Raw genomic sequence first — 288,358 nt, 5'->3', positions numbered from 1 at the left:
TTTTTCGTCATACTGTTTGCATGGAATTACCCAACTGGCAATTTGAAAGTGAATCTTAAATTTGGAAAGATGTCACAAGTGACTGAAAATCTTAAACATATGGCCAGTCTTGTACCTGCTGAAACTCCTTCACGAAAAAAAACTTATTTATTGGCCAATCAATTGTAATATCATTTCTTACTAGGTTATTTTACGACGCTGTACGAACATCTCAGGATATTTAGCGTCTGAATGAAATGAAGGTGATAATGTCGGTGAATTGAGTCCGGGATATAGCACCGTTAGTTACCCAGCCTTTGCTCAGAGTGGGTTGAGAGAAAACCCCGATAAAAATCCTCAACCAGATAACTTGCCCCGACGAGTATCGAACCCGGGCCACCTGGTTTCGCGGCCAGACGCGCTAGTCATTACTCGACAGTTGTGGACACTATCATTTCAAAATCTGATTTTGACATCTGCTTCAATTTTTAAAAAGTGATTTCTCCGCCAGCTTCACTTCCTCAATCATGATTCTAATTTCATCCCTCGCTTTGTGATATTTGGTCATCCAAAATGAAGGTCTTTTTCCTCGCTTCCGTTGTGGTTAATCAGCAACAAAAATGGAAATAGCTGCAGTGATAGTTACATACATTATCAAGCGTTGATATAGCTCTTCGGACTGGACACAATATTGTAGGAATATGTGCGAAAATGGAAACGAGATGTGCGCAAAAGAAGCTGCAGTTTTAACTGGCAACTATTTGCCTCTCATTATTCCTGAGCAGTTGCAAAAGTAGAAATGTGGCTTGAGCGGGGAGTCGAACCCCGGCCTGCTGGATTCGGGAGCGAAGATGCTACCACGGGACCACGGCGATGAACAAAAAAAATTTAGTATGATAGAAGTAGATTTGGTGAAAAACCTAGTGTAATTTATTTATTTTGATTGAAGTACGCATTTAGAACTGAGAATGCAATACCTATGTATTTTAAGTTTGGTAGATTTTTTTTACATATAGAGTATGTTATGATGTAATGACTGTGTTTAAAAACCCCTAAATGTAGTTTTAAGAGTTGGTATAATTTAGAATATAACGAAAAGTAAGTATTTAAATGTTTAACTCAGTATAAGAAGGAAGGTCGTACTGAAAACAGAAATATATATTTAAAACTAATGAAACTATTTAGAAATGTAGGAGGAAACTAGAAGTAGGCTAAATGGCACGAGGAACAGCACTAGTAATGATCAAACTTGTACAGCAAAATGAAGTAAAGAAATTTTGTCCAGCTATTAAGAGTGTTGTAAAAATCTGAACATTGATCAATCTAGGATATATGAAGGATTTCCAATCCTTTCAAAAAAGACAATTACACATGTTTTGTATCTCGACTTCTAGGTTCATTTGAGCTATATTACTAATGAAGTTAACGATTGTTTTGAAAAAAAAATTATTTGCTGAGCTCACTTAAAATTTAATAACCCAAGACCATTGTGCTTTACTCCGGCTACATTAACTAAGAATGTAGTGAAAACTGACTTCTTGTTTTAAAGGTTCTGAGCTCGATATTTATTAATCACTACTCGACAAGAAATTGTTTATGTTCATTTTTTCATCGTTCCTGAATGAAATTTGCCTGCTGAACACGAATATGGCATTGGTTTTTCTGAAATGATAATATTTTGGAAAATATTTTGTAATTTATGTTTAAAAAAAAACAACATAACCAAATACATTCTCTAGGTGCGAACTAATTGCAGACCTCTCCTTTTTTTTCAGGATTGGCAGACATCATTGAATAGAATTTATTCCCAGTCATCAATATTTTAAGACAAATAAGTCTGTTTCTTCATTATATGTGAACTGTAGTGTGCAGTTTCTAACTTTTGCCTCTTATTGTAAAAAAATGTCGTCTACAAGAAGCTGTAAGCTTCCAACAGACTCTTTTTGTTATGTTTGTGGTTTCTATATAAGCCCTAAACAAGTACAACATGCCATTTTACCTGGAACAAAGTTCTGCACAGCGTACAAACATTACTTCGGAGTGCCGGTTGGAGATTTTGATAAAATGTGGGCTCCCCACGTCTCCTGTGGTAGTTGTCGTTCAAACTTAGAAGGATGGCTGCGTGGGTCTAGAAAAAGTATGCCTTTTGCCATACCTCGGATCTGGAGAGAACCTTCAAACCACCACAATGACTGTTACTTTTGTATTGTAGACATATCGAAATACAAAAGTGTCAAGAACAGAATAAACTTAAATTACCCTAGTATACCTTCTTCCATTGTCTCAGTTCCACACAGTAATGACCTGCCAGTTCCTAAACCACCTGATCAGTACTCAACCGATGAAGAAAGTGCGATAAAAAGTGATTCAGATGAAACGTTTCTTAGTGAGGATGAAGAAATCGGACCCCACCTTCTTATTCAATCAGAGCTTGATGATTTTATCACAGAATTAGAGCTACCAAAATGTAAAGCTGAGCTAGTTGCTTCACGCTTCAAAGAATGGAGGTTTCTCCTTCCTTCATGTAAAATAACATCATACAGAACTCGGAATAAGGAGTTCTCATCCTTTTTCCATACAGTAGAAAAACTGTGCTATTTTTTTTTAAGATCAATGAGTTGTTTGAAGCTATTGGAGTCCCCCATATTGCAGAAGATTGGCGTCTGTTCATAGATAGTTCAACGAGAAGCCTTAAGTCTGTCCTACTTCACAATGGAAATATGTATCCTTCAATTCCTGTTGGTTACTCCACTCATTTGAAGGAGGACTATGAAAATGTAAGGTTCCTGCTAGAGAAGATAAATTACACTAGTTACAAGTGGGATATCTGTGGAGACTTCAAGATGTTGGGATTCATATTAGGTTTACAAGGTGGTTTCACAAAATATTCGTGTTTTCTCTGCCTTTGGGACAGTAGAGCCACTGACCAGCACTATACTCAGAAAACATGGCCACAAAGGGAACACTTAATTCCAGGTAAACACAATGTTATCCACGAGGCTCTAGTTTCAAGAGAGAAGATCTTACTCCCACCTCTTCACATAAAACTTGGACTAGTCAAGCAATTTGTGAAGGCATTAGAAACCAACTCTGTTGCTTACCTTCATGTAAGGAAAATGTTCCCTCATTTATCAGATGCAAAAGTGAAAGATAGCATATTCACTGGCCCACAGATTCGTTTGATGCTTTCATCCTAGGAACTTGAGCAGAAAATGACATATTGAGAGGAATGCATGGAAGGCCTTCAGAGCAGTGCTGACAGGCTTCCTGGGCAACAAGAAAAGTGACAACTATGAACAATAGTAGTATAAAAGTTTTCCGGGCTATGAGGCCGTGGTCTGTTGGTTGTGAGACCAAATCGGCACGCGCAGTAGAACCAGCCGCACCAGCAATAGACACCACTGAAGATGTTCACCGCAGCAGTGAACGAAACGTTTGGTCTCACAACCAACAGACCACGGCCTCATAGCCCGGAAAACTTTTCTACTATTGACGCCGGCCGTGAAAGCCTACACTCCAATATAACTATGAAGAAATAGTTGCATCTTTACTGGAACACTACCGATCACTGGGATGCAGAATGTCAATAAAATTGCATTACTTGCATTCTCACCTAGAATTTTTTCGGCCTAATTTGGGAGACGTTAGCGAAGAACACGGTGAACGCTTCCATCAGGATATCGAAACAATGGAAAAAAGATACCAGGGTCGATGTGATGCTGTTATTATGGGAGACTACATTTGGGGCCTAGTTCGCAGCACTTCAGATCCTCATACACGGAAATGCACAAGTTCTGTTCATTTTTGAATGACTGTTAACGAAATACTAAGGATAAATATATCCTGTGTCATGCATAGGTATGTAATTTCCTTATTATTTTGTATTATTTTTTGTTTAATATCTGTTTTATGAATACTGATACTAGTATATTGCAGAAATGCTAAAAATGTATGATTTTTATTTTTCTTGCAAAATATAGACATTTCAGGGAAATGAATATTATATTCGTGATCAACACTATCAAATTGATAATATAACATTGAAAAAGTCAGTCAAATTTTGTAGAGCAGTGTAATGGGTGTAGTTATGTCCGGAAACAACTTTCGCTTAGTAATGCTCCCTTCGAGAATAGACAGGACAAGTAACAGCCCTCTTAGAGGAGATCCAGCGCGTCAGCGTACGGCAAAACATTCTCTCCAAGGGGCTTTGTCGTGTGAGCTCGAGGACGTCAATATTGCGCCTAATATTCGCGGCCACTGCAGTAATTCTTTTATTGTAACCAGCTAGTCTCAATATGTGTTTTCATGTAGTAGTAGGTTATTTTACGACCCTTTATCAACAGCTTAGGTTATTTAGCGTCTGAATGAGATGAAGGTGATAATGCCGTGAAATGAGTCCGGGGTTCAGCACCGAAAGTTACCCAGCATTTGCTCATCTTGGGTTGAGGGAAAACCCCGGAAAAAACCTCAACCAGGTAACTTTCCCCAACCGGGAATCGAACCCGGGCCACCTGGTTTCGCGTCCAGATATGTTTTCATGTAACACCCATGAGATGAAGTTATCGGCGTGAGATCAAGCGACCAAGGAGACCATTGTACAAATCCACGTCGTCCAATCCAAAAATTATCGCACGTAATCTCCAGATGATTTCGTACATGCTGAGCAAAATGAGGAGCAGGTCCATCGTTAAGAAACAACATATCATTTCTGACTGGAAAGGGCATATATTCCAGTAGTTCTGGTACACGTTCCTTGGAAATAGTTGGAATTTTTTTGCGATGAATCATGTTTTATGAACCGAACACGCAATGTCAGGATGAAGTCAACGGTAAATATTTAGAGCTTCCCTTTGTTTACCCAAACAGTCCAGTAGACGAAATAAATGTCCGTGAATTCAGCTGAGGTGTACCACTCCATTCTACCGTAAGATCACAAATGACTCGAAAGCTTGGTATGCTAAGCTAAATACTATGACAGGAATCAACAACGATTGTAACTGGTTTCTTAATGCAGTATAAGTAACCACATAACTTTGGAGTGCGCTGCTTAATTTGCTCTGAACTTGATCATATTTTTTCATAAGATCGTACTCCCAACGTACATAATATTTGAAAAATTTGCTTAGTGTGAAGTTCTCTCAGGTTTTTAAAATGCAAGTGAAAGGAAGATAAGGAAGAGGAAGACCTCGTATAACATGGGAGGATAGAATTGAGAGAATTGGACAGACACGTTAGAAGACAGTGGGAGAAATAAAAAGATTGAGTAGTAATAGACAGGAGTGGCAGAGGTGGTTAGACCGAGATTACCCCGACGCTTGACAGCATAAAGGATAGAAGAAGAAAAAGAAGAAGAAGAAGAAGAAGAAGAAGTGAAGTTCTCTACAACTCTATAAAGTTTGGGACCGTAGTTACAGGCTTCCTGTAAGCACGGGCTGGATTTCGCCTCTACTGATACAATTTTAAAATAGGCAGATGTTCTTATTTAATATATGATGGACTGTTGTCTCTGTAAGGCTTCAGTTTTAATAATTTCGTCGCTCTCCAAGGTGATGTCTGGGATACAATCTGCCAGTTGGGTTGAATTTCGTAATAATTCCTTTGCAGATTGTTTGAGCCTGTAGCCTATGTCATAGAGTTTCCTTCAGTTAAAACACGATTTACGCGCCTGCCATTTATATTTAAAAATCATCCGGTTTCTCTCAATTTTGATTTCACTAAATCCTGAATTTTATTGTTGAATGGCATTGATTTTGAAAGCCAGGATAATTGCATATAAATATGACACCAGAATTTTTATACGATTTCTTAGCAATATACATATCAGAAATGAAAATGCGCCGCTGTAATGTATATTGCATTACAAGAATTAGGTTACATTGAAGTTCACTGAATGGGAGTTTGTTGCATATGAATGCTGTAACATTGACGTCCTATCAGTCTATGCAAAGTCTGGGCCACACTAGGTTGGTTTATCAACTGCTGCTAATAGTTGACTGATAGCAGCAACAGCAAGCCGCGGCTGCTGTGGACTCACATTGCTATCTACTCAATGCTGTAAGTAGCTACTTTCTGCATCTACACGACTTTTCCCGTGATGTCAGCAGGATTGTTACATGACTCATATTTTACCTAATTTACGTTGTGTAGAAAAAAATAATATTTTAACAATTATCTACGTGGCGGAAATGAATTAATAAGTGACATACTCTACTATATCCTTTGATTGTGGTTCTGGCTGATATGTACAGTTCCCCTAAAAAATAATGAGACGACTCTTGGTCGTCGGAAGTTAAATTTCTACAGCGCGGTTCACTCGATATTGACGTAGACATGAAGACATCTGGTCATGCATGGGTAGGCCTATTTTCATCCTACTCCAAATTGAACTCAAGTGAAAAATGTTATCAGTTGTCTGTGTATATCTGGTGTAGGTCTCTTTTAAGTCCTTGATCGTTTACCTTTCAAGAAAGATTGAAATATACCGTGTAACCCGAAAGTCATTCGCCAAAGTGCAAAAACAATATCAATTTTGAAATGACAAATGTAGACATATGGCAAAGACAGCAAGAAAGATTGTAAGGACCACAACAAAGACAACAAGATCCACGACAAGGATAAAAGTCAGAACCATGGTTACATACAAGAAACACGATAAACACCACCACAAGGATTATGCCACGACATAGACCACCATAAGGATTAAAAGTACCAGGACCACGAAACGGATTATTAGAAAGACAACTGGGACCGCGATAAGGTGCAAAATCAGGACCATTTTACTATACTACATATGCTACGACAAGAAACATGAGAAACATCACGACAAGGATTACGATAAATACCACGACATGGACTACGATAAGGACTTCGAAATTTACCAAAACAGGACATGACAAAAACAATAAATATTTATTAAGGACCATGACAAAACCAGCAAGGAGGACGATAAGGACTATTATAATTCCCACAATGAACACAATAAAGACAATATAATCACGATAAGGAACATGTCAAACACAACAAGGTCCACGACAAAATAATAAGTATCACGATAAGGACCATGACAAGGAAAACAAGAACCAATATATGAAACACGATATGGATAAAGATATGGACCACGATAACAATTACGAATTAGAGCATGATAAGGACAAGGTTCATGATAAGAGTCACGACATGTACCACGATAAGGACCAAGACCATGCTAAGAATCATAACAAAGACAAATACCACGATAAGGAACATGTTAAGGACCACAACAAAGACAAGAATTACGATAAGAAACATGACAAAGACAACAGTGATCACGATAAGGACCGTAGCAAAGACAACAAGGATCATTACAAGATGTACGGCAACGATCAAGATAAGGACTATGACATGAACTACAGTATAATCGTCAAAGACAAGAACGATGTTAAGACCCATGACAACAACAAAACAAACACAAGTACCACGATAAGAATAACGACATGTGTCACGACAAGCACTGTAAGTATCACGATAAAGACCATGACAAACACTACGATAAGGTTCATAAAGACCAAGACAGCGATAAGGACTATGGAAATGAGAATAGGACCACTATAAGCATCATGATAAGGATAAGGACGAGGACTACGATAAGGATCACGACATGGTCCACGACACGCACCAAAAGGTTCAAGATGATAAAAACCATAACATGAACCACTTTAAGGACCGCGACACTGTCTAGGATAAGGATCACGACAAGGACTACGATAAGGACCAAGACCATGACAATGACAAAGAGTAAGATAAGGGGTATTACAATGACAATGACAAAGAGTAAGATAAGGGGTATTACAATGACAACAAAGATCACGACAAAGGGAATAATGATCACAATAAAAACATTACAGAAAGAATGAGGATCACTATAAGGACTATGCCAGAGACAACAAGGACCAATGTAAGAAGCCTCACACTGACGAAAACAAGAACCACGATAATAATCGCGACATGGAGCACGATAAGAACCATGACAAAACAGAAAGAACGATAAGGTCCATTACAATGACAACTAGGACCGCGACAAAAACAACAATGTTCACGATAAAAAAATTGACAAAGGCAACAATTATCACAGTAAGGACCATGCTAGAGGCAACTAGGACCACTATAAGGACGCGAAATGGCCAAAGACAGAGACAACTATAAGAATTACGACATGGACCACGATAAGGACCAAGGCCACGATAGGGACCATGACAAAAACAAGATCGAAAAAGGCATTTACAACGGAACCAAACACTGTGATAAGGACCCTAACAAAGCGGAGAATAACCGCAACAGAGACAACAATGACCACGATAAAGACCATGGCAAAGACATCAAGGACCATTATAAGGACTTCGATAAGGACAAGGACCGCGATAAATGTCATGACATGGACTACGACATGCACTACGACAATGATCGCAATAAGACACCAAGGCTTGGACAACAATAATGACCACGACAAGTATTACGACAAAGAAACAACGACCATTATTGGACCACGAAACGGACGAATACAAAGACAATAATAACAGCGAGTGCAGTTAGGAAGAGGACATGCATCGCGATACGGATAACAATCAAGACTACGTCATGAACACAACAAGGCCATGACAAGCATTACGACAAGCACCAAGGCCACGATTAGAACCATGACAAAGATAACAAGGACTATGATTAGGACTACAACAAAGGCAGCAACATGACGATCAGAATCACGAGAAAAACGACAAGGACTACGATAATGGTGACGACATGCATAATGGAAAGCACCACGACAAGGATTATAATAACGACTACGATATGGTTTACGACTAGGAATACGAAAGAACCACGATATAGACCAAAACCACGATAAGTACCATGACAAATACAACAAGAATTGTTACAAGGTCCACAACAAGGACAAGTATATTAAGAAGGATCACGAAGAAGACAGCCACTTAAAACTATGATTTCACAACATAGCTCGGGTCACAAAATATCATTGCTTCTACCGAATGGCAAATGCCTGCTGTAGGATCTAAATTCTGGACTGCTGCTAATGTCACTGTCTTGTCTCGGTAGCTCATACGAGTACAGTATCGTATCGGTTCCATTGTATAACCGAAACGTCTCGCGTTTTTTGACGTCTTCTAGTATATAGTACATAAATATTATTAACAACTTAAACATTCAAGATTTTTTAAAAGTTACTGCAATTCGTTATTTAACAGATGCATTTAATAATTAGTATTTATATATCTAATTAGCCAATAACTGCAACAGTGCTTTTTCATTCAATCATAACATGAATAAAATTGAATGCACATTAAATTAAACACTATTGCAAACACGTAGATAAAATAGTTAAAATCAACTGAAAGAGTGAGAATGAAATAGTCCAAAGCCACACTTTTAACAAAAATTATTTCTTGCGAGTGCATTTCTTACACATATGGGAAAGCTACTAATCAAATATTGCAGTAATTACTCAACAAATGGCATAGGCCTAAGAACTCTAAAACTTTGGAAAAGTTTGTCTGTGTGGCTTAGGAATATTTTTAATATCATTCTAATTGTTAGTTTTTAATATATATGCATTCATTACATTAACGTTTATAATAATATATTTGTAATTTTGTATTGTTTACGACCATTAACACTTAATCTCAGGACTTTCTGAAATTCTATTTCAACGTTATTTAGCTATGTCAATGTTATTTCGAAAAAAATCGTTCTTAGACTAAGAATTGAAGTCGCATTCTTCTGGACAACGCGCAGAAGTCTTAGCGTCTGAGCTATTGAAACGACACGAAAGTTTTCCTTTCTGTGCGGAGTGTCGATCTAGTTATGAAGGTCCAATGTCGATTTAACTACACTATTTATGTATATATTTATCTATTATTTACGTCATATTACCGTATTTTTTTTTCAGTTTTTGAAGTGAATTTCGGAACAATGCTAGTAACATACCAAATAGCCTGAATTTAAGTAACTCAATATTCGTTACCTTGAGTCTCAGTGCTTTGGTCTCCGATCATCTGAGACTTAGAAATATTCAACTGTACATCTGGCAGTAGGCGTAGATCTCACCAAACCAGAAACATCTAGGAAAAATCAGCCATTTTCTAAAGCTTGATTAAAAGAAGACACTTTACCAAATAATATGAAACCTGTATATCCGAATACATATAAAGGAAAACTTTTAGGTTTCCTCATTATGTGTTCGCTAGTAGAAGAATAACTTTATAAAAACATTCATACATTGGTGGCAAAAGCAAAGAGAATACTGTAAATTATGTTACATTTCGTGCAAAAGCTGAAGCTGTAAAAGAAAAACACATCGTGGTAGATGCTGTAAAACACAAAAAGCAGTCCTTATAAAAATATTATTATTACGATGTACCAAAGTACATATGATATTTCCGTGTAGGATTTCTGCGTTATTATACAATGAAGGATGGATAGAAGAGAGAAAAATTCTCTCCGACACCGGGACTGGAACCCGGGTTTTCAGCTATACGTGCTGACGCTTTATCCACTAAGCCTCACCGGATTGCAGCTGCGATGCCGGATCGAATCCCCTCAGTTTAAGTACTACCTCTCAGTTTTCCCTATAGAAGCTAAATAGTTATTTAACAGTCCATATAGGCCTACCTAAGGTTTATGCTGAAATAGGTACTTTTCTTTAATTTATTTCCTTACTGAGAGATAATTTTTTCACCATTCGTATATTTTTTATTGATTTTTAGTATAATACAACTTGCTAAAATTTAACAAATTATGAAAACATTGCTTCAGTATACTTAAAACACCAGAATATACTATTCCTGAAAATGTCAGCTTTCTAGATTAAATAGAAGCTTAGCAAAGGTTTCTTTTGTGTGAAAAGTTTAAACTTAATGACCGTTAAAATAAGACATCATATGTACACATTATGTACATATATTACATAGCCTATTTATCATAATATTTATTCTCTGGCCCTATATGAATGTGTGGTTGAACTATCAAGTCATTGGACCAGCATGAAGAAGGGCTTCAAAACAAATCACATACGTAATATTTTATTACTTAAAGATTACTGCCCAATCCGCAAAATACTTGAGATATGACAAAGCATGAATATCTCAGCGAAGCAATAAGAATCCATCGGGCATGTTTTCAAATATAAATTCGTTCTGCATAGAAAGTTGTGTACTATCCCGAAGTACTGAACCGCTCTCAAACATCTAATACTGTTGATTTTGTTGCAAAATTGACGTGAATATATCACGCGGAGTTTTTCCTCAATCCTCATTAGACCATCTTTATTCTAGCCCTAGGTAAATACATAGTTGGACTACTGAAGCATTGGATCAGCACGAAGAAGAGCCCCGAAACAAATTATAAGAGTGATATTTGACTGCTGGAAGGTTATTCAGTGCAAGAAGAATCCGACGGGCATGGGTATATAAGTAAAGAAATTTGATTTACAAATTCTACTCCGAGCCATTGACTAAGTCTTCTTACTCAAGTCAGTAAGTATATTTGTTGGTAGACATAAAGTTGGGATCATAAGATCCAGGAACAATTGAAAGTAAAAAATTAAAGTCAGAGAAACAAACCAAATTATCACATGACTAATAATTCATAAGTATGAATTTATATTAACTACTACATAAAACTCAGAACATGATACAATAATTTTTAACACTCTGTGTAATGAAGTAGTTTCTTAGCTTCCATTCCTACTGAACATGAACAAAATTTCATGTTAGTCACAAATGTGCATACTTGTTACACCATGTTAAATTGTTAATTAGACCAACTCCTGCAAACTAGGGCGTTGTGAAACGGCATCGTAATAAAAGTGCTGTAATTTTCTGGGAGGTTACTTTTCCTTCCGTTATGGGACACAAAGCTCGGCAATTGCCTAGATTAAACTTTTAAACTCGTCTTAAATACCGTCTCCTTTCCTCTAGTTCGCCAATACAAAACGATTGACCTAATAACTGAGTTTTGAAAGTTTCATTTCAAGAGAATTTCCCACGAAATTTATAATACTCAATGGAATTCTTCCTCGTTAACTTGTAGGCAATGAAAGTAACGATTTACAAATGGTTAAATTAATGTTTAAAGTTTAGTATGGTTCAACATGCAGACCAGTTCACTTTCGTAAATATATACCTGTTATTTCAAAACATATAAAAGACAATGGAATAATTTTCTATGATTTTAAAATTTTGACACGAAATGAAATAGAGGTCATGAAACGACATTCAATAAAACTTTAATTCAATATTAGAATCTATATCTTCTTCACATGTATACAACCGCGTGACGTTGCTATGAGATTGGAAAATTGTTGTTCGAAATTATGGTAACCACTGGCTTTATACAATAATTACTTTTTAGAAGCATACTTTTGGGTATGACACTGTCTTGGAAATTAGCATGTCCAACGTTTTGAAACTATATACTGCTACGGTTATTAATAATGATAATAATAATTTATTTATTTAATCTGGCAGAGCTAAGGCCAGTAGGCCTTCTCTTCCGCCCAGCCAGACTCTAATTCTAATTAAATACATTTGCTTACATAGTTATTACATTAATATCTAGATCATAAAACAACATGAAAGTAAATAATGAAAATTGGATAACTAATGTTAGTGTGACAATAATAAACACTGGTAAGAAATAGTTATAATAATAATGATAATAATAATAGGGTAATAATAATAATAATGATAATAATAATAGTAATAATAATAATAATAATAATAATAATAATAATAATAATAATAATAATAATAATAATAATAATAATGAGATAATTTAGATATTTACCTGTGATATATATAACCATTAAACATTGAGAAACCTGAAACAGCCATTATTGTTGACAATAATTGTTAGAAAAATATCTCGTTAGCCTATTCTTAAATTGATTTGATGTCTGACAGTCCCTGACATTACTCGGTAGGGAATTCCAAAGTCGAGGAACAGCCACAGTGAAAGAAGATGAATATGAGGATGTTCGGTGGGAGGGAATGGATAATATTGAGTAGTGTTGTGATCGTGTGTCTAGTTTATGATGGGTGGATAAATTTTGAAAACGAGACGCAAGATGATAGACAGGAGTGGAGAAATGCAATATGTGAAAGAGAAGGGAAAGACAGTGGATTTTCCTACGATCTTCTAGACGGAGCCAGGACAACATTTCGAGGGATGGTGTTACGTGATCAGCCCTGCGAATACTGCAGACGAAACGGACGCACATATTATGAACACGTTGTAGTCTCTGCGCCGAAGTAACGCTTAGGTCAGTAAGCAGAATATCACAGTAATCAAAGTGGGGCATCACGAGTGTTTGCACTAGCATTTTTTTCATGGAAAAGGGTAGAAAATTCTTGAATCGTCTAAACGAGTGGATTAATGAGAATACCTTTTTGCAGGTTTCTGCAACTTGAATGTTCCAATTTAAACTTTTATCCATATAAATACCTAGATTTTTTACTGATTCACTGAACGGAATTTCGGTGCCGTGTATTTTAATCGGGGACAAATTTGGTATGGTAATAGTGCTTAACAAACGTGAATGGCCCACAATGATTGACTGTGATTTTTCTGGATTTAGTTTAAGTCGGAATTTCTGTGTCCATGTCCAGATTGAGTCCAGATCGTCATTAATTTTAGTTATTGCATCATTTATTTCGTCAATGTGGAATTTTATGTATATTTGAAGGTCGTCTGCATAGAGATGGTGTCGGCAGTATTTTAGAGATTCTGATATGTCGTTGATATAAATTGTAAATAGTAAAGGGCCAAGAACTGATCCCTGTGGGATCCCTGATCTCACGGCTTGCCAAGGGGAAGAACGATTTCCAGCTATCACACTTTGTTGGCGGCCATTAAGGTAAGAGTCAAACCACAGGACAACGTGCTCTTCTAGGTGTAGTCTTGTGAGTTTACATATTAACAAGTCAATGTCTACAGAATCGAAGGCTTTGCTGAAGTCAAGTAAAGTCATTATTGTCAATTTACGCTTGTCCCGGGCCTCACGTAGGTCTTCCGTGATTTTAAGTAATGCTGTACTTGTGTTATGTCCTGCCCTGAAACCTGATTGATAAAAGTCGAGAAGTTTGTATTTGTTTAAGTATTCTGTCAGTTGCTTGTGTACAATGCGTTCCAATGCTTTGGATAGGGCAGGTAGGATGCTGATAGGTCTGTAGTCGTTATAAGATGTCGGTGTTTTGGTCTTGGGAATTGGGTGGACAAAAGCGAGTTTCCATTGCTGTGGGTAAGTCGAAGTCATAATTGAGGCATTGAAAATGTGGGTCACAGTCGGTAGTATTACATCTATGATTTTGTTTAATAACGAAATATTGACGTGGTCTGGTCCTTCTGTTTAGTTGTGATTCGTTTCAGGGCTTTCTTTACGTCAGATTGCGTAATATACCAAAAGTGAAATTTTTCACTTGAGGGGTTGGTCCGTAGGTTTAAGAGTTCATCGATTGTCTGTTGTTTGTCAATGCGGCTAAGGGTTGTAGTGTGAGTTTTCGTAAAGTGGTCATTGAGCCGTTCCAGTGAGATTGAGTTGCCGTCTACCTGGGTCTTTGTCTGTCTTAATCCCATTTTCTGCACATGTCTCCAAAGCGTGGAGGGGCTAGTTCCTGGTTCAATAAGGCTGTATGCATGTCGGATTTCAGCATTCCTAACAGTCTGGCTGGTTCTGTTTCTCAGTTGCTTGTACCTGTTAAAATTAGTTTCGTTTTTGTCTCGTCTATATTTTCGATATGCCGAATCTCGTTCAGCCATCATGAAAGTAGGTAAGACCTGATGAATCACCTACTGTGTTGGACCCATTATGTTTGACTCATTTGAAGTACGGGATGCTGTCTTTCATTCAGGTGGCCCCGGTTCCTTCGACGGTTATGAAATTTATGGTAGACAAATCAGACTTGCAGAGACCTTTCCTCAGGGTATTAACGTTTCCCTCTCTCATTCCACCAACACAATTCAGGTTCCACTTTCATCTTCAAATTTAAAAACACTCTAAGGAAAAATCTTTGGGGTTGTACGATCTTCCGATGGTAAAAAATTATAGGATTTAATGGAATCGGGTTACGGATCCTAGCTTACAATGTACTCCTCTTGAGAATTCGCTTTGACAGGACTGAGACAAGATGTTCTACCTGTCAGTATCGGATTCACGAATACCTCCTAGGTCATCCATCGCTCTTGGAACAATCGCGGTAAATATAGTGCTCAAAAGTGACAATTGTGAAGCAAAGTGCGTGTAAGTGTTTCTGGTCCTGCCCTCAAATAGTCGAGAAAAGACCACCTTAATAAACTAGTAGGCCTACCTACTGAAAATGAATTATTTCTGAGAATGCTAAACGCGATAAAAACAGGTATGTTCTTCGTGTATAGAAAATACAAGGCCTAGTATAGATATGAGTAATGCAATACGTAACGTAACATGTAATACAACACGAATTTGTGCAGACGTCTCACAAGCACACAGTGAATGTTACCCCAAATTAGATTCGATCAGTACGAGCTAACATACCGAATAACGGAAAAGCTCAGAATTAACACTAATTCTAATAAAAAAATAATAATCCGTGGTGCTACAGCCTATGAAGAGCCAAAACCGATTAGCCGGCTTCTGGCCTCACGTCCACATGCCGAAGCAGAGGTGAACGATCATCCTACCAGAATGGAAGTATTATGTGGTGAGCACGATGATCCCAACAGTCGTTATAGCTGTTTTGCAAACACTGATCCTAAGGGACAATAAATATGTGGGAAAGGGAAATAATTCACGCGTATTTGCTGTAAAGCACACTGTGTCCAAAAATGAGATAGTTAATAGTTCTCTACGATAGTATATTAATGATATATTATGAATAAATTTTTATAGCTCATGTTTTAACACTAAATTATAATTAAACATATTGCATACTATGCACATAACACATAATTAAAAGCCATTTAAGTCTGTGTTTTTAATATTTTTACCTGGTTATAATTTGCATGATTATCTAACATTTTGTTCAATTGCACTCTATGTTTGATAATCTACACATATTATTACTTTATTATGATACATTACTTTGAACATGTCATATTCTTTTGCAAATGATTTTAGCTATTTGATGTTGTAAACACCATTGTACCTGATGATGCCCCTAGGAGAGTGAAAAGGTTTGTAGAAGAATGCAACAAATTTAAATACATAAAAACATTGAGTTAATTTGTTTTATATTTTGCGTTAATCCATAAGACTGAAAGATTAAAATATTGATATGTAACATAAATCGACTAGTTGACTAAGTCTTTTCTAAGGATCTTTAATCACTTCCTGAGTAATAAAATTTTGATTATGATCTTCATACAAATCTTTAAATTAATTCATTTAATAGTATAAATAGACTAGTTCACTACGTCTTTTCTAAGGATCTTTAACTGTTGCGTATACAAAACCTTTCTACAAACATATATGATGAGATTTATCCACTTAACATTTACAAATATCATCAGTAGTCTGCGTAAGAAAACAATCCAATGACATATACACAGAACACAGATATAAAAATTAATTTCTTTAATAGACTCCTACTAGAATATATATGTTTTTAAATTCATACCTAATTTCAAACACAAAATAAATATAGTACTGCAAATAACATTGTCAATAAAATAGGCCATGTAAAAAAACTACGGTGTTCACTTTATGTAAATTGCTTTTAAATTCAATAGAATTTTAAAATAAAATACAAACTAATTTAAATTATCATATTCATAAACGTACAGACGTGGACAAATTATTAACAAAATTGACGATTTTTATGATAATTCTGTTTACAAAATTTGACTTTTCAATTTAAACTACAGTTGACAATTTTGCATATTTCCATCATTACAGTAGACAGAAATATGCAAAAATGTCAACTGTAGTCTAAATTGAAGAGTCAAGTTTTGTAAAAATATATAATAAAATTTTTCAATTTTGCTAATAATTTGTAAATTAGCAAAAATGTCAACTGCATTGAAGAGTCAAATTTTGTAAAAATAAAAAACAAAAATCTTCAGTTTTGCTAATAATTTGGAAATATCCAAAATGTCAACTGTAGTCCAAATTGAAGAATCGAATTTTGTAAAAATATACAATAAGAACTTTCAGTTTTGCTAATAATTTGTCAATATGCAAAAATATCCAATGTAGTCCAAATTGAGGAGTTAAATTTTGAAAAATATACAATACAAATCTTCAATTTGGCTAATTATTTGGAAATACACAAAAATGTCAACTGTAGTCTAAATTGAAAAATCATAATTTGTACAAATATATAATAAAAATCTTCAATTTTGCTAATAATTTGTCCACGTCTGTATACTACATTTCATATGTAATATAATGTCTGTAATATGTGAAAAAAATTAATGCTTTTAAGTATTTAAGCAAATTATATTACAACAATTTTGCAAAAATTCTCAATTGTACCAGATATAAGACCGACAATTTAAAATAAGTAAAATAAGTAAATTAATTTAAAAAATAACTACAAAGTATCGGAAGAAAGATATGTTTCAAATTGATGTGCATTCTCATAACACTTAATCTAATGAGGAGGACACAATTATATTAGTATTTATAGAGACAGATGAAGTAATTTTAACTCATTATATTTATAAATGATTACCATATTTCAGTCAGAAGTTCCTCTCCGACCATAAAATACTGTTGGAGCAAATCAGGCCTTCCGTTTCTTATGTCACTTTAAGTGTGCTTTTGTTACACATACATCCACATATACGTAGAGCCCGATCGCAAACTCGTGGCACCAACATGCGCGAGTTTCTTTCTAAGGCTTCGGAGTGGGGGGTTCTGTGTGTGCAGGCAACTGTTAACTCATAGAGCGTACTGTTCAAATACCCCCCCCCCCAGCAAGACTCTTGGACGAGTACATGTAAGTGGATGCCAATTCGTCTTTCGCACAGGTGCCACGAGTTTGCGATCGGGCTATACATACAAACATACATACATACATGCATGCATGCGTGCATGCATACATACATACATAAATACATACACACATACATATATTCATACATACATGCATGCATGCATACATACGTACGTACGTACGTACATACATACATACATACATACATACATACATACATACAGACATACATGCATGCATACATACATACATACATACATACATACATACATACATACATACATACATACATACATACATACATACATACATACATACATACGTACGTACGTACATATATACAAATTAACCCCTTACCGCATGGAACAGTCTTCCACACACCAGTTTAATATTCAAATAACTTAAGTAGTTCTTTCTTTCTCAACTGATGTCACATATGGTCAAATCCAATACTTGACCGTGTGCCATATCTGTCCCAGTACAGTTGCGAGCAAGCTTTGGTAGCGTACGCACGCGATTGTACTGTCTGAGTAGTGAGTGTTTCAGTTTCATAAGTGACATATTATATTACAGTGACTTTTGCTAGAGTTATAAACTGTGATTATTTTTGTTAAGTGTTCCTGCTCAAGTGTGCGTGTATATACATTTGACTAAGTCTCCTGATATTTATTTAATAAGAATTATGATGATAGAAAGGAAACAAACGCTTGTGATATCCTTCACCGAGCAAGATATTCCTCGACCAGAACCATATTTACTTCACGAATGGATTTATGAAGATCTCCGACTAATGGAAGAACAACTAGAGATGATTCAAGTGAATGGAGTGACACGGCAAGTCTTCATTAAATGTACTTCCACTAACATTGTTGAAGAAATATTAGAAAGAACCAAAGGTGAGTTGTCGTTCACATTTTCTAATGGACAGAGAACCAAAGTGAAAATAGAGAAAGCAGGACCCGGCATTACATCTGTCAAAATTTATAACCTTCCTCCGGAACTATCTAATGCTAATATAAGTACTGTTCTTGAAAAATACGGCACGGTTTATTCAGTTACTGATGATTCAAGGCGACAGGCTTTTAGATATAAGATTAAGAATGGAGTGCGCACAGTTAAAATGGGACTAAAAACGCATATCCCTTCATATATTGATGTTTGTGGATTTAAAGCCTTAGTAAGTTATGAAAATCAACCTACTACTTGTTCATACTGTCATCAAACTGGCCATTTGTCCCAACAAAAAAGACCTTGCGAATATGTTTTCTCGTAATAAAAGTGATCAACCTGCTTGGTCTAACTTGGTAGCTGGGATGCTGCCGGCGAGACGATCTGAGCTTCAGATGGATGTAAATAACCACGACCCTGCAGAAAGAGAGCATAATACTCGTATTTCTCAACAACTGGAAGTGGATGTTAGCAAAAGTAATATATCCAACAATACGACGGAAACTAAATCTACCGCTTCGACGTCATCAGTAAACAAAGAAGACGTATCTGAAGTTATGGATTTATCAGTTAACAGTTCAACCATAACAACAGAGACAACGTCAGACAAGATACCCGAGGATGGCACTCCTCCACATCTAAACACCGCTTCAGCGCAGAATAATCCTTCTATGCACGATGTCAATATCAAGGTCAGTACACAAACTGCCTCACAACAAGACACGAAAGAAAGTATGCCTGTCGATCGTGTGAATGACCTTCCTATTTCTGCGGTGAATTAAGAACACGGAACAGATGATTCTTATGATGCAATGTTTCCGGATACGCTGATGGAGAGTGAAACGACTGATTTAATAATTCGACCGTATTTAAAGACGCAGGTTAATTCAAAAGATCCTCGTCTTGCTAAAAAGAAACAAACCGTAACTTCCAAAGTCGAAGGGTAATAATATCATAATTAGTTGTATTATTATAAAATGCATTTTTGCCTGTGCATTTTATTTTTTATATCATTCCCTTTAAATGTAGTGGCAACTCTCAATGTTAATCTTCTTCGCAGTAGATCTAAACAACAGCAATTAACAAGATTTATTAATGGCAATGATATCGATATTTTTTTGTTACAAGAAATAAATGTAGATAATATACATTTTCTGGGTCCACGGTTTCATGCGATATGCAACCCTGGGGAAAATCAAGGAGGTACTGCCATTGTGTATCGTTCCAGTATTGAAATTCAACAATTCGAAATCCATCCAAGCGGCAGAATAACGACGCTGCTAACAAATGATAATACGCTATACGTAAATATTTACCTCCCGTCTGGTTCGAATAAAAGAGCAGAAAGAGAACACTTTATTACTCATGAATTACCTTATTATGTAAGACATAATTTTGATCATCTATTTTTTGGTGGAGATTTTAATTGTGTGCTCCATGCAAAAGATCAAACTGGAGAATATAATCCATCGATAGCCTTAGACCGCATGACCCATCAACTCGGTTTATATGATGTGTGGGAAAAACTGCATGGAAACAACATTCGGTTTACGTATCATCACCTGAATACAGCTTCTCGTATCGACAGAATTTACGTGAACCAGCTTCAACAGATAAACTTAAAACGGTCAGTACGATTCCAGTTTCCTTTACTGACCATGATTGCGTAATGTTAAAGTGGAAAAACTTCATCATGTACCACAGATCGGGAAAAGTTATTGGAAATTGAACTCTCAGTAATTACGTGGTGACAAAATTACCGAAGATTTTAAATGTTTTTGGGAGGCAATGACTGATAGAGTGAGACGGTCTTCATCTAACATTCTTCATAAATGGACCTACATTGTTAAACCAGCTGTTTAGCAGTTTTTTTTTAAATCCCAAGGCATACAAAGGGCGCGTACTGCAGTAACAAACTGCGCTATCATCATCAACTCTTGCAGAACATCCTATCAAAAACATTGTGACGGTAAAGATGTTTTTAAACACATGCAAGCTGCTAAGAGGAGACTCAACTTACTTCAAGAGCGTGTATTTCAAGGTTCCTTAACACGAAGCACAAATAGCTCTATCATTGCTGAAGAAAAAGCCGCGCTTTTTCATATTGCTACAGAAAAAAATAAAGGTCAAACAAAGTTTATTCATTATTTAAAAACATCAGGTAATCCAAAATATCACAGGTACCCCCTTAATATTGGAAGAAGCTTTCAAATATTTTCAAGCAAGATTTCGTCATTGTGGACACTCTGAGCAAGATCAACATAACGTACTTCAATATTTGCAACGAGCCATATCACTTGATCATCAACAACTATTAGAACAACCCATTACTGAAGAGGAAAAAAAAGGGCGATATTTTCTGCAAGTTCCAAATCAGCTCCAGGTCCAGATGGAATTACCTATACTTTTTATAAGGCTTATTGGAACTTCGTAAAAGAGCAACTCCTACAAGTGTTTAATGAAGTATTTAAGTGTCAATTAAACTGTACAAGTTTTACGGAGGGCATTGTAATTCTTATTCCAAAAAAGCACTTACCGGAATGATTAAAGACTATAGACCGATTACACTTCTAAACACCGACTATAAAATTCTAAAGAAGATTTTTGCAAATAGATTAAAAACTCTGCTACCTCAAATTATAGATATAGGGCAAACGTGTGCAGTACCAGGAAGAAAGATCACCAACATCCTCGCTACTATTAGGGATTTGTTATTGAAAAAAGTAGATCATGATATTGCTGGGTTATTTAACATAGATCTTGAGCAAGCCTTTGATAATATCAATCATTCATATTTGTTTGTAGTGTTACATAAATTGAATATCCCTATAAAACTTATCAATACCTTCAAACAATTATATCAGAATGCACATTCACGTGTACAAATAAACGGGTACTTTACTAAACCAATCGCTATACAAAGATCCGTTCGTCAGGGCTGTCCAATGTCAATGATATTATTTACATGTGCATTAGAACCACTGCTGAGGATGCTGACCTTTTCCTTATGCAATAACAGACAGATGGTGACTATACCCCTGGTTTATGCCTATGCCGACGATGTGATTATTTTATGCAAAAAAACAACCGATTCTCCTCGTATTCAAGAAGTTCTACAAGTATTCGGGAATGCGTCAAACTCTGTCATTAATTTTACGAGAAGTACGTTCATGGCCCTAACTCCAAGAGGACAAACGATATCAACTCGATTTACTAATGTTAATAAATTGAAAATTTTAGGGATTATATTTACACCCAATATCATGGATGTGATTGAGATAAATTGGAAAGATATTGTTAACAAAATCAGATATGGAATCCAAACACAACTCAGTCGAAATTTGAATGTTATTCAAAAAGTGTGGCATATAAACACGTTTATTTCATCCAAAATATGGTACCTTGCCCAAGTTCTTCCGATACCCATTCATACAGCTCAAAAAATTGAAAAGGTTGTAGGATTCTATTTGTGGAAAGGTTTCGTATTTCGTATCGCACGACCTCAATGCAGATTGTCGACCAAGGAAGGAGGTTCACAGATAATTAATATAAAAACTAAATGTGATGCTTTATTTATAAAAGATATATTACGCGCTGATCACAATATAGATACTCTAGTGCGCATATCGAACTATGTTGCTTCAGTGCATGCATCCAGTATGATTAGGTCTTTGAAAAAACTCACCACTGACGCCAACAAATTTTTGGAAGACACAAATATTGCAGCAGAACAAATAACAACTAAATTGATATACAGCTACTTACAAGACCAAGTGAGGTGTTTACCGAGTGTACAATGTAAACTTCCTAATAAGAACCGGAAGAAGATTTGGTCATTCTTTAAAATACCACACATACCATCAAGTTGGAAATGGGAGACATATGCGCTAATTAATGGGATAATTATGACGGAAGAGAGAAAATACATGTACCATATTGTTCCAACCCCACAGTGCAATAAATATGGGACTATTGATACAAATAGCCACAGACTAACAAGATGTTCAGATCTTTCAAGAGGCTATGGATTCAGCAACAACTAAATAGTGTGCATAAGGCAACGAATCCGAACACGAATCTGCGGATCGTTTTCGACCTGGACGTACCACAGACTCCTCATTATTTTAGTATATTGTGGCTTGCCATGGGTTTTATTTATTATATGTTGCAAAACAAAACAAAAACTTTACCCGACTTCATTAAAGAACTCAGAAGGGTATATCTACAAACTGATGTACATGTTAGGAAAAAACTTCAAACGTTAGACTTTCTTACGGAAGAATAGTTACTCCTTTCAATATGTGAGTGTGTTCTTTGTCACGTGTTAATTCTCAGGGCACCTGTGAAGTTTAGAAATCACGTGTCCTATAGATGGCATGCAGGCATCATGATGCCTGAGATAAGATATAGTTATACGATAAAGCCTGTCAGAATAACCCTTTTAGTTTGTTACAAGAGTTACATTCAGAATTTTCTGATTTAATTGTTGAAAATGCTATTTAAAATCCTAATCATTAGCGAGGGGGTTAAAAATGCATCGAGGCTAAGATCATTATTGTGGTTCAGTGCCACATGATATATATATATATATATATATATATATATAAGTAAATGATTAAATAAATAATGTATAAATAGATAAGTAAACAGAAAAAAATTAAATTAATTAAAAATAAGGAAATAAATAATTAAATAAATACATTCATAAATATATACATAAATAAATCAAATGAATAAATAATCATATAAAGTTGCAAACTAATAAACAAATAAGTCAACAAATAAAATATCGATAATAAAGAAACAGACATCTTCACAACACTAAACAAAATAAGGACTCGGAATATTGTGGTCTGTCTGAGACTGAAATGAGCGGAGTTGGGGCTCATTTCTTTAAAAAAGAAAAGAGTATGAAGTTAGAAATATTATAGGCCTATGCTTATATTGTAAATTATATGAATATAAAACCGGTATGTGCCATATCTGCCCCAGAATGCGGTAAGGATTTAATTAGAAATAATTTAATTCTAATTTTATTTCTACCATTTAGTAGTTTCATATAAATCTTTATTAGACATAATTAAATAACACTCCGTAATAGTGTAGACATATGTTATATCTGTAAGCCAAAAAATGTTTAACATCAAAAACAAAACTACATATTCCATAGACGAAATATGTACATACTCGTCACTTAGCAAATTTATTCAACAAGCCCAACACAAACATATTTTCAGTCTTAGTCGTAAACTAGAATTGCAGACATTGCACTATGTCATAGAGTTACTTTATGGAACCTATAAAAAGGAACGAGAGTTTACAAAATGTAAAACACGAGTCGCAATAATATCATCAATAACAAGGCAGCGGTATTAATGGAGACAAAACAATTATGCATTTGCCACAACGGCTAGAGCTGCATCATCGTGGTGTACTGTAGAATTCATGCGACTCACAAAGAAATATTCATTAGCAAGGGAGGCTTTGAAATTATTATATGCTGTGGTTATAACTACCCCCTGGGGACAAACAGAATGGTGGCACTAGTTGTTTAGTAAGTCCAGCTATAGGCCTATTTTTATATCCGTTCTTTATATATACGTACTCTGCAAGGTAGTACGAGTCATAATATCCTCCCTAAATTGTTTCTATTTAACAGAGACATCAAATTACATATAACGGATGCGTTTCTCTTATTATTTTAGATACTGCAGTTGTATGAGGAAATGAATATGCAAGTTCTTGTGTGGCACTTTGAAAAGACCGGGTAGAAACTAAAACGTAAAGCACTTCTATAATGTCTTCTATTTTTTTATCAGTTACTGTACTTTTGTCTATTTTGTTTCTTGTTTTTTTTTTAATACATTAGACATAAACACAAACCTATATTAAAATTCAAGTCGAAATATTTCCGATTACAATGTAAGTAGACGCTGGTGGACACTTTTCTCAGTCCATTTTTCACAATTGCGATAGTTCCAAACCAGGTGGTTTCAGTAAACACACTTTCCCAAAGATAATACTACCAAATTTCACCTTTTCCCAACTTATTCATTTGACAATCAGTTTTTCCCGAACTTAAACTAAAAAAAAGTCAAAAGTAATGTTTTTTTTTCAAGCTATTCAGAATTAGCTTAAAAAAGCTACTGGCGTGGCTCAGTCGGTTAAGGCGCTTGCCTGCCCGTCTGAAGTTGCGTTCGGGCGCGGGTTCGATCCTCGCTTGGGCGATTACCTGGTTGGGTTTTTTCCGAGGTTTTCCCCAACTGTAATGTCAATGCAATGTAATCTCTGGCGAATCCTCGCCATTATGTCGCCAAATATCATCTCGCTATCACCAATTTCATCGAAGCTAAATAACATAGTAGTTCATACAGCGTCGTTAAATAACCAACTAAAATAAAAAAAAATATTTAAATGTTTAATTATTCCTTTTGCTAGGTCTGTATATTATAGGCATTCAAAATTGAATTATGTGATTTCCAATATTGTTTATGGTAACATATAATATTATTATAATGTGAAGTTGTGCCACAATTGCTCGTAAATACTTCAAAATTTTACTTCTTTGTATATATTCCTCACATTTCTCAACAATGTTGAAAGTATATTGTTAGATGTTTTCTTGTCCTCGTTTCCGCTAAGTATGGCAGTATTCCATTGAAGAGGTCGTCGGTGGTCGTTGGGGCGCCAGAATCTGCGGCGGTCGCCTGTCGTCGCCGTCGATGTTGCCCACGACGCCTTTCCTTGCCCTCGGCTGCCAGCTCCGTCGTATATAGGGAGTAGCTCAAGGAGGCACGTTGATGTAAATAATTAAAGATGTACACTAATTAATTTGGGCGCCAGCCTCCTCGAGATTACTCCGGTAGAGTATGAGACTTCCCAGGTCAGCTGCAAAACGGTCGGGACATGGGGTTTGGGAGACGTGCTCGTAGATTGAAATGATGTAGGCGCACACCAGAAGTTGTTGGTAAGAACTATGAGAACGTTTATTAGTATTATTATTAAGTGTTCGTTTCAGATTAGCAGAAATGCGCGTCCAAGTGTATAATATACTGCTCTCACTTCCTACTAGTTGGTAGACTAATTTCTGAGTTCACGTAATTATATGTTTTGTACTATAAAACACCAGTAATATAACGGAGAGTTGATGACTTGATGACAATTTATTCCGAATGTAATAATAATGACGAGAAAAGAATTCAGACTTATAATAATGATACAACACACGACTTCTTACTAAACCACTAAAAAATTCTAAGTCCGTAAATCGTTATCCTTCCGAGTTAGGTTCGCCGAGAATATGTGGAGTGCGTCCTCTCCGCACGCTTTGTATATGCCTTCTTTCTATCTGCCAAATCTATCCTCTACTTGCAACCACCAAACATACAATTTCGCCCTCCTATCTATAAATCACGTGTCTCTATTAAGAATCCTGATTGGCCATAATTAATCTTACGTCACTTAAGACGCGCTCTTCAAAAATCGTTCGTTAACTAGGTTCTCCCCTACTTCCGGTGTTTCTGACAATTCTCTGGCATATACCAGATCACCTCTTTTTCGAACCTGGCTTGGCGTCATCTTGCTGACCACCCGCAGGCAAAGTCCACACATTCCCTCAACGGTCAACTCCACGCCTGGACACATGTTTCCTGTCCGCGTAGCGTCGCTTCGGCCTTCCTGCCCACCTGTTACTTCCGCTTCACATTCTGGACCTTTTTTACACGCCCCACACTTACTATCCATATGAGAATATTAACACGAAATACTAATCTGATGAAAACCTCCTTATCCTATACGAGGAACCGTCTCACCATATGATGTTATGGTTTCCAGAATATTTGTAATTGTAATATCTTCCAATGTGTAAACGTAATCCCTACCCAAGAATTCACAGATTTGGTCATGACATTAGCAGTAAGTTTACAAAAAATATATGATAATGGAATAAAGTCCCGTTCCTTAGCACATATATATATATATATATATGTGATATATATATATATATATATATATATATATATATATATATATATATATATATATATATATATATATATATATATATCACATAGGGTCAAGTAGGTTGTCATGAAAAATGTACTGGGGAAAGCTGTTTGGGAAATGTAAATTGGGAAGAAAGGATTGGGACAAATGGAGTGGGAAAAAACGATTGAGAACAGGAACAATAGAATTCACGATATGCTAGGGTTTCTAAAGGTTGGGAAAAAGATCATGGAAAAAATTATTGGGATAATTGATCACTATTTGTATGTAGGCTCATCTAATATGGTGACAAGCGAGCTATTCATTAAGGTAACGTGAGAGAAATATAGACTTAGGTTGAAAAAGTTAATACAAAATGCACAACAGAAAAAGTAGAACGAAAAGCAGTACAAAACTGCTTAATTAGAAATTTAAAAAGGATAATTACATGGAACAGAAAAGTAGGAGTAGAAAAGAAACGACGTGTAACGGAGAGACGAAGGAGTAAGCTAAATATGGGTAACAAAAGTGAAATATAGATTAATGTTGTTTAGTCAACTGTCCGAACACAGGTTGAAAGTCATAAGTGACAGAAATAAGGCATCACTCATGAGGCAATTAAGTCAGGAGATAATGGATTATGCTAACCATTTCCTTTTCCCCTCCATTGCACACATCGCTGACTAGTAACATAATATACTAATCACACCTCAGATGTTCACAAACAATTGTTTGTCCTCTGACACATATCGTAAAGTATGTATTGCCTAATAATAGATATACAGGTACGGAAAAAATTTGGAGCTTCCTTATTGTATAAGTTTCGCATGGAAGACACTGCGCATGTGCAGTAAACAAGAGCCCCTGTATGTATTCTTCTTGTGAACAGTCGTGTGAAATTGTGTGCCTACATGGAGGTGGACTCCCATTAACACTCGCTCCAGATTTTAATTCCGTAGCTATCTGTATAGTGACGAACATAATGATGTTGAGCGGCTCGAGTATTTTCCAAGTCAAAGAATGCCACATTGCGCAGACCAAAAATCTGGTTCAGACCATGAAGAGATATTCGTTTCTCTTTTCTGTTTAAATATTACATATTTATGCTGAGAAGAAATTAAAACAGGGGGGGGGGAGGTTTACTATTTAAAATACCTAAACTAATATACAGACTTAAAATGATGTAGTTTTAAGGAAAAAAAAAAACAAATCTTAAATATGCAGAAGAGCCGAAAATATTCTACCATGTTATGAAAACAACTAAAACTTAAAAGCCAGCAAAGTTGCCGAGTGGTTTAAAGTGTGTAGTCTGAAGTATGGGATCGACGGTTCGAATGACTACACGATAAATTTTGTTTTATATTTTTTTTACATGTAAAATTACACTCTTGTCATATTGCTTCATATTAATATGAGTTCCTATTGTACGAAATGGAAACTTAAAAATTGGAGATTTATCCTTCGAAGAGGTGGAAAAATTCAAATATCTTGGAGCAACAGTAATCAATATAAATGACAATCGGGAGGAAATTAAACACAGAATAATTATGGGAAATGCGTGCTGTTATTCGGCTGAGAAGATTTTGCCATCTAGTGTGCTGTCAAAAAACCTGAAAGTTAGAATTTATAAAACAGTTATATTACCGGTTGTTCCGTATGGTTGTGAAACTTGGACTCTCACTTTAAGAGAGAGACAGAGATTAAGGGTGTTTGAGAATAAGGTTCTTAGGAAATATTTGGGGCTAAGATGGATAAAGTTACAGGAGAATGGAGAAAGTTACACAACGCAGAACTCCACGCATTTTATTCATCACTTGACATAACGAGAAACATTAAATCCAGACGTTTGAGATGGGCAGGGCATGTAGCACGTATGGGTGAACCTAGAAATAGAGTGTTAGTTGGTAGACCGGAGGGAAAAAGACCTTTGGGAAGGCCGAGACGTATATGGGAGAATAATATTAAAATGAATTTCAGGGAGATGGGATATGATTATAGACAGGATAGGGACCGATGGCGGGCTTATGCGAGGGTGGCAATGAACCTGCGGGTTTCTTAAAAGCCATTTGTAAATATAGTGAAACGGGGGCAGATGACTATCGGGGGAAGATGCTTATATCTTTGTAGGTTCACATTCTTCCAAGAGAGAATGCCACGCTCATGTGTTCATGATACTGAGACAGTTGAACGTCTGTAGAGTGGGAGCTGACTCATTTTGCCACGTGTTCTTGTTGTGAAAAGAAGAAAAGCAAGAAGAGAGCTCATTTTTCTGCTATAAAATAATTGCATAAGTATGTTTACATAACCTATAATTCGTAATAACTGTCAAACCTTTGTAATGGATATCGTAGTAAAGGTTCTAAAGTTTGTATTGTTAACAACCAACGACCTTGTTGCGCCATCTTAGGTTGCGTCACAGCACTAGGCATCTTACCCTGATACTTTGGGAAGATAATCATTCTTTTTCGGGGTAAGATGACAACTTGTTGCAAGAATTTTATTTTTTGTTTTATTGTAGGGAATGTGTAAACATTACGTAAGATCCTCTGATAGAAGTCAGTGGATTGAGGACAGTTTTCAACTTGCGATGGAACACGTTATAACAGAGGGTATGAAACGTTTTAGAGTATCGCAAGTATACGGGATTCCTTACAGTACCCTTAAACGCCGCCTAAAGAGACTGATGACAAATACATTGTACTGGTTTGAATTCATTGTGTGCAAGAAGTGATTTCACGAGTATTGCACACAGCAATAAAATATGTGGAATGACTGTGTTGCTAAATAGTGGTAAACGAGTGAGAAAGTATCCACGACTTTAGATAAGTCAATTTTGTTATATACATTTATCAAACCACGTTCAGATAATATATATATATATATATATATATATATATATATATATATAAGTAAATGTTTGAGACTTGAAAGTAATGTAATTTTCCCTAAGATAGGTTACTAGCCTTATCGTTAGGTAGTCCAGTAGTGGGGCTGCCACTTTTAGCCTCTGGACAGGCTTGTAATGCAGCATTTCCTCTGCATTTGATCAAACAGTTTCACAAAATCAATAAAAGCTATATAATTGAGAAACCCATATAGCTTTTATTGATTTTGTGAAAGCTTTTGATAAAGTTCGAAGAGGCCTTTTATTCTACATATTACAAGATAAAAATATTCCAAATTTGCTATTACAAAATATAATAGAAATCTACACAGACAGCAAAATAAGTGTCAAAATAAATAACTGTATATCCGAAAGAAAATTAGTTAATAATGGAGTTCGACATATAAATGAAATTATTTTAAAATGGAACCATATCTACACATCAGGAATCAAAATAACCAGTGTTCTAACATTAAATACCTTACTCTATGCCGATGATCAAGTCATAATTTCCAATTCAGAGGATAATTTACAAATAGGATTGTATACATTAAATAAAATATTAAAATATTTTGGGACGGAAATTTCAGCACAAAAATCAAAAGTAATGACATTTTTAGGACAAGACCCAGTCAGAAATAAGATAATACACAATAACCAATGCCTCGAACAAGTGCAAAATTTCAATTATCTGGGTTGTGAAATATCTTATCAAAATGAAAAAGATGTGAACAAGAAAATTACCTAATTTACACAAATTCTGGGAATAATAAACAATACATTAAAAGCTAAATTAGTACAAATATCTACAAGAATAAAAATATATAATACACTAGCATTACCCTCCCTTTTATACGGAAGCGTGATTTGGTCATTAAAGAAAAAAGACATGAACAGAATCAAAGCAACGGAAATGAAATTTTTCAGGAGGACAGCAGGATATACTCTTTTAGACCGAAAAGGAATGAGGAAATTTTAGAACAATTAGAAGTAGAGTCAGTAGAAGAAAAAATCAGCAGATACAAATTCAATTGGCTAGATCATGTAAGAAGAATGGAAAATTCAAGAATCCCAAAGATTATGATGCAATATAAGCCTAGAGGACATCGTCGACCAGGAAGACCTTTAAGAAGACTGCTAGATGGGGCCGAAACAGGTCTACAGAGGCCTAATTCGTGAAGGATGATGATGATGATATAAGTAAATGTGTTAATTATATTTGCCGTCTTACTCAACTATCAGGGAAAGATGCCTATAGTGCAGACAAGAAGAAAACCTGTATCTATAAACTAGATTAATTAATGTTTTCTGTTTTGTGCCAAAAATATAGCTTCCAAATACCTTCCAGACTTTGATATTTCAATATGATATTAAAAACTAAATGAAGACTATCTTAACTTTTCAATCTAAGAAAAAGTCATGCATCTTCCCCCGATCCGCTCTAAGTATTATAATTTTAATATCAAATAATTTAATATATCAAGCCGAGAATCGATGCTGAGACACTGAGTTATGTCGCTAGAGTTTTACAACAGAGCTACTGGCTGGATGGAAATAATAAAATATAATAGTATGTTTAATTTTATGCCATCATAATAATAATGAGACATTAAACATTTTAATTTTTACGACTGTTTCCTTGAAGCACTTTTTAATAAAAATTACCGAAATTCACATTCGTATGAGTAATTATTAAATCTTTGGAATGGGATAATTGATGTACAGAATTAAGATAGATACGAGTAATTTGTATTATTTAAACAGAAAGAGAAAAGAATATCACTTCATGGTCTGAACCAGACTTTTGACCCGGGATCATGCACAATGTAGCTTTCTTTGACTTAGAAAGTACCTGAGCATCTCAACAATAATATCCCTTGCCGTAATACAATATTATATTTATCAACACATTAATTCTCCTCCTTAACATTCTCTTACAATACAGAGATATCAAATGAGGATGTCAGCATAGAAATTAAATAACGTATCAGGTTAATGATTTATGTTTCAGAAATGCATTTTGCTTGCATAATTCAAATCTATTTATTTCAATAAATCATATGTTGAAAACGTAATATAAATTTACATGAGAAGAGCCAGAGCGCCTTGTCATTTCCGGCATTATACTCGTAGTACAACTAAATCATGTCATTATAGGAATCCAAGAGTCCGTAATAATCTACGGATTAGGTCAGCATACTCATGAATGTCTCTTTGTCTTTAAGGAGACTGTAGTATGTTTGAAATGCTTTAGAAAGTGCGATTGTGTCTTATAGTTAGGCCTATACTCATAATTTTATATTGATTTAATTTTTCTAGCTAAAGGTACGTTGTTAAAATGTAATTAAAGCATATAAAATTAATTTAATATTACATATTTGCAAAACCTGTTCTGCTTTTGCTCTTAATTATGTGAAAAAAAATAGCCTTACTTTCAAACATATTGTGGGCTATAACGACTATAATATAATTGTATGTACATACTTTTTTTGAGTTAAACCAAACTGAGTCTTGGAACAGGTTCTGCAATTTCTGTATCTCAAACACAAAATAAAATTTGAAGACTTCCCCGGAAAAATAATGTAACTTCAAATTAATTAAATGTGTGACTTAGGTGGGAAAAAATAATTTTGAACAATTCATTTGTAAGAATAAATTATTGCATTCAATAGAAAAATAAACTTGTATTCTTTCTTAGTCAAGGGATTCTGATAGTCAATATCAGCCTAATGAAATATGCACCTGTAAATATTTTCCTTCCTCCTTAAATATTAATTACAGTTTTTTTGATTAGATCCTTATTCTTTAAATACATTCACCCGACTGACGTAATGAAGACACTGCGACGTATGAAATCTCAATCCCAAGGTATACACAATATAAATATCATTCTCCTGTATAAAATAATAGATGTGATCCTGCCGACCGTCACCCATATATTCAATGCATCTATTATGACTGGGTCCTACCCCTCACTCTGTAAAATGGCATTAGTAAAACCTTTACCTAAATCTAACACACCTTCCACAGTAAACCAATACAGACCGATATCAATTCTTCCCACTCTTTCAAAAGCATTACAACATATTGTACACAGACAACTTACGAATAATCTCGACGAACACAAACTCCTTGATGATATCAATTGGGTTTTAGGCCTGGACACAGCACAACTACAGCCCTACTTAAAGTGACTGAGGACATCCATGAAGCTATGGATAGGGGTGAAGTAACGGAACTAACTCTTCTCGATTTCAGCAATGCCTTTAGTTCTGTTGGAACGGAGAAAAACTCTGTCCGACGCCGGGGTAGAATCCGGTGTGGCTTAGTGGATAAAGCGTCAGCACGTAGAGCTGAAAACCCGGGTTCAAATCCCGGCGCCGGAGAGAGTTTTTCTCCGTTCCATTACTTTTTCATCGTATGATGACGCAAAATATCTGCATGGAAATATCATATGTACTTCGGTACATTACAATAATATATATGATATGCGTAAATCACTTTGTGATTTAAGACGGCGCTTATTCCGTCGGATCCCGGCCAACTAGTCACTCATTACGAGTGCACCTCAGCACATGTGTGGACTTCGGTCCTAGGTTCATAGATATCTAGGACGTAGTGCAGAGGGCGGCCACTAGAGGGAACCCAAGAGTTGGAACTTAAAACTGAGACGATTCTTTCGACGCCGGGGTGGAATCGGGTGTGGCTTAGTGGATAAAGCGTCAGCACGTAGGGCTGAATACCCGGGTTCAAATCCCGGCGCCGGAGAGAGTTTTTCTCCGTTCCATTACTCTTTCATCGTATAATGACGCAGAATATCTGCATGGAAATATCATATGTTCTTCGGTACATTACAATAATATATAAAAAACACATGTTTACACTTCCGAAAATTTAACATTAGAAATGAGCAGTTTTCAATATTTTCAATTTTTTTTTCATTTTGGTTTATTGCATTTAAAACTTCTTACAATTGTGTGCTGTGCAATTTTAATTTTTCCACTGCAGTTATAATTATTACTTTTCATGTGCGGCAAAAGAGACATTAAAAATTATGCTCAGGACCACAGAAATGCTCTCTTGCCGTTGCTTTATTAACAGGATATCGAACTACTCTAGTTGCAGTATCAATTATTTTTATATTAGTATATATATATATATATATATATATATATATATATAAGGTCTTATTTTAAATAACCAATTATTGATAAATAGATTTAACGTAAATATATTTTTTGTTGTTGAGGCATTCGAAGACATATTCTTCTGAAGTGATACGTTATCATCGCTGACAATTGTCTTTACTTTCTCGCAAATCAGGACTGTTTGCAGTCGATGGGATCTCCTGGAAGGAATAAACATCGTCAGGTCGAAAAACGTCCATAACGATGTAGCGATTCAAGAACTTCGGAACCGCTTCGTGTCTTTGGGAGCTTCTGGAGTTCCTTCTCAAATTTATCTTTTAAATTCTACTATTTATTTTTGCCATGTCTTCTGAAATAGAATGCAATAATGAATATTTAATGAATTAGTGACTAAAATATTAATATATTCTAATATTAAGCCTTCTACTACGTTAAAATGAGGAACATTTTAAGGTAAATTACTCTTTCTTGTAGGTTTATAACCACAGGGAAATCATTGCGATCACTGGCATTTTCCTTCAGGGTAGGAAAATTTACAGTAATTGTAATGGCAAGAGAACCGTGTGAGGTAATCTAAAATGAATTGATTAAAGAATTTATACCATAACCAAATAAAGAAAAATTAAACGAAGTAGTCAGTGATTACTACGAACGTTGTGGTTCCCTAATTGCTTCGTAACAAACGACGAAAAGCATGGTCAGGTAAAGGGTCCTGATAAATTCGGTTCCAGATATTTTAATTTACGTAGTATTACTACAGAGTGTTGCTGGCGCAGACTAAACATTTTAACCATTGATTTGGTGGGAAGAGGAAAACACAGGGATGGAGGCATTTTCAAACTTACACTTCTCAATTTATTGGAGACCAACAGGTTCAATGTGCCTGAACTATCGAACTCACATGTACAGGTATCACTAGTACATATTGGAGATGAAGCCTATCCTCTAAAACTTTACCTTATGAGACAATACAGTATCTAGTGAGAGAACTAACGCCTAGAAGGGAAAATTTTAATCAACGTTTATCTAGTGTTTCGAAAAATAATACGTGGAATGTGCTTTCGGAATATTGCGTGCTAAGTGGCGATTCACGAATAGAAATATGGACACAAATGTGGAAAGAGCCAGCACATATTATAATCATCCATTTGAGAAAAGACTGCGACAAAGAATGATCTGCATTATCATGAAACGACTTTACAAATTTACAGAACTGATGATGTGCAAACTCATTAGAACTCAGATCGCAGGAATAATAGTTGCAGTGAATTTGACAAACAAATAAGGATAACTTCACTGGTTATTTCAATCAGTCGCAGATGTTAATATAATGTTATAATTTTTACTTAATAGATTGTGTTTTTTCATAATAGAAGTGTCAATATTCTTATATGGGATTGTAAATAATTACTTTTGACCTAATAGTTTTCATCGTACCGGTATTTCTTTGCTTTAACGATGGTTAATCGTAACAACAGAAATATTTAAATCATATAATTGTACCTTTATTTCGGAGTTGGAATATGTTTAATATTGTACGCGGTACTGAGTGTTTATCCCGACAATATTCTACGAAGTATGATTAATAATAATAATAATAATAATAATAATAATAATAATAATAATAATAATAATACGACATATTATAAAAATATTATTCGGGTTCAGTAAAATGTCTTTCTACATATTCCTCGTCATGGAGAGGTTTTTGAAGTTCTTCTCCCATTTATTCCACAGGAATATTCGGGTTTTCACTTCTTAAATGATAACTTCTTTCTCATTTCTTGACAATTCATACTTGCAATTGTGAGCGGCGCCGCTAAAATTTCAAACAAGAGCGAGCGGCCAGCGGTGTGTAGCGTTGTCCTTGAACCAACTTCCCCTCCAAAATGCCGCTCCGCTCACACTATGGCCAGCTGCATTTGCTAACATGCGTTTGTGATTCATCCACGCCGCCACTCAACGCGCCGCGCCGCTTGCCGCTTGCACTGTGGCCGAAGCCTAAAGGTTGACGCTCACTGGCACGAACCGACCGGAACGGAACGAACCGGAAATATTCTGCGAGAGACGTATGCTTGTATTTTAAACGGCAAACGCTCACTTGTCCGAACGGAAGCAACCGGCTGCCGGTCCTGACGGACAGGGTTCTCGCGACACGATCCTAGCGGAATTTCCGATGACGATCGGCTGCTTTCGTATGTCTTCGCTGGTCTTCGGAGAAAAGTGTGTTGGCTGTTCTCAGTACTTTCCCACTCAACATGTGCTGGTGCGTTGTCCAGACAGATTATTCTTAAAATGGGTGATGAAAAGTTAATTTTAACAGTGCTAATCGCGCTTCTGTGCTGATTGGCCTTCGAAATGTGATGTTTCACTTCATTATTTGAGATGCTAATAACAGATGAAATTTTAAAAATTTTTTTTCGCTCATACGAAAGTACTAAAAAAACCATTACTCGATCTTTACACAAATGTAGGCAAAGATGGTTAAATTAATCAAAACACTTTTTTATATTGTTATGACTAGAGCCCGGATTGAATGTAATTACATATTCCCTTCCTACATATGTAGCTATAAGGAAAGCTAAAAGTCCGCGAATCGTATTAAATTTAAATTTAAATTTAAATATACAGAAAAAAGAATATAATTACAAACAAACAAGACAAATAGAAATAAAATAATACCATCAATATAAAAAGGAGATACAGTAGTATTAACAAAATTTGAGACCGAATGAGCAGCGCTCGTGTTCGATCGCAGTTAAGATACAATATTAATAGGCCTGTAAGAGAATATAAAATAAAATAGGAAATAAAATTAAAATTACAGTTACAGAAATTATATAATACAATATTAATATAAGAGAAATACAGAAAAAATAATAAAAATAAATAAGTAAAATAAAATAGGAACTAAAATTTAAATTATAGCGGCAATGGAATTATATAATATAATATTAACACTAGAGAAGAATAATATCGCACGTGAAAAGTAGGACAATATATATATATATATATATATATATATATATATATATATATATATTCAAAATTATAGAATACAAATATAATATAGGTTGATTAATTCATACACATAGGCTATAAATTTATTTAATCAAATTGAAGATATTAACACGTTTCTAATTTTCTTGTTATATGTTAGTGGGTTACATGTTAGAAGTTCTGGGTGTAATTTAGTTAAAGCATTGTACAACCGAGGGCCAAAATTAATGCTATGCTTTAGACCAGCAGATGTGAGACATTTAGGTTCTATTAATGTTGGATTAATATTTCGTCTTGTGTCATAATTATGTGTCTGTAATACAAACTTATTACGATTTTTATGATAAAATTTTAACATCGTATGCTTATAAATTTGTTCAATATTAAATACATTAAATTCAGAATAAATTAATTTAGTTGGATAATCGAAACGTTTCTTCAAACAAATTTTAATTATTCCTTTTGTAGTGAATTTAACGAACTAAGATTAATGTTTGTACTTCCACCCCAAACAATTATACCATATTGAATGGTAGACTGAATAATGGCCAAATAAACATTTCGTAGAACTCTAATGGGTAAGTAGCATCGAAGATTAACGAAAGGGATCATTATTTCGAAGTTTTAAATGTTTTTACATATTTTGGTGCATAATAAATATTTTGGCATATATTATATATTTTAAAATATTTTGAAGGATATTGCATATTTTGAAAGAATATACACATTTTTTTCACTAATTTTCTCTCTACGTAATGATTAAGTTATTTTTAAAATTGTTTATAAAGCTTATCCCTTCGTCTCTAGTGCATAAATATAATTTGATAATTGAAAATAATAACGTATTCTGTCAAAAAATGGACATCTCTTTGCAATGCTAATAGTTTGTATCCCTTGAGAAGTAACGGTAAAGTAGGTACAAATACCAATGCGAATGGTAGTAGTGAAGGAAAGAATGAATCAGTTGCTCTAAAAGAAAACAATAGTTTTTTCTGTTTTTTTAAGAAACTTATTTTGACATCAGGTAATATAATAGCAAGCCTACTGCCATTCGCATCCAAGTTAAAAGACTGGATTTCAATTGACGATTCCTTTACTAAAATGGTAAAATCGTGCAGTCCAAAGTGTGTGACAAACGCATTGGGTGCTCCATGAAGTCACAATTAGAATAGCATTTAAAAATTGAACTTCATGTGAGAAATAAAAAACGTGCTCCGTCGAAAAGAAAAAGTTCTTCTTACACAAGTGGTGCTGAAACATTCGTCTTCTACAAGTGAATTTAATAAAAATTTGTGCATGGCAATGGTTGCTGCAAACATATACAGTGGTATAAACTTGGAGTTCCAAAGTTCCAAGCATTCCTACGCAAATACTGCAACTTCAATATTTCTCATGAATCAACACTCCGGAAAAAATATTTGAACTCCTGCTACACTGACACAATGGAAACGATTAGAGATGGACTTGATGATTCCTACGTATGGGTTGCCGTTGACGAGACGATCAATAACCGTAGAAAATATGTAAAAATATTCAATTATTAATTGCGCCTCCAAACAATGAGGTTCAATCACATGTGCACCTGTAATTTTTTATTAGTGTGCACGAATACATCTAATAAAGCTTAGATTTTAAATTACCAACTTTTTTTTATTTATTACATATTTATCTACATACTTTTTTAGCTTCATATTTATGTAGTCTACATAGTTCTCATTTTCACATTACATAAAATCCGGGCTCTAGTTATGGACCCATATTTTCTTTTTTCTTTTCTTTTTTCCTTCCTCATCAGCTAAAGACTCAGTAAAATAAAATAATCTTCGGAACTACTATCCCACTCCATGTTTAAAACAGACTACCTGTCGACTGTACCGGAATATTCCGAGCAGTGAGCGTCAGAGCTTCCGCGGAATACGGACTGCTGTAGATTTCCGTTCCGGTCGGTTCGTGCCAGTGAGCGTCAACCTTAAGACGCAATTCACACAGAGAAGACGTAGACAGGACGTGGCTCGGACGTCGGGCGGAGACATGAAGCGGACATGACGCGAGCAAAGCATACTGAAGAGCCAAAAAACCTTGCGGCACTTGCGCGTCGCACAGCTTTCGTAATGTCTTCTTCAGACAATGAGGATGCCCTGGTTCTCGTACAATTTGATAATATTAAAAAAAACTGATAAGATTTTGTGTGCACCCTTAGTGGTTTGAAAAAAGGAAGAATGTATGCCATACCTCATTTAATTCGCTTTATTTGGCCCGGGTTCGAATCCCGGTCGGGGCAAGTTATCTGGTTTAGTTTTTTCCCGGTGTTTTCCCTCATTACGAGCAAATGTTGGGTAACTTTCGGTGCTGGACCCCGGACTCATTTCACTAGCATTATCACGTTCATATCATTCAGACGCTAAATCCTGGAAAGACACAAGCAATCATATTAGGACACAAACGGCAAACCGACGCTGTAAAGCACCTCGACATTTCCCCCGTTAAAGTAAGTACAGTGCATATCCCTTTCAGTTCTTCGGTAAAAAATCTTGGCATTCACATGGATAATAATCTCAACTGGGACATGCAAATCACAGAAACCTGCAGAAAAGTATATTCTATTATTCATGTGCTAAAAAGGATAAATGTTCATCTTCCCTCTTGCTTAAAAAAGTCCCTTGTGCAGACCCTTGTATTTCCCTATTTTGACTATGCTGACATTTTACTGACTGACCTTTCCAGCGACAACAAAATGAAACTTCAACGTGCTCATAATTTGTGTGTACGTTTTGTAAGCAATGTTCGTAAATATGATCATATTACCCCATCCCTGGAAGCAATAGGTTGGCTTAAACTAGATAAGAAAAGAAATTTACATTCACTTCTCTTTCTCTTCGAAATCTTGAACTCTTCTATTCCTTCGTACCTGTCGTCTCGCTTCACTTACCTTTCTTCCCACCACAATCTGAACACACGCTCTCGCCATGAAACAATACTAACAATACCATCCCATCGCACCTCTTCATACTCATCCTCTTTCACAATAGCCCTGCCAAGACTCTGGAACTCGCTACCTGCTAGCATCAGGGACTGTCGAAACAAAATTCAATTCAAACGCAAACTTACTAGGCACTTGGTCAGTAATTGAGACTCGTTCAGACATGGTTTCTTGTAAATAGTTCTTTTAATCTACCACAAAATATCTCAATATCCGGTAATTTCATCACTATAGAATTTTGTTATTGTAGGTTTAATTTGTAATTTAGTAAATACAAAAATATTCTTTGTTCTTAAGTTCTATGATAAAATGTCTAGCTTTCATTAATCAGGTATTCTTGTCGTACTTTAATTTTTATTGTAATTGTAATTGTAAATTTAATATTAATTGTAATCTTATTGTTCATGTTATAGTTGTAATCCCCTGGTAGAGGGGCAGAGAAGGCCTGACGGCCTTATCTCTACCAGGTTAAATAAATAAATCTAATCTAATTTAATCTAATCTAACCTGAGATGTTGATACAGCGTCGTAAAATAACCTAATTGTTTTTATTTGTTTAATTTATTTATTTATGCAAGTTTATTTATTTATTTATTTATTTATTTATTTATGCACTTATGCACTTATTTATGCATGCATTTATTTATTTTTTATTCTGGTAGAGTTAAGGCCATGGGACGTTCTTTTCCACACTACCAGAAGTGAAATATAGCCTATACAATGAAACAATAAAACATAGTAATATTTATATATAAAATCGTTACCATGCACATTAAGGAGCTTACATACTGTATAATGAAATATTGGCTAAACATGATACATAATTATTTACAATTTATATCCGATTGCCACTTTATAATAGGCCTAAATGTCAATTTATACAAATACCTAGAACAACCTATTAAATTCGGCTAACACTCATAAATCAATTCCATGTAAAAGTATGTAATTTTAATTCTTAATTTAAATTGATTAACTGTTCGACAATCCTGACATGACGAGGTAAAGAGTTCCATAGGGGACAAACTGACGTGGAGAAAGAGAATGAATAGAAAGAGGTACGGTGACGAGGAATAGATAATAAAGTCTTATGTTGATTCCGCAAAGTTGTAAGATATTCAAAGCGAGTTCTCATTTATTTTGGAGTAGAAGATGCGATGAAAGAATTGAACATGTATCCCGACCGTTTCCAGAATTTGTTTATAATGTCCCATCAATGTTTCTATACCATATTAATGGTTAGAGCGTCTCGCCGCGAAACCAGGTGGCCCGGGTTCGATTCCCGGTCTGGGCAATTTATGTGGATGAAGTTTTTTACGGGATTTTCCCTCAACCCAATGTGAGCAAATCCTGGGTAACTATCGGTGCTGGACCCCGGACTCATTTCACCGGTATTATCACCTTCATCTCATTCAGACGCTAAATAACCTAAAAAAGTATAAAGCGTCGTAAAATAACCTACGAAAATAAAAAAATAAAATATACAATAGGCCTATTACACCATTTCTTCACAAATTGAATATCAAATTCAAAATCGGCGCGAATTTTCTTTCACAGTCAGACGCCACATGTCGCTTTCAAGTGTCACCCGTGACTCGAAAGATGCGAAGCGCTGACTTCGAAGTGGCGTGCCCCCATTCCGTCCTCTCTGTGTGCATTGATACATTTGTTTACATGGAAGAGACTCGAAAAGTCATCACGTCTCCGCCCGATGTCCGAGCCACGTATTCTCTGTGTGAATTGCGCCTAAGAACGGTTGTCTATGTAAACGGAAAAGCACCGGTCGACCATGCGTGTCAGCTGAAACAGTGGCGTGAGTGAGCGTGAGTTTCGTGAACAGTTCACAAAAATCTACAGTGAGTTAGAGCAAGCCGCGAATTTACAAATCCACAGCAAACGGTATAGAAGATTTTGCGACGGCGATTACAATTTAAACCTTAACATCTGCAGATCATGCAACAATTAAACAGAAAGATTGTGGCCTGTGAATGGATTTTTACATGAGAATGCAAGAAGCTTCGGAGGACGACGATTTTGCCATTAATGTGATATTTATTGACGAAGCAACTTTCTATTTATCGGGTAAGGTTAATCGTCACAATATCAGGGTGTGGAGCAGTGAAAATCCTCACGAAATTATGGTGCTTCAACTAGATTCACCTATGGTGAATGTTTTTTTGTGCGATGCCACAGACAAAGCTGAATGATCCGTTTTCATTCTGTGAGAGAACACTATGACGAGTAACTCTTACCTGCATATGTTGGAGTTCTGCTTGTTTCCACAACTGAATCATGGATACATTTATAATAGGATGTGAAACTGCGGTCAGCACTATCTGACGGCAGGGGGCTCAAATAAGATGATCAGCGCACGACGTCGTAAGTGGTGATCATTAGAACTACGTATTGGATACGTTATCCAGAGTTCTCTATTTATCCATCCGTTCGAGACGTTCGAGAAAACAAGATGGCAGCCAGAAACTTGCTAATAAGTGTGTAAGCAGTGAATGTTAAACAGTGATGTTTATGGACGTTATAAATACAGTGTTGTTGAATGTATTGTAAAGAAATAGTAATATAATAAATTGAACTAAGTAGTTTCTGCAGACTTTTCCTTTGCGCTATACACTAAAGACCCGAAGAATACAATCTCAATTATCTTACCTTTTGCTTTATTATCTGTCTCTGTCTTGTTATATTTTAATTGTTTAGTGTAAAATAAATCTTCTCTTTTATCTTTCTGTTGGCTCCGGTAAGAATATTCAGTGGAAGATACTGTGAGGAATAAAAATGTAAATGTTTTATTTAATTTGGGTTAGTTTGAGAATAGTGTTGAGAGGAAGATGGAGGGAGGGAGGGAGGGAAGGAGGGAGGGAGGGAGGGAGGGAGGGAGGGAGGGAGGAAGGAAGGAATACTTTCTGCATAGTTTGACATTTTCATCACCAGGTGCGCTGCTAAATGCATGGTGTAATTAGTTTTTATTTTCGCTACTTGTTTTTTTTATTATTTATTTATTGGTCGACCAGCAAACTTGCTACACAGACCTCTGTTAAATTATGGAATATCACATACAGAATATCGTGCTGAGGTTGGCTCTAAAGGCTCCTCTAAGTAATTTAAATTAGTTAATTAATCATTTTTGTGAATTATGAAAATAAAAATATGATAATGATTTATGAAGAGTCGTCAGTATCGCTAAGAAAGATGTCTTGAGGAAGTTTCCTTTTAAGTCTAGATGGCTGACAAGATCTTGCTCCAATGTTATATGACACAGCTCCAGGAACGTCGGGAAGTTTGTTGAAGAAGGATTTTGATATTGAGTGGATGTATTGTTCTAGTAGAAGAATTCCCAATTCTTGATGCAGTTGTTGATTTCTTACAAACCAGGGGGCAGTTTTTGCTGTTCGCTGGAACTTGTTCTGGAAAACTTGTAGGCGATGCATGTGAGTCTTATTTGCTGTCCCCCACACTTGCGCTGCATAAGTTAAAAGAGGTCGTACAAGGGAGGTGTAGAGTAGCATGAACAATGCAATTTGTGAACGTCTATTAACCAAGCGGTATAATTTTCGAATTCTGGAAGAGACTAGTGTAACAATGCGAGTTACATGGGTATTCCATGTAAGTTTCGTGTCTAATAATAGTCCCAAATATTTTACAGCTTCTTGATTAGAGAGCCATGTAACTTGTTCATTTAGAAGAATCAAAGGAGGTGGATTTTGAATAGGCCTTAAAGAGAAGATTTTAGCTTCTGTCTTGGTAATGTTGAGTAGTAATCTCCAGTCGGAGAACCATTTAGACAGCTCCTGTAAGGATGTCTGAAGAGTGCTGATTGCAGTATTTAGGTTACTATGAGAATAAAAGAGAACTGTATCATCAGCATACATAGCTATGCGTGACGGTTGTAAACATGGAATGTCATATGTGAAGAGATTGAAGAGAAGTGGTGACAGTATGGATCCTTGTGGTACTCCTGCTAAAACTGGACAAAGCGTTGATTTAATGCCATCTATACGTACTGAGAACTGACGCTCGGATAAAAAACTTTTCACAATGCGTGTAAGATAGTCAGGAAAGCCAATTCTATATAATTTTAGCATTAAACCATCATGCCAAATAGTATCAAATGCTTGGGCAATATCCAGAAACACAGCGGCAGTATACTGCTTTTCTTTAAAACCTTTTATAATGGATTCAGTGACTCTTTGCAGTTGGTGTGTTGTAGAATGTTTCGGACGAAAGCCAAACTGAAAATCTGATATTATCTTGTTTTGGTACGTAAATTTAGAAATGCGATGATGAATAACCTTCTCAAACAATTTCGATAGCGTGGGCACTAAGCTAACGGGTCGATAACTAGATGGCAATTGCTTAGGTTTGTTAGGCTTATGAAAAACAATGATTTCACCAAGGTTCCAGGCTCTAGGAAAGTACCCAATTAAAAGCGCAGCATTGAAAATTATCGTCAAGTAAGTAAGAGCTTTGCTGGTAAACTTCTTTAGTACAATGTTGGGTATAAGATCATAACCTGGAGATTTTTTATTTCGAAGCCTTTGAATGAAGTGAGACAATTATTCTTGCGGAGTAATATAGGAAATTTTCTCTGGCACAGTCGGTTTATTAATATTTTCTATAAGTTCTTCTTCAAATTCAGAGGTAGTCTGTTCATTTTTATTCTCGTTTGGGGTGAATACATGTTGATAATGAGTTGCAAGCAAATTACATTTCGACTCTGTGTCTGTGGCTATTTGAGGGTCTAGACGAAGTGTCGGGATGGCTGTTGGCTCGCGCATAATACGCTTTGTGGCGTACCAAAGAGTATTATCAGCTGCAGATAGAGATGATAAGTACGACTGATACGACTGCAGACGATGTTGTTCAAGATTTGTCTTGACTAATCGTATGAGATAATTCAGCTTCTTCCGTTGCCATGGTTGCCTCTCTCGTTGCCATTGTCTACGAATACGATGTTTTTCCTTAATTAATTGTAGTATGGAAGATGGTAAGTAGTAGCGGGTTAATGACCACTTGGAGCACACTGTAGAATAATTTACACATGAACATATTGTGTCCGTAAGATGTTGAACATCATTGTCAATGTCTTTTGCTGTTAGTGGATGATATTCTGTGACTAACATTGAGTCTAGAGTCAACTGAAATTTATCCCAATCAACAAAACCATTAATAAGTTGTTGCACTTTAGGTGTTACATTGGGAGACAAGTGGAAAGTAATCAACACTGGACAATGATCTGAATCAAGTGCTGTTAATGGTGCAATATGAGTTGGTAAATGCATATTCTTTTGAATTCCAATGTCAATGATATCAGGAAGGTTGATGGGATTATATGGATAGTGTGTTTGTTCAGTTGGTGCGAGAATATGGAGACCAAGGTTGTTAATACAGTCTTAAAGACGATGTCCATTTGGGTTCGTTACTCGCTAATTGGTTAGCTGCTAGATGTAATAAGTTCTCCACCGCCCAACAGGTGGCAGCATGAGCAATTTCTACATTAGCGCCTCTAGCATGTGTTACGGAACAACTCAGTAAGTTTCGCATCCTATTATACTGTATATTTATCCATGACTGAATGCTTATAACGGGAATGTCGTCTTCCAACAAGACGGAAAACCTCTCCCTCCCCCCATTGGAGCATCGATGTTCGTCGCTACTTAAATGACGAAGTTACGAATCACTGGATGGGCATGTTGGTGCGGGAGATTTGGTCCCCAGGTAACCTGATTTAATGCAGTGTGAGTTCTTTCCTTTAGGGGTAAGTTAAGGGCTTTGTTTACGTACCTCACTGCCAGCAAGCTTGTGAAGCTTAGGGACCGCATCAATCCTGCTGTAATGACCATTGACAAAATGTATAGACAGAACTTTACTACCATTTGGACGTATGCCATGTGACAAAAAGGGCACACATAGAATATTTATAGAGTGTGGGGAAATTTGGTGCATCAGTTATAACTATATGTGTAATAATTTGGAAAATACAGTGTTTTGAAATAGAATGAATCATTTATAGCAGCTCTGTACTTACCAAAAACACTCACTATGGTTATTTATAATTACAGCTGTACCATTTGTACCATTGTAGCTCTATCGTTGCAGCTAAAATGTAATGTTTGAGTGTAAAACTGGACAAAACGAAACTACGTAATGTAAGAAATACGGCAAAAGAAGATAATTACGAAACAATCTTTGGAATATATTGGCAACATAATATAAGATACCCACTGGCAATAGGGCCCAGCATGTTATATACCTAGTTCGTTACTTATTTACTCTTGCAAAAGAGAGCAACAGCTATTAATTCTTCCATTTGAGTGAGATATAAAAAAATTAGATTCTCATTCTTGTGTGTAGCTGACAGGTGACTGTAGTTATATGTGATCATTTCTGGTTTCATTATAAAATTTTGCAAAATGTTAGCAGATACTCAATCGTTTTACCGTGTGCTATTAATATATAATATTAAGTGAAAGTTATTGTGTAAACAATTAAGAAGTGAAACTTTCGCAAATGAGCTTATGAGCACTCCATAAATTAAAATTGGCGGTAAGTAACAGAGCAGGAAATACGGTCCCTGAAATAAATACGTGGGTAATGCCAACAAATTAAAGAAGTCCCTAAACTATAAAGCTCAAACTCTGAATCGCAATCTTTTTGCAAGAAATGAAGCAAACGGGGGATTAACAATTCCTATTGCAGGAAGAGCATTGGATGAGCCATCAACTTCAGAATCTGGAAACATCCAGGAGTCGCGGATGTGTTCCGTCTACGAAGAGAATTTTGTTGCAGATAAGCATGTATGTGTCTTTTGTGAATGTTGGTTGCACATTGGATGTGCAGGTCTCACTGAGTGTTTTTACTGACGACTTTGTATGTCCAAGTTGTGTTCAATACTTATATTCTCTATTTTGAGCCTCGTTATCTGTCACAGCAGGATATAAAGCCCAGTGACATCATGTTAATTTTCATTGCTCATAGTACGTGGTGTGTCTAAAAAGTTCGGTGATTGGTGTCATATCTGAACGGCAACTTTGGCGCACGCGCATGGTTCTTCAGAGACTTCGGGAGAATCGATACACAGCATGCAATGCATGTGACTGGCAGTGTAAACAGACTGCGACCAGTTGAACGTAGTCAGTGTGAGAGGAAGTGTCACAGCGCAATGGAGCAACGTGTAAACATCAAGTTCTGCTACTGCAACGGAGACACATGGAATGTTGGTGCAGGTGTACGGGAGGAAAGCCGTGAGCAGAAAATGTGTTTACGAATGGTTTGAACGCTTCCGTGAAGGGAAGGAAACAATTGAGGATGAGCCACGTTCAGGTCGGCCATCGACAAGCAGAACCCCAGAAATGATCGAGAAAGTGCGACAAATGCTGGCACAAGATCGGCGACTGACTCTAAGATTGATTGCGGAGGAATTGGACATTAGCAAGGACACCATCGTCCGCGATGATTTGGGTAAGCGAAAGATCTGCTCCCGATTTGTGCCGCACAAGCTCATAGACGAGCAGAAAGCAAAACGGAATGGAAACTTCTGGTGATTTCATTTCCATGTGTGACCAGGATCCATTGCTTCTGAAAACCATCGTCACTGGAGATGAGACTTGGTGCTACCAGTTCGATCCGGAACCAAAACGGCAATAGATGTCATGGTGTTCACCGACTTCCCCGCGACCAAAAAAAAAGCCGTCCGCAAAAATCCAAGGTGAAAACACTGTCGATCGCCTTCTTCGACAACAACGGCATTATCCACAAGGAATTTGTTCCTGCAGGTCAAACCATTAATGCTGCATTTTACCAGTCCGTTTTGAACCGATTGCTACAGCGTATCCGGCGGGTTCGGCCAGAGTTGCAGACGACTGGAAAATGGATGCTGCTCCATGACAATGTCCCTGCACACTGTGCGATCCGTGTGCACCAATTCCTGGCTCAGAAGATGGTAACTGTTCTTGAACACTCTCCGCACTCCCCTGATCTGGCTCCTGAGGACTTCTTCCTGTTTCCCCGCTTGAAGGCGGCCATGAAAGGTGAACGTTTAGCAGACGTGAATGCCATCAAAAATCGTGTGACAGCCGTTCTGCGATCGATTCCACAGGAGGCCTTTGCTGATAGTTTCCAGAAGCTGTACGAACGTTGTCAAAAGTGTGTTGTAGCGATGGCGACTATTTTGAAGGGCAATAAAGAAAATTTGTTTGTATCTTTGTTTTGTTTGTTTTCTGATAGCATTCACCGAACTTTTCCAATTCCTGGCTCAGAAGATGGTAATTGTTCTTGAACACCCTCCGTACTCCCCTGATCTGGATTCTGCGAACTTCTTCCTGTTTCCCCGCTTGAAGGCGGCCAAATCAGGGGAGTACGGAGGGTGTTCAAGAACAGTTACCGTCTTCTGAGCCAGGAATTGGCGCACACGGATCGCACAGTGTGCAGGGGCATTGTCATGGAGCAGCATCCACTTTGCAGTCCCCTGCAACTCTGGCCGAACCCGCCGGATACGCTGTAGCAATCGGTTCAAAACGGACTGGTAAAATGCAGCATTAATGGTTTGACCTGCAGGAACAAATTCCTTGTGGATAATGCCGTTGTTGTCGAAGAAGGCGATCGACAGTGTTTTCACCTTGAATTTTTGCGGACGGCTTTTTTTGGTCGCGGGGAAGTCGGTGAACACCATGACATCGATTGCCGTTTTGATTCCGGATCGAACTGGTAGCACCAGGTCTCATCTCCCGTGACGATGGTTTTCAGAAGCAATGGATCCTGGTCACACATGGAAATGAAATCACCAGAAGTTTCCGTTCCGTTTTGCTTTCTGCTCGTCTATGAGCTTGTGCGGCACAAATCGGGAGCAGATCTTCCGCTTACCCAAATCATCGCGGACGATGGTGTCCTTGCTAATGTCCAATTCCTCCGCAATCAATCTTAGAGTCAGTCGCCGATCTTGTGCCAGCATTTGTCGCACTTTCTCGATCATTTCTGGGGTTCTGCTTGTCGATGGCCGACCTGAACGTGGCTCATCCTCAATTGTTTCCTTCCCTTCACGGAAGCGTTCAAACCATTCGAAAACACATTTTCTGCTCACGGCTTTCCTCCCGTACACCTGCACCAACATTCCATGTGTCTCCGTTGCAGTAGCAGAACTTGATGTTTACACGTTGCTCCATTGCGCTGTGACACTTCCTCTCACACTGACTACGTTCAACTGGTCGCAGTCTGTTTACACTGCCAGTCACATGCATTGCATGCTGTGTATCGATTCTCCCGAAGTCTCTGAAGAACCATGCGCATGCGCAAGCACATGCGCCAAGTTGCCAGTCAGATATGACACCATTCACCGAACTTTTTAGACACACCACGTATTTATATATCTTTTTGAATATTTCTTTGAAGTAAAATATTATAGCATAATATAAAAGTATGCTATTCCATTTTTGAAATTTGCTAAAGATCTCCAGCTCACAGTAAGAACATTTTATTTCTTAGGTGGGCCTTATTAACCCCTGTTACCTTAGTATAAGAGAGGAAAATGAGTTTTTAACCGTGAGTGTAATTTTATAGCCTGAGCGAAGCCGAGTGTGCTAATTTTCACTAGCGAATAAAATGTGTTTACTTCCGTGTGCTATACATTATTTTATACATTATTTATCAAAATTTCATTACTGGTATCTATAATTTTTAATTGCAGATGTTTTATGCTAGTACGTTCAACTGGAGGTCCCGGGATCGATACCTGGTCCCGGAACAATTTTTTCCTCGAATTTATTGTATTTGTTTTGTTTATAATGTATTAATAATTATATTAATAATAATAATAATAATAATAATAATAATAATAATAATAATAATACTTCATATGCCAGAGATCATTACATAAAGAAAACTAAAAATGGCATCGTCAGTATGTATTCATTAGAAAGAAACATTCATCTCACACGCTTTCTGAAGAAGTTATAAATAAATTAATGTAATCATCATAATCATCATCATCATCATCATCATCAGCAGCAGCAGCAACAGCAACAGCGTCATGGATTAAGCCTTATAAGGCTCCTTCCGGTCTCATGTTTTTTTAACACTGTTGGCCGATCATGTTTTCGATCTACCAACATTTCTTCTACCTATTGGGTTATACGTAGTTCATATTTTGTTTTGGTATCCGGTCTGCTTCCATTCTTTGTATATGATTTTTCCAAACGTTTCGATATTGTTTTATTCTATTATTAATTTAAAAATGTTTAGTTCCCCCCTTAATATTATTTATTTATTTATTTATTTATTTATTTTTTTTATTTTTTTTTTATTTATTTATTTATTTATTTATTTATTCTGGCGAAGTTAAGGCCATCAGACCTTCTCTTCTACTTAGCCAGAAACAAAAGAAGCTGATATAATTTTACAGACTATTTAAAGAACACTAATAAAAATTTATATAGTTATATACAAGCACAAGTGGAGTAAAATAATGCGAAAATACTAAATAATAATTACAAAATAATATTATATCTTCACTTCATTTCCTATCCAGTAATGTGTAATCTGCAACAGATCTCAGAAATTTAATCTCTGATACTTCTATTCTTCTTTGTTCTTTTTTATTCATGTTCCAAAATTCAGACCCATAAAACAACATTTGCACTGCCATTACCTTATAAAATTTAATTTTCGTTTCTGTTCTAATATTCTTTAGTGATCTATTAATGACACCGCATACATGGCTGAATTTATTAATCTTGTTTTGAATATCTTCATTCTCCTTATAAGAACTGTTGCACCCAAAGTAATTGAAACAATTTAATGAATGAATGCATGGATTTTATTGTTGTTTTAATATTTTAGAGTGAGTTAAAATGTTTAATTAACTACTGTGAACTAAAACATTTTAATTCATTGATGGGAATAACGTCATTATTTAAGTCGTTAAGGACGGTGAAATAAAGACCAGTTTAGATATCAGTCATGGATAAGTTATGAATATTGAGAAACTGAACAGGAGATTTGCTGAGAATGTAAAACACATAAATAAAAAAATGGCGTATTTTTACTATCCAAGAGTTTAGAGAAATAAGAGTAGGTCCAATTAATACTAAGCAGAATTTAAAGAGGGGGGAAATACCTGAAGAAAACGAAATATATATTGAAAACGAGAAGAAGGGGGAGAAAATTGAAATCATGCTGATATGTTGTAACTGATGTCTCTACACAAATATCGTGTGAGGTATTGACTCCAGGTCATAATAAAACTCATATCGATAAAAAGAGATATATAAGTTAAGAGGCAGAATGACTCTGAGCAAGGCGCTGGTAGAGCTAACTAAAATTGGATACGTGATGGGTTTTCTGGCTCCAATATCAAGACCTGGTGCCAACTATAATAGGCCCTGGAGTTATTACTGCTATAGGGACAGTTGATTGCTAACTAGCGGTAATAGAATACAGAAACAAGATAGAGTGTACGTGGGGCGTATTTCCACACAGAACTACAGCGCCGGAGGTAATTAAAGCCACTGTAGTGTAGAGTGCAGACATTTTCCGCCTTCATGCAGGACATAATTACTTCAGGAGTATAGCAATATTGTCCTTTATAATGCATGTATTCATTCATGCCTTCTACTTTCTCTTTGTAGCGTAAGAGAATTCATGACGTGATAATCACCTGATTACAGAATGGAATGAGTAGCTTAGGATTTTATAATACAGTAAAACATCCCTAAAACGAAACGCGATCGTTCTAGATTTTTTTTGCCGTTTTCACAGGTTTTCGGTTTACAAAGGGTTGAGTTTTGGCAAAACTGAGAGTGGACTATTGCAATATGTTCACTGTAGGAAGAACAGAATGAAGAAATAATTTGAAATAAAAGTTATCACAGTACATGCAAAATGAATTTTATTTTCATAATTATTATCTTATGTAATTGCAGTCTCTCTCTCTTTCTCTCTCTCGTTCTCTCACCCTCTTTCTGCGCCCTAGTTTCTTGGCCCCCACACTTCTTTAAAGTGCATTCATGCGACTTTCTTTTAAGGGAACGTTGTAGGATTTCCTTCCCGTCCTGCATCAATTCAGAGTCTTAATTGCGCCCTGATCCATGGGTTGTGTAACTGAAATTGTGTTTGGTGGAAAATAGATTAACTTGACGTTAGACAAATCAATCCTTTGATGGCAGGTAGCATTGTTTAAAAACAGTATGACCTTACGATCTTGACGTTTCATTGCTCCATTATAATTATGAAGCCACTCTTCCATGATAGAACTGGTCATCTAGGCCTTTTTATTAAATCTCACAGTTTTACTTTATTCACACTGTTGTTGGCATACTAACACAAAACTCAGAATAAACAAACGAAAATTTGAAATTAAATTGACACTACACTGCAATTATTCACAGTTTTATTCTACTCGCATAGTACTTTATCACTGTATTGGCTTGTTAACACAAAAATGAGAATATATGAAAGAAAATGCAAGAGGGTTGGAAGATGTAACGGTACAGGAGGTCAGTAACCTGCCGGGTCCTTGACAATAAGCACAGAATAGTGACATGGTTAGAGAAGCTTCACCCCCAACGCGTGAACAAAGAATAGCGAAAGTCTTTCAGATCATTGCATGTACAGTCACGCAATAAAAATTGTCACTCTTCGTACAGTATTATCGAAAAGTTAAAAATGGTTTGAAAGAATTCAGCAACAGTTATGCTTAAAATTATCCGTTTTAGTCAGGTATTTTTACCTAAATGGTGGCCAAAAATGATTCCGTTTTCGCGTTAGGCAGTTTTCGGTTTTAAAGTATTCTTTTACATAAGAAATCATTCCGTTCCCAAATTTATTTTTCGTTTGTGCAGGTTTCCTTTTTAAAGAGGGTACGTTTTAGCAAGGTTTTACTGTATTTCGAAATTGACGAAGAACTCGCTGACTGATATTATTTCCTAAGACAACGCCCCTGGATACAATTAGTACTGCCTCAGGTACTTGAGAAATGCAGTTTGCTGAGATTGGAATCGTGTCATCGATGTGCAAAGAAGTAACTTGTTGCTTATAATGTGTCCATCGAATTTGTGGTCATTACTCGTACCGTACATATGGTGAGGTTTTCGCAAAACTTTTATAGTTACATGTGGCACTTCAATTCACTTTTCCACATTTCATTTGTCTTCAATTTAATATTTAAATATTATAATATTCTTCATTCTTGAATACACCCTTTATAATCCCTGACAAACTTTTTGAATAAATAATAACTATAGGGTTCAGAGGATGATACACAGAATATCGAAAGTAATCTATCAGGTTACATAACACTAACATTTACAATGTTAACGTATTAAAGTAGTTAATATTTATTCAAATAATTAAACAGTTAATCAGAGATTCTTATAATTATTTGTGAAATACTTTAAAATTATACAAATATTCAGATGATTTGAAATCACCTGCATAACCTGCTTGGGGATTACATTACTCGTAATTGTAAGACATTATTTATTTCAATCTCATGGCTCAAACATAATTTTGAAAATTACTGTCGCATAGTCACATAGCGCACAAAGTAATTAAAAAGAATTTAGTACTATAGTCACTGCGCACCAACAAATAAAATAACGATCCCATTATTAATACTCTTATGTTCATCGACCCAGTCGTGTATAAATCACCAAATCAGTGGGAGTAACACTCGTCAGTGGTTCATATTTAAACATAGCTATTTTATCAGTATTAAATAGGAGATGTCATAAATTATTGCTACGGGAAGGTTTTTATTTTCGACATATAAAATTAATTGGAAAGGGAAAATAATGGCTGTGGACTGTAAAGAATTTTTAGTGCACCTGTGTTTAGTGAAATATACATTTGTTAAATATACAGGGTGTATAAAAAGTATCCATTATTTTAGGAGGTGACAGTATGCAACAAAACAAGAAAATAATGTCTAATAAACATGGGTCCTACAACACATGCTCTCTGAGATCTGAACACTTGTTCATAAGAGGTGCTCAATTATTATTTGTAACAGATATTTGATTACGACGACATCTTCAAGCACGAATAATCAAAAGGGGTTTAAAGCCTACCTCACCTGTCGGATAGTGTGGGTGGTACCCCGGTCGGGAGACCGATAAGAGAACATAAAATGTGATGGTGAGAAGATTGGCGGCAGACAGTGATACAGTCGGATGGTGACACGGTCGGCAGGGATCGAGGTCTAAGTCGTAATGGCGTCAGCAGAGACAAGAGATATTCCATTGTAAGTAACATGTGTATATATTTTGTAAATATTTAATAAATCAAGTAAAGTTTTATTCATGACTAATTCAGTCTCGAACCTAAGTTCAGTAACCATGTAGTTTTCCTATAATATCCTCAGAGCTCCAGCTCTTCCAGTAAAATCGTTTCTTTTCCATTATAAGTGTAATGGTGGTGTCAGAAATCCTGATAAGTGTGACCAGGAGTCGAACGCAGTAGTCATCCGTTTAGCAAGTCATTCGACCTAAGTGACGGTCACACAACATTAATATGCTGAAATAATATTTTCTGGAATCGAAGGTGTAGAGATCATAAAAGAGATTGAGTGAGTGAGAGAGAAAGAGTGGGCACTTAGGTGAGAGTAGATATGTAGATTAGTGGGTAGATATGTGGTGTAGGTGTTCAACTCAATAGGTGTGCTCTTGTGCATGAGAATAGGTGTGTGAAGGAATAAGTGCGTGTCTGCGCACGTCAGAGTGCGTGTAAGTGTTAATGCTTTTTAGTATGGTCGTGATTGTATGTGAATGCGTTGTTGAATAGCCTACTTGAATAGAATAGGCTAAGTTATTTGAGAGAGTGGCTAAGCGGGTGAGTGAATGAGTGAGTGAGTGGTTGAGCGAGTGAGTGAATGAGTCAGTGAGTGAATAAGTGAGTGAGTGAGTAAGTGAGTGAGTGAGTAAGTGAGTGAGTAAGAGAATGGCTGGATGTGTGAATATGTATGGAAATATGTGGACGGAATAAACAATGTGCGGATTCGTTGATTAAGTTGACAAGTGCGTGTGCGGCATGAATTATTACATGTTTTACTTTGTACATTCGTTATTAAATGAATGAGTAGAGCAATTCTACGCAATCTGCGTCATGTGGGCTAAAATCTCATGAAAATATAAGACAAATCCATAAAAACCTGTTTATTTGTAGCACTTCAGACTACCAAAATAAAGTGTTCTTTCTTCTCACCTACATGACATTGATATATCCTGCAGGAGGAATTTTAACAGAGAAATGATCTTGATCCTCAACTTTTAAATTAACTTTTCCTATGATCCCTAAAGTAAGAAGTCACTTTCCTAGATTAAAATACACATATTTATGGATATTAACGCTTAAATTTTAGACTGACTTAGAGTAAAGTTATAAAGTTATAAGTAATAAATTTTCCATTTTATGGACAAAAATATGGTAAACGTTACAACGAGAACAATTTATTAAACAATAAAACAACCCTTCTCTTTCTGCTTTTCATTCTGTAATGTACAGTGTTGCCAGAAAGTTCAGGGACATCTTATAATTCTCATAAAATGCTGCCCTGGTCTTAAATTATGAAAGAAACTAACAATGTTTCTTTAAATGTTCATTAACAATAGGAACAACAATTTTTTTAGTACAATTTCGGTATTTATATGGTGACTGTTAGTCCTTATTGAGAATTTATAATATTTTCACACAAAAAAAAAAGACTTACATTCTCAGTATTAAAGTTGAAAATGAATGAGTAAACTATTTGTGTCACGATTCTCAATTGTCGCTGGATAATATGGAATATATTACTCTTTACATTAGTAAATATCTAATATTTGTAAAAAAAAATTGTGAATATCCTAACAGTTTCTAAGGTTTGAATTGAAAATATGGGGAAATTTTGTTATTGGTTGGTTCATCTGTAACTGTTGAATGCAGCTGCGCTCCTTCGGATCGCAATGAAGGAGAAATGCAGCTGTACACACCTCATAGCTATAATTGCCTCCATTCTGCAGTTACAGATGAACCAACCAGTAACAAAATTTCCCCATTTTTTTAACTTTAAACCTTAGAAACTGCTAGAACATTCACAAAGACATTTTGATAAATATTTTACCGTTACCAATTTAATAAGTAATACATCTTACACCAGCCAATCGTATACTAATTAGTTACACAATCATTTTCAACTTTAATATTTTAAATGTAAGATTTTTTATTTTGTTCGAAAAACTTGTAAATTCCCCTTAAGGACTAATATTCATCATATACGTACAGAATTTGCATTAAAAATTAGTTTTTTCCTATTGTTAATGAAGAGTTAAAAACATCGTTAGTTTCTCTAATAATTTAAGGCCAGGGCGGCATTTTATAAAAAATATACATTGTTCCTAAACTTTCTGGCAACACTGTATATTTCTATAGCTCTAGCCACAGAATTTGTATCTCTGAAACAATCAATTTCTCTATTACATTACTTATAAGTATGTTCTATTTTATTTAATAAAATGTATTTAACATATTAGTTTGGAAACATTAATGAAAAATACTAATAACAATTACGGACACAATTTTTAACATTGTTCTTGTTGTTTAGTCTTCAATCTGAAAACATGTTTGCAACTCAAAAGTGACACCAATGTGAAATAACTAAGCCAGGAAATAATGGGGTAGAATGGTCTGTTCTTTTCCCCCTACATTGGATACAGCGCTGATTGGTAACATTTTACCACAGTCTATTGTATACAGTCACGAAGCTCAATACGTAGGAAATATGCATCCATAGATAGTTGCTAACCACTAGGATCGCTCATATCGCCTCATCACAGACAATGCGAAATAGTAACGGCACAGTCTATTGTTCCTTGTACCCTCAACAACTCAAGCTTCGTGACTGTACATACTAGACTGTGATATTACACTAATTAGACTTCAGATATATACAAACAATTGTTTTTTCTTTTACACGGATCGTCAAGTCAGATGTGCTGCCTGATAATAGTATTATAAGTATAATTGTAATTATTTAAATTTGTTTTAGAAAAGTAAAATGTACGACCCAGGTACTAGAGAACAATTTAATTAGTGTAGGCCTATAGTCTACCTCTAACTTCAACAGTATGTAGTTTGTCCAAAAGTAAATTATCATTGATAGTGTCAAAAGCTTTCCGTAGATCCAAAAAAATACCGAAACTTTTATTTCTGATATCTAGTTCATTGATAATTTTCCAGTAACATTAATAAAAGTATCATCCGTAGAAATATTGCGGAAATTAAACTCATTCTTACAAAGGATTTAATGTTTTTCGAAATAATTTATTAACCTATTCTTTAAACATTTTTCCAGCAGTTTGAAAAATGTTGGAAGTACAGAGGTAGGTATTTAAATTATTTTTACCTCCAGCTTTGTACATTGGAATTACTATGACACATTTCAAAACATCTGGGAATGTACGTTGCACTAAACATAAGTTAAAAATATGAACCATGCGTTCTGATAGGCCTATATATTTGATAATAATTTTGAAAGTATTATTCTAAATTCCATCTATACCAAGAAAAACATTATTTTTCAGGTCTTCAGCAAAATAAAAATTACATCTTCAGTTATAGGGAAAAGAAGTATGGAGGAAGCTAACTGTTCATTTTGTGTCTCATTATATATAGAAGAGTTAAAATTTGACGTATTGATGTTAGAATTAATTTTGTGTCCTATCTTTTGAAAAATAATTTTTAAATTCGTTTGCAATCTTTCTTCTTCAATTTAATATTTCATCATTATCGTTTTTTAACTCCTTGATTGTATGTTTATTTTGTATATTTACATCTGTACCTTCATTTATAACTTGCCAGAATTTTTAGGGTCATTTTTGTATCTACCAAATTTGGATTCATACTATTTTATTTTCGTTTGCCGAATGATAAGAGTTAACATATTTCTATATGCTCTGTAGTAATTTTTTTTTAAATTTAAGTTACTTGAAATATTTTTAACTTTTAAAGCAAGTTTGTCTCTTGTACGAATAGAATTAATAATGCCAACAGTGATCCAGGGTTTTATTTCCTTAGATTTATTAGAAACCTTCTGATTTACAAATGGCTTTTAAGGAACCCGCAGGTTCATTACCACTCTCACATAAGCCCGCCATCGGTCCCTACCCTGTGCAAGATTAATCCAGTTTCCATCCATAAACAATGCAGCTATTCCATGTGACTGGAAATCAGCTATAGTGGTACCCATACATAAAGGTGGAAATAAATTAGATGTCGGAAACTACAGACCGATTAGCCTTACATCTGTCGTATGTAAAGTCATGGAGCATTTGATATCGGATTATATTCGTCATGTTCTAAATGCGAAAGACTGGTTTTACAACCGCCAGCATGGTTTTAGGGAAGGCTTCTCATGTGATAGTCAAATTACGTCGCTGGTTCAGGATCTAGCTGAAGAGGTAGATAGAGGCAGAAGAATCGATGCAGTTGTGATTGACTTTTCGAAAGCATTTGATTTGGTGCCACATGACATATTAATAGATAAGTTAAGTAGGCTAGGAATAGATAAAAGAGTGGTGCTATGGATCCAAGAATTCTTAAAAGGTAGAACCCAGAGAGTTAGAGTAGGTCATGAAATATCGGAAATTGGAAATATAAGTTCAGGGGTGCCACAGGACAGCGTTCTGGGTCCATTACTCTTTATAATATACGTAAATGACCTATGCCAGGATATTACATCAAATGTGAGGCTATTTGCAGACGACTGCATTATCTATAGAAAGATTAGAAATAATTCAGATGTAGATGCTATTCAAACAAACTTGAATAACATTTACAACTGGGCGTTAAAGCATAGGATGAAAATAAATGGTTCTAAAAGTAAATCTATAACATTTTGTAAAACCCGAGAGGAAACTAGTCTTAATTACGAATTCAGTGGTGTTGTAATTCCGCAAGAACAATGTTGTAAATACCTAGGAGTGTATTTAAACTCCAAACTTTCTTGGGGAGAGCATGTTGATAATGTTACAGGCAAAGCATGGAGGGCACTTCACTTTATTATGAGAATCATGAGAAAGGCTAGCCCCAAATCGAGGGAAATAGCATATCTAACGTTAGTGCGACCGTTAATGGAATACGGAACTACATGTTGGGATCCCTATAGAATATATCAGATAAATTCCTTAGAAAGAATCCAGTATAGGGCAGGTAAATTTGTTAAAGGTAAAAGAGAAGATGGGAACGATACGATAAAAGAACTTAAATGGGAAACTTTGGAAAACAGACGTAGGAAAACTAGAATAACATCATTGTATAGAGCACATCTAGGTCAGAAAGCATGGGTAGACATAATGGCTCGGTTAGAAAAGCCAACGTACTATGGTAGGAACGATCATGATTTTAAAATCAAATGTAGGAAACAGAAAACGGATGTAGGTAAATTCTCATTTTTAAATAGAACTATAAATGATTGGAATGACCTACCTGCAGCGGTCTTTGAGGGCTGTCCTTCCTTAAGGAGATTCAAGAATAATTTAAAAAGTTGTGTATAAAGTGAAAATTAAAATTAAGGTGACATTCAACATTTAATTTTTTAAGTTGGCATGTATTTATCTAGCCTGACGAGTTTACTTCCTTGGTTTGAATTGTAAATTATTTAAAAATAGCGTGTTAGAGGGCCTCAGACTAGAAATGTTTAGTTTAAATGTAGTTCTGTTTATAAGTATGCATAAGAATGCAATTATTTGACTTATTTGAACTGTTGTATCAGTGAAGCGAGGTGAGTCAGTGAAGTTATGGTTTTACAGTGCAGTGAACAGTTCCGATCAGTGATAATTTATAGCGTCAATGAAATGTGTTCTATAGTGTCAGTGAAATGTGTTACAGAGTGTCAGTGAAATGTGTGCTAAAGTGTCAGTGAAATGCGTCATAGTGCCACTACAGGGAATGCGATGAGAGTAAAATGAAAGACTATTGAAAATTATGTAGGACCTATATATAATTATGTAGGTTGTGTTGTAAAATTAGGTGTTTTATTTTATGTTTTATTATTATTGTGTTAAATTGTATTGTGTATTCTTATTGTATTGCGTGTAAAATTGTATATGTGTTGTAAATTTTATTATGTATTGTAAATTTTATTGTGTATTGCTTATCATTTTAACTGTGTATTGTTAATATTGTATATACCACTGCCACCGGGTGCTTGCCCACTTGCAGTGTAAATAAATACATACATACATACATCATATCCCATCCACCCTCAAATCCTTTTAATATTATCCAACCATCTACGTCTCGGTCTCTCCAAAAGTATAGTATTTTTTATCTATATACTTTATTAATAAATTGTAGAATGTTTGAAAACAGGCATTAGCATCATTACAATTGAGGTGTATAGTTCCAAAAGTCGACATCTGCCATTTTTATGAAACATGAGTTGCGATCGTTTCTTTTATCTTTGGATTGAAATGCATTGGAAAAACATTTGTATATCCCCAAAACCCGAAATTACATATTATATAAATCAAGTAATAAAATAGGGTGTTTTTTCCAAAACCCGACATATTTTGCTATGGTGTTGTTCCAAACTCGACATAATCAGTTTATTCCAAAGTCCGACGTTTACACTTGGGTTGCGTGAACTGTGAAGGCTAGTATCATTCCAAAAGTCGACATATTTTCACAGGACAAAAAAAGTGTGTTATTTCTTTATAGCACTGATGTTTGCTTTTAGAATCTAATAATTCTTCAGTGCGCGCGATTTGCTGATAGGAAAATCAACAATGGGACCTTTTTAAGGATAAAATTATACTGCATTATCGTGATACATCATAGCTGTGGAACACATTGACGTATTTGAGAGCCTTGTATAAAATAAAATTTTTCATGGAATCGTACATAGAAGTTTCGCCTTCAGAGCCAGGCCGTGGAAGGAGGAGAGTTCGTGATACAAAGAACTGGACGAAACACACAAAACAGACAGGAGGTGAGTGTCAAGCCTGAAGGTCATACTAAGCTTTCTAATTATAATGTTTCTACATTGATTTTTCGATGTTAGGCTATGTTTGTTCGACACTTGTATTGGTTATAGGTACTCTGCGAGAAGCCCTCCCAGAACTCCAACCTGTAACCACAAAGCAGGAGCATTCCAATGCAGTCTCCTAAGTCGGCGTGATATCAACCACTTTCACAAAGTATTTTACAGCATCCCTAAGAAGTTGGTCCAAGATGCATTCATACTGAAGTACACAGCAGCTGATTATCCTCGAACACAGAAGAAAAACATTTCAGGTAACAAAAAAGAAAAAAAAAATTAAATTAAATATATTGTTAAGAAAGCAGTGAGACATCCAGGAATTGGAGCATGTTGTGTTTTACAAGTTTGTCGACAAACTTTCTTAGGAATACTGCAGATCTCGAAGGATCGTGTGGGACTTATATGTAAACGGCATTTTGAAACTGGACTTCCACCAGTAGAAAAAAGAGGAGGAGATACACGTAGCAATAAATATGAAATTAAAAGATCGGCCATAAAGAACCTTATTGATCAGTTAGGTAATGTGAGTGAGCTGCATTATTGTAGAGGTCAGGTTAAAGGTCGCCAATATCTGCAAAGTAATTTAAATATCAGTAAGTTTGGTTAATGTTTAATGAATCTGTTTCACCTGATCTAAGGTGAAAAGGGCTTACTTCCGAAATTATTTTTGTACTAATTACAATATTGGCTTTGGATGTACATCAACTGATGCTTGCTCCACGTATTTGATGTTGAAAGAAAAATTGAAATACTCGAATACTCCCCGAGAAAAAGTGGAAGTGATGACTAAGTTAAAAGTTCATAAGTTAAGAGCCCAAGCTTTCTATGATATTTTGCGAAAAGAGGAACCTAATGAGTTGATTGTTAGTTATGATTGTCAGAAAAATTTAGCACTGCCAAAAATTCCTGATCAGGCAACTTACTACTCCCGGCAACTGCGCTGGGACATCTCGTGATCACCAAACCAAAGACAATACTTTCATATACGTATGGTTATAATCATGTCGACCTAAGGGATCCAATGAAATAGCGTCAGCGCTTTACGACAGATTAAACAAACTTGATCTGTCGGCTAGAAATAAACTTAAGCTTGTTGCCGACGGCTGTGCAGGCCAAAATAAAAACAGCATAATAATTGGCATGCTATCTTATTGGTTGAGGGATGAATCACCACAAACTATTGAAGAATTTGAATTGTTCTTTCCAGTTGTGGGTCATTCTTTTTTCCCACCGGATAGAATTTTTGGTAGAATTGAGAAGGAGACAAAAAAGCTGGACACCATTATTAAACCAGAAGATTACTGTAATATCTTCAACAACAATGGCACCGTAAACAAATTAGGTATGGAATGTCCAGTTTATGACTGGAAAACTAATATACAAACTGTTTTCAAACCACTAAGTGGCTGGCATTTCAAACTAAAATTCTGCAAGAGAATCAAAATAAAGAAATAAAAAATTGTAGTTGTGATAAGTGGTGAACAAAACTACAAAAGTGACGTAAATTTGTACAAAGGAATTTTGATAAGGGGGAAAACGTGCTCTGCAATGAGAAAATCACAATTGCCCATAAACACATGCTAAATCAAAAAAGAAAAACTAAATGATGTTAACAAATTACTTCAAAAACATTTTGGAGATAATTGGAGAGATATGGAAGCCTTGGAATACTACAAGAATACTATAGACCGTATTTATGATGGGGATGAAGATGAAGATGACTGTATCTGTGAACCACAGGGAGAACACGATTTGAGGATTTAAAATGTACACTTAAAGAAAGTTCAAGATAATATTCAGATGCTTTGTTGTACTTAAATGAGTAGGGCTATTTTCTGTTATATTACATGGGATCAATAAAATTAATAGTTATTTAGTATAAAATGTAGATTATTTATAAAATATTGTGTTTATAATTTCCAAAACCCGACATACACATTATTGTTAGTTTTGAAATCCGACATAAATTTATTGTTAGTTCCAAAATCCGACATAAATTTATTGTTAGTTCCAAAATCCGACATATACAATAGTTATTTCCAAACCACAACATGTCCAAATTTAATAACCTAACAACTCTTAAAATAATAACTTACATACTTTTAGTTCAAACATGTAATTTAATTATTACATTAACTATTAATAACAATTATATAAACCACTTGCATTTCTCAACACTGGAAACGGCGAAAAGAGTTTTTTGACTTTTTCTCAAAACCGTTTAGAAAGCAGATGTCGGGTTTTGGAACTATACACCTCAATTATAAACCGATTCCCAGTTTTCTTTTTGAAAATCTGTAATCAAATCAGGATAATTAATTTGTTGCATATTTTGTGATGAGAGAGTAACAGACAGCCTGGAGTTGTATTCATTGTTAGACATTTTTAATAAACTAAAAAAAATATAATGATCCCTAATAGAACTAGAAAGAACGCCAGGTATGAAGCTCCAATTATTTTGAGTTTTTTTTAAATATATAGTGAATGCATGTGTCAGAAATTAATGAAGGCTTAGTGATGGCATTTAATTATAAAAAAAAAACATATTCATGGAGAATATTCATAGGCTATATTTACTGCCAATTAAAACTATACTATTTTCTAATATGTCTATCCTTATGTCTCCAACAATAATGTGTTTGTTATAACCAGGGAAAGGATTTATATGTAAATACATATTTACTTATAAAGCTAATATAATTTATATTTTGCATTATCTTTATGTTTCACAATGTGTAGGGTTGAAAAATCCTACTTTTATTTTCCATATTTTTCCATATTTTAGAGTTTAGTACATATTTTCGTTAATTTCCATATATTTTCCATATTTCATATAAAACAGTCCATATTATATTAGGTTTAACAATAAAACAAAACAAAATTCCATTAACTTTTAAAAATACATTTCAACAATAGAGATTTAAACACATGTTCAGTAATCCCTTTAACATCAGAGTTATTTGAAAATTAGCAGTCCTATCAACAATGGGAAAGTAAGTAACAAAACTGTATTAATTTAATTTAAAATTTTTAACAGACTTCAGTTGTGCAGCTCAACAGTTAAATGCCAGTCAGAGTACACATAGGTTCAGTTTTGTAAATCATACTATAAAGACGGTAAATATGCCAAAAGTACGTCATTCAGTCAATTTAAAATCAAAACTAACAAGTTACATTTCAGAATTTAAAGAAGATGGTTTATCAACTGACAATAAAATATTATTTTGTAATTTGTGTCAGTGTGCAGTATCATCTACACAAAAGTTCCTGGTGCAACAACACATTACAACTAGTAAACATCAGGCCAACAAACAACTAAATTCCAAGCAGAGACAATTGTTTTTAACACAACCAACAACATCGAATGTAAGATCTGAGTTTAACATCGACCTGTGCCGTTCTCTCATCTCTGCTGATATTCCTCTCTACAAACTAAAGAATAAGGTCTTCAGGGAATTCCTTGAAAAATATACTCAACATACAATCCCGGATGAGTCAACACTTAGGAAGACGTATGCTCCATCCATCTACGATGAGACAATACAGAAGATAAGAGATGAAATTAAAGATAGTTCAATTTGGGTTTCCATTGATGAGACTCCCGACAAAGAAGGTAGACTTGTTGGTAATGTAGTTATCGGTTTGTTAAGTGAACAATATTCTGAACGAATTCTTTTACATTGTGATGTTCTAGAAAAGTGCAATAACAAAACTATAGTTATACTGTTCAACGAAGCTATGGGTATCCTGTGGCCAAAGGGTATTATGTACGATAATGTGTTATTCTTTATTAGCGATGCTGCCCCTTATATGGTCAAAGCTGGACAAGCATTATCTGTTGTATATCCTAAATTGACTCATTTTACTTGTGTGGCGCATGCATTTCATCGTGTGGCAGAAGTGGTCAGAGACAATTTCCCTAAAGTAGATTTGTTGATTTCATCAGTGAAAAAAGTATTTCTCAAAGCTCCCAGTAGAGTTAACGTGTTGAAAGAAATGTACCCTGAAATTCCATTGCCACCAAAGCCAATTTTAACTAGATGGGGTACATGGCTAGAAGCAGTTGAATATTATGCCGAACATATAGACTCTATTAACAATGTTCTCCTTGCATTGGACTCTGAAGATGCAGTCTCAATTGATACTGCGAAAACAGTTACCTGTGACATAAGTGTGAAGAATGACTTAGCTCACATTCAGCATACATTTTCATGCATCATAAAAACGCTCAAAAGTCTCCAAAATAGGCACCTTTCACTATCTGAAAGTTTTGAAATTATAAATAGTACTGTGGAACAACTGAATCGTGGTAGAGGTAAAGTTGCAGATGCAGTAAGAGCTAAGGTGGACACTGTACTTTCAAAAAACCCTGGATATGAAGAACTACAAAAGGTTGTTGCTGTGATGAGTGGTGAATCAACAGTGAAGATTAACTTGGACTTATCCCCAGCAGACATTGTGAAATTGAATTATGTACCAGTTACTTCTTGTGACGTCGAACGCTCTTTTAGTCAGTATAAATCTATCCTCAGAGACAATAGAAGAAGATTCACTTTTCAGCACTTGAAAGAAATGTTTGTAACCTATTGTTATGGTAACAGACAATAAAAATTGTGTTTTGTTGAAACTACATTGGAAGATAAGGTACGTCCATTATATTTTTTGTTTAGTTTGATTAAAATGTACCAATGTTTAACGTACATAGCCATTTTTTTATAATTTTAAGTCCATATTTAATTCCATATTTTGGTAAAAATCCATATTTAATTCCATATTTTGGTAAAAATAACTACATATATATTTACATATTTCATATATTTTTAGTCCATATAAATCCGTTCCCTGGTTATAACCTTCTAAATTGGATAAACACTAGTCTAAATTGTCTACAAAATCATTTTTACTGTTTTTAGGGGATCTATAAATGGCTGTAAAAAATCACTTCTATCAAGCTTAATCTTAAAATGAAATGGATTACAGCGCTGAATTTCAGCCTCTATTAAACTATTACCAATACTATTTTAAAAGTAAATTACTATTCCATCGCATTTATTATATTTATTAAATTTTACCAATTTATTGTATCCATTAATATCATAGCCAAAATCATGACATAACCAAGTTTTCGTTAAGATGATGATATCAAAATCATGATTGAAGCTTTGCTAATAATGCACATAATTCCAGGAAATTTCTATTTATACAAGACTATACTATACGGTAGTGGCTAGAAACATTTTTGTTTTATAAATTTCATTTGTACTGACTAGCTAGCTAGTTAATAAGTAAATAAATAAATAAATGAATAAATAAATAAATAAATAAATAAATAAATAAATAAATAAGTAAATAAATAAATAAATAAATAAATAAATAAATTAATTAATTAATTAATCTCATGACTCTGTAGGCCTATGTTTAAATTAATAAATTTGAAATCATGAAACGAGTTACACATTTAGAAGTGATATCGTTAAAGACAGCTGATTCAATCATTGTCACAGTATAAATTAAGTTGTTTTAAATGACCGTTTACTTCCATTATTGCAAGTAATATTATAAAGCATTACTACAATTAGCATAACAGTATTTTAAATTTATATGTGAATTGTAACTGATCTGGTAGCGAATTGAGAATTCATAGTCTTTCTAAGTCAGAGATTGAATTTATTTTACTTACAGGACTGCTTTCATTTTCACATACAATGATATTACAATCCTTGGCCCATACAAACTTGTATCCCTTCATCTTGGCTATGTCCCTGATTTTACGCAGCAGATCTCTGGTAGCCACGGTCAAATGGTCTGCTACAGTGAATCTCCCTAGTCCCACATGGTTTGGAAGCCGTTGTAGAGAGATTCCCGGACCATCACTTTCCTTCTTCGACTCCACCTTGCAGAACTGAAGTCAGACATCCAGGCTGAATGTTTTGGAGAATCGGATGACAATAGGTCTAACTTTTCCCGGTGATCCTGATGGTAATCTGTGGGTCACGCTGACATTATTGACAAAATTTAAGGCTCCAGTTGAATCAGAAATTTGGTTCACTACTTCGTAATTTTTTTCAGATATCGCTTCAGGAATTCCGAATATTATTATCACATTGTCTATTTTTGAGTATTGCTGGATTTGTTTTATTTCGTAATACAAATTGTTGTTTTCATACTCGAGGTCTTTTATTTCTTTTTGTGCTGCCTTCAGTTCTTCTTGTATTTGAGAGAAGTTTTGATATAAAGAGTCGAATTTAGACAAAATGTAGTTTACTGACTTTTTAAGTTCTTCTACTTCTTCTAGATAGCTTGAAAATTTCAAACATGCTTCTTATTGCTGAAATAACTTGGCCGTTGCTAATTTTTTGTTCATTAATTACTATCTCATTTTCATTGATGCTAATGGTATTGCCTGTTTCTTTCTCTTTCAACTTCCCCTTTCTCCATCGTCTTCGTCGATTTATTCTTTCCCATTTTATGCCAACAGTTTTATATGAGAGCTGCCCAACAATAAGTTCTACTTCTTTCCTGTTTAAAATTGAACTTCTGCCCTCAATCCTCAATCTTATTTTCGTTCACTATTCCTTCCAGTGCATTCTCAGTAGGCAATTCCTTCTTAGCCATTGACCCAGACTTTTTTTTTTCATCCTGGTCACTTTGAGCATTCTTCTTTCACCATCTGTTTTCAGCACAGTTTCATTTCTTATTTTCTCTACCCATTTCACACGCTTCATTCTTCTCCATATCAAAATTTCAAATGTTCTAATTCGCTTCTCTTCACTTCGTCGTAATGTCCATATTCCTGCCCCTTACAAATCAATATTCCATACAATGCACTTCACTAGGTTTATCTTTTAGTTCTTTTTCCAGAGGTCCGCAAAAGATTCTCCTTCTTCTATTAAAAGCATCCTTCGCCATAGGTATTCTCCTTTTGACTTCATGGGAGCAGCTCATATTACTACTTATAGTACAACACAAGTATTTGAAGCTGTCCACTTGCTCTACTGCCTCATTTCGAATTCGCAGTTTACCTTCTTTATACTTCTTCATTTTATTTGTGTTTATCTTCATCCCATACTGCTTGAGCCGTCATTTAGCTCCTGTAGCATGTCCCTTAGTATAGTTTCCCCTTCTGCTAACAACACAATATCATCAGCGAATCTTATGCACTTTATTCTTGTCACACCTACTTTAATTCCTTTCGCGTTATCAAAAGGTTTCTTCATTAAATTATATATATTATGTAAATTTTGAATCGCTGTTTTCTGACAAAACGTATTTGAATAAATTGAAACAAAATAGGAAAATGTGTTTATTACTTTTTGTGACAACAATGCAGATGCTACATCACAATATGTTTGTAAGAATAATTCCATAATTGTTTTTCAAAATTTTATATAAGAGAATGAAGATAGTATGGGAGATGATTTCATACGAGGTAAACCTAAAAGTATTTATATTTTTATTTCGGTCGAACATGTTCCGAAGTAGCAAAACTACTAATTATAAGAAACAACTGTAATTGCTCTTCTCTATTTCCTCAAGAAAATACTAATAAAATTCCAACCATATAAAATTTTTGTGGAGATCTTGGTTTTGATAAATTTATTTATGCACTTGCTGAATTATAGAGAGAAAGTTTAGTACAGTATATACTATGAGAAAGGAAGGGTAGAGGAATAAAATACAACAATATTCATAACAAATAAGTTCTCTAGTCTAAAGTGAAAGCTGAAAAGCTGATAACAAAAATATTTTCCATTGGACTGATACAAGAAAGGAACATTATCATTTATCGAAATGTTGTGAATGCAAGTGAATACCTTGGTGAATGAGAAAGATATTACATTTCAGAATCTACTCCAATTAGTGTTGTTGTTTTTGTGGATGCTGTCTGTGTTGATGGGTGGTTTTTAGTAGTCCAATATAAATTACTTCTTATTGTTTTTATATACCGGTATTATTACAATATTACAAACAAATATTTCAGTGATATAAATTCTACTCATTCAGTAACGATAACTATTACCTACCTTACTGCCTGGTTTCTTTCTTTCATAGCATTCTTTGGCATTTTTTTATCAAATATTATTTTAATAGCATTAAGAATTTTTGTTATATTTTTATGTAGTAACTTACCCTAACTTTATTTAAGATTTAGCTTCTATAAAATAGTCATTTTCTTGACGTGAACTGTAACTTTAACACATATATTCATAAACATTATTATATCCAAATATTTCGTTTGATATTCTTCGTCAAGTAGCCTAGTTTTAAAATTATTCCAATCGTATTTTAATAACATATGACAAATGACCAAAACTGAAGATCTATTTAGTGAATATAAATATATTGAGATAGGTGTACCGCAAGGAACAATTTTGAGACCTATTTTATTTCTAATATATGTTAATGATTTGCTAAATATAAATTTAGAAATATTTAATGGATTTATATATTCATATGCTGATGATACGGTAGTTAATTTCACTGGTTTTTCTAGGCAAGAAGCATATAGAAATGCTAATATTGTTAAAAAATGGCTTGATTTTAACTTCCATTCTTTACATATATCTAAATCAACCTTAGTTTCTTTTTTGTTAACAACTGGAAGTGTTCAAAATTAAAAAAATAGCTTTGAATATAGACTAATAATACACAGTGAAAATGTTTTAGATCCCAAAAGTTGTAAATGTCCACCATTAAAAGAAGCTACATATGTGAAATAACAGTATATCACTATTGATCAAAATTTAAAATGGTCTCATCACATGACTTACCATTGTAAGGGGCTTCGTAAAACAATTTATAAATTAGTTAATCTTCGATGCTACTTACCCATTAAAGTTCTAACAAATGTTTATTTGGCACTTTTGCAATCTATCATTCAATATGGCATCTTGTTTGGGGTGGAATTACGAAAATTAATATTAGTGAGTTAGATTTACCACAAAAACAAATAATTAAAATTTGTTTGAAGAAACATTTTGATTACCCAACTAAATTAAATTATTCTGAACGTATTGTATATTATATTGAACAAATTTATAAATTTACTCTTTTACAATTTTATCATAAATATCGTAATAAGTTTATATTACAGGCACATAATCATGACACAAGACGAAATAATCATTCAACATAGTAGAACCTAAATATTTCACATCTGCTGGTCTATGTTAATATTATACAGGGTGTTTCAAAAATACGGGGCATAATTTCAGGTATGTATTTCCCACATGTAGACAATCAAAATAGTTCATTACTACACGAGTCCGGAAATGCTTTATTTCCGAGTTATGGCCTTCAAAACATTGAAATTCACTGGAACGTTTTTCTTTCCGCAGGTCTTGCCGTCAAAGGAGACATTAAGAGGGCACTCTGACAGTTCATTCCGAGGCGAAGGTTACATTCAGTGTTGTGTAGGCGTTAGACTGTGCGACATGTATTCAAATCAAAAGCTGGCAGTGATACACTTCATGTACGGTAAGGAGGACGGCAATGCTGCGCTGGCTCGTCGTTTGTACCAGGAGAGGTACCCACAGCGACAATGTCCAGATCGGAAGACATTTGTACGTCTCCATTATCGTCTGTGCGAGTATGGGAAATTTAACTCTCCTGGTTTGGGAAGGGGACGACCAAGATCTACAACTCCAGAAGTACAGGAGGAGATTCTGGAGGCTGTGAACATGAATCCTTCTATCAGCACACGAAGGGCAGCGTTGCAAGTCAATGTTCCTCATACGACTGTCTGGAGACTGTTGAAAGAGTATCAATTGTATCCTTATCATTTGCAACGTGTACAGGCCCTGTCACCAGCAGATTACCCTGCACGAGTTAGGTTCTGTCAGTGGTTCTTGCAGCAGTGTGGTGTAAATCCCAACTTTCCTGCCTTAGTATTATTTACAGATGAAGCACAGTTCACACGAGATGGCATAACAAATTTCCACAATCAGCATGTATGGGCGTATGAAAACCCACATGCAACTGTTCCATCTCATCACCAAGTGCGGTTCTCCCTCAACATGTGGGCCGGTATCATTGGTGATCGATTAGTTGGACCCCATGTACTTGTAAACAGACTTACGGGGCAGGCGTACACAAACTTCCTGGAGAACACCATACCTCATGTTTTAGAAGACATTCCACTGATCAATCGTCAACACATTCACTTCTTGCATGATGGCGCTCCTGCATACTTCAGTCGTACGGCTCGCCGGTACTTGGATCGAAGGTTTCCTGATCGATGGATAGGTAGATTTCTTGGCCTCCACGCTCACCTGATCTGAACCCTCTCGATTTCTACTTGTGGGGCCATTTAAAATGATTGGTTTATTCGTCTCCGGTGCCTGATTTGGAAACCCTTCGGAATCGAATTGTGGCATGTTCTGAGGACATACGCAATACTCCTGGAGTTTGGGATCGTGTTTGCAGGTCAATGAGACATCGATGTGAGGTCTGTATTCAAGCAAGAGGTGGCCATTTTGAACATCTTCTGTAATGACAACGACCTGCGGAAAGAAAAACGTTCCGGTGAATTTCAATGTTGTGAAGGCCATAACTCGGAAATGAAGCATTTCCAGACACATGCTGTAATGAACTAATTTGATTGTCTACATGTGGGAAATACATACCTGAAATTATGCCCCGTATTTTTAAACACTTGATATAATTTCATTGGAACTGTAATTTTAATTTCAGTTCCTATTTTATTTTATTTTGTACACTCCTCTTACATTAATATATTATATTATATAATTTCCCTCTAGCTGTAATTTTAATTTTAGTACCTATTTTATTTTATATATTCCTCTTATATTAACTGAACTTATATATATATGAACTGCAACCGAACACGACCGCTGCTCATTCGGTCCTCAATTTTTTTTAAATATGATTGTATCCTCTAAATGCAGATTGTATTATTTTATTTCTATTTATATTGTAATAATAATCTGTAGTCTGATGTATTATTCAGTACTATATGTTCTGTTCTGTATTATTATATAAATTATGGTAAATAAATAAATTTATGATAAAATATTTTTAAAAAGAACCTATTATAATGATAGACAACATTAAGATATAAGAATCGAATAGGGAGACTAGGAGCCAGGAGGAAAATATGGAAGATTGGAGAATTGTAGATTTGCAGTGAAAGACTCCCTTGCCCAGAAATCTATGAATATTATATTATATTATGTTGTATTGTATTGTATTGTATTGTATTGTATTGCATTGCATTGGGTTATATTATATTGTGTACGCCTGGGATGAGATTATTGCAGGTCAAATACTTGATTCTCTTATATCCTCTTTCACATCTGACAAGGACATCGCTCGTATTAAAGCTCTCCAAGAGAAGGAATCTGGATCTTGGCTCCATGCTCTGCCTTCCTCCTATGTTGGTACCTTGATGGACGGTAAATCTTTCCAAATCGCTACTGCATTGCGTCTGGGCTGCAAAATTTGCCATGTACACCAATGTATATGCGGAGAGACTGTGGATTCCTTTGGACATCATGCCTTAAGCTGTGCCAGAAGTAAAGGTCGCATTCCTAGGCATTCTGCTATTAATAACATCATTAGTAGATCTTTAACCTCCTGTGACATTCCAACTCTTCTTGAACCATCTGGTATTAGCCGGTCGGATGGTAAACGACCTGATGGCTTGACATTAATTCCTTGGTCCAAAGGTAAATCACTCATCTGGGATTTTACATGTGTAGATACATTAGCCCTTTCCCATTTAAAATCTTCTGTCAATTGTGCCGGATCTGCTGCTGAATCCGCTTATCATGCTAAACGACGCAAATATGAACATTTAACACCAAATTACATCTTCGTCGCTTTTGCAGTTGAGACCTTTGGTCCGTGGTGTAGAGACGCTAAAGATCTACTCACCCAAATTGGTACACGCCTACTGTCCCGTACCGGCGATCCTAGATGCATCAATTTCCTTCGTCAACGCATTGGAATAGCGGTTCAGCGAGGGAATGCTGCCTCCATCCTGGGATCATTTCCTAACTCTGTTTCGTTAGAAGAGATCTTTCTCATTTAATGTGTAGCGTACCTGCTTGAGCACGGGTAGAAAGTTCACAAGAACAAAACTTCCACGAAGAAAGGAGAGAGGATGTCCGATCTTTAATGAAGCCATGGTCGAGAATATCCACAAGGCGAGGTGCTCCCCATCGGTTACATGAAGATCAACTCTACCCATGGGTATGTCTGAGCTACGACGGCTGGCCGGCGTCAAGAGCATGGGCGATGCGGAATGCCCCACGCTGCTGGACATCGAGATCAGCAGCGAGCAGGACGACCCCAGGCAGCGCCCCAACTTCGGCGTCAAGTGCAAGATCTTCGAACTGGACGCTTGCCAAGGCATCGGAAAGGTGTGTCTGGTGTACATGGACAAGAGCGAGTGCGAATCCGATCTAAAACGAGAGGACCCCAAGATCTGGCTGCTGGACAGAAGTTTCGCTGGCACTACCTGGCTGCAGAATACACAACATAAGCGAGACATTAACTTAATCCAGGGGGACTCCTCCATGTACTAAATAAATTACGAATAATTCTACTGCCGTATAAATATTGGGAAACTAAATTCTTGTTTCCAGCATTGAAGATGTATAGTTCTCTTCAAAAGTCGAGGAAATTTGACAGTTCTTTTACTTTGTTAAAAAGCAAGTTTATAGAACAATAAAAATACAGTATTGTATGTTGTCTCTTATATTATATTATATTATATTATATTATATTATATTATATTATATTATATTATATTATATTAAGTTACCGGTATATTGTATTACATTTATCTCATTTAATTCAATGAAATATTGTAAACAAGCCAAGCTAAATAATTGAACTAGGGACCGAATTAATAGAGAACTTTAAAGGTGTTAAAAAGAAGGAAAGAACGCAATTATGAAACTGGATAAAAAAAAGGATGAATCTTTGAAGGAAACGATTAATAATCTAAAAAATAAAATTACAATTATAAGTAATAAATTAATAACAACTCTAAAACCTACAGTAAAGTCGTTAGAAGAGTAGCCGTCATAGTCGACAGGTCGTCGTCAGATGCGGTAACATCGTCGTGGTTTTATCCTAAATTAATAATGCAGTGGGAAGAAGAGTAACCAAATATCTAAGTATTTTAATAGTAAAACTTTAAAATATTTGGAGATATACGAGTATAAAGCTACAATTAATGGGTCTGTTAATAAAGCAAATACACATAATTTTGTTCAATGTAATTGTGGAAGAAATTATTTAAAATTTCTGCCTAATACAAACGTTATTTCTCGTCATTACTGTACCAGACCAAAAGTATATAAAGTCCGAAGAGCACTGCGCTAAAACGCAAGATCGCAACCTAATGAAGATATAATATGTGGAAGCGGATACGTAGCTTCAGTTATTGGCAATGAGTAAGTTTTCTTCTTATTCCTTTCAAGGACTGGGTTATAATCCCGTTCCGAAACTAAAGAAATATATTTGTTCCTTTAATCTTTTCCTTGGGCGTCCTACATCTCGTCGTCCTTTCAGTTTGTACAAATAAGCCTGCCTCGGGAAACGTTCTGGGGACATTCTATTTAAATGGTCATGCCATTTCTTCTGATATGAGTAAGTTTTTAATAATATAAATGAAAATAGCTATTAATTCTACAAAACAATTTAATATAGGCCTACTAAGGTTTTTGATTTCAGTGAAAAATAAATTAATATTCATAATGTAGTATGCACCTAAAATAGAGAGAGTAAGACGAAGGAATATCGTATATCGACAGGATCTATATCGTCGCAGCAATGGGTATTGAAGGCTCGGTTAGTAACTGCAGCACTCCTCTTGAAACCGACAGCGATTATTTCTCCTTAATTTTTTCCGTCATGTGGTGAAATAAGAGTTCGAAGAAATAAGTAGCCTGTGGAAAGTGTCGGTATTTCTGTCTTTCCTTGCTGTTTTCCTTATGAAGACTTCTTTGAAATCTATATTATTTTTGTCCCGTGTCTCCTGGGCTTCCTCAGATTGTTCACCAATAGATATAGGCCTATTACAGTGTCCTATGATCTGTTGTCCATGAGCCAAGAGTTTGTGTACGCTGGTAAGCGTATGATACCATTTGTAGGATTCGCAAATAAGATTCCCTTGTCTTCCTTGCCAAATGCGTGTTTATCAATTACAAACCCGCAAAGGAAGGTTTCTAATATTACATGTAAATGGCTTATTTACTCCCGCAATATCTACAGAGGTGAAAAAGTGGAAACTTCCCTGAATAATCTTCTTGCGGTGTTTCCGTCGTTTTTATTTCCTTGCTTTGCTTCATCATGTTAGCAAGTAGTCCCATTTCCTGCATAAACTTATCCTATTTATAATTATTCTGACTAAATAATACGGTGGATTTCAATCGCTTTTATTGAATTTCACATTTTCCCTTAATTCTTTATACTGATGAGAGGTCAAACCAAAGCGAAAACATTATGTGACATTGTTGGTCGTTCCTGCAAAATCAATTTGCGCGCTTCTTTCTCATTTTCTCGCATGTTGATGTGATGCAAGTGAAAGATTTCCTACAATATTGTAGGAACACATTTACTTTTCCAGAAGCTCTAAGACTCATCTGTGTAGCAGAAAGTTTCTCTTCTGGCGATCGTTCTTCAAAAAGTGAACTACCTTTCCTCCGTTTTGATCTTTCGCCCTGTTCTCCGAAAAGTTTACATTTTTTAAGCTACGTTCTTGACTGCTTGTACTGGCAGACTCAAACCGGAGTATTGTCTTTTAGTGGATGGAAAAGCATTATAAACTTCATTCTCAAAATTTTACTTCCTGATCCTACTAAACGCATCGTATTTTAAGGAATTTTTCTCAGTTCTGTATTTTTCTGCCTATAATCGAATTTTCGAATATACAAAGCTAATTGACTTCTTTATTGACTGTAAAACGTCTTCAGAACAATCTTGGAGACCAAAATGTCCAAATATATATTTGAGAATTTCACTTTTCCCTCTATCTTGCTGTGCACCTCGAAAACAGCTCTCCGGGTTAAGAAACGCTTGGTGTCTGTAAATAATTAATAACTGTTCTGTATGTGCCCGTCTGCAGAAAAAAATCACGATGTCCTATTCGGAAAAACATAATGAATATCTTTGCAAAATAAGGTATATCTTAGACTCTTTGCATTATATTTATCCTGACACATATTCTAGACAATAGGATAATATTTTTAGCAAAAAATTAGCTTATGTGAAGTACATTCCTCCATATAATATATCCACACTTTCTATTGGAGAAAAATACTATATTAACTTCCTCACTTTGCACCAACAAATACAAACTGTGCGCCTGCCTCTGCATCGTAAATGATCTTATCGGAGCCATTTTCGCTCTCCTGTGAGGTCCCCTACCAAATGTAAGCGGCTGTCTACACTTCGATTAGATTGTAGAGTGATATAAACACACCTATCAGAGAAATGAGCATTAAAAATAGGAGTGTGAATAAGATTTTTGACCGGCTAGCTGTGCGCCGTCGAGAAACAAGCTGTCTTGGACTACTTGATTACAATAAGGTTTCAGATTTTTTTTACAATTTTCGGGGACAGATATAGACTTATAAAAAGAAGTTTTCTGTTTGCTGTTTATATGTATTGTTTTTATACAATTTAAAGAATTAACGTACTTATTCTATTTAGCTCTACACACTAAAAGTACGGGTATTAATTCTACTTTCCTACTACTAGAATAACTGGTATTTTTATGAAGAACGAATACCTTTAACGGATCAGTCAGACAGGCCAGCTGATTGTAACTATCCCCACACATAGGTTTTCACCTGAAGACGAAAAGAGATCCACTCTTCTAAACGTTGGATTATAATTTTGACAATTAGCAATGAAAAAATTTCAAACTGCTCAACTATTGAACAATTCACCCTTGCTCTTCCACCTTCACTGAAATCAATTAAACTTAAGATCTTTCGATGTGAAAAGGCAGTAAGGCTTAGTATAGAACTTCATTTTGAACTGTGTGGATCATTTTTATCGACAATATATTGTCATTTCTCTCGAAGTTTATAAATTACGTTTCTCCAAATTCTGGCGGTTTTCTGGTTGATGAATCGTTCCATGTGGAGTCTGCAGTTCTCCAAGGAAGTGAGACGTTTGCCATTAAAGAAATTCTGCTAGGATCTTAATAGATAAAAGTCGGAAGAGGTAATGTCAGGAGAATAGGGCAGGTGGGGTAACACATCCCAGTCGAAATTAAGCAAATTTTGACGGATCACCATATAAGTACGTGGTCTACGTTGTCGTAATGAAAGATGACTTCATCACTGATGGCCAATTCTGATCTTTTCTCTTGAGACAATCCAACTGCGAACGATATTTCTCTCAATTGATGGTTTTGTCAGTAGGCAGAAATTCGTAATAGGCCTACAGAATTTTTTTCCAATCTCACTAAATCTGACTAGCTATCTTTCCTCGGATGAAGTCCTAGTTTAGGAATAGATAGTGGTGGATCCGCGTTCTTGGGCCATAATTTTGTTCTTGGGACGTTGTCGTACACTTCACTTTACAAGTCCTTCACCAGCCGTTTCAGAAAAATGTCATTTTATTTCGTTTTATTGAAAGTAACGGGTGTAAACGCACTAAACCAAATTCTCTTTACTTAGTTGGTGTGGAACTCATATGTCGCGAACATTTTCCTAACCAAATATCTCTAGTGCCAGGCTACACTAGCATAAGATAAGTTCAGCTCCTGTACTATCTCCCAATTTATCATCCATGAACTCTTTGAAATAATATATTTTATTATTTGCAGTTCTGAAATTGTGATGTTTCACTTTTAGGAAGAAATTTCCAGCTCGAAATCGAGTAAACCACTTTTGTCACGCCCGATTCGTCATTGCCTTTTTTTACGTAAACAGCACAAGTTTTTCCTTTGGGTTTGTGAGATGGTTTTACACCTACAATAATAAAATAGCTTAACATGCCGAAAATGTTCCTTTTGCCTTCCGTGTTATTTTTTTTTTTATATTCGCAATTCCACGCTTCTGCATCCAAAGTCAGACACACAGACCTACTGACGTATCATTAGGGGGCCTGGTAGTTGAACGCTATGTCGCATGGGTGTTTCGACAGCTATGATAACTTCGCTGTACAGAGTGTCTTCAGGCGGAATATTTGAGACTTACGATAAAAGAGAACGAACTTATGAGATAACTAAATACATTCCATAAATATTTTATCTTGTTAATGAAAATCGCAGGCACTGAAATATTGAACAGAATTTTCATAAAATTCACAAGAGACACTGAGAATTTTGCTGTGGGATAAAACCGCTTGCTCTAAAGGTGCCAAAAGTTGCTTAATTGGTGATGAAATAAATATCGCTTCTTTCCTGAAATTGAATTTTTATTAACTTTGATAACAATCTGGAAGACTTGACTTCACTTACGTCTTCAAACTCCAGTTTTGACTATGAGATTACGAGAAACCGGAAAAATTTCATTAGAAAAAGTTATCCATAGCATTGTGCAAGGATCATTAAACCATATTAATTAACACTGAAAATCCACAGACATCTATGGACAAATTATTATTAAATCTGGGGATATACCGGGAACGAATTTTATTCGGGGACAAAAATCAACATTCGGGGACTGTCCCTAGAAACGGAGACATCTGGTAACCTTAGACTATAGAAAAACTAGAGAAATAAATTATATTAATGGGTGATGTAAGAAAATTGATAGACTATTTGTTATAATGAGAGAAAAACGATTTGGTAATGATAGTACACTACGAGATGCTTTCAATTTCTAAGGTCTCCGATTTTTTTCTGAGAAACTCTTGCCCCAAAAATTTTGAAACTTCTATTGCTTCTCACTGTAATCTCTCTGCAGACATAGGAATTTTTCACAAAGTCGACGCCATGACGTCATGGCAGCTGCGAACGCTTCTTGAGGTGCCTGTCTTGACCACTGGAAAATCGCTTATGCAATAGCGGCGCGACTGGAGAATGTGCGACCGCAGAAAGTGTCCATTATTGTAAAAGTCAAAAGTCGCTAGAATCCAGATTAGATGAATAGAGAGCATGAACAACCATTTCAAAGTTGTTTCCACGAAAAAAAAAAAATTGCGTTATATTTGAACGGTGAGCAGGGGCGTTGTCTTGGTGAAAGAGCACAGAAGTAGTTTTTACGGCCGATTTTCTCGTAATGCAGGAATGAGCTTCTTCAAAACTTCTTGGTAGGATGCACTTACACTCATGCCGATCTTGTCAGATCGGCTGATGCGAGGCCGAAGTTCTTTTGGCTCATTGTCACACGACACTAGGCCTTCTTTCAACTGCCGCACCCACGAACGCATATACGAAACATGAAGGGACGTAGAAAACAGTTCGTACGCTTGTAAATATCCGACGTGTCCGTGTGGCTCTGCAACCAAGTGCGCAGCGATCGGTTCATCGCCATACAAGGACATTACGCATGTCTCGCACTTCCCTGCGTAGGATTGTGACATCTAACTTGAAGTTCCTTCCTTACAAATTACAGGTGTGTCAAGAGCTGTGGCCGGAAGATGGAATAAGCTACAATTCTACATAACATTTCTTGAAAGAGTGCTGCAAGATAAGACCATTTTGTGTGCTCTGGCAATGTATGACGAAGCGAACTTTTACTTTAATGGGTTCGTGGATAAGCAAAATCTTCGTTACTCTGCAGAAAGGAACCCGCAACGTCTTCATGAGAAACGTCTACACAGTCAAAAGGTCGTAGTTTTGTGCACTATTGGAGTTTACATTGGCATTGTCGGACTTTTTTTTTTTGAAGACGTTGAATAATGTCCATTCACTGTACACGCCGAGAGGTATAGGAACATGATAGAAAACTTTTTGTTCCAGAACTGTTAAGAATGAATAATCTCAACACAATGTTTTTCCAACAAGATAAGTCAATAGCCCACATAGCCCGTAACACGATGGGTACACTGCTCCATCTGTTTCCGAATCGACTAATCTCGCGATTGGGAGATATCGCGTGGCCTGCGAGGTTTCCTGATCTGACAGTCCCAGACTATTTTCTTTTTGGTTATCTCAAAAAGAGAGTTTTCTCCCTACGGTACAAACTTATTCAGGACTTGAAAATGGCAATCCAAAAATAGATTCATATCATTCCCAATGAAATGATTCAATTTGTCATGAGAAATTTCCGAGAGCGCTAGAAGCAACATCAATGCCAATGGAGGGCAATTGTGGATGTTATCGAAGACATTAAATGACAATTCATGTGCATCTGACTGCTATAAATAAAATGTTTAAAGTTATGCATATGTTCTGGTATTCGCCTTTTTATTTTGTAATATTTCCCAAGGCCAACTTTGCATCAGTACAGATTACAGTTTGATAAAGAAAACTGAATCGGAGGAGTACTTAATACACATAAACAAATATTGAAACTAAATCAATATTATACGGGTAGTGATATTCCACGTTTTCATCGCTTTGATACAATAAACTTACATTGTTATAATATTCAGGAATTATTTTAAATGATAATAAAGTTCATCGCAATGAATATGTTAACATTGCAATATTTGAAACAAATGCATAAATTTAAAGAACCAAAAAATACATTAATGTGTACGCATAATTTATAATCTAATTATATAAAACATGAAATTAGATTTGATAAGTTAAAAATTTAAGTTGGCCTATATTTGATAATGATAATATAATTACCTTACTCTGGCATGCCAAACTCAGAAGGGGAAAGTATGACGTTTATCTAACTCCAAAAATATTAGACACGATTGACGTCCATGCATCGCCCTCAATCAAAAACTTACTTCAGTAGCAGATACTACATAGACTCATGTTATGATAGACAGATACAGACAGAGAGACAGATTAGATTTATTCATTCCATAATATTCTTACATTTGCTTTATAGCATAGAATAAAGAACATGTCAATTCTTACGTTTAACATATAAAATGCAAGCATGAAATATGTACAGAATTAATGCCTTAATAACAATAATACTTTATACAATGCAATAAGTTTACCATTTAATAGTATTAAAATATTTACACAGTAGTGCTGTGAAATGTGAAGAATTCATCTACAGAATAGAAAGTGTGAGATGTTAAGTAATTTTTTTTAGTTTTACCTTAAATAATGCAGGGTTTTGGCTAAGATTCTTAATGTCTTCAGGAAGACTATTAAACATTTTTATCGCCATGTAACGTGCTCACCTTTGATAGCATGTTGTGAAAACAATCACCACTCTCAACATAAATTTGGATAAGATCGATTGAGTTTACACACAAAAACTATTGAACAATCATCTATTTAGTAGTTAACTATCGCAGACACCTATTAAAACAATATTAATTTAATCAATAATGTAATCATTAATGTATCAATATTCGGCTGGATTGTTTTAGTACACAGACGCAAATCAAAGAGAAGATTACAGTCATTTAACCTCGACCGCGCAGCTGATTTAGGCTACACTGATTCATTAAAATAATACTGTTCACAACAATAATTCGACACAGACATTGCAATTATAGGAACTGCAACATTATTAACGTTACGATAAATGTCTATTGCCAATAAGTAGTTTATAAATCTCGACCACTTTTCCCTAATCTTTTTTTATGAAACTATTGGCAACAAATCGTTTAACCATTTTGTTATTTATGAAATTAAGAATTCCCAAATAAAAGCAATATTTCATAAAAGAAGCAATATAACAACAATATTAAATAATTACATACCTGTAAGTTTCTTTTTCCTATAATCTTTACCATTCGCAGCAGTGAATATTACAGTGTCCACATGACTTCTTTACAATTTTAGATGAAAAGAACCAATTATTGAGACAAGATATCTGGATATCTGCTTGTTAATCAGAAACTGTCAAAATTTCTGTGATAAAATAAATAGAACGTCCACATGTTCGCCGTTAGCTGCACCTAGCATATCCAGCCCAAACTCGATTTTCTGCCATGTTCACTGGAGAATTTGGACATCAATGGCTGTAATGACTCTCTTGAACAATATCAGCGCCGGCAGAGTCTCCGTATATTTGGGATCCCGGAAAACAACAACGAGGACACAGACCAGATCGCCATCGAAGTCGCGGCAAAAGTCGGGGTCAACCTGGTGGTGAGCGACATCGATAGGAGTCACCGGGTTGGGAGGCAAGGAGACCGACCTCGGCCGGTGATCGTAAAATTCGTAAGTTACCGAAAAAGAAGAGAAGTGTTCACTAATAAAAAATTGTTAAAAAACTCAGGTGTAACGTTGAGAGAGGACTTAACGCAATCCCGGCATGCACTATTGAAAGACTGCATCACGCGATATGGACTGACTAATGTCTGGACCACAGACGGTATTATTTTTGTTAAAATTGGGAATGTAAAACACAAAATTGTAAAAGCTTCTGATCTGCCGTAGTTAATATGCAAGCACTAGGTCATAACATCATACACTACCACATTTTCTTAGTCCGTAATTCAATTTTTAGTGGTAGGATTGCAATATTCACTATTACTGTTATCATATAAATATTATTATTAATCTCTTTCATCATTGCATTACTATTAGTTTATATTAATTTAGTTTCTGTAAGTTGTCAGTATTGACTGCATCGAGGTGAATGACTCGCTGTCTGCAGCCCCTCACACAAACGACTTTCACTTTTCTGAATTCCCTTCCACAGCCTCACCCCCACCCACCCCAGCCACCCCTAACCCACTACCTGCTACTTCGACCAGTGCCCTGTTAAAATCGTCTTTCAGCTCGCATCCTAACACTTTAAAAGTAGCCCACATAAATTCTCAAAGCCTTCTCTGTCATTTCAATGAAGTTCAGTCTATTTTCTCTCCTTTGTCTCTTCACGCTATTCTTATCTCTGAAACGTGGTTGAAGCCTTCCCTATCATCTTCTCTAGTAAGTTTAGATAATTACACCCTCTGTAGAAATGACCGAATTGGTAAACGCGGAGGTGGTGTTGCGATATATGTGCGATCGGACTTACCGTTTAAAATTGTCTACCAGTCTTCGAATGAAGTCTTAGAACATCCTGAATATCTATTCATCGAAGTCGGTGCAAGCAACAAAAAGTGCCTCCTTGGAGTTGTATACAAACCCCCTAAATCAGGATTCTTAAGTGATCTTGAAACACCTTTGCTTAATCTTGTGCCTCACTATGACCATACTGTTATTTTAGGCGATTTCAATACAAACTTATTAAATTCAAGTAATTACGCTACAGTTCAACTTAAGAACATGTTTGAGTCTTACAATATATCCATCCTTCCTTCCGCAGCTACCCACCACACCCAGGAATCGGAGACACTTCTTGAACATCTTGTTATTCCTCATCTTTTACAATATCCACCTCGCGTCAATGGAATTCCTTGTCACAAAGTATTAGGGGCTGCAAGACAACAAACACCTTTAAGAACAGCTTAAAAGATAACCTTATTAGCATTTCACTCCAATCATACTGATTTAAAATATTACTGACTACACTGTTGCTTTTTTTCTTTAGACATCATCCTGATTGTGCTGCATTTTCAAAATTGTCTCATAATAATCTCTCTCTATTATCTAATATAATTTGAAATATATTAACATTCTATGTATTTTAGTTTAATTCTGCTACCCAGTTTATTTCAGTGTTTAATTAATAGTTCATAGTATTTTGTTGTTTAATTCGTAAATAACTCTTGTATACATGTAACTCTCATCTAAATCAAATTGTTGAATTCTTTGTAAGTTCATGCATATGTATATACACTTTTTGCTGGTTGTGTGGAAGAGAAGGCCTTGCGGCCTTAACTCTGCCAGCTAAAATAAATCATCATTATTATTATTATTATTATTATTATTATTATTATTATAATTCTTCGCTTCAGTTCGTCGATGGTGGGAACCTGTATCCGGCATCTATACTATATAAAAAATGAAACGACTTGCCTCTATTTAATAACCCCGCCGCCAACCGTACAATAGGGTTGATTGTCTCGTGAAGGTGAGGTGAAAAAAATAAATCCCTTAGAACAAATAATAAATTACCTGATAACATTTATTAGGTTACAATTCAGGTAATAAGAATATAAACAAAAAAAAAAAACAAGGTTTTACAGATTTTAAAGATTACCTCTGATTAGAGAAATAAGTTTATATACATATGTAAAGGGGAGCCTTAGCAATTATGGTCCACAAAGGGAACATCTCCATAAGAAAACAGACAAGATGGATGAAGCTGAATTTAACTCAACTATAAATCTATTGATCAATCGGGACTGGCTTGCCAAATAATCTACGCTCAAATGATATTTGCCATTACACACAAGACTCGCATGAGCTGTATTAACAGGAATAAGTGTAAATTTAACTGATCCAGAGTTCCATCATTAATGTAGAAGAAAGTAGCAATATAAAAGCAAGAACAACTAATAGGAAATATACAACTGACGAATGTCAGCCGAATCTTTTAAATAAATGCAAATTACGTAATAGCCTGTATGAACGTAAATATACATATATTAATGAAAAAGAAACATATAATCACGAATGGTGAAAAACCTGTTACAGTCATGGGCTAGGCCAGTCTAGAAATCAACAATCGTCTTCCTCAAACCATCATGCAGCCATCATCAAAGAATTCCAAAACTCCGAAGCCAGAGCACGACTATATGTAGTTAGCGACCATCCCAGATCGGGTTCAAACTTCAGCTGTTCACGTCTCTCCTAAGACCAGGTTATCCGTTACTCCATCACAAGCCGCTGCTTAACTAACTCCAGCCCCCAAAGGCTGTTCCTCAACCTCTCTCCTCGAGCGTCGTTCCAAGACTCTTCACTCGCGTCAACCGTTCCAGCCGGAAAACGGAAGCTAATCCGAGAATAAATTTGAACAGAGCCACCAATGAAAATCAAAAACCAATATCACGTGATAAATAAACTCGCTCCTCATACATGAAAAAAGTATCAGACCTAAAATGGCGGATAGAACAACGCCATCTATGAAAAGGAAAGGTAACTGAAAACAGGAAGTAACATAAATAAGGAATAAGAAAGAAAATGAATAACAACACACAGGGTTCAGAAAATAAAACGGCACAGTATGCCGACAGCAAATGCTGTGCGGCGTGTACGATCATCTAGTTGAAGAGTTCGTACTACCTGAACTTTGCACGCGTACATCCTCACATTCTTATGAAGGACTTTGTGGATAGTCAAACATGGCAAATTAAATTCTCTGGCGACACTGCTCATGGACTTACCAGGGCTTCAAATAATTGCACCTTGAACAGTTTGAATGTCGTTCACACTTGTGCTCCGCCACTCACTGCCCTTCCGCCGATGCACATTTCCAGTTTCTACAGATTTGCGGTGCCAGTCCCGAATTGTTGGCCTTGATGGCTGTTCTAACGCGTATTTGATCCGAACGTGACGTTGCACCTGTGTATATGATCATGTCTCGATATACCAGGAAACATATTTTGCCATCTATTGAGGTGTCCGCATCTCCTTTACTGTCATATTTCACCAAACTATAAAACACAACCTTCAAAAAAAATCTCATTTCAACAATCTAACAAAATTCCATAAAACTTTTACAGTGATTAACATGCAGACAACCGAGTCAAGAAATTCATGTCTGAATAATTCGTTATTTATATCTGACTTTGTAAAGGTTTCTGTAAAATGTCGTATGTAACGATAATTCAAAGGAAGATAATAGTCAATTAGTTTTATTATCTCCTTCAACAAGAAAGTAACCATATTCCCATCTTTCACTGATGGTCACTGAATGTTTACGTTCTGCAGGTAACGACTGACTGCTAAAAGAATGAAAACAGAATCACGGTGAGGAGGTGGAGGAAGTAGGTATGGCAATGTTTGCGCTCTAGGGAGCGCATATTTGGCGTCCCTGAACTTATGATTTTGGGCGAATTGAGTTTATATTTGTAATTGGTTTAAATTAATATCTGACGACAGTTGTTTCCTTAGTAAATGTAGAATACTGACAGTTCTGAGTTTCAATTGTATTTACCATTAACAGAACACAAAATAATTGATATTTGTTTAATAAATAATTTGAATTCGAAATTGATGTATGAAATTATATTCATCCACACAATGTTGATGTTTGTTCGGAATATGAGATAAGAAATGAAAGATATAATGATGCAGAGATTATCTTATAACCTCTTTCCACAATTTAATTTTTCTCAAATACAAATATTAGAAGCATATAAATTATTGATGCAATTGATTTTCTTATATTACAAGTGCCGCCACTGCATTAAAAACTTCTTTAATTTAAAAATGAGAAACTTATTATTTTAAAGAATCTGAATTTGAAACAATGATAATGGATTCAGAAAATAAAAGAGCTAGTATGAAATATTCCGCAAGCTAAAATTATTACATGGATTTTTAAATTATTTTATGGGTAATTTTAATGTGAAAAGATATTATAAAATGTAAGAAATAAGAATGTCTATTGCAGGATACAAAATATAAAGCACCGATGAACAAAACAAATGATTTCATAATTAGGAACGCTCTTACTCAATTTTTTATATCTCTGCATGATACAAAAGTGTATGGAATTTACTTTGAACTTGATTTAACGAATGTGCTCATTTCAAAACTACTGTCTGATTTTATTATCATTCTATTTCAAAGATTATAGCAACCAGAAGATTTATTCTGAATATTTTTATCATTACAAACTCAAAAATGTTTGTTTTAAGAGTGTATGAAACTAGAAAATTTCCACAGAAAACTGAAATATTTACATATATTTAATAATACATCTCTTAAATAAATCACAAAAACTTCCAGTTTTGAGTTTCCCAGGACATTAAATTAAAATTCCTTAAGTTGATGTGTTCAACATGATGAAGATAATACCAATGGTATTTATGATGATAATACTAATAATAATAATAATAATAATAATAATAATAATAATAATAATAATAATAATACTAATTTTAATAATAACAAAAATAGTGATAATATGTATGTAGTATGCAACTTTAAAAAGAGAGTTTTGAATTGTAATATTTAGTCTACTACTATCCAAATAAACTAGTAACATAGATTTACAAAATAAAATTTACGTGACTATTACACTCTCACTACGTCATACTACTTTTGACCAATAAAACGGTACGAAAGGACGTATTTCAACCAATCATGGCTGCTTATCGCACAATTTTATCGCGTCCCTAGCATTTGTTTAATTTTATCGCGTCCCTGGCATTTGTTTCTTTGTTTGCCAACATTTGAAACTGCGCTGGTCTGGACGTCAAAAAAAAAAAAATATATATATATATATATATATATATATATATATATATATATATATATATATATATATATTACAAACCACTCCAGTCGATGCACAGCAGTTTCAAATAGAACGAATTAATAAAAATCACTGATCATACCTATGCATCTTCTGAAATCCGATTTACAAATAAATGAAGAGCACCATTCGGAAATCCTGAATAAGTTGAATACACCATGTAGGCCTAAATCAACGAGTCCCACTTCTATTACGCACACGTCCAATATAACATCAATTGAACCACCAACCATATTCAAATTTGAAAATTGTACATTCAATAATTATTCCTTTTAAAATTATTCATTCGGAAATTCTGAATAAGTTGAATACACCATGTAGGCCTAAATCAACGAGTTCCACTTCTATTACGCACACGTCCAATATAACATCAATTGAACCACCAACCACATTCAAATTTGAAAATTGTACATTCAATAATTATTCCTTTTAAAATTATTCATGTTTATTTTTTATGTCATCGTCGTTAATTAAAACTTTTCTAACACTTGTGTACAGTATATTAGTTAGGTTATGTTATAGCTTCTGCTATATGATATTATGGATAGTCACGTATCAGAGATTGTTTAATATTAAGATTTATTGAAAATCATCTGTCAAGTGACGTTGATTACTGGGATTCGGATAATTGAAGTGGAATGTTGCATTTTAATAAAAATGAAACTGAATGAACAAAGCCTTCTTGACTAGTAACATTGTCATGGTGTATAATAGATCGAGAACTTCTCGACGAGAAGGCATTGCTCACTACTGCCATCTAGCATGCATCTAGCGTAATATTTGTAATGTTGAGATGGTACAATAATACATTTGAAGACAGTTGTATTTTCGTAAGTCAATTAATATTTTATTGTATTGGAGTACTTCGTTACTTCTAATCTTTATATACTTTCTTCTAATCGTGTAATAGTCAATTAAATCCCACTCGAGTTTTGATTTTCTCTACATAAATCAAAACGTCTAGTGAGATTACTGTTGATAAAACAGTAATAAAATTAATAACAGATTTTGTTGAAGAAGTGAAAGATAAAATTCTTTGCTACATTATAATGCTTGGTAACAAGTATTGTATTCACTGTAAAAATAAGAGAATCATTGTATAATTAAAATCTATAGTTTACTTTCAATTTTATTCTTAATAAATAGTCAAAGCCAAACTATTATAATTTCCGAAGTATAGTTTTTAGACGTCTTCGGACTGGACAAAATCATATCTTTTATATATACTGCATATCTTTTATTAATTTATGCATTTTTTCTATAACTGTATGTATTTTAAGTCACCTCAAAAAAAAAAAAAAAAAAAAAAAAATCATGTCAATGCCATGCAAGATTTTCCATCACAATGCAGAAGCATGAAAATAAACAAAATTTTTGGTAAAAAAATTATGACTATTTAGTATTTTAAAGGGATTTTTCTTGCAATTTCTTCTTAAGTTTCACTTTTCTCTTTTGGGTTTGTATAGTCTTGAAAATCTGTAAGGTATTCAGACACAGGTAGCGTAAAACCGGTAAAGTGACCCTGCTTGAGTACACGGAATAGAATGTTTAATGTGTGCTTATGAAATTTTGGGGTTAGGGAAATGAACGGATATAGATAAGTAGGTCTATTGTTCTCAAACCAGGGGATCAACCGTGAAAGGAATGTGCTTACTATTGCGTCATCTATTGGAGCGAAGTAGGTAGATAATATTATCGTTATAACGTCAGTTTAAAAACAATGCGCTCTCTTGCATATGTTATTTCCTGTATGGAAGGATTAAAAGACCAGGAGATTAATAGTGATCTAATTTTGTAACTAGGGTAGTATAAATATGTGTGTATCAATGTTATCAATTGTGCTGTGAGAGCTAGCCAATAGAGATACGAGTACCCACGTGTGTGACCTTATGACATCTTATGACATCAACATTCAATCACAGCAATACCCCGCTGCGTCTCATTCCCCAGAGACTTTCTCGTGAATGGAGTAGAGTATAGCTTTGTTTTTAACAACTGCGCAATTACGCCTGCGTGGGAGTAATGCAGTACTGGTACCGGTACGCAGAAGTCAAAGCTGGGTTTCTTTAAGAATTTGGATTTTAATATTCACGAGCGTCACTGTTGCGCAGTGTGCAAGACCTGATGCGTAAAGCGGCAGCGGGATCCGGATTTTGACTTTGGCGTGGTACCCAGTTGCCCGTTATGCATTGTGATATAAGGATTTTAATTATGCACTATAAAGTAGTATTGCTACTTTGTATATATTACGATTAACCTAGCCCCATTACACGTCTAAAATGATATCAATTATATTTGGGTAAGAATGGTGCACATCACGGTTGAGGAAGCGTGGTTTACAGCGTTACGAAGTTTAAATTTTCCAGTATTTATCTAATAATACCTAAAGAAGGCAAATCACCTATTGTACTGCGCGTCGGGCACTTCGCACTTGAAAGTTGACGTTACAGCGGTTATCAAGAGACACTGCGCTTAAATTTATTTTGTCTCCTTTAAAGGCTTCTGTGATTGGACATAATATGCATTACGTCTCACACCACAGCTAAGTTTCGAGAAACAACCGATATCAGACGCGTATGGGGGCATGATTAAATATATACGAACTAGTAATGCTACTTTATAGTGCATATACTTACTTCCGACTTCCACAGCCATATTATTCATAAGAGGTTCGAATTTCTTTACAGCATTATTCTTGTATTGTAGGTCTACAGTATTCGTATTTGTATCATGAATTCCAAAGATGAGTTTGGAGAGAAATTATTAATATATTGTATGCGTAGTTTTCCAGTTATTTATGACAGTAGCAAAAGTCGTACAAGGACAGGACTGCCAACGAAAATATAGCCTCTCCTTCTATTGAAAATATTTGTGGCGCTCTCAATTGCACAGTAAACCAGTAGGTGTAATCTTAAATCATTAGCATCATCATCCTCCTCCGCTTCAACAGCCACCAAGATAACCACAATTTTATTGAGTCCATGTCAACATGAAACTCGCGAATTTCATTATACTCCTAGCGAGATGCACAGAATGACTATCTGTTAAAAACCATAACAGTGCGCGCCACGCACACGTCAATCTTTTCGTATCACATTGTGCCGCATCACGTTCACGCAGGAGTCATTGCGTAATTCTTAGAAACCAAGGTTTTACGTGGTGGAATGGCTAAGCGCGTGCGTATGTTGGTCGGTGAGAGTGAATGAACCAACGAACGAACTAACGAACGAACGAACGAACGAATGAATGAATGAATGAATGAATGAATGAATGAATGAATGAATGAATGAATGAATAAGCTATTATGTCAATAACAGAGTTGCAGTAATTTAGAATAATTAGTAATAGAGTTACTCGGTGGATAATTTACTGAGTGTATGATTCAATAAGCGAATGTTTCAGAGAGTGATTGAATTATTGAGAAATTAAGTGATTGAATAATAGCGTGAACCAGTGTGTAGTTGAGTGAATGTGGTGGTCACTAAGTGAATGAAAAATTTTGAAAAAGAAAAGTGGGAATCAAGCAGTTTTCCAGCTGTGGACAAACTAGTATGATACAAACTCGCCTCATAAATATCTGTTACTCATTCAGTTACGATTTGCGTTCGATGTCAATCACAGAGTCATTAATATCGAAGTTAACACCAGACCAATTAAACTAATCGAACAAATGAGCCCCATGTTTCGTTTGTATCGATTTCACCCAGCCATCTTAATAAAGTGCCAATACACATGCTCGCTTTGCGATGTCATTTTGTTTAACTGTTTTCCGATTAAAAGTGGTGCGAGAATTGTTGCATGTGACCGCTTTCAACCTCTCTGTAACTCTGCCAACAATATAAAAAATGATTAAATCTACACACAATATTAGTTTTGAAATTTCTTTACGGTGACACAAAATTGCTTTTCCAGGAAATAAATAATACTTCCTCAATGATACATGACATAAGAAATGAAAATAATTAAAACGGAAAACAAATAATTAAAATGCTGGTACTCAAATTGTTAGCAAACCAGACCAAGGAATTATGTGCCTGACACAGTGCGTCAAATTACGAAACTGGCTGCACAAATGTATTTTTCTTTATCATCATTAGAGCCGTGACATCAGTAGGACTATATTTGTATTAGTTGAGGTGAACATACGACGCCGGACAGAATGTAGTCGACATGTTTCAAGTACAGGCAGCGGAAGCGAATTGGCATAAGACTAAGCAAGCACGTTCCGTGTTTTGTATACGATTATTGCGTATTATAACATCAAGACAATATAATTATTGTATGTAAGGGTTAATATCGGAAAGGTGTAAAATGCTGGTGAAGTTGAGAATAGTTGTTGGAAATCATACTTAAATTGTCACAAATGTGGTACAACATGAGTCTGAAAAAATGGTTTTTTTTTTTTTTTGTTTTTTTTGCATTATAGTTTTAGAAAGCCGAAAACGTATTTGGAATATAATTTTGCTTTTCCTATATTTAACAGTTACATTAATTTATTTACCACATCTATTCCGCACCTTACTTTTCTTGCATGTTGTTCACATGGATTTGGTTCCTGCTGCAATAAACAACAACATTCATTTTCAAAGATTTAAAAGAAAATGACCGCCGAGTGTCGGATAGTATAACCTTGTATACGGAAAAATTACGTTCAACATCGGCTGAAACCAAGGGCACATATGCAAAATATTTCACATCATCAATTTCATTTCTACATCAAATTTATAACAATCGCACTTGTCATCTGACAAAACTCTTGCAATTTTGCATAATGAATTGAAATCACCATTTTATTTTATTACTGTGTTCATTTTCGCACACCGTTTTGCTTACATCATGTTTTTTTATCGCAGCAGGAACCGAAACCAGTCAAACAACATGCAAGAAAAGTAAAGTATGGAATAGATGTGATAAATAAATTAATGTAACAGTTAAATATAGGAAAAGCAAAATTGTACGCCATATACGTTTTCAGCATTCTAAAACTGTCATGCAAAACTCTAAATATAAAAAAAAATCTTTTCGCACTTATGTTTTACCACATTTGTGACAATTTAAGTATGATTTCCAACAACTATTCTCAACCTCACCAGCATTTTAGACCTTTCCGATATTAACCCTTACATACAATAATTATATTGTCTTGATTTTATAATACGCAATAATCGTATACAAAACACGAACGTGCTTGCTTAGTCGTATGCCAAATTCGCTCCCGCTGCCTGTACTTGAAACGCCGACTACATTCTGTCCGCCGTCGTATGTTCACCTCAGACTAATACAAATATACTGATGTCACGGCCCTAATCACCATAAAATCATTATTCATTCTGTGTATATTACGCATAAGTAACTGTCCTTCAGTTTCCTACACTAGAAACGCATGTCAGTGCAATTTCGACAACATAACACAATCCCCCAGTCTGAGATATCTACGCACGCGTTGTTTACACCATCTCGCAGAGTCACACAGTGTGCAATTTTCCCAATCTAGGTGGACAAAAATCAAATTTCGACTTGTTTAGTTACGCAGAAGTGAATGTGAAATCCGTGTACAACAATTATTTTAATGATTAATACGGCATTATTTAAAGTGTTGACTCCTTGTTTTTTTAAGTTTGCGTGTTCTTACGCATTTATCAGTAACTAATTTTTCAGTGGTGGGGCGTACAGTAACGCGGGGGCAACTGTTCAATGTTTGAATAATTTCGAGGGAAAAATTGTTCCGGGGCCGGGTATCGAACCCGGGACCTTTGGTTAAACGTACCAACGCTCTCCCAACTGAGCTACCCGGGAACTCCACCAGACATCGATCCAATTTTTCCCTCTATATCCACAGACCTCAAAGTGGGCTGACAACCGTCAAGCAATCAACATTGAGTGCACACTAACTCTGTGTGACTAAAATTGTGGTTTTCTGTTTTTAGTAGGTTATTTTACGACGCTTTATCAACAGCTTAGGTTATTTAGCGTCTGAATGAGATGAAGGTGATAATGCCGGTGAAATGAGTCCGGGGTCCAACACCGAAAGTTAACCAGCATTTTCTCATATAGGGTTGAGGGAAAAAAAAACCCGGAAAAACCTCAACCAGGTAACTTGCCCCGACCGGGAATCGAACCCGGGCCACCTGGTTTGGTTTTCTGTTTACGAACAGTTGGGAGAGCGTTGGTACGTTTAACCAAAGGTCCCGGGTTCGATACCCGGCCCCGGAACAATTTTTCCCTCGCAATTATTCAAATCAACTTTACAGGGAGTTATACCGTACCAGAAAGCTTGATTTACATAATACAGGTCACTGTTCGTTAACAGAAAACCACAATGTAGTCGCACAGAGTTAGTGTGCACTCAATGTTGGTTGCTTGACGGTTGTCAGCGCACTTCGAGGTCTGTGGATATAGAGGGAAAAATTGGATCGGTGTCTGGTGGAGTTCCAGGGTAGCTCAGTTCAGAGAGCGTTGGTACGTTTAACCAAAGGTCCCGGATTCGATACCCGGCCCCGGAACAATTTTTCCCTCGAAATTATTCAAATCAACTTTACAGGGAGTTGTACCTGAAAGCTTGATTTGCATTGTTCAATGTTTGGCTTAGCAACAGAAAATAATCATGGAATGAAGAAGATTTTAATGACTATGTGAGTGGTTAGGCCTGCAAAATTATTCACATGACATCGAACATGAGGTTCAAAGTACACTGGGCACAATTTTATCTAACCTTAACAAACACCCGTAGATCAGAACGCAAATCTAGTAGCTGGACAAAATTAATAACTTCTCTGCATTATAATGGTTTGTTATGAAACTTTGTACATGCATTGAAGGTACCAAATATTTTTCTGTGTAATAACTCTGATTACGTTTGCACAAGAAAAGCTACCCCTTTATAGCGGGCGCATTCGGACAGAATTAATAACTACTCTCTTATCTAATAGATTTTTATGAAACATTGTACGGACGTTACAGGTAAAGTATACATTTTTGTCTACAAAATCTGATTGTGTTTGTATAAGAGAAACTACTCCTTTATAGTAGTGTATCTAGACAAAATAACTTCTCTGTTACATAATATAATTTTATAAAAAATTGTACAACAATTAGGCATACAGGTAGCATACAGATATGATTAGAGTTTGCACACAAAAAATATATGCTACCTGTAACTCTTGTACAAAGTGTCATAAAAACATGTTATTTATGAGAGAAGTTAATTGTGTGTAAATGCACTCTTATAAAAGTGGTAGTTTCCCTTATGGAACCGTAAATATAGTTTGTACACAAAAAATATATGCTACTTGTAACTTCTGTACAATGTTTCATGTAAATCTATTAGATAGTGGAGAAGTTATTAATGTTGTCTAAAACCACCTCCTATAAGGGAGTAGTTCCTATTACAGAAACTTAATTAGAGTTTATACACTGAAGAAATGTACTACCTATAAGATCTGCACTAAGTTCCATAACAATCCGTTAGAATGCGGAGAACTTATTCATTTTGTCAAAATAGATTTGCGTTTTTGCACACTGTGAGACGCTTGAGAGTGAAAGTCTGTGGTTTTTTTTTTATCTGAGTGTTTATTGTGATGTTTGACACAGAACATGCAGCTGAACATATGGTAATTTATATTAGAACCAGTTTCAGTAATTACTTACCATTGAGAATAGATAGGCCTGCCCAATATTTTTATTAATATTATTTGTATAAGATACTTAGCAATTATTCCACATTTAATCTCTTTGACAAGACTTTTAACATACATCGCGTCACGATATAAATTTTACTAAAATGTAGTACCGGTACACGATCTCTAGTTTATGGAATTATAAAATTATTTGCACATTTTTGTAACTTATTTAGTTATTTTACATTTTAGTGGTAGATGGCAAACGGTTATCACGAGGTTACAGTCATTTGAACAATTGGACTCGATTCTGGAAAAATGAACGCTTACTAACTACATGAAAACAAAAATAGGAATACAGAAATGTTCTGAAGGTTTATAAAAATGCTTCGAAAGGGATCTAAAGGGTTTTGTAGTGGAAGAAGATTCATATAACTAAAGAAACATTTCTTACTATTGTGATTGTTTGAAAAAAAAATCTTCTAAATTGATATATGATGCAATACTTCTTACTTACAAATGGCTTTTAAGGAACCCGAAGGTTCATTACCGCCCTCACATAAGCCCGCCAGCGGTCCCTATCCTGTGCAAGATTAATCCAGTCTCTATCATCATACCCCACCACCCTCAAATCAATTTTAATATTATCCTCCCATTTATGTCTCGGCCTCCCCAAAGGTCTTTTTCCCTCCGGTCTCCCAACTAACACTCTATATGCATTTCTGGATTCGCCCACACGTGCTACATGCCCTGCCCATCTCAAACGTCTGGATTTAATGTTCCTAATTATGTCAGGTGAAGAATACAATGCGTAACTTCATCCCGCTTAGCCCCAAATATTTTCCTAAGCACCTTATTCTCAAACACTCTTAATCTCTGTTCCTCTCTCAAAGTGAGAGTTCAAGTTTCACAACCATACAGAAGAACCGGTAATATAACTGTTTTATAAATTCTAACTTTCAGAATTTTGGACTGCAGACTGGATGATAAGAGCTTCTCAACCGAATAATAACACGCATTTCCCATATTTATTCTGCGTTTAATTTCCTCCCGAGCGTCATTTATATTTGTTACTGTTGCTCCAAGATATTTGAATGTTTCCACCTCTTCGAAGGATAAATCTCCAATTTTTATATTTCCATTTCGTACAATATTCTGGTCACGAGACATAATCATATACTTTGTCATTTCGGGATTTACTTCCAAACCGATCGCTTTACTTGCTTCAAGTAAAATTTCCGTGTTTTCCGTAATCGTTTGTGTGTTTTCTCCTAACATATTCACGTCATCCGCATAGACAAGAAGCTGATGTAACCCGTTCAATTCCAAACCCTGCCTGTTATCCTGAACTTTCCTAATGGCATATTCTACAGCAAAGTTAAAAAGTAAAGGTGATAGTGCATCTTCCTGTTTTAGCCCGCAGTGAATTGGAAAAGCATCAGATAGAAACTGACCTATACGGACTCTGCTGTATGTTTCACTGAGACACATTTTAATTAATCGAACTAGTTTCTTGGGAATACCAAATTCAATAAGAATATCATATAATACTTCCCTCTTAACCGAGTCATATGCCTTTTTGAAATCTATGAATAACTGATGTACTGTACCCTTATACTCCCATTTTTTCTCCATTATCTGTCGAATACAAAAAATCTGATCAATAGTCGATCTATTACGCCGAAAACCGCACTGATGATCTCCAATATATATGATGCAATACTCGCTAAAAAACAGGACCTTATCTACGCCGTCCATCTCATTTCTAGGAAGACACAAAAAGCTATTCTGTGAAATAAGTAGTAGAAGATCTAAAAACAAATTTAAATTCAACCTCTTGTGTCTGCACAATCGCAACAAAAACTAAGCCAGTTAAATTTAATGTTTGACGAGGAAGGAAGTTAAGGTAATTGAAACTCATATCCTGTTCCTTAAACCATCTACAATAACAGTTAATCACAAAGAGAGTGAAGTACATCAGAAACTATTTATTGACGATGGTACATGGAAAAATTTGTAACCCTATTACAGACACATCGGCGCAAAGATGTTATGTATGCGGTGCTGACCCGAAGGATTGAAATTATCATGTGGCAAGTAAGGAAGGCTGAAGACAAAATAAAATTGGAAGATAGAATAAATATATGTTTTGAACAAGGATGAGTCTGCTTATTAACCAGCTAAGAAGTGGAAACAGTGGAACATCAATGACGGTAACACTGCTCGATATATTTTGACGATTCTGTTTTGTCTTCTAACATTACAGAAATATTAAATCCAGACGTTTTAGTTGGGCAGAACATATAGCACGTACGGGCGAATTCAGAAATACATATAGAGTGTTGGGAGACCAGAGGAAAAAAGTCCTTTGGAGAGGCCGAGACGTAGATGGGAGAATAATATTAAAATGGATTTGAGGGAGGTTGAATATGATTGTAGAGGCTGGGTAATCTCGCTTAGGATAATAATAACAATAATAATAATAATAATATTAATATTAATAATAATAGTAATAATAATAATTTATTTATTTAATCTGGCAGAGCTAAGGCCAGTAGGCCTTCTTTTCCGCCCAGCCAGACTCTAATTCTATTTGAATACAATTGGTTACATAGTTATTACATTAATATCTAGACCATAAAACAACATGGGAGTAAATAATGAAAGTTGGATAAGTAATGTTAGTGTGACAATAATAAACATTGGTAAGAAATAGTGATAATAATAATAATAATAATAATAATAATAATAATAGTAATAATAATAATAATGAGATAATTTAAATATTTATTCTGTGATATATATATATATATGTATATATATATATGTTTAATGGTTATATAGGGTAAATTGGGGTTTGTCGGACAGTCGGGCATGTTGGACACTTTGTACTTTAACGTGTTACCTCGCCACTTGTGGGCACCACATTCTTACTAGGGGCACGAGAAATAGGCGGGTATGGCGAACCCCTCATTCACTACCCCGACTCCTACACCCTCAGAACCTGCTTGGTGTATGGTCCTGTCCCAAATAATTTACTCGTCCATTCACACGCTTTGCACTATCGGAAAACTTTAAAGAACAAATAAAATAGTAACGTGATTTCTAGTAATTACAAATACCTCATTTACTGAATATGGTTTTGTTTAGCCAACTGTCAAAACACAGGTCTGAAACTCACAAGTGACAACAATAAGGCATCACTCATGAGGTAACTAAGCCGGGATATAATAGGTTATGACGGCCAGTTCTCTTTCCCCCTCCATTGCATACATCGCTGAGTAGTAACATATTACACTAATCAGACTTTAGATGATATCATCATTTATAATATTTAGCAAGTTAGCCATTTCACAAATGTAATAATTAGTATAATATAATGTAAACTTAATACGAGAAATCAAATATTTAGCATCACACAAAAGTAGACCTATTTTGTTTTTATGTGTTTTCAGAATATTATATTGAAATAGTAAATACTAAAATATAATGTTTATACAGTTATCAACTTTGTGAATCATGAGAAAATAAAAAATTAAAGTGTAAAAAATTAATATATTATTTTGTACTATGTGTACGTTATTATAACATGAACGGCTTAGCTTAACAAAAGAAATAACACAGTAAGTAAGACTAAAAAAATCGGTTTATAAATATAATTAGGCACTCAACACTACTCCAAATCTATATGATGAGTTGCGTTCAATCTAAATTTGTTTATGAGTGTGTATTATTCCAATCCATCAACAATTAAATACAAAAATAATCTGTGGATATGCATTATTTTTTTATTTTATTTTATTGGGTTATTTTACGACGCTGTATCAACATCTAGGTTATTTAGCGTCTGAGTGAAATGAAGGTGATAATGCCGGTGAAATGAGTCCGGGGTCCAGCACCGAAAGTTACCCAGCATTTGCTCGTGATATGCATTATTAAAGTAGTTGGTCCACATATAAGTTACACATCGCGGAAACAGTAAAATATATTGATTTCGACTCCGATCAAGGTAGGTAGAAATTATGAACAAATAAATTTAATGATACGATTATAACTTTCATCGTCGTCATCATCTCAGTCTGAAAATTTGTCAGCAATTATACACGTTAGGCCTACACAACAAATTATTCACTTCTTCACATTTAAGGGGATATTACTTATCGGGTATAAGCAAAAAATATTGTCATTATCAACTCCACATACAGTGAAACTTTTTAGAGAACTGATAAAAATACAGGCATCATAAAGTTCAATTTGTTCATTGTTAAAAAAAAAAAATTCACTACTTCGAAATCATGTCAAAATTCACAGTCATTATCACTGTCTACTTCAGAACTGTCACTTTCTAAATTTACTACAATTCTTTCCATTATCACATCCCTGGCCACTTCTTTCATAAAATCCTCTTCCTGTATTTTCTCAGAGTGCGTCACACATTTTTTCCAGTCATGCACTGTTACTCTGTCCAAAGCTTCTTCCAGCAACATTCTAACGTCTTTAATTTTAAATGTTTTATTTTTTCCTGCAACCTCCTCTTTTACTGTCGCCCATATTAGTTCGATTGGATTATACTGACAATGGTAAGGCGGTAGACGAACTACTTTATGACCCATCTCTGCAGCAATGTTGTCTAACTCGTACACTTTGGGGAACAATCCTTTATATTTATCCACAATCTGGAGTAATTCAGGAACGGACTTTTGAGGATCATGAGGAATTTCTTTACTGGCGAGCCAGAACACAATTTCTAACTTTCTGGAATTTGTTGTGGGAATTTTCTCGAACACGCGCGAATGGTACGATGCATTGTCCATGACGATGACACAGCTTTCTTCCAGTCTCCGAAAAGATCGATGAACTAGTCTTTAAACACATCGCTGTTCATTTGCTGATGGTAGTCACCACTGTTGCTTGCTTGAAATACCATCTTTGCCCCTTCAATAAATCCATAGTTCGATGAGCCTGCATGACAAGCAATTAGTCGTGACCCCTTTCCAATGGGCACCTTAAGACCACCAGATGATGATGAATCAGTCCATATATAATTTCTACTGTGGTTTTGGTTCACCCACGTTTCATCTATATAAATAATTGGGCGCGGAGTTTCTTCTTCTCTAATGTTGAGCATTTTCCTTAAGAAAGAGATTCGTGCTGCAACGATGTCGTTTCTTTCCACAAGAAAACGTCTGCCGTCATTGCTCCTCTTGTATGTATATCCAAGTCTTCTCAGAATTTTGCCCATCGAACTCTTAGAGTCTTCGAAATTAACAGCTTCCATCACTTTTTCCCGCGTGGGGTACATACCTTGGTCATAAGATTCTTGAATGAGATCCTTCTGGAAATCGTCTATATCAGCGACAGGCTTCTTATGTTCTACAGTCTTCTTCGGAGACGAAAAAGATGGCTCCGCAACATTGTTTTCTGCTGTTCTTCTCCCTTCTGCACAAATTCTCTGAACCGATCGCAGAGAAACACCACACGCCTTGGCAGTAGCTGTCTGCGTTGACGATAGTACACTTTTAATGTCATCACAATCTTTAAGTTCCTTCAAGAAACAGTAAACTTTATAAATAACGCCTTTAGTATGACTTCTGATATCAGGGCTCGACTGAGACATGATAGCGATTACTTGAATGATCAGTATTTAAAAATACTGTTTGTAATCAGTAATTAGTATTTAAAAATATTGTTTATTGTTGTATACATTTCCGAACAAGCTATAACACAGTAGTAACACAGACGAGCACTTGTCAACAACTAGCATTCGAACGCAGCGACAGGAAGGTCATAAACCGCTAGGGAAATTGTGGAGTGAGTTGTTTCCGCACAAGACCAAAAACCCGTCTATTTCTCTTGTCACATGACGGAAGTAGCCCCACTCGTGAGAACATTGAGAAACCTGAAAGTCGTTAGTCTATTCTTAAATTGGTTTGATGTCTGACAGTCCCTGACATTACTCGATAGGGAATTCAAAGCCGAGGAACAGCCACAGTGAAAGAAAATGAATATGAGGATGTTCGGTGGGAGGGACTGGATAATATTGAGGTGTGTTGTGATCGTGTGTCTAGGTTATGGTGGGTGGATAAATTTTGAAAACGAGACGTAAGATAGACATGAGTGGAGAAATGCAATATGTGAAAGAGAAGGAAATGCCAGGGTAGGAACCGATGGTGGGCTTATGTGACGGTGGCAACGAACCTCCGGGTTCCTTAAAAGCCGTAACTAAGTAAGTAAGTAAGGAACATTACAGGTGTTAATGAAGGACTAATATATCGATTCTTAAATATTTATCCACAATTTCCTGACTGTTTTCAATCAACATCATTTCACGCAAATCAAGATTTCAGGTATAACTCCCTGTAAAGTTGATTTGAATAATTTCGAGAGAAAAATTGTTCCAGGGCCGGGCATCGAAATTATTCAAATCAACTTTACAGGGAGTTATACCTGAAATCTTGATTTGCATAATACACGTCACTGTTCATTAACAGAAAACCACAATTTAAGTCACACGCAGTTAGTGTGCACTCGAAGTTGGTTGCTTGATGGTTGTCAGCCCACTTTGAGATTTGTGGATATATAGGGAAAACTTGGATTGGTGTCGGGAAGAGTTCCCAGGTAGCTCAGTTGCTAGAGCGTTGGTACGTTAAACCAAGGGTCCCGGGTTCGATGCCCGGCCCCGGAACAATTTTTCCCTCGCAATTATTCAAATCAACTTTACAGGGAGTTATACCTGAAATCTTCATTTGCATAATACACGTCACTGTTCGTTAACAGAAATCCACAATTTAAGTCACACGGAGTTATTGTGCACTCGAAGTTGGTTGCTTCACGGTTGTCAGCCCACTTTGAGATCTGTGGTTATAGAGGGAAATATTGGATCGGTGTCGGGTAGAGTTCCCGGGTAGCTCAGTTGGTAGAGCGTTGGTACGTTAAACCAAGGGTCCCGGGTTCGATGCCCGCCCCCGGACCAATTTTTCCCTCGAAATTATTCATATCAACTTTACAGGCAGTTATACCTGAAATGTTGATTTGCATAATACACGTCACTGTTCGTTAACAGAAAACCACAATTTAAGTCACACGGAGTAATTGTGCACTCGAAGTTGGTTGCTTGACGGTTGTCAGTCCACTTTGAGATCTGTGGATATAGAGGGAAATATTGGATTTCTGTCGGGTAGAGTTCCCGGGTAGCTCAGTTAGTAGAGCGTTGGTACGTTAAACCAAGGGTCTCGGGTTCGATGCCCGGCCCCGGAAGAATTTTTCCCTCAAAATTATCCAAATCAACTTTACAGGCAGTTATACCTGAAATTTTGATTTGCATAATACACGTCACTGTTCGTTAACAGAAAACCACAATTTAAGTCACATGGAGTTAGTGTGCACTCGAAGTTGGTTGCTTGACGGTTGTCAGCCCAATTTGAGATCTGTGGATATAGAGGGAAAAAATTGTATCGTTTCCGGAACAATTTTTCCCTCGAAATTATTCAAATCAACTTTACAGGGGGATATACCTGAAATCTTTATTTGTATAATACACGTCACTGTTCGTTAACAGAAAACCACAATTTAAGTCACACGGAGTTAGTGTGCACTCGAAGTTGGTTGCTTGTCGGTTGTCAGCCTACTTTGAGATCTCTGGATATAGAGGGAAAAATTGGATCCGTGTCGGGTAGAGTTCCCGGGTAGCTCAGTTGGTAGAGCGTTGGTACGTTAAACCAAGGGTCCCGGGTTGCATGCCCGACCCCGGAACAATTTTTCCCTCGAAATTATTCAACTTCATTTCATTCAACAAGTTTTCATAGGAACTCACAAAACTGCAACGAAATCTCTATCCTTCGTACCATTTCTGTCAGTCACAGTGCATAAAGTGTTAAATTTATTTTAAACTATCCTCTCAGACCTAGATTCTCATACACAAACGAAATAAAATATGGAGTAAAATATATAGCCTATGCTGCTTGTAACTTCTGTATAAATATTCATAAAAATGTGTTAAATAAGAGAACAGTTATTAATTTTGTCTGTGTAAAGACTCTTACACAAACATGATCAAGTTTAAAGATATCTAACCCTACTAATCGATAGTGATCGGTCATTTTTGGTATAAGTTTGGATTCTTTTCCAGGTAACTTTCCAACCGGGATTTGAACCCGAGCCCGCTCGCCTCGCTATCAGACATGCTAATCGTTACCCTAAAACAGTGGATCTAAGAGTCTTGAGAAATCTTCCTTAAACGAGGCAAGTTTAATTCTGAGTAGTAGTAGTAGTAGTGGTAGTAGTAGTAGTAGTAGTAGTAGTAGTAATAGTAGTAGTAGTAGTAGTAGTAGTAGTAGTAGTAGTAGTAGTAGTAGTAGTAGTAGTAGTAACAATAACAAGAATAATACTAAAAATAACATTACTAATATCATTTCATTATTCTTTTAATAGTTGCAATGGTAATCATGTTTAGCAAGTCTGACGACTGATTTGACACACCGGCGCGCGCGGCGTACTGTAATCTTGTCGAGCTGACATTGTTTGTGTGCCGGTAAATTTTATTCTCTATTTTGTAAGTCTGTATGTCCAGATATTTCACGTCTCACAGAACAGACACACAGGTAGTGTAATCTCATGGAATTTTTTGTAGTCAAGAGCAATGATCTTTATATGTTAACTGTACTGCAATCTCTGAATTAAACCCATCTTATCATTTTGCTCATTTTGGTACATGCAAAGACATGTATTCTTCAGGCATAATATTAATAGGCCTATTAAATAAATGTTTAGAGCAATTATTCTTGTACATACACTTAAACTGACTACTGTTATCGGAGAAGCATTTGTTTGATAATATAAATAAATCCGTTCCACTGAGTAAAACACTACTTGTGCTTGAGTCAGCCACTGCATTCGACTTCGCGCTCCTGTCCACTTGCTATCTGCACCCGTGCCCCGAGCTCCGTTCGGGGAAGCTCTCTTGGCCAGGCCTGGTATAAAGCTTTACTATCCTGTTGACTTCTACAAAGATGCTCATAATGAAGTACAGTATAAAATGAACAGTATCTCGAGTAAAACTCTCGACCGAATTGAGTACCAGCTTTCAGAATGAATCTTTAATATTTATACTTGAAAATTACTAACAATACAGCCGAGAAATGTAGGCTATACACAGAGGAACAAACTTTCATCTGAATGATCCATTTTGCAAGCTGAACTATTGAACTATTAGCTATTAAGGAAGCACTGACATGGACTAAATTTCTTAATTATAACTGCTGCATCTACAGTGATTCTCAAACAGCCCTCAAATCTATAGATAATAAGTTTAACTTAAAACCTCTGGCTGTGGAAATAAGAAGAAATTTAATACCTTGCGACAAAAACATTTGCTTCTCATGGTGCGAAGACACAGTGGAACAGCAGGAAATTAAAGAGGTGATGAACTGGCAAAAAGTGCTGCAGTTTCGAACTCCAATTTGAGTTATAGTCTGTGCCCTTATTCATATGTGTAAAGGAAAATAAATGAGCACATAATGAACAGGTGGAACAATCAGTGGCTATACGGTACAAGGTGTTCAGTTACGAGAGAAATCTTTTTTCCTAGGGTTGAGACCCGCTTAAATAGCAACAAAATTATATCGGATTTTATACTAACGCAATTTTTATCAGGTTATGGGAAATTTGGGTCTTATTTAGAACGATTTAAATTACACAAGGGAAATGGCTACTTATGTATCTGTGAGGAACAGCAAACTGTGGATCACCTTTTGTTTTATTGTCCAGTATTCGAAAAGAGAAGATTTATTTTGGTCGGACATTTACATTTTTGTAATGTAATATATGACAAACCATTATTCAATATGTTCAGAAAAACATGTTGCTATAAACAGTTTTGTAATTTTATATGTAATATATTTAATAATTTGTAATTAATTCAAATTAATGTAGTAGATATGTGTTAATTTTAAGTAGGAAGACTGGGTTACCCACGCCAAATGAATTCTCCTTGTAATAATATAAACTATCAGTTTATAACTATAACCCTAATGTACTTTCGGGTAAAATAGGGTTCAAGAAAATGTATATTCATATAAATAATAAATAAATTACTAACATGAGATAAGAATTCGTGAAGTATTTAGCCTACATGTGTGAACACACATTTTAATAATCAACATGTAGGAACTGAAAAATGTAGACATTTTAAAATGCACACATCAATCTATCTTTCATAAGACTTTTATTATTATTATTATTATTATTATTATTATTATTATTATTATTATTATTATTATATTTCCGGTAAGTGTATCCAGTTAACTTATGATGTGCTTTCACATATTGATAAACTGTAATCAGATTTCTCTATAGTATTCCACGTGACGCTCTGTAGGTGCATTTACAATTTTAATCTACCCATCGGACCACATACTGTTTTCTTTGAGAGGTTTGAAACTTTATGTAATAAGTAAAGATGAGGGATTTGTGCGGTTTGTCGTCAGGTTGCGTGTGCATAGATGTTATACAGCTGTATGCCCAGTGCGGCCGGCCCGGATGGCTCAAGCGGTAGGGGCACGGCATGTCCCTATCGCTTGGTCCGAAGGGTTGTGGGTTCGAGTCCTGCCTCGGGCATGGGTGTTGTGATTGTATTAGTATAAGTAAAAAACAAGGAAACCAAAGGTAAAACAAACAGAAAACAAAAATAGATAACTTTGGAAAACGGCCTCTGGCCGGTCGAAAAAAAAAAAAAAAAAAAAAAAAGTACTAGTGTTGACTTCCGACGTAAACAAACCACGCGAAGAGTACAGTCTAAAAATGACAAATGCAACGCTCCGTTAAGGTCTAGCAGATGACAATATACAAATATGTAGAAACATTAGTATAGTTAGAAGAAGAAACTTGCCTTTATGATTCATGCATAGCTTCTGAGCCATCACAAGCCGAATTGCACTGCTCTACTAAGTTTCTTAAATTATCGAATGTCAAACGACGTCGTCGATCACTCAAACAGTTTTTGAACTGCGAAAAGTTTCTTTCAACATCACAGGACGTTAACGATGCTTATGTCAAGTATACTATCCTATCGTCTGAGGATTTTGCATTATTGAGCATGTTACAAATTGTTAAATAGCTCTTATTTTTCTGTTATTTATTTTTTATTCTCTGTGTGCAAGGTCCTGGAAGTCCTTCCTTGATTTTTTCTGACACTTCTTTTATTATTGCTATGCCCTTGGATATTTCAAAACCAGATGTTTCTGTGTTATGCTTTCCGGTATCGTTCCGTGATTTTGGTGTATGAACTTTATATCTTCAAATAGTTTATAGGAAATAAGAGATTTGGCAGTATTAATGGCAGATGCATTTTCAGTACTTAAAGCATCATTTACTTTTATAACTGAAGTGTAATTTACTGCATAATATGAGGCAGCCTCTAACCAAGTACCCCATCTTATAATTATTTGGTGGAAGTGTAATACCTGGTGCAATGTCTCGAAATTTTTGTATCCTTGCAGGCGCTTTAAGAAATATTTTCATCATTGCAGATATGAAGGTCTCAACACCACGAAACATAGCACGGATCTCCTCAGCCAATCTATGAAGACCATGAGCAAGGCACGTTATGTGAATAATGTTCTTATACTGTCCTTTTATTCCATTTTCTGCCTTCACCATAATATAGGGGGCAGCATCGGTAACGAACAGTAGTACATCTTCGTACCTAACCTCAAGAGGCCATAGAAGACACATAGCATTATGAAGCAAGACTTCAATGGAATTATGTTTCACTTTATCCAAAACCTCAGCAGTCAATAAAAAGGTTTTACCTGGACCGTCCCTTGATAGTACACCTACAATTACGTTTGCCACAAATCTGCCTGTTGCATCGGTACTTTCATCTATTGACACCCAGAGCTTGTTACCGTTGACAGATCTTCTAATATAACTCAATGTGTTTTCATAGCAATCAGATACATAGTCTTTACGGAGAGTTGTCTGATTCGGAACGCGCTGCTTGGTATATTTTTCCAAAATCCTCGAACGGAATATTTGCTTTAATCATCATCGCACATAAATTCTTAGCAAATTCTGATTTTGCATTTGATACTCATTTTGATGTTGAGGGAATCACCACCTTTAAAGCGCGTGCAATATTGCCTTTATGTTTTCTGCTGTTACAATGTCTTTCTACGTAATATTTCCTACATAATATTGTAATTTCATACTCACATACTGTACATACAATTTTATTGTGTTTACTTGGATGCGCAACATATCGCTGCTGTATCTCCGCAACAGAGTATTTAATTTCACATCCTTTGTTTGCTTAGTTTCCGTCATTGTGTATAGCTTAATGAAAGTATGCTACTTTGTATTGTATATATTTGTATAGTTTTGGCCGATGAATTGTATATGCTTTAAATTGAATAGTAATCTATATAGCTCTACTGATAAATTGTTTGTGTTTGTAATTTGAAGTAGTTTGCATGATATGTATTATCAATTTCTGTATATCACAACTGGTTGAATTGTTTATACCTTAAATTTAATTAAATTGTTTTGTATTATAATATAGCTCAACTTATGAATGATCGTTTGCGTTTGTAAATTTAATAATCTGATTGGCTATGTATTGTATACTTTTAGTAGAGCCATCGATGTAGCTCAGTCGGCAGACTCGCTGGGCTGCTGTTCCGGAGCTGCGTTCGGGCTTGGGTTGGATCCCCCTTTGGACTTTGGTTTCTTCCGAGGTTTTCCACAGCCATGGGACTGAAACCGGATGGTCTATGGCGAGTCCTTGGCATCAACACCTTTGATTTGATTACCCCCTTTGATTTGATTACCTGGTTGGGTTTTTCCGAGGTTTCCCCCACCGAAAAGGCAAATGCCGGGTAATATTTTGGCGAATCCTCGGACCTCATTTCATCTCACTACATCTCGCCAAAATGTAAAAAAATTGTACAACATTGTAAAAATTGTAGAAAATTACTAAATTGTAAAACTATAAAAATTTGTAAAAATTGTAATTGTAATATTGTAAAATGTTGACATGTTCCACATCTTAAAGCTTCATTGCTCATGTAAGATCTATGGAATAAAATAAATGAATGAATGAATGAATGTAGGTAACTACTGCGCACTACGTCCGTTCACCACTGCAGTGCATTGGACTATGAAGGCCTGTGTTCGTTTCGTGTTGTTATGATAAGACAGCAAGTAGGCAAATGGATAGCGTGTAGTTGCATTTATTTTGGTTGCACTAGTCTTAGTCATTCACCTGTCTGTCCACCTATGCTCCCTATCGAGTCAACGTGTTTTTCGTGCTGCGCACAAACCCCTCATCTTTAGTAATAAGGAATAGCAAGGACGACTATACGAAAGTTACTTTTTTACGTACAAACCACTATCGCAGATGAACAAAATGTGTAAGTATATAAGACTTATTTATTCATAGAAACCAAATTATAGGCCTACTTACGAAGAACTAAGATCCACGAGGCAATAATGAAACGGAGGTACATCATGCACATTCCGCTTTTATATGTAGAAGTTACATTCTGCACCATAATATTTTAATCCCATTCGTAAAATGAATCCATTTCCCTCCCTGAGCTTACGTAATAGACTTACCGGGTCTCGAACATGAAATTCAATTGAAACAGATCCTACTTTAGAGAATGATTTGGAACGTAAAGCCATTTTCTATTAAGGATATGGACTTTAATAAGGATTAGTAAGGATACACAAGGGTCTTGTCATCAGCACTCAATTACTGAAGCGAGTCGAAGAAGATCATGGCAGAGTTTGTTGGAGAAGGGGGCACGCAGTGAGGGGCATTAATTAACTGTCCAATTAGCGTGCTGCTTCGTGTGTTTGCGCATAGGGGCCAGCACCGGCAGCCGACATTTTAACAAATTAGAAGCAGTACATTATCTGAAAGTATTTCTCTCTTTTTTTTTTTACAACAGTGTTAGTTAACGGCTTAAATATACATAATTATCGTTTTGTACATTATTTCTAAAATTCAGGATACGAACACAAAATTAATAGCACCATCTACATGCTCTGTCTAAACAAATCTTTAATTTACGTTGTTGCAGACCCTATAGTTACACCAGATATTGAATATACTTAAATATTGTGTGAAAACCGTGGAATGTTAGCTTTTGACAATATCTCGTCTCCGGCAACAATAAATCTTCACTTCATGTTTGTGAAGCTAGATACAAAAAGTACACAAATTTATTATTCACTGTTTTTTTTTTTTTTTATTCATGAGTAAAAAGCAGACTTGTATCAACTCCCAACATGGATGATGTTAACTATAATTTTTGATATACACTATTAGCCTTTGTGTTCCCACATTTCAATTCCAAAGTAGCAATATATGTAATGGTAGTCTGGAACATTTACTGTACGTCTATATATAGCTAACGAAACTACAAGAGTCATAAACATGCTCTACTAAATCATAGCTATATGATAATTCGGAATGGATGTAATATTATTTAAAAATACATATATTTCGAGCTGGAGAATCCAACTGCAATATAAAAATGTTAATTCTGCAACTGTTTAGAAAATAAGAGTTGATTGACCTTAGAACAGAAATATAATTAACACCAATTTGTTATTAACCTATATATCACATTATTATAAACGTTATATATTTCTCTATGTTATTGAGGTCTCTTGCGGGCTTTTACAGACATTTCAATACCTTCATCAAAACAAATAGGTCGGGAATAGTGATAACACTGATAACCAGTTTTTTAACGCTGCTTTCAGGCCCTCGTTTATCAAGAAACGCTGTGAACTTGTCCATAGAAACTCTTCCAAGTCATGAAACAGATGGAAAATATTGGAGAAGTCATCGGTACTGTATACCGAGTGGTCAGAAAAGTTTCATTTCATCATTTACAAACGTATGAAGAGCGTATTATGCAATATAAATGAGTGTGTTATAATCCAATAGGATGACACTAGAAATTAACAGACCATTCCTCTTGTTTCTGAAAATTCGCTGAATAATATTGAGACATTCCCTGTAAACTTTAGAATTATTATTATTATTTCTCCATCCAAGAGAAAAAAACGTACGAGATGTTCCAGGTCATTAACATTCTTGGCTGCAAGTGTCTCAATATCTTAATGTCGGGAAATCTGCGTGCATCCATTATATTTAATATTGATTGTTTTTTACAAAACTTTTTAATGTTAGAAATGAATAATATAAGATATTGTGCTTGTTGAGCAAGATTAATTAACTAAAATATAATTCATTAATAGGAAACTTGGAAATAGAAATTTAAGTCGCATGAATGCTGGAAGCAAATGTAAGAGAGTAAAATTTTTAAGCAAATTAGAGACTGGTGCAATGAAGGAAAAGGAAATAAGGCGAATACGAAACAGCTCTGTTAGACGTGGAAAGTCTAAAATAATAAATTTAACGATAAGCAATATAAGGAATGTGATTACTGGTGTAACGTGTTTTAGACTGAAGCAACTTAACATTTACAATATTAATAGAAACAATACACCAGACTATAGAGGCAGTAATAGAGGTTTGGTCTACCTAACTGCATTAGAATTTATAAGTCTACGAAAGATTCCGTGAATCTGCCTATTATAACTTTTTACAACTAATTTAACCAAGCCATTATATTTCAGCCTAATCAATTGTGATGTTTAATAGATATGTACTATTTGATGCCACATTTTATTGTGAAACTTCATTTATTGCGTATAGCGATATAAATTTATTGAACTACAGATATTACCCATTGCCAACACCGCATAAGGCTTAAGGACATTTTTTTGTTAGCTTCTGAGTTATTTACTTATTTTACTATATATTATATACTCGATGTAAGTAGCCTAAGTTTGTTCAAGCTTCCTTTTCTCTCAACAAAATATATGTGCTAGGAAGCTGTTATTTTTCACATCCTCACAGATCCTGAAACTTTTTAAATGTTTCAGAATTAAAATTATATGTATTGACTTACGAAAATCGCGCAGAAAGAACGACTGTTATAATAACGCGGTACAGTATTCATCTAGAATATTTAAAATAAGAAATTGCCACCAATATACTAACTTACAATTGGCTCTTAAGGAACTTGAAGGTTCATTATTGCCGCCCTTATATAAGCCCGCTATCGGTCCCTATTCTGTGCGAGATTAATCCACTCTCTATCATCATATCCCACCTTCCGCAAATTCATTTTAATATTATCCTCTCATCTACGGCTCGGCCTGCTCAAAGGTCTTCTTTCCTCCGGTATCCCAACTGACACTCTACATGCATTTCTGGATTCACCCATACGTGCTACATGCCCTGACCATCTCAAACATATGGATTTAATGGTCTTAATTATGTCAGGTGAAGAATACTATGTGTGCAACCACCAAGAGTTGTCTCATAATTATATAAGTAACGTACGGTAACCCCAATCCCAGATAAAGAGATACTGGTTATGAGTTAATGCTACCTGTTGCCAGTATTGAAAAAAAAAATGCATTTCGTGTATCTGCAACACTACAATGCTAGAGATAACACCTTTCATATCTACGCCCCGGTAAGGATCCTTTCGATATGTCCAGCGTCCATAAAAAGCACAGTCGTCTACTCCAACAGTAAATAATGTATCCTACAAACGATTCGGACGATTCCGTTCGGTAAGAAAGTCACTACATCTAATCATACCACTATAGTCTAGTAGGTTAAATTATAAGTACACTATGCAACGTGCCTATAATGGTAGTAATTAAGATGCGAGTATGTTCATGAAACGAGCGTAAGTAAATTTCACAATTTTCATAAGAGCGTCTTATTTACTATTATAGGTAAGATACATACGACTGTTTTTGTTCGACCATATTTTTATTAAAAGTATCTTACTTTGTTACTTTGCTGATAATTAAAGGGTGACAATTGTTTTTCTATGGTGGCAGTTTATATGCCTGTTTAAACAAGTTACAGATGTCTTACGGATCGTTGCTTTTCGCAGTCGTATGGAGAATAAGATTAAATGACACTGTAATTTTCATCTTCCTTTATTCTTCATCAGTGACGGAGATAGGTGAACTGACTGTAGCAAGTGGAGGTTGATTACTCAATTAGTTCTTGGATGAGAGGGTTGGCGTGAGATGGTAGTTTTTTTCAGATAATTTTCCCGTAATTTTCGTGCGTAATCACTAAATAAATTGAATGTTGAGGTCATTGTACAATTGCGTATTTCGGATGTGGTAATCTCCTCCAGTGACTGTCCTTCAAACTGCGCGTTGGATACCACCAAGTCTCCGAAGATGACGGGAGTGGGTTTGAGACCATATTTATTTCACATGCATGCAACCTGAGTGATCTCATGAAGTATATGTACGGTACAGTTGTAATTTGGTTTTTATTGGTATTAAGTTCTTGGAGATAGGATATAAGAACATGAATCGTTGAAAAGCTCTATTTCTCACGGAATGGATATGGTGTCTGAACTTTAATCTCTTATCAAGAAGAACTCCAAGACATTTAGCTGATGAGCTAAAGGTGATTGCTTGGTTTGAATACGAAGTTGGCTCGTTTATATGGGGGAAAAGTCTTGTGAATATGACAGCCTCTGATTTTGTGCTATTTATTTTAAGTCGCCATTTTGTTGACCATTGTGTTATTTGGTCGAGAGCTTCTTGCATATGTTTGCAGGCATATCGTATGTTAAAATGTTTTGTATATATGACTGTGTCATCTGCATAGAGAGCATGCTGACATTTGAGTGTGAAAGAATATCTTGGACGTAAGCTGAATATAGAATTGGACTCAATATAGAACCTTGAGGTACTCCTGCATGAATTAGTTTGGAGGTGGAAATTTGTTTGTGACGGCGAACTTGAAATGTACTTCCTTCCAGATAGTTTGCTATCAAGTGAGTAATTATATACATCGGGGATAGATAGTTTTTGTATCTTATACAGAAGTTCATCACGTCAGATGGCATCGAATGCCTCCTCTGTATCTAAAAATGTAGCAACGGTATGTTGTTGGTATAAGAATTCTTTCTGTATGTAGTGTGTGAACATGGCCGATGGTTCCCGGGTGCTGTGTTTCGGTTTGAATCCAAATTGTTCATTATGGTTACCACTGAAACGGTTGAGATAGGGCGTAGTCGTGATAGTAGAAGTTTCTCCAATATATTTCCTAGCAAGTCAAGTAAACTTATCGGTCTGTAGCTTGTAGGAAGTGTGGGGCCCTTTCCTGGTTTGTGGATTGCAATAATAATGGCTTCTTTCCACGTTTGTAGAAAATAAATTAATTTGAAACAGGCATTGTATATCTTAATTAGGTGTGCTATGGAGCGTCGAGATAATTGCTTCGATGCTTGTGGAGGAATGTTGTCTGGACCAGCTGCTTTCTGAAGTAGGATGTTCCGGATTATGTTTTGTATTTCTCGTGGAGTGGTGAGCGGTATAGCATATCTTGAGGGCTGTTGTATGCTATTCACTATTTGATTTCTTCTGTGAATTTAGGTTGGGATGACCCTTCATGTGGTTTAAAACGATGTTGAAACGAATGTGTAAGAATTTCAGCTTGTTTTTGAAAATCATACATCATAATCGTTTTTAGTTTGTGGTAACGTTTCTATTTTTGTGGCGAAGGCGTTTATTTTATGTATTTGATATTTTCTTCGTATGGGCCTTTGATATATATAAAATGTTTTCTTGGCTTGTGGATCCCGGAATTCCTGTCATGTTTTCCTTGCTTTAGCTTTGGCTGTAAGTAGTGGTTTTAGGTCTGGAGAGTCATTGAATGATGGATGCATCGGTGATGTAATAGTGACAGAATTGTAGGTTGCGATAATCTGATCCATAAATAATAATTGTAGGTGCGGTATCTATATCCGATGCTTAAAAAATACGTAGGTTTACTGGTATTGACTCATGAAGTTGTTTTTATATAGTCATTCTAATTTGTCATCTTTACTATCATATTTTTTATATCATATTTTGTGATCGTTTTGTTTATTGTAATGAGGACTGGAAAATTGTCAGTATCTAACCCTGTAAGACATTTCTGATTGCTTGAGACAGTTTTGGTTTTATATAAACAGATGTCTGAAACATCTGGTTGATGTATTTGTGACCACGGATATCGAGTTGCCTTTAATTTTCCTGCAATTGCATATTGATATTTAAGAGAATGGTCAAATAGAAATTGACCTTTAGGCGTAGTGATACGGGAATTCCAGCAGGCTATATTCTTGGCGTTAAAATCACCACAGCAGACAAAATTGTTATGGATGAAAAATAATGAGGTCATATCAGGTTCGTTCATTTGCAAATATGGAGGATGGTAAACAGATGTCACTAATGATTCGGTATTATCAAAGTTAATATAGACTCCAGTGGCTTCTAATATGTTGAACTGTGGTAATATAGCTTGTTTATAAGGTATAGTGGATTTTATAATTATAGCGGTTCCCCCACCATTTTTCTGATGCCGATCTGTACGATGGATTTTATAGTTGCAGATTTTAAATTTCGTATTTGGTGGTAAGTGTGTTTCGGTGATACATGCTATATCCTTATGATATTTGTTTAGTAATTTTGTAGTTCGTAGGCTAGGTTCTTGACTCCGTTTGCATTAAAATTAAGTATTGACAGCTTTTTGAGTGCTATCATTGGTTTAAGGTCCATCGACAGTGGAGTTCATATAATTTGTGAATAGTGTAAATCCATTTAGAACAACCATTATTTTAGCTAAGTATCTGGTGTAGTTTTGAGGGGTTGTGTTATTATTATTATTATTATTATTATTATTATTATTATTATTATTAACTGTACGAAGAATTCCCTATATGTTTATTCCCCAAGAGTGGTAATAATGTTAGTTTTCTGTTCTTTAACAATTTGTTAAGTTTTAATTGCTTGTATACTTTGTGACCTGGTAGAGTGTAAGAGAAGGCCCTATGGCCTTAACTCTGCCAGTATAAATAAAGAATTATTATTATTATTATTATTATTATTATTATTATTATTATTATTATTATTATTATTATCCTTTAATGCAGTGATGTCAAAGAGAGCGCAAGCGTGCCTCATGGCCCGTATGCGCTGTTCAGAGCACGTTCGGCACGCAGGAAAAAGTCACTGATGAACTCGAGGGTTGTACATAAGACATTGAGGAAGATATATTAATGCACACGCTTACGCATAATATGTTCTTTAAATTACCAACATTATCTTCATCACGGCATAAGCCTGTGGCTCGTTCTATCTTCAAGAAAACTGATCCGACCATCTCATCCATGGTCTGCCGACATTTCTTCTACCTACAGGTTTATACTTATATATTATTTGTGGTATACGATCTTCATCCATTCTTTGTATATGATCTTGCCATCTTTGTGTATATTCAATGATTGTTTCATTTAGACTGAATTTACAATTCTTTTCTAATATATTCATTCCTCTTTTTATCTGTTCTCTTTTTATAAGTCTGTAACCTGCCACCTGTCTCAAAAATTTCATCTCAGCAGCCTCTATTTTCTTCTGTTCTCAGATAGTCAAGACCAAACTTTCACACTCATGAAGCAAGGTTGGGATCGCCATTATTTTGTAAAGTTTTAACAGTGTTGCTCTATTACAATTTTTGAAATTTATTTTTATTGTACCATATAGTGTTTGGAATTTGTTTAATTTACTTTGCACATCTCTATTGCCGATATATGACACAATGTAACCAAGTGTTCCTTAAATATATAATTTTATTAATAAAAGTGCATTTACTATATGCATAATGTGTTCAAAAATGAGATAGTTAACAGTTCTCTGCAATAATATATTAATGTTATATTAGACTCAACTTTTATGTTTCAGCACTAAATTGCTTTCTCTATACTATCAACATAACATACAATTAAGAACTAATTAGGCCTGCGATTTTAATATTTTTGACCTGATTATGTCTTAATGTATAATTTGTATGTTCATTCCAATATTTTGTTCAATTGCAAACTATGCGTGATATTCTACTATGACGCATTACTTTGAACATGTGATCTTGTTATTTTAATTGATTTTAGATATTTGATATTGTAAACACCATTGTGTACCTTATGATGCCCTAGGAGGTTGAAAACGCTTGTAGAATAATACAACATTATGTAAATATATAAAACACTTAGTAAATTTGTTTTATATTTTGTGTTAAGCCATAAGACTGAAAAATTTAACATATTGATATATAACAACATTTATTAACATTGCTGCACAATTCTCAGTGACGATTATAATAGAAAAATGGCGACTATGATGTAATAATGGATTACACATTATAGGAGAAAGAATTAATAGAAAGGTTATTTCATGTAAGACAGTAAGCCAGGACACTGAAACACAACTACTCAAGAAAATGATTATTTTAAATATTTCATGCTCCGTGAGTCCATCTACACGGCATACACTATTACCTAGTAATCAGTATTTTCCATGATTGTAACAAGGTTTGAAATATTACGTTTTCAGCTTACATGACAATAATTATTTTATGGATATTTGAATATTCATTATAATCATTAATCTATACTAGGCTAATAATAAAACTGTAGCCAAATTTTTCTGATAATTGTTAATTTTCCAAAAAATAATAATTGGTGTAATCCTATAGGGTATAATTATCTATCCTGAGACCGAAAATCGCATTTTTGAAATTTTTGTTTGTATATCTTCCTGTATGTTTGTTACCTTTTCATTCAAAAATGACAGAACGGATTTCTATGATTTAATTGGTATGTAAGATAAGTTAGTTTCCACTTAGCTTTTAGGCTATAACATATTCAAAACACTTTCTTTAAAAGGGGGTTATAAGGCGGCCCGAGTAAATAAATTGAGATATCTCGCTGATTATTGATTTTCTAGTAGAATCTTACATAAAAAACATTGCTTTAAAAAAGTTTCCAGAAAGTTCCTCTCCAAAATTTTGATAGGTTTGATATTTAACGAGATATATGAATTTTAAAATAACAATGCTTTTTTATCTATTTCCGCCTCAATCAGATTAATATACGACGAATAAAGATAAAACAATTAATGACTCTGCATTTATTTAAGATGGCCTTGCAGAACAATCTGAAAATATTATTTTACTAACCCTTTCTATAAGGATATCATTGTATTCTATGATATTCATATGTGTTAATCTATATCCTACTAAATATAATAAATTATAAAGAGATAGTGTTTCTGTGTTTATAGGACGCAATGTCAGAAGCTTTTTAACCGATTTGAATAATTCTTTCATTATTTGGTAAATGTAGTTCCTCCAGATGGACATACATGTTGTGGCATTACAGAAGCTCCTGAGTGAATCGAGGACTGAGAACAAAATGCATCATGACGTATGCCTAAACAGATCCTTGTGCACAGAAAACTTTATATACTATGGAAACTAAAGATGAAAGAGCGATAAGTAGTTAAATTTAATGATGTTTGAAGGTAATAAAATTTGATGTCTGATTTGCGTTGTGTTTATTTATCAAGGAATAAATGTCAGAGATGGAATAATTGTATCAAATATACACGCGGCATATATTAAATATTAATCACACAGTAAGATACCGGTATATATTTTTATTGTTTATTATTTGGGAGAGCTGCAGTTATGTATACTTAAAAATTTATTTCATTCACATAAAATATTAATTTTTTCTACATTTTGTTTTCTGTCCATTGAACATAGGCCTAATTGTATTTTTACTAATGTTGTCTTATAGGACGAGTATTTCCCCTGTACCAAAATAAAGTAAAAATAGAGTAAAAATTTGTATTTTACCTTAGAATTCACTGCAGCTTTCATTTTCTAGATTATCCGAGTAATTTTACAAACTACCATGAGTAGATAAGAAATGATGGGGAGAGACAGGCTCCCACAGGCTCCCACAGGCTCCCCATCAGATAACAAATGATGGGGAGAGACAGGCTCCCACAGGCTCCCATGTGACGTCATTGTGGGCGTGGCCAAAGTATTACGTCATAGTGGGCGTGGCAAGTGACGTCATGGGCGTGGCTAAAGTATGACGTCACGGAGGGGGTGGGGGCTTAAATTATGACGTAGGAAAGGGGCGTAACTTAAATTACGTCATAAGAGTTCAAGGTTAAAGTGCGATGTCATGCAGGTATGTAATGGCATGACATGTTTATCTCCTCAATGTGGAAATTATGACGTCATAAATGGCAATCTAAGAGTTCGAGGTTAAAGTATGACGTGCAGGTATGTAACGGCATGACAAGTTCATACATGTTTATCTCATCAATGTTGCTATGTGTGCAAATATTATGCTGAGTCATATCCGGCAATTGTTCTCGGGTGAAAGACACAAGTTCATACATGTTTGAAAACTGCTATGTGTGCAAATATTATGCAAGGTCACATCCGGCGAGTGTCCAAGAATTATTCTATCACACTTAAACACATACATTCTTTTTCTTAAGATTCTAATGTAATGGTAATATAATTTTATTTCGTTACTGATTTTTTTTATCAACATATGGGGGAGGGGGGTAATAATTTGAAATACACACGGCATAACTTAAAGTGTGACGTCATTCACAAGTGCAGGTTGGGGCGTAACGTAATAATTTGAATTACATATGTTCATACAAGTTTGTATAGTTGAAATACACAAGTTCATACATGTCTGAGATTTCATCTACACAATGATGTGCAAATATTATGCAATCTCACATCCGGTGATGCAATTGCTGAGTAATAATAAAAGCATGTTTTTGAAGCAACGTGTCATATTACACAAATATTGCATGATGCAAATAATATGCAAGACGTTAATTCACATCCGGTGAAGACGCGAGTGCTGAATAATGGCCAGCTGTCCAATGGATGTCCTGAAACTGGTTGTACTTTAAGCCAATTGTTGAGTAATTGATAAAAAATATTAAGATTCTAATGTACTGGTAATTGAATTGATAAATAGTAATGGGAAATGGAAATTGGAATGCGGGAATTATTGATGGCGTAAATGGTTGTACTTTAAGCCAATTTATAAAAAAAATTAATCTAGCACACTTGTAAATTAAACACATACTTTCTTCTCATATTATTCCAATGTAATACATTTTGAGTGGTTTGCTTAGCGTATTTAATTTAAGCCATACATTATTACCAACATTAAATTCATCAGAATGTGACATTATTATGATTTAGAGCAGTAAGTGTGGCAAATAAATCAATGTAGATGTATATGTTGTGTAATGCATAATATTTGCACACTTATACATACGTAATAACATTACACAACATATAGATCTACATTGATTTATCTGCTACAATTACTGCTCTAAATCATTATAATGTCACATTCTGATGAATTTAATGTTGGTAATAATGTATTAAATACGCTAAACAAACCACTCAATTTTACTTCAAAATGTATTACATAGGAATAATAATAATATGAGAAGAATGTATGTGTTTAATTTACAAGTGTGCTAGATTAATTTTTTTATCAATTGGCTTAAAGTACAACCATTTACGAAATCGATAATTCCCCCATTCCAATTTCAATTAACACTTGCGAATTTCCCTTACCCATTATTATTTATCAATTAAATTACTATTACATTAGAATTTTATCAAATTTCCCCCCCCATTTCCAACTTCAATTACAAATTTATAACATCACACTTTAAGTTATGACGTATGTATTTCAAATTATAAACAGCCCTCACCCATTTCCAACTTCAATTACAAATTTATAACGTCACACTTTAATCTTCTTTATGACGAATAATAATAATAATGAGAAGAAGAAGCAATTACTATATTACGAACTGCTTCGGTAATAATGTATGGCTTAAAATAAATCCAATAAATGTTACTTCAAAATGTATTAAATTGGAACCATAATAATAATAATAATAATAATAATAATAATAATAATAATAATAATAATAATAATAATGTGGCCATTATTCAGCACTTGCGTCTTCACCGGATTGGAATTAACAGCTTGCATATTATTAGCATCATGCAATATTTGTGTAATATGACACGTTGCATGTGCTTCAAAAACATGCTTTTATCATTACTCAGCAATTGCATCGTCGCCGGAAGTGATTAAGCAAGCTTGCATAATATTTGCACGCTTATGCATTACACAACATATACATCTACATTGATTTATCTGCCACACTTACTGCTCTAAATCATAATAATGTCACATTCTGATGAATTTAATGTTGGTAATAATGTATGGCTTAAATTAAATACGCTAAGCAAACCACTCAAAATGTATTACATTGGAATAATATGAGAAGAAAGTATGTGTTTAATTTACAAGTGTGCTAGATTAATTTTTTTTATAAATTGGCTTAAAGTACAACCATTCACGCCATCAATAATTCCCCATTCCAATTTCCATTTCCCATTACTATTTATCAATTCAATTACCAGTACATTAGAATCTTAATATTTTTTATCAATTACTCAACAATTGGCTTAAAGTACAACCAGTTTCAGGACATCCATTGGACAGCTGGCCATTATTCAGCACTTGCGTCTTCACCGGATGTGAATTAACATCTTGCATATTATTTGCATCATGCAATATTTGTGTAATATGACACGTTGCTTCAAAAACATGCTTTTATTATTACTCAGCAATTGCATCACCGGATGTGAGATTGCATAATATTTGCACATCATTGTGTAGATGAAATCTCAGACATGTATGAACTTGTGTATTTCAACTATACAAACTTGTATGAACATATGTAATTCAAATTATTACGTTACGCCCCAACCTGCACTTGTGAATGACGCCACACTTTAAGTTATGCCGTGTGTATTTCAAATTATTACCCCCCTCCCCCATATGTTGATAAAAAAAATCAGTAACGAAATAAAATTATATTACCATTACATTAGAATCTTAAGAAAAAGAATGTATGTGTTTAAGTGTGATAGAATAATTCTTGGACACTCGCCGGATGTGACCTTGTATAATATTTGCACACATAGCAGTTTTCAAACATGTATGAACTTGTGTCTTTCACCCGAGAACAATTGCCGGATATGACTCAGCATAATATTTGCACACATAGCAACATTGATGAGATAAACATGTATGAACTTGTCATGCCATTACATACCTGCACGTCATACTTTAACCTCGAACTCTTAGATTGCCATTTATGACGTCATAATTTCCACATTGAGGAGATAAACATGTCATGCCATTACATACCTGCATGACATCGCACTTTAACCTTGAACTCTTATGACGTAATTTAAGTTACGCCCCTTTCCTACGTCATAATTTAAGCCCCCCACCCCCTCCGTGACGTCATACTTTAGCCACGCCCATGACGTCACTTGCCACGCCCACTATGACGTAATACTTTGGCCACGCCCACAATGACGTCACATGGGAGCCTGTGGGACCTGTCTCTCCCCATCATTTGTTATCTGAGGGGGAGCCTGTGGGAGCCTGTGGGAGCCTGTCTCTCCCCATCATTTGTTATCTGATGGGGAGCCTGTGGGAGCCTGTCTCTCCCCATCATTTCTTATCTACTGCCATGTAATGGCGTTATTTTGCTCGTCACTTACTCGTAGGCCTACTTGATTTCTGTGGTTATTAAAATAATATTTACATATCATTTGTTGACATTAATGTGTTTTTAATTCCGTAAACAAAAACGCGCATTGGGGTCAATACAAAAATTACCTTCTTATACAATCCACATTATATTCATATTGGATTGACGAGATTTGTTAAGGAATGTATTCAGGACCAATTAGAAACATGTTAAACGGTTCTTACACCTAAAATGGATGACCTCTAGACCAAATTGTCCTATTTTAATTATATAATTACTTCATAGTTTCATCCGGTATTATATGAGTTATGATTGTAATGCCTATGTTGTTAATTGTTCTTATTTATAACATTAGGCCATAACTGAACAGGTATATAATGTCTCGCTCTCAGAGAGATGGAGCTCGGGGTTTGGGGTGGCCAACTAGCCACAAGTCGTGGTAAAGGTATTCCTTTGCTAATTATTCAATATGGAGTATTGTGCACTACACACAATTGTTACTCATTAAGTATATACCCTTTTCAGTAATCACATTGTGTCTGTAGTGTGGTGTGTTATAATTCTGAGATTACTTTCAATTAATTATGTGTTTCCTCTCATGTGTGGTGTGCGAGGATATCGAAGTTTCATTTTAATTTGTAATGTGGGTTGGACATTAATAATAATAATAATAATAATAATAATAATAATAATAATAATTAATGTCTCCAATTTTGTAGGTTCCATGTACTACTGAGTGTTCGCTTACATAATGCAGGTCGACCGTCAGCACGTGACCGGCACGAATACCATGCAACACACGGAAAATCGTTTCCCGCATGCTCGTTAGTTTCATTATTACTGAACTTACCTTGATTATAAGAGGTGTTGGACATGAAGACCATCTACTGCAACACAACTCTTGATATCTCTTCAGGACTCAAGAATTTTAATGTCTTTATAGCTATGCTGTGGTTCTAGAGACACCAGTTTCTTGCACGAGACGACGGAAATATTTCTATGAGGTGTGTTCCAATCTTTGTCCTATTTAATCTACTTTTTCCTCAGCAAGTACACGCCGTGGTCGTTTGCTGTGTTTATTCAATATTGGCCCAGATTCTCTAAATATTTAGCGAGGTTGCTTATTGTATTACCATGTGGAACGGTAGACCAACATTAGGAATCGTCTTGCAAATCATCTTTTTCCCTTTTCGCAATCACTCTTTTGAGATAAGTCTCTACCATGAAAACACTTTGCTTTAATGTAAATTTCTGTGGTGCCATGCGAGAAAGCTAATCTACACACTTCACTAACATAATCAGAAGAATGATACAGAATCTAATGTAAACACAACCACTCTTACAGAGATACTGAAATGGACTGCTGAGCGTTTAGGAGATGGTTTGTCGCTTGTTGCTAAGCGTTCATGCCGGTCGATCTACATTACGTAAGCAAATGCTCTATAGGTGACACCGCGCGATTATGCCTTCTCTACCGAGAATCGTGGCAGAAAGCACACAGCCTACGCCTCTCTGCTAGAGGAACGGCAGTGCAGGTGATGCCTTCAACTTCATTCAGTTTGTTTCGATCATATTAATATAGTAGGTAGTCAAAGTATAAGTTGAACATGAATAGTTTCGAGTAATATTCTCTGAGAAAAAATTCTAGACGTTAAGGTTAGGCAGACAGACCTGTTCTAAACTTGAAAATGTCAAAACAAAAGTCTCACTTGTATCGCAAAACTTCTGTCTGAAGGCAAGACGAAATTCCAAGAATTAAAAAGAGTGAGGCAGGACGGGAGAATCGTTTACGAAATAACTATGCAAAAATTTAAGCCGTTTCAGCAAGAGAAACTATCATCGAACGCTTTGAGCGACTTGCTAATAAGACAGTTCGAAGTTACCTGGTTCGAGAAAGAGAGATCAGAGCTAAACTTTCTCAGAGAATTGACGAACAACGAGAGCGTATTACTAGAATTAGAGAGAGTGGTCGAGAGTTAGTACACAGTAATAGTATGTTAGCAGTTTATTAGGATCTGAATATCGATTATGTACACTTTAATTGCATTCGTATAGGTAAAATGGATAAAAATGCAATAAATGCATTGCAAAAAAATGTGGTAATGAACCAGACGGACTACGTTACGCTGCTGGGAAACTATTTATTCCTGAGATTCAAGAGCCACACAACCAATTAAAATTGTATTTATATTAGTATATCCGCTGTCAATATACATTTTAAATAATACAGGCTTGCTTACTTAACTCTTTGACCTCCAATGCCGTTTGAAATATTTCAGATATACACAAACTGGCAATTATGAGTTAAAGTACATCGAAGGGAACGTCTGATACACGTAATGTATTTTTTGTAGATTAAATAATTTTCAAGATATTAGAGTTAACTTGCTTCTTTTAATGGGAACCAACTATGGTTTGTATTGCAAATGTTGTGTTAACTCTGTCTAATTACAACTGACTACTTAACCGACTGTTTGAATGTCAACGGCAAGAGTAAACATAAACAATGTCTGATGCATCCTTCCTTATGTCTAGTTCATAATGTTGACGTAATTGGAGATCGAACACACCCAAAGTACTGTAGGTCTACACTACCCAATACAACTCTTATTTCTTCAGTTGAGTAAATATAGTGCTTATTTTTCAGTCAATTACTTATCGCAAAGCAAAAACCATACAGCACTCAATGGAAGAGAATTCTTAAAGTATCAATGAATGACATACGTCCATCGACACACTGCTTCACAAAATTATGTGTTTCAATATATTTTAATATATTTTAAATACACAAAACGATTTATAGTATTAACTATGTAACATTGCCAAATGATAATAGATAATAGATGAATCTTAAATTATCAATAATCCACATACGTCTATCCACATAGTACATTACAAACCATATGTTGCAATTTTATAAATATCTACATATCCCCTACAATACTAATGCCAGAACATAAATATATATCTTACATTAACCAAGTATTTTGCAAACTATAACATTTTTGTAATGACCCTAATTTAATATAAATTTTAAACCGAAGTTGCATATCCAATTTAGTGTGAACGAAAACGAACTGAGAAATAGGAAATTTATCAAAAGAATCAAACAAGAACTGAGTGAAGGAAAACTTTGGATCAAACAAATGAAAAATAATCAAGGACAGAACACAACAACCAGGAGAGAAATAACAGAAATTTCAACTGATTTGTACAGCAATTTTTTATAGCAGCACGATCTCGAACTCAGCCAGCAAGGTATCAACATTTATCTCATCCCTGGAAAACGACAACTCGTCAGTCCTCTCAATACTAAAAAGTGAAGTCGAAACAGCTGTGAAAAGACTAAAATCCGAAAAAAAATCACCAGGGGATGAAGGAATTCCAAACGAATACCTAAAACTAGAGCCAAACGAGCTAGTAACCTACCTAACAAATCTCTTCAATAAAATACTGAACATCGAATAAATACCAGAATAATGGAACAAAAATACAATAATCCTGATCCACAAGAAAGGTCCTAGAGACGACATGAATAATTACCGGCCCATTAGTTTGATGTTCACAATCTACAAATTTTTCTCAACAATCATCTTACGCAGAATAACCCTAACTCTGGAATAAAACCAAACAGTCGAGCAAGCATATTTCCGTTCTGGTTACTCTACAACGGACCATCTCCTAGCACTCTCACAATTGATCGAAAAGCAGAAGAATTTAACCTCATCCTGTACCTAGTCTTCATTGACTACTCAAAGGCATTTGACTCAATTGAACATATACCCATCATGACAGCACTGAAATGACATGGTGTGGAAACGAAATAGATAAGAATATTAACAAAAATCATCCACACCTGTGGAGTAACGGTCAACGAGTCTGGCTGCGAAACCAGGTGGCCCGGGTTCGAATCTCGGTCGGGGCAAGTTACCTGGTTGAGGTTTTTCCGGGGTTTTCCCTCAACCCAATAGGAGCAAATGCTGGGTAACTTTCGGTGCTGGACCCCGGACTCATTTCACAGGCATTATCACCTTCATATCATTCAGACGCTAAATAACCTAGATGTTGATACAGCGTCGTAAAATAACCCAATAAAAAATTAACAAAAATCTACGCCAACAGCACAGCAAAAATCAGACTAGACAAGGAAGGAAAAGAATTCAGACTTGAAAGAGGAATCAGACAGGTAGACCCTATGTCCCCTAAAATGTTCAAGAGCCTTTTCGAAGAAGTGTTCAGAAAGAGAAATCTCAAGGAAGGAATAACTATTGAAGGGAAGAAACTCTCTAATATACGGTTTGCAGACGACATTGTACTCAGAGCAACGTGAGCCAAAAAACTGGAAGCAATGATAGCGGAGCTAAAGAACCTCAGCACGAAAGTAGGATTACAACTAAACCTTCAGGAAACAAAAGTTATGACTAACAACTCCAAAATACCAATCACAATAGAAAACAGACAACTAAACTACGTGACTGAATACATCTACCTCGGCCAACTAATGTCCTTTGACAACAGACGACAGAATGAGATTCAAAGAAGAATCAGAAACGCATGGAAGAGATTTTGGAGCCTCAGTTTCATTCTGATAGACAAGACATACAATTTAAAATTAAGAAGTGGAGTCATGAACAGCTGTATCCTTCAAGTTCCCCTATACGGAGCAGAGACATGGTCTGTAACGGAAAGAGAACGAGACATGCTGAGGAAGTGCCAACGAAAAATGGAGAGGAAGATGCTGAACATCATACTCAGACAGACTATGTAACGAAGACATAAGGAGCCAAACACATCTCAAAGACGCACAGAAACGGCCGATATGCTGAAGAAGAAATGGGCAGGACACGTGATCCGATTCAACGAGAAGCGGTGGACACATATCCTTACGACATGGGACCCAAGGATTGGCAAACGCAACGCTGGAAGACAGAAGACAAGGTGGGCGAACGAACTTAGATCAAGATTTGGCCATTTATGGTCAAGAACAGCGAAAGATCGACAACAATGGAAGCTCATCACAAAGTGACTTGCAACAAAAGCAGTGACTATTGAACAGTGAACCCCTCAACTATGACATTACAAAAGTGACTATCATTCCCGGAGTGGTTAACCGGGAACTGCTTGACAATCCACCCTGCATAGTCAGGAGGCCCTTGTCCTTTATGCGATTTCGTGGCTAATTCTAATTCTAATTCTAATTTAGAATAATATGCCACAATTTTATTTAGAGTAAACAACAAATGTAAACACACATTGTTAGCGAGCGTTCACTTACATTAACCACTTACATGCACACTCTCAAGGTGTAAGTGAAACCGTATATATCTTGTAAATATTTGTATTCTCACACATTTTATCTAGATTTTAATTCAACTCATTATTCTTATTTCATTATTTTATCTATTTTATTTAGTGTATTATGCTTGATGTACATGTATTGACAAAATTTAGGTTAAAATATTGACTATTCATAATGTTTCATCTGATGATGTCGCTGGGCGACGAAAACGTTCATAAAACATTAAATGTAATATAAAGGAATAAATTCTTAAATATTATGCGATAAGTCATTGACTGAAAAATAAAAATATATACTTATTCAACTAACGATCTCTTTAAGGCTTATCTAAAATAAAAACGAAATAAATTGCAAAACTTATTTCTTCAGTTCTGTACTGGACAATTAAGGACGTAGCTGCAATAAGGCCCTATAATCCAAAATGCTGTTCTGAGGTATATAGAGTTGAAAATTTTAAAGTAGTGCACTAAATGCACTAACCAATGAATATGAAACTGCTGGATAATAAGTATTGTGTTTTTACATAATATAACAGAATGCTAAAAGCATTTTAATCTAATGCTATATATTTAAAGAATAATGTATTAAAGTAATGCATGTTATGGGCCCCTTTTCTGAAGAACGTACTTCCAATTCAAACCTATCAATCATTTCTAGTCATTTGATTGCCCATATTGATTATGATTCCACACCGGAAATTATGTGTTCTGTTTTTTTTTTTTTTAATTGTTTACTTTTATTGCATACTACTTTTATGTCTCACTTTACCATGTGCAACATTTCCATAGTATTAAAATGTACAGTGCAATGTGACTGTGATTTGTTTGACGCACAACTCTAACCTCCCACTGTTCCATCCTTGGTGAGACATTGTTTAAGTTTACTCTTACCGGTGAAATTCAAACACTCAGTGAAGTAGCCAGTTGTTATTAGACAGATCTAATGCAACATTTGCAATACAAAACGTAGCTGGTTCCCATTAAAAAAATGTAGGCTCTAATATATTGAAAATTATTTAATGTACAAAAAATACATTACGTGTATCAGATGTCCCCTTCCATGTAATTTAACTTGTAATTGTCGGTTTGTGTATATCTGAAATATTTCACACACTATCAGAGGTGAAAGAGTGAAATGGGCCACTCTGTGTAGGACATCAGAACACCTTATTCGAAATGGTATCGTTTGGTGACAAAGCCTTCGAGATGAGAGTAACAACCTTCAGTTCTTACAAATATATTCTGTTTTAGAAATTGTTAGGTCTAACATACTTCCAAGCTTAAATGTATAATTAATTGAACAACTCCGGAAAGTATTATATGATCATAACAGTTACATTCATAGTTTAAAATATAACTTTGAAAGTAATTCAAGAGCAAACGACTTATAACTTATGATAAAATAACACTAGTCTGCGATGAAATTCCTGCCTCCAAAGTTTTAATATTTTTAGGGTATTTTTAGCATGTTGAAATCAAATTCAAAGCCAAAAAGTTCCTATCACGTACCATTTTTTTGTTATTTTAATTTTCTTATAATATATTACGACAATTTATAGCGTAATTATTTAAACTGTAATACTTTAACATATGTAGGTTTAGTATTTTAGGATATGAAAACCTAATGTATTCAACATATATTTAAGGTGTTTATATTGAAAACCAAGGACACTGGATGTTTCTTGGCAGATAAGGGGTGCAAGTACATAAGGAAGTTAGGGCGAAATAACGTGCAGCCTTGTCATTATTTTTATTTGTGAAAGATAGAAATGTCAGCCACTCCTTGGTAAGAGACTGAATTCAACTGGTTTAGTTTCTCTCACATTACATTAGTCTGCGTTTCATCTGCAAACGAAACGAAATCAGTTTGAAGCTTTATTGTGGAGTAGAATGTTGAAGGTTTTTAGTTCAGTAAGAAAGTATTAGCCATGCTGCATCGAGGATGTCTAAATAATCCAGACCACTTTTGTTATATAACTTATACAGTCTATACACATTGCCTAAGCAGAGGTGTAATATTACAGATTTTGTGAAAAAGTCATACCATGCCTATTTTGGAATCAAACTTGGAGACCAAACTAAAGCTTGGGCACCACACAAAGTATGTAGAGTATGCACTGAAGGACTTCGTCATTTGATCAAGTGGAGAAGACCGTTGTTATCTTTTGGAGAACCTATGGTTTGGAGAGAGCAGTCGAACCGTAGTAATGAGTGCTACTTCTGTTCGTGTATTGTGAAGGGGTACGATTCTAAACATAAAAATCAAATCGTGTATTCAGTTGTTCGGTCAGCCATTTTACCTGTGCCTAATGTACCAATCCCTGTGCAACCAGAAAATCTTAAACAAACATCATTCTATTGGTACTGACAACGTGAAATAGGTTTTAAATACTTTTTCTCCTCAGATGATAATCTTGTATATTGCAGTAATGTGAAAGAATTTATGCTAAAACCTGGACTTCTAAACTATGGCCTAAGTGAATGGAGACTGTTCATTGATGCTTCCAAGCGAAGTTTAAAGGATTTCCTCCTTCATAACAGAAACATTTTTGGTTCAGTGCCCGTTGCCTATTCAGTGATCCTCAAAAAATCATACACAAATTTGCAACTGCTGTTATTGCGACTAGGCTATAGGAACACAACTGGCAAGTTTGTGATGATTTCAAAGTTCTTACTATGTTACTGGGTCAACAATCTAGTTTTACCAAATTTCTTTGCATTCTTTGCCTGTGGGATAGTAGGGCACGAGTTGATCACTGGACTATGAAAGACTGGCCACCTCGACAAAATTTGGAAGTCGGTTGTAAGAATGTTGTGCGCCAAATTCTTGTGAGTTCTTCTAAAGTTGTGCTGCCATCTCTCCACATCAAGCTTGGCTTACTGAAACAGGAAGGAGGCTGTTTTAAGTACTTATGTGAGAAATTTCCACTACTATCTGAAGCAAACTGAAAGAAGATATATATTTAATGGTCCTGACATAAGAAAAAATGTCTGGTGCAGCATTTAAAAACAGTATGGATGAAAAGGAGAAATCAGCATGGATGTTGTTTTGTGAAGTTGTTTTAAAATTTCTTGGCAACAAGATCCTAATTACCGAAAACATTGTGGCTAACATGCTTGAAGCATACAAGGAATTTGGTTGCAACATGAGTATCAAAATTTTCTGTTTTCTCAGCTAGATTATTTCGATGAAAATCTAGGATTTTTCAGCTAAGAGTAAGGTGAACGATTTCACAAGGATCTGCAGGAGTTCGAAAGAAGGTACCAGGGACGCGGGAGCATCAGTATGCTTGGTGATTATTGTTGGATGTTAAAGAGTGAAATACCTGAAGAGAAACATAAAAGAAAGAGGAACAGGAGGACTTTCTCAACTAAGAAGCAAGTGGTGTAATTTTTTGTGTGATACATTGTGCTGATTTATACATCCAATAGCGAAGTAAACAAGACAGAACAAAGAAAAAACACTCTAGTGACATGTATGAACAACCATACACATAATTTCAGCAAGTTGTGTCTTTTAAATATTGTTTTTGAATTTGAAATAAAAAAATGAAATGAAAAAGTTTGTGATGAAATTCACGTAATTATAAAATACATTTAAAGCGATTTTGCAAACAAACCTGACGTGATAGAAGCAAATGGATTGAAAATTCGGATTCAGCACATCGACATTATATAAAATCACATTACTTAGTTTAGGCAACAAACACAAAGTTGAAATTCGCAGGCTAGTGTAATTAAACAATAATAATAACAAAGTTGTATTTGAAAATATAACAATTTAAGTCAAATATATTTATTTGTAATAAGTGCAAGCGAAGAGCACGGGTATGGCTAGTCAGAAATATATGTTGAGGGAATCATATGCAACAGGATAGAGAAGCTTATTGCTAAACTTGATATTTTTATCGCATGTACTTTTGTTACTAACGAACGAAAATCGGATCAGGTAATCATTTCGTCAAATACCATCTCTCTGTCGCCTATTCCATCGACGTTAAATAACCTAGCAGTTAATATAGCATCGTTAAATAACCAAGTTGAAGTATTAAAAAATTGAATTTATTGAAACTGTTTGTAATAAGAAAGTGCAATATCCTGATTGTATTTTTTTTCGTTGAATTGAAATGAATGCTTCCTGTTACTTGTGAAACTTTATAATCCGTGCTTGTTAAATATAGAAACTTACTGCGTCAAAGTAGATTGATTCTGTATGGTCCTTTGTATTCCGTGAGTTCGCAGCGTTGATTGAAGTTTTCTTACTATGATGTCCTTGCATGCTTGGAATATCGACTTCTCTAGCGTCTGGAATGAGGTGGAGAAAATTTTTATGGAAAGCATTGTTTTCATTAACAGGAATAAAACAATTATTCATAGTCTATGTTCAGAACGCGTACCTACTTACGTAACAAATTTTTACATTTGTTAACTTTAAAAAAAATCTTTCCTCATTATTGTCTGCATTTTTCTTTCATTCTTGATTCATAACACTCGCGTGTTGTAATAATAATAAATAAGAGCTTGTTGAACTAACAAGGGTTAATTATGCATTGTGTTAAAACTGACATTTGTTTGCTTATTTATTTATTTATTTGTTTAATTATTTATTTATTTTACTGCTAGTAAGTTTAAAATGAATACAGGTTAACACAATGTAAGATAAACTAGCCCACTCCTGAATGAATAAGACTCGTGCTCAGGACGGGATTCTAATATAGACAAAAATAAAATTTAAGTTGAGAGGGAATACTTACTTACTGGCTTTTGAAAGAACCCGCAGGTTCATTGCCGCCCTCACATAAGAATACAGATTGGAAAGTGTTTAATATGTTTAAACCTAAACTATAAATCCAATACAATTTTTTAATTTTTTTTTATTAATTTGGACAGAATTCGGGGTTGAAATAATATTAGAATAAAATGTCTTTAATAATCTAGGACCTTGACTCATGCTATTATAAAAAGGTACATTGGTTTTATATTTAGGTGCAGACAAACGAAGAGAATTCATATTTTTAATTCTATATTTATGTACATACTTTTCAAAGTTATGAAGATTTCTGTGAAAATATTTTAATAAAATAAAATAATAAATTTGTTTAATGTTCCAAACTTTGAAATGTTTAAACAACAATTCAGTTCAATGATGTTTCTGCTTTCTTAAACAAATTTTTATTACTTTTTTCTATAGTAAACTTAACGGTTATAGGTTGGATTTATAAGTTCCACCCCAACCTATAATACCATACATAAATATAATAGATTGAAATAATCCTAATAAATTCTACGTAAACAGTTAATTGACAAAATATTTCTCAGAACAACAAAGTTATATAATGCTTTACGTAATTTATTACAAATATAATGAATATGATTATTCCATTTAAATGATTATCAATAATTATACCTAAGTATTTAATCTCATTAACTTCATTAATAATTGAACAATTATAATTTATATCGGAACAATTAAAATTATGCATTTTAAATTTTAGTATAGATGAAATTGGTTTATTGCTTTTATTATTTAAAGAAATTGTTTTATCTTTATTAATTACAGGAGAATTTAAATCGAACCCTTTTTATTAATTTTAGGCCGCAATTTGCATTATAATGAGCATCAGTCCAAGTTTTTCCACTAAAAAGTAAAACAGTATCATCAGCATACGAATATAAATCACTTTCATATTCTTTAAGGTCTATCATTAAAAGGTCATTAATATATAATATAAATATAGCCTAATCGGTCCAAGGAATGTTTCTTGCGGAACTCCTATTTTAATTCATTGTCAATTTAAGTAGATACTATACTTTTGTGACTAGTTTCGGCAGAATTTTGCAATCAATATATAGTGGTGATGGCACACGTATAATATATCTGTGATAGTGAGACTTTTACTCTCATTTTTCAGTGAAACAAGATACAGAAATTTTTTAAATAAATTTCATAAAAAATCTTAATGGACATTTAGCTACTTGAACAGACACTTAAATAAACTTAGCCCTATACTGAATAGCAAAGTAGGTTACAAATGGACAAGCATGCGAAGGGCATTGATGTACGAAGCGCTTATAATGAACACCGTCTCCATGAAGCAGTATTTGGTGACTAACTGTGTTTGTGCCAATGTACACATGCAATTGGACTCGGGCAAAACAGCTGGGTTTTCCAGTTTTAAATGGCAATTTTAATTGTGGACCGCAGGCCGTAGGAAGCCACGTGTTGTTAAAATTGTATAGATGCACAGAATTCAAATTAAACGATGTATATTAAAGCATGAAGAACGTCATCCCAACCTCTCAATCATCCCCTATTTTCATCTAACTAAACTAATTGGTACATTGTCTCTGCGCGGAAACAGAAAGGTCATAACTAATTCACGTTGCTAACAGTTGTATCGAATTCTATTTCAGTTTAACTCAATTCTCAAGGTTATATTATATCATTCCATAGTAATAACTACAATTGTGTGTCTCGTTATACAGCATTGTTTTTTGATCAGTCAAATATCCGAAAATAGGTTTCAACCACATGACACCAATAAGGGATCACTCATGAGATAGCTAAGCCACGAAATAATAGTGTATGGTGGACAGTTCCCTTATCCACCTACTTTTTTAGTTGGTTATTTAGCGACGCCCTATGTACTACTCGGTTATTCAGCGTCGATGAGATTGGTGATAGCGAAATAGCATTTGACGAGATGAGACCGAGAATTCGTCATAGATTACTTTTGCTTTACGGCTCGGGAAAACCATTTCGGGAAAACCTCGCAAAAAGTCAAACGAGGTATTCAGCCCAAGCGGAAATCAATAATCTTCGAAACACACTCACCGATTATTCCCGGTACATCATTCAGTTTATTGGTTGCATCTTTCACTATCGACACACATAGTTTGTACAGGATGGTTTCACCATCACTAGTAAAGGCATAGTCAATTGAAATCCAATCTTTTAACATGAGAACTAAAAATTGTTCTTTTATATTCATATTCAGGATTTTCATTTCAAAACTCCCCAGTCCAAATAACTACTTATTTAAATTGAATTCAATAAAAAAAACACGTCAATTTAGATATTGAAGGAGAAGTCTGAAACCAGGCTAGATTGCATTTTAGATTTCATCCCCCATTCCAGCCGCCCCTACTTTTATACTTAAATATGAAAGAACATTCAATTGTTTATAAACCTCATTCATTTATTTCACATATTTTGCCTTGCAACCGGAGAAGAAATAATTTATTTTGCACTAAATAAAGTGTTCAGAACGTTCTACAATGTTGGTTAAACAGTAATAGGCCTACACTCTATTTTGTAATTCCTCGCGGACGTTTTGGTGTGTTTCCTTACTAATCCACTTACACTATTGGGTTATTCTATTTTTCAGTTCTTGAATATTCTCAGGCGGAGGAGTATAAACAGCTGATTTCAAATGACCCCATAGGAAGAAGTCAAGCTGCGTCAGATCTGAAGATCTTGCCGGCCATTCTACAGCACGTCTCCTACTAATCCATTTTCCAGGAAATCTTCTATTCAGCCATTGTCGCACAGGTACTGCATAGTGTGGGGGAGCTCCGTTCTGTTGAAAATGCAAATTTTGTTCGACCAACACCAAGTTTCTTTCATTGACTTGATTCTCTAGCGACAGTGTTACAAGTGGATCAATTACATTTTCTGACATCTTCATATATAATTCTCCAGTCAGGTCTTCTTCAATGAAAATCGGTCCAATAATATCATCCCCATAAATTATCTTCACGAAAAGTTTACTTTTAGTTATTGTATGAGTCATTATAGCATTGTTTTTATTTATAGTTCTAGGTTTATTGTATCTATTTATTTATAGTTAGAATTAAATTTATGTTTATTTTATTTTTTATTGCTGAAATTATTGCAAATTTTATTAATATAATTATTGTAATGTTATTATTGTATATTATGTATCACTGTCACCGAGTGTATACCCAATTGTAGTGTTAATACATACATGCACACATGCACACACAAGCACACACGCACACACATATGAAACTTATGAGGATTTTCAATGTCCCAGAACCTACAATTGTGTTTGTTGACAAACCTATTTAAGAAAAAAGTGGCTTCTTCAAAAAATCAAATATTTTGTGTCAAATTGGGATAATCTTCAATTCTCAGAGACATCTGTTCACAAAATTCTACTCTTCTATCAAAATCGTCTTCGCTGAGCTGTTGGCGACTTTGTATTTTGTAGGGGAAACGTTCATTTTCAGCACTTTATGTATGGAACCAACCGAAATGTTTGTTACAGCAGCTACTTTTATAATGGAGGTTGTGCGTTCCTTAATGAAATTACCTAGTATTTCAATCTGCGAAGTTTAATCGAGCTTTCTAGGTTGACCATTTGCTTTATTGCACACAGAACCAGTTTCTTCAAATTGCCGTGCTAGATCTATGACATATCGGTGACCTACGTTTTTTCAGGACGCCTCTCGTTGAAAGCTGTAGCAATTGTACGAGCACAACGATTTTGAGCTGCATAAATAAATATGATTTCTGTTCTCTCTTGAAGGGAATATACCTTTTTACAATAATTTACTACACGAACACAACTATTACAAGAAAATATGTTCAATGCTATTTTCTAGCTTCAGCTCTAATCAACAGTAACAAAAATCGAGGTTTCCAGGCAACGATATAAAACAAAAAATGTGAAATAAATGAATGCGGCGTATAAACAATTGAATGTTCTTTCATATCTTAATATATAAAATTGAATGTATGTATGTGTGTATGTTCCCTATACAAATCTACACGCTTTGACCGATATGTGCCAAAGTTTGGACATTTAATCTTCATAATCAGGAGAAGAACATAGGCTACATTAAAATTGTGCAAATGGAAGTTAAATTAATTAAAAATATAAAAAATGAAAATAAATAGATCAAATATTCATGTATAATATTAAAATGCAAAATCTTCTACAGTCAATTTTTCTTTATTATTGTCTGTTGTATTCAACATCGACTTTCACGAGGCCATGGAAATTATAACACGAAATTAAATTACATTGTTGATGATACATCATGAAGGCTAAAATCTAGAAGACAATTAATAAATAGTAAGTATATTTACGCAGTCCAGGACCATATTATGAATTTCTCGATGGAGTTGTACATAGTGAGCGGGCTGTGTTTATCCAACTGAATTTTTTGAAACCACAAGCATTGCTATTACAAAATTGAATACTTAATATTTCATCACCAAGAGTACTACTGCGAAAAATATTGACCCACCAAAATTATGTAATGGAACGAGAATTGGTGAGAAATAACTCATGAAAAACGTAATAGAAGTGACAATTAATATTGTCAATATTAACAATCGCTCAAAGTTGCAGACATTAACTTAAAAACTGCGTGATTTTCACATTCTCAACTATATTTTATACAAAGGAGTGAGAAACAAAATATTTTACACATATCAAAAAGCACTTCAATGACACTTTTGTCATATTGCAAATGTAGTATGTGACTGTACGTAAGCCCACTGAAAATAACACTAAGTTATACTAATTCTAAGATATAGGCCTACGTATTGATATTCATGTCCGAAAATTTATTACTGCGAAATTCTATCAGTATAACCACGTTACCAATGTAGTATGTTATGCGTTGGGGAAAGAAAATCTCTTAATTTCTAAAATACTGGCATACGTCTCTCAGAATACCACTAGAGAGCATGTACAAGAATGGAATTTCGATCTCTCTGTTAAGAAAATTTGTAAGATCTGAAACTACTTCTTTTGCTTCTAAGCTTGCCTGGTTTTCAGTTCAGCAGTAAAAGTTAGGGGATTTGTTCTCAACATCAGTAATACAGTAAGCGTAGAAACTAATCTGTCTAACATACTTATTGGTAGTTTCGGCCACGGCTGAATCTGTTGTAAATCGAAACAAAGTGTGTCAGAATTGTGTGGAGTTTCTTTCAATATTTTGTAGAATTTCTTTGCTCTGATTTTGTGGGCGATGATTGCAGCACGAGTTTCTTTCTTTTTCTTACCGTTGACAGATGATTGCACTTCATGATGCATTCTTGCACATGTGTCGGTAGCAGGTGTACCAAACCCCAAGTTTAATTCAGTAAAAAAGATGTAAAAATCCACCATTTTATCTTCAAAGAGTCTGACACACTGGAATTATACATTTTGCTTATACTGAGATTTGAAAGAAGGTACAATCTCCTACTTTTTCCGCGAGAGTAGTGGCTTTTGCATGTTTCAAGTTTGATATAAATGTAATAACAGATCGTCTATTTTTTGTGACTGTTTTAACCTACGATCGTCACCCTTTATTTCCTTAATGGGCATTCCAGCCATTGTGTTGGATGCTATAATGTTCAATCGACATTGACTGATACCGAAGAGAGCACGAAAGAAGGAACAGATTGGAATATTCTCATTATTGGCACCTCTTAGCTATAATAATAATAATAATAATAATAATAATAATAATAATAATAATAATAATAATAGTACCGGTAGTAAAAATTATAATAATATTTTTTTTTAAATCTGGTTATAGTCGGTCTAAGAACTTGGTTATATCGCGACATAACCACTTGTAACATTGAATTGAGTATCTTTAGGGTAATATCTTTGATGTCCTGTGGATTTTATAAACTTAAAATCCACCACCTGGGCCAGGTTTGAACACGCACCCTTCGAGTTAATTGGCGACCACGCTACCAATGTGCTACCCATGTCGGAAATAATATTTTTGAGACGCTTACAAATACATAAATTATTATGTACGCTATCATGAACATGATTAATACATTCAAAAACCCTCTTACCATATATTTTACAACAAGACTGTTCAAGTTTCCAAAATCGTGTTTTCGTTGTCGTCGCCTTTTCGTGGATGAAGCAGAAATCAATGAAGCAAGAAGTCCTTCTTATTCCACTTTCTTATGTTGTGCATAAACCCTTTTTTCTGGGCTTTATAAAACTTTATGCGGGGATCGAACAGCATTTGAAGCGCCCTTCCTTGTGACTACCGGGAGGTTCAAATTCCACGAGACCATGATCCTTATCGTTATAATATCTAGAATGAAATTGTGGAGTCGTATATTCATGACATTTTTACGAACACTTTAACTCAGGACCACATTATTTTAATTTAATTTACAGTGGAGATTTAATTAAATATTGTACCTTCATATGATTTCTTTCGCCTTGTCTTCGTCATTATATCCTCTTTCTAGACCATGAAGATCCCATTAAGACAGACACACTTCCCTCCATGTCACCTACTACTAGAACACTATTGCGAGACTGATTTATTTACTACGAATAAATTTTATTGTCCTGCTTAAATTATTAAAATTGTGTGATTTATACACCAACAATAATGCCATTACAGTAACATTGATATGCCTCCAGCAGCAGATGCAGCTGCAAGAATGAACTAATACAATTATTAATATTACATGGCTGCAGAATAAACAGAAGTCTGAGTCTGTTGACTTAACGGGGTTTGTTCCGACTGGAGCGGTGGACTGACTCGATTATGAAACAAACACTCGATTTCGACCGCATATTTAACAGGGACGCAACGGAGTGAGAACCGAATAGAGACTGTAGATCGATGTAGGACACTTCGTAGAGTAAGAATCCGTTTCAAACTCAATTTCGATCGGAGGTGGACTTAACGGGTTTTCTTTCGGAGCTCCTCATTTGATCTTGTTCAGGTTTGTGGTCTTAATTACTATTGTTGGTTTGTCAAATTTTATGTTAGTTATTATAATGTTGTCCATGTATTTCGCTAATTTGTATGCCGTTATACTTTTACAATTCTTTAGTGGGCTTATTAGTATGTTTTTATGTGAATTTTCGTTAATACGATTAGCTGTAGTGCGTGAGGTTTAATTGGTTTTAGTTGTTTTCATGTTATTACTGTAGGTATTATGTTTGTATTTCGGTTTATTGCAATTTTTATTAAGGTTTGATATTTTGTTGTTGGTTCTGTTTTTAATTTTGTGATATTATTATCATTAAAAAACCTGTTTATTATATCATCCATGTTTTGTGCATTCATTATTACGATGCAGTTTCCTTTGTCTGCTTCTACAATATTAAATCTTGTGCTTTTTGTTTCTCTCATAAAGAGTTTATTGTTTTGGTTCCATGTTTATCGGTTATGGGTTTGTTGTATTTCGTCTATATTCGTCAACAAGTCGTGTCTAATATATTGTCGGTGTTGTGTGTTTGGAATTGAAGGGTTTGGGGGAAAAACCAGGCAGCTCTAATGTTTTCATTTTTGAGTTGTTTATGCATAAAGGACAAAAGAAATATGCTCTATCGTTTGGTCGAAAAAGCAAGTAGTTCCAAGAATTACATTCACATTTATAATGCATTCTGAACCTGCTTCTTCTGTACATGCTTATTGCTTGGCGGTAAGTTTTTCTTCATTATCTCGAAAAGTATTGAATTGGAACTGCCTTGTTTTTCCCCCAAACCCCTCAATTGCCCTTTCTGCATTAGTAATTGTTGGTATTTCTTGTGTTTTTGGTACCTTCTTATGTTGTAGGTTGTCTTTTAATCTTTTTTCAAGTAGTTTGTCACATTTTGACTGAATTTTACGTTGGTGTTGTTGAATATCCTAGAATGGAATTTGTATGTGTATTTCGTTTTATGTTTATTGGTAACCTCTTGAGTCCTGACACATTTGTTGTTTTGTTTTTAAAGTTCAACATAATTGTACACTTAAATAAAGATAAGTCACTGAAATGAGAAAAAATGCTGAAAAATTCTGCATATTACTGTTAGGGCACAAATGTAGGTATATTCCACTATACTTCGGGTCTTTGCACATACATCTTATATCATAATCTTGTATGAAGTATGGTCAATTAATTAATTAATTAATTAATTAATTAATTAATTAATTAATTAATTCATTCATTCATTCATTCATTCATTCATTCATTCATTGTGTTCTGCCCGAGGGCAGGTCTTTCACTTCAAATCCAGCTTTCGCCAATATTTCCTATTTTCTGCCTTCCTCTTTGTCTCCGCATAAATGATCTATCTATCTTAATGTCTATCATATGATAGCTTCTCTCTTTTGCTCCAAGCTCTTCTTCTGTTCACTGTTCCTTTCAGTAGACAACCCAATCAATTCCTTTTCCTCTTCCTGATCAGTTTCAGCAACATTTTTTCTTCACCCAAACTTCCAACACAGCTTCATTTCTTATTCTGTCTATCTACTTCACACATCCCATTCTTCTCCATATCCACATTTCAAATTCGTATATTCATTTCTCTTCACTTCTATATAGTACTCTCAAGACTCGGGGGGATGCTAATTCAACGGGGGTTTACAAATTAAAATGCAATAGCTGTGCAGATTTCTACATAGGATAAGCTGGAAGATCGTTTGATATAAAGTACAACGAATACGTTAAAGCAATAACCATATCATACATCATATCAAATTACGCAGAACACATTACTAATAACAGCCACAAGTACCATAACATAAAAACAGATATGGAGACATTACACATCACACAAAGAAGTCCACACACATACTTAACACGCAATTACAATTTTATTGAACACATATACATTATTTGATATCATAACACACAACACACAAGCAACCGTCCACCACCATAAGCGAAGTACACCCCCACTACTGACGACAACAATCGCTGAAAACCAAGACGAGCTGGAGCCGCAGTAGATAGAGAGACACTGAAGATGACACTACACCGGTGTCGAAACGGTACAGTCTGTCATTAAGGTATATTACGTTTTTTTAACATTTTAACATTTCTAAAGTTTTAATTTGAGAAAGTTTTAATATTTTAAATTATAAGTGTTAAATTAAACAACAAAGATAATGGATAATGCTGTTTAATTGCCTTCTTGCAACTCAATTTATAACCTTTTATATGCCAGTCCCTGCCCAAATTCTTTACAGTGTCACGTTGTTTTTAAATACCATGATAATATTAATATTCTTTGGTGCCTGATTTCTTCTAACTTCCTGAATTCTTGCTTTCCTTTTATTTGCTTCCATGTAGAACTTACACTATAACGATAAAGAAGTTCATATTTAGCATTAATTATTATGTACATTTTGTAAGAGGAAAGAAAATATTAATTCTTGAGTAATATGCAGTACATGGGAAACATAAAAACCGGAACAAAATTTATATTAATAACACTTATTGAATTATATTTATGATTTTAATAAAGGATAGTTATTTTAATTAACGCAGCATACATTATGATAATCACTGTTACAGACGTAAAGTAGAGCGAAACCTTGGTAAGAAAAGTACGTACACACATATAAACATTTTATTAAAATAACAGTAGCTTACTGATTTTTTACATTCTAGTGAAACGTACATAGAAACGGAAATACAAAGAAAATAGAAAGGAAGAAATAAAAACAGGCAGATATATAAACTAAGATATTGACGAAAGATGTAACTTTTAGTTCATTTTACCAGGTTGTGAAGGAAAGAAAAGTATGAAAATTATTGAAAACATTCAGATTAACAGAAAAATATATAGTATAATAAACTGTAGTAATGATATGTGGCGAACGGACAGTAAAAGACATACTGAAATGATGTCCGAATACTTCTTAATAGAAACAGAAACGTAAACAAATAGAGATGTTGAAAGATGAACCTCTTAGAACTCTTATAAATGAACTGCGAGCAGTACGATTTTAGAAAACGTCCGACAAAGGATTGTATGTGATATAATTATTTTAGGTTTAAAATGTATAGTCATTTTAATTAGGCTATTTTGCTTCATGTGATGAGATACTTAAATGAAAGAAGAAGTAAACATCACTGCATTCAATTTCGGATATCAGTAATGAGTCTACAACTGTACTCTTTGCATGCAATGTCATCTTTCCCATTCATAAGATGAAATAGGCCTATATCATGTAGTGTGAAGTTACCTCGAATTCAATTACACGAAGTTTGAACTGCAAAGAGCACAATTTACATTCGTTATGAGCTATTACAATCACAATCAAGCAAGGAGAGGAATAGCTAGATGAGCTAGCAACAAGGCACACATAAGATGAGAAGTGGTGAATAAAAGATTCTGACATGAAAAGCATGCATGCATTATGTTAATTCATTATTATTATTATTATTATTATTATTACTTTTATTATTATTATTATTATTATTATTATTATTATTATTATTATTATTATTACATAATAATGCCAAAATAAATATTTCACTTTTAAACATCTTCTAATGCACATAAGTACTGCATTTGTATTGAAATTTTTAACTTCAATAGTTTCGTCACGAAAAAAAATGTAATAGAAATATTGCATTATAATTCACTTTGATTTTCGGTTGCATGAATAAGGAAATACTGAGTAAAAGACATATTTCTGCAGTAAATTACTCGTATAGCAACTAAATTTCAATACTTCCCATTGCCTAAGAAAAGAAGAGTTATCTAAATAATAATTCATACGATATTCATTATATAATTTACATAAAATTAGAGTAAAATTTAGAAACATCGATAAAATTTTACTTACAAGCAGTCAGTTAGCAGAATGAGCTGTAAAATTAAAAAGAATAAATAAAGGCTTAAAACATGTAGGGTAATACACATAATTCCCGCCGACGTTAGGAGATGTTAAAAAAATTGTTGCCTTAGCCTTCAGTCAAGCTCGGAAATTGCTTCGCTAGCCAGATTCCATCTGGACGAGATCGACGTGAATTTTCTCTTTAACTATAAGAGAAAGTTGTTGGAGCTCAGTTTATGGGTGTAACCTCACAGATTGTGAAACTAGATTATTTTTAATGCTATGTACGGCAATGACAATGATTGAAATACTGAAATTGTTACTCAATTGGAATATTTTTCCATTCTGTTGCTTATCTCATTTCCTTAAATTACTTGTTGATAATTTACTGTGCTGAATTTCCTGCCTCAAATTATGACAAAACATAGGCTATTACAATTCCTCTACACACATTCTTCATAAACTTGACAATGACAATTCTTAGATAGTAGAATGGTTAATTATGAGTCATTTTCACCATCAAAACTTGAGAGAGTACGTTAATATAGGCCGAGGTCTACATGTCATTGCTGAACATGACTGCTATAGACCTATGTAATCTTCATCTTACGATGTTTGGTGACGTATATACGTCCGTTGATGTGACATATTAATGAATTTAAATACTATTATAGCCACAATCATGCCATGGTATGAAAGAAAAATTACACAACCTCGAGCGGGAATCGAACCTGCGACTTCTTGTTCTCCGGTCAGGCGCTCTCCCAGGCGCTCTTTCATACCATGGCATGATTGTGACTATAATAGTATTTAAATTCATTAATATGTCACATCAACGGACGTATATACGTCACCAAACATCGTAAGATGAAGATTACATTTATTTGTAAAGTTTCTTTCAACCCATAAGCAGTGCTGACTAGATCAGACGCTATGGACAGTACTCTATAACAGAGTCGCCAGTATGAAAGTATAATTCCAAGCATTTGGCGTGAGACGAACTCGATAGCTCAGTGGTAGAGCGCCTGACCGGAGAACAGGAAGTCGCAGGTTCGATTCCCGCTCGAGGTTGTGTAATTTTTCTTTCATACCATGGCATGATTGTGACTATAATAGTATTTAAATTCATTAATGTGTCACATCAACGGACGTATATACGTCACCAAACATCGTAAGATGAAGATTACATTTATTTGTAAAGTTTCTTACAACCCATAAGCAGTGCTGACTAGATCAGACGCTATGGACAGTACTCTATAACAGAGTCGCCAGTATAAAAGAATAATTCCAAGCGTTTGGTGTGAGACGAACTCGATAGCTCAGTGGTAGAGCGCCTGACCGGAGAACAGGAAGTCGCAAGTTCGATTCCCGCTCGAGGTTGTGTAATTTTTCTTTCATACCATGGCATGATTGTGACTATAATAGTATTTAAATTCATCAGCTATAGACCTAAGTGTGATATAGAAGGAGTAGTGATTGGTCCGTTCTTTGGAAAAACTACTATAACCTCGCTAAATTGCTTCTATATGATGAAACAATTTGTGGTACACCCAATCCGCGACACTTGTATTATCTATCAGTACGATGCTGTTTCTATGTTTTTCTGATGTGCGTAGATAAATTTTGAATGGAAATTCCAAGAGATGTGGATCGAAAGAGACGGATAGAGACTATGGACCTCAAAAATGTTGAATTTTATTCATACTCACTAACAAAAATATTAATAATGTGAAGACAAAATCACAGAGGTTACCTAATCCTCTTCTCCTAATAATCTTGGTCGTGAATGATAGGAATTAGAGTAGGTTTATCACTTAGACGCCTTCCGGGCTCCCAAAGGAGTCAAGACTGAACTTCATAACACACAGCATTTAATGGTACATAGCTTCAAACTACTTTATTTCTATTGTGTAGAGTTATAATTGGAGGTTCTTACACAAGAGTGAACCAACAACAAATTTCACACATTTTCACACTCCGCTTTAAATATGTAACTGAGATATAAAATTACAGTAAGTGGCAATGGCATTAATTTCTGAAATAAAACGTACTCACAATACATATTATTTCTTAATATTTGCTGGTTTCCATACACCATACCAGCAGTATACTAAATCAGAGTTTTTCATGTGAAACATAGTTAAATTATTTTATTTAGCAAACACTACAACTATAGTAGTCTTTACGGGTTTATTTCACATAGAAACCATAACAGTTACAATTTGGGAACTATTTTTCATTACATAGAGCATTACTTTGTACCTTACCAAATAAAACTGTAGGGCAATTTAAACCTCTTCTGTCGAATCTACTTCCTTTTTTTAGTAATCGTGCATAGCTGGAGGAATAAGACAAACATCGAATTCAGATCTTTACCTTTTGCTCCCTTCGTAATATTTCAGGCCCAGGATAATGTTGTGAACTTCAACAGATCTACCTTTTAAACTGTTTGTGAAACTATCTTCAAAATATTAATGTCTTCATTGTGAGTACTTGAATTTCATTAATAATTTTGGATTTTCTTGACAAATCCGTATATCTTATGTTCATCCAAGATTTAGTACGCCATTAACTTTTTTTTTCTAACAGTTATTGCTGACAATATATTGCCACAACTACTGAAATCGCACGGTTTTCATTTGCACTACTTTAGATATTTCCTCCTTTATGCTTGCAGGATTTTTATGTTCTGAATTTCACTGTGATGGTAAATATGTTATTTGTAACACGTTTTATTTTCAATATGACTCAAATCAGTGTCGTTGGGTAAATAACTATGACCTGAAATAATAAATGTTGAATAATGCCTTTGATGAGATTAGCTTCTGAATAAAATGAACATGATGATGCTAGCGACCAGGATCCAGCGCCGAAAGTTACCAGCATTGCCTCTTAATTGATTGAGGAAAACCCTTAAAATATGCTCAATTATATAATTTCTCCCAATTAGGATCGTTTCACGGTCAGACATGCTGATCTTTATTCCATAGTGGAGTACTTAAGTCTTGAATTTCACAGGGATGGTAATAATATTAATTTTATTTTATTTTATTTCCAATATGACTAACATCTGTCTTTGAGCAAAGAACTATGACCTGAAATAAAAAACTTCTGGTTCATCTATTTGATGTGATTTACAGGATATTGAATAACATATCACATGGAAATTTTTTGTTTCACACTTCTATTTTGGCCACCGCACAAGTCAGACCGCAGTACCATCTTTTCTATCATGATATGATCGTTGAAATACTTGAAATGACAAGAATCTAACTTATCTGATGATCGACTTGCTTTACCTTCATTCCAAACGTTCATAGTGCCTCGAAACTTGGCTTTGTCCACAACAAACACAATTCCCCTATCACTGAGGTTTTAACTTGGGGCCGGTCTGCGAAGTGACTTACCAAGTCGGCTGAGTGGAATAATTATATTTTCGTTGAATTTTATATTTAGCTTAGCGCTTTTGTTGGAAATAATAATATACACACGCAGGTATAGAATAGATTGACAAAATTCCACGAAGGCGTTGAAATCTGATTTAAGAAGAAAAATCGCTGCCTGGTTTGAGATCGGGAGCACCCTGAATTTAGAGCTTGAACCACAACGATACCAATAAAAAATCAAGCAACTATTTTTATACTTTGTAACAACTCGATTCTAAAAAACCAGCAACAGAAGTCGCTAATTGCTATATTATCAACAGTAATCTCACTAGATGTTTTGATTTATCAAAAGAAAATCAAAGCTCGGTCCACTGTTGTGGCTGAGGGGTTAGTGAGTCTAACTCCGAACCCAGCGGGCTCGGGTTCGATCCCCGGTCGGGTCGAGTTGCATGGGTGAGGTTTTTCCGGGTTTTTCCCTCACTCCTATGGATGAATATCAGGTAACTTTATCAGGCGATTGAAACCTCATTCTTCTTCACCACTTCCTTTCCTCCCATATCATCCTTTCATTCATCATCCCGTTACTTCTTCTGGTTTTCAGATCGCTCTACAGGCGGCCCTCCGAAGCTGCTGGCTCTCTCGACAGGCCTCAGTGGATTGTATTCATGCGATGATGGATAGCTTCTGCAACGGAACCTGGGGCAGACCTTCTCGGGGAGGACTTCCGCCTCGGACCGTTAAGGGGGCATTGGGTAGGTTGCCGAAGCAGGAGGAGGTTGGCTGTAAGGACCTGTCGTTAAGAGTGTCAAGTGGTTAGGTCGGTGCGCCTAGAGGATCGGTGGGCACGCAACTCATCCCAAATAGGGGGATGTACAATAGACCTCAGGTCGTAGTGCGTGGGATGTTCCCTCCCTCCCTCCTAACAAGGAAAAAAATGGAAGCTCGAGTGGTATTTAATTGACGATTAGAAGAAAGTATGTAAAGATTAGAAAAAATAAAGTACTGGAATAAAATAAAATATTAATTGACTACTAAAATTCTATTTCCCTAATGTTAGCTTCACCAAAACATTTGAACGGAGCCGCCATTTTCAGTTGACTATCTATACGGTAAAGAAAAAACGACCACAGAGAATATTTTACAGTACGGAAAATAATTTGAAGTTTGAAATGTTGGAAAAACAAGGAACAAATAGTAGGGAGGTGATAAAAACAGAAGAACGTAGGCCTATATAAATTTTAGAAGAAATAAAGTACTCCAATACAATAAAATATAATTTTATTTACTGACTGGAAATCAGCTTTGACTGGAAATCAGCTTCTGACTGGAAATCGGCTATAGTGGTACCCATACATAAAGATGGAAATAAATTAGATGTCGAAAACTACAGACCGATTAGCCTTACATCTGTCGTATGTGAAGTCATGCAGCATCTGATATCGGATTATATTCGTCGTGTTCTGAATGCGAAAGACTGATTTTACAACCGCCAGCATGGTTTTAGGGAAGGCTTCTCGTGTGATAGTCAAATTACGTCGCTGGTTCAGTCAAATTACGTCGCTAGTTCAGCATCTAGCTGAAGAGGTAGATAGAGGCGGAAGAGTTGTAATTGATTTTTCGAAAGCATTTGACTTGGTACCACATGGCATATTAATATATAAGTTAAGTAGGCTAGGAATAGATAAAAGAGTGGTGCTATGGATCCAAGAATTCTTAAAAGGTATAACCCAGAGAGTTAGAGTAGGTCATGAAATATCGGAAATTGGAAATGTAAGTTCAAGGGTGCCACAGGGCAGCATCCTGGGTCCATTACTCTTTATAATATACGTAAATGACACGCCAGAATATTACATCAAATATGAGGCTATTTTCAGACGATTGCATTATCTATAGAAAGATTAGAAATAAATCAGATGTGGATGCTATTCAAACAGACTTGAATAAAATTTATAACTGGGCGTTAATGCATAGGATGAAAATAAATGGTTCTAAAAGTAAATCTATAACATTTTGTAAAACCCGAGATTAAACTAGTCTTAATTACGAATTCAGTGGTGTTGTAATTCCGCAAGAACAATGTTGTAAATACCTAGAAGTGTATCTAAACTCCAAACTTTCTTGGGGAGAGCATGTTGATAATGTTACTGGTAAAGCACGGAGGGCACTTCACTTTATTATGAGAATCTTGAAAAAGACTAGCCCCAAATCGAGGGAAATAGCATATCTAACGTTAGTGCGACCGTTAATGGAATACGAAACTACTTGTTGGGATCCCTATAGAATATATCAGGTAAATTCCTTAGAAAGAATCCAGTATAGGGCAGGTAAATTTGTTAAAGGTAAAAGAGAAGATGGAAACGATACGATAAAAGAACTTAAAGGGTAAACTTTGGTAAACTGATGTAGGAAAACTAGAATAACATCATTGTATAGAGCACATCTAGGTCAGAAAGCATGGGTAGACATAACGGCTCGGTTAGAAAAGCCAACGTACTATGGTAGGAACGATCATGATTTTAAAATCAAATGTAGGAAACAGAAAACGGATGTAGGCAAATTCTCAATTTTAAATAGAGCTATAAATGATTGGAATGACCTACGTGCAGCGGTCTTTGAGAGCTGCCCTTCCTTAAGGAGATTCAAGAATAACTTAAAAAGTTGTGTATAAAATGTAAATTAAAATTAAGGTGACATTTGACATTTAATTTTTTAAGGTGACATCTATTTATTTAGCCTGACGAGTTACTCCCTTGGTTTGAATTGTAAATAATTTAAAATAGCGTGTAAGAGAGTCTTATGCTGGGTTGCAAGAAAGCATTTATAGGTTCGTTAAACGCTATTGGTCCTATAACTCTTCATTTAGCGTAAGTAAGCGTTGCAAGAACGACCTTTAAAGCTATTGGTTCGTTAAAGCACTCTGTAAACTATAGGTCGAAAATCGGAGCTGTAAACTGTTAACGACTCGCTATTGTACGTATATTACTTTTTTTCTAAAGTATTAAGTAATTTCGTGGATATGTTAACATCAGAAACAGGTACGTAAAATGTAATATAGGCTACATATATCGCAATGAACTCGAGATTCATGTGTGTATAGGGAAAGGTGTGTAAAGAAAACAATTTCATTATTTTTATTATAGAATCGTCTGAATCATCTGATGTAGAGGTTATGTTGGATGTGGTACAACATCTACAACGTTTACCAAGACCAAGAATACTCAGAGACAGATCTAATCCTCTACAAGAGTATGATCATATTGATTTTAAGATTAGATTTAGATTGTCGAAAGACACATTCATGGCTCTCTTACATGAAATAGGGCATCACATTGAAAAACAAACTGCACGCAGTAAGGCAGTATCAGCAAGTAACCAGCTGTTGATTGCCTTGCGCTATTATACAACAGGAGCATTTCAGACTGTGATAGGGGACCATATACACGTTAATAAATCTACAGTTTGTAGAATAATAAGATGTGTAACTGTATGCCTTGCATTAGTATGCCTCAGGGAAATTCTTTACAAACAGTAAAGCAGGATTTCTTTTCAATTAGCAATTTTCCAAACGTTATTGGTGCTATAGACTGTAGCCATATGAAAATTCAAAGCCCTGGTGGACACTTGAATGAGATGTTCCGAAACAGGAAGGGTTATTTCTCCATCAATGTCCAGGCTGTCTGTACAAAGAATCTGAGGATTCTTGATGTCGTTGCACGTTGGCCTGGGTCAGTACATGACAGTACTATATTTGATGCCTGTCTTCTACGTGCAAAGTTTGAAAACAATGAATATCCCAATTGTTTTCTTCTAGGAGACAATGGATATCCTTGTAGGGCTTATCTGTTGACTCCAATTCTTCATCCTGCTACAGAAGCTGAAGAAAACTATCAGAGGTCGCATATAGCAACAAGAAACACAGTAGAGAGATTATTTGGAGTTTGGAAGAGGAGATTTCCTGTCCTGGCTCTAGGAATGAGGACGAAAATATCTACAACATTGGCGACCATTGTGGCGACAGCAGTTCTGCACAATATAGCTAATGAACATAATGAAAACTTACCCGAAGGAGATGTTGATGTTGAGGTGGTAGATGTGCCTGTGGAGCCTGTTCGTAACAATGGAAATGCAACAAGAACAGCATTAATAAACACAGTGTTCTCCAGGCAGTAATAATGGTTTTCATGCCTTTATTTATATAGGCCTATGTACATTCTTACATTACAATATTAACTATCACCTACTTACGTGAAAAGTTGTAAAAATCATTGCAAGAAATACTGAAATAATAATACTGAATAATATGTATATAATTATTGATTCAACATAGTCAAGTAATAATTAACACATACATAATAGCTGTTACCTACTACCTAGAATTAAAAAAAAAAAACATATAATCGAAATATTGTAAATTAAGTTTCAGTGAATTTTAGACCTAATTATTGTTTACAAACAACACTGTGGTGTTATGTCATAGGCTGATATGTACAATTTCAGCAAAAATATTTTGTTGTCTAAATATGTTGCAAATGTTGTTTTTAACGTTACTGCAAAACATGGTATGTCTACTCCCATTAGTAAATAAAAATTAATAAAAAATATTCCTTCTAATGTGTTCTTGATTTTTCCTCAAAGAATCATCTTTAAAACTGCTCTCTTGTGAAACAATGAAAATGTACATATCAGCTTATGTCATAACACCACAGAATAATATGATTAATAATACTGTAAGACGACAAAGAGTTTTCAAAAGAAGTAATTATATGTATAAGGCAAACAAACTGAGAAATGAACATGAAATTGAGCACAGTGAACTTTTTAAAATTGTCTTTTTGCTTGATCTAATTTTGCCTTCACAATTTCTAATTCCACTTTCAGGATTTATCTTCTCAATTGGGATTCCTCTTCTTCCGCTTCATACTTTCTTCTTCTTGCTTCTAATTCTTCTTCTTTAATTTGTAATTCTGTTTCCTGAATTTTCTGTTTTATTTCACACACATTGGACATCTCCAGCACTTTTTTCTTGTTTTTTACTATTCGTGACGTTGCCATATCTTGCACACTTTCATACATATCATTCAGGTTTCTTTTTCGTTTTACAGAAGTCGTGGGTGTTGGGGTTGTTTCTACTATCATTTTCTGAGGTTCATATATATGTAGGCCTATGCTTGCTTCACTTTCCTCTACCGGCACAGTAGTCTCTGACACTGATGTAAGTGCCTCCAAGGGCAAGGAAATCGTATCTGAAAAAAAAGGGGGAAATATAAGGTACATATACTAGGGTGAAAAAAATCATTATTTTTTTAATTAAAATCAAAATCAGTGATTTTTTATTTAAATCACATTTTTAAATTTCAATCAGATTTTTTTTTCAGAATTTGTTTACTTAAATACTAAGTTATTTTTAATAGGATCTTTTTTACTAAACAAGGTATTTTTAATAACAAATGATACCAATAACCAAATAAGAGTTAGATTTTTTCCAATTTTAAGTTAAAAAAACATAGGCCTACTTGAAACAAATGAAACCAGATACTTCACAACTGAATGCTCTACCTATAATACACAAGCCTCTTTATACCAAACAGACCCCTAGTTAATTGCATGTCTGCACCAGAGAGTGTAAAAAAATAATGATTTTATTAAAAAATAAAAAACAATGATTTTTTAATTTCAATCAGATTTATTTGATTGAAATAGATTTTTGTCAAATTAAAATTCTTATTATATAAATCATTTGAAATTATTGTTTGCTTCAGTGTTCATGAAGTAGGCTATCTAGGATGAATAATGAAGAAGCAATCTACAAGTACATGCTGTGTTTTAACAATAATTTTAATTGGGATATGATACATTACAACATATTTTTGAACCAGTTCTTCTGTTTTATAGGTGAATGCAACAGAAGGAACTGTTTATAGCATAACAGAATTTTACAATTTATTTATCTAAAATCCTCATTCTGATTTTCAATTGTTCAAAAAACAAAGGGACTAAGCTGATTTGGCTTAATTTTCAGAGGTCTCAGGGTGATCCGTAACTAACGATCTCTTTTATTTTGATACTGAAGGTGCAACTACTGGATCTGTCTCTAAATTTTGATCTTCATTGTCAGATATTGGAGTAGACCTCATCAATTTTTTTTCCCTTTATTTATATTTTATACTGTTACATTTTTGAATATGTAACTTCACTGCAGCAACAATCTCTACATTTCTAAACCATATCATTTGCATTTAGCTATCATGACTTTTCCACTTGAAGTGGGAAAAATTATAAAAAAAAATAATTCTCTCCAAACTGGATCAAGTTTTAGGCCTGGGTTACTTATTTTAAGTTAAACAGGAACCTTCTTGCTACACTTTTACAAGTAGAACAACTTAATAAACTCAATAAAGTGACTCTTCTCTAGCATAGCAAGTATCTACTAGATGTTGACTCAAAAATGACATAAAACAAACTGGAAAGAAAAAAAATTTAAAATTGAACAAAATGGACTACAAGAATAAGAAAAATGATTTTAATTATTTACCCATTGGGTGTGTTATTGTTAACATATAGGATGTGTCTGTAAATTATTATTTCAAAAATTAATAATGAACGTAATTAAAAAAAATGATTGATTTTTGTCATAAAAATAATTTGATTTAAATTAATGATTTATATAATAAAAAATCTAATGATTTAAATCATTCCACCCTGACATATACTAACAGGTAGAACGAAGCAGGCTTTTAAAGCGAGTCTGATATAGCTTACAGAAGATACAGAAGGTCTATTATATTAATTTCATAATCTCATAACCTCTAACGTAATTAATTCATCAGTCACTAGGTGTCGCCTCTGCTTTTTACAGTTTCAATGCAGAGAAAAATCTATGATTTCCAACTGGTATAGGCCTAATTTGTATAGCACTTGGATCAGTTATAATCAACTGTTACTACAGTATATGTACAACAAGCAAAGAGTTAGTTGTGTCACACAATTAGAATGGAGTGGTTCAGTTGTCTCTTCATCGACAAAGTTATGATCATATACTATATTTATATTTCAAGAGTCTGGATTAAAAAAAAATAAAACTAATATTCAGGGCTATCGTTGGCTTTTTATAATGCAAACAACAGTTAAGTGATGTAATAGTTCTTGAACTAGAACAGAAAATAACATAGAACATTTACTGAGCTCTCATAAGTATGTTCAGGTTCTGTACATAATACTATGGTGCATAAAATTTGAGTTGTGACGATGTTGATATTAAATAAGATCTGTTAAACAAAAATATAGGATATTTTCAGCATTATTTTTTTTGTAATCAATATAAAGCTTCGAAGTATTGTATTATCATATAGGCCTATAACTCCTATAGCAAAATGTGTGCATGCAACAGTGCAATATTTATCTTACCATGGTAATTTGTATCACTGTCAAATTCATTTGTCAGTGGTGTAATTTGTTCGGAAATAAGTCCGATGACCCTCTCACTAACTGTTCCAACCGTCGCAGTAGAAGCAACACTACCACCGCTAGTTTTATATATTTCAACCTGAAAATTTCATAAGTAAGGTTAGGTTAGACGCATGGTCAATGATTTCGCGTTTATATTATTTTATTTGTTTCATCACAACTTACCTTTTCTGTACTTCTCTTTTTTCTTGCTCTCCTCTTCAGACAATCATATAAATTCCTCAATTGTTCAGAATTCCGTATACCGGAATCTTGTTGGGCATTAAATTTGTGGCAGATTTTTCCCCAGCACTCGTGTTTTAAAGTGTTCGTCACTGCATCTGTCGTTTTGTTTTCAATGACGTCTTTATACTCGGTAATGATGTCTAATAACAACATTTTTTCTCTTTCTGAAAAATTTTTGCCTCTGTTTCTTCTTTTTTCCATTTTATGTTGCTTATCGCTTGCAAAAAAAATACTACCGGTAACCGTACTTCCTACCAAAAACACAATATTACCATCGCGACATGAACGTTTCATACGAGAATTATTTGCGTCGGCTACGATGGCTCTGTCGTTTTACATCTTTTCCGTTTATAGACGGAATACCTAACAGATCGTTAAATATCACGTTTGCAACGATCTATACTTTAAAGACTGGAATAGTTTAAGGGTCCGTTACTTAACGAGAGAATAGCAATTTATAGAACAGATTTCTTGCAACCCAGCATTAGACTAGAAATGTTTAGCTTAAATGTAGTTCTGTTCATAAGTATGCATAATGGTGTAAGTATTTTTCTTATCTAAGCTGTTGTATCAGTGAAGCGTGGTGTGTCAGTGAAGTTATGGTTATACAGTGCAGTGAATAGTTCATATCAGTGATAATTTATAGTGTAATGAAATATGTGTCCTATAGTGTCAGTGGATTGTGTTATAGAGGGTCAGTTAAATTTGTCCTAAAATGTCAGTGAAATGCGTCATAGTGCCACTACAATGAGAGAGATGAGAGTAAAGTAAAGACTATTATCAGGACCAATGTGAAACGTATGTAGGGCCTACACGTTGTATTTTAAAATTTGGTTCAATTATTAATTAGGTTATTTTTTGTATTATTATTAATTGTAATTATTGTGTTCAATTGTATTGTGTATTCTTATTGTATTGTGTGTATAATTGTATTGTGTATTGTATAATTGTATTTGCATTGTAATTGTATTAAGTATTGTTTATATTGTGTATACAACTGCCACCGGGTGCTTGCCCACTTGCAGTGTAAATAAATACATACTTACTAAAATTCTATTTCACTAATGTTACCTTCACCAAAACGTTTGAATGTAGTCGCCATTTTCTGTCGACTATCTATGTGGAAAAGAAATGATGGCCACAAAGCATATTTTATAGTAACGTAATGAATTTGCAGTTTCATATGTTGGCAAACAAAGAAACAAATGATAAGGAAATGAAAAAAGAAACAAATGCTAGGGAAGTGATTTAAAAACAAATGCTAGAGAAATGATAAAACTGTAGCGATAAACAGCCATGAGTGGTTGAAACACGTCCTTTCATACCGCTTTATTGGTCAAAAATAGTATGACGTAGTAAATGTGTAACAGTAAATCTAAAATGAAATTATTTGCCTTCAATACACAGGAGTTTACTTACACAAAATTTGCTATTTTGCTACATTAATTCAAAATGAAGTTATTATGCAACTTTAAATTCTAATTAACGGTAATGTTATTAAACTTAAATATTTTATTTACAGCATTTATCATACTATATTATCTAAATCGTATAACTTTTTAATATACTAATTAATAATGTAGTTGTTTAGTAAACTGTCCGAAGAGAGGTCTGAACCTCACAAGTGTATCAACAAGGTACTACTTATTGGGCAACTAAGCCAGGAGATAATGGAGTAGGTTGGCCAGTTTTTTCCCCTTCCATTGCATACATCACCTACTAGTTACATATTGACTAAACAGACTTCAGATGCATTCAAACAATTTATTGTTCTTCCTTTGCCAAATATCGTAAAATGAGATGTGCTGCCTGATAATAGTTGTACATATGAGCCAAAACCTTAACCAGACTGCTAATTAGTGATATAGGGCTTTAATTATTATACAACATTTTCCTTCAATTTAATAGTAATCACGAAGGATATTATAAGCTCTATAACGAAAATGTAATGAAGTGATACCAATATACGGAAAAATATATTCTTCTCATCGTAAAATTGACGAGAACTTCGTATCAAATGTGACGCCTGGCTACTTAAGGTAACAAGGTATTGTAAAGTCACTATAAAATACAGCAATCTACATATTGCTTTGTATCTCATAAACTTTTAAAGCTATCCAATTGTAATTTTGAAGATAGATAAACAAACTGATCAATTTAGCCAGAAAATTGCACTATTCTAGCTAACATATAAAAATTTTAATAAAACATGTAAAACAAAGTTTATGAAAAAAAAAATGTGTAAAAAACTGCAATCTTTCTCACAAACATATTTAAGGATTTGAATTAATTTTATTTTACACAGCCTGCACATATAATGTATTTTTGGTAACAAGAAATTTTTTTCTATGCTAGCATGGGAATAAGACAAATATTTTTTTGTAAATTTCAAGAATTAAAAAAATAATCATATCTCATTTTCAGGCTAACAAAGCGAAATGATTCCAGCTACCAAAATTAAATAATTTCTCTAGTCCGTCTATAAAGATCATTCAAATCCTTTCACTAGTTGGGCTTGCATATCAGTGTTTTGAAATTTTTTCAATATCTATTTTAGATATATTTTAATATTCTTTTTTTTTTTGTGTTCGCTGAAGTATTAAATTTAACATGTTATGCTTAACTGAGTTTCCTTAATCTGTTTAAAAATGTCATTTATACAGCTTTAAAATAGATGAGATACTGAGAAAATTGTGGGCTGCTGAACTTTATAGTAAATTTACATTAGGCTTACCTTGTTATCTTATCTTTACGCTTAGGAATCTCATTACGTGAGTTATCATTATCTGAACAACGTTTTATTTCACTTCACAACGGGACTACAAAGTAAGCTACTTATAGCTTTAAAACACAAGTACACAAATTATGTACGTGGTAGTAACACCATGTAACAGAGCATGTGGCAAGCTAACAACACAGAAACACTCCCCCCCATAGCAGCAGCAACTGCTCATAGAAAATGCTACGTTCTAATTGGTTCGGAAGGCTACCTCACAGCGTTCTTCAACTTTTACATAGGAAGAATTGCCAACGCAAAAAACAAATTTTAAGGGCAAGGTTACAATGGTCTGGGTTCTATCAAATTTCTATGATAATGAAAAATAAAGCAAATAATTATGTACTGCCTTCAGGCCTATATATGTATTCTCAGAATCGTTAGGCTGAGAGCTCTGCTAAGCCACTCTGTTGCTTGAGTTTTACTATTTGACAGAAAAACTCATTAAAGTTAAACCTCTTGCACATGGCTAACTTTACAACACGTGCAATATGGCAAAACTATACGCTGGACAGCCATGTTGGTAACCGGTTTCCGACGATATTTTCATTTTCTTCAAGAAGTGTCTTTAGTGCTGTCTTCAACCTCAACCACTGTTTTATATGATTTTAAAACAGAGACATGTTTTCAGTGTGAAAATCTGTCTCTTTATTTCTAAGCCGCATAGAATTAACTTATCCACAATATAAATATCAAAATTAAAATAAGACTCTAAGAAATAAGTGTCTTAGTTTTAAATCCTGTGACATATATGTAGAGTATGTACATTAGAAATAATACGGTGTGGGGGGGGGGGTCAAATGAAAACCTTGAAAATGTAATAACAATTATTAGAATTTTCGCACCATTGTCCTGCATGTTCGCATGGATAAATAATAAATAATAGGATGCGAAACTTACTGACTTTTCCATAACACATGCTAGAGGTGCTAGTGTAGAAATTGATCTTGCTGCCACCTGTTGGGCGGTGGAGAACTTATTACATCTATCAGCGCACCAAGTAGTGAAAATAAAAACTAATTACTCCATGCATTTACCAGCCCACCTGGTGACAACAATGTTAAACTATGTAGAAAGTATTCTCTCCCTCATCATTATTCTCAAACTAACTCAATTTAAAATAAAACATTTACATTTTTGTTCCTCACAGCAACTTCCACTGAAAATTCTTACCGGAGCCAATAGGAAGATAAAAGAGACGATCTATTTTACACTTACTGGCTTTTCAGGAACCCGGAGGTTCATTGCCGCCCTCACACAAGCCTGCCATTGACCCCTATCCTGAGCAAGATTAATCCATTCCCTATCATCATATCCCATCTCCCTCAAATCCATTTTAATATTATCTTCCCATCTACTTCTCGGCCTCCCTAAAGGTCTTTTTCCCTCCGGCCTCCCAACTAACACTTTATATGCATTTCTGGATTCGTCCATACGTACTACATGCCCTGCCCATCTCAAACGTCTGGATTTAATGTTCCTAATTATGTCAGGTGAAGAATACAATGCGTGCAGTTCTGTGTTGTGTAACTTTCTCCATTCTCCTATAACTTCATCCCTCTTTGCCCCAAATATTTTCCTAAGCACCTTATTCTCAGGTTGCGGATCGACGAGACGGCCTCTAGATATGGAGGGTAGCTGTGAATATATTGAATAAGCAGTCGCGGACAGCCGATGAGGGGTAGTCCTCCAGCTTGGGGTTGGGCGAAAGGCTAACAACCCATCACCGTAAAGAAAAAGCTTGTTACGAATTCTTCAAATAAATATTTTTACAATGTCCATAAACATCACTGTTTAACATACACTGCTTATACACTCATATAGTATCACTTTATGTTCACTTATTAGCAAGTTTCTAGCTGCCATCTTGTCTTCTCGAGCAACGTCTCGAACGAACGGATAAATAGAGATCTCTGGGTAATGTACCCAACACGTAGTTCTACTGTTCACCACCTACGACGTCGGGCGCTGATCATATTATTTGAGCCCCCTGCCGCCAGATGGTGCTGACCGCAATTTCGTATCCTGTTATATATTTATCCATGATGTTGGCTGTACTGTTATCACTGCTATTAACAATGCCCTACAGATGGCTGTATAATGCACACAAGCGAAACGCTGTCACAGTATCAGTTTAAAGATGGTTGCCCAACTTGCGAAATGCACCAATGAAGAACAACGTTCTGTCATATGTTTTCTGAGCAGTGAAGGTGTGAAAACTATTGAAATCCATCGGCGGTTGAAAGTCCAATATGGTGATGCATGTTTATCACTGCAGCAAGTGGATGAGTGGAGTAGAAAGTTCAGTAACATACAGACGCTCCTCGTGCAACAGTTGCAACTATCAGTGACGTTCACTCCGAAACTCTTCCACAACCGCCATACTCACCAGACCTCGCCCCGAGTGATTATCACATGTTTGGACCACTTAAAGAGACGATGGGAGGAAAGACATTTCGTTCTGATGAAGAGGTACACCAGGCGGTGCATGAATGTTTGCGCATACGGACAGAAGATTTTTTTTCAGTGGAATCCGTGCACTTCCTACGCGCAGGAGGACTGTGTTGAACGTCAAGGAGACTATGTCGAAAAATGATACACTTGTGTTTCACTTTCGTTCAACAAATTAAATGAAATATATATATTTACGGTTTTTATTGGACTCTTCCTGATATTAAATCATAACGAGCATTAGTTCACATACCCTACCAGCAAGAATTCCGCCGTCAAAAGAATTGAAAGACAACACGATAGATATTTTCTGTATATTAATAAATGCTGTGCATTCCTAGCCTTGACATCGGCATGTATAGTCCGAATCAGCTTACTTAATACCCTAATGGTGAAACCTAACCTTTCCTCCCTATTATTACATACGCTAGTAGATTATAGTGATTTTCTATACTTCGTTTTATGATGTCTGAAAGGATAAGTAAACATTGCCGACAGAGGAGAAGAGAAGTACCTATAATGATATTCAACCAATGGCAGAGGTCTTATTCCACGCTTGTCTTGAAGTTGGGCGGGGGTAGAACGGTAGAACGCTTCAGACCGACCAACTTCAAATCAAGCGTGGAATGACACCACTGCTATTGGTTGAATTGCATTATACTTTCCTCCTTCTCTGTCGGAAATGTTTATATCTCCCGTCAAATATTATGGAACGAATTGTAGATGTCAGATTGAATTTTCTTTTACCAAGTTCGTTTCGAATTTCGATTACTGACAAATAAGACAACTAGCAATATACAGGGTGTAACAACTTTAATGTTTAGAATTTCTGGAACATGTTCCCTGACACGTTCTACGTCGATTTAACCTAACATACCTATATCCAAAGTTCTATAGGTTTGAAGTATTTGTACCCCAAAGTTAAATATTTTGAGTTTAATTTTATCGCTGAATACTGAAAAGTGTATGAGTACAGTATATGCCAAAACAGCTGCTGTTACTTTGCCATCACACAGTTCATACACATAAACTATGTCGGCGTATTCCTTATTTGTGTACACAATAGGCATGTTTTAATGGTCAAAACTCAATAAAAAGACTAGTTACAATACGGTTTATTTTTCCCACAACTGTTATTTTAAACTGTTGTCTGTTTCGTTTCCTTAGCAACCTAAACAATTTTAATTTAATTTCTCTTAAAAGTAAAATTTCCTTCATTCACTGCTTTTCAAATATTTCTTATGTATCTCTACTTAGTAATGCCATAAAATAGGCCTTGTATAAACGGTATAATGCTTGGAGCTGCAAGAAGTTCTATTTTTTCCAGCTCTGTTATCTCTGTAACCTCTCAATTTCGGATATAGGTATGTTAGGTTTAATCAACGTAGAACGTATTAGGGAACATGTTCCTGAAATTCTAAACATTAAAGTTGTTACACTCTGTATTATTTTCGAACTATTATGTTGGCAGCAATAATTAATTTGGTTTGCAATAAAGGAAACCGATGAAATGGATGAAATAAGCTTGTGAAATTTTTACTTAATTAATAATTAATTTGTTATACCAGTATGTATTTATTTATTTATTATTTTGCTAATAATTATAACATAAAATATAATATATACAGAAAAAACTTAGCTCGCCCCTGAAAGAGGAGAACTCGTGCTCAGCGGCGGATTCCTGATTTGAAATTAAGTACATTAAATTCTAAAAATAAATTTTGAGATGGAAAATCAATAGGTTTATGGAGACATATTTTAATTATTTTCTTCTATAATAAATAAAGTAGATTAAAACTGGGTTTAAATGAGCTACCCCATCGTATAATTCCATACATAATTACCGACTGAAATAAAGTTAAATATATTGTGCGTAATAAACTTATTGACAAGTAATTCCTCAATAAAACAAAATAATATACTATTTTACGTAATTTATTACAAAGGTAATTAATGTGTTGGTTAAATGATAATCGAAAATTATGCCTAAATACTTAACTTCAGAGGACTCTTTAATAATCGGACATTTACACTGTATAAGAAAACAATCAGAATTATGTAATTTAATACTTAATATAGATGTAGGAGGTTTGTTACATTTTTCAGATAATGAGAATGGATTATTATGGTTTTATTTTCGTTGATAAGTTCATTATTTGTATTATTATATGCATCATACCAGGTTTTTCCACCAAAAAGTAAAACTCTGTCATCTGTATAAGAATAGTGAACACCATTGTATTGTTGTAAGTTAATTTTTAATAAATCATTAATATATATATATATATATATATATATATATATATATATATATATATATATTAAAAATAGAATTGGGCCTAGAACTGTGCCTTAGGGGACACCTATATTAATAATTGAAGGTTCACTTGAATAATTGTCAATTTTCGTTATTTGAATTCTGTCGTTAAGATACGATATTATTATTAAGTTTGAAGCATTACCTTTGTTTCCTAATAAGTCTTATTTCTCAATTAAGATATCATGTTTCACTGTATCGAATGCTTTTCTTATGCCCAGGAAAATACCAATACATTTGTTACCTTGATCAAATTCTCTAACAATTTTTTTAGTAACTTGATGTATTGCATTATGTGTACTGAATTTTTTTCGAAAACCAAATTGATTATCACTGAATATATTATGCTTATCAAGATAATACATTAATCGACCTTTAATACATTGTTCTAGTAATTTTGAAATACATGAAAGTAATGATATTGGTCTATAATTGCTCATATCTCTTTTGTCTCTTATTTTTTTTAAATAGGTTTCACAATTGCACTTTTTAATTTATTTGAGAATTTGCCATTTAGAAAACATAAATTAAAAATATGAGTTAGAGGTTTGGCAATATAATTTATAACGATCTTAAGTATTTTAGCACTTATGTTATCAGGACTAGGTGATACATTATTTTTTAAAGTTTTGGCTATATTGATTATTTCGTCATCTGTTACGGGGTAAAGATACATACAAACACTTACTGAAGTTACATTGCTAAGAAAATCGTTATTTTTATAGACAATACACTATCCAAGCCGATGTTTGTAAAATAAGAGTTAAATTCTGTCGCATTATTTTTTTTATCACTTAAGATTAAACCATTTCGAGAAACAATCTCAGTAAATTGTTCTTTTTTATTTACTTCAATATTTGCCGCTTCTCGCACAGTTTGCAAAATGTTAATATTAATGAAAGGACATAATTCAGTTATGTTGCGCTGTGATTCCATTTCAATACTATATTCAGGTAAATGTAATTAAATAAGATATAACTTATAGACCTACTTGGCATGATACATGCAAGTGGCTAATGGAGAGAAATATAATATTCCTTAGTGTTGAGATATTTATTAAAATGTCCAAGAGAGGTTTCGTCCTCGGTAGCGTAGATGGTATAGCGCTGGCCTATGCTCGAGGTTGCGGGTTCGATCCCGGCCTAGGTCGATGGCATTTAAGTGTGTTTAAATGCGACATGGTCATATCAGTAGATTTACTGGCACGTAAAAGAACTCCTGCGGGACAAAATTTCAGCACATCTGCAGTTGCGAGCATCGTTAAATAAACCATAATTTACATTTTCCAAGAGAGGATATAATGTATTTTAAGTAGGGTATACATTTCAAAGTACTATTCTGTACGGAATTCGTACTAATCATTTCACATGATCCAAAAAAAAAAAAAAAAAAAACCTTTTTAGGTTAGGTCTCGTGAATCGTAAACTGTTAGTTGGCTTCCTACACTAGGCTCTGCTATCTGTAACCAATCCGAAGAAACCGGATAACTGAGCAACTACAATGAGCTATATTTACTGATAGTTAGTCTCGAATAAATTATCGATTGTAGGTATATTATAATTAATATCAAGCTTTCCTCAATTCACTTCCTTTGATCCTACTTATTACAACAAAAATACTGTCAAATATTATCCATTTTTATGCTGTTACAATTTTACATTCTATTTATTCATTATTCTCCTTTTTGGCTCTAAATGGCTCTTGTTATATTCGGAGAGTTATCTTTATTGAACCGAACAAAATTACGCGAACAAGTTAATTAGGTCTCTTTCATTATACAGCTACAGCACATGCAAGAATTTGTTGTCTGAAAAGGTCTACATTTTTAAAATAACAAAGAAAAATTCATGTATTCTGAAAGTTAATGTAAATGTAAATTGAGGTCCAGTCGACCGTTTTGTTATCATGCATGAGTTACCAAGGAGACCTCCGTAAATTTCCATCCTGAAATCGTTCGCTTTAAACTCGATTGTCCATTCAAATTGTTTATACATACTGCAGACACCACCAGACTCGCGATAGAGTCACTCATTGTAACGACAGATATCTTTATCAGAAAGTAAATTCTGCCATCCCGCGCGCTTTTAACTTAACTGCTTTCCATTTTGGTAATCAGGATTCGAATCCCTTTGGGAGTCCAAGTTAAGTTTGCGGTGGGGAAAGACTTGTTATAGAAGCTTAATCAATTATTTCCTCAATTGCTTTATTCCATAATGTTAGATTTTAATTCAGTTTCCGGTGTTGTGATGACATAGTTAAGGTAAACGGATGTAATCTACAATCGTATAATATGTATGTCTGTATGTATGTATGTATGTATGTATGTATGTATGTATGTATGTATGTATGTATGTATGTATGTATGTATGTATGTATGTATGTATGTATGTATGTAAGTATGTATGTATGTATGTATGTATGTATGTATGTATGTATGTATGTGTATGTATGTATACATATATATACATATATATATCATCATCATCATCATCATCACCATCATCATCTTCCTAACAAGTATTAGGCCAAGTGGCCTGTAAATGATTCAGGGAATTTGGCACCTGCAAAAAGTAAGTAGTTAAACTAAGAGCGAGTTATCACTTTTGGCGGGCTGGGTCACATAGGTCAGAGCGCCCTGTCATAACACCTTACACTTCCTTTTTATCATGTCGCAGTACATTCCGTCTTGAAACACAATATTCTTCTACACGTTCTGTTACTAACCATTACGTCTGTTGACTAAACAATCTCATGATGTTGCAGTGTAGGCTTTCACGGCCGGAGTCTATAGATGTAGATTCATTTTCTTGGCTGAGAGGCCGTGGTCTATTAGTTGGCTTATACCAGACGTTTCGTCTGCAACTGCGGCAGACATCTTCAGTGGAGTGGTATCCGAGGTCGCAAGACTCTTCTCGGCGTACCTGAGGCAACTGATCCGGTGTCTCGAAAAAAAATCGAAAAATCGAAGGAGAATTGGCAGGAAAATTTAAAAGGTACGCAGAACGCGTCCTTGCAAGTGGGTTGGGGGCTGTACAAAACTAAATATGTGAGCTCCAAGCCTATTGGCCACTAGTCTCACTCCGGGTTACGCTGCTCCCCTGAAGGAGCTCTAGAAAATTTTGAAGGGGAAGCCGAAATTGGACGTAACCTCTTAGGTACCACATACGCGAGGGGGCTGACATTGATCAATTGATCGCGGAACGGGGCGAGGAGGAGTTGGCTGGTGTTTGCCGTTAGAATGGCAAGACGCCGTCATCTGTTGTTCGATGACAAAGCATGTGAAGGCCGTCGGAAGAAGCGCCGTGAAATCTAATCTGCAATTTGAGAGGTCCCTGTCCTTTCAATTTGCGACTTATTAAGTGACCTCGTATATTTAATAGACTATTTATATTATCTGAACTAGGGCATACATCGTTTATAATAAGGGTGGAATATGTATGGGGAAGGGCATACAGGTCCGTGGCCCATTTCTTATAGGGCTCATCCCGACATTTGTCTTACGCCTGAGGAAAACCACGGAATACCTTAGGCGAGATGAGTTGTCTCATGTATAAGAGACTAGCCAATTTGGCTTTTATGTAGGAGGTGATTGTTGTCATGAGCCTTGTTGAATCGTCTCAATTTTGAGACAAGCCATTTGGCTATATGATGGCTCAATTACGAAGAAGGGGAGAGATGTAATTAGTTGATTAATTTGAGTAATTAGGGAGATTAATGGGGATATGAGTGCAGGTCCGTGGCGCATTTCTTTTAGGGCTCATCCCGACATTTGTCTTAGGGCCTTAGGAAAACCACGGAAAAACCTTAGGCAGGATGAGTTGTCTCAATATCAGAGACTAGCCAGTAGACTCTTAGGTTGAATGACTCTATGAATCGATGGATATATACTAGCCTATTGGATCTATGATAGTTCCATCGATAAAGAAAAGTATATATTGTTAGGGAGGGATTTTGTTTAGCCCAGTTAAGACAAGGTCATTTTAAAGCGGTTGCACTATCCAAGGAGTCTCATGGAGTTGAGTCGTGGCTACCAAAACCTGGGAGTAACGCCAGCCTCCCTGTCCTCCTGTCTCAATAGTATAGCTAATGGACCTGTCTGGTGTCTATGCCATAACCTAGGATCATACTGGCCGAGGCCAGATATGAGCGGGTTGGGGTTAGCACGAGCTTCCGCATACAGATTCCCAGCCAGTCGAGCAATGAACTCGTCTATGGTTGGCAACTTTAGTTCATCATGGAACTTTCTTCTCGAGGCGACTCGGGGGAGATGGGTAATGAGTCGAATCACCTGGTTTTGGACAACTTGGAGTTTACGGAGATGGGACACTGCCGCAAACCCCCATGCGGGTGCGGCATAGGTAATGACAGAGCGAATGAGGGCCTTATACATGGTAAATCCTACCCTCAGGTTGTCAAGAGTTAAGTCGCCAGAATGGGATAGTGTCTAACTATCAGCCCGTTGGCCTTACGAAGAAGGGATTGGATGTGATCTCGGAAGTTGAGATGAGAGTCCATAATGATCCCTAAATATTTAATTTGGTTCATCCACGGCATTTCTCGTCCGAAAAGTGTGGGTGGTGGTGGTATGTCTTCGAGCCTCGCTCTTAATGAAAAGAGTATGGCCTGACATTTCTCTACATTGACCTTGATTCTCCAGTCGTGGAACCACGGCTGGAGGTGATCTAAGATCGACTGCAATCTACGGGACGCTAATCTATAGGTTTTGCCCATCGCCAAGAGGGCAGTGTCGTCTGCATAGATATACAGGTGACTACTTCTGCCGTGGATATAGCGAAACGGGAGGTCATTAATGAATATATTGAAAAGTATGGGCCCGATAATGGAACCCTGTGGGACTCCCGCGTGAATTTCACGGGGGGTGGAGAAACTAGTGCCTACACGGGTTTTGAATGTACGGCCTCGGAGGTAATTAGAAATGAGGCGTATCATTCCATCTGGGACTCCCATGCCCAGTAACTTAACGAGGAGTCCCTCATGCCAAACCTTGTCGAATGCTCGCTCGATGTCCAGGTAAGCTGCAGCTACTTCACGCTTCGTGCTCATAGCCCAGGTAATGTCCTCCGTCATGCGGAGTGCCTGGAGTGTAGTGGAACGACCAGGGTGGAAACCGAACTGCTCGTTCCTGATTTGCGGCAACACTACTTCAGTGAGGCGTCTATGTATGACCCGCTCCACCAGTTTGCTGAGACAACTGAGGAGACTAATAGGCCTATAGTTGCTTGGATTCGTCTTATCCTTTCCGGGCTTTGGAAAGAGAACTACGTGAGCCTCTTTCCAGGGAATGGGATAGTGACCGGAAGCCAAGATGTTATTAATTATCTCTGCTATGCGCTTCATAGCTGACCTTGGGAGATGCTGCAATATAATACCTTGCATACCGTCGGCTCCTGCGGCCTTATGAGGGCCGAGGCGACGAATGAAATGGGCGACCTCGTGGGTGTTCGTAGGTCGTATCCCATTTTCCGGCTCCCTGCTAAGGAGGTCTCGAACCGATTCCTCAACAGCTCCGATATGGGGCAAGTTTAAATTTTGTTCCACAGGTTGAAAAGTGGTCTCTAAAACGTCTGCCAGTGCGGAAGCCTTCTCCTCAGGAGTAAAGGCCGTGACATCTGGACCGACTACTAATGGGTGAATAGATTGAGACGGATTGGACAGAGCTCGAGATACACGCCAGACATCTGACATGTTTCTGCTGTCCATCGTCTCAACCTTGGATTTCCAAGCGTCCACGACCGTTTCGTGGACCGCCTCACTGATCCGCCTGCGCAAGCGGTTCATTTTTATTCTATGTTGATCTAACCTAGTACGCTTCCACAATGTTCTTGCTCTATTGCGGGCGATCTTTAGGTCTCTAATATAGGCTGGGAGCTGCATCCGTCCCGGTTGTGAAGACCGTTTCGGTATTGCAGCAACCATTGCCTTCTTTATGCACTCCGTCAGGTCGCTAACTGACCTATCTATCCCTGCCGGAGTGACTTCAGGGGGGAGTGGTGGAAGCGTAGCGGCTACCTGGTCTTGGAAGAACACCCAGTCTGCCGCCTTGTAGTTGAATTTCTCAGCGGTTGGGGAGAGTTCAACTGGGTGCATGATCTCCATTATCACCGGTTGGTGGTCGGACGGAAGATCATCCAGGGTTGTTAGTCTCGCTCTAGTTGTGAGACCTTTCACCAGAGCGATGTCTAATATGTCAGGCAGTTGATTTGCAGCAGCCGGTACGTGTGTGGGTTCCCTAGAGGCCATCACGACGTATTGGTTTCCTGTAGAATTAAGAAAAAGCCTATCGCCCTGCCGATTGGGGCGTTGACAGTTCCAGCTAGCGTGCTTCGCATTGAGGTCGCCGGCGACTACGAATCTATCGGATAGACTTGTCACTATATCTAAATCGCGTTGATTTAGTGTGCCCGGAGGACTGTAGGCAACCATAAGCAGAAAGGGGAGTCTGCCTATGTAGGCTCTAATAGCCACTGCCTCTAATGCCGCTAGCTGGAGAAGGAGATACTCACAGTGCGCGATCGAAGAACGAACGAACACCGCTACACCTCCGCCTCTTCTACCCGCATACTGTGTCTTAAGCACCTTGGAGGAGAATTGGGAGGAACATTTAAAAGGTACGCAGAACGCGTCTTTGCAAGTGGGTTGGGGGCTGTACAAAACTAAATATGTGAGCTCCAAGCCTGTTGGCCACTAGTCTCACTCCGGGTTACGCTGCTCCCCTGAAGGAGTTCTAGAAAATTTTGAAGGGGAAGCCGAAATTGGACGTAACCTCATAGGTACCACATACGCGAGGGGGCTGACATTGATCAATTGATCACGGAACGGGGCGAGGAGGAGTTGGCTGGTGTTTGCCGTTAGAATGGCAAGACGGCGTCATCTGTTGTTCGATGACAAAGCATGTGAAGGCCGTCGGAAGAAGTGCTGTGAAATCTAATCTGCAATTTGAGAGGTCCCTGTCCTTTCAATTTGCGACTTATTGAGAGACCTCGTATATTTAACAGACTATTTATATTATCTGAACTAGGGCAAACATCGTTTATAATAAGGGTGGAATATATATGGGGAAGGGCATATAGGTCCGTGGCCCATTTCTTATAGGGCTCATCCCGACATTTGTCTTACGCCTGAGGAAAACCACGGAATACCTTAGGCGAGATGAGTTGTCTCATGTATAAGAGACTAGCCAATTTGGCTATTATGTAGGAGGTGATTGTTGTCATGTGCCTTGTTGGATCGTTTCAATTTTGAGATAAGCCATTTGGCTATATGATGGCTCAATTACGAAGAGGGGGAGAGATGAAATTTGTTGATTAATTTGAGTAATTAGGGAGATTAATGGGGATATGAGTGCAGGTCCGTGGCGCATTTCTTTTAGGGCTCATCCCGACATTTGTCTTAGGGCCTTAGGAAAACCACGGAAAAACCTTAGGCAGGATGAGTTGTCTCAATATCAGAGACTAGCCAGTAGACTCTTAGGTTGAATGACTCTATGAATCGATGGATATATACTAGCCTATTGGATCTATGATAGTTCCATCGATAAAGAAAAGTATATATTGTTAGGGAGGGATTTTGTTTAGCCCAGTTAAGACAAGGTCATTTTAAAGCGGTTGCACTATCCAAGGAGTCTCATGGAGTTGAGTCGTGGCTACCAAAACCTGGGAGTAACGCCAGCCTCCCTGTCCTCCTGTCTCAATAGTATAGCTAATGGACCTGTCTGGTGTCTATGCCATAACCTAGGATCATACTGGCCGAGGCCAGATATGAGCGGGTTGGGGTTAGCACGAGCTTCCGCATACAGATTCCCAGCCAGTCGAGCAATGAACTCGTCTATGGTTGGCAACTTTAGTTCATCATGGAACTTTCTTCTCGAGGCGACTCGGGGGAGATGGGTAATGAGTCGAATCACCTGGTTTTGGACAACTTGGAGTTTACGGAGATGGGACACTGCCGCAAACCCCCATGCGGGTGCGGCATAGGTAATGACAGAGCGAATGAGGGCCTTATACATGGTAAGTCCTACCCTCAGGTTGTCAAGAGTTAAGTCGCCAGAATGGGATAGTGTCTAACTATCAGCCCGTTGGCCTTACGAAGAAGGGATTGGATGTGATCTCGGAAGTTGAGATGAGAGTCCATAATGATCCCTAAATATTTAATTTGGTTCATCCACGGCATTTCTCGTCCGAAAAGTGTGGGTGGTGGTGGTATGTCTTCGAGCCTCGCTCTTAGTGAAAAGAGTATGGCCTGACATTTCTCTACATTGACCTTGATTCTCCAGTCGTGGAACCACGGCTGGAGGTGATCTAAGATCGACTGCAATCTACGGGACGCTAATCTATAGGTTTTGCCCATCGCCAAGAGGGCAGTGTCGTCTGCATAGATATACAGGTGACTACTTCTGCCGTGGATATAGCGAAACGGGAGGTCATTAATGAATATATTGAAAAGTATGGGCCCGATAATGGAACCCTGTTGGACTCCTGTGTGAATTTCACGGGGGGTGGAGAAACTAGTGCCTACACGGGTTTTGAATGTACGGCCTCGGAGGTAATTAGAAATGAGGCGTATCATTCCATCTGGGACTCCCATGCCCAGTAACTTAACGAGGAGTCCCTCATGCCAAACCTTGTCGAATGCTCGCTCGATGTCCAGGTAAGCTGCAGCTACTTCACGCTTCGTGCTCATAGCCCAGGTAATGTCCTCCGTCATGCGGAGTGCCTGGAGTATAGTGGAACGACCAGGGTGGAAACCGAACTGCTCGTTCCTGATTTGGGGCAACACTACTTCAGTGCGGCGTCTATGTATGACCCGCTCCGCCAGTTTGCTGAGACAACTGAGGAGACTAATAGGCTTATAGTTGCTTGGATTCGTCTTATCCTTTCCGGGCTTTGGAAAGAGAACTACGTGAGCCTCTTTCCAGGGAATGGGATAGTGACCGGAAGCCAAGATGTTATTAATTATCTCTGCTATGCGCTTCATAGCTGACCTTGGGAGATGCTGCAATATAATTTCTTGGATACCGTCGGCTCCTGCGACCTTATGAGGGCCGAGGCGACGAATGAAATGAGCGACCTCGTGGGTGTTCGTAGGTCGTATCCCAATTTCCGACTCCCTGCTAAGGAGGTCTCGAACCGATTCCTCAACAGTTCTGATATGGGGCAAGTTTAAATTTTGTTCCACGGGTTGAAAAGTGGTCTCTAGAATGTCTGCCAGTGCGCAAGCCTTCTCCTCAGGAGTAAAGGCTGTGACATCTGGACCGACTACTAATGGGTGAATAGATTGAGACGGGTTGGACAGAGCTCGAGATACACGCCAGACATCTGACATGTTTCTGCTGTCCATCGTCTCAACCTTGGATTTCCAAGCATCCACGACCGTTTCGTGGACCGCCTCACTGATCCGCCTGCGCAAGCGGTTCATTTTTATTCTATGTTGATCTAACCTAGTACGCTTCCACAATGTTCTTGCTCTATTGCGGGCGATCTTTAGGTCTCTAATATAGGCTGGGAGCTGCATCCGTCCCGGTTGTGAAGACCGTTTCGGTATTGCAGCAACCATTGCCTTCTTTATGCACTCCGTCAGGTCGCTAACTGACCTATCTATCCCTGCCGGAGTGACTTCAGGGGGGAGTGGTGGAAGCGTAGCGGCTACCTGGTCTTGGAAGAACACCCAGTCTGCCGCCTTGTAGTTGAATTTCTCAGCGGTTGGGGAGAGTTCGACTGGGTGCATGATCTCCATTATCACCGGTTGGTGGTCGGACGGAAGATCATCCAGGGTTGTTAGTCTCGCTCTAGTTGTGAGACCTTTCACCAGAGCGATGTCTAATATGTCAGGCAGTTGATTTGCAGCAGCCGGTACGTGTGTGGGTTCCCTAGAGGCCATCACGACGTATTGGTTTCCTGTAGAATTAAGAAAAAGCCTATCGCCCTGCCGATTGGGGCGTTGACAGTTCCAGCTAGCGTGCTTCGCATTGAGGTCGCCGGCGACTACGAATCTATCGGATAGACTTGTCACTATATCTAAATCGCGTTGATTTAGTGTGCCCGGAGAACTGTAGGCAGCCATAAACAGAAAGGGAAGTCTGCCTATGTAGGCTCTAATAGCCACTGCCTCTAATGCCGCTAGCTGGAGAAGGAGATACTCACAGTGCGCGATCGAAGAACGAACGAACACCGCTACACCTCCGCCTCTTCTACCCGCTCTATCTTGACTATAGACTTTAAACCCCGCGCATCTTAAATTTACTTTGGGTGTCAGGAACGTTTCTGTTATAAATGCTACGTCTATATTATTAGCGTCTAGGAAGGCCCTGATCTCATGTCTATCATGTCTAAGGCCTCTGGCGTTCCATATACACATCCTAGCAACTCCGTCACTTCGTCTGGCCATTGAGAGAAACGAGGGAGGTTAGGAGCTTAAATATCTCCGGGAGGGCAGACATAGGATTCTCCATAAGGAGAACTATCACTCTGGTTAATTCTTCTAGCATTGGGGCGAGCGGGAGGTTGGGGTTTGCTAATTGCAACGCCTCGGCAAAGTGCTGGACTTGGTCCAAGGTAGCGCCTTGACCGGTCGGGCTTTTGGAGGTGCTTGCAATAGCTTCCTGCTGGGCCGGTGGGACAGGGGCGGAGATGGGCTCTACCGTGGTAGCCTTGGTGGCTTTTCTGCTGCCCCTGTTGCGCTTAGGGCGCTGAGAAAGTGGTCCTACTTTATTGGCAGCAGTTTGGGGGGCTGTCGCTGCCACGGTGGACCACAGTGGCGCGGGAACGGGCACATCCAGAAGCGAAGGGATGTCCGCCCGCTGCTGCTGCTGCGTTTGCTGCTGCTGTTGGCGGACCGGCCCGAGTTCCGTGCGTCGCTCCGCACGAGGCCCCTGCACAGGGGCGCGAGCCTGTGGCTGCGACGGCTGTTCTCGGAGCAGCTTCTGCTGCCTCGCAGCTCGCTCCACCCGCTGCTGCCGGAGCCACTCGTATTGGAGCGTCCGCTGTTCCTCGAGCTCTGCCCACCTCCGTCGGGCAGCCCTGCTCGTTCCTTCCGTGGCATCTCTAACCTGTAGTGCTACGGGACAACCTCCGTAATTGGCGGTGTGAGCGCCATTACAGAGTGCGCATGTAGCGGGGACATCGTGCGGCTTGCGACAATCTTTAGTCCTATGGGGGCGGGCGCAAGCTCGACACATAGGCTGCGCTTTGCAGCTAGCCTGCGTGTGGTAGTACCACTGGCAGTTGGTGCACTGAGGCGGGCGCTTGCTGGGGACGTAGTCCTCAACTGTAACCCTCATCAGGCAGCACTGCCGCAAGGCTTTCATCCTATCCCGGGTTTCGGGGGAATTCTCCACATCGACAATGACCATTGGGAGTTTGGGCTTTGTCCTTGATGAGTGCATCCTCGTCACTCGCCGGACGATTATGCTTTGGAATTCCAGGTCGCCCTGGATGTCCTCCTCATCTGTGTGAATATCTATTCCTCTTAAAACGAATCGCAGTGGCTTGTCGTTCTTGGGGCGCAGCAAGTTTTACTCTACTCCCCGTTCGGTCAGGAACCTGCAAAGATTTGCGTAGTCCCTTTCGTAAACAGTTTTCACGGCCGTCCCGCCGCGCGCCCTGTACGAGCATAAGCCCAACGGTTCGTATTCGGCCTTGAACTCTAAGTTCAGTCGGCCCAGCGAGCCAGTGAAGGCTGGCGTAATAATAACGGGTGGGATATCACCACGTCGCCTAGTGAGAGCAGTCTCGACATCATCTTCCTCGTCCTCACTCTCCGACACGTGAGTACGAGCTGGGGAAGGGTGACGGGGAACAGCCTAATCTACCTCAGGGGCAGCAGCCGTCTCCTGTGGGGCCTCAGGTTCGGCGGGGGGTGCTGCCTCCTCGGTCACGACTTGAAGAGTCGCCGCCTCTAATTGCTCCAAGGTAGAGAGAGCCGATCTCTCTTCCTTCGTGAGCTCACTAGCGGTAGAAATGCCGCCTTGCTCAGTCTTAGCTGAGCCCTTCTTCTTCTTCTTCTTCTTTTTGGCCTTAATGACCTGAAGTGCGCCGGACCCAGATGGAATCGGCGGCACTTCATCATCTAAGACTGTAACACAATGGTTATTCAGTCCGCTAGGACTGGGCAAGTCAATACGTGTCACCTCTGTGACCTTGGGAGCTACATTGGGAGGGGTGGGCTTTCGTGGGATTCCTGAAGGGACTGGGATGGTGGTAGGGGGACGAAGCTTAAGGATCTCCGCAACTGGGACCTGGACAGGCGGCGTCCGTATAGGACCAGCCGATCGCAGGTTCCGACGCCTGGGCGGAGGAGTAATCTGCGCGGACGCGACACGCGCAAGTAGGAGGTGGTGGGTCCTGTCTTGCTAGTGCAAACTAGCAACCGCTTTACGCCACCTGCAGTAGGTGGGCTCGTGGCCTTGTTGCTCTTAACTGGAGTTATTCGAATTAGAGATTCGATCCTGTCGGGGGGGGGGAACCTAAGCGGCACTCTGTCCGCAGTGCAAGAACCTGCTAGGTCCCTTTCCCACTAATGGTGGAAGCCCAGCAGTTACTCCCGACCGGTCGCCGAAGCGTAGCCCGATTAGCCGATCGCAACAAGCGTTGCGGAGCCCGCCGGGGACCGTCGGTTTGGTTCGCTAATTTCGTTGGCCCTGATAAGGGCCGGACGAAAATTTGCGTAGCCCTCAGAAGGGCCGGGCAATAGTAGAAGAGTGGAGGGCGGAAAGCAAATTAGCCCGAAGGCCCTGCCTTTGGGCAGTCACTCCGGCACGAAGGCACAGTGTCTCTCCCTAGCAGGAAGCCTGCCTAGGGGCCGAGGACGGCTGGGGGTCTCCTCGAGAGAGGACCCAATCCCCGACCGGGATCCGCCTGGCCTAGGGAAGTTAGTGCGCACAGCCCTCCGTAGGCTGCTCGGCTTTCTTCGCGCTGAGCGCCGGTGCGGCAATGGAACCAATAGGTTGCTCTTTAAGAAGTGCCGATTACGTAGGTGACCGCCGCCTGGCCGACAGAAGTACGATGCTCGGCGCCTCGAGCCTCCCTGGCAGAGAGCTGCTTGGCTGCTGCGCTCGCTTCCTTGCTGCTGTAGCACTGAGGAATCTGGTTGGTTTTCCGCGGTAGCTGCTTTTGCCGGTGCGCCAATCAGAAGGCCTCAGGACACGTCTTGCTCCTTTCACGTCCAAGAAAGAAGTCCTATCCCATTCTGTGTCTGATCAATTGATCACGGAACGGGGCGAGGAGGATTTGGCTGGTGTTTGCTGTTAGGATGGCAAGACGCCGTCATCTGTTGTTCGATGACAAAGCAGGTGAAGGCCGTCGGAAGAAGCGCCGTGAAATCCAATCTGCAAATTGAGAGGTCCCTGTCCTTTCAATTTGCGACTTATTGAGTGACCTCGTATATTTAATAGACTATTAATATTATCTGAACTAGGGCATACATCATTTATAATGAAGGTGGAATATATGGGGAAGGGCATATAGGTCCGTGTCCCATTTCTTATAGGGTTCATCCCGACATTTGTCTTACGCCTGAGGAAAACCACGGAATACCCTAGGCGAGATGAGTTGTCTCATGTATAGGAGACTAGCCAATTTGGCTATTATGTAGGAGGTGTTGTTATCATGAGCCTTGTTGAATCGTCTCAATTTTGAGACAAGCCATTTGGCTATATGATGGCTCAATTACGAAGAGGGGGACATTCTGTGTCTGGTTGTGCGGGCGTATTTATAGTGCTGCTCGCGGGCCGATGCCTGTTGTCGCTGCGGTCCGCGAGCCGCACTATAAATACGCCCGCACAACCAGACACTGGATAATCTTCAAACAGCCAAACTGGCTATCACCGTTTCGTGCCTAGACTTCTCCTCCATCGCGTCTCTCCTCCGGATCAGGTCGCTGTACTTCTGCCCCTCCCCCCCCGTATGTTGTAGCTAATCAGTTACGTCCATTTTCGGCTTACCCACTAGAAATTTCTAGCGCTCCTTCACTGGGGCGGCGAAACCCGAAGTGAGACAAGTGGCCAAGAGGCTTGGAGCTCATATATTCAGTTTTTCACAGCCCCAACTCCCCCCTTGCAAAAAGGACGTGTTTTCACGTACCTTTAAAGTTTCTCCTCCCACTTCCCCCCACTCATTCATTCATTCAGACACAGGATCAGTTGCCTCAGGTACGCCGAGAAGAGTCTTGCGACCTCGGATACCACTCCACTGAAGATGTCTGCCGCAGTTGCAGACGAAACGTCTGGTATAAAGCCAACTAATAGACCACGGCCTCTCAGCCCGGAAAATGAATCTACATCTATAATCTCATGATGACTTATATTTTCTTGATTTGAAGAGTGTCACTCAGTTTCGAGATAGATATTATTTTCATTCCTTCTCTTTCCTCTTCCCCTCCTATGCATATTTGAGATTAAATTTCTTTCTTATGACGCAACACACAGCTCGCTCACTAGACAAACAATCAAGGAAAGGGACCATTAACGCTAAATCGAGCTGTATGTGTGTATGTTAGAACTGTGCAATGAGCGAGTGTGGGACACTGATTTAGCTCATTCTCTGCTTTGGGCACGAATGGGACTAGTTTTTAAGTGGACTGCGCTCGACAAAATGAATCATTGGTACCCAACCCAAATTCAGCTCATACAGCGGCGTTAAGATATACTGGATGGTTTCGAGTCCCACTTGTCCGCTCGCTCAAACAGCCAGTGAGACGTTGACTGGGTTCTACATCCAATTACCAAGGGTATGTACAAGACGGATCCTGATTGGCTACCGAACTAGTCACTCGTAACCTAGTCTGTCGCTGGGCAGAAAGTCGGAGTGTAGAAGACGGAGCCTGGCTGGTTACCGAGCTGGTCGCTCGTAAGCTAGCTGGTAGCTGGGCAGAAAGTCGGGGTGATCAGAACGAAGTTTGTTTACGCCTGTTAGCTGAAATACTCTGCTTTTTCCAAATTGTCTTTAAAAACAATAACAATCTGTAAAAGTGCCAGGATGGAGTGTATTGGTCTTCAGGTTCATTCTGATGCAAATAGAGCATTGATGAAGTAATATGAATTTATTCCCAAGAGGTCAGTATCGATGATTACAGTCGACCTGGTTGGCAAGTTGGTATAGCACTGGCCTTCTATGCCCAAGGTTGCGGGTTCGATCCCGGGCCAGGTTGAGGGCATTTAAGTGTGCTTAAATGTGACAGGCTCATGTCAGTAGATTTACTGGCATGTAAAAGAACTCCTGCGGGACAAAATTCCGGCACATCCGGCGACGCTGATATAACCTCTGCAGTTGCGAGCGTCGTTAAATAAAACATAACATTTTTTTTTCGATGATTATATTGTTTATAAACTCGTTACTTTCTGTAAAATATCAATTATTTATTTAAAAATTTACTTATTTTTGGTATCCATTTCACACAACCTCATTCTAGTGCCGAGATCAAGAAAGAATGGGGCTCTATCTCTATGCCCCCAAGTGACTTTATCACATGGGAAGTGTTTAATCTTTATTTTTATTAGTATCCATTTCAAATCCTACTTCATCTCACAATTTCACAATACGATATGGGATTTGGTTATCAGATTTACTAAAGATGTTATTAATTGGTCCAACAGAATAATATCTGTTACACTGACAAATAATATTTGAGGAGAAAAATTCGCTCCAGCGCCGGGGATCGAACCCGGGTTCTTGGTTTTATGTACCAACCGCTCTGACCACTGAGCTACGCCGAATCCAATCCACAGCATCGGACCGAAACGCGTTCTGACCACTGAGCTACGCCGAATTCAATCCACAGCACCGGACCGAAACACTGTAGGAGGAGAGTTCGGTCCGGTACTGTAGATAGAATTCGGCGTAGCTCAGTGGTCAGAGCTCTTGGCTCTTGGTATGTAGAACCAAGGACCCGGGTTCGATCGCTAGCGCCGGAGCGGATTTTTCTCCTCAAATTTTATTTGGCTATCGGGTTGAGCCTAATTTAAAAAAATGTAAACATTGATTATCCTGCCGAAAAATTGTTTTTAGAATTTAAAGTCCTGAAAATTCATTTTCTATCAATGCATTATTAAGTTTTATACATAAAAATCACACATTTTTCTGACCATATACTCATAAACACAAAACCAAACGCATGGATACAACACGTTTGTTTGAACCCAAGTGTTTAAGAGAACTGCTTTCAACCATAGTACTAATATCGGCCCTAGATTTTATAATAAATTAATACGCACATCTATTTACCTCCAACATTTTGAAATTTAAAAATGTGTGTAAGCAATTTGCTATGAGTAAGGATTAATTTTTTTAGACATTATGTTGTAATTTATGCATCTACGAGAACACTCTCTTTTAGGGAAGTACTATAATGTTGTCAATTTACAGTCTCTTTGTATTGTATTTTTCTGGCAATAAACACTATTATTATTATTATTATTATTATTATTATTATTATTATTATTATTATTATTACTATTATTATTATTACTACTATTTTACATTAATCTTTCACAATAAATTAATTATTCGCTTCGAAATGGATAACAGTAGGGGTTAGGACGTGGGGAAGTTCTATTGACTCGTAGGACGAATGCGCAGTAAAGGCATTTAGATCGCTGGTAGTTGGAAAAATGAGGAGATCCATTCTACAAGCTACCAGTGGGCTAAGAGACTAGGTAGGAGTCGAACGAACAGACCTCGTCTTGCACGTTTCCATTGTTTAACGTTCGGGCATTCCTTCCAGTCAGTAACTAGTCAGGCTACCAGCTACCAACTAGGCTCCGTCTTGTACGTACTCTAAGGTACGTAGCAGAAACCACAACAAGCAGTGTTGGCATACAGCGCATCCACTTTTGTGTAGTTTTTTATGTTATTTCGTGAAATATTATGAATTAAAGTTGTGGCAATGTGGAAAATAAAACAAATATCTTTTCAATATTTCCGTCTTTACATATCATTAGGTGAATCCATTACTATATCTGGACTGTTTTCGCTTTAATTAAATTGTTATCAGATCCTAATAATTGTTATTTTGCTATTTTTTCCTGTACTGGCCTATTTTACATTCCGCTATGTTCCGTTTCGCTCATAAGTTTTAATGTCATTCTTGGTGCGAATATGCATTATCAGAACTAATGGCATGCCAGTTATAGACCTACTGTATGTAGGTATACATCTCTAACATTTGTCTCAATTTGTTAATAAAAATAATAGATCTGCCCTCTTGCACTTCGCATGTTAATGTCCCGTTCCTTCAAAATATCCGTCCGATAATGTCTAATATTTCGTCTCCGGATACATACCTCTAGGGCGCCGTTTCGTACCACAGGTCCGTAATACAATACTTCAATTTAATTATCTTTTGGTAAATTTAAAGGACTTACCATTGCTTGTTAAATAATTCTGCAGTACTTTTGAATAATGCATGGCATTTTAAAACATGTGTCTCAAATACATCTAGTTAAAATAAATGGTTGTCATACTTCGTATTAAAAATTATGATATATAGTCGTAGGCACTGTCTTCTGTGTCCTTGAATTAATATACAGGTTGTTTCCGAGGTGGTGGTGTTACAAACTTTCAGGGATGATGGCGAAGGGCACATGTATCAATTTGAGACAAGGAACCATGGTCCGAAAATGACTGAGTCGAAAGTTATAAACAAAAATAGTTGTATGGAAATGGAATTGCAATTTGGCACCACGTGCCCTCCTTCCTTTAACTTTTGGAACAGTTGTGGAAAGATGGGCCGTATGACTCCTACGTGGGTACTAGGCACGATACAATCTGTGAGCTTGTCTACCGTTCCCATTGGCTCATCCGTATTCGAAGAATCAGGTCTGCTTATTCCGCTCTCGTGTACTCTTCCATTTCACTAGGACTGATCGACTGGACACTGCAACTTGTACACATACACTCCTGTTTACAGATGTGCATATCAGGACCGACCATGTCCGTTACACATTACGCTATCTGCATTGCTTTAGTGTAGTTTCCTGTCCCCAACCCTCAGGCAGCGCACTGAATGGAATACTGTAAGTAGACAACGTAAACAACGTCAGATAACTATAGTATGTGTAAGATGTACAGATAAATACACATAAATAAGTTGTACAGAGGAATAAAATTATTTCATTTCCACACAACTATTTTTGTTTGTAACTTTCGACTCGGTCATTTCCGGACCAGGGTTCCTTATCTCAAATTGATGAGCCCTTTGCCATCATCCCTGAAAGTTTGTAGCACCACCTCGGAAATACCTTGTAGAATTTTTATAGAAAGAAACGAAAGAAATTTAGTGCAGTTTGTTTGGACTCTGTTGAATTCCATTTATTATTATAATATTATTATAATGCAGTAGGCTATATTAAGCTAAGCTCAAATTCCATAAAACTGCAATTAATTAAAAAGGTTTGTGGCGGATAAGTTAGCTCTTCTGTTTCCTCTCTGGGTTCTCCCGTTTCCTCAAGATGTGAGTAATAGCTTTCCGGCCTGTCTTCATAACATTAGCTTATTCACAGCATTTACCCGATCATTGGTTGGCAAGATGCAGAGAGGCAGGTGTAAAAACATGAGCAAACCCAGCGTAACTTAACATAGTTATACCTAGTGAATGTGGGAATGTGCCTAGCCGGAATTTAGCATAATAGTTCACTGTAACGAATGTAGTGTTAAGTGTTCAATTTCCGCCTTCAAGATAATGGTAATAAATATGAATGTAAGGATTTTCTCTTTTCTTTCCTCATGAAGTGCTCTACTATTTATTCAAATGTTAGTACTCCGTGAAATGCACACACTTGGACAGTGTCTTGCAGAACTTGTTTAAAAATTAAAAAGTCGAATACGCCGACATCGTCATGGAGACACGCCCTTTGTTGTAATGTGGTGAATAAATTGGAACCAGAAAACCGCTTCGTATGAGGTGAAGCCGCAAAATTTCATATTCATGTGCGTTATAACGAAATTGTTACAATGGAAAATACAGGAAGTTTCGAATTTACATACTTTAATTAATTCCCAGTTATCTCGCCACAATGTAGAAATCACAGCCCCATTGTATGTGGTCGACTTTTATTCGATGCATGTTTCGAACTATGGTACATTAAGAATATTATAAGAAGGACATTGAATAGGCTAGTATGTGGTTTTTAATTAAATAAGTATATAAATAAATAAAATATCTCTTTGTTGTTCCTATTTAAAGAAATTGTTAATAAAAGTTCAAAAATAATATTTTTTATTGTCTCTGCGGTGGCTGAGTGGCAAGACCTCCACCTTGTCACGTAGGCGGCCCGGGTTCGAGTCCCCGTCAGGTATGTGATTTTTCATTCAAAATACTTAGGCCTAGTGTTTTTCGGGGTTCTTCTCTTTCTCCCCATACTAGGCACCTATATCATTCCGTCACCATTTCTCCATTTCGTCATCATTCCATATCATTAACCGAACTCCGTCTGGTGGCGTACCGAGGAGGCTGGTCTAGGCACGAGGGGGGTTATCTGCTCGAAACCTGGAGAACCTTAGTTTAGTCAGCCGTTGTTTTTTGGAAATGCACCTAGGTTGAGGATTAGCACAATAGATCATAGTGCAGGGCCATAGTATACGCCTCTCCCATAAATTCCATTCCATTCTAATCCTTAGTATTTAATTTCCATAGCAATGACTGCGCGCAATTAGATTGTACAGTTTTCACAACTATACTCAGTCAAGTCTTCTTCATTTACTGCTATGGTAACAACAGGTTTCAAGTATCGATAGTGCTTTTCTATGGGAGACATTTATTCTCACCAAGATAAAATATTTAATCTTGAATCATATACATGCAATATTTATGAAGAAAGGAATGAAACTTGAATTGGACTTTAAGAGAATAACTGAGTTTTCAAAAACGTCCTTTCTTAGGTGTATCGCCGGAGTAAGTGACGCGACCAGAAGAGAAGTGAGTATTTTGAATCAGAATTATGAATATTTTACGTGGTTATTAAAATAGAAGACAACAGGACAACAGAAACAAGTGGAGTGAAAGTGTGGGAGGAATGGAGGATCTTAGAATTCCAAAATATATTTAGACCTTAAGGAATGAGACTGAGGTCAAGACTGAGATGGTTATACCACTAATGTTCCAATTTGCAGAACGCTAATCGGGTTTTATCCTGAGCCTGGATTGTCGTTTTCTCACAATTAATTTACAATACCTACTGTATTTGCTTTTTGATTTCCTAATTTCTTTCCGTAATTCATGTTGTCTGTTTCATTAGTAAATACTACATGACAGTCGGTGAAAAGTAAGTTGTGAACATTTAAAATGTGGATAGAACAGATTTAGAAGTTATATTTTGAAAATGTAACAGCCTTAAAGAGCCTAATATTTGTTGTAAAAATATTAGATAAGTATATCATAAGTAGGGAAAGGAATTTGGAGCAGTAAAAGCTAGTATTGGCATCTACACAGCCATTTGTTTACAACCCTTTATACCAAGTCCTCCCCTCCATGACACACACGCAGATCTCTGCACGTCAACAACAGTTGTCGCATAAGAACGTCAACATGCAGGTTTGCAGTTCAGAGTAGTGAAGTGCAGGTACAATGCCGAAAGTGAAACCAATAACAATACGAAATTGAAAAATATATTTGTAAAAGCTCTACATCGAGTATCAAAATTCAGGAAACAATTCCCTAAATTGTCGCTTCCCCCATGTCCAGTTCTTAAGAGATGGGGGGTCTTGGTTAGAAACTTGCAATTATTACGCACATCACCACCAATCTGTGAAGAAAGTGGTCCAGTCTTCGATCCTGTTGATGCCGCTGCGATTCAAATACGCCAGGAACTGCTAAATGATAGAACAATCGAGAAAGAAGTCATGGATGTTAAGCCAAAGTTTGGATATTTACCGCATACCATTATTCAAATTATTAGAAAAGTCAGGAGTGGAACTAGTTGAGCAAATAAATATTATGAGGAGTATTGTAAATAAACTGAGTGCAGTAGAAGGTGAAATAGGAAAACGTATTGGTGAAAAAATGAACAGAGTTTTGGTTAAAAATGATGGGCACGGTATTCTTAGTCGGATTTCAGATGTACTAACAAGGACGTGTCCCAATGACGTCATTCAGCATGTGAATTTAATTGACGTATCTTGCTTCAAGTACTCTCCAATTGTCTCTGTAGATGTAGAGCGGAGTTTTTCCATGTTAAAAAATTTCCTTCCTTGCAACAGAGCAAAGTTGTATTTTGAAAATTTGAAAGTATTATTTACAATTTATTATAACAAGGTACTGCAGGAGTAATTGTTTCATGAACAAAACATAGCATTAATTGAATATGCCATTTCGTTTGGTTCTACAATTTGTTCAACATATAATGATACTGTATTAGGCTATATTGTAAAAATTGTAGTATATTGCATATATTGTAAATACTGTAGTATACGTTGCATACATATTATCATATTTCATGATATTGTAAATAAAGGTTTTAATTTAACACGCTCCTGACAGAAAAACACACATAATTTAGAGGCGAGCTCCATACAGAAGACAATTACTGTCTATCAACTATCAATATGACCACTGACACGCTAAGATGCAAAGGTTGATATTTAAATATGTATATTTGTAATGTTGTTTATTGGTGTCTTGTGCGTTGCCAAGAAAAACACATGTAGTTAAAAAGGAAATGCAGATTATGTATGTAGGTCACTGTATGTCATTAAAATATTCAATTTGTTTACTCTGAAATACGTTTACAGCACGTTGCGTGTAAGTTTGTATGAAGTGGACTGTACTCGTCCATGCAGCTCGCTTGACAGTCACTGAGCTACGAATATCTATACTACGTTTCACCATTCTTTATAATACTCCAAATTCCTTTCCCTGATCATAAGATTAATGAAAATTTAAGGTGAACCAGTTCGATGCACTTACACACATAAACACAACGTTTAGATTAATAAATAGGGTAATACCATAGTATAGATATTTTTATGGTATGGAAAATGTGTATTAAAAGTGTTATGACAACATGTTAGCTGAGCGTAACTAGCCACTCTGATGGCGAATAGCTATAACTACATGCTGACCGTATCTATCAACTTGGAAAAATAAATAAACACATAGCAAAATATTTGATATTAAATAAAAAGATGCATATTATTGCATGTCTGACATCTTAAATTTAAATAAATTGCAAGAAAGGAACAATATAAAAGCAGAAAATTTTACTTGAGAACTGGCACTAATTTAAAATGCTATTTAACCTGTAATTAGATAGATAGATGGATTTATTCCGCAATATTTTACATACAGACGCACCACACTATCATAATTTTCTCTTAAATCCAATGCACGGGTCTTTTGATCATACGTACTGTATAAAAACAAGTCCTACTTTGTAGGTTTCATCCCCCTCACCTATGATTAGATCCACCCACTCTCCAAAAGAACACATAGATTGATATGAAAATGACAGAAACAAAACACATTATACTGTATAATTTATATCCTAACCTAAAATACAAACAGGCATAAAAGTGTATAAGTCAATAGTTACCATTATCCCTTCGTCAGTTTGCATCATAATTTTCAACAGCTGATGTTCTAAGCTGTCTCGCCTTCAAGAGGAACAATCAAATCTTTTATTCGCATTCTCTATTCCTCATGAGGTCAAGACATGCAAGCGAACCCCTATTCTGACTTAGCATCAAGGGTGGTAGAAATTTTCTCCGGATATGTTCCGTTTTGTCACACTGGGCTAACACGTGTTTCCAGGAATCCTTTTCCCCGCATTATGGACAGAGGCGCTCTCCTTCTTGGGTGACAATTTTATTACCCTTCCATGCCCCCAATCTTAGCCACGCTAAACCTGCTCTACTGTCTTTGTTACAAGAATTTAAATATACTGCAGGCCCTATCACTATAAATTTAATGACTCCAAAACTATTCATTACAAGGTTAATACCACTATTTTTATTAAAAATAATAAATTATACATCAATAGAATAATAAATAATCCTTTTACCTCTATAAGAATTCCATCAAATATTTCTTCTTAATACCTCATTATAGATTTAAATTTTGTATATATATATATATATATATATATATATATATATATATATATTTTTCCATCCACAATAATTATATTTAGATCTTTTTCACTTCAATTTGTCTCAATTCTTAAACTAGAATTATTATCGATTGACTATTGTAAGCAGTAGGATATTTTGTTTCAATGAATACTTTAACAAGTCTAATATTAATTTTACTAATTTAAACTGAAAATTTATGACCTATGTATTCCAAGCATTATCTGGTTTACACCCATGCTTAAGCCACCTACGCTACAATGGCTCTTACTTTAATCCAACATAATATTACGTAGCTTTCTTGTTCGTCGATAAATGTTGTACTCCGTTTCGACAGATTTAGTATTTATTACCTCTTCAGAGGCCCTGATGCAGCTGGAATCAACCCTTCGTTTCATTTTATAACATATTTTAGAACAAAATACAGCACATCTAAATTACTTAATTGTGTCATCTTGTGAACTGAAGCTTCAAAGAGACGGGCATGCGTATTGTTCTGTTTCTGGAACTTACACATTTGTCGTCGGCCCATTCTTTTCAACCTTATTGTACATACCCTACATCCAAATTCAGAGTAATTGGTGACTGTTTACATCGTGGGTAAAAGTACTGAAAGCAGTCCTGAAAGACACATTTCGGAAAATACAGAACTGTGATAAATTCCTGTCATGAAAAGTACATTATTCCACCGAACATGTACAATACACCACTTAAATACTTAATCGACAGAAGTTTTCTTCAATGTCTGGTAAGACGTCTGATGAAATTTTGCGATGACATGTTATTAAAATGTTAGTACTATGGACATCTTATCGCTACTGCTGCAAAAGTTATCTAAAATAACGTATTTTGTACTGCTGTATACTTACATGAACTAATCACATTTCCGTTGTTGAATAATGTACAGTTGGCACAACTTGTATGTAGGCCTACATTGCATTTGAAGATTCAAACACAGAGTGATTCAGTTCCGGCGGCCATCGAAATTGGTAAGCTAATTGTACAACGTAATCTAAAAGAGTGAAATCTTGTTATGTATAGTTAAAAACTGGAAATCTTTTAATTGATTTTAGTTAACTAACACATTAATGCAGATACTGATGGTAAAATTTAACTAACGCCTGATTTAAGTTAATAATATTAACATTCAATATATCCATTTTCTTTCTTTTCATTTCATATTACTCGTATTTCTAGTATACACATTAGGCCATAAAAACGGCACAAAATTTAATATTCAAGTAGCTAATGATGTCACTTGAAAGTTTATTTGACAGGCAAATTCCACAGTTCTTGTATACCGTGAAAGCACTGTAATATTTAATTTTTTACAATTTATTAAACATTATTTTTTTATTTTTTGTAAGGCAGTGCAAAATCGCAAAAGCGTCGTTAAATAAAACATGACATTTTAACATGTTGAGACCGGCTCGATCAAAAACAGATATCCAGTGCTATTGGACAATGGAGAAGACGCCTACAAATGGTTGTGCGGGCAAATGACGGTCACATAGAACATCATTTTTTATTTTGATTATTTCAAATATCATTAATTATTATTAATTTTACCAGCATTAAATTTCTGCATTTTGAAGAAATCAATTGTCTTCAAAAATCACTTTTTTTGCTTCATTGTGTATTGACCTCCATAAGTTTTAATTGAGCCTCAAGAAACATAATAAAAAGTCGTGCTCATCTTTAAAGTGTACTTCTCCAACAGTGTATTCATTATAAATTAATGTTATGTAGCCTGTTTCCGAAAATAGACTATTTCTAATGTTGCGCCATTTTTTTGCCCACTGTGTACATTTTATTTCACACTGGGTGTAGTTTTTAACATGAAAATATTTACTGGAGCCTATATCCATTGAGCAGAAGTGTAATTTCTTACTTACATTGTGCTGCTCTATTTCGAAGAACAAACGTTATATTAATCCATTGACGGTTTTGTGCTCAAGGGCAAGTCCTCTTATGAAACCAACATTCTGTGGCTGTAGTATATATTTATACATATAATTTGAATATCCGCGGCAAAAATTTCTCTTTTTGTGATTACACTGTGAAACGTTAATTTCAAATTCAGTTTCTTGTTTCAATTTTTAATGTATCTACGTTTCCGAACTAATAACTCCGCTAAAATTGCACCTATTGAAAACACGATCTGTGCCACAATTCTGAAGCTGGCTAATACGCTACGTGCAAATATTTTCATTGTCTGAAAGTTTAAACTCAAAAGCAGGCACCGGTACTATTTAAATTTTTCGCTCTGTTATATCCGCTTTTCCATGTTAATCCACAAGGTTGACATTTACTCCTTGTAGACCAACAGCCATGACATTCGAATTCCGGGATTCAATGGGTTCGGTAACAATAACTTCCCGTAATATGGAGAGATTAATTTTAGAATCTACGGAAATAAAACAATAATACTGGACGTAATTGAGAGTTTGGAGATCATGAATGAAAAGTTTAGAACGCTTTACAGGTTTATCTGCCGTAAATATAGGAAAGTTGCTTTGCACAGTCCTGAATTTCTTTCTATTTCAATTAATTGTTGTCGGACCATTTCTACTGTTACAAAACTAGTATATATTAAATTAAATTTGTAATGCTATACTTCTAAATTAAACAAGTTCTATAATTCCATTTCAACACAACGAACTTGAAAAAAATACGATAATTTAAACGTAAAAGTGACTTATGCTCCTTCGTATCTCCTACACTGTACATAAAATTTTTATTAAATGTGAAATGCTGAGCAAGCTTCTATTCAAGCCAATCCCTTGACTTATTATTATACGATCCTAAATTCCTTACACTGCTAACCAAGTTGTGTATGTTCTATAAGTTTTAACAACCGTGTAGTTCACCTAACCTGGTATGAACACATTTTTTTATCCCACATGAAACCCCAATTCGGTTCCATACATATACAGAGACATCTGCCCTCGCTAAACAAGAAATTAAGGTGAGAAGTGGCTTTCTATTCGATCGGGAATAGTGTTATTTTTATGTTGTAAATCTACGTTATGATATCTCTTATTTTTCTTCTCTTCGGAAGGAAACAATATCAAGGACTATTTTCTCATCGTTCCTGATAGTATTTGAAGCTGCAAATCTCGAATGTCAGGATGATACCTTACAAATTAAGTCAATGCAGTAATTTAAAAAGAAAAGTAACCCCCATCCCTATTCCTTTGTGCCAAATGAAATTACTTTAATTCATTACGTTTTACGTTCAGTGTCAAAAGAATACTGATAATGCATTTGTTAATATATATATATATATATATATATATATATATATATATATATATATATATATATAAGTTACAGAGTGTTCCATTTATCTTGTGCACCTAATATAACTTTTTTTGTTTGGATAGGTATTGGAATTTTTGTTTTTGAGCATTATGTTAGAACGAGGGGCTAATATGAGTGTGGAGATTTGGTGCTTGTAACTATATTATGGTACAAGATACACGCGACGACATCAATTTTTCAAATAGCACTACATACTTTAATCATGTTACATTGATTACACATATTAAGACGAGTTCAATAATGTAGCACAATGTCACCTTCCTAATCAATAACAACACAACGAAACAAAAACGTACTTCCAATGTGATAATGCTATGCTTTGAGAGTCACAGAAGATGTCCCAAATTGTGACCATTCACATTAATGCACATTCGAAGGCGTTCCGCGAAAGACCGCATGACCGATCGGCATGTTGCTGGCTGAATGAACACACAAGCCTATCGAATGCGTTGCTGCATGTCGTCTGGTGTTGTCAGAATGTTCAGGTACATATTGTCCTTTACAATTCCTCGCAGGAAGAAGTCGAGTGGCGACAGATCCGGAGAACGTGCAGGCCACTGTACGTGGATTGTGGCGTCGACAGTTTTTGTGCTTTGTTTACATGTTAGACAGCAAACACACAACATACTACGTGTACGGACGTCAGTCTTCTTTCGTTTTGTGTAAGTTAATGCATAAGATGAATGGGGCACCACAACAAACGACACATTCTGATGGCATTCATTTTGCATTTTGCTGTTGTTATTGATTGGGAAGGTGACATTGTGATACATACTTGAACTCGTCTTAATGTGTGTAATCAATGTAACATGATTAAAGTATTGTGACTTATTTCACACAACAATGTAACTTTTATTCACAACAATAATGACTTTCTATAACTGAATTTAAACACTCCCGTCAACAATGGGTATTTCACTCTACACAGCAACACAGTATTCGTTATTCCACTCCACAGACGACAATGACAATTCACTTGGATTATTGAGAACAACAATGTACTGATAATCTCAACTAATGTTCACAAAGCACTATTTACAACACAAAACTGTCAGTTCTCAGTTCACAGTTCGTTGCCTTAGCTAGTTCTTCTAGCTCATTCACTCAAGTTCACAGTATATCGAACCCAAGAATTCCAGAGACAGTCCACTGCACTCGAACTCAAGACTTCCGGATACGCCGCACTCGCCTGGTTGCTGTCACAGTTGCGGTCCTCCTCAAGTCGAACCCGGGTCTCGAAGGCTGGGTGCATTGACGTTCACTGCTGCCTCACAAGGCTGACTCGCTGTTCTAAACTGAACTGGCTCTCTTCGAAGGCTGCTCGTGCTTATATTGCCACATTACACGTTCTCATCTTTTCGAACCTCGAAATTTCTGCTTCTAGAGACTTCTGTTCTCGTTGCTTCGTTTCTTCCCCCACTCTGCCTAGGCCCAGCGTGTCTTCGTCTCCTCGCGCCCCCTCCCTTCTGCCGGACGTGCATGAAGTTCCCCGAAGCGGCCAGGAACGACGAGAATATTCGGCCTGCCGTCACAGTATGTAGTGCTGTTTGAAAAATTGATGACGTCATGTGTATCTTGTACCATAATGTAGTTACATGCTCAAAATCTCTACATTCATGTTAGCCCCTCGTTCTAACATAACGCTCAAAAACAAAAATGTCAATACCTATCCAAACAAAAAAGATATAATGGGTGCACAATATAAATGGAACACTCTATATATATATATATAATTTTTTTTTTTTGAGAGGAATGTCTCACCCGTTTTGATCGTTACGCCTACAATTTGAATAAAATGTAAAACCACAATCAAGGAGTTATTATATTAACACAAAGCTTTGTCTTATGAAAATTGGTAGTTATCTATACTGTACATATGTTAAGCTGCAATAATAATAATGATAATAATAATAATAATAATAATAATAATAATAATAATAATAATAATAGTAATAATAATAGTAATAGTAATATGTACAGTAAAATAATATTACTGAAACTTATCCATGTTACCAGTTAAGGTGAATACATTAGAAATACAAAACAGTCAGAGGACAACTTATAACATTAGTCAACAAAAAAAAATTCAGACTTTAAAATAATCAGTTCTTCTTAGTTTAGTTGTAGGAAAAACTATTCTGACATGCTACATTCCTACTTAGCTGTCATTTTCATGAGAAGCAAGAATGTTCATTATGAGTTGGTGATGTATTCCAGTTATGTTGAAGAAACTTGAATAAAAAAATTGGTTCGACAATATTGAGTGAAAAATCTTAATCCAAGAGATGCAGTTTTCATATGGAAGGCATTTGCCTCCGGATATAAACACTGCCAACGGGTACCCATTTGCAGTGTGAATAAATAATTAAGTGCATACATACATACATACATACATACATACATACATACATACATACACACACACATACATACATACATACATACATACATACATACATACATACATACATACATACATACATGTTCCAGAAGTGCTTATCAAAAAAAATTTGCATTTTTTTTTAATATTTTAATAGAATCTATTTGTGTTTGAATATAAAATGAACGTGAGAAAGAATCAAAGAGAGTACCTTCTTATACAGGAAAGATTAGCAAAAATCATTCTATATTTGCAGGACTATGATGTAAACTTGCAGTTTTCTTGATACGCTCTGTTGTCATAATTCCTTTGATACAGAATCCCCTCCCTCTTTTTTAAAGGGAAATAAGATACAACTATATGTTATATGTACACACAAATATAGGTTTTCAAGAGTAACCTAGACTTCTTTACGCTTATTTTCTAAGTGGTTATTTCATTTTACTCTGTGTAATATTATCACTCGTATATGTCTGGTGAAATGGTTTCTGTATTTCAGAAACGCGAAATTACTCCATTAGTGAAGACAGCATATTACCATTATCTCTGTTGTAAAATAGGAGATCAAAATAAGCCCTGATCACAGAACATTTCCTGTAATTCGTATGCTATAAATGTCGACGGTTTGTCAAATAACAGAGTAGATACGGTCAACACCTTTCGCCGTTCCCATGATATGACGACTACCATCAAATATCGTAATTATTATTTCTGCAAAGTACCTCCTCTTCAACATGGAATGTCTACAAACAATTAGCAGTCCACCATCTATCCAAACATACAATCAGCAATACGGACAGTAGCACATGAAAACGATCTACCTTTTGCTATTCCACTAAAACATTACTTCCCAGAGGCCGATGAGGACATGAAGCATCAGAATAAATGTCGTTCAGTAACACGAATAAAATTTAGCATATTACATCGCGCAATTTAATTCGCCATTTGCAGTTACATAAAAGAAAGCAGAATTCTTTTCTTCAGGTTTGAGCAGTGGAATCTTCTGGATAAAGACATGAAAGCATATGTATATAGAAACCGAAAAGGGACTTAATTACATTTTTAAAAAGTAAAACAATCTTGTTGCCTTCAGTAATATAATTGGTCTGAATACATATTTGAGCAGGGATCAAGATGCACAGGATAAGAAACTTGTCATAAAATCTTCTAAGTTGAGCTCGAAAACAGTTTTGGTACACAATATAAATTCACTGGAGTCTGTTTTAATAGTTCACACAATACACATGAAGGAAAATTGCGAAATTGTAAATTTCATCCTGAAAATTAAATATGAAGATTTTTAATGGCAAATATATGGAGATCCGGAACTTATTGCCGTATTTCCCGAAAGGCAGTTGGGATATACCAAGTACTGCTGGTTTCTCTGCGAATGGGGTAGTCGGGATAGGTTTTCACACCACATATGAAAAACCTGACCTGAAAAGGAAACGTTCAAATCCGGAAGAAAACATATCCAGAGCATTCCCTTAATTCCCCCGTGATAAAATCATATTGCCCCCTTTAATAACTCAGGCTAATGAGTGATTTTTGAAGAATACATCCGGAAGGAGAAGCTTCAAATGTTTAAAAAAGAGAACATTTCCGCTAAGATAAAGGAGAGACTATTTGCTGGCACGCAGATTCTTGAATTGTTTGAGGAAGAAACCTTTAATAAAATAAATCAAGGAAAAAAGAACATAGCTTGAGAAGACTTCCGACTCTGTTGTTGACAATTTATTGGGTAAACCAAGAGCCCAAAACTCAAAATGTGACCTGATAAAAAAGTGAGCTGCTCATACAAGCTGTAATTTTGTGAAGTGAAAACTTCTTAGTGAAATTGTTAGCTGCTATCGTAATCTCCACAGATAGACGCGCGTGGATTTCCAACTCGGGCGTGACGTCCTCTTGGGCTTCTGAGGTTGGTCCTTAAAGGAAATAAACATTAATAATAATAATAATAATAATAATAATAATAATAATAATAATAATAATAATAATAATAAGAATAATAATAGGAATAGTAATAATAATGATAACACTAATAATAATAATGATAATAATAATCATAATCATAATCATAATCATAATAGTACTGTTATTCTCTGCTGTTCCTAATCACTCAATTTAGGTAGTGTCAACAACAGAGATAAATGTGCCTGGTGCGACTGTGGTTTCTACAACCATGATAGAACGAAAGGTGTGCACATTGCTCGGGGCTACGCTCACTATAGGCGTGACTTACGGTAACCTTGTTAATCAAGGGCTCGGAACTGACTGAAGTAGTGTAGCCATGTGTACGCGGTGATTCGGGGCTGCTTTCCGACAGTGGCTGTGAGTTCCGATAGCAAATTGTGTTAATATTGTGACAGAGCTGAGATTCGATCTCGCAACCGGCAGAGGAGGGGCAGGGTCGGCCGTGGTTCGGCGCGGAAGTTGCGCGCGCATCTGCTTCCTGTGGCATGTGCTGTGGCGTAGAGAGGAGAGGAGAGATAGCGACCGCGGCAGTGAGGGGAGAAATCCAGAGAATTCGAGAGTGCCATCTTTTGGACATCCGTGGAAATCTCTAGCATCGTAGTTTCGCGAAGCTATGGTTTGGTTATAAAAGAAGAGAGGCGAGTGAACTTAGTCAGTCAGCAGTGTTGTTGTTATAGTCGTTGGACAGCAAGCCAGCCAGTCTTGTGTAGCAGTGTAGCCAGCTTCGAGACCGGAGTTCGACTTGAGTGTGTCCGCAGCTGTGTGAGCGTCCAAAGTCCTGAGTTCGAGTGGAGTGGACCGCAGTTGGGGGACCTGAGTTCAAAGTTCAGTGGACTGTCTCTGAAGCTCTGGGGTTCGAGATACTGTGAACTCGAGTGACTGAGCTAGAAGAACTAGCCAAGGCAAACGAATTGTGAACTGAGAACTGACAGTTCTGATTTGTAAATAGTGCTTTGTGAACATTAGTTAAGATTATCAGTACGTTGTTGTTCTCAATAATCCAAGTAAATTTTCATTGTCGTCTATGGAATACAATAACGAATACTGTGTTACTGTGTGGAGTTGAAATCCCATTGTTGACGGGAGTATTTAAACTAAATTATAAAGTGACTATTGTTGAAACAATAAAACTACATTATTGTTTTGAATCCTAAAAGTTACAATATATTTCCGGAAGAATTTCGTAATTAACTAGTAGTCTAGCAAGTTATTTACTTCAGTTCTTTCAGTATGAACAAAGTAAACATCCTGCTGACAACTCTATTCAGAATTTGGGTTAACAAGAGAAGCTTGATATTAAGCAATTGTTAGGATGAGAACTCCAAAATATATCTGTAATACAGAAACACAAATGTCAGTCACGATTTTCAGTCCAGATTGGTACAACAAAAACTATGGTTGGAAGCTAGTAATAATAAGAAAAATATTCCTTTTTAACTGCCTGTTGTTCAATAGAGATGCATGGACATCAAGTTCATATATTAATGACCTTAAATATTTTCGGAAAGGATTAAACTACATAATACGAGCTCTTCTTAAATCGTAAATTCGTGTTAGAACTCTTTGTGGAAAAGTTTATGTCCCAGTGCTAATTTAATTTACACGGCAGAGTGAGTCGGAAGAACAGACATATAATAAATAGAAGTTATTGCTTACAATTCTGTGGTGAACGGCAAATCGCTGTACGAGGGCATAATAGAGGGGAATAATTGTTAAACTGAAGTATCTACTTAGATTATGTAAATGAAATTGCTAAGCCGGATAACAGTTTGCGTCAGTATTTGGAGATATCCAAAGTAAAAAAGTGGATGTCAGCCAACATAAAAATGAGCTATTAGATTTACTGTATATACTCCACATTAACAGAGGAGATACCCACGAGGATGTAAATAAAGCTATGTTAGTATCTGATGAAAGCAGTGATGTTTTTAATTGGACATGTTTGGTGACTGTTATTCGCTTTGTTTCGGGTACGAAAGTAGTTCAATTTTTTCATAGTTCCATAAAATTGACTGAAAGATCTGTCCTCAGTAAAATCCCAGTGCATATTAGTAGAACTGGAGCCATACAAACTCGATAAGTTAATTTCCCAGATATATGATGGCAGATGAGCAGTCATTTTAGTATACAGCAAGGAGTCCAGAAACTTGTAAAGACACATTTTTCCATATGTTTATTTTCTGAACCTCATATTAGTGTATTCTACTATTGCAATCATCAGATTTTTTTTTCGCAATTAGTCATCATATTTTTTTTTCTCTATAGTAGAACTCTGATTATCTGTCAACGATTAAGCGATCGGCAAATTAATTATTCGATTATCTTCCTCTCGCTTTATTTCTTTGCAGCAGAAAAAGTATGAAGTGCTGTACATTTTTCTAGTATGTATTTTTAATCGTAAAGACCAGTGGTCATCAACTCGATGCCCTGTAACGTCATCTCAGCTTGCTCTGAAGCCCGCTGCGCTCATATTTCGCTGCAGCGGGCACAGCGGAGGCTCCATTTTTGTAATAAAAATGTTTATCATATTAATCAAATTAAACTTAAAATAATGTGAATGTCTAATACTAGTATTTATAGGTATGAAGCCAATTGATTGATAAGTTAGGGATAAAAATGAAAGCTGAGTAGACCTAGAACTAAATACTGTACTACATTTTAGATTTCTATTCTTTCTTTTCATTTTGTTAATGCATTAATAGACAATTAGTAAAAATATTTCATGAGCTTCTGTAATGCTAACTTTAAGGGAAATTTCTAGCTCCTTTATTGCGTACTAATTGCTCAATATTATGAACTATGATCTGGGCAGTCCACGAACTGAGGAAATTTTGTAGATTGTAGTCAGATGAAGTAGCTACTTCTATGGTGAGATTTACTTACTTTCATTAAAGAAAAAATGTTCGTATATGTACAGTATGTGGATCCGAACAAGCACAGTCTGTCGAAAGCGTGCTGATGAAGCCTGAGAAATCTGACTAATGGAAAATGTGAATAAACATCACACACCGTTTTTCCTGCTTTCCAGTGGCGTAGCATGAAATTTTGAGCAGGGGAAGCTACTGTAGCTCAAGTTGTCTTTCATGCAATATGAGAAAACGTATTACAAAAATACAGTCTTAAAATAAATAGTAGTCAATTTCAAGTCAGCAATCGAAGATTGGTTGGAACATCGTATGTAACACCAATAAGGCATGACCTCAAATGATACGTAGTAAAATATGATTTCACGGTTTACACATATCTCTTAACAAATAGACATGTATACGTATAACATTAGCTCACTCCCTGTCATACTTAGAGAAATCACAATATTAGTATCATTACATAAGTATGCGTCTGTCTTTTGGTTGCGTCCTTCATTGACAGCAAGGGAGTCGGTCATTTGTTTTGTTACATCACACTTTTGTTCGTAAGTCAGTCTTGATAATACAATTGTCCTAAAAAAAATGCAAGTAAATTTGTGTCAGGAACTGTTATTTAGCTCATTATTTATTATATCAGCCACAATGCACACTAACACTTCAACTGAACACAACTCACGAAAGGGATAACTCGGAAACTATTTATTTTAAATGTTAAAGCTAGCTTCTTGCGAGCCTTGCGACTAGGGTAGTTTAGTTAGAAAGGGATGGAAAATCTGCGGGGTGGATTACACAGAAGAAACCAGTCTGCTTCGAAGCTGGTGTGTGCAGGCTTCTTTTTTACTGCTGCATCACAAATCATCCTGAGATGCAGCATCACAATATTTAACGCGTAAATATAAATTCTATTAAAATTAATAAATAATTTTCTCCATAAACTGCAGGCTTATTATGAAATTATTATTAATTGGGGAAGCTAAGCTTTTTAGCTTACATTGACGCTACGCCACTGCTGCTTTCATATATAACCTTTAGTTCATTATCACTAGAGGTCGGATTTATATGCACTAAAACTAGTGAATATATACATGCATTTATGCAGTAAAAGCGTTGTAAATATGCCCTAAAAATTGAGACATATGCACCAAAGGAGTGTTGATTTTCAATGAAATTCACAATTTTCTCATAAATTTATTCAACTAGATCTTAATAGATGTAATGAACGAATGATAAAAATGGAATGATTTTATTTTTTCATTGAATTTATTTGGTAATTAACCTATAATTAAGCCTACTTACATAATTCTCATTAGTCATGTGCTCATGCCATTAATCATTATATTCATTATATCAAATATCATTCACCAATCACTTCATATTCATTTGATTAATTATTTTAGTTACGAAACACAACTAAATATTTCTCAAAATTTTCTGGTAAAAAATAACCTTACTGTAAATAATATAACAATACTGCTGAGCTAGATTGATATTATAATTTATAATATAATAAAAATTTATAATAAAATTAACTAACATTTTTGTCACAGACATGGCAGAAGACAATTATTTTCCCATTCGTTGATAATGTAGGATTCCTTTCAACCACTGTTTAAGGAAATATGTTTTGCTACTCTTTTCCTTCGGCATTATATTAATTTAGTCCAACTTCCTAGTCTCGATCACATTTTGCAGTCGAGTGCACATGTCCTGGACGAGCTTCCACAAATCATCAGGACGTCTTGGAGGGGGATTGAGCCAATTTTTTCACATATTATTATGCTTCTTTATTTGTACTTCCGTGACTTAGTTGGAAGAACGTCTGAATTAAGATGTCAACGTCTTAGGGTCAAATCCTCATCGTTCGTTTTCATTTTATTGTGTTACAGGATAGCATAAGAAGAAAAAACTAACACTAGTGTTATGCAACTGTATTTTTCCAAATCTAACATTAAATTTATATTTATGTAAATGATAACGTGGATATTAGTTATATCGCTAAATAACGATAACAGAATATAAATGATAACTTCAATATTATTTATAACGCTAAAGAACTATAACAAAATATGAATGATAACTTGAATATTATTTATATCACTAAAGAACGATAGCAGAATACAAATGATAACTTTAATATTATTTATATCACTAAAGAATGATAAAAACATAAAATAATAATTTGGACAATGCTCGAACTCACAATATTCGAGTCATTAAGCGAATTAAGCGAGCATATACTGCTATCCTACCGCTATTCTACGAGACGCATATATCGAACGTCTCCATAGTTCCAAAACTGCTTCTACAAGCGCGAACATCGTATAACATCACTGTGATCCGAAGTGGAGTTAGAAAATATTCGCTGTTCACGAGTGCTGCAATTTTTTTTGACAGCACTGTACATATCAGCCAGAACCTGAATCAAAGGTTGAATTAAACATTGATAATGTTAAGTATACCTTTCATTCAATCTATAATTCACCAAGAGACACTATGGAGCAAAGCAACAAAATATGAAATAAGTTGTGGTGTTGGTTGTTGACACCATGACCCAAATAAAATCGAAGTCAAATTAAAAGAACGGATATTCCGAAAACTCCTTCAGAATATACGGGAAGAATACCAGATTTTCCATATTATACAACTCTTCCTTGGAAAAATACTTCTTCGTTTTTTGTCAAACGTAAAATAACTTCTGTTTTTATGAAGGAAAAGGTACGGTAATTTTCTTTAAGTGTCGGTAATTGTTGCTTATGTTTGAAATAAAGTACACTGCCCTAGGATTTCAACATATTAATAAATAATTAGGCTTACTGTTATGGGACACAGAAATTTCCCAAGTTGGAGGAAAATTGGCTGCTAGATTTAAGAAATTTAAGAAAAGTACAACAATTTAAATCGATAGCTTCAAAGGAATATTAAAAACATATATAGTTCATATGTACAACAGCATCAATTCTTTCCTTATACTTACAAATTTATGAAGTAAAAATTTATTAGAAAGGAAGATATTTAATTTTTCTTGCTTACACTCATTTGGCAATACTATATATGAGATATTAATTTACAATATTACATTGATCTCTTGAGTGAACTACAAATAAATTTTCATAACATAAGATTCGTTCAATTTAAAAAAAATTGAAAATGGTTTCCAATTGCATGGAAATCCTTTTGGCTCAGAAATAATGATAGCAAGACCTGAGTTACAATAGGAAGTTGTATGTCTTTTAAACGACATTTTTCTTGGAAACACAGTATAAAGATATGGAAGGTGTTAATATTTTCAAACAGGTAAAGAAATTAAAATACGCTAATCTGAGGTCTTACGCAGACAAAATCACAGCCACGTTTGGCTCCATATTGCATTTTATGTGAACAATTTTTTACAAAAATGAATATTGTAAAATGAAAAAGAAAAACCCGTATTACAGACGAGCGTCTCACTTTACAGTTAAAATTGGCCAAATGTACAGTAATTTTACTCCTGACTGATAATTTACTCAAATAACATTTGAACAGGTTATTTGAGAAACCCCTCATGTCCAATTTTTTCTCAAAATTGAGATAAGGATCAAATAATATCCTTAGGGGGTCGATACATCGTTTTATGGAGAAATCCCTAAAGTTTAGTCATTCTTATAACATACAGAGCCGGTTGAAAAACTCACATATTTAAGAAACCCCTCAAGTACAGGAAATGAGGGCTTTCTCAATTACATCACTTTCTATGATCTTTGGAATGTCTTTGGAAATATAAAAACGTTTAATATTAATATGTTGGTAATGTTAAAAAGTTTTTTATTTTTATGTTGGTAGCATTTGCATGATTTGATATTATTGAATATTTGTAACATATTGTTAGCATTTGTATAATTTTGGTAACTGAATGTTTATGTACTTCTTGTAATATCATTCGACATGTCTGGAAGTGAATATGAGTTGTCTCCAGTGCAGAAAAGGAAGAAGGATGTAAAAAATGTCGTTTACAAATGTGAAAGAATAAAAGAAGCCTCACTATGAAACCAGGAATATGTAAACTGGAAAGGAAAATTTGTAAAGTCACGACAGCATGGTGCAGATTGCCGGTTAGTATATCATTATATTAATTTAATTTTTCGTACATAGCTTCCAAGGTATAAGTATTCATGAAATAATATTGCAAACTTATTAGTTAAAAGTCCTGTTAACTTTCTAGTACAACTTTATGAATTAAGTCATTAGTAATAACAACAAATTGCTTATTTTGGCGTTACACGTGCCGTATGAAACGCTTGACTCTGAAAGTTTGTGAGGAGGAAAAAGAGGAGCTATGCGTCAAATTCATGAGTTTCTCAACAAAGGATGAACAAGATGCCCATTTACAGAGTTTGATTGAAGTGAAGGATATTGAACGTAAGCGGAGGAGAAAAAGTGAAGACAAAACATTCAGAAGAAGCAACCTAAAGAACTCTCATACACATACTCCTAAAACACTAGCAAGGGTGGAAAAGTTCAGGTATGCAAAGTGGCATTTTAAAATATTTATGGAATAACTGATGACCGAGTTAGGCGTCTGCGGAAGTTACAGGTAGAAGGAAAGTCACCGCATAATAAGAGAGGAAAATCTAAACCTGGAAATGCTCAACCTGTTAGTATACATCTGCAGATAGACAATCACATAAAGTCCTTCCCTGTGTATGAAAACATTATGCTAGCTATGTATGCAAGTATCTTACCCAAAAACTGAACATTTTCACATTATGGAAATTATTCAAAATGCGTTATCCAGAAAGCATTGTTAAGTAAAGTTTCTGTAGAAAAGTTTTCAGGGAAAATTTTCACTTACGGTTTGGGCAGCCACAAGTAGATACATGGTGTGCCTTCGAATCACTTTCTCTTAAGATAAGAAGCAAATCGCTCAATGACACAGCTAAGAGAGTAGCTGCGGCCGAACTCATTGTCCACAAACGACGAGCCAAAAACTTAAAAAAAAAAAAATTGAATTTGTAAGCAAATTGGTTGCTAGCAAGCAAGATACTGCAGGGATCTGTTTTGATTTTATGCAGAACCTTCAACTTCCTCACACACCAATTCAAGAGACCTTCTACTTAAGGCAACTTACAGTAAGTCTTTCAACGTGCACTGCTTAAAAACAAACAAGGCTAGATTTTTCATGTACCATGAGAATATTGCAAGAAAATCTCCAAACGAAGTAGGATCCCTTGTCTTGAAATACATGAATGACGAAATTACTACAGATATTAAACATCTGTATCTCTTCTCTGACGGCTGCAGCGATCAAAACAAGAACCACTCCATCGTGCGTCTTCTGATAATGCTTATTCAACAGGGAAGATTCAGTTCCATAACACATTATTTTCCTATCCGTGGCCACTCTTACCTGTCTTCAGACTGACTTCAGTGTTGTTAAAAGAAAATTAAGGAAAGTACTGTAGATAGAATTTATGTACCAAAGCAGCTGACTGAACTGGTGATAAACTCACGTTGCAAAGGCAATTTTGAGCTGGATATGATTGAAAGAAGCGATATATTAGATATTAAGTCATGGTGGCCTATGTATTATAAGAACACTGTGCCGTTTATATTTCGGCACATCTTTCTTTTCCTTTCTATTTATTTTACATTTTTATATCTTTATATTTTTCTCTGTTAGTTTTAATTATCCTAACTCTTCATAGATGGCTTATAGTTTTTTCTTTCTGATCTAGTTCTTCTTACTTCTCGTAGATGGCTTTCCTCTCAACTTTCTTTTTTTATGCTCTGTTTCTGTTCCTATAACCTGTAATGAGTTGAGACCGAGGGAGCAGTTATTATTTTATAACAGCGCTTGCTGATTGGTTAAGACGGTGGCGTGAGTTAAATTTGGACTGTGAAGCGAGTTTCATTTCGATAGTAGCGTCAGTCTGGTGGTAGGACTCGTGGAGGTCGGATGTGTGAAGGGTACGAGCTGCTACGTAGGCCGGGGATCGAACAGGGTTCGATAAGCCTTCCAGAAGCTGTATAGTACTAGGTGTTGTGGGAATCTGTCAATGTATAGCAGAAGATATTAGTCTGGTGGAAGGACTCGTGGAGGTCGGATGTGTGATAGGGTACGAGCTGCTACGTAGGCCGGGGATCGAACCGGGTTCGATAAGTCTACCAGAAGCTGTATAGTACACGGTGTGCGGGAACCTGCGAGTGAATTGCAGAAGATATTCGGGTGGAATTTAGCGGCGAGTTTTGGGATGTACTTATTAGCTTGAGCTGCTTTCTTTTTCCTGACTGTCTTGCGTTCTGTCAACTCTGGTGAAATACTGGTCGGTATTTGTATTTTTGGTGGATCGTTTTTCTAGCTGTGATATAACTAAAAGCCTCCCTCTATATACTATCAGTTCAGTGAGTTGGTTTTGGCTTATGTTTAATCTAGTTATTGCAGTAGAACGAATTTAAAAGGTATGGAATTCACGACGAAGGCACCCATTGTTGTGTGACGTTTGAGGGGTGACCAATTTGTATGTAACGGCTATGTGTGTGCTGAGTGATGGTTATGTCAAGGTTGTATGACAAGATGGATGCCAGCGTGGGGAAGTACCTACCTATGTAAGGTAATTAGCTGGATATTGTCTACGCTACACTGTTAGCAAGATATTTTATGTGCTACGAATTTATTTGCTTGTTTTAATAAATAGTTGTGTTTTACATAGTGAGTGTGTATTATCACTTGACTACCTCGACACGCTGATTACCTTCCTGATCATAACGATTCATGGCAGGGTTAGTTTATTATTTAATTGTCTTGTTTTCCAACCAACTAGATTAGACGATTAGATAAATAGAAAGGCCGAGAGCGCCTCAACACTACGCTTTCAGTGGAGACAAGAAGTAGTAAAGTAGACAGGAGCAACAAGCAAACTTTTTCGATCTCAGATTTCATGGAATTTCGCTACTCTAAAGAGTACCCAGTGGCAGTTAAAGTAAAGAAGTTCATTGATGGTTTGGAAGAGCACACCTTCAACGAAAGTCTGTCATATGATATTCCACCATACCCAACAAGAGAAGCATACTCCGTAGATCTCGAGATATCAAAGCTAAAGATGGATGATTTTAACAAATTCAAGGATTACCTGCCAGACAAGAACTACGTGAAAGAATTTTATGACGAGTTGTACAGCTGGACAGTGCTGTAGTATGTGACACTACCTAAGGATGAGTTAACACAAAATTCTTAATTCTTTTTGCCACAGTATTATTCACTGATAACAATAATTCTTGTAAACATCAAAATATAATATATGTATTAATACTTTATAAGAATACAATAACTTCTATCGCGTTCTGCTTTATTAATAATGATATAACTTCTACAGTATAATCCTTTATTTGAGAAAGCCCTCATGTCCCAAATATTTAAATAATTTTTATGAGGAAGTGACATGTGTTAAAATCTCAATTATGGCCTTGAAACATGTAGTTACAACGTCAAATCAAGGAAAAAAGGATATATTTCAATAAGATGATTTTCATATGGGAAATATTTAGTTTTTTTATCTCTCCTGAAAAGTTTAAGATTTTAGACATGAGGGGTTTCTCATTTTATCCTTCAGTTACTCTCCCAGTTTTCTTCTGTTGTACTTTATCAGTCATTGTTCAACGAAATTTGTAAAAAGTGACGGAGAAAAAGTAAATGAAAATTGATCAATAATAATCACTGTGATCAACGTTATACTTCTAAAATTACAGTCCGGCACTTTGGTAAGGAAAGCGTACCCACCCCCTTTCATCCCTTCCATTTGAATGCTAAACTTATTGCGTTTTGCTGATGCATTCGAAAAGTAAGTTTTGCCGATGTATGAGTTGAACGGCGATTTATAGAGATAATTATAAATATAATGGGTGTTCGCCTGGAAGGGTTTCGCTTAGTATGACGTCGTTGGAGAAGTAACATGACAAGTAACAGTCTGCTTCGCTGTGATTCAGCGCGTCAGTTTTCAACAATTAAAGTTTGTAAGTTCTCAGTTACATTATGGATGTAATTTATTGGCTTACCTTATAATAAGTGCTTGTACTGTCGACCATCCTCTTTAATGTACATTTCACATGTATTCAAAACATCTCTAGATAGACGCTTAATATCGTCTCTATAGATGGAAGGGAACCCTAGGCACATGGTAAACTTCATTCAATTTATGTACGACTGTTGTTTACAAGGCCTTAGTCTTAAAATTTTCGTCACTTTCCAAACTGATGACTTGGATAGAGCTGCCTCTTGAACTTGCTAAATGATTTCTTGGGTGATTGATTTAACCTAGAGTCTATATTTAATCATAGTAGTAATTTAGGTCCAAAGAATATACATGTAACAAATTTACACTTAAATATCCTAATCTTGTCAAATCTAATAGTTCTAGTATTAAATTTAAAATTTATGTATGGATTTTATAAAAACTGAAAAATTGTAAATTTAAATGTATATATACTTCTTGCATAGTAGACGTAAGACAAATTGTATTATATACTTCTTAATTTCAATTCAGGAATCCGACCCTGAGCACGAGTTCTATTGTTTGAGGGGCGAGCTAAAGTTTTTCTGTATATATTATATTTTATGTTACAATTATTAGCAAAATAAATAAATAAATAAATAAATAAATAAATAAATAAATATCATCAAGTTATTCTTCAGTTAGAATGTGATTTATATTTCTTTATTTTTTTAATTAGCCTACTTCTCTGACTTTTTTCACCAAATTGCAGATTATTATTTCAGATGGTTATTGAACGCCAGAATATTTCCATACAAAAACAACACAGTTTCTTCATATTATACACATCATAAATGAAAATTCTCTGTTGCACTATGCAGGCCAACTGCATTGTCAAAAACTAAATTAAACCGCACGCTATTGAATGACGCTGTATACTACAGTCCTTAATCTTCCTGGAGTCTGTGTTATCGGTTCATACTTTGAAACACAAAACCATCCAGGGAAAATGTATACACTACATCCTCGACAGTCGCGTTTCATCTGTGATAGTAAAAGGCGAACGGCATTCACCTCAGTGAAACCTGTTACTTAGAGGCCACACTGTACAAAGTCATTCATCTCTTTACTTAAAAATTAATTTATTATTAGGCCTATTGCTTTACTAAATACAATGAAGAAAAGAAACGACAATAATGTATAACAGGAAGATAATTGCTTAGAATTTTCAATACTGAACTCTGATTCACAATGAAAATATTATATTGTCTGCATTTAAAGGAAAGAGTTAAAAATATAGGTATAATATCTCCAAACACATTAATTACTGTGTTGATCCCATACTTTCATTAAGAAGCTTTAGAATGGATTCTATCAGTTTTTCTATAAGCGGAACTGTTCTTATTCATACTGCAGATTTAATTTTCCTCTTTAATCCAAAGTTTATGGACAACATTCACCTGTAGCGTTTGGGTTGAACTATTGATTACTTCTTGGGGGGAAATTGTACAAGTCTACACATCATTTCTTGAAATAATTTAGGCCATATTCTTACTATAATATCATTTCTTAATATATATTTTTTTCATCAGTGACTTACTTCAAGAAAGTTCAAGTAATTAATTTCTACGTTATAATACTGTATTGATAAAATATTATTTTTCCAGAGGTGCGCAGAAGATGTTCCTTTTTCTATTAAAGTCTTCCTTTGCAATTGCTATCCATCTTTTGACTTCCTAGCAGCGTTCATGTTATTGCTTATAGTGCACTCAAAGTATTTGAAGCTGTCCATTTGCTCTACTGTCTCATTTAGAATTCGCAAGTTTACCTTTTTCGATTCAATATAAGCTTTGACTCAGTCATCAACGAGTTTTAGCCGAGTAAGGACGTGTGCTGAAGGAGCGGAGTCTGAACAGCGTATAGAGGCATTGACCTACGAACGAGTGATAGAGCGGAAGGTACATTAGAAAATGGAAAAAGTGCTACAACGAGAAGTGATAAAGAAGGGGAGAAATGAAGCTAGGAATGGAGGACTACAAATGCAGAACTGTACAGGAAACTCGAATAATCAAGTGGATATAACATCAGGAAGCTTGACGTGCAGAATAAATAACATCTGTGCGAAGATTGATTATCTGGTACGGGATAATGAGCAAATGAAAGAGAAAATCAAATATTATGAAGATAAGCAAAGAAAGAAGAATTTAATATTCTTCGGGGTGGAAGAAGAGGGTCATGAATATGGAATGGATACATATGAGACTGTATGCAACGTGTGCGATAAGATTTTTGGTATCGATGTGAGAGTGGGCCACATTGAACAGACTTATAGAATTGGGAAAGGAAGATTTAGACCTATTTTAATTTCTTTCGTAAGCATGAGAACAAGAGAAATTATCTTAAGGAACTTAAGAAAATTAAGAATGACGAAAATAAGGGTTGAAAAAGACGTAAACTATGAAACAAGAAGAAGACGCAAAGCGCTGATACCGTTCATGATAGCTGCTAGAAATAAGGGAAATTTTGCTAAGATATATGAAGATAAACTGAAAGTCAACGGGAGATACTATGACCTGGAGTTTTGTGAGAAGAATATAAATCATCCGGAATTTGGATTAAATAACGTGGTAGAGAAACATCAGAGGCAGACTGACAAACACGCGCAGCGGGAATCGAAAGCAGGAGTAGAGAAGGAAATCAAGCGAACAGTTCAACTGGCTTCGGAAGAAAACATTGGAGCTAATGTAGAATACGAGAAGCATGCAGCGAAAAATGATGAATCAGGAGTCGAAGCAAGAAGGCGTCACACGCAGAAAGAAGACATTGAACCAGGGAGCAAAAAACGGATCACCAAGCTAACAGACAGGAAGAAGTACACTTCTATGAAGAGTGGCATAAAGGCTACAGCGGCAAAGAAATGTGCGAATGAGAAGATAAAGAAAGGTTTAAGTTGTGTAATGATGAATGAGTCTAGTGAAGAAGAGGGAGCTACTGATGGTTATGACGAAAGGGACTGCGGGGAAGAGAAGAAAGAAGTCGAGTATATAACTGACAACGAGTGCGCAGAGGGTCAAAGATCAACAATCGTGGAGATGTTTGAGAGAGAACTAAATAAGATACGCGAGAAAGTAGACGAAACTTATATAAAATGCAGCGAGTTATGTGACATTTAAGGACAACTGTCAACGAGAGCGCAGAGGGTCAAGTTCAGAAATCGTGGAGGTTTTGGAGAGGGAACTAAAAAAAAAGATGTGCGAGAAAATAGGTGAAACTATATAAAAATTCAGCGAGTCATGTGATAGTAAAGAAACAAGGAAGTGCAAACTAAGACGTGTGAAGTGTAAAAGTGAATCAGAGGAAAGATCTGCTTAGTCTGAGGCATAGATAAATTGAACATCAATGATAAAGTGTACGTTCTCGAATACTGTGGAAAGAATTGTGACAAACCAGAGTTTCGGACCGAAATCTAGCAAAGCCAGGTGAATCAAGGCGCATTGAAACGGAGGTTCAATGGACGCGAAAATATGCGTACGTCAAGGCAGCACGCTAGGAAGAATGGAAAAATGCATACGACACAAAACTTCAATATCAATGAAACGAGAGATGGACAATGACGATACCTGATGTCTACTTCGAGTACGTAACAGCTGACCAGAATAAACCAAGGAGGAAAACATAACGTGAGGCAGATATAAAACACTGCGGACGAAGGATTAGGGAAACAACTGGTAGTGTCTGAGGTCAGGAGCATAGACAAGACTAATGGAGGAAATGCAAGAGAAGACATGAGAAGAACGAGTGTAGGAAGGAAGCGACTACCAGATATTAGTGATTGTGAGGACTGAATAGATAGGGCATTGGAGAGGTTATAGCGAAGAAGAAGAGTGCTAAAAAGTGAGTGCAGAAAAGTTAGGGGTGGCAAAAGTGTAAGAAAAGGAACAGAGAAGAAAGTGTTAGTGTAAGAAGATAGGGTAAGAGTGTAATAAGATAAACTATCAAACAATGAATACAATGATATCTGAACAAATGTGAAGTGGAAAGAGAGAGAAATTGGAAGTGTAATTTAAGTGAATTAGATATTTGATGTTTTTCAATGTTTTAGATTGGGAGTAGTAGCAGGGGTACTATAACTGTAGGAGTATTATCGAAATAAATATATGGATAGGGATAATAAAATAGGAAATTTAGGAATGGAAGGGAAACAGTCTAGGTAGGAGGGAGAGAATAGAAGAGGATAGAGGGGGAAGGACATATAGCAATTCAGTCATAATAGAACATTAGAAAGCAATCAAGAAATTCTCGGCAAAGAATACCTTAATAGAAAAGAGTTATATGTATTAAAGGGATGGTGGATCGAAAAACAGAAATGTGAAGGTCCACCATAACTGTGAATTGTAAAGTTGAATGACAAATAAATATCAATATCAATATAAGCTTTGACTACCCTCGTTGCAAAACATACAAACAAATTCATACTACGAATTCAATGCAGAAGTGAAGACATGAGGTGCAACTTTATCTGGATACCTTTTTGCTAGCGAGAAAATTAAGTCGCTACTTATTACGAAACAACTGGTCACACAGAGTCAGGTACATTTGAAGAAAGCTGAAACATTTTATATGAGGAAAAGAAACGTATAAAATCAGTCGAACGTGGAGCAGTATGCAAGGACTTCCAGAAAATGTGTCAGTTAAATATTTCAATATATATGTACATATCAAGAGACAGTTAACATTTCATTCATTTAATAACCATCAGTTATATGAAAGTCAGTCTGTGGTTTGCACATGCACTGAAGAAATTGCAAAGAATGTGCAAATGAAGTTGGTTTTTTCCTGGTCATTTCATAAAAAACGTACTTGATGAGAAAATGAGGATGTTGTACTTATTTTGTGACTTCTGCGGAAATGAAAACAAAAAAATTCACATTTTTCAGATATCTACATTTTTTCGTCCATGATATGAAACGGTTTGAGGCAATAAGAGTTCTTCTGATTAGAAGACATTCTCACTTAGAATGCAACCGCAACATGGGGCTCATAAATACAAAGTCCCACACTCAATTTCCTGAAGACTGGGTACAGATTTTCCGAAATGCAAGAAGTAAACCTAAGCCATTCACAGCGGTGGACGTAGATCAAGCAATGGTTTGAGACTTGACAGGATTCTTGAAACAAATCTATCAATTCTGAAGGAACGACATAGCCTAGGGATTTCTCGTTTATAGGTTAAATGCCGGCGGTTACGAAGTGAAACTTTTCCTTCGTGTGACTATTTAGGGCAATTGAAGATTTCTTTAAAGAAGTGTGGCCACCATTCTTTAACATCAATGATATCTTGATGTTCAACTATCTTGACTTGAAAAGTATTTTGTGTTTTTTTTTTTAATTAACTACCATCTCAACATATTGTTTGACAGAGTAGATTGTGTCTTGTTTTTTGTATCACTGTCTTTATTACGGCGAAATCTCTATCGCACGGAATGAATGAGTGACCTCGTACAGGAAAATAATGCTGAATTACTTGAAACTTCGCAGTCATTGTTGGATACATCAGGTAACTACATCAGTGTTATTTCGATTCTGTCCGCTATAAGAATCATTAAATACATATTATAATTCTTTCACTGAGTCAGATAGTTCACTTTATGCAGTCATTGAGATATGTACAGACTTCATTGAGGTCTCGATTAGCTTGTCCTTTGTGGTAGCAATAAAACAATGGTGTATTGTTTGCCACGTTATAGGTTCCAAATACAAAAAGCCACAGTTTTCGTAAATAGATCATTTCCTGTACAGAAAGACAAGGAAGGGGAACATTTTGCATATAGTCGAACACAAGGTAGACTACGTCATTTCTTTCAGCATATAGTTTTATTACTTCTTGTTGTTTTTTTATATAAAATGTTGATGCTCGTCGTTTGTGAACTAACAATTCTGCGAAAGCCACTGGTTTTATATTTTCATTAAGGAAAGGAGATTTAATTTTGGCGTCTTTGTATAGGTGAATGTTCTATCAGTCCCATTAGATACAGATCTTTCTCCTTTTTAGTTTTACCAACGTATAATGTAACAATTATTTTCATTTGGTCTTCATGTTTAAAATTTTTAAAACATCTTCTGGAACAGCTGCAATAAAACAAACACCAACCTGCAGAATATACTATATAATCACAGAAATATTTAGCAGTAGAAATATATCCAAATAACATATAAAACATAATAGATCTTACCTTCATGATGGACCAAACCGTTTTGCTGGCACAACACCTCCTTTTGAAGTTACGTATCATTTTCCTAAAGATTAGCTCTCTTGTGTTTTTCTTTCACATATTCATCAATATTTCTTACTCCCTTTCTTCTTCGGTGTATTTGTTTATTATCAGAATTACTTTCACTCATGTTGCTGTCGTTGATTTACAGACAATTAACTTTCAACCACACTGACAGCAATATTAGCAAATTTAAACGAGAGATAGACTTCCTACCTGACATCTGGTGGTGATGCTTACAAAAGTGATTGGGAAAAAAAAGTAGAAAGTCCGGATATGCTTCTTTATTCCACTAATTAAAAACCTCATTGTTATTCCTGGTGGATTCTTTCTTTTTCCACTAATCGATCGGTGGATGGCTCAAGAAAAAAAATGTATATCTCAGATTAAAAAAAAATGCGACTTCCTCCCTTATTCCAATCAGTGATTCTAAATTATAACCAACTGTTATAATATTCATTTCATTCTTTCCATGTACCTACAAAGACGCACAAGAATGGACTTATATTTATTTCTTTATGATGGTGCTACAGTAAGACTTGAAATTTTCCAAGTTATTTAATTTATAATTTATGAAAATATATTTAAGAATTCACAAATGTGTTATTAACAGTTTTTGAGTAATTATGTTTCGAACTTCAAAATTACTCTTCTTAAACATGTAATAAAAGTGACTTACTTTGTTCTTCCCATGTGGTTTTCTTGTGTAAGTCTCAGAGTCCGTCGATACCTAGAGTACCGCAATCCTTTGCACCGAAAATGCCGACAAATCAGCCATTGTTATTCCAGCACGCGCTATTTGCCGTATACAGTTGTGTAGGGAATGAATTTAGTCTAAATGAGAGTAAAATATTTTTAATTTTAAGGACCACAGACACTGGCCTAAATTGAGTTTTATTTTAAATGTTCCTATCCCAAGCATGTTGAAATGGAGTAACAATGGTGGCCGACTAGTCGATTGCGCGACATAAGTTTGTCTCATTTCAGAAAGATTTTGTGTCCAACTGAAAGTACCTATCGAACACCGACACCCTCGGCTCTCTTCACTGCGTATGAGCGACCTTTTACAATGTATGTGACAAGGTTAGTGTGTTAGTTGAGGGGATATCTAAGTGTAGTGAAGCCGAGAATCTTAAATCATTGAAATCTATTCATATATATTACTCGGCCTCACGTCACTTAGGTATCCGATGAACTAATCCACTAAACTCACATACCTTGTAAAAGGATACGTATACGCTGAGAAGATACCCGAGAGTAAGATTTATCCACTTGTCGGTTGGACACAAGCTATGAGTTAACCCGAATCTGCCTAGCGGCACCGTATGGTACCACAGGTACATATAATACTTTCCAGTTGCTGTGTTGGCAACAATGATTATTTTTACAATTTCTCACTGTTTAGTTTACTCATTGACTTTCCAGTCCTTGTTAGGAAAATAATATTTTGAAGTTATTTGGCTTTGAACAAATGTTGAAGAAATTACAAAAATCGCCACATGTCAGAAAACCAGGCAGATTAGGGGCTTCGCTATTCAGGGTATCCACAGAGTCTGGTAAATCTTCGATAACGCCGCACTCTATTTAGAGCAGTTTTCACTAGTTTTATTGATGGAAGTAGCTCGCGAACTTTATTAAATACTGTTTGTTACTGTCCCCTAGGACTTACATTGGAAAGTGACGACCGTTTATTTCACGCATAAATGAGAAAAGACACTCCTGGCAGCCCTCTGAACAATCAGGCATATGAAATTAATACCAAAGCCAAAAGAGAGCACATACTGTAACGGTACCATTGATATTATGTACAAGAGCGTTGTGAATGGCTTATTAAACGAACATCTTTTTCTATGTTAATATAACATAAAATTAATTTAACCTATCGAATCAATCACTGCTACACATGGATAATGTTAGGACTCTGTATAAATGTACAAGGGCAAGTCAAAAATTATCCGCACTTTCTCTAGAATACATCTTTCGATTTGGCTCGCTGTCTTCTGCACATGCATGCGTAGAGTTGATATTGCTGTGGTGATGAAATCGACGTTTGAGATTGAGTGCGTCAGTTTCCGTTCTGCTGTGACAGTGTAAATACGGCCGCTCCACTAGCAGTGTGCATCAAAGAGGAACAAAGAGCTGTGATACGATTTCCTTGGTCAGAAGATGTGTCAGGGACTACAATTCATCGTAGACTTGCAACACAGTACGGGTACAGTGCTCTACTGCGTAGATGTGTTTATGAATAGGTCGAGAAGATTAAACGCGGCCGGACAAACTTGATGCACGACGAGGGAGCAGACCACCTGTCAACATCCACCACTGTCGAGAAATTTGGCAAGCTCGAGAGATGATACTGGTGAATCGTCGATTTAACATCGATGAGTTCGCTTTTCAACGGACATCGAAGTTAGAGAAGCGGTGCATTAATGTTAGCACCAATCGCAAAACTTCTTCATGTAAAGAGTCCTTGAGCGATTCAAACAGATGGTAGTCGGAATTTAGCGAGATCTGGACTGTAGGTAGTATGTTTCAGCACCTCGAAATCCAAACGGTTAATAGTTTCCACGGTCTGGCGGGCGGTGTGTGGGCGTGCGTTGTCATGCAACAATAGGCTCTACGTTTGGTGCGAATTGCTAGCTTGAGATTGTTTGCCAGCATATTATAATACGACGTACTGTTGATCATGTCCGCCTTTTCCAGATAGTGTTCCAATATAGGCCCTTTTGCGTCCCAATACACGGTTAGCATAACCTTTACTTCTTCGTCGGTAGCGATTCCGTGTGCTTCCACTCCATATTCTGGCGTTTGGATTCAGGCTCGTAGTGGAGGACCCACATTTCACCGCCTGTGACTATTCTGCTCAACAATGCTTCGCCTTAATTTTTGTAGCGGTCGGGTAGGCGTTTGCAGATCGCAACACGTTTACACTTGTGTTCTGTGGTTAGCTGTTGTGGCACCCAGAGCACACAGGGTTTATTGAAGCCGAGCTCGTCGTGGATGATACGTTAGGCTGAACCATTACTAATCTGCAGAGAACACGCAACTTCTTCCACGGTAACTCGCCGATAAGCCAGTATCTTTTCTCGAGCTTGCTCAATCTTCTCGTCAGTAGAAGGTTGACGTGGATCCTGCTCCTCGTGGTGCATCACGCAGTAATGCAATGTCTCCATAATATGTCGCAAAACTACGATAAATTGGAGGCCCTGACACCTTCCGACCAAATAAATCGTATCACAGCTCTATGTTCCTCATTGGTGCACACTGCTAGTGGATCAGCCACATTTTCTTTGTCACAGCAGCACGGAAAGTGATGCTCTCAATGTCAAACGTCGGTTAAGTCACCACAGTGGTACCAACTCTACGCATGCATATGCCGGAGGCAGAGGTTCAAACCTAATGTTGTGTTCTGTCGAAAATGCGGATGATTTTTTACTTTCCCTCTAATTTCTGTTTCCAATGAAAGAATAATTGAGTCGCTTAGAATCAAACTACACTTTCCCCAAATTATAAAATATGGGAATAAGGTACGTTTCAATGAATAATTTTGCAGGGAATGTGGTAAACTGCTCGTTTAGAGTCAAACTCGAATTTATCTACCTTAAAACTTTAGTAGTATAATCACCTTCTGAAGCCAAACTGGACTAGTTTTTCACCTTTTCTAACAAATCAGATTTTTTTGATGAAGTGCAGTTCGATTCTAGGCGACTCAGTTGGTGAATATGGTGATCTTTTATATAAGTACCTGGTCGGAACGATCGTTGGCGATCTGATAGCTACCAGACAATGCCTCGCCGTAAAGACTGTATTACCGATCCGGTAGCTACAAGTTTAACAGAGTTAAATTTTAGCTTAGGCAAGAAATGACCTACAGAACTACCTCGAGAAACCTCTCATTGATAATTAACGTAAATCTGCTCCATATCATCCGAACATTGGTTTTCTTTTCGAATGAAGCCTTGCTAAGAATTAAAATCACCTTCATAAATTCATTGCCATGGACCAAATTTGAACACTAAAACTTCTATCGGATATTGATGACAGCGACGAGAGGCACGGAGACGACAAGACTAAGACTACGATTTTACATATGAGTTTAAAGGTCTATTTAACAGGCCTAGCAATTTGAAAATATTATTCTTTATTTCATATTTTCACTTGTACCAAATATATGAGACAATAAAAACTGTTTAACATTTTGACCATGAAAGTTTAATTCCAAATTACAAAATAGTGTAATAACTATAACAAAATTGGAGCGGTACACTCAAAATTCTTTATTTTCATTCGAAGATTTCATCACTTGTATTAATCCAAATATATCAATAGCACAAATAGGCCTAGTGATACCCATATAAATGTTCCAATGTAGCTCTACAAAATTATTTATTTGTTAAAAAGCACGTTTCAGCGTACAACCGCAATTAGTTGTTCCCGTAACAAAGGGAAATTCATTTCCGTGGCGGGGTCTGGTATCAAGTTATTGGAGCGTTTGTGAAGTGCGAGCATTTTGATTGTATTGGCAAACACGGTAAAGATAATGACATCAGAGCTCAAATCCAATGCTTTGAAACTTCAATAACTTTTATGAGCATTCAGACATAGAAGTGTTTGCAACACAATAACACATTGTGATATTGCAAATTACTGTAGACTAAACAGGGATCGCACAGCGTTAACAACAAGCTTCGTTATTATTTTAAATAAATGTCGCCAGAATTAAAACTACATTGTGTTCCAGGAAAAAAAAACTATGTATCATGCATTTCTCATTACAGTAAATAGTATATTCTAAGCTCATAGTTTGTTTACTTTTATTCATAATAGATAAACTCACAGAGGAAGTTCCTTGATGTGGATTCAATACGACTGCGGGAATCTGTCTGCACTGACACCTTAGGTTTGTCCATGCGGTTTAAGTAATTTCAAACTATGTGTGCAGGCCGCAATAATAGATATTCGTGTAGATAGTACTTCTACATAAAATTATGAAAGCAAACCGCCATATTGGCATGAACGGTAAGCACTTTGTGAGTTATTTCCGTTTAGTCTGTCGTCTTTCTTCCTTCAAAATAATTTGATATTTGACGCAATATGAATATAAAGCTTCTTTTAAGACGAGTGTCGAATATCGAAAGAAGATATAATTTAAAGTACTCTCTAGCATCCATCTTTATGGAATTCTTCACACAAAATCTTAAGTATCCTTACATAACGGATCTTGCGGGGCTTTGCATGGTAAGAGACAAATTTAATTACCCATACATGTTTTTATTAATCAGGTTGCTTATTGAATTTTGTTTTGTAATTCAAGTATTAAAAATATATTGTCAAAAACATTTTTACGAAAAAAATATTCCCTTATATTATGTAAAAAAATAATCAAAAATACCTTGAAAACTAACTCGGAAACCGACACAATATTATAGCGTTTTACTATTTTCTTAGTAACTGCTTACATTACTTCTTAAAGCGTATAGGCTGTAATATCTTTTTTTTAACTTTTGTTAACTCTATTAAATTTTATTATCATGGAACTTCGTTCCGGGCTATTAAAGTAATCTGTGAATATCTGCCTTACTGACTTCGCTGCATTGTTATATTATTCCTGTGACAGGGTCTTTATTTTAATTTTCCGCTTTTGTCGATGATGAGCCACCATGAGTGACAACTAGACTTCGAAGTTGAGGCAGATAAACTCTGAAGTTAGTGCACACAGAATAAAGTAGTGTTTCCAGAGGAGCGGACAAGGTAGTCCTCTCTCATCATAAGATCCCCATACACGTTAGTTTGACTGCATAGTTTAACTGTGTAAAAGAACTGAGAGAAAAACTTATCTGAACATGTGTGGCCACAAGTCTGTTTTTCCATCAGGTTCATAAGTTTTTTTTTTTTTTGTCAGTTCGCTTCTGAGTGTTCTCTTGTAAATATGGAGGACAAAGGTGTAAGGTGTGATACTTAAACAAAGGATGCGCATGGACGCAGCTGAGTCAGTGACAGAAATACGAAGCATGAGGACGGACAAGCAGCAACAAACAATACCACTATTGTAAAATATAAACAAAGGTATGCTCATCATTTTATTCCGCTATTTTAACAATTGACTATTTTACTGTATTAAAGGAACGAGAATAGGAGTGGAGATGTAGGCCTACGAAGTCAAATTCTAAGCTAAAATTTGGTCAAGGCTTAAATTTATCATACAATCGCAACTACAGGAATGTCGAGCATTGATTAGAGACAATAGTAAGAATATTTCAGAGAAACTGCAGGCTGCCAAAGTTCGTCATGGAAACTAGCGCTCACATAGACAAGTGAAGGTGGTGGCAGGGCTTTAGTAGATCTGGCAGCACAACAATTAAGCTTGGGCGAGAGAGGGTCGGGGGATCAATTAACCGTCCGCTTCGCCCGGCGCGAAAATGGTCATTACAGATTACACGTCGCTCGCTTCATGAACAGGAGTGGAGCTTCATTACGTGGCGCTGCTGTGCAAAGCAAGTGTAAGAGTATTGACGGAAGTGCGCAACTTAATTCTTTGGATCGTACTGATATCATTGTAACACATACAGTACCTTCACTGCTACGTTTATCTAAGGCTCTTTATTAAAATGAAGTGATTTAGTGTTGTATTAAATAGCTTCTGTATTTTAATACTTGACGTAGCTACACCAATATGCCAACTCGGATTCATCCAATAGCTCAGTATTTTCTTCTTGCAGTATTAAAATTGAGATTATCTTGAGAAAAAGTAAATGAAAACAGAAATACAATTCATATAATTTCTTTTAACATCATTCCTCTCGGCAAGACAGTTACGATTATGTGTGAACATAGTACATTTAATGTACTATTTTTAGTGACGGGGCTAACAATGTTGACAATGATGTTGCTACAGTGCGTCTCATAGCCCCTAATTTTTCCGGGGCTAGATAATTTCCATCTAGGTTATAAACTACAGTGTAGGCCTAATAAAATAAGCTAAAATGTTATTCTGAAACATATCTTCAATAAAATTTGACAGTATTTAAACAACGAAATATCTGCTCTCATATTGTTCTGATCAACAAATATCTTCATGATCTATGTGTTGAAGTTCACTTTGATTTAGCAATATACTGCTAAACCGCTGAGTCTGTCTAGTTCCATTGTATTTGTTAAACACGTTTTAATATGCTACAGTGTGCTGAAAATCGTTCAGATTCAGTTGTTACCATTAGAGTTGAGAGAATTACGTTTGACAGTTTTAATAAAATAATAATAATAAATAAACAATAATAATGACAATAATATTTTATTTTAACTGGCAGAATTAAGGTTATTCGGACTTCTCGTCCATTCAACCAGTATGATGGAAATTTAGTACATTGCTATTAACAAAACTTAATATAATACAATAAATAATACATACATCCAATTAATATAACACAATAAGAAGAGTTCAATTTATCTTTCCAATATATCAATACGGGTTAGATGGGAATGGCATATCACAAATAGGAGATTAATTGTTGTATTATGGGGAAGGAAACAATAATCACCAATTAGGAACAGGATTCTTTGTTCATAAAAGAATAAAATCAGCAGTAAAAAGGTCGAATTTATCAGTGACAGGTTATCATATTTAGTACTTAAGGGTAGATGGTGCGACATCATAGTTATAAATGCTCACGCCCATACAGAAGAGAAAGACGACGATATAGAGGATAGCTTCTATGAGGAATTGGAACATACTTTTGATCAGTTCCCTAGATATCACATGAAAATTTTATTGGGGATTTCAACGCTAAAGTAGGACGGGAGGATATTTTTAGACCAACTATTGGAAAAGAGAGCCTACACGCAATTAGTAGTGACAATGGAGTTAGATTAGTCAACTTTGCCACATCGAAAAATTTAATTGTCAAAAGTACAACATTCCCCCATAAAGATATACATAAATATACTTGGACTTCTCCAGATGGATTGACACACAACCAAATAGATCACATCTTGATAGATAAACGGAGACATACTAGTTTAGTAGATATTCGAACTTTCAGGGGTGCAGACTGTAATTCTGACCATTATTTGGTGATTGGAGAATTAAGAGAAAGATTATCAGTAGCCAAGCGAGTAGAGCAACAAGTTAATATTACTAAATTCAATATTTTGAAATTAAAGGACGAGGAAGCTAAGCAAAATTATCAGGTCGAAATTTCGAACAGGTTTGCCAGTTTAGAAAGTTCCGACGAAGTTGAAAAAGGATTAGATGTTAATAGCGTGTGGGAAAATATCAGAGATAGTATCAAAATTGCAGCTGAGCAGAGTATAGGTTATTATGAAACTAAGAAAAAGAAACCGTGGTTTGATGAAGATGGTTGCATGGTAGCAGAAAGAAGGAAGCAGGCAAAATTGACATTCTTACAGGATACAGTTGAGGAGAAGAGAGTTAATTATTTCGATGAAAGACGGGAAGCAAGTCGTACACTTAGGAATAAAAAGAGAGGTTACTTGAAGGAAAAACTGAATGAGGTAGAAACAAATAGTAAGAATAAAAACATTCGAGATTTATATAAGGGTATAAAGGAATTTAAGAACGGATATCAGCCAAGGGTAAACGTGATCAAAGATGAGAATGGTGACTTGCTTGCAGACTCTCCATCAATCCTAAACAGATGGAAAAACTATTTTGCGCAACTACTAAATGTACATAGGCCAAATAGAAATGATCGGGACGAAATTGAAATACAAACTGCTGAGCCATTTATACCCGAACACACGCTTTCAGAAGTCGAAATTGCGATAGAAAATCTGAAAAACTACAAGTCTCCAGGTACCGATCAAATTCCGGCAGAATTAATACAAGAGGGTGGAAGTGCATTATATAGCGAAATTTATAAACTTGTACTTGCAATTTGAGAAAAGGAAATTGTACCACAACAATGGAAGGAGTCCATAATTGTACCTATTTTTAAAAGGGGGGACAAAACCAACTGTGGTAACTTTCGAGGAATATCACTTTTGTTGACGTCGTACAAAATTTTGTCCAATGTTCTTTTGAGAAGATTAACTCCGTACGTAGATGAAATTATTGGGGATCATCAGTGCGGTTTTCGGCGTAATAGATCGACTATTGATCAGATTTTTTGTATTCGACAGATAATGGAGAAAAAATGGGAGTATAAGGGTACAGTGCATCAGTTATTCATAGATTTCAAAGGGCATACGACTCGGTTAAGAGGGAAGTATTATATGATATTCTTATTGAATTTGGTATTCCCAAGAAATTAGTTCGATTAATTAAAATGTGTCTCAGTCAAACATACAGCAGAGTCCGTATAGGTCAGTTTCTATCTGATCCTTTTCCAATTCACTGCGGGCTAAAGCAGGGAGATGCACTATCACCTTTACTTTTTAACTTCGCTCTAGAATATGCCATTAGGAAAGTTCAGGATAACAGGCAGGGTTTGGAATTGAACGGGTTACATCAGCTTCTTGTCTATGAGGATGACATGAATGTGTTAGGAGAAAATACACAAACGATTAGGGAAAACACGGAAATTTTACTTGAAGCAAGTAAAGCGATCGGTTTATAAGTAAATCCCGAAAAGACGAAGTATATGATTATGTCTCGTGACCAGAATATTGTACGAAATGGAAATATAAAAAATGAAGACTTATCCTTCAAAGAGGTGGAAAAATTCAAATATCTTGGAGCAACAGTAACCAATATAAATGACACTCGGGAGGAAATTAAACGCAGAAAAAATATGGGATATGCGTGTTATTATTCGATTGAGAAGCTCTTATCATCCAGTCTGCTGTCCAAAAATCTGAAAGTTAGAATTCATAAAACAGTTATATTACCGGTTCTTCTGTATGGTTGTGAAACTTGGACTCTCACTTTGAGAGAGGAACATAGGTTAAGGGTGTTTGAGAATAAGGTGCTTATGAAAATATTTGGGGCTAAGCGGGATGAAGTAACAGGAGAATGGAGAAAGTTACACAACACAGAACTGCACGCATTGTATTCTTCACCTGACATAATTAGGAACTTAAAATCCAGACGTTTGAGATGGGCAGGGCATGTAGCACGTATGGGCGAATCCAGAAATGCATATAGAGTGTTAGTTGGGAGACCGGAGGGAAAAAGACCTTTAGGGAGGCCGAGACGTAGATGGGAGAATAATATTGTAATGGATTTGAGGGAGGTGGGATATGATGACAGAGACTGGATTAATCTTGCACAGGATAGGGACCGATGGCGGGCTTATGTGAGGGCGGCAATGAACCTTCGGGTTCCTTAAAAGCCATTTGTAAGTAAGTAAGTAATATATCAATACAGTAAAACTTTGGATTACGAGTAATTTGGTTGGCGAGTGTTTTGAAAAACGAGCGAACAATGAGGAAACAAATTTGTTTGATAAACGAGCGATGTCTTGCAATACGAGCAGCACGATTTGTACATAACTTGCTTCGTTTGCGAGCAAAAGCAAGAGGTAATGGAGTGGATCTCGTCTTAGGAGGAAGAGGAGAAAAGAGCAGACTAAATTCTAGCTTCAAATAAGATTAAAGAGATGTGTAAAAAGTTGGAAGTAGTACAAAAGCTTGTTAAAATTCACCACTCTGATAAAGTTATAGCAGTGCGTGCGATAAATCTGTTTAACGATAACGCAATATCACATTTCCGAAAAATCCTCAAAACGAGACAAAATCAGGTGTCATTGGATAGGTTCTTAGTCAAACAAAAGATTCCAGTCAGTCAAGCAGTCAGAAGAGATTTCGTTAGTGGTAGTGAATATATTTTCTTTAAATGCTCAAGAAGTTTACTAAGCAGTAAAACAGGCGAAAAACATTGAAAAACAAAATACAATAAAGTAATTTATGTTGAATTTATATATAGAATTTTACCTAAATTATACTGTATTTTGTATCAATAAAAGGTTGTGAAACGAATTAATATGAGTTTGAATTGTTTTATATGGAGAAAATCGATTTGATAAGCGAGTGTTTTGGATTAAGAGCACGTTTTCGAAACGAATTACCGTATGCTCGTAATTCAGGGTTTCACTGTATAACGACTGTGTGATAATGATGGTGTTGATTATAATAATAATAATAATAATAATAATAATAATAATAATAATAATGATAGTAATCATCATCATCATCACCCGTCACGAATTAGGAATGTGTAGACCTGTTTCGGCCCCATCTAGCAGTCTTCTAAAGGGTCTTCCTAACCGTCGATGTCCTCTGGATTGATATTGCATCATCATTTTGGGGATTCTTGAATTGTCCATTCGTTTTACATTGTGTAGCCAATTTGGTTTGTATCTGTTTGCAACTGTTTATTTTTTCTTCTATTGACTCTACTTCTAATTGTTCCAATGTTTCTTCATTCCCTTTTCGATCTGAAAGAGTATATCCTGCAGTCCGTCTGAGAAATTTCATTTCTGTTGCTTTGATTCTGCTCATATCTCTTTTCCTTAATGTCCAAATCTCACTTCCGTATAAAAAGGAAGGTAGTGCTAGAGTATTATATACTTTCATTCTTGTGGATTTTTGTACTAATTTAGCTTTTAATGTAATATTTATTACTCCTAAAATTTGTGTAAATTTGGTGACTAACTTTTTCACATCTTTTTCATTTTGATAAGATATTTCACAACTCAGATAATTGAAATTTTGTACTTGTTCTAGGCACTGGTTATTGTGTATTATCTTATTTCTGATTGGATCTTGTCCCAAAAATGCCATTACTTTTGATTTCTGTGCTGAAATCTCCACTTCAAAATGTGATAACATTTTATTTAATGTATATAGTCCTCTTTGTAAGTTATCCTCTGATTTAGAAATTATAACTTGATCGTCTGCAAAGAGCAGGGTATTTAATGTTAAGGTACTTGTTATTATGATTCCTGATGTATAGATTTGGTTCCATTTAGGAATGATTCCATTTATGTAAACATTAAATAGTGTTGGAGATAATGGGAAACCTTGTCTAACTCCATTATTAACATATTTTCTTTCGGATATAGGCTACGTTTATTTATTTTGACGCTTATTTTTTTGTCAGCGTAGATTTTTATCATGTTTTGTAATACCAGATTTGGTATATTTCTTTCTTGTAAAATGCCAAATAAAAGGTCTCTTCGAACCTTGTGAAAAGCTTTCACAAAATCGATAAATGCTATGTGGGTTGCTAAATTAAATTATCTTCTTATTTCTAATAGTAATTTGATACTGAATAATTGATCGAGACACGATCTTCCTTTTCTAAAGCCATTTTGGCACTCCAGAAGGAAGGTTTCAGCATGTTTTTTTTAGTTAATACTTTTTTTAAAGATAATAATAATAATAATAATAATAACAATAATAATAATAATAATAATAATAATAATAATAATATCGAGGAGACGGCCCCCAGATATGGAGGGTAGCTGTGAATATATTGAATAAGCAGTTGCGGACAGCCGAGGAGGGATGGTCCTCCAGCTTGGGGATTGGGCGAAGGGCTAACAACCCATCACCGTAAAAAACAGCTTGTTACGAAACCTTCAAATAAGCCTTGGAATGGGACTGATTCTCTGGCACGACCACAGCAAAGGAATAAGATTGGCAGGGCATGTAGCGCGTATGGGCGAATCCAGAAATGCATATAGAGTGTTAGTTGGGAGGCCGGAGGGCAAAAGACCTTTGGGGAGGCCGAGACGTCGATGGGAAGGTATTATTAAAATGGATTTGAGGGAGATGGTATATGATGATAGAGACTGGGTTAATCTTGCTCAGGATAGGGACTAATAGCGGGCTTATATGAATGCGGCAATGAACCTCCGGGTTCCTTAAAAGCCAGTAAGTAAGTATGTAAGTAAGTAAGTAAGGAAGTATGTAAGTATGTACCGGTAAGTAAGTAAGTAATATTAATGATAATAATAATAATATTAATAATAATAATAGGCTAATAATAATAATAATAATAATAATAATAATAATAATAATAAAAAGAAGAAGAAGAATCAGACCTAAAATATAACGTAATTATTAAAATCGATCAAGGTAATAAATAGGCCTATAACTTCAATTTGACTGCATCGTTAGCCTGTTTTTGAAAGCAGTTATTATATGGCAGCCTCTAATTTTCTGAGGTAGAGAATTCCATTAACGGAGACTGAGACAGTAAAAGAGGATGAATAGTGGGGTGTTCTATGACGAGGAATTGCTAGAATTTGACTTTCCTGTGAACTGGTGTTTAGATTGTGATTGGATGATAAGTACTTAACTCTTTAAGTGACAATCACGATTATATCGTGATTTTATAATTTTGCTAATGTTAACCATGCTAAAGGTGATAGTGTTTTCTGGAACAAACAAAACTCTAAGACTCTATGGATATTGGTTCTTGTTTTATAACCCATGTTATCAATTGATGCATTTTTCTGCAAATTTACTTGGCATTTTTCACGTAATACTACGCCAAGGGGGTTGGAATTAAGAGGGTTAAAACGGGAATGTATATAATTTGGTGTAGAAGTGCGGAGAACTCGAAAGGGAAGAGAAGGGAATGAAATGTTTTGCGATCATTGAGCCGCAGTCAGGATAAATATTTGAATGGGAGTGTAATAGGGTCGAATCTGCGAGTACTGCTGATTAATCTGACACACACATTGTGCACACGCTGTAGCTTGTTGAAAAGTTCAGTTGATAAGTCCGTAACTATTACGTCTCAATAGTGAAATAGTTATAATATGAGGTTTTGCAAAAAAGTGTGTTTAATTTTGGCGCGATTTTGAAAAGATGTCTTCTAAATAATCTAAATTGAAGACCTTCCTGGAATAAGGGTGTAATAGTATACGTTTCAGGAGAAAGGATAATACATTAATTACAGGGGCATATTTCATTGTTGTTATTTAGTCAGCTGTCTGAAGACAGGTCTGAACCTCACAAGTGACACCACTTATGAGGCAACTTGACCAGGAGATAGTGGGGTTGGCTGGCCTATTCCTTTTTCCTCCATTGCATTCATCGCCGCTTAGCTACATATTACACTAATCAGATTTCAGATACACAAAATAATTGTTTTTCCTCTGACACATATCGTCAATTGGGATGTACTGTGTTAATAGATTTACAGTTCCCCAAAAAAGGAAGGAGACGATGGAATATGCTGTCTCAGATGTAAGACATTGCCCATGATCGGAGACCAGAGCACCGATACTCAAGATAACGAATATTTGAGTTACTTAAATTCAGGGTACTTAGTTTGTTGTTAGCATCGTTCCGAAATTCACTTCAAAAATGTATAAGATATGGTAATGACGTAAATAATAGATTAAATATATGCATTAATCTTGTAGTTAAATCAACATTTGAACCTTCATGACTAAATCGACATTCCGCGCAGAAATGAAAACTTCCGTGCCGTCTCAATAGCTCAGACGATAAATATTCTGCGTATTGTACAAAAGAAGAAAAGTTCGATTTTTAGTCTATATTAACAACATTTTTTTTTCTGAATGACGTTAAACTATAGATCTACAGAGTCCTGAGATTAAGTGTGAATGAGAACAGGCAATTCAAAGTCTTAAATTATAATATTATAAACTTTAATCTAATAAATTCATTTATAAAATTTATATATCTATACACATATAGGCAGTGTAAATGCATATGTATTAAAAACTAACAATTACAATGAAATTTTAAAATGTAAAATGCTTTAACAACAAGCATTAAGAAATTCATTTTAATTAACGAAATTTAAAAATTAAGCGTATTAGCCACCGAGACAAGATGCAGACACAGATATATATCCAAGTTTTTAGTCTCACCTCAGGCAGGTTACCATTCAAAATACTGACAATTGACCGGGCCATTCAAGAACATGTTACAAGAGGGAAACATGCGAGTGAGAGTCCTGTCTTTCCCTCCTCGAGAAGACTTTCGATCAAGTTTTTTTTTTTTTTCATTTCATTTACTGTATTCTTTAGATCTCACATTAGCATTGAAACTTTAAGATGTGGAACAAGTCACAATTTTGTAAGATTATAATTGTACACATTTTTGTAGTAGCCTATACCTATAGATGAGGAGGCGAGATATGGGGTATTATGATCTGTGTGTCAGGAAAAAGAATGAGCTCTCTGATTGTTTCACGATGGTTAATATTATACAAATCTACTGATACGAACGTTCACCTATCTTCCCCTCCTATACCTATTAGTGATATAGCCACGGCACATGATAAGGTCACATGACAGATCTTGCCTCCTCTAATATAGTATAGCTCACCTCAAAATTAGTTACATGGCGCTCGGTAGAAAATATTCTGAATAAATCTGTGATCGGGCAGGCTGCCGTTCAGCATATTACGACCCCGTTTCGAGGACAACATTATCTACCATGTGAAACAATACTAATTTTGCCAAAGAGGTAAAAATTATTATTTGAAATGAAAAACAAACGAGCATGACAGAAAAGGACAACTACAAGGCAGACGAGGACAACATGGATCACAATATGAGCTGCGACAAGCACTACAACAAAGATCAAGATAAGGACCACGAAATTAATCACGACAAGGATCACAACAATGAACAAGATCACGATAACGACCCTGAAAAAGAAAATAAGGACCACAATGAAGACAAAAATAATCGAGCTAAGGACCATAACAAAGGCAAGGATCACAGTAAGAAGAACGACAAATAAAACAAGGATCAGCATAAGAGGCCTGACTTAGACATCAAAGACCACGGTAAGGACTGCGACAAGACCAACGACAAGAACCACGATAGGTCTAACTATCACGACGTGAATCACGGCCCTTTTCGTGATTCTTGTCATGATCCGTGTCTTGGTATTTGTGATCCTTATCGTGAGTGTTGCCGTAGATCTAAAATTATGATCCTTGTTGTCTTTGCCACGGTCCTTATTGTGGCCACTGTTGTCTTGTCATTTTTCTTATGGTGTTCCTTATTATTAAAGATAAGGGATTTGTGCGGTTTGTCGTCAGGTTGCGTGTGCATAGATGTTATACAGCTGTATGCCCAGTGCTAGTGTTGACTTCCGACGTAAACAAACCACGCGAAGAGTACAGTCTAAAAATGACAAATGCAACGCTCCGTTAAGGTCTAGCAGATGACAATATACAAATATGTAGAAACATTAGTATAGTTAGAAGAAGAAACTTGCCTTTATGATTCATGCATAGCTTCTGAGCCATCACAAGCCGAATTGCACTGCTCTACTAAGTTTCTTAAATTATCGAATGTCAAACGACGTCGTCGATCACTCAAACAGTTTTTGAACTGCGAAAAGTTTCTTTCAACATCACAGGACGTTAACGATGCTTATGTCAAGTATACTATCCTATCGTCTGAGGATTTTGCATTATTGAGCATGTTACAAATTGTTAAATAGCTCTTATTTTTCTGTTATTTATTTTTTATTCTCTGTGTGCAAGGTCCTGGAAGTCCTTCCTTGATTTTTTCTGACACTTCTTTTATTATTGCTATGCCCTTGGATATTTCAAAACCAGATGTTTCTGTGTTATGCTTTCCGGTATCGTTCCGTGATTTTGGTGTATGAACTTTATATCTTCAAATAGTTTATAGGAAATAAGAGATTTGGCAGTATTAATGGCAGATGCATTTTCAGTACTTAAAGCATCATTTACTTTTATAACTGAAGTGTAATTTACTGCATAATATGAGGCAGCCTCTAACCAAGTACCCCATCTTATAATTATTTGGTGGAAGTGTAATACCTGGTGCAATGTCTCGAAATTTTTGTATCCTTGCAGGCGCTTTAAGAAATATTTTCATCATTGCAGATATGAAGGTCTCAACACCACGAAACATAGCACGGATCTCCTCAGCCAATCTATGAAGACCATGAGCAAGGCACGTTATGTGAATAATGTTCTTATACTGTCCTTTTATTCCATTTTCTGCCTTCACCATAATATAGGGGGCAGCATCGGTAACGAACAGTAGTACATCTTCGTACCTAACCTCAAGAGGCCATAGAAGACACATAGCATTATGAAGCAAGACTTCAATGGAATTATGTTTCACTTTATCCAAAACCTCAGCAGTCAATAAAAAGGTTTTACCTGGACCGTCCCTTGATAGTACACCTACAATTACGTTTGCCACAAATCTGCCTGTTGCATCGGTACTTTCATCTATTGACACCCAGAGCTTGTTACCGTTGACAAATCTTCTAATATAACTCAATGTGTTTTCATAGCAATCAGATACATAGTCTTTACGGAGAGTTGTCTGATTCGGAACGCGCTGCTTGGTATATTTTTCCAAAATCCTCGAACGGAATATTTGCTTTAATCATCATCGCACATAAATTCTTAGCAAATTCTGATTTTGCATTTGATACTCATTTTGATGTTGAGGGAATCACCACCTTTAAAGCGCGTGCAATATTGCCTTTATGTTTTCTGCTGTTACAATGTCTTTCTACGTAATATTTCCTACATAATATTGTAATTTCATACTCACATACTGTACATACAATTTTATTGTGTTTACTTGGATGCGCAACATATCGCTGCTGTATCTCCGCAACAGAGTATTTAATTTCACATCCTTTGTTTGCTTAGTTTTCGTCATTGTAGGTAACTACTGCGCACTACGTCCGTTCACCACTGCAGTGCATTGGACTATGAAGGCCTGCGTTCGTTTCGTGTTGTTATGATAAGACAGCAAGTAGGCAAATGGATAGCGTGTAGTTGCATTTATTTTGGTTGCACTAGTCTTAGTCATTCACCTGTCTGTCCACCTATGCTCCCTGTCGAGTCAACGTGTTTTTCGTGCTGCGCACAAACCCCTCATCTTTACTTATTATGTTTGTTGTGGACTTTTACATGATCCTTGTCACCGCAATGGCCCTTATCGTTCTTGTACTCTTTATTATTATCCTTATCGTAGTATTTCTTGTCATTGTTATAGTCCTCATAGTGGTCTTCGTCCTTGTCGTGGTTCATGTCGTGACTCTTATCGTGAATTTTGTCGCTGTCGCGGTCCATTTCGTAATTATTATCGCGGCCCTTGTCTTTGTTTCTTATATTGGTGCTTCTATTTCCTTCTCATGATCCTTTTCGTGATCCTTATTGTTTTTTTCGTGATTCTTGTTGCCTCTGACATCTCCCCTATCGTGATCTTTGTTGTCTTTATCGTGATCCTTGTTGACATTGTAATAATAGATAGACAGAGAGATAGATAAACTTTTTAGTCAGATGGAAATATGCATAGACATTGTCAATAAAATACATTACCGGTATTATATTAAAATTACAATAAGTCTAAAATAAAATTATTATCGTCTTTCTTGCTGGTTTTGTCATAGTCTTTATTAGGTATGTGTTGTCCTTGTCATTGTCTTTATCGTGATCTTGGTCCCTATCATGGTTCTTGTCGTGAGCCTTATATTGGTCCATGTCGTGGTCCCTATCGTGATCATTCTTGTGGTGTTTGTCGTGGTCCATGTTGCGATCTTTATTGTGGTCCCTGTCTTTGTTATTGTAATGGTCCTATAGTGGTCCTTGTCAATCTCATAGTCCTTATCGCAATCCTGTTCCTTGCGATCTTTATCGTGGCCCAATGTCGTGGTCCCTTTCATGATCATTCTCGAGGTGCTCGTCGTGGCACATGTCATGATCCTCATCGTGGTCCTTGTCTTTGTGGAAAAAAACGAAAGTCACAGTGCTGTTAAGGGTGATGTCATTATCTAATTCACTGTATTACTACAATCTTTAGTGCTATCTTTACCCAAAGTGATAAAGGAGAATTAAAACCACGGACACATTCATCATTTCCTTCATTACAATTAGAAACATCAATTAATTTTGCAGTAATATACTGAAATAGATCACTATCTCACCTTTAATGGAAATGTGACATTGTTTGTTTTCCCCCTGTATCCTTTAGTTGTTATTGCAATCGTGGACGTTGTGATCTCTATCATAGTCCTCCTTGTGTTCGTTTTCGTGGTTGTTACAGCGATCCCTACCAAAGTGCTTTTCGTAGCCCATATCGTCCTCATTATCGTGGTCCTTGTCCTGGTCCTTGTTATCTTTGATGGATGCAGTCCTTATCCCATCCTTTCGTTTTCCTTTCATGGTTCTTATCATAGTCTTTTTGTGGTGTTTGACATGATTCTTATCATGGTACTTATCACTCTCCATGTCTTGAACCTTATCGTGATTATTGCCATGGTGCTTATTATGGTCCATGTCGTGATCGTTATTGTGGTATTTGTCTTTATCGCAGCGGTTAGAGCGATTCTTGCTGTTTCTCCATGGTCCGTATCATAATGCTTGTTGCTTTATCGTTCCCTTGTTATGATCCTTATCGTGGTCCATGTTGTGATCCTTTCCGTTGTCCTTGTCGTGAACATTATCGTAGTCCTTGACGTGATCCTTATCTTGGCCCATATTGAAGTCCTAATAGTCAGTGATTCTTATTTTGAAGATTGCCGTGTTTCATGTCATGTTCCTTACCATAGTCTCTGTTGTAGTCCTTATCGTGCTTCCTCTTGTGGTCCATGTTGTGTTCCTTATCGTTTTCCTTACCGTGGTTCATGTTGTGATCATTACTGTGGTTCCTGTCGTTCATATCTTTGTCCTCTTCGTGATCCTTATGAAGGTCATTGATATCTTTGTCGTTTCCTTATCGTTATCCTTGTTGTCTTTCTAATAGTCATTTTCTTCGTCCTGGTCGATATCATGGTATGTATCGTAATCCTTGTTGTATTGTTTGTAGTGTTTCTTGATGTAGTACCTATATTATCGTGGTTCTGATCTATGTCCGTATCGTGATCCTTGCTGTCTTTCTAATAGTAGGTTCTGTAGTTCTGGTCCTTGTAATCCTTATCGTGGTTCATTTCGTGGTATTTATCTAAATCTTTGCCGTGGAGTTTGTCGTGTTTCTTGTAATATGTTATTGTTGTCCTGATTTTTGTCCTTGTCGTGGTTCTTTTGTATTTGTCGTTGTCTTTACAATGTTCTTTGCTGTCTTTGCTGTGAGTCTACATTTATCATTTCAAAATTAATATTTTCTCCCACTTTCGTGTTTGCACGATGTATTTCAAACTTTCACAACAGTAAATGACAAAGGACGTAAACAGAGACCTACACTAGAAAAATATAGACAACTGATAGCATTTTGCACTGGTGTGTATTTTGGAGTAAGATAAAATAGAACTATGCCTACACTACCAGATGTCTTCCTGGCTATGTCGATATCGTATGAACCGCGCTGCAGAACTTTAACTTTCCACGACCAAGAGTTGTCTCATTTCTTTTTTGGGGAACTGTACATATCATCCATAACCTCAATCAGAGGTAAAAACCTCATAGACTGATGATACAGGTAATTTCAAAGAGATTCTACTCGGGGCCTCTAGTGGAGAAACAATACGGGAGAGAACGTGAACTAATTTACAGGTCACTTCGATACCACCAGAACCCTTCAATATTTATTTTTACTTTAGAAATGATAGCTCTATTGAAGAAGAAAATAGAAAAGAAGAAAATCATCGAAAAATTATAAAGGAAGGAAACGTGGTTATTTTATTGCCACCTGGTTAGTTCTATACTGGTCACGTGACACCGGACAATGGTTTTGTCGAAAATATTTACCAAATGCACTCTTAATTTCCTCAAACAAATAATATAGGCCTAAACATATGTGAACTATTTGCAACTGGTTCAGATGCCACAGTCATCATTACAGGAACGAGAAATGATGTGATATCAAAGTTAGAACATTTTCTATAACGATCTTTACAGTGCAGTGGTTCATTTGTTAGTCAATTGCAGCGAATTATCTTCCACTTCGACATTTATCTCAAGAGCTGGATGAAAAGATGTCAGTTGCAAATCAATCTTATGGAAGAATTGGTCAGAGTCATATATCTTTTAAGCATCTAAATATGGTTGATTTAAATGCAATCCCTGAAAAATTGCTCATTGTTGACCTACGAGTATATTTATGACATTTGTCTTGCTATTTCAGAACATAAGATTACGTTACCACCAGTTTTGTTGAATAGAGGAAGTAATATGGCACAAATAAGAAGACCTCCCTTGAAAAATGGTGTAACATCGAATTAATGAAATATGTGGGTTCGGTGGAAAAAGTAATTTTGAAGTATTCATTTATAACAATAACTGATTGCATCCAATAGCTGAATAAATTTGTATCCTTGATTAATTAAATGGTTCTGATAGTAAATTAGGCTTAAGAAATATTCACCTGATATTATTTTCTTTTCTACTGAAACTTGTATTACAGATTTGTGGGTTACACCCTTATTCGAGGGAGTTCTTCGATTATAGCCAGTAGAGTACTTTGGATTTATATAGCCAATGAAAGTCCACTAGAACATATGAAGGGTTCAGAGCCATAGTGGGCTAAGCGTCAATTATTAAAAACGGAGAAAGCAAGGGTTAAATTTAAGTGAATACCATAGTTTAATGAAAATTGACATATTATTTAGTTTTAATGTGTATACTTTATATTACTTGCTATATGTTTCCATTGAATTATGGTAATAAATTCATTTTAACCCTTCTTTTCTACGGTTTTAGTAAATGGCGCTTGGATCACTGTGGTTGTGAACCCTTCATGTAATAATTTTTTTTTCACAATTTTTAATGAAATTTTATACTCCAATCTGGTATAAAGTCAAGACTTTTCCATGTGTCAGAGATGCTCTGAAGTACGTGACTTACATGATTAAAAAACCGGCTTACTTATCTGTACATAAGGAAATGATTGTGCGTAATGTTATTCAAAGAAAGGGAGTTTTCCGACGTTCAAAAAAAAAAATTACTTTCCACGATCCAATACGAAATTGTATTGCTGTATGGAATGTGGTGTGAATGATTGGTTATATAGAGTTTGTGTGGAATTTTCACATCTAGGCCCACTAAATTTTTTAATTAATTAAAAATTATATGTGCACATGAAAATACCGGTACAGTTGACTCTTAAAATAGCCGTGGGTGAATTATCTAAACCGCGCTTGTCTGTAGGAGTAGCTTAGATTTTATCATTCTGTTTGAAGGTTTTTGAACTTTTCTTTATAGACTTTCACCCAAGCTTTGAAAGGTTTCAGTGACAAGGAAATACCTACTAGGTACAGCTTATGGACTCGTACAGCTGCCTGACAATGAACTTCAGGAGGGTGGTGTCGGCTTGGAGAAAAACTTTTTGAGCCATTGAGAGAGTAGGTAAGAAAGTTAGAATAAGCCTAGTCACTTTTCTGGTTTTCCCTCTCTCTCTAATCTGCTTCACGTACGACCGGTAACAAATGTATTTTCTATTAACTAAGATAAAATTGCTTAATATACACCATATTTAAACAAATAATACTACATATAAATAAGGTAAATAGATAAATTAATATATATATGCATAATACATACATAAGTTTAAATATTATATAAACAACTTTTATACAATGGAAGATAGACTTATTTATAAAACCACTTTAACGATAATAAAAGTGTGAATATCGGAGGGACACTAAAGCAACCTTGGATTCAGAAAGATAAGGAAGTATAGTGCATTAATTAACATATCTATATATTCTGTATGATTATTTTTTAAATTATGGTTTATTTAACGACGCTCGCAACTGCAGAGGTCATATCAACGTCGCCGGTGTACCGGAATTTTGTCCTGCAAGAGTTTTTACATGCTATTAAACCTACTGACATGAGCCTGTGTCAATTAAACACACTTAAATGCCATTGACCTGGGCCGGGATAGAAACCGCAACCTCGAGCACAGAAGGCCAGCGCTATTCCAACTACGCTACCGAGGCCGACTCTGCTTGATTATAGGGCACGAAATTGTAGTCTAAATTCATGTGTGGAATTGTGTGGAATATCGTTTTTACGTGGGTGGATTTTAGTATAAATTACAAAATAAATAACACAGCGCTATTAAAATTATTATTTCACCAAATTTAAAACACAGGCTTATAATTTTATGCTGATGAGCTTGAAATTACCCAGTATTTAATATAATTCAATACGCAAAACTATATAAATTTATTACCAATATATACAGTCTTTGATTTACAAAGAATGTGTCTGCGTGTTCTAGAGCTTCTTCTGTCTGCAAAAGACAGAGTTAAAGGAAGTTTATAAGAATGAAAGTGACCGCATGCGTGTCCAACGCGCTTTACCTCGAAAGTTACGCAGGAGAGTTAGATGTTCGCAGAGCAACACAAACATGTCTGTTTTTGTCACGTTCCATGAGAATTCTAGGCGCAGATATTGGTTACCAATTGAATCAAATGGTGCTACTAATATCCTGACAGTTATGAATATGACGCATCGTGTCGCGTACAGAGGACGATGTGTGGTTGCTTTCATGTACAGTTCTACGTGACTGTACACTGGCAACAGAGACTGAAAACTGACCGACCTAGAGAATACTGATTGACAGTTATACACTTGTCATAATCCGTGGTGCCACAGCCCTTGAAGGGCCCAGACCTCACCACGCGGCTGCTGGCCTCACGTTCACATGCCGAAGCGGAGGTGGACGATCATCCAACCATACTGAAGGTATCGTGAGGTCACAATTATGATCCCCGCCGCCGTTATAGCTGACTTTCGCAACCGGATTTCGCTATCTATTATAGCTTCCCAAGTGCATCACGATGCTGGGTAAGCACCGGTCTCACACACTGGCCGAAATTTCATGAGAAATTTTTCTTCTCCCATGAGAACTCGAACCAGCGCGCATTCCGTAACGCGAGTCTTAGGCAAGATGCCTTAGAATACGACGCCACGGCGCGGGACATACAATTATCATAAAGGATTAAATATTCGGAATAAATCAACGTTCTTAAAAATTTAATCCATAGTAGCCGGTAGGTTATAAGCTTGTAGATAGTATTTTCCAAATTAAAGAGGACCTATCTCACACTGTAAGAAATTAGAGATATCCGTGAGAATCTGTGTACAAGGAAAATGTGAAGAAATATATAATTATTTTCACAACAATTAATAAGATACAGCAAGTAATTCTCGTTTTTCTATATACATACTCAACAGATATGGGTCATTCCACGAAAAAATAAACCTCCATATCCATTTACGAAACTATTCAAACCGCATCATGTGATATACGTATGAAATCCCCACACTCTTTACTCTTCGGATATGAAAACCGTTTTTCCGTAGGAAAACGGATATTAAAGTAAATTTGAAGAATTGTAGTGGAAGTATTTAGGTATACTGCGAAAGTTAGCAAAAATGGATTAAGTTTAATTGATCATATAATGCTTAGGAATTATGATTTAATAACGGAACCAAGTTCACAAGGAACTTTAAATCTTTTCTTATCATTAGAGTGCCAGTTTGATTAGAAAATCTTATCAACTGTAATTTAAGTCGTTGATATCTAAATGTTACCCTACTGTGTCAGTCCGGAACTATATTGACGTTTATTCTCTATAAAAATTTAACCGATGAATTTTTTTCCTTTAAACATTATTTGCTCTTAGAAAACTTAATTTGTAATCGGAAAGTATATAAGCGATTTTCTTTCGATTTTTCTTTTCATTTAAGGTTAAGGAAAGTGCGTCATGTCCAAAACGAAAATTCTTCATTGATTTCCGAGACAGAGCAAATGCGTTAACTAAAGTATTTATTTAAATGAAGTAATATAAATAGGATTATGTTAATGCTGCAATAATATCACTTCTCACTTTCCCTTATTATCCACCACTTGTTCATTCAAGCTACGCAGTGCTCAAGTGTTATTCAATAAAATGTTTCTGTTATTCAATAAAACGTCTTAACATTAACTTATGTGGAATGCCCCCCTGATCACGAGTATGTAACTTACTCTTTCTGGGGTGCTAGAGAGTTCTTATATATATATATATATATATATATATATATATATATATATATATATAAGTACATATTGAAAATATATACATATTAAAAATAAGACAGGATCAATAGTGCATTTGTTTGTTTCCATCGTGTCATTATCAAACCAATAAAGAAATCTAAAGAAACTTGTATTTAAAGAGAAATGGGAGGGGAAACACTCCTGTTGTGAGTTAATTACACACCCATAATGAATAATGCATAATATTTAAATCTGGTATCAAATAACAGAAAAATAAATAAAATTAAAGGAAAATGGAAAAGAAACGAACCAATATACGAAACTTTAAAATAAATTAAACTGATTTTTGTTTAGTTTAGTCCACTGTCAGTCTCTGAGCACAGAAATATTGAGAATTTTTTATTATAAATATAGCCAACTCCGTGTCGATACATATGTTAATTCGGAAGAATTGCTAGATATTTAATAATGGAAAACAGTAAAAGTAGCAAGAAATGGTATCTTAAGCGAGGTGAGGAACAAATCGCGCATTGGTGTCAGAATCAAATTTCAATTTTCACGACCGTAGTGTGCCTGAATGATAGAAAGTATATTACGCCATATTGTCGGATTATTTATCTTACAACAAGCTTGCAGTATCTTTGTTCATTGATTACGCAATCACAGACCTTGAATTCAGAATAATAGACTAACATTAAAATATTTCATTTCTTCTCGATGGAACTGCCTCACAATTAAAACAATGGTTTAATTTCATGTACGAATATTTTACAACCATAAACTCTAGGCACATTGTTGACTTGGAGTTTTTAGTGGTCATCGCAAAGATGCTTTAGACGGAGTGAGGGAAACTGCGAAGAGGCTTACAAACAACTACCGTTGTTTTGAAGAAGCATGCTCTAGACTCGTGTCTCAGAAATCAAAGGGATAAATATTACTTTTATCACCGAAGGAAAGGTCAAAGAAAATACAACTGACATCTCGCTCGCTGTGGGAAAAAGTGAGGCGAATAATTTCGACACATAAACTACATCATATTGAGCCTGTAGGAATGTAATAGGAGGTGTTGTACTGTTTAAACATATCTCTTAATGCAAAAACATGGATATCTAGCTTTTGAAGTAATGTTAAATAGGTTAATATATTTGAAAAAAGTAACTTAGAATCAGTATCGTTATACTTAAAATAAAATAAGCCATAACATTTATAGCGAATTCGTAGTCCTGAATTTGAGAATAATACAGTAATACAAATTAATTACTATATGATAGTCGAGCTATTGAAAGTAATTGAAATTAATACGTCAATTATGTATTTGAAGTATCTAATTCGTTAAGAAAAGTGTTCTTTTTTTTTTTTAATTGTACACATCTGAGTTAGGTTTCTCACATTGTTAGTGTTATCTTTATGTAACATATAACATAAACTTAAGAAATATATACAATGTTATAACTTTTGTAATGGATTTTTCGGACCTCAAGTCAGCAACGAATTTCTCTCGTCATGTCCGGAACGCAAGTTTAATTTGTTTTACTTGCGAAGTTTTCTTGGTATGAAGTTCCCGAAAGCGTTAAAATAAACCTTGAAGAGTGAGTAAAGTCCAACATTTTTTCATTTAAAAAATCTTAAAAATTTTGTAGAGATTTGGGGTTTTACAAAAAGAGAAAATAAGTGTGTCTGAAATGCATCATGTCCAGAACGAATGTTTAACCCCAATTTCCGTCGCTACCTCATCATAAAAATAATGTTTTTGTCTCAATCGAAAGCGGGCGGATTCAAGAACATCTGCCACGTTTTTCCCAGAAAAAATATCACAGAAATAAATGTAATTAATGGGTTTAACCCAAAAGAATGTAGTCCCAGCGTCATGTCCGGAACGATGGAATGACTCATATTTAATTCAAGGATATCATTACAAGAAGAAATAATTTATTATTAAGTCTATAAAGCTACTTTGGATATATAGTAACGTCACAAGTCAGGATACTGTTTACATTATGAACAACTGAAACATATTTATGTAGATATAATACACTATCATATTGAACAGGACTGAAAAATGTTCGGAGACCTTACACTTATGCACACTTTGGCTTATTGTGAGCCCTTTCGACAAGTGCCTGGGTAACATTCGTAAATCCGATCCTGGCAGGTGAGCCATCCTGCCTCAGTCCTTGATAGAGCCAGATCCCATCCGCAGAATAGTAGCCTAATGAGACCCAAGGTCCCGAAACCTATATTAACGTCGGAAATCCACACTAATCTAAGACTTCACCCAACCTCTTTTTTGCTTTTGCAGATAATACATGAAATGAGGGGGATGTGGACAGTTTCGGTGGAATTACAGAGGGAAACGGACATCTCTTTTTGTCACAACAAATTTGAGGTGTCGAACTCGGGCATCGTGGAAGAAATATCAGCGCGCTACCACTTGAGCCATGACTTGTGGCCGTTGCTTTCGGTATTTTTTTATATTCTACATTGCAACAAGCGTCCTTATGGAAAGAGGTCATAAAATGTTGGTATGATCTTGAATGCAATAATATTCTTATCATTACCTCCACTAAGTATTAATTACTCAATGGTTTGTAGGAAGAGGAGCAAGTCAGGACTTTACGTGACTGTGTCAAACTGCAGTGCTCTGTTTCTTGTTGAAATTAGTATAGGGTAAATACAAATAATTCATCAGGATTTAAGCGACTGCATAAAGAAAAATATAACACTTATAATAATTCATGATACATAAAAATAAACAGAAAATGTTCAAGTTTCGAAACATTTTCACAAGTTTCGATGTGGCTTCCTCTCGTTACATGACAAACATCGATGCGATATTGAAGTTCGTACCATACTCGCAGTAGCATATCCGTGGTAATGGTCGTAAATGCATCTGTAATGCAATCCTTGAGCTCAACCAAAGTTGCTGGTAGTGGTGACACGTACACTATGTCTTTTGCACACTTTCAGAAAAAAAAATCACAGGCCGTTAGGTCGGGGGATTTAGGAGGCAACTGTAACAACGCTAAATAATCCTCAGCGCATCGTCCAATCCAACGGCGAGGGAGTTTTGTATTCAGGTAGCGACGCACTTCAGTGTGCCAATGGGATGGCGCCCCATTAAGTTGGAATATAAAATTATTGGAATTCTCTCACTTGAGGTAACAATCATTGCTGCAGCATACAGAGGAATGACATACTGGTCACAGTTGTCACTATGAAAAAAAGGGCCGTGCATCATTGATTGCAGAAAATACATTCACTTTTGGAGAATCTCGTTCACGTTGCATTGTCAAACGTGGTTTCTCAGTACTCCAGATGCGTACATCATGGCGATTAACTTTGCCTTTCAGGTGAAATGTGGACTCCAGAAGGTCCTCAAAACCATCATTCTCCTTCATAGCGGGCTGCAAGGAATTACAAAATTCATATCATTTGACGAGGTTTTCGGTTTTAGCTTTTGCAGTAACTGCATGCGGTACGGTTTCATTGACAATCGGGTTCGTAAAATTTTCCATATAGTCGGTTGCGGAATATCAAGTTCCCGACAGCGCGGTATGTTGATTTCTGAGGGCTGCGAATGAAACTCGCCCTAACTCGCTCCACTGTTTCATTAGAAACGCTTGGGCGTCCACTGCTTTTACCTTCACTCACGGTACCAGTTGGCTTAAATTCACGATGCCATTGCGGTATGCTTCGGTGACCTGGCGGTGAAGTTGCAGGGTATTATCTCCGGAACGCACGCTGTACGGTAACAAAGGAAAATTACTTCTCATATTGTAAAACTGCGAATGCTTTCTGCTGCATAGACACCATTTTGAAAACTATGCTCGTGCTGCCGTTTGTCTAGACCAAGCCCCTACAGTCTCGGCTGCGCGAAACGAGGAAACCGGGGCAAATTGAACGCTGCGCTTGCCGCCATATTGTTGGAGAGCAGACGCATAATAGTAGTACGTAAATCACGCAATTTAACGCTGTGATGATCTAAAATTGACAGATTATGGCCATTTTCGACATTTAACGTAAAATTAGGACGAAATAAACATTTTCAAAGTTTCATTGATATGCATTAGAACATTAAAAAAAAAAATACGTACGCAGCAATTTATAGAAAACATACTCAAACATCCATAAATAGGCCTACACAATACACATTATAGATTGTATAATTTTACGATAATCAGCAAATTGTTAGGTTTCAGAGACTCTAATATTATATTAACATACATTACTCTTAGATCACAAGACATAAATATATGCACCTTGATTACACAAGTTTTTATTATAATCAAATTCTTAAGTGAAATAAATATGTGATAATCAGTATAGACCTGTTGTTAAGTTTTAGAGAATCTAAAATTATATTACCGATACTTCTAGACCACAGGACATTAGGTAATCTGGCAAAATATAACGCGCGAAGTTAGCCAAATTACATTGAATTCATTCTTCAATTAATAAAGGGAATGCTATCAATTATAAAAAGTATCGGTACCGGTACCTAATAAATTGCAAACAATAGGTAATGTGAAGACCTAAAAACTAAACAATCACTTTATGCAAGATAAAAAAAAACACATACTTTTCATGTATGGATTTTTTACATACCGGTATTGTATTTTTATTTTAAATAAATAAAATAGATGTATTATCATTGCTTGCGGAGTGATGGTACATAATTTTTATGCACATATGTAATATCAATAAAATGCCATTCCTTGCTTTTGTTAATAAAATATATGTCCGGCAAAATGTAAAAGAGTTACTTATAGGTGAACTCTGAATCATAAGTTCACAAAGACGGCTTAGCTATTATAGCTATTTATTTATTTATTTATTATCAGTATATTTATTTATCCATTTATGGATCTTGAATGAAAGTTTATAATATTGCAGATAAATTCATTTACATAATAAAAACAAAAATTTATCTTTCCACTAATGTTTTAACATCTGATGTGTTAGTCTAAATAATTCACTCAGTGGGATTTCTCTACAGTCTGATAAGTATTCTTTATTGTCGTAGACTACTGATTGATTTTTAATGATATTGATATTGTAACAACAGAGATAACATTATATCGTACCTTTTGCAAATGGCTTGGAAAATTAAACAGGGATGGTATTATCGCCGCGCTCTCGTGGTTAACATTCGGCAGGTCTTTGAGCGGCCTCGTGCATAACATTTGGCAGGTCTTTGAAATTTAATTGCATTATTGTTTTCAATTTCTTGTGTCGCCGCTCCAATCACTCGTCTCAATTTCAATATTGCAACCAATAAGCTGCTTCCATTATTAAATGACACTTACTTGTCTAATCCACGTGGACTAAAACCGAGGTTGCAATGTCTTGTGCTGAGGACGAACATTAAGGTATGTGATTAAAAATTATTATTAAAGAGTTATTATTAAGAGTTAAGAAAGCCAGAGTACTCGTATATGATATAATAATAATTATACTAATAATAGCCATTTAACAATATAACAAACTAGTGCTTATTCTTATCGAGGAAGTAGACGTGACGCTTAGAGTGAAACCTACAGAGCAACAATCGTTCGGCAAAATTGTTTTAAAAGCACACCGCACGTTATTGTATGATGCCGACATGTTAAGCATGAGTCCGCGGCGATAATATTTATCATCTTTCAAAATTCTATTGCCATTACTTTCAAACTGTTCACTAAAAACACCAGAGACAAAACGAACAATTGTGTTTACCGCTCTATTTCTACCAGTAGCATGGCGGCGTAAACATGCGCAGACTGGTTTCAATTTTGGACAGCACACCAGCGCTCTGTGTGAGTCTAGTATACTATATAACGTCTTTGGTCTAGACGCGCCACAGTTACAACAATGAAAATTAAATTTTCAGAGTTTTTCTTTCGATTCAAGATTAGCACAAACATATTGCATCCATAATTTTGCAAATATTTTACTTAGAACCTGATGAATCATTGTTAGATGCCCTGTATTATCCATAGAGATGCCTCTATACGGCTTTGAACAGCGTATTTACATTTAAAATATTTTCTAATTAAATTTTCTTTCAAGAGTACAATGGAGATTTGCTCGTACATATCCTTGCGTAATGCAAAGCTTTGCAATGTCAAATAATGAGCTAATAAATTAAATTTTAAAACTGCGTGGTTTTGTTTTATTGACTCGTGTATCATAATTATTTAAGGCTTTACCGGTCCTATTTGATATAGTCACATTCTATTTGAAGAGATATTTTAAATCCATGGTGTTTGCCTTCATCTTTTTTTCTAGTTTTATATATGGTTTCCTTAATCAACTTCAGTCGCTCGTTTCGTTGCCTTAGATATGAGAATTTTTAAGCAGTCTCTCTTTTCTGTATCACAAAATTCAATTACATTATACAAAGTGGAAATGGTATAAATACGTAGATTAAAGTGATTAATAAAATACGAGGCACGTCTATAAAGTAACTTTCCCACTCGTCCCACAGCTAGCAAACCATATGTTGCGCGAAGTGACTGCGTGTGCGTGATAGAGTAATGTCTTGGCATGGCGCATGCTTTAGCGGAACTTCCCGAGTGCTCTCAGTAGCTTCGTTGCATTGGTTGAAGATGGACGTTCCTATTCCAGCTCCCGCCGAGTGTGAAGTGCGGTCAGTGATAAAGGTTTTGAATGCACAGGGAATAGCACCGATAGAAATTGATCGTCAGCTGTGCCATGTCTATGGGCAAGCAGATGGTACATTGCTGCTGTAGACAATTTTCAGCAGGACGCCAAAATGTGCATGACGAGGAGCGCAGTGGGAGGTTAACTTACTATCATCACAGACGACCTTGTGGAGCAACGCACCATCTGCTTGCTCATGATGTTAGGCCCATAGACCTGGCACAGCAGACGATCAATTTCAATCGGCGCTATGCCCTGTGGATTCAAAATCTTTGTCACTGACTGCACTTCACAATCGGCGGGAGCTTTAATAGGAAGTCTATCTTCAACCAATGCAACGAAGCTGCTGAGAGCACTAGGGAAGTTCCGCTAGCGCATGCGCAGTGTCAGGACATTACTCTATCACGTACACGCAGTCGTTTCGCGCAACATATTATGGTTTCTAGCTGTGGGACGAGTGGGAAAGTTACTTTATGGACGCGCCTCTTACATAAAACAAAAAACCTCTTATGTGTTTTGTAATTAATTACATGGTAAACTGAAAAATTACTCTGAAGAGCTGCGTAGTTTGGAAACAGCGCATCGCCTGCTCACCTACGAAAGCACATACGCACGCGGTCTGAATATCAGCATTCCGTCCCTTAGGCAATGCAGTAGGATTGCTAGACTTTCTAGTGGAAGGAAATAATAATACAAATAATCTTTTTACAAGTATTTAATTTGCAAGGAAACCATCCGTAACGTTGGACATGCTTGTAACAGACATGTTAAAACATAATCTTGATTCGACAGTGTTTTCATTCAATTGACTAAAATATAGAAAAATATAATTATTACAGTATTAAAATACACATTAAAAATCATGTTTAGACCATACATGTTTCAGGACGTGCGGTCCTATCTTCAGTGATCATAACTAATGAGCAGATTTTCGGTGATGTACGACGCCGGTGCGGTTTGAAATTTCCAAAGGAATCAATTATTCCTTATCATTTCCTCTAATGATAACAGTAAAAATCAGAATCGTACGGATAGTACTTTCCGAGTAAAATAGCGTTAACAGTTAGGACAAAATATTTTTTTTCCGAGAAAAGTATTAATTTTAGACTAATATTGTGTTAAAAATTATTGTTGCACACAATCCAAGGAATAAGCTGTTGTAATTTGCACAAATAGGCCTATATTAGGCCCACTTCCATCCTGTATGCCTATATATTATATTCCTCTGTTTTCCACAAACACATATGAGACTTCTGAGGGGGAATTGCTTCACTGCACGACACTACCCTCTCAGCTATAGCCTACTGTGTTGTGTACTGGAAGGGTATGTCCTCGTACACCTACAGTCTGGTTGGATGATTGGTTGCACTGTATAGTGTACCAGGTGGACGGTAATACCGATGGACTCCATAGTCGGTAGAATGTAACGTGAGATACTGAGTTGAAACTTCAACATTTTTCCCCCATTACTTGATCACCTGCTTAAATTGAGTGATTTTTTAGCTGTTATGTTCACTTCACTACTGGCAACACTTCCTCCTAAACAACATGTTACAGGTATGACGTTAGTTATTCATTTTTGTAACTGTTGGATTGGTACAATTTGAGATTTTTATCAGGCGCGAGACGTTACTTTAATTTATTTGACAAAATTTTATTCTGATTCCATATTGTTTGTATATTTAATATCCCTAATATAATATGACATAATATACAGTATATTGCGGAAATTTAATTTGACTATTATTCTCATATATAGCAAGTTACTTCATCACATTAAACAATACTACACTTTAATAACATTAGTGCTAGGCCACCGGCGTTGCTCAGTCGGTTAAGGCGCTTGCCTGCCGGTCTGAAGTTGCGTTCGGGCGCGGATTCGATCCCCGCTTGTACCTGGTTGGGTTTTTACCGAGGTTTTTCCCAACTGTAAGGTGAATGCCGGGTAATGTATGGCGAATCCTAGGCCTCATCTCGCAAAATTCCATCTCGCTATCACCAATCTCATCGACGCTAAGTAACCTAATAGTTGATACAGCGTCGTTAAATAACCAACTAAAAAACATTAGTGCTTTAGGTTCAATGCTATCAACCTTCTGCCTGTTAAAAAAAGCAAAGAATTATGGATATTTATAGAAATATTAAGACTGATTTCAAATTTCTTTTCAATAATATTTCCATCGTCCACATTCTTTTTAGTTAATTGTGAGTTTTGAAAATTCAATAAAATATTCCTATTATATAAATAACATCTATAACTTTTTATCTGTTTGAGGATACTGTAGTTACTTCTGTACAATACATTGAGGAAGTAGGAGGCAGCACTTTTATATGTATTAGTAAATATTTTTAAAATAATTGGTAGATAATTAAGTTCTGAGTCAGTTTCTGCAGAAATCTCAAAATTGCATTTTTTTGTCTACGGCCATAATTGGAACTAAAACAACGATATCTCGTCACTTGTAGAAAGTGATCCTTTGATTTGAAACTTCAGGTACATGAAACAAAATATTCAGTAAGTCACAGAAGATATATTTTCAAATATAATGTTCGGAAGTATGTGATAATAAGTAGGCCGACCGACAATGGATAACCAATTGTAATAGATTCACACAAAAATTATTAGTAAGAGTATGTACTAATATATTAATTTTTATTGAGGTTCTTGTTGATATATACATTTATTATCAAACTGTATATCTCACTTGATGATATGCGTCAGAGGAAGAGAAATTGTTTGTATACATCTGAAGTCTGATTAGTGTAATATGTAGCTAGTCAGCGATGTAGCTATGCAATGAAGGGGTAAAGAAACTGGCCACCGTACCCCATTATCTCCTGACTTAGTTGCGTCATGAGTTATGCCTTATTGCTCTCAGTTACGAGGTTCAAACATGTCTTTCGAGAGTTGATTAAACAACAGTATCTGATATTGGAAATAAGAGGTTAGATGTTGTCCATCTATGACACGAAAAAGACCCTTAACCGGGGAATTCTTCTGTCAACTGTTCCTCTCCCCACCAAAGTTTCTACACCAATATCTATCAAAGGTTTCGAGATTCGACGCAAAGAAAACGAAATTGTGAAAATATGGATTTCGCGAGATATTCAGATATGAATACTTGTATAAAAATTACAAATTCCAACTTTTTCTTCTAATTCCTTAAACAAAATGTTAAAGTAATGTTTCTTTAAGTAGGTTATTTTACGACGCTTTATCAACATCTTAGGTTATTTAGCGTCTGAATGGGATGAAGGTGATAATGCCGGTGAAATGAGTTCGGGGTCCAGCACCTAAAGTTACCCAGCATTTTTTAAATTTATGTCCTTACACACATATCTATCAAAAGTTTCATGGTACCACGCAGAGAAATAAAAATTTGTAAATATATAGTGTAAATGAAATGGAGAAAACATGCGTTTGAGAGGACGAAAACGCGATATCTACATAAAACATTATTGAAATCTATAAATTCCAACCGTGCAATTCACAGTGTGCAATAACGCAAATCTATCTGGACAAAATTAATAACTTATCTACATTCCACCATATTGTTATGAAACTTTGTACAAACCTCACAAGTAGCACATATTTTTTTGTACAAACTCTGACTACTTTTGTGTAAGATAAACTACCCCTTTATAGGGAGTGGATTTGGACAGAATTAATAACCCTTCTTCTATATAACAGATATTTATGAAAAATTGTACGGAAGTTACAGGTAGAATATATTTTTATGTACAAACTATATTTTCGGTTCCATAATAGGAAGTACCCCCTTACAGGGGACGCATTTATACAAAATTAACTTCTCTCTACAAAACATATTTTTATGAAACTTTGTACATGAGATACAGGCAGTATATACTCGAATTTTTGTGTACAAATTGTGATTATATCTGTACACTACCAGGTCTAATTGTTGTATAAAAATTCATAAAATATTTTATACAGGAGAGAAGTTGTTAATTCTGTGTCAATGTATCATTATAAATGGGCAGTTCCTCTTATACAACTTAATCAGATTTTGTAGACAAAAAAAATGTGTTCTACCTGTAACTTCTGTATAAATTGTCATAAAAATCTGTTTAAAGGAACCAGTATAAAGAGGTAGTTCGTCTTATGAAACCGTAAACACAGTTTGTGCACGAAAGATATATGCTAACTGTAACTTCCGTACAATGATTCATAAAAATCTGTTAGACAGAAGAGAACTTATTAATTCTCTCTAAATGCATCCGCTATAAAGGGTTAGTTTTTCTTGTATAAACTAAACAGACTTTGTACACAAAACATCTGTGCCACCTGTAAGGCCTGTACAAACTTTCATAACAATCCGTTAGAATGCAGAGAAGTTACTAATTATGTTGAGCTAGCGATTTACATTCGAAATCATTGTGCGTTTGTTAAGGTTAGATGAAAATGTTTCCAATGTATTTTTAACCTCATGTTCGATGTCATGTGAATAATTTTATAGGCCTAAAATACTCACACAGTGTTAAAAAAATTTCCTTATTCCATGATTCTTTTCTGCTGTTAAGTCAAACATGAAACAGTTGCCATATGCCCCACCACTGAAAAAAATTCATTACTGATAAATGCCCAAGAACGCGCAAACTTTAAAACAAGGACTCAATACTCTAAATGATGCTGTATTTAAGGGAAAAAGAAGTTTTGTAACTGGACGTGACCAAATATACTAAAACTCACTTATATATATATATATATATATATATATATATATGTTTTTCAATTGTAATATTTAAACCCTACTGTAAGAAGATAAATACTTTACAAACTTGATATTGACATTACAGATTCTATGTCTCACAACATAATAAGTCACTAAAAATTGGTTCTTTTTTCGCCCACATAGTAAGCCTCTCCGTCTACAACTGAACAGGAGATAGAAGTGTTTGGAATAACTCATTGTTTATACCCTTCCAAACATAGCTTGCCGCTGGTAGAAAAGTGAAAGCTATTTCTCACAACATTCCCTAAATGTTACAAAACATGAATTCATATTCACCTATGCCTAATTAAACAAGTCGAAATTTGATTTTTTTTCCACATAGACTGGGAAATTATACATTGTGCAATTATGCTATTTTTTCAGAGTTGTGGACAGATGTTTCTGGTGACAAATAGACCTACATAATATATTATATCTCTCTTCATAATGCTTATGTTTCAATAGCACAATGTATTAAGAAGTTGTAAAAATATATGGCGAACTAGAACGGAAAGAAAAGTAAGGAATGTAATGCTTAATGCCTTTGATGATCGCATCATGTAAAAAGAAAAACTTCATTACTGAGTTATAAATTACTTAGATTATACTAGACACTTTCATATTCAAAACTGCCTCTTTCTTAGTGTCAATTTCAGAAGTGACGTACACGTAATGTGAATTTCTGTATAAAAGTGGAGAATATGATGCAGATTTTTATGTACTTATACGCAAAATCAAATGCATATTAAATAAGGTATAATTTTCAATATCAATTTTGAATACAGTATTATTTTACATGACATCCATAGGCGTTCTGCTTACAAATTTGAGCTCGGATTATTATATCCTAGATAATTAATTGCTTCGCACTTAAGTATTCCGTCTTATCAGAATTCAGAAAAGTCGTTTAATTATATTTGCTCCATCTTGACATCTGTAAACTACGCCACGGGCTCTATAATTGTACACATAATCGACACTTATTTTTATCCAATTACTATTCGAACTTGCAAAATCCCTCTGCATTATACGACGACGACAGCAGAACGATGCAATACCAAACGAGTAATCCAGCCAGGAGGGAAAACAACAGTTGTAACAAAGCAACTCGGCCGTTTTCTGTCACGTGACCAGTGCGTAACAATGGTTTTGCGCCTTTGTGCGAGCCGCCTTAGAGCCCCAGGCGAGTGTGTATTATAATCTAGATTTAATTAACTCGCTGGTTTTAATGTGTCAGTCTATGTGGTTAGATGGACGTGCGCCATTCTGTGACAGTTCGGTGCAAAGCTGTGCCGTCAGTCTCCTAGTCTGCCTGTGGAATTCCATGAGTATTATAAAGGTTCACTTCGTGATGCAACTCTAATTCTCCAAAATGAGATACAGCAATTTTTTTCGTAAAAAGTTGCAAAATAATGTTATGTCTCGTGAAATTATGAGGAGCGTAGAGTACATCTGTCTATTCTCGTGAAAGAAAAGAGCTTGTAAATAATTTATTATAGTAGAGCTGCATAATAATGTATGAGTGTTAGGAGTACGTCAGTGATCAATCCAATAGGCTACTTATAGCTCTTTGTTTTCTTTAAAGAAAACTGCGGCTGGTATTAAAGGTACAATGCAATCGAGGTATAAAAATAGATGTACGAGTAATAAAATGAAATTGCTCAAATTTAATTAATACACTATACACCCGATCTTTGGTAACTCACTGAAATACAAGCTGATTTGAAAGCAAATAATATTCCCAAGTGTGAATACTTTTGTAATGTGTATGCAAGAACGAGTAACTGAAACATTCATTAAGATGGTGTTGTTGTTCAGTCAACTGCCTGAAACAGGTCTGAATCTCACAAGTGACATCAAGAAGACACCATTTATGAGGCAACAAGGTCATAAATTTCATCATAAAATTAACTGAGGAATGAGTTTAAGTCACATGATGCAATTAATTTATTAGGAGTAATGATATAACTAAAGAAAGATAATTGTAGCGGATATAAATTGTATTTATGGGTTATACGTAGAATTCCCATAATTTTGGACATAAAATTACGGATTTTTTTTTATCTTACGAAAAATTGGGGATTGTACCAATATATAAAAAATTCAGAGCGAAATTGAATGCATCGTAATTCTAGTCACATAACATTAATATTGACATAAACAGATAGGCTAGTCTGATTAAGTGATATATATATATATATATATATATATATATATATATCAATTATATCACACACTAATCATTGTCATACTTCTGGGAAGAATGTATTTCCTTTTGAAAATTAGTGTTAGTTAACAGCAGTACACGTATGAATACTCACAATTGACTACTGCACTGGGACAGCCAAACATTATTTTAGACCATGAAAGTCAACAGAATTCTGTATGCAGGTGGTAGGTCCTGAGAATCTGGTACCGCTATGAGAGAGAACTTTTCTGTATTTTTCTACAGTAAAGCTCCAGAAGTTCTTTAGTTGAGCTACCTTACAGAGCAGATGTCCAAAAATGAAGGGTTCAGAGCCATAGTAGGCTAAGCGCCTTTCATTAAAAACGGAGAGAGCAAGGGTTAAATTTAAGTGAATAACATAATTTAATGAAGATTGACATATAATTTAGTTTTAATGTACGCACTTTATATTATTTGCTATATGTTTCATTGAATTATGGTGAGCACTTAATTTTAACCCTTGTTTTCTCCGTTTTTAACGTATGGCGCTTGGCCCACTATGGCTCTGAACTGTTCATTTATTATATGTATTTTGATGACAATAACTTCAACATGACATGCGTAGTTGATATGCTCCATTCTGCACACAAATTTGTCAGCAATGTGTGCACCACAGCCTATATCTAGCACTTTAGTTCCAATTTGTTCTGCAGTTTAGTGAGCACATTGTTTATATTTTGTTATGTTCTTTCACAACTCTAAAATTTATGTTCGTATTACCTGCACAGTACGAAAAAGTAGGGTCAAAAGAATATGTCAGATTATAGACGGCATTAAGTCATATCTTTCTGCAAGGATTAAGCTATAAATATGTACAAATATCTACAATCTTACAAAAATTAATGTTACAAAATTAACAAACTCTTTATAGTAACATTATTTGCTAAATAATTTTGGAAGAAGACAGGTATAAACAATATTACATTCTGAAAGGTGAAATATCAATACAAATCTCCTGCATTCAATCACTTTGCACTTAAACAGAAGGTGCTCCACAGTTTGTAATATTTCTCCACATAGACACTAATATCCTTTCTCTGTTACAGTTTGAAATATCTGAAAAAAAGAAAACTCCCCTACTTCCCATGTCTCGATAAAAACTGCGTTATAATGAAATCTTGTGATAATTTGTTCTTGTCGAGTCGTTCAAATACAGTTAGGAAATACAGTGTCAGTGTCTTGGTTAGAGGTGCATTTTTGCTACTGAACCATTGTTCAATCCAAAGTTCTATAATGTTCTTAAGCACCTTCCTAATATGTGCAGCAGGGCACTCAATGTGAGCACACTCTGAACTATAATGAGCAGTTGTTTTAGCCTGTTCATCTGCTCATTCGTTTCCCATAGTCCCCGCATGACCGCGGATCCACGTTAAACAGATATGCTTGGAATATCCCATAATTAGGGACTTTATTAACACAGCTAGAGGACTTAGATTGTATTTTTGCCTAATTGAATGCAGCTTGAGAATCGCTGTAGATACGGGCATCGTAGTTGTAACATTTACGTCATTTCAGATCCTTCTCTTTTGCCAGAAGTTCTGATTAAAATATAAGTTGTTCGGGATAAATCTCTACATCGTTGCAGTAGATCACGATAGTACATCCTACAACAGCTTTCTCAGCTTCATTGTCACTTGGACTAAAGCCATAAGTGTAAATATGATGATTGTGACGAAGCGTACACTGTGGAATGACGTACTCCTGGTAAATTTCAGATGACCAGTGGCGAAGGGATGTGACTGATTTTCTACTTAAATATATTTTATTCTTTTTTAGTTGGTTATTTAACAACGATGTATCAACTACGAAGTTATTTAGCGTCGATGAGATTGGTGATAGCGAGATGGTATTTGGCGAGATGAGGCCGAGGATTCGCAATAAATTACCTGACATTCACGTTACGGTTGGGGAAAACCTCGAAAAAAAACAATCAGGAAGCACATTAACCGACTGAGCCACGCCCCTACTTTGATATTTCCAAGTATCTCGGGATACTCGCGGTATCTTTTAATGTCAGTGAGGTAAAATTTAAAAATTTTTGAGAGATGTAAAGATTCAATATCAGCAATAACTGAAGCGGCATCTGTGAAGACAGTTTGGTATCCTCGAGTTATTTGCAGTAGAAAGTCTCACTGGATTCTGGACAGCTTCATTTGAGCCCATCTTTTACTCAGTATGTCTTTGAAGACAGAATTGGTTGCACTGTCACAAGATAAATTATTTTAAGAACTTCTGAATTAAGTCCGCATGGTGGTCTAGTTGCGTTATGTAGTCCACTTATTATCTTGTTGCCCTTCGTTGAAAGGAAGTCAAAATGTGCTCGAAAAGTAAGTTTCTTGTCTAAGATTAGTCAAATTAATTGAAAATAGTAATAATAATAATAATAATAATAATAATAATAATAATAATAATTCCTACTAATACACCTATTTCAAGTATCTGCATTTTCTTCCTTGATCTAGGAAGTTTAAGCGGTAACTTTGCTTTATTTTCTCATTACAAAGGTGTCTCCTCATGTTTTAGTGTCTAGTTCTTGCATGTGTATTGAGAGCAGATACTATAGCATATTCAGGAACGATTGCTACTCTCCTGTATTAGGTATAAAAACTGGTATCGCGAAAGTGTGAAATAAATTAATACGGAACTTACTGTTTACGAAACAACCCTTACAATCTATTTAGCTGTATAACCCAAGAATAAATATACCCATTCCATCATATCCCCTTTGTTTTCGTCTACTGGTAACATAACCCACGTTCTTCAAATTGCAAAGAGAGCTTGAACTTCAAGATAAAGCATGTTTATTTTCCTTTTTGACATAGGTCTTAAGCTTGCAATAAAAGCTCAAATGTCACAAGGAGATTGTGAAGTAAATAGGATAAACCATACAGTTATTGGCCACTTAAGGAAAGTTTTATGTTTGAAAGTCGAGGATTTCAATGCATTATATTGTAAGAAGGAACTGTTTGTGCATCTGTAATTGTCAATTATTTCTTTATTCAAATCACTGTTACACAAATGGATTCAATAATACTGTATTATACTAGTGGCCAAATAATATTAATATGTGTGAAATTATAGTTATTGGCCACTTCTTGACAGTTATTGGCCACTGACTGTATAGTTATTGGCCACTTCACAATTGTCAACTGTAACAGACATTTATTTTTGTTTTGGCTGCAAATATTATTTTAAACTGTTGCTATTATTTCTATTAGTTATTTACACATGCATTGCACTGCCCTAATACCAGTTTTATGTAAAATATAAATCCACATGTCTCTTTGCTCTATAGACCCTTATTATATGTTGCTAGTTTATCAAGTTCTTCAAGGAAATCATCATCCTCCGAACTACCCTTAGGGTCCATACTGTTGTGTGAGTCTTCTCCTTTATAAAAAGGAGTGACATAGGGAGATATCACCATCTTTTTCAGGAATATGTTGTCTGTGTTTACGTAAAATATAATTTACATAAAATACTTTTTTACAATCTTCACATCAAATTTTACTGAAAGCCTCTTGCAAATGTCACAAATTGGACTTCATTCATTTTGCAATTCTCTGAAAAGTGTTCGATTTGCCATTTGTGTTTTCTCTTTTCCTTCTTGCTCAACTTCACGTTTTCTCTTTCTTTTTTCTTTTCTTGGACAACTTTCTGTTCGCGCTTCTTTCTGTGCATATCCTGGTAGCTCAGTGATATTATCGAAAATGGCAATCTTTCTATATCATGTTTTCCTTATTTTTTAGGTGTCTCTGGCCAAACCAGAGACTTTCCGATTGTTGTATTCTTGACTCTTTTGAGCATGGAAGCTATTTTTCTTACTTATGTTCTTTTTACTTCTATCAAATACGAGGTTATTTAGCGTCGATGGGATTGGTGATAGCGAGATGATATTTGGCGAGATGAGGCCAAGGATTCCCCATGAATTACCTGACATTTCCCTTACAGCTGGGGAAAACCTCGGAAAAAAACCAACCAGAAATCGAACCCGTGCCCGAACGCAACTCCAAATCGGCAGGCAAGCGCCTTAACTGACCGAGCTACGCCGATGGCTCTCACTTACATTTATGTTACCACAACCAGAATGTTAACTACTACAACCTGCATTCACACTTGTTGATGTACAATGGGGAGTCGGCCACTGGCGTAGTTCAGTCGACTGAGGCACTTGCCTGCCGATCTAGACTTGTGCCCTGGCATGGGTTCGTTCCTGCTTGAGATGATCATTTGGTTGAGTTTTTCCGAGGTTTTCCCCAACTGTAAGGAGAATGTGAGGTAAACTATGGCGAATCCTGGGTCTCATCTCATCAAATACCATCGCGCTATCACCAATCGCATCGACGCAGAATAACCTAGTAGTTGATACAGCGTTGTTAAATAGCCAACAAAAAATAGAAAATATAAAAAATTGTCATGGAAAGTCAGATTCCGGGATTCATCTCTTGCATTTTATAATATGTGTAATTGTCAATATTGTCATCCAAAACTTCTTATTGAGTACAGGGTTGTTTCCGATCTCTGATAACGAATTTGAATGACGTCGTGTGCGTCAGGAATCACATCGACAGCCGAATTGCAGCGAGAGGTGACAAACCAGTAGTGAGTGATTTCATAATCAGAGTGCACAGTGTATCACAGTAGCAATTCCCAAGAAAATTTAACCTTTCTGGGAGGTGTACATAACAACTCTTTCCAATGCCAAGTACAGTTACATGAAAATCATAGGAGTCTGCAAAAACGTGGTTTTATTATTTCTAAGAAAGACATCTTATGTGTACTTAATAAGACTGGCAAAGTTCGGATGGGATTAATTCCAGAGTGGAGAAAGCAAGCAAATGCACCCCCCTTCGTTTATTACAAGCTTCTTTTATCTTCACTTAACTGTGCTTGGCACCGGAAAGAGTTGTTACGTACCCCTCCCAAAAAGCTCGGTTTTCTTGGGAATTTCTGCTGTGAGTCGCCATGCACTCTGACTATGAGATCACTTACTACTGGTTTGTCATCTCGCGCCACAATTCAGCTGTCGTGTGACGCATATAATGACATTCAAATTAATTTCAGAGATCGGAAACATCCCCGTAGATTTGACTGCATCAAGCGTTCGATATGAAATGACATTTTCAGAACACTCATTATCAATTTCCTCCTAAGCTATAACATTCAAATCACCTTTCCGTTTTAGCATTCTTTATTTTGAAATTTAGGGTTGCCTTAGGAACACCGTCTTTTTTAGCAAAGACTCTAAGTGAAGTCCTGTGAGTTTCCAATTCTTCCAATGTTACCTTCATCGCCTTTGGCTTATAGTCAGCCCAATTTGGAATCTTAAAAATAACGTAACCAGGGTATAAAATAAACAAGAATAGTTATTGGCCACCCATTAAGACAGTTATTGACCACGTGGTTAATAACTATGCACACACTTAATTTACTCAAAATAAGAATCCTAGTGAAATAGTGTCATTTAATAAGTTAAATGAAGGAAAATAATTGATTTTTAAAATTATTTTAAAATTACAGTTATTGGCCGGGGTGGCCAATAACTGAAAAATGAGTTATAATTAAACAGTTATTAGCCAGTAAATTTTGAAAATTTAGGGATTGTTTTTGATTACGTTTTATAAGTGTAAAGTGAAAATAGAGACGTGCTTACCTCATAATTGGAATAATAATGAATACCAATTAAAAGAAACAGTAATTATAACGACTCAACCACAACACAGTTCTTAAGAATTTCACAAGAAACCAAAGTCTGGGAACGTGTGTTTTGCAAAAACATCTTTTTCATCTCACAGTGCTATCTGTTGTTGAAAATTAAAGTAACTACCAAAGAAGAAAACATGCTGCTACCATCTGGCAAAATATTAATTAATTATTTGCACATCCTGTCTTATAATAACACATCAAAGTTCAAGTGGCCAATAACTGTAAGGTGGCCAATAACTGTATGGTTTACCCTATTCATTTGTAGCAAATCGTGAATTCTTTTTATAGAATGTGATTTTATGAAATCCCTATATTCTTCATTTCTTTGTAGATTCCTCTGCCTCTTCGAATATTTTACCTATTGCAACAAGGAATGATTTTTATCACATCTTCATCATGTATTAGCAATTTATGTACACTCACAGCCATATAATACCAGTCAATCAATTCAATATATTTATTTTTTCCTTCCTTATTGACGGATCCTAATGCTTAATTAATTTGCCTTCAATCACAAAAGCTAGTTTTGAAATTTTTGGACGGCACATGAGCTTGCTTTATTTTTGGTGCTGATTTCGGCTGGTGTATGCTATATATTTTAATATTTCAGTAGCATCTCTTCTTCCTTTCTAAGCATTTCGAGTGGCATAATTTAGCTCCTCCGTGATATGTTTCTCCAAAGGTTTTCCTACTTTTCTCTACCTACTACTCTTAGAAGATTCGTGAAGGATTTGCGGGGTCGACCTCTATTTGTACCGAGACGATATTTTATGACATCAGTGGATTGAATTTGAAGTGCAGTGCACTGTTGAAACCAATATAAAAATTTTTAATCTGTTTGTTACTGTTCTGTTAATTTTTACACCACCTCCTTTTCAGATTTGATAAAAAAATTGAAAAGATAAGATTTTATGCAACCTTAATTTTGATTATCTGGAGGACCTGGGAGAGGTAAGGGGAATTTTTTGGTATTGATATTATAGAGCTTTCGTTGTAAATGTCGTACTGAGGATCTCTTCCTGAATCTTTGAAACGGTTAAACAGCTCCAAAAGCGTCACCCTATATACACCGTCTAAATATATATATATATATATATATATATATATATATATATATATATATATATATATATATCTCAAGGCCGTGAACAGACGTGAATGGAACCTATACCGCCAATTACTCGAATCATTATGTTAATCAAAATAGGTTGTGGGAACGCTTTCAATTGTTTACATTTTTTATAATTCAAGTTAAAATTTTGAGTCACTCGAAAATAAATATTTTAAAAGCAACAGTAACATGTCGTACCGTTATAAGTAATATAACTTAGTTGTGGTATATCTGATTTTAGAAATAGAAAATACATCTTCATTTTTCATTAGAAGTTATTGAAAAATATCGACAGAAAACTGCTTAACACAGCGAAGAAACGGTGTTGTTTAAAAGCAACTGGGCAGCGCGTGAATCACAGTAAAACAAGCCCTCACTTTGTTTGGACAGAATAAATGCAGAAAGAGAGATAGGACGGTTTCGATAGACTTTTATGGTAGCCTGGTTTTATAAAAACATATAATAAATAAGAAATGTTATCGATGGTGAAAAATAGTATTATTGGCGTCAGAATGCTCTTGTAGACCATTGTGCGTTGGTGGAAACGAATGTTAAGTGTAAATCAAAGAACTCGGGAAATATCTGTCGGGAATGTAGGTCCGGGAATTTTTGTATTCAGAATAAATTCTACTCGGGAGAATGGATGTTCGGAAATGCGGATTCGGAAAAATGTCCGGAAATCAGCACCATATCTTAGAACATTGTAATTACGCAAAATGTTATAGAAAAACTAATCAATTTGAATTGGAAAATTTCAGGGAAAATATGCAAATTTAATCTTCTTACATGAATATTTAACAATTTCGCTACATTTCGGGAGGTTTTCGATATCGCCGCTACGTCTCCAGAAGTCTCAAATTCCGCTACAGTTGGACACACTGAACACAGACCTCAGTGCTGTCGTTCCTTATGGTTCAAATTTGGTTGACCTTCACTCGGAGCGTCTGCAGTGGTAAAGACGCCAATCTGAATCCTGGTGTCACGGCCGTTGGATCTATTGTGTTTCATTGCTGCAAACAGCGATGATTCGTTCTGTGGCCTGTTGCGTTATTCCTGTGCTTTTAGGTGCCCCCAAAGAAAGAAATCTGACGAACTAGGGGACCAGATTATAGGCTAGTGGCGGCCAATCCATCTACGTGGATGCGTAAGATGGAGAAAAACATTGTCATAAGCTCATAATATGCCAGTGAGCCATCCATCTGTAACCCATGATGTATTGCTAGCTGCAGCGGAACATCTTCTGAAAGATCACCGTCCATTAGACGATTCTGTAGAATGTTCAAAGTCGCCTTCCAGGAAGACTGGTTCAATAATGTTCAATAATATGATCCCCTAAAATATCACACCATACATTCAGCTTCCACCGAATCTGGGTATGATGCCCACGGAACCATCGAGGATTACGATCTTCCCAGCAAACCATGCTACGCCAGTAATGGCAAAATTACCTACCTTCATCTGACCAAAGAACTTAGCGGATGAAATCCAGCTGTTGTTGGAGACAGCGTATTATCGAAGTGCAATATGTAATTCTGGTTTGAAAGTCACTTTCTGCTAACGCTTAAACCAACTGAAGTTTTTATGGGTACCGCTTCTGTCTTTGGAATATTGCATGAATGGAAGTCTTGCTGATTCTAAATCGACTGCGGCTAGTCTGATGTTGACAAATGGGTTTTCGCGAAATAAAGCCAAGAAATCTTCCTGCCGCCATCACTAATCGTCTTCTACCTTGGTGCACGGACTGGTTGTAGGGTTCGAGTCTCCAATCTCACACTGTAGCCGTAAAATATGACGCGAAAGGTAAACGACGTCGCGGAAACCGTTATTGATACAGTGTTGATGCAGTAGAAAGTTTTCCTCCATCCTCACCAACTATTTGTACCATCGCTGTGTATTCTTCGTATGTGTACATCTTCATTACGTTACTGTTCTGCAGATCAAGCGTTATCTCCTGAAACCAAACGATTGCGTGCGCTGAAGCGTATAGTAGTATGGTGGGGGTAAGTGAGCTCGCTAAGTACAAGTAGAAGCTTAGCGAAGGAGGGAAGCTACTCAGTCCAGTTTCTCCTGAATCGCAGATAGGTTTCACGAGAAAAGGAATGACCTATCAGATGTCATAGTACGAGAGTATCATCGCTATTATACCCGAAGGAAATATTGTAAAAACGTATTCTTTAAAGACAGTGTTGGTCGATACGCCTAGAAATAGGACGTTATTACATAAACATTATGTATGTATTACTGCAGCGATGTCAAGGCCAAGAGCACATAGACGGTTCCGCTTGCGATCAAGTGCTCACTAGGTGCAATGAATCTATTCTGCACGCAGCAGCAGTGAATGAAAAGGGGTGAGCAAAGTAAACTCTATTGGCCTGTAACTACAAAATGAATTGAACTGTTTTTAAAATAATAAATAACGTGTTACATTCATACAAGACAACAAAAAATCAGAACGTATTTTGCAGAGTGTACCTCTATAATAAATGCAATGAATTATAAAATAGTAGGCTATAGTAAATAATATACATAGCTTATCTGCAACTAATATAATTTCAGATAATAGCTAGAATATAATTAATTCTTATATAATCTATACTAATAATAAATCTGTAGCCGAAATTTTTCTGGTAATTTTCAATTTTCCAAAAATAATTGGTCCTAACATATATAATTAACCACCCTGAAACCGAAAATCGCTTTTTTTTTTTAATTTTTGTTTGTATGTCTGTCTGTCTGTATGTTTCCTTTTCACGCGATAATGGCTGAAGGATTTCGATGAAAATTGGAGTATAAATTAAGTTCGTTGTAGCTTAGATTTTAGGCTACATGGTATTCAAAATACATTATTTAAAAGGGGGGTTATAAGTGGGCCTGAATTAAATAAATCGAAATATCTCGCTTATTATTGATTTTTGTGAAAAATGTTACATAACAAATGTTTCTTTAAAACGAATTTCCGATAAGTTTCATTCCTTGAAACATTTTGATAGGACTGATATTTAATGAGATAAATGAGTTTTAAAAATAAAATAACTGCCATCTAAGGCCGTGTAATGAATTAAAAAACAAATGACTTCGTCTATAAGGGGCCTTGGACACAACAATCGAAAGCCATGAAAGATAGCCTACAGAGAATGTTTCTGTGTTTGTATAAAGTAATATCGGAAGCTAAATTAACCGATTTGTATAATTAATTATTATTTCACCATTGGAAAGTGTAGTTTCTGTAGGTGGACATAATGCTATAATGTTATTACAGTAACTTCTGATATAATATAATATAATATAATATAATATAATATAATATAATATAATATAATATAATATAATATAATATAATATAATATATAATAAAATATAATATAATATAATATAATATAATATAATATAATATAATATAATATAATATAATATAATTTAAGTTATTTGAAGGGTTCAGTACCATAGTGGGCCAAGCGCCATTTACTGAATACGTAGAAAATAAGGGTTGAAATTAAGTTATTACCATAATTCAATGGAAACCTATAACAAGTAAAATGAAATATACAAATTAAATCTAAATGATGTCAATCTTCATTAAACTATTGTTGCATGTAATAAAAATTAAGAAACATGTTAAAGGAATTGTCATTGCACCAAATGTGTGTCTCTGGACCAAAATGATCGCATTTTAATTATCTGGATGCAATTTAAATTAAGTAATATATTAAACGATTTATCCTTCTATCAAACACGAATCTTTCCTGGATCAAATGTCCTATTTTAATTATGTAATTACTTTATATTTATTTCTAACGGGTGCAGCGGAGCACACGGGTACGGCTAGTTATCTAATAATCCAACTGGTATAAAAACACTGTTTTCCTGTTTTAAACTTACAAATACAAAAGTGAAATAAATTACGGGATATTGTGCATAGGCTATGGAAGACTGAAATAATAGGCCTGCAACAAATGAAAAACATAGTATATTTTCTCTATCTTAGCGGTTTTAGATAATGCGGCCTACCTAATTAATTGCTATGTAATTCATGCATACTTCATAATGTACATATTATACGACCAGCACATTTCCAGAAACAAATTTGAATTTCTGACTTTTCGTCTAATATATAAATTTTTTTTTCTTGTTTTTGCCGACACCAACCTTCTTATGTCCGACGAAATTATGTTTCCTGCAGCATGACGTAGCATAGAATGCTTATTATCATCTGATAACCTTGATATTAGTCTTCGTTTGTGAGGTACATAAGTGAGGAAAATTGCTTAAATACGTGCTTACTGCCAAATATAGAAATAATTTGCGCCGCAAATATTCGTACCCTGGATATATTATCTGGCAAAGCGAATTTCCAACTTGGCTCTGTTCACAGAATCTGGAAAGAACTTTTCCTGGCTTAACCAAAGGACATCACAATGGTAAGGAACAATATCAAACTTGAAATCTATGGACGACATATCTTGACAATTTTTAGACAGAATTCGTAACGAATAGTAATAGTCTAAGCTATTAGCATCATACTCTTTTTGTACTTTGTTCTGTAAACTTAAATACAATGCAGTACGGAAGAACCTCTACAGTATATTAAATATATATTTATTTCTATTTAATGTCAATAAAACAACAAAATTTCAATATATCATTATGTACATCAATTAATAATTTCAGGCGTTTCACATTCCTTTACTAAATGCTTTACATATATCAGACAAAGAACATTATCTCTTCTTTCACTCACAGGAAGTCAAGAGTCTCGTTAGTCTAAAACTTACTGAACGACTTCTTCCTCAATGTCTTATGTACAACCCTTGTGTTCATTCGTGACTTCCATCTGCGTGCCGTACGTGCTCTGAACAGTGCATTCGGGCGATGAGGAACGCTTGAGCTCTCGTTGACATCACTGTATTACTGGTTTAAAATTCGGTATGCGGGAGCGGGATTCGAACTCGGAATCTCTCCGTTAGAAATTCGTCGCCCTAACCACGCGTACACAAATAACGGCTGAGGATTTGCAGGTCAATTTTGAGAATTCTGATTCTTAATATATTATTATTATTATTATTATTATTATTATTATTATTATTATTATTATTATTATTTATTAGGAATATTCCATTATACAATGGTTCTCCATTAACTCAAACCAATCTGCTGTCGCCAAAATGTCCATAGCATCATCAACATTAAGTCCTTTTATCTGCATGCTCCGTCGAACCACATCCAACCAACATTCTCGTGGTCTACCCCTTCCTCTTGTCTCTTCCGCCGTCCACTTCAGTATCTTCCAAGGTATACTGTACCCAGTCATCTGTTTTAAATGTGCATACCAACTGAAACGTTTTCCTTCTATGTTTGTGAAATATTTTTCTGCACGTATGTAATTTATCTGAGTCTATCTTTTCGGATTTTACCTTTTCTTGATATTCTTGCTGACCTATTCCAAAAAGCCATTTCCACTACCATTAATCTCTCGGCTTGCAGTCTGGTCACTGTATATGTTCATGTCCATATAATAAAGTACTTTGTAGCAGTGTCTTAAAAATTATTTTTTTAGTGCGGAGCAAAATATTTCTATTCCATAAAATTTACTCCAGTATGCCAATAATTCCCCAGTCATCAATTAATATTGTTTCAATTTCTTAATTTGTAGTTGCCTTTTCCTTTAAAATTGATCCAAAATATTTGAAATTTTTAACATTTTTTTTTTTTTTGTGTGTTACATATTGACCGTTCATCCATACCTAATGTCAAACATTCAGTTTATTCGGCATTTTTTCTGTAATCCCCGCTTTCCATATTCTGTAATCATTCATTCATTCATTCATAGTGTTCATTCATAATGTTCTGCTCAAGTGTAAGTCTTTCACTGCAAACCCAACATTCTCCAGTCTTTCCTATTTTCTGCCTTCCTCTTAGTCTCCGCATATGATCCATATATCTTAATGTTGTTTATTATCCGATATCTTCTTCTCCCCCAACTCTTTTATTATCCCGTTCACCATTCCTTCCAGTGCATTTTCAGTAGGCAGATTTTTCTCAGTCAGTGACCCAACCAATTCCTTTTTTTCTTCCTGATCAGTTTCAGCGTTATTCTTTCTTCACGCACTCTTTCCAACACAGCTTCGTTTCTTATTCTGAATTTACAATGACGCGACATCCGCGACACGCGACAAGACATCGTAGTATCGCGTCTCGGACTGGTGTTCACAATTCCGCGACTTGAATCGCTGGTTCGTGATCATTAGGAAACTTAAAATGAAACAATGCCAAACTTCTCTATTTTTGGAGTAGAAAGAATGAACATAGAAATGGCAAAATAAACGAATTCGCCATTGGTAGGTTCGTCCTGTCTTCAAGGAGCGTCAATTTGAAGATTATCATAGTTCGATTCCGGATATTAGCTTAACGGATACAAAATGTTATCATAACTATATGCGAATGACACCTTCTCAATTTAATGATCTCCTGCATATCAATGGCCTTCATATACAAAAAAGTACGATGCGAGAGGCACCCAGCAGGGCGTCTAAGCTTAACTTTGAGGTTAGGTTTCCTAATAGTTGGTATCTCCCTTTCAAGAACTTGGTTGCAGGGGATTTCTTACGTTCTATCTCTTACGATTTTCGTGTTGTACCTTCCTCAGCGTCCATTACAGTTTTAGAAACAAGTCCTGTGATCTGGGATAAATTGAAAAGCACTTCCATAGTGGAATCTCTCTGAGGACAATTTCTAGAATTTGGAAGAAGAATTTTGGAAAAAATTAAATTTTCCGAACTTCATGGGGATCACGGATGAAAAGTATTGTAAACAAACCGTAATATGAAGAGTGAACCGCAAGTAATGTTATGAATTTCAGAGGGTTATTCTGTGAGATATTCTAAATAAAAAAATAGTAAAACTATTGTTTTCCTTTTTGCTTTCTTTTCGAGATAGAACTGTTTTATGTGAAACATTTCTTACCGTGTTGTGGGAAAAACTTTGATTCAATTCTACATATGTTTCTTTTTCAGAACAAAAATTTACATTTGTTCAGATGAAATTTCTGTTTATTTAAAACTACAAAAGCTAAAATTCTTTTTGTCGTAATATACTGCTCTCTTAAATTGACTAAGCATATTGAGAATTAAGTTAATTCAATGGCTTTCCCAAAATACGCTAAGAAAATAATGTTTCATATAAAATAATTTTTTTCTCGAAAATAAAGCAAAAACGAGCAAAATTGTATTATACTATTTTGTTTGAAATATCTCAATGAATAACCACTTGAAATAATTCTGTATAATTCAGTGTATCCTTTAAATTCTATACACATCTCCTCTGAAAAAGTAGGTATTCAATTTTATTGCAGACGACACCATCATAAACAAAATTCATACGCATTCCGGTAACGTTGCGAGGTAAAACTTAACTCAATTTCAACCTTCGTCGCATCGTGATCTGCGTCGCGACGTCATGAAATTCTGATTTCCTATTGGGCCCTAATTTATGTAATGTCGCGTCACTCTGTCGTGTCGCGTGTATCGCGTCATTGTAAACGACGCTTAATTATGTATGTCCATTTCACTCACTCCATTCTTCTCAATATCCACATTTCAAGTGTTTCTAGCCGCTTCTCTTCACTCCTTCGTAATGTCTATGTTTCTGCCCCATACAATGCCACACTCCACAGAAAGCACTTGACTAGTATCTTTCTTACTTTTTTATTTGTACGGGAGCTTGTAGAGATTAGCCTATTTATTTTTGTGTCATTTCCCACAGCGAATAGAGACCCTATTCAAAAAAATAAAATTAAGAACATTACCTACAAAGCACTCCTTCTAAATGTTGGAGTGCATTTAGTAGTGGTAGTAGTAGTAGTAGTAATAACAACAATAAAAATAATGTAATAATCGGAGTCTCTGGTTTCAAGGTCGTTCACCTCTGACCCTGATCCTCTATTTGCAGTCGCTCTTGCCCAGGATTATTATTTTAGGTCTGTTTAATAGTAGAATTCCGGAGTCTAGTCCAAAATTGCTTATCACTCGCTAATTAGGGGCTAAATCCGCAATAGGCACAGGATAAAGTCGTAATGTAAGCTAAACTGAGAAATATGCAAATGTCGCAAAAAATCTTACATTATGTGAACTGAATATTGTTGGAAAGAAACTTAAACCACAACATTATGAGATTGTATCTTCTCCGTACTCATTGAAATTGGTGGGAGAATGGCTTCACTGTTTTCCTTTTAGTTTTCCGCCAACGTGAAACACTTTCATTTTCACTTTAGTTTCTTCCTTGAATTCTAGTAAAGATTTACAATGCACATGAAAAAAAGGATTAATGTTATAAAACAAACATCTGTAATATTGATGAAAAAATGTCAATCCAATTCGTTGCTATCAATAAGTTTACAAGGAGGAAGACGATGCCTACAAGCAAACAGGAGAAACAGATTTAATTTCGATATATTAGTGCAGAATATCAGAATATAGTCAGAAAGTAATTGATATGTGGAGGATGTTGTGATTGAACACTGATTTTGTCATGAAAAACGTCAGAGGTATATTAAAAAAAAAAGCTTCAATCTTTCGAAGCGAAATCTGCATGCTCTGACTTCCATACAAGAAACTACATGTTCTACCGTCTCCATGCACTGTAAGGGCTACCGCACGCGTAAGGTAAACAGTCAGAAGACTGTTTAGTCTTTCGTACAAGGAACTTTAGAAAATATGAGGGAGTCCCGTTGAAAATCTGCTAAATGTATAATTTTAGATATTGAGAAAAATAAGAAAATTATGTATCTTAATAACCATGAGTAATGCAATTATTTTTAGTATCAGTTTGCAATCACATATTCCTTTCTATTAGAATCTAAATTTTGAATAGATTCGACAAATTAGTTTAACGGATAATGGTGTTTTAATTGTACATTAAGCAGCATTTACAGCAGAATTTCTACGAACGTAGGCTATCTATAAATTTTAATTTACAACAGTATATTTTGATAAAAGACGTAATGTGGTGAATTGTTATATATTTTTTTGTGCAACTGTACAATTTTAACACTAAAAGGACCTCATCGGTCATTCTGATCTGTGAGCATTTTTAAGGCTTCACTAATTGCACGAGATTTAAGTTAGCTCCTTTCGGGTACATACTTAGCCTAATAACTTTTATACACGTACGCTTTTCATTATTAAACTTGCCCGAAAAAATGAAATTTTTACACGAATGTGAAGAGACTTATTATAAATATATTTAACATAAAGGATTCTCAGAGTTCATTTTTACCTAACTTATATAACTTAAATTATTATATACGAAATAAAACCAGGAAACATTTAATAAATTCATTACTGCATATTTCGACATTACAACAATAATAACTGTAGCAGTAATGAGTTTATTAAATGTTTCCTGGTTTTATTTTGTATATAATTAAATGAATAAATAAGAAAATCAGTAAATAAATAAATAAATAAATAAATAAATAAATAAATAAATAAATAAATAAATAAATAAATAAATAAATGAATGAATGAATGAATGAACTTAATGTTGAAATGAGTACGTGTAGTTTAAATTATGCTACCTTCAGTTAGAGAAAAATATGTTTTTCTTCATCGATTAATAACAGTAGAAAGACTTGCTGAAGTCCGCAAACGCTATTACATTACTAAGCGAAAAAACGTGATCTCGAACGATCTTAAAACATGCATTCTTATTATTATGTCGTTGCATTAGATATATTCTGATACTGAGTATCACTACTAACTTCATGCAGTGAGCACCGACTGAACCGTCGTGTCGTTCGCGTCACACGATGACGACAGGACAGTCACTCCACAAATAAGTCTTACTTGTGCGCTAAACCTCTTTAAAATATAGGAATATGGATTCTAGCTGAAATAATCTCTCCAATATTTTTACATTACGTGCCCACATATTTTGTTTGCAATCTGCAGTCTTTGCAAATAACGAATGAAGGAGAGTTACAAATGTTGCTTATCCCTCCTTAAATACATAAATTTTGTATATCTGCTCAAAAAAATCTTGGTCAAATCCAGAGCTTACCATCACATAAGATAACGTTACCCTTTTTTAATATGAGTTCTAGATATCTGTTATTTGTATTGATAACATAATATTCACTTCATCAGGGGAATAAAATTGTTCACTTGCATTTAAGACGGTGTAGCTGAGATATACCTTCATCAGTGATTTTTGAGCACAGGAGGAAGAGACTCCTTAAGCTTCCTGTAAATTTTAACGACTTTATGTATGTTTCGTAATCTATTAGTTGCCTTATATGTTGTTTTTCTTAAGTTTTACTTCACACGGAATGATTTGAATAGTTGTTCCGATTACGAATTTTCGGTCTAGTGCTTGTAATTCATACATAAAATTTTACTGTACATCCTACGTTAATTTTAATTTCCTTTCCACAATCGTGCACGCGTTTTGTTTCGACACTTTGTTTAAAGTTGTTTCTGCCTTAATCATTGCTGTACAATAATCAATATTATTGCATTGCCATAAATGTCACAACACTTCAGCAGCCACTGTTACTAATATTTAAAATTGTTGTAAAATCATTTATTAGTTGAAGATAATGCATGAGCTATTTAAAAAAAATAAATAGCATTACGATCAAGGCAATACACCAATGATTTTACTGATGGCTGACTACTGCAGGTATACGATTACTTACTGACAATATACAATTTGACAAATTACAATGAAAGAAAAGTACAAAATTCATCCATCTATATTGCCTATAAAACTCTTAGAATAATATAATGTAGATAGATAGATGGATTCATTGGGTAATATTATACATACCGATGTTATATTATCATAATTATCTCTTAAATCCAATGCACCGGTCTTCTGACCGTACGTGCTTTGTGCCTAAAACAAGTCCTAATTTGTAGGTTTCACCCCCCCTCACCTATAGTTAATAGGGGTTACTTTATCAAGGAACGGGAGATGGACTAAAGATATTGACATAACGAAACGCAAGTGCGGGATAAAGAGTGCGGAGGTTTAGAAATTGATCACTAAAGTATCAGATATTCTTGCAGCAACATTGGAGCTAGTATACAGAGCTGTGGTCAGATCATCTATGTTGTATGGGGCGGAAATTAGGGTTTGGGAAAATGCGGAAAAATTAAATAAGATACAAACGGACTTCCTGAAACGAATACTTGGAATTTGCAGAAGCACAGCAAATTTCGGGGTGCTAAAGGAGTTTGGGCTTCAAAACGAAGCAATTCATATGAAAGTTAGGGTGATAAAATACTGGTTATAAATTATATTTGGGGGTCAGTCACTTTTACGGTCGATTTGCTACAAAGTTCAACAAAGAGAGGGATCAGAAAAAGGGTGAGTTTATAAACTGCAGAGAGGACTGCATCATATTCATTTAAACATTCGTAGTATAAAAAAGAATTTCTCTGAATTTTGTGCCTTCTTACAATACTTTTCTTTCAATTTTAATCATAATAGTACTTACTGAAACTTGGCTTCGTTATGATATAGGTTTTGACATACCAAATTATAATAAGTTTATTAAATCTTGTAAATACAATAAATGTGACGGCATTGTAGTGTATTTTAGAAATGATATTGAAGTGTCAGCTTCAGATATCGAAATTTTAAATTCTAATTGCATACATTTTAAATATAATTTCAACAATACTGTTACTGAGTTAACGGCAATATTTAGATCCCCCAATTTAAACAAAACTGAATTTATAAATAATGTGGAAAGCTTTCTAATAAACAAGAAAAATGTTAATAACCACATTATATTTTGGAGATATTAACATTCAAATTCTAGATGGCTCTATGGATGAATTAGGGCATAGATATATGAATATCATGTATGAATTTGTTTTTTACCAGTTATTAAAATCCTTAACTAGACTACAGTCGAAAAATTGTCTTGATCATATTTTCTTTAAAACCAATAGCAAACTACTTGAATTTATACCAAGTGTTTATCATAGCAATATTACTGACCATTACACTACCACTGCTTTAATTACATTTATTAATATAGTAGATTTTGAAGACTCTGAGACTTATAAATATAACAGTAATATCAATTGTGATGACCTATTGTTAGATATAAATAATGAAACATGGGATACTGTAATGAGTTGTAATGATCCCTATAATGGTATCGAAATTTTTTATAAAATTTTAAATACGAATATTATAAAGCACACAAATAAAACTACTCAAAAAGTTTCTAGTAAGTTTAAAAAGATTAAACCATGGATTACAAATGGTATAGTTAAATCAATCCGTACGAGAGACAAACTTGCAAGCAAATTAAGAAAAGAACCATTAAATATTGTTTTAAAAAACAAGTTTAAAAAAATTTCGTAACATATTATCTAACGTAATAAAGAGAGCGAAAGCTAATTATTTCTCTATCAAATTAGAAAAATATAGCAATAATTCTAAAATGTTTTGGCAAACTGTGTGAGAAGCGGCAAATATTGAAGTAAATAAACAAGAACAATTTAATGAGATTGTTTCTCGAAATGGTTTAATCTTATGTGATAAATTGCACAATGAACAGAATTTAACTCGTATTTTACAAACATTGGCTTGGATATTGTATCGTCTATAAAAAATAACGATTTCATTAGCAATGTAACTTCAGTAAATGCTTGTATGTATCTTTACCCCGTAACAGATGACGAAATAATCAATATAGCCAAAACTTTAAAAACAATGTATCACCTAGTCCTGATAACATAAGTGCTAAAATACTTAAGATGGTTATAAATTATATTGCCAAACCTCTAACTCATATTTTTAATTTATGTTTTCTAAATGGCAAATTCCCAAATAAATTAAAAAATGCAATTGTGAAACCTATTTTTAAAACAGGAGACAAAAGAAATATGAACAATTATAGACCAATATCATTACTTTCACGTATTTCAAAATACTAGAAAAATGTATTAAAGTTCGATTAATAAACTATATTGCTAAACATAATATATTAAGTGATAATCAATTTGGTTTTCGAAAAAAATTCAGTACAGATAATGCAATAAGTCAAGTTACTAAAAAGATTGTTAGAGAATTTGATCAAGGTAACAAATTTATAGGTATTTTCCTGGATATAAGAAAAGCATTTGATACAGTGAAACATGACATCTTAATTGAGAAATTAAACTTATTAGGAATCAAAGGTAATGATTTAAACTTAATAAAATCGTATCTTAACGACAGAATTCAAATAACGAAAATTGACAATTATTCAAGTGAACCTTTAATTATTGATATAGGTGTTCCCCAAGGCACAGTTCTAGGCCCTATTCTATTTTTAATATATATTAATGACTTATTAAAAATTGACTTACAACAATACAATGGCGTTCACTATTCTTATGCAGATGACACAGTTTTACTTTTTGGTGGAAAAACCTGGCATGATGCATATAATAATTCAAATAATGGACTTAAATTAATAAAAAAAATGGTTTGACATAAATTATCTTTCTATCAACGAAAATAAAACCATCATTATTCCATTCTCATTATCTGAAAAATGTAACAAACCTCCTACATCTATATTAAGTATTAAATTACATAATTCTGATTGTCTTATACAGTGTAAATGTCCGATTATTAAAGAGTCATCTGAAGTTAAGTATTTAGGCATAATTTTCTATAATCATTTAAAATGGAACCAACACTTTAATTACCTTTGTAATAAATTACGTAAAATAGTATATTATTGTTTTGTTTTATTGAGGAATTACTTGTCAATAAGTTTATTATGCACAATATATTTAACTTTATTTCAATCGGTAATTATGTATGGAATTATAGGATGGGGTAGCTCATTTAAATCCAATTTTAATCCACTCTATTTATTACAGAAGAAAATAATTAAAACATGTCTTCATATACCTATTGATTTTCCATCTCAAAATTTGTTTATAGACTTTAATGTACGTAACGTAAGACAAATTTATTATTGTACTAATAAAATTCATACATAAAAATCGAAATAATTTTGAATTGTATTCTCAAAGTTATGAAACAAAAGGTATGAATTCTTTAAGATTGTTTGAACCAAAATGCAACACTGTTACAGTATTTAATCATAGTAATAATTTAGGCCCAAGAATGTATAACAAATTTATATTTAAATATCCTAATCTTGTCAACTCTAATAGTTCTAGTATTAAATTTAAAAAGTTATGTATGGATTTTATAAAAATTGAAAAATTGTAAATTTAAATTTATATACTATAATTGCAAATTGTATTGTATAATTATTAATTTCAATTCAGGAATCCGCCCCTGAGCACGAGTTCTACTTTTTCAGGGGCAAGCCAAATTTTCTCTGTATATTTTAAAATTTATGTTACAATTATTAGCAAAAATTATAAAATAAATAAAATAAATATAGGAATGAGATGGGTGTGGGAAAAAGGAGAATGAGAGAAGGAATATATGGCGTAATGTGAAAATGCGTTTAATTGATGTCGAGAGACAAGAGCTTTAGCTCTAATGTTGGGAAAAGTCCTCACTACATTTAGGCCTACAATATAAAGTAATTATATGTACATAGTTTAAGATAAACCAATGTATGTAGTATTACTCTACAGTAATCGAGCATGCAGACTGTAAATTCCAGGGGGTACAAATGCAGATTCTCAGTGGCAATTTCTTTTTCGAATTAAGAGGCGTTTGGCGATTTTTTGGTCTATACTTGTGGAGTAACGGTTAGCACGTCTAGCCGCGAAACCAGGTGGGCCGGGTTCGATTCCCGGTCGGGGCAAGTTACCTGGTTGAGGTTTTCTTCAGAGGGTTTCCCCTCAACCCAATATGAGCAAAAGTTGGGTAACTTTCTGTGTTGGACCTCGGTCGGACCCATTTCACTGGCATTATCACCTTCATCTCATTCAGACGCTAAATAACCTAAGCTGTTGATAAAGCGTCGTAAAATGACCTACTAAAATAAAAAAAACGACTTTTTTTGTCAACCGTTATGGTTTTTCGGATTTTTACATTTCTGTGATTTTAGGATGGACGTTACTGGAAGTCCAAGATAGTGACTCAGACGCGGACACCAGTAAAGAAGAGGAGAAAGAAGATGAGATTTCGGTAAAACCGTTGCCTTAGAACTTAGCTATATAGACAAAACTTACAGGTATATTGGCTATAATAATTTATGTTTCAATTAATTTTTAATGTACAGGGGAAAACTATCAAAGCCACAATTCTCTTAGAGATGATGTCTTCTTATAATTAAGTATAGGCCTATTACTGCAAAATTTTTTGCTGTTCCTAATGAAAAAATACGAAAGGATGACTGTATCCATGGTGATAATTCTCCTTTACCAGTTTTGATAAAAAACATTGAAGTTTGCGGTAATTATATTGAATTAGATGATATCACCTTTATGAGAATTGTGACTTCGATTGTTTTTCCCGTGTACTCTTCATTTCATCCCTGCAAAACTCGCTCTACAGTTATTTTTAATGTTTTCGATTTTCCTTAGTTTCGTCATTCGCCACTGTAATATGACTGTTCGCTCCCCTCTCTCTCTCTTGCCACACATTCTGGCAATGATGGACTGTGACTGACAGTACATGGGCTGAACCCATAGGCCTACCAGTTATTTTAATCATAACTAATGTTATAATTATAAAAAACGATAGGAACTCCGAAAGAGAGAATGGTAGTGCCACGATGGATTCTAATCAAAATTATTTTCATTTGTATCTATGAAATTTATTCCAGTCTGTCTCCAATTCGTACACAAAATCTTTTCAATTTACATTATGTGATCTACATAAGAAAACTAAAATGTAGACCGATTATATATTTGAAAGTAAATTTTAAACTTTCAGAGTTACCACATTATTCTAAACCCATGTACCAATGATGTTAACGTATTTCTGTCACTTTCCTTCTATATTTTTGTGTTATTGGCTGTAAAACGTAAGTTTCACAGTTGCATTATTTTCATGCTATGTAATCGTCATAGAGGAGCCGTCAAACACATATGAACCAGTGTGAACGACACACGTCAACCCATTCAACCGCTTTTTCCAATCACAGCTGCCTGCATCACCAGCTCTCCATGTTTCATGAATGTGGATTGGCTACTGCTCTTGTCCCAGATTAGCGTTCTCATCCAGTGTTAAGTGAGCTAATGGGAAATTTATGATAATTATGAATCACTAGTCCAATACATATAACAACAATTAGTTTTTAGTACATTATTACCATTGTCGTTATTAAAATTCTCGGATTTAAGATGGACTCAAGATCACCCCTTAACATTTAAGAGAGAAGAGACGATACTGCTTCAGCTGACGATACATAAGTTCAGGGAACTTAGGACTGAACCTAATTTGACGGATGTTCATTGTCCCACACTTATGCAATTTTAGTAAAATTTGCTGTGTCTATTACAGTATACTATTTTACTCTATTTGCGAAATTGACAATTAAAGTTATGATATTTTTATGTTAAAATTTTATCGCTTCCTTAATCTAAATGAACATATTGATTATTCTGCTTTAGCTATAGTAAATGATTTCTTATTAATATACTCGTATTTACAGTTTCATTAGATTTAGTGTGTATTATGCTTCAACGCTGACGTAAGTATGGTTCTGTTTTATTAGAAAGCTTGCATTATAGAGAAATATGGCAAATATTATGCTTTCAATGACACCTTCAGTGTTAAAACGTAAATTATACAGAATTAGTCAGGAGGAAAGGTACATGGTTTGAGGGATGATAATATTGGTGATTCTGAAGAAAAAAAATATATGAACATATGTCCTATTCTTAACAGTTTCGAATAAAACTAATGGGAACATTGAGGAACGGGAAAAGTGCAGGTGATAGTAAATTAAAACATGTTTACCATATGTTCTGTTTAATTGTGTACTATTTTTATAGAACATGTTCAAAATCTCCACAGTCAACTTCAATGCAATTTGCAGCTATTGTAGACAGCTGCTGTGTTGCTGATCTGGGCTGATTCGGACATTCCTTTACATGAACACAAGCATGTAAAATGTGAGCGAGAAGTTCCTCCCTTGTTTCCACTTTGCGGTTGTAGACTTCGTTCTTAAGCCAACCTCACACACAATAATCCAATGAAGTAAGGTCGGGTGACCTCGGTGGCCAAGAAATGACTCCACACCGATCGATATAACGCCCAGGATACGTTTCAGTAATCCAACTATAACCTAATGTCGTTTTGGTTGCATCCGCATATGAATGCTGTTGAAGGACATGAGACTGACGCCCATGATTTTCAAACAGCTGTATGTCAGATACTGTTAAGAACAAGGCATATGTTCATATAAACTTTTTTGTCCAGAATCACCAATATTATCACCCCTCACACCCCTCCTGACTTACCCTGTATATTTCTAATAATACAACTATTCTAGTCTTAGGCTGAAAAAGTTTCATACAAATATTTTAAGTAATAAAATCAAGTGATATTACGATATTGTTCAAAACGAAATACATGCGGAGTACAAGCTGTAAGAAAAAAAATACATCTTAAATACCTATCTTCTTTTACTTTTTTGGAATCTACATTGATAATTTTGTACTATAATATAAACTTTTCAACCATGCAATCGAGTAATCTTTAAATGAAATAAAATTTATTTCAAGACATTGAATCTTACATAAAATAATATATTTAGGTGCATCATTTTAGTTCAAGCATGCTGAGTTCATTTTATATCCTCATTTTATTTGATCCCTCCTCCCAAAAATTGGTACTGTTATTTTCAAATTTTTAGTAGCGAACTTTTCTTTTACGTATGGAAGAGATTTCCCAAATTACGCAAATTGTAATGGTTACACGTTAGTTCGCGGTTAATTACGAAACTGCTTACTCTCGAACAGCAGAAGGTTCGGGTACAGGTGAGTGTGGAGCTTAGAAGGACATTAGAGGAAATTGTTGAGGGTTTTATTTTGAAGATTATAACTAGAAATGTGACTTGTTTGCATAATTTTTATTCTGACAGTAAGCTACTCCATCATCAGCAAAACTGAAAATAGCCATCATCAGAAAAGCACGTAGTCTACTCATTATTTTACATTCGAGAAATTGTTTATCAGCATGTTGTTTCAGCACACAACAGGAAAGGAAAAAATACAAAAGTGTATTGAAAAACTTGTATGATCATGTCAGGCAAAAACGACTTCTGAGTGCAACACAATGGACCCTGTATCACGAAAATTCATAGTTCCGAACTACAAATGTCATAATGAGATATTTCACTAAAATTAATATGTAATGTGTCCCTGCATTCTGGATTATGCATTATTTGAGTATTTTCTTTTTCCGAAGTTAAAGAAATGTCTTCGTGGTATGTCAGTTACTTTCTATCTTGACAATAAATGTTGACGACTGCGGAGAGGATTCTGGACAGACCAAAGACGGTTTCCAACACGTCTTTTAAGGCTGACAGAAACTGTGGGATAAAATGCATTGTAAACACTTGGGATTATTTTCAGGAAAACAATTAAAATTTACAGAGTAAATAAAGGTATAAGTTCACAAAACCATGATAATACTGCATTACTGAACATATTAAGTCTCAGTTAGTCTCAGATTTATAATTAATAAACAAGAGTAAAATTAATATTAAAAATATATCTCGCACGATACACTACATATTGATTTTAATAAGTTATATTTAAATATAATGAAACATAGTTAAAAAATCAAGATATGTATAATATGCTAGTTTCAGGAATATAATAGTAAATACATAGCTACTAATTTCACATTTTGGGATATCTGGCCGACATCTACGACTGACCATTAGGATCCAGAATATATAGCAGAGGTTAAATTAACAGTAATATATATATATATATATATATATATATATATATATATATATATATATAATTTGAACTGGTAATGGAAATTACGGGAAAACGGCTGAACGGATTTCAATGAGTGACCCCGCATTTTCATGCCTGGCACCCAACGTTTTTCGGAAAAATAGTAGTTTTCAGTGCAATGTCAATTTTCCTACACAATTTTCCTATTTTCCAAAATCCATCTGTTGTCAGTTTTGAGAACTAATTTTATTGAATCACGGCCGACTTGATTGAATTTCAGAACAAAACACACACTGCAATAAACAATAGGCTATTACACGAAGGCCATGACCTGCAGCATTATCGACATATTTAGAGCTCAATTCAATTTGTTATTAAAAACTGATTCTGCAGTGTATAATTTTCTGAGTACAGCTGTGTATTGGATATTCAAATCTACGAAACTTGAGATGGTTTGATGACATTATTACCATTAGAAATTAAATATTATTATAGTTAATACCATGATGCATCTATTTTTCATTAATTGTACATAATATTGATGCTATATTGATGACATCAAAGTGAAACGTTTTGAGGTTATGTAAGTAAATATAGAGAATATCTTAATATAGATCTTCATTTCTAGAATTTACTGAGTGGCTGCTATATATAACTACAAAACTTAAGTAAGATAATAATATTGTTATTAAAAATCAAATATTTTTATACTTATTAACCCAGTGGGGTTGGATCTTTTTCATATACTTAATGGCGGTATAGTGTAGATATTGATATGTGTCGTTGTCTTCAGTATTGGCTCAAGAGACTGCAAAAATTACAGTTCCTAAAGAAAGATCAAAAGGTATTACTTACTGATAAAATAAGAGGCCTAGAAAATTTTGTAGTCCCCAGATCATTTCAGCAAGATTTCTTAGAAGGATAAAATGATTTTACTCTCTACATTTCAAGTTCTACATGCAACAGCTATACGAAAATGCTATTGTTCGAAAGCTTAGCAAACCTGACATTTTTTTTAACTTTTGCCTACAATCCACAATGACCTGAAATAGCTACTGCTATCGTCCTGACATTGATACTTGCGCTTTCGCGTTGAAACTCAAAAAATGAAGTTGGATAGGTTGAAGAAAAAGTATTTGACCTAAAAAATCCATCAGAGGGAGTGTGTTTCATTATTATGGAAGCAAATAACTACCAAAAAGACAAGTATTCTTCATTGAAAATAAATCTGAAAAATTAATATTTGAACGTCTAACGAACATAGTTTGCAGCAGCATTTGCTGCACAAGCCACTAGTACAATATAATTTGCGGAGAGAATACAGAACAATGACGAATTTAAAAATAATTACAAGAGTAAGGATCTGTGAAATCGGGCATTGTTAAAACTAGCTGAGACTGTTGAGGCGTCTCAATTTGGCTTTCAATTTTGTTAATTTATTGTAATTTGGTCGTAATTTTTAGTAAGGTCCATTGCTTTACTTGTTATATATTTTGTGGGATTTATTCTTGCTTATTTATTTGCTGGAGGAATACAGCTAAATTTAGTACGAGCCATTATTACTATTACTATTATTATTATTATTATTATTATTATTATTATTATTAATTATTATTATTAATTATTATTATTATTGTGCAATTGCCTCAATTCACTTGATGTGGAATATTTTCTATATTCTATATCCTATACAGAATGCTTAAAAAATACGGGGCATAATTTCAGGTATGTATTTCCCACATGTAGACAATCAAAATAGTTCATTACAACATGTGTCCGGAAATGCTTCATTTCCGAGTTATGGCCTTCACAACACTGAAATTCACCGGAACGTTTTTCTTTCCGCAGGTCGTTGTCATTACAGAAGATGTTCAAAATGTCCACCTCCTGCTTCAATACAGACCTCACATCGATGTCTCATTGACCTGCGAACACGATCCCAAACTCCAGGAGTATTGCGTATGTCCTCAGAACATGCCACAATTCGATTCCGAAGGAATTCCAAATCAGGCACCGGAGACGAATAAACCAATCATTTTAAATGGCCCCACAAGTAGAAATCGAGAGGGTTCAGATCGGGTGAGCGTTGAGGCCAAGAAATCTACCTATCCATCGATCAGGAAACCTTCGATCCAAGTACCGGCGAGCCGTACGACTGAAGTGTGCAGGAGCGCCATCATGCAAGAAGTGAATGTGTTGACGATTGATCAGTGGAATGTCTTCTAAAACATGAGGTATGGTGTTTTCCAGGAAGTTCGTGTACGCCTGCCCCGTACGTCTGTTTACAAGTACATGGGGTCCAACTAATCGATCACCAATGATACCGGCCCACATGTTGAGGGAGAACGGCACCTGGTGATGAGATGGAACAGTTGCACGTGGGTTTTCATACGCCCATACATGCTGATTGTGAAAATTTGTTATGCCATCTCGTGTGAACTGTGCTTCATCTGTAAATAATACTAAGGCTAGAAAGTTGGGATTTACACCACACTGCTGCAAGAAGCACTGACAGAACCTAACTCGTGCAGGGTAATCTGCTGGTGACAGGGCCTGTACACGTTGCAAATGATAAGGATACAATTGATACTCTTTCAACAGTCTCCAGACAGTCGTATGAGGAACACTGACTTGCAACGCTACCCTTCATGTGCTGATAGAAGGAGTCATGTTCACAGCCTCCAGAATCTCCTCCTGTACCTCTGAAGTTATAGATCTTGGTCGTCCCCTTCCCAAACCAGGAGAGTTAAATTTTCCATACTCGCACAGACGGTAATGGAGACGTACAAATGTCTTCCGATCTGGACATTGTCGCTGTGGGTACCTCTCCTGGTACAAACGACGAGCCAGCGCAGCATTGCCGTCCGCCTTACCGTACATGAAGTGTATCTCTGCCAGCTCTTGATTTGAATACATGTCACACAGTCTAACGCCTACACAACACTGAATGTAACCTTCGCCTCGGAATGAACTGTCAGAGTGCCCTATTAATGTCTCCTTTTGCGGCAACGACCTGCGTAAAGAAAAACGTTCTGGTGAATTTCAATGTTTTGAAGGCCATAACTCGGAAATAAAGCATTTCCGGACATATGTTGTAATGAACTATTTTGATTGTCTACATGTGGGAAATACATACCTGAAATTATGCTCCGTATTTTTTAAACACCCTGTATATACTGTTGATAATGCGTCATATTTAATGATGATAACGCTCACCTAGCACATTACAAACAAATCACATAACTGGTACAGTGGGGTCAGTATCGGTACTTGGTAACAAAACATAGTTATAATTTAACGAAAAGAAAATAGGCACAACTATTACACAGAATTAGTAGAACAATTATAAAACAATATAATGAAAGAAAATGAACAATATTATAATATGAAAAATTATAATTTTTCTTCTTTAAACACTCGGTCTCTTTTGAGGAGCTTAAACGCAATCAGTCATTTTCACTGCAAATTCTGCACACTATTTTTGAACATTGGAGAAAAATTGGACTTTGGTTCTGGTAGCAAGGATATTTTTTTTTCCTCTTTAATTCTGAGGACACAACGCACATCTTCTTCTTCTTCTTCTTCTTCTTCTTCTTCTTCTTCTTCTTCTTCTTCTCAAGAACTACTTGTACAGCTGCATCCGTTGCCTCTCTTGAAGCCTGAAAATTGTCTTTATACAGGGATCCTACAAAAGAACTTTCCGGTTTCGAACACATGTAATTTACGTACTATGAATCTGAGGTGCATGAAAATAGTACCAATGGAAAGATAAACTCCAAACGTTTAGTTCCGTAACACTAAAGATGTTCGATGTGTCTCCACCCCCTTGGTAACACGGCACACATCAAGCCTATAGTCAACTTCCACGTAGGTACGCGGATTTTCCGACCCACAGATTCTGAGGTTATGTCTGTTCACCTTACCAGAAAGTTGAAAAGTGACGTCGTGAGAAAACAACACGGTACGAATAAATTCAACATCGTTTTCAATTAAAGTCTGCAGACTTGTGCAAAAATTTCTTCGTAGCACTTTGTTCTCTGGTTTTAGGGCTTACAGCAACTGTAGTAGGTACGGATGAAATCGCAACCGTTTGCAAAAAATCGTGCCTTCAAATCTGTGTACCATTTATAGATTTTAGGACCCACTGGGTTAATCTGCACCAAACTTTGTTCGATAATGCCGTTGCACATTAATAACCGACTGGTTCACATGAAAATAAGGCTTTTACTGTTCTCTATAGCAGCCATTTCCCCTCAATAATGAAAAAATTTGTTTATATGCGCTATTATGAAGCAGTGTTACCAACTAGGAAAACATTGTTGCCACAACTAAACTTCTTGAGTTTCTCTTTTCATTGATGTATTTCCATGCACCTCTGATTCATAGAACGTAAATTACATGTGAGCCGACTTGAGCTATAATTTGCACAATTTTGATCAAGACTATCAGCTCCGCCTTTCGTGCAATTATAGTAGCCGATTCTATACGAAGACCCGCGCCGTGGCGTCGCGGTCTAAGGCATCCTGCCTAGGACTCGCGTTACGGAATGCGCGCTGGTTCGAGTCCTCATGGGGAAGAAATTTTCTCATGAAATTTCGGCCATTGTACGGGACTGGTGTCCACCCAGCATCGTGATGCACTTGGGGAGCTACGATAGGTAGCGAAAATCCGGTTCAGCAAACCAGCTATAACGACTGGGGGGGGATCATCGTGCTAACCACACGATACCTCCATTCTGGTTGGATGATCGTCCATCTCTGCTCCGGCATGTGAACGTGAGGCCAGCAGCCGGCTGGTTGGACTTGGCCCTTCAGGGCTGTAGCGCCATGGATTTACTTTACTTTTATTCTATAAGAATAAATAAATAATGTCTCGCCAAATATATTACTAACGCAAGTGCTATGCGCGGTCAGGTTACACAACTGCTGACATACTGTTCAGAAGTGAGATGAGTGCATGTGTTATAAAAACGCAATGACTAGCCTATTCTTCTCTAAATGCTCTCTCTCAACACTTTCTCTCACTCTAAACTGTCTGCAACATGTAAACGGTCCGGAGAGTAACATTAGAGTTTAGAGCTACATAAATCTCATGATACCTCGCTAATGGATTTAGTGAAGCTATATTCTGTCACCGTGTAAACACTTCGTGAGATAGCTCTCCTAATTCTTCAGAACTTCGCTCTGTACTGTCGCAGTGTAATCGTAGCATGATTATTACTTTAGACCTGTATTTCAAGAGTTATGCGCCACCTTCTTTAATCTCGTAAGCAAGAGTTAATGAAAAAGATCAACTTAGCTGAATAATTTAGAGTAGCTATAATGAGTGCTGACAGTATATGCGAGTTCTCTGTCCTGGGTGTTTACACGGAGAGAGCAGTTTTCAAGGCCGCTCTATTTAGACTCTCTGTTTAGATATTAGAGTCAACGAGATACCTGCTCTCAAAACCGTTTACACGGTGATACTCAGCTATAATCTCTAGCTCTCTTCTCTAAACTGTCGCCTTGTAAACGTAGCATAATAGAAGGAGGTTATCTCACAAGATTAACTTCCTCTATAGGAAACAAAACTAACAATCATTCGTCTGTCGAGTTTGTAGTGTGTACTGATACGAATACATTCCTGCTAACGAGTCAGATCGGAAGAGGTAACAATTCAACAACGCAGATTCCATTAATTCCGGCTTACCATAAAAATACATTTAAATCACGTTAAATTCCCAGAGAACGAGCGAGGTAGGGAATTTAGAAGAATTAATATCTTTCTCTGCTTCCTTTTCCTTCTTTTTTAATGAAGCATAAAAATGCTTCGTTATGCGCGTAACAGCCCGTGGTAATAGCATTGTGAATGGGGGACTTTGCAGAGATAATGTATAGTCTGGGGTTCGCATCCCCTCCAAGCTCAAGGGAAATGTTTAAAATACGAGGCGATGGAAGGAGACCATTCGTTTTAATAGCACGGGTCTGCATTCTCCTCGCTGCCCGCTGCACTCATACTTTATACCGGATCTCACACCCCCTTTCCCAAGCCCATCACCGCACAAGCCAGCCCCAAGATTTCAACTTGCTCCTTCACCCCTCTGACTGCTGGAGGCCACGCAGTTTGTCATGCGTTGCTTTCAGTCCCCGAGGAGTTTTGCGTTTGCAGTTATTTATTCTGCTTCCCTTCCTGACCTTCGGAGTACATTCAGAGGCAATAAAATGCTTATACGATAATAGTGGATGAGTGGAGAAATGAAAATGAGCGAAGTTTAAAGAAATCTTGTCCTTTGGAACGTAGTAACAACAAATCCAATAAAATTTACTTTCATCTTGAATAGAATTTTTTGAACTTCACGGTCAGACGCTTTCAATGATCAGAAATCCTTGCAAGAAACAAGGTTGCTGTGTAACACATTTTAACATACGCTGCCGAAATTAAACATCATTAACTTCTGGAAATAAAATATTCGAAAAATAATGGATACAGGACGAGGACTCATGCAAGGAGTCAAAATATCACACTTCTGTGAAATTGAATCAATAATTGACTGCAGAGCTAGGATAAGAAATTAATGGAATGTTTATATCACAGGAACAAATGACGTTAGAATAGTTAAATTTACTCAAGGGAATTCAAGGAGAACATAATACACAAAATCATATGCCCAATAGAGGAAAGGAAAAGTGCATATCCTCTATCGAATAAAGATGTCGTGCTGAGCACTTTTGTCTGTTAGCCTTGGGTCAGAGACAATAGGCGTCAATGACTGCAACTATGCTGCTCTCAAGGAGAACATAATATACAAAATCATCCGCTCAAGGACGGAAAGGATATGTACTGAGCGCTTTGTTTGTTAGACTTGGATTAGAGACACTATAAGTCAACGACAGCAACCATGCCGTTGAGGACCACATAAAAATAAATAGGAACCATCTCATATTATTCGAACATAATTTCTTCCTTAATTGTAGGATTACACGCCACTTATATTGCTTAGGTTTCAATGCTTTCAAATATGATCAGCATCATGCTACTGTGAACAGAGAAGGCAGAGAAAGGCTTCCGCATCTTCGCCCTCACCCCAGCATCACGAGCGACCTGATGGGACTTACTTAGCCTAAGGGATCGTCCTGAAATCTAGCGGTGTGATTGTGTGAAGAATTCGATTTCTGAGGTCGATAGACCAGTCTAACAATAATAGGATTTTATGTGTCACATACACGATTGCTGCTTTCAGTTGATATGGATATGGATATGGATATTAGCGTGACACTGAGAAATAAGCAACGAAGTCTCTTCTTATCAATGTCATTTCCATGTGTCTGTACATGTCTGACAAAATATTTTTTTCTGTTCGGAAGATGTAATGCGTACATAGTATGTACACACAAGTCAACCGTTGTGGCTGAGGGGCTAGCGGATCCGAGTTTCTTTTCCCGGTCAGGACGAGTTGCCTGTGTGTGATTTTTTCGGAGTTTTTCCTTGCCCCTACGGATGAATATCGGGTATCTTTATCAGGCGATTGGAACCCCACTCGTCTTCGCCAATTCCTTTCCTCCCCCATCGTCCTTTCCTCATCATCCCGTTTCTGGTTTTTCAGAGCACTCTACCGGCGACATCCCGAACCTGCTGACTCTCTCTACTGGCCTCCGTGGAGTGTAGTTAAGCGATTTTGAATGGCTTCTGCAATGGCACCCGAGGTGGACCTACTCGGGGGAGGAGTTTCGCCTCGAACCGACAGGGGGACCTTGGGGGAATTTTCAGAAGCAGGAATGGTATATGGATTCAGTCGCTGTAGGGACCTGTCGTTAAGGGAGTCATGTGTTTAAGGCTGTGCGTATAGTGGATCTGTGGCATCTGTGGCATGCAACTCATTCCATATCGAGGGTTAGTAGTCGACCTGGTTGGCGAGTTGGTATAGCGCTGGCCTTCAATGACCAAGGTTTGCGGGTTCGATACCGGGCCAGATCGATGGCATTTAAGAGTGCTTAAATGCGACAAACTCATGTCAGTAGATTTAATGGCATGTAAAAGAACTCCTGCAGGACAAAATTCCGGCACATCCGGCGACGCTGATATAACCTCTGCTGTTGCGAGCGTCGTTAAATAAAACATAACATTAACATTATCGAGGGTTAGCGCAATAGATCTTAATAGTTCGCAGTGCTGGGCCATCCGTACCCCCTCAGTTAAATTCCATCCCATTCCATGTATACACAATATAATTTAATGCATAGATTATTACGATATGCGCTAATGTTTGAAAGTACCGCTCTTACCAAAAGATTAAGGACACCCCTCCTTAAGTGATATTTCACTTCTGTTCTTATATATCCGAAATCCCCTTATGTTTATACAGGAACCAAATGCCTGTGAAAAGTGAAGTTTTTACTGCATACCCATTCTGTCTGTCTCTCAAACTGTGGATTACATAACAATTTGTCTGCTTTGAAACTTATTGAATAATTACATATTTAGTAGCAAAAAAAATTAATTACTCCACAATGGGTTGATTTAGATCAACGAATTTTGGATTGGAGTTAGATTATCTCCAATCATTCTTCCACATCCCAATAATCTATGACTTCACTTCCATACTCACTGAATTTTGACCTATTTTCATTTTTTAAAAGAAGAAATCCATTCTTTCCACACTTCAAACAAACTCCACAGTTGATTACTAAAAATGTAGGGAATAAGCTGATTGACCAATGTTGTCAACTCACAATGCTATGATGTAGATGGCAGTGGCAGATCCGGATCTATTTACATGGAATGTCAAGATCAAGAGAATTTGAGAAAACTGCAATTTTTCCTAAAGGAAAAACAAAACAGTCTGGAATACAATGCCGACATTTACTGTCACAAATTTCTTAAAATAAAAAGCAATAATTACACAAGACATTTTTCAGATATGTCTAACTCTATCCCAAAATTCACAGATCTAAATCAACCCATTCTGGGGTAATTAATTTTTTTCCTACAAAATATGTAATTTTTCAATAAGTTTCATAACAGACAAATTGTAATATAATCCATAGTTTGGAAAATAGACAGATTAGGTTTGCAGTAAAAACTTCAATTTTCACAGGTAGGGTAAATATGGGTAATTTCGTGGCAGTGGTTATTTCGTGATACTTTTCATTTGCTCTTTCGTGAACTAACCAATGGCGTTACGAGATTCAAATTTCCGCCAAGGGATTACATATGTCGTCCAGTTTCCAGAAACATATAGCTACGCTTTGTGTGACTATTGTAGCTGCTTCAGTGAGCTTTTATGTTTGTAGAGAGCAAGGTAGCGTCGACTTCTCAGGCGTACACATTTTGTGGATGTTTGTAATTACATTACAGGCTTATTACCGAAGGTAAGCATATGATATTTGGTACAAAGATTTATTATATCTTAATGAAATTTTAGGAATTTTTTTTGGAATTTTAGATAAAGCTGTAGTCGCCATATAGGCTTAGCTTTACTGATAGAAATCTTAGCTGTTTGAGGCGAAATTTTGTTGCGTATTAAGCGTTACATTTTATACTATTTTAAAAATTGCATTACAATACGTATTTTAGAAATCTGAAGATAAGATGAGATAACAAAAAAGAAAAGGGGGACTCAATGGGTTCAGTGTGGCTTCTGTTTGATTTGTTAGCATGCTAAGTGTCAATGATAAGTGCTAGATGACTTACTTGCAAGAATTGTGACAGAAGATGAAATATGGCTCCACCATTCTGAACCGGAGACTGAGGCAGACAATGGAGTGGCATCATGCAAATTCACCAAAGAAATAGAAATTCAAAAGTGCACCTTCGGCAGTAAAAGTTATGGCTATTATGTTTTTCGATTCAGAAGGACTTTTGCTTGTGGACATCATGCCACACGGAACCACCTTTAATTCTGACACGTATGTGGCAACTCTCAAGAAACTTCAAGCTTGACTGAGTCGTGTTCGACGACATCGGGAGAAGCAGGATGTTCTGCTATTCCACAACAACGCACAGCCATATGTCAGTCACAAGACCACAGACCAGATCAAAAAATTCGGATAGACAATACTGAAACATCCGCCTTACAGTCCTGAACTGGCACCGTGCAATTACCATCTCTTTGGTAAACTGAAGGATTCCTTCTCGGAACGGGGTTAGAAGGTGACTCCCTTGTGCACGCTGCTAAAGAGTGGCCCAGACGTGTTGGCCCAGACTTTTACCGTGCTTGTCTACAGGCCCTCGTTCCTATGTTATGTAAGGCAGTTGAAAGGGACGGGGATTATGTGGAAAATTCACATTTTGTTCCTAAAGGATGTATCTACGTTCTGTGAAAATAGCAAAGCTGTAGGTTAAGAATATAATTTTTAAAAAATGTTATGCATTACTTTTGGAGTTACACTAGTAATATAGGCTGTAGTTAAGTCCGTAATAAAAGTGTTCACCATTTCAGGGTAAAGAAAATGCCTTTTCAATTTCAATTTTTACTTTGATTTAATTCTTATTATGTGCTGATATGTATTTCTATGTTTTCTTGCTATGAATATTAGACGGAATTACTAGTTTTGAAGTCTTGTAACAATAAATGAGAATTTGATTTGACTTTAATGAATTTTTACACAATTCTTCTAACTCTCACGAAATTATCAATGTAATATCACGAAATTACCAATGTTATAACAAAATAACCAACCTTTTAGCTTAAGTTGTAAAAGTGATTTTTGGCACTTGTTCAAGAATGTGTCCAATATTTTGTGTGTCGAGATTTGTACAGCACATTATCGTCTTTTAGATGAAACATCGGAATAGAGATATATTTACACATTTTTCATGAAATTATCACAAACTTACCAATGTTTACCCTATTTGGTCCCTGTATAAACATCAGAGGGTTTCACATAAGTGTAAGGACAGGAGTGAAATATCACTTATGGAGGGGTGTCCTTAAACTTTTGGCAAGAGCTGTATGTCACAAGCAGCAACAGCTCCATTATGCGCTTTTACCAACTGCATTATACAGGTCTCTCGTCACTTTATTCGAAAGGATGGAAATAACAAACTAATTCATTCGCTGATGGTAGACCACAGTAATTTTCTCGAACCCTGTTTTCGAGTCAGATGTCCACTTCCTTCATGAAATCAGGTTTCTGGAATTTGTTCACAAGACAAGATAATCGCTATCAATTTTGCACTGTCACTGTCTTCAGTAACTCGCGAAATTATTTCTAAATCTTAATTTTTGCTTAAGGCAAAATGAATTCGAATAGATTAATTTGACAGTTCACTTCCACAGGGAAACAATATTTTAATTTCTAGAGTCACATAAGATTAAATTCTCAGAAATCTGCTAAAGGGGACTGATCGTGATAACCGCTAGGAATGTCGAAGTTTTGCTACATGAATAAAATCTGATGCATGCTACTTCTCGAATCAATTTCATACAATATGTTCTATAAATAATTGATTAAATGGCGATCTTACTCGTTTTAATTATGTAAGCATGTGCGGCTTACAGCTGTTTCGGTGCTACTTAACACCATCATCAGAGCCTTCTGTGTCTCGGCGCCATCTCAACTTCACTGCCTGTTGTGTGTTCGTGTGATGAAGAATTGTGTCAAATAGTGTGTGTGTTCTGAAATTGATCTATGTGTTGAGAAATTGATTAGGGTGTGTTTAGAGTGTCTGTATATTTCATATTGTACTAGTGTGTTGGGTTTTTGGTTTTTGGGTTATATGTGTAGAATTTCCATGTCTGTATTTATGTAATTGCATGTGTGGTTAGCATTAGTTATGTGTTCGGCATATGTAGATGTATTGTGTCCTCTGGTTATTGCTTTAATGTGTTCTTTGTCTCGAGTTTGGAATGATCTGCCTGTCTGTCCAATGTACAAAGAAACTGTCGCAACTATTGCATGTGAGTTTGCATACGCCTGTGTGGTTGTATTTATTTGTTTGTGTTGTTTGTGTGTTGAGATGTCTTTGTAGTGTGTTTTCTGTTCTGTATGCTATGCTGTATTTCTGTTTAAGAATGAGGATGCGATCTTGTGTGTGTTTTTGTTTTCGTATGTTAGTGTAATGTATTTCTTGTGTTCTTGTGTTTGTGTTGTGTTTTGTGTGTTATGTGTTTGTTGAGTTTTTGTTTTGTCGTCCTTATGATGCTGTCTATTATGTTTGGGTTGTAACCATTTTCTTGGGCTATGTATTTGATTGTGTTCAATTCTTCATTGTAGTGTTGTTGTCTCATGGGTATGTTGAGTAATTTGTGTACCATTGTCCTGAATGTAGCATGTTTGTGTTGTGCGGGGTGATTAGATGTGATGTGTATGTGTGTGGTGGTGGTGGTGGTGGTGGTGGTTGGTTTTCTGTATATTTTGAAGCCGTGTTTGTTGTCTGCTTTTGTTATGGTGATTTCTAGGAAATTTATGGAGTTATTGTTTTCACGTTCCAGTGTGTATTGAAGTTCTGGGTGTATTTTGTTTATCTATTGGTGTAGTTTGTGTATTTGTCGTTTGTTTCCTTTGTATAGTGTGAGTATGTCGTCTACGTATATGTGACAGTATATTATGTTGTCTGCATATTTGTTGTGTTCATTGTTGAGTATGTAAGTTTGTTCTATGTTCTTTAAAAATATCTCTGCTAGTATGCTAGATATGGGTGATCCCATTGGCAATCCTTCTGTTTGGGTGTAGTATTTGTTGTTGTGTGTGAAATAGTTTTGCTTTGTTATGATGTCTATGATTTGGATGATTTCTTCGATGTGTTCTTGTAGTGTGTTGTTGTCTGTGAGCATTTGTTTTAGTATCTGTAATGCGTTATGTTAATGTATAAGATAGTGATATCGAAAAATGCTAGTGTTGCACCATGTGGAATGTGTTGTTGTTTTGTTTTGTTGACTAGTTCTATAGTGTTTTTTTATTGTTGTCTGTTTTCTGAATTTTATGTCGTTTCTGATGATTTTGTCCACGTGTGTGGCTAGTTTGTGTGCTGGAGCCTGTTTCTAGTTGATTAGAGGTCTGATTGGTATGTTTTCTTTATGTATCTTGGGTATTGCATTGAGTTTAGATGTTGCTGGTTTGATGGGTTTGAGTTGTTTTTTCATATTGTTCGGTATTACGTGTTTGCTTTTGTTGATTGTGCTTTTTATTGTGTTGTGGTATTGTGTGGTGGGATGATTTTCAACTTCTGTGATGTTATTTAGTTCAAAGTATTGTTGTGCCCAAGTATTATAATAAACAATCATAACTTTGTTATGACCATAAGCAATATATTTTCACTTTATTTGAAAGTAATGAAATCGTACTTATTAAAACATTCAGACATGCTTTTACATGCGACAGAGATCGCTTCCTGTTTTGACAGATTACCGTACAGCTTAGCTAACTCAGCATAGTCCAATCCTTGAAGAAGACAGGAAATGCGTACGCTTGCATTTTAGCACAAAGTCATTCTTAGCAACAGCTGTCAAATACATAGATTATGCAAAGTCTCTCGCGACACATTTAATTGGCGAATCATTCCGAACTCTAAATTTCTATTGGTCAAATCAAAAACAGAGATTCAATCGTGAGAGTTCCTTAAATCTGTATTGTTCCAAATGACAACAGGAAATGCCGATCTGAAATAATGGTTAAGAACCAGAAGCGTGGTGTTCAGTGAATGCAATACCATTTTTTTAGAAGATTCGCGGGTAAAATAGTGTCACTCTGTTACGTCACAAAGGACGCGGTTCGAGGACTTATAAAAAGACATGAAACGTCCAAATCGCGGTCATTAGTTATTAGTCGGCGGTCATTAATCACAGGTCCACCAGTTTTTGGTCAAGACAGCGGTCATGTAGTAGCAGACGTAACTTCTCGACGAAAAAGGTAAGGAAAATGGCATCATCTTTTAAATGCACTAGGATTCGCCCTACAATCAACTGTTAAGTAAGACTATCAGTTCAACCCTTGTACTTTACATTTAACTAGTTCATTTGATACTTCAAAATTAACAGCAACTTTGATTCTTCTTAAATCGTTCAATTTCAATATTCAATATCCTATCTGTAATAAATTGATATCTTGTTAATAAACTTAGTAATAATGAATTTCTACACTTGTGATTATTTTGAAAGCCTGAGATCACATTCTAAGTAGGAATCCCTCCTATCCATAACCAAGTACAGTTTATAAATTATCAGAGAGTTAGGAAGTATAATGCAGTGTCTAATTTGTTGTGTTGTCTTGATAGTAGGATATAATAGCGATTATCTCAAAGATAAGCCATCCGCGCTTGTCGTGGCAAGTGGCACGACAAAATACTGGTGTCAGATAGGGCACAATAAAATTTTGGTGACAGATGCGGTACAACAGTATGTTTCTATTTTGTTGTGTAGGTCTTGTTTGTGTAGTATTACTGTGCAATTGCCTTTGTTTGCTTTGGTGAAAATGAGGTTATGTTGTTGTTGTTTTGCTTTTAGTGTTTTTATTGTTATCTGTTCTCTTTTGTTTGTGTTGGGTTCGTGTATTTTGTTTATGTGTCTTATGATGTCTTGTCTGATTTATACTTGGTGTTCTGTTTTTGTGTTTTGTATTGTTGTTTCCGTGTTGATGATTGGCTGTGTTTTTTTGTTTAGGTCCTGTGTTGTTGTGTAGTATGTTATGTTTTAATCATTTTTCCAATAGAATGGTTTCGTTGCGGTTGAAGGTTATGTTTGTTGTGTTGTGCATTTTTGGGTGGAATTTGTGTTCTGACTTGTGTGTTTTTATTTGTTGTGTTTTTAGTTTTGTTATCTTGGTATTGTGTTGTATATTTATTTTGTGGCTGATGTTGGATATTATTTCGTTGGTGCGTGTCATGAATTCTTCTAGTTCTGTATGGTGAGTGATGTGTGCTAGATGTAGATATGTTTTGTATGCGTTTGTGTTATGTTTGTTTTTCATGTAATGTAGGTGTTTGATGTTGCTATGTATGTGTAATTTCTGTGCTTGGGTTTTAGTTTTTTGAGCTGTGTGTGAGGTGTTTTGTATGTGTATTTGTGCTTATTTTGGTGTGATCTGTTGGTTTAAACATGTGTGGTTGAATCTGATGTCGAGTGAGGCTTTGATAGTCTTGATGCGCGCTGACATGTATTTGTGTACTAGTTGACTTGTAGAGTTGTCTTGACAATCCATGTTGAATCTTTCGTACACTACTTTTTACACTTGAATATAAATAATTGATTAAATGGCGATCTTACTCGTGTTAATTATGTAAGCATGTGCGGCTTACAGCTGTTTCGGTGCTACTTGACACCATCCTCAGAGCCTACCAGATCTCTGCGCTATCTCAACTTCGCTGTCTTCTTAATGTATACTGGAACTTCAGCATCAAAAAATGCAAATGATGCACATTCTGGAGATAAGTACCATAAGTGATTTCTAAAGTTTTGCACCGCA

Source organism: Periplaneta americana, chromosome 11 (assembly GCF_040183065.1).
Source record: "Periplaneta americana isolate PAMFEO1 chromosome 11, P.americana_PAMFEO1_priV1, whole genome shotgun sequence".
NCBI classification, from domain to species: Eukaryota; Metazoa; Arthropoda; class Insecta; order Blattodea; family Blattidae; genus Periplaneta; species Periplaneta americana.
Note: the sequence above shows the minus strand (reverse complement) of the source record.